The sequence below is a fragment of the Oreochromis niloticus genome, linkage group LG1 (genome assembly GCF_001858045.2).
Source record: "Oreochromis niloticus isolate F11D_XX linkage group LG1, O_niloticus_UMD_NMBU, whole genome shotgun sequence".
In the NCBI taxonomy this organism is placed as follows: domain Eukaryota; kingdom Metazoa; phylum Chordata; class Actinopteri; order Cichliformes; family Cichlidae; genus Oreochromis; species Oreochromis niloticus.
In genome coordinates, this window is record NC_031965.2 from 13,855,706 (window position 1) to 14,144,063 (window position 288,358).

General features: G+C 39.4%; 13 protein-coding genes and 2 long non-coding RNA genes across 43 annotated transcripts in view; 8 read left to right on the forward strand and 7 right to left on the reverse strand.

Moving 5' to 3' along the window:
• Nucleotides 1–1,034: 1,034 nt before the first annotated feature.
• On the forward strand, nucleotides 1,035–15,003 carry LOC102075753 (phosphorylase b kinase regulatory subunit alpha, liver isoform). The gene is given in 32 exon segments (XM_025908717.1): nucleotides 1,035–1,330; nucleotides 1,448–1,537; nucleotides 3,223–3,310; nucleotides 3,313–3,380; nucleotides 4,188–4,235; nucleotides 4,414–4,582; nucleotides 4,740–4,822; nucleotides 5,195–5,275; nucleotides 5,375–5,473; nucleotides 5,559–5,705; nucleotides 5,810–5,863; nucleotides 6,012–6,134; nucleotides 6,248–6,343; nucleotides 7,650–7,757; nucleotides 8,024–8,102; nucleotides 8,478–8,612; nucleotides 8,705–8,814; nucleotides 8,923–9,067; nucleotides 9,265–9,343; nucleotides 9,437–9,567; nucleotides 9,570–9,584; nucleotides 9,677–9,847; nucleotides 10,544–10,653; nucleotides 10,754–10,890; nucleotides 10,983–11,145; nucleotides 11,625–11,704; nucleotides 11,787–11,865; nucleotides 11,951–12,080; nucleotides 12,200–12,301; nucleotides 12,529–12,647; nucleotides 12,782–12,805; nucleotides 14,951–15,003. Coding segments are annotated over 31 exon segments (3,099 nt in total). The 5' UTR covers nucleotides 1,035–1,330; nucleotides 1,448–1,459; the 3' UTR covers nucleotides 14,999–15,003.
• A 19,521-nt stretch (nucleotides 15,004–34,524) lies between these two features.
• Nucleotides 34,525–34,843, reverse strand: LOC109201214 (uncharacterized). Its single transcript, XR_002061241.1, has 3 exons — nucleotides 34,797–34,843; nucleotides 34,661–34,687; nucleotides 34,525–34,552 (listed from the first exon to the last, which is right to left on the reverse strand). It is a non-coding gene; the product is annotated as an uncharacterized LOC109201214 (long non-coding RNA).
• A 28,449-nt stretch (nucleotides 34,844–63,292) lies between these two features.
• On the reverse strand, nucleotides 63,293–64,179 carry LOC109201247 (uncharacterized). Its single transcript, XM_025904866.1, has 2 exons — nucleotides 63,696–64,179; nucleotides 63,293–63,604 (listed from the first exon to the last, which is right to left on the reverse strand). Exons 1-2 carry the CDS (start codon nucleotides 64,149–64,151, stop codon nucleotides 63,455–63,457), a joined length of 606 nt encoding a protein of 201 aa, XP_025760651.1. The 5' UTR covers nucleotides 64,152–64,179; the 3' UTR covers nucleotides 63,293–63,454.
• A 3,539-nt stretch (nucleotides 64,180–67,718) lies between these two features.
• LOC100690562 (phosphorylase b kinase regulatory subunit alpha, liver isoform) lies at nucleotides 67,719–82,382 on the forward strand. 4 transcript variants are annotated; one of them, XM_019356820.2, is made up of 33 exons: nucleotides 67,719–68,014; nucleotides 68,135–68,224; nucleotides 69,912–70,070; nucleotides 70,878–70,925; nucleotides 71,104–71,272; nucleotides 71,430–71,512; nucleotides 71,895–71,975; nucleotides 72,075–72,173; nucleotides 72,259–72,405; nucleotides 72,510–72,563; nucleotides 72,712–72,834; nucleotides 72,948–73,043; nucleotides 74,350–74,457; nucleotides 74,724–74,802; nucleotides 75,179–75,313; nucleotides 75,406–75,515; nucleotides 75,624–75,768; nucleotides 75,966–76,044; nucleotides 76,136–76,287; nucleotides 76,380–76,550; nucleotides 77,251–77,360; nucleotides 77,461–77,597; nucleotides 77,690–77,852; nucleotides 78,332–78,411; nucleotides 78,494–78,572; nucleotides 78,658–78,787; nucleotides 78,907–79,008; nucleotides 79,234–79,352; nucleotides 79,495–79,518; nucleotides 79,940–79,993; nucleotides 80,798–81,031; nucleotides 81,108–81,308; nucleotides 81,389–82,382. In XM_019356820.2, exons 2-33 carry the CDS (start codon nucleotides 68,147–68,149, stop codon nucleotides 81,560–81,562), a joined length of 3,723 nt encoding a protein of 1,240 aa, XP_019212365.1. In that variant the 5' UTR covers nucleotides 67,719–68,014; nucleotides 68,135–68,146; the 3' UTR covers nucleotides 81,563–82,382. The 4 variants fall into 4 exon arrangements, with proteins under 4 accessions (XP_019212365.1, XP_019212374.1, XP_019212371.1 ...); XM_019356829.2 differs by lacking the exon at nucleotides 79,940–79,993; XM_019356826.2 differs by lacking the exon at nucleotides 79,495–79,518.
• A 6,012-nt stretch (nucleotides 82,383–88,394) lies between these two features.
• Nucleotides 88,395–101,732, reverse strand: ppef1 (protein phosphatase, EF-hand calcium binding domain 1). 10 transcript variants are annotated; one of them, XM_019356880.2, is made up of 19 exons: nucleotides 101,644–101,732; nucleotides 100,468–100,627; nucleotides 99,439–99,471; nucleotides 97,471–97,598; nucleotides 97,328–97,388; nucleotides 95,756–95,919; nucleotides 95,549–95,663; nucleotides 95,033–95,079; nucleotides 94,524–94,690; nucleotides 94,378–94,414; nucleotides 94,099–94,248; nucleotides 92,011–92,162; nucleotides 91,656–91,896; nucleotides 91,366–91,551; nucleotides 90,334–90,476; nucleotides 90,057–90,163; nucleotides 89,783–89,946; nucleotides 89,285–89,369; nucleotides 88,395–89,193 (listed from the first exon to the last, which is right to left on the reverse strand). In XM_019356880.2, the coding sequence occupies exons 2-19, from the start codon at nucleotides 100,520–100,522 to the stop codon at nucleotides 88,964–88,966; spliced, it is 2,265 nt and encodes a 754-aa protein (XP_019212425.1). In that variant the 5' UTR covers nucleotides 100,523–100,627; nucleotides 101,644–101,732; the 3' UTR covers nucleotides 88,395–88,963. The 10 variants fall into 10 exon arrangements, with proteins under 10 accessions (XP_019212425.1, XP_019212433.1, XP_019212424.1 ...); XM_019356888.2 differs by having other exon boundaries at nucleotides 100,468–100,575; nucleotides 101,644–101,698; XM_019356879.2 differs by lacking the exon at nucleotides 101,644–101,732 and adding an exon at nucleotides 100,887–101,041.
• On the forward strand, nucleotides 101,040–109,104 carry rs1a (retinoschisin 1a). The gene is made up of 7 exons (XM_003445809.4): nucleotides 101,040–101,144; nucleotides 103,600–103,706; nucleotides 103,927–103,952; nucleotides 104,156–104,276; nucleotides 106,332–106,473; nucleotides 107,010–107,205; nucleotides 107,968–109,104. The coding sequence occupies exons 2-7, from the start codon at nucleotides 103,652–103,654 to the stop codon at nucleotides 108,118–108,120; spliced, it is 693 nt and encodes a 230-aa protein (XP_003445857.1). The 5' UTR covers nucleotides 101,040–101,144; nucleotides 103,600–103,651; the 3' UTR covers nucleotides 108,121–109,104.
• Nucleotides 102,002–102,581, reverse strand: LOC106098268 (uncharacterized). Its single transcript, XR_001224434.3, has 2 exons — nucleotides 102,404–102,581; nucleotides 102,002–102,256 (listed from the first exon to the last, which is right to left on the reverse strand). It is a non-coding gene; the product is annotated as an uncharacterized LOC106098268 (long non-coding RNA).
• A 43-nt stretch (nucleotides 109,105–109,147) lies between the features above and the next one.
• Nucleotides 109,148–151,613, reverse strand: cdkl5 (cyclin dependent kinase like 5). Of its 5 annotated transcripts, none has more exons than XM_013271630.3 (21): nucleotides 151,232–151,613; nucleotides 147,903–148,270; nucleotides 144,246–144,280; nucleotides 132,405–132,450; nucleotides 132,190–132,326; nucleotides 131,683–131,803; nucleotides 131,302–131,361; nucleotides 130,317–130,407; nucleotides 127,822–127,924; nucleotides 125,518–125,604; nucleotides 124,990–125,070; nucleotides 124,677–124,852; nucleotides 121,453–122,300; nucleotides 120,919–121,259; nucleotides 119,465–119,566; nucleotides 119,030–119,135; nucleotides 118,677–118,812; nucleotides 116,763–116,868; nucleotides 116,197–116,358; nucleotides 114,477–114,728; nucleotides 109,148–113,059 (listed from the first exon to the last, which is right to left on the reverse strand). In XM_013271630.3, exons 2-21 carry the CDS (start codon nucleotides 147,937–147,939, stop codon nucleotides 112,649–112,651), a joined length of 3,438 nt encoding a protein of 1,145 aa, XP_013127084.1. In that variant the 5' UTR covers nucleotides 147,940–148,270; nucleotides 151,232–151,613; the 3' UTR covers nucleotides 109,148–112,648. The 5 variants fall into 5 exon arrangements, with proteins under 5 accessions (XP_013127084.1, XP_005466859.1, XP_013127083.1 ...); XM_005466802.4 differs by having other exon boundaries at nucleotides 116,236–116,358; nucleotides 151,052–151,613; XM_013271629.3 differs by having other exon boundaries at nucleotides 151,052–151,613.
• Nucleotides 151,614–153,832: 2,219 nt separating this feature from the next.
• On the forward strand, nucleotides 153,833–181,207 carry scml2 (Scm polycomb group protein like 2). 4 transcript variants are annotated; one of them, XM_003445807.5, is made up of 14 exons: nucleotides 153,833–153,949; nucleotides 157,555–157,628; nucleotides 157,889–157,957; nucleotides 158,379–158,449; nucleotides 160,363–160,597; nucleotides 161,143–161,231; nucleotides 161,491–161,734; nucleotides 174,791–175,098; nucleotides 175,360–175,492; nucleotides 176,855–177,061; nucleotides 177,812–177,985; nucleotides 178,255–178,470; nucleotides 178,740–178,894; nucleotides 179,179–181,207. In XM_003445807.5, the coding sequence occupies exons 2-14, from the start codon at nucleotides 157,607–157,609 to the stop codon at nucleotides 179,302–179,304; spliced, it is 2,049 nt and encodes a 682-aa protein (XP_003445855.1). In that variant the 5' UTR covers nucleotides 153,833–153,949; nucleotides 157,555–157,606; the 3' UTR covers nucleotides 179,305–181,207. The 4 variants fall into 4 exon arrangements, with proteins under 4 accessions (XP_003445855.1, XP_005466864.1, XP_005466863.1 ...); XM_005466807.4 differs by having other exon boundaries at nucleotides 178,743–178,894; XM_005466806.3 differs by having other exon boundaries at nucleotides 153,855–153,953.
• Nucleotides 181,208–182,698: 1,491 nt separating this feature from the next.
• LOC109201290 (uncharacterized) lies at nucleotides 182,699–184,691 on the forward strand. Of its 2 annotated transcripts, XM_019356915.2 has the most exons (3): nucleotides 182,699–183,162; nucleotides 183,293–183,575; nucleotides 183,662–184,691. In XM_019356915.2, exons 2-3 carry the CDS (start codon nucleotides 183,366–183,368, stop codon nucleotides 184,295–184,297), a joined length of 846 nt encoding a protein of 281 aa, XP_019212460.1. In that variant the 5' UTR covers nucleotides 182,699–183,162; nucleotides 183,293–183,365; the 3' UTR covers nucleotides 184,298–184,691. The 2 variants fall into 2 exon arrangements, with proteins under 2 accessions (XP_019212460.1, XP_019212459.1); XM_019356914.2 differs by having other exon boundaries at nucleotides 182,699–183,575.
• A 1,988-nt stretch (nucleotides 184,692–186,679) lies between these two features.
• Nucleotides 186,680–242,799, reverse strand: nhsb (Nance-Horan syndrome b (congenital cataracts and dental anomalies)). Of its 4 annotated transcripts, XM_025905210.1 has the most exons (14): nucleotides 242,189–242,799; nucleotides 201,540–201,692; nucleotides 201,317–201,453; nucleotides 199,934–199,981; nucleotides 199,659–199,703; nucleotides 199,495–199,536; nucleotides 199,089–199,151; nucleotides 196,707–196,899; nucleotides 195,456–195,587; nucleotides 194,951–195,103; nucleotides 193,019–194,668; nucleotides 191,480–192,925; nucleotides 191,144–191,285; nucleotides 186,680–190,990 (listed from the first exon to the last, which is right to left on the reverse strand). In XM_025905210.1, exons 1-14 carry the CDS (start codon nucleotides 242,466–242,468, stop codon nucleotides 190,357–190,359), a joined length of 5,118 nt encoding a protein of 1,705 aa, XP_025760995.1. In that variant the 5' UTR covers nucleotides 242,469–242,799; the 3' UTR covers nucleotides 186,680–190,356. The 4 variants fall into 4 exon arrangements, with proteins under 4 accessions (XP_025760995.1, XP_005466866.1, XP_025760987.1 ...); XM_005466809.4 differs by having other exon boundaries at nucleotides 191,144–191,267; nucleotides 191,480–194,668; XM_025905202.1 differs by having other exon boundaries at nucleotides 191,480–194,668.
• A 3,889-nt stretch (nucleotides 242,800–246,688) lies between these two features.
• On the forward strand, nucleotides 246,689–257,628 carry ace2 (angiotensin I converting enzyme 2). Of its 2 annotated transcripts, none has more exons than XM_005466811.4 (18): nucleotides 246,689–246,994; nucleotides 247,074–247,232; nucleotides 247,361–247,454; nucleotides 248,161–248,304; nucleotides 248,675–248,790; nucleotides 248,949–249,054; nucleotides 249,656–249,753; nucleotides 249,962–250,134; nucleotides 251,344–251,570; nucleotides 252,282–252,426; nucleotides 253,578–253,676; nucleotides 253,874–253,996; nucleotides 254,223–254,395; nucleotides 255,047–255,105; nucleotides 255,222–255,319; nucleotides 255,408–255,524; nucleotides 256,014–256,208; nucleotides 256,644–257,628. In XM_005466811.4, exons 1-18 carry the CDS (start codon nucleotides 246,806–246,808, stop codon nucleotides 256,735–256,737), a joined length of 2,409 nt encoding a protein of 802 aa, XP_005466868.1. In that variant the 5' UTR covers nucleotides 246,689–246,805; the 3' UTR covers nucleotides 256,738–257,628. The 2 variants fall into 2 exon arrangements, with proteins under 2 accessions (XP_005466868.1, XP_003445853.2); XM_003445805.5 differs by having other exon boundaries at nucleotides 246,690–246,994; nucleotides 254,223–254,452.
• il1fma (interleukin-1 family member A) lies at nucleotides 257,436–264,337 on the reverse strand. Its single transcript, XM_003445804.4, has 7 exons — nucleotides 264,212–264,337; nucleotides 263,963–264,081; nucleotides 262,744–262,840; nucleotides 262,323–262,665; nucleotides 261,727–261,852; nucleotides 261,426–261,565; nucleotides 257,436–258,990 (listed from the first exon to the last, which is right to left on the reverse strand). Exons 1-7 carry the CDS (start codon nucleotides 264,221–264,223, stop codon nucleotides 258,775–258,777), a joined length of 1,053 nt encoding a protein of 350 aa, XP_003445852.1. The 5' UTR covers nucleotides 264,224–264,337; the 3' UTR covers nucleotides 257,436–258,774.
• Nucleotides 264,338–267,822: 3,485 nt separating this feature from the next.
• Nucleotides 267,823–275,097, forward strand: zgc:113276 (uncharacterized). 2 transcript variants are annotated; one of them, XM_005466812.4, is made up of 11 exons: nucleotides 267,823–267,953; nucleotides 268,236–268,446; nucleotides 269,099–269,301; nucleotides 269,385–269,600; nucleotides 270,815–270,881; nucleotides 272,000–272,434; nucleotides 272,679–272,800; nucleotides 272,896–273,135; nucleotides 273,369–273,530; nucleotides 273,718–273,807; nucleotides 273,901–275,097. In XM_005466812.4, the coding sequence occupies exons 1-11, from the start codon at nucleotides 267,828–267,830 to the stop codon at nucleotides 274,069–274,071; spliced, it is 2,043 nt and encodes a 680-aa protein (XP_005466869.3). In that variant the 5' UTR covers nucleotides 267,823–267,827; the 3' UTR covers nucleotides 274,072–275,097. The 2 variants fall into 2 exon arrangements, with proteins under 2 accessions (XP_005466869.3, XP_005466870.3); XM_005466813.4 differs by lacking the exon at nucleotides 270,815–270,881 and having other exon boundaries at nucleotides 272,020–272,434.
• Nucleotides 275,098–286,053: 10,956 nt separating this feature from the next.
• pir (pirin) overlaps nucleotides 286,054–288,358 on the forward strand; it is a 13,305-nt gene continuing 11,000 nt past the window's right edge. Inside the window, exons 1-3 of one of the 4 annotated variants that reach the window (XM_003445737.5) lie at nucleotides 286,054–286,266; nucleotides 287,314–287,410; nucleotides 287,494–287,586. In XM_003445737.5, the coding sequence (XP_003445785.1) occupies nucleotides 286,145–286,266; nucleotides 287,314–287,410; nucleotides 287,494–287,586 (312 nt within the window). In that variant the 5' untranslated portion in view covers nucleotides 286,054–286,144. Of the gene's footprint in view, nucleotides 286,267–286,602; nucleotides 286,762–287,291; nucleotides 287,411–287,493; nucleotides 287,587–288,358 lie in introns of those variants that run through there. The other 3 variants (XM_005466815.4, XM_005466816.4, XM_025905237.1) reach the window with 3 other exon arrangements.

The following is a 288,358-nucleotide window of genomic DNA, read 5'->3' on the forward strand; positions in this document are numbered from 1 at the left end:
CATTACCGTAACTTTTGAATGATTTGCGCAACCTTAAAAATTCCAATGGCTCCTGAAAGCAGCGACGCTGTGCGCACCGTTGAAATTGTCATCATTACGGTAATCCAAATAAGGGTAGACAGGCTGTACCACTCCCGGCATACCACTAGAGAGAGCCAACACACCACAAATGAAGTCTGTTTATTTGGCGCCAAAAGATGAATTGGCCTAAATTTGTACTAAAATATTAATATTTAAAAAACTATAAAAGTCATAAACACCAAAAGTCACAACATAATAGTCCAGCTCCAGCCGCACAAAATGATCTAACATATGTAATCCTAATGTCAAAACTGTTTGGCAGAGGAGCGCGGGAAAATTTTCACTAAAATATTAATATTTAAAAAACTATAAAATTCATAAACACCAAAAGTCATAGCACACCATTCCAGATCCGGCCGCACAAAATGAGGTAACATATATGAAGCTTGTCTCAAAACTGCGGGGCGAGATTCGCTGCAAAATTTCAGGCGGAAACTGGAGAATAATAATAATAATAATAATAAATCCGACGAATAGTAATATGTGTGCCTCTTTCCATAGGCACACATAATAATAAATCCGAGGAATAGTAATATGTGTGCCTCTTGGCATAGGCACACATAATAATAATAATAAGAATAATAAATCCGAGGAATAGTAATATGTGTGCCTCTTGTCATAGGCACACATAATAAATCCGACGAATAGTAATATGTGTGCCTCTTGTCATAGGCACACATAATAAATCCGACGAATAGTAATATGTGTGCCTCTTGTCATAGGCACACATAATAAAGAGAAACAGGAACTCAATAGTGTGGATGCTTAATCAGCATCCACACAATAAATCTAATGTTTATGAAACAAGCCATATAAACTAGCAGGATACTCGGTCAGTTTTCCCCATTTCTAAATAAAGTGAATACGCTTAAGGCTTAAAGCCTTGGAGTAGAAGGAACGAAAGTGATCTGGCGCCCCCTGTCGGCGAGCAGGGAAACAACAAGAACACAATGTTTTTGTTTTTTTTACAGATTGGATGTACAGTCGCTCACAGACGTTTCTGCCCTCCGGCCTCTCTGTGTTTGTGAGACCTCACGTCCTGTCCTCTGCGAGCCCTGACTCGTCTTATTAGGCACTTTGACCGGGCCGTGTGGTCGTGTGTGCCTGAAAATTTATGCTGCTAGCTTAATGTTACATGTTGATACTGTCAAAAAACAGCTGGATGCTACCCGGCTAGCGAGCGCTAGCAGAGCAGCCTCTGCGGGGATCGAGTCGGCGAAACAGGACTGGGAGGATGGGTCGCTGCCTGGTAAGACAGCCTACCTAAGTTATTAAGCGAGAGCCGGTGGTGTTCGAAGCTTCGTTTACAAACAAGCAACCGAGTGTTAAGCGGTCGCTGAGACTTAAACTGTTGTTGTGTGTGCAGTGATCAGAGAGGATGAGGAGTCGCAGTAACTCAGGAGTGCGGCTGGACGGCTATGCCCGGCTGGTCCAGGAGACTATCCTTTGCCATCAGGTGAGTCCAGATATACACCAGAGACGAGGCAGCGCAGTAAAGCTGGAGCACTTCCGCAAAGGTGGATTTTCGTTTTTTGGCAGGAAAAGGGAGTGAGGGCCACTTTTTTCGCAATGTTATTGAGAAACGTTTGAATGAAGCAATAATTCAAGATCTAAATGTGGAAGCACTTATTTCAAAATGAAGTATGTTGCATACTGTGATTACAGTTATTGATGCGTCACTACCTGTGTACTAGTTTAGATGTTGCAGAATGTACGTGGTTGTATATGAAATACTTTCATACATTATTTTGGACACTATAGTCCATTTGAACGTTTAAGTCATGCAAACTTTAAACGAGACAACACCAGGACCCAGTGTTATGGATTTCAGTTATGCACATATCCTTGATTTCTCCTTCAGAAGCATGCTAGGTATGGACATGTTTTGTAGCCCATATAGGTTAGGGTTCAGCCAAAAGTGAGCTGCACAGAAATAAACAAAGTGTGGGCAAAGTTCAGGCACTAGAACAGGCTGAGGACTGGAAAGCTATGTACTGTTATCTACTGGCTCTTGAGCTCACATGAGGCACCATCAACAGCTGTCTATGCTAAACTGTGACCCAGAGAGTACTCAGCTGATAGGAAACGGCATCAGCTTTCCACGCATAGCATGTACTGACATGTCGGGGTATATGTTTCGTGAGAGAGGAGGGGTGACACAATGATGTCTCAGGCTCCTCCAAATATAAACTGCAACTGCTGTATTATTATTACTGGGCACACATTAACTTTTAGTAACTTTCAGTGAAAGGATTCTGATACTTTTTAACAATTTCAGTTTGAATTGTAACCAGCGGGACCATGCTTCCATTCATTTTCAGCTCTGCTCATAGGAGATCACAATAACACATATAAGAATAATAGCTATGATTCTGTGATAGGTGAAGAAGAATCACGCCTCGTTGGCTTAAAGTGTGTATTGGGTCCTGTCTGTGTGTTGTAGTCGTTGGTGGAGTGTTCAGCTGCTAGCTAAAAAGCTGCAGCTGTGTATCTGTCGTGGATCTTTCACACATGGATTATAGAAAAAAGCTCCTGCTCCTTCAAGCTTGACCGAAATTTGCACCAGCCCACATGGACAAATCAAATACTCTCTGGAGAAAAATGTTGTGGTCAGATGAGACAAAGATTGAGCTGTTTGGACACAATGGCAAAATGTATGTTTGGGAGAGTAAAGCTGAGGCTTTCAAACCTAAGAACACTTTACAAACTGTCAAGCGTGGTGGTAGCATCATGCTCTGTAGCTATAATGCTGCTTATGATACTGGTGCATTGCACAAAGTAGATGGAATAATGAAGGATGACTATCTTCAAAATTTTCAGCTTCACGTCAGATCAACAGCTAGAAAGTTGAAACTTGGACACTGTTGGGTTTTCCAAGAGGACAATGATCCCAAACACACCAGAATTGGTTTTGGAATGGAGCTTCTGTAATGGGCTTCCCAAAAAACCTGACCTCAGAAATGTTAAAGATTTGTGTTCGTGGTACAATCATTCAACTCTGAAAAAACCCCAACCTAAATCACAATTATGATCACATTCAGGCTCATGATGAGTGCAGGTAAACTATTGACCACAACTATATCCTTCATACCACCCCTGTCTTTACTATTGGTTAACATGTCACATGTGTCTTGGTTTCAGAACCCAGTGACAGGACTTCTTCCTGCCAGTGCGCAGAAGAAGGACGCCTGGGTGAGGGATAATGTCTACAGTGTCCTGGCGGTGTGGGGCTGGGTATGGCCTACCGGAAGAATGCAGACCGCGATGAAGACAAGGCCAAAGCTTACGAACTGGAGCAGGTGTGTTTGCAACATAAATAGAGTGAGTAAAAAAGGGGCCTGTGCATTCTTTCAGTTATGACGGGTTAAATATTTGAGGATAGCAAAACTTAGGAAAACCTTAATGAATGTGGGCTTTAGTTAAGCTAAAGTATCACATTAGCTCAACAGAAAATATTGTTTTACTCTTAAATAGCTTGAAAGGGAATATAAAAGAATCACATTTGTTTTGGTCAGCACTGCGATCGTAATGTTTTAGTAGGCTTTAGGAAAAAAGAGGATTAAAGAAAGAGGAAAGGATTATTTCACTCTGGCATAACATGCACTGAACATGCACAGGCTTTCACCCATACATACAAACCTACAGTGGATGTACTGAGTGCCATCAATCAACAAGTAGCACTCTGCCCCTAATTATAGAGTAAGGTGTTATAATATCTAACTTTAAAATCAGGCCAGCACTGATAAAAGCTCCTGATTGAGATTCACTAAAAGAATTGCTAAAAAATTATCTAATGTGTATGAAAAAACCCCCAATTCATAGTTCTGTTAGAAATTATTAAGTACATTTTTAGCTCTTGTAACTTTGAGTCATTGTTTAATAGTCCAAGCTGATAAATTTGCTAACCTGTTTGATAAAATACAGCATATTGCAAAAGTCTCGAGCCGCCCTGCACGAGTTCTTGTGGGAAATGTGAGAATAAATACATAGAGCCACAAGAGATTATTGTAGCTGTTTCCTTTCTAGCTTGCTAGAAATAGAAAGTAAATTGCATCACGGTGAGATTTTTGCCGTTTACTGATAGAGCTGTTTTTGTTTGCTGGCAGAGTGTCGTGAAACTGATGCAGGGGCTTCTGCAGTGCATGATGAGACAGGTAAGATATACCCTGGGTTTGAGTATTGGACTGCTGGGTAAACAAAACAAACAACTTGATGACGTCGCTTTGTACTGTGAAATTATTGACGTTGCTGATTAGCTTATGAGGAAACTCATTATAAACTTAGCTAAAGCTATAGACAAGAAACAATGAGTCTTTGGTCATGTGTCTCCAGGTGGCCAAGGTGGAGAAGTTCAAACACACCCAGAGTACAAAGGATTGCTTGCATGCCAAATATGATACTCCCACTTGTGCCACAGTGGTCAGGGATGATCAGTGGGGTCATCTCCAGGTGGACGCCACCTCGATTTACCTGCTGATGCTGGCACAGATGACAGCCTCAGGTACAATAGCGATGCAGACTGCTTTTTTTTAATGTATATATATAATTTTTGCCTTTTCTTTGCCTTGGTGTTGTAACATCATATTATTAAAGAATGAGTTTTCCTTTGTTAAAACAGCTACTGAACACTGAACATGAGTTGTTATCTCATCCCGCAGGTCTTCGTATCATTTCCAACCTGGACGAGGTAGCCTTCATCCAAAACTTGGTCTTCTACATAGAGGCTGCCTACAAAGTAGCGGTGGGTAATATTTTTAGAGGTCTTGTTTGGGTATGTGGTGTCTGGAGTGTGACATATGAGTAGTTAAATGAAAAGACACAGAATAAAAGCTGCTCCCAAAGTATGTGCATGTCGAGTCTTCTACTGTAACACGTCCAGATGTTTGGAAACACTTCTGGGTTTTGGACTGACTTCAGGGTAGTGTATCCACAGGTTTTTGAAACAATGAATGAAAGAAGAATTAGTAGTAAAAAGTCAGAGGTTTGTTTTTTTTGTTTCTGTTATCATAGTTGAATGATAAATCAGTGGAATAGGCTTTTCAGTGCCATGATGAGTTTCAGTCCTGGACAGTTGCCTAAAGAAATGAAGCCATGACCATTTTTACCACTGCAGGACTATGGAATGTGGGAACGAGGTGACAAGACTAACCATGGCATTCCTGAGCTCAATGCCAGCTCTGTAGGAATGGCTAAGGTACAAAGGCTACGTGTTATTTAATAATTATCAGCATTTATGATACACTGTACTGTCCATTCATGGATATAGGGATTAATCTGCGTATGCACGTTGCAGGCAGCGCTTGAGGCTATAGATGAGCTGGATCTGTTTGGTGCTCACGGAGGGCCGAAGTCAGTCATCCATGTGTTGCCTGATGAAGTCGAACACTGTCAGGTATCATTTTTAATTAGCCCTTAGCTATGGTAGCATCACCTCTGTTTGTCCTTCTTGTATTCAGCGTGCTGTTTTTCCCCTTCAGTCTATTCTGTGCTCCATGCTGCCAAGAGCTTCAACTTCAAAGGAAATAGATGCTGGTCTTCTGTCCATCACTTCTTTCCCTGCGTTTGCTGTGGAGGATGCTGACCTGGTGGCTGTGACGAAGTCAGAGATCATAAGCAAACTGCAGGTGAAGTCAAAGCATAAGCAAGCTGGACATTTCTGCCAAGGAAAAGTATGTAGTTTGGTATTTTGACCTGCGCTCTTTAAATTCTACTCTTTGCTTTATTTCAGGGTCGCTATGGCTGCTGTCGCTTTATCAGGGACGGATATCGTTGTCCCAAAGAGGTGATATATTCTAGTATTAAGGCTCATGGGACATGTAAATGCATTACAGCAGTGAACCCAGGGAGGAGGTGCTCTTTTTTAGTGAAGAGTATAGATTTTTATGTTTTTTGCAGGAAAGCTTATGTAAGCTCTTGATCTTTCTCGCTAGGATCCATCTCGGCTGCATTATGATCCTGCTGAGCTGAAGCTATTTGAAAATATCGAGTGTGAGTGGCCTGTGTTTTGGACTTACCTCATCCTGGATGGTATTTTTGCTGGTGATCAAGTTCAGGTAAAGCAACCAAATACACTGGTTCATATGCACTTTCTGCTGTACTCACACAATCATTGAGTCACTTTGGATATGGCTTTTTTAACAATAACAACAAATTTGCTTTTTCACAGGTGCAAGAGTACCGTGAAGCACTGGAGGGTGTTTTAATCAGAGGGAAGAATGGCATTAAGTTGGTGCCTGAACTTTATTCTGTTCCTCCTGACAAGGTATCCTAGACTCAGGAAAGCACAACATACAGTTAGTGCCATAAATTTGGACAGTGATGCATTTTTAAAAATAATTTTACCTCTGAACACCACCATAGTATGGGTTATATTTTAAAATGAATGTGGTTTTTAAGAGTATTAACGAAAATATTGCATTAGCTATGTAGGAATTACAGCCATTTGTAAACATAGTCCCACATTTTGACAGATATATGCACCCGTTCTCATAGTAAGGGCTACATTATTGTGGCATGGTCTGACTTAATCCACCTTTCATTGCTTTATGTTTTGTTCGACTTGTAATTTTTTCAAGTGGTCTTGAGCAGTAATTCTCTAAGCTTTCTGAAGATCTTTCGAAGTTTGTCTTTGGTCATTGGCGTCCTCTTTTTCACTCCAGTCCTCATACTTGACCATTTTCAGAGAAATGCTTTTCATGGTTTGTTGTTACTGACCTTTGAATCATTCTGGCATAAAACGGCAAATAACTCAAGGGATGAACCAGTGTTGTATCAACACATAACAGACAAAAGATAAATTATATCTTGAAGCATTTTGTTACTATCTGGGGAGGACAAAAGAAGCTTATTAGAAATGTGCAAACTCTTTTTTTGTCTACTACATTTCTTTGGCATATATTTCAGTTAAATCACTGCACCTATTTCCCATTTTCCTAGTGAAATATACGAACTGAGGGGGGACTCAAGATTGTGCTGTAAATTAGTCTAAAGAAACTTAATAGAAGATACGAAATTGAGTCTTTCATGAAGAATACTTTCAAAATGTCTGTTGTAATATGACACATATGACATAGGAGCAGCTTTTACATGTGCAATGCTATTGTAGTGTATTATTTTATGTTTTTTCAGTATCAAGTTTAACCATAATTAGTTGCAGTGTCTTCTAAAAATTAAAAGGTAAAAAAAACAGTTGTGTCAAAAAAATTAGTTTTATTTATTATTTTTTTATTTATATATTTACTATTTGTTTTATTCTTGTTTCACAAAATAGTTTGTAGAAGTCATTAAACTTTGTTTAACGACAAATTTTAAACAAGTGAAAAATTAATTAACCACAGCAATTAGCTAATTAGTGTACATTAGCATATTAGCATTTGCTAATTAGCTAATTGCTGTGGTTAATACTCTTTGCCCTGTTTTTGTCATCACTTATATTCTATAAAATTGTAGTTTTGTTCACCTAAGGGTTTTTTTTTGCTAATTTTACTCATACATTGTCAATCTGTTGTTCTGTTTACCTGGACTGTTTCAGTGTATATATCTGTTTATTAAGCTACCACCTCTTGCAGGTTGAGGAGGAGTATAGCAATCCTCACTCAGTAGACAGGGTAGCCATGGGCCAGCTGCCACACATGTGGGGACAGTCACTCTACATCTTGGGGTCCCTTGTGGCTGAGGTAGGTCCTGAGCTATACACCTTAAATGATAGCTAGCCACAAGGCAACTGTTTGTTATTACTGTGTTTATTGCAGATATTTAGATAATGTCACAAATTAGTAATGATGCTGTAGTTGTATTGTAAGTAATGATGATGAGAATACTTCTAGTAGATGTTACTAACAGAAATTCAATACATAAAACCCACCTTGCTTTTATTACTTATAAGCATTCAACGAATGTTATAAATCTTCTGCTTCGTCTTGCCTTTTCTTTTCGGATTAAGGGTTTTTTAGCACCAGGAGAGATAGATCCGCTCAACAGGAGATTCTCTACAAGCTTCAAACCAGATGTGGTGGTACAAGGTTGGTGATTAATTTGTAGGAAACAATTAATATGGGCTGAGAGTTAAAGTCAGATATTAACTAAACACTGCTTTGAAAATAGAGGGACTTTCAGCTTCAGTAACAAATGTCACATTTCTGAGATTAGTCATTTCTGATGTTCTGATGTCAGCATATTCTTTTGTACACACCAATGTCAACACCAATTCATACAAGCACCTTTTTATGCTTAAATGCTTTTTTATCTAACATTCACACTCCAGTAAAGACATCAGAGAGCAACTTGGGTTTAGTAACTTGCCCAAGGATATTTGGCATCCAGACTGGAGCAGCCAGGTATTGAACTACCAACCTTTTTAATATCTAAATTGCTTTTTATACATTTTCTTTTTCTAGTTTGTGTTCTAGCAGAGTCGGAGGAGATCCAGGAGTTGTTGAGAGATCTGGGGATCGAGGTACAGACAATGGCAGAAGTTCTGCCCATCAGGGTCATGCCAGCTCGCATCCTGAGCCATGTCTATGTTAGACTGGGTAAACAAGCACTCTTTTCCTTACAGTGTACAGCTGTGCATGTGAGTTCATATTAAAATAAATAAGAGTACCATCTGGTGTCTCTGCCACAGGGAACAGCAAGAAGCTGAATCTGAGTGGGCGGCCGTACAGACACATTGGTGTCCTGGGAACATCCAAATTCTACGAGATCCGAAATCGCTCTTACATATTCACCCCTCAGGTAAAACTAGGGCACGCTGTAACCTTGTTATGTTAACCACATTAACATTAATGATTGAACAATAAATATTTGAATTTCTTTATTTCTGCTTGGGCTCCCTTTGTTCAGTTTCTGGATCAGCACCATTTCTATCTGGCACTGGACAACCAGATGATTGTGGAGATGTTACGGACCGAGCTGGCCTATCTCTCTTGTTGCTGGAGGATGACAGGACGTCCGACGCTCACATTCCCAATCACCCGTAGCATGCTGGGTAATAACCAAATCATATCAGTCTGTAATTGTTCTACATAATATAATTAAGAATGTACTGTATTTTTTAGCTAATATAAAAAATAAACTTAGATGTTTAGACCGCATGTTCAAACAGGAGATGACACTGCTGAACACATGAACTGTGAGTAGCTCCTAATTTTTTACCTGATGAATGTCCATCTTTTTTCTGTCTAGATGAGGATGGAGAAACAATTGATTCATGTATCCTATCAACTCTAAGGAAACTGCAGGATGGCTATTTTGCTGGAGCGAGGTTTGTTTCCCTCTATAACTTAAAACAACAGATGATGTGAACTTTGTGATTAGAGAAAAGTTTGTGTCTGAGTACTTTGGCTGACCACTACAGGGTGCAGATGTCAGACGTCTCCAGTGTCCAGACCACTTCGTTTCACACTCGTCTCAGCTTCCTGGATGAAGAGAATGATGACATATTGCTTGAGGATGAAGGCGATGATGATGATGGATATGGAGAGGAGTATCCTGTGGTCCCTCGGGTAATTACTAATTGTCCAAGACTGTACAGCAGTTGAGTGGTACGATTACTTTGTCCTGTGTGTAAACATGGTTCAATTCTTTTTAACTCTAGAGGACTCAAAAGATGTATTTGACCAGTACCTCACCCAGCTCCTTCACAGCACCACCACCAAGTGCCATCTTCCTCCCATCCAGAGGGGGCAGCACCACGTCTTCAGTCCAGAACATACCACAAGAGACATCCTGTCTCTTATGGCGCAGGTCCAGGGCCTGAACGTTCCCAGTGAGTTTCTCAACAATTTAATGACCATGCTAGTTTTCATGCTAGTGCAGATATATTAACCATAATGTGTATTTAAAAGATGGATGTGGTCACCACGATGCCACCAACTGGTTTGTGAGGCCTTGTCTTGAGCATTTTGGTTGTTTTGTTTATCTGAGACAAGCACGGTGTCAGTGTGACTGAAAATGTTTGCTGAGGTCACACATTAAGCAAGGACGTAATTTTCTCGTGAACGTCATTACAATTAGTTCAATTGTGTTTCGCCCCCTGCTGGCCATTAGAGAGACAGCAGGTTTATGGCACTCAAGCACTGGCTTCACCCTCCTAGCACATCCATCTTTTATAAGGAGTCTGTAATGATATAATAAGATTGATGTTAGATTTTTTGACATCAAAGTGACAAAACTCACCAAATCTTGTCAAGACACTAAGCCGTTGTCAAGCCTGTCAAACCTGCAAAGGTCTGGTCTACCTCCTGAACCCAAGGACCGAGTCATCACAGTGCAAGCTGTTACTGCAGTAAAAACTGTGATTGAATGAATTTTCTAATAATAATCCAGTAATAATCAAAGATGTCCTCCCTGTTTAACAGCAAAGCAGAGACCTTAAAAGGCATTCTTTTGTAATAAGCTGCCAGTGTGTTAAAAAGCAGAGACTCTCTTTTTAATGCTCTGTTTTAATGAAACATATTTTCAGAGTCTTCCATGTATCTGCCTGTGACTCCGGTCAAGAGCAAACATCGCAAATCTCTCAACCTTCTTGATGTTCCTCATCCTCAGCACGGCCCACAGGCGAAACAGCACAAGGTAGACAGAGCATATCCTTCCACCAGCCAACTCATTTCTCTCATGACTTCAGTATTGCTGTGAGTACATTTGTCTAACCCTGGCACTTTTCCATTACTAGCCACACTCTGCTGCTGATCTTCACCTGCCTCGAGACTCTCAGGGCAACACAGACTTTGCAGCGTTGGTCAGGCAGCTAAAAGAATGCCCCACTCTTCAGGACCAGGCTGACATCCTCTACATTCTCTATGTGATGAAGTATGATCATCAAGACAAAAGTAGAGCAAACGTTTGATTAAAAAATGCTGCTTTTGTAATTGCCCATCCTGTGTTTTTGTTCTCTTGAGCAGAGGAGCTGATTGGCTGGTGGAGTTGTCAGGTCCTGGGCAGGGTGGGGTCAGCGTGCGATCACTGTTGGAGGAGCTGTACGTGGAAGCCGGAGCCTGCAAAGAGTGGGGGCTCATTAGGTACATCTCTGGAATACTGCGCAAGAGGGTGGAGGTCCTCGCTGAGGTCAGTGTCTTAGGAAAAAGGTGGCTTAGCACCTGGTTAGAGATTATTTTAAACGAAGTGTGTCAGCAACTTGCAGCAGAGATTATGTGCTTGACTTAAACACCACTAAGTAGTAAGACAGCACTACCACCAACAGCATGATGATGCCATTCCACATGTAGCCACAAATTGACCTTACAAACATGTACCATAAATCATGTATACTTATATATTCAGTCTTTAGCTGTGTCATTGGTATCTTCCATGTGGCTCAGTCACTGTGATCAGATATCTGGACTCTGTTCTGATCCAGTGTTGTTGAATCATTGCTGTCTCTTTGTTGACCTACCCTATTCCTCCTGCTACAAACAGCTTCAGTCACTCACTCATGCTGCAAGTAAGAATTAGGAAGTTCCTAATAGGTGTGTTTTGAACAGGATCAACAGTGTCCATGACCATTTATTAATAATTCATTCCACATGTATTTGTCTTTTCTGCAGGCCTGCACAGATCTGATTTCCCATCACAAGCAGCTGACTGTAGGTCTACCTCCTCAACCCAGGGAAAGAGTGATCACAGTGTAAGCCGTTATTGCAGTAAAACAGTGTGGCTGAAGAAATTTTCCAGTAATAATCCAAGGTCTCTATCCTGATTCTTTTCAGCCCTCTTCCTCCGGATGAGTTAAACAACCTCATCTACGAAGCCAGTGGTCAGGACATAAGTGTAGCAGTGCTCACTCAGGTAAGTCAGTCACTGTTTGGACTGTTTGATGACTTTTTCCACACGCTGATCTTACAGCTCTGAACTGTGTGTGTCTGTCGTGTAAGAAATTATGGTGTATCTAGCCATGTATGTGCGCTCCCAGCCCGCTCTGTTCGGGGACATGCTCAGACTCAGGATAGGACTGATCATGCAAGTGATGGCCACTGAGTTAGCTCGTAGCCTGCACTGTTCTGGTAGGAAAAAAACACCAAAACACAACGTACACATACACATGCACGCATAACTGAGTGGATGAGCAAAGGAATTAAGTCTGCAGAGTGTGCAATATGAAAGGCTTGCAACGTCTTTGTAGGGGAGGAGGCGTCAGAGAGTTTGATGAGCCTGAGTCCATTTGGCATGAAGAACCTACTGCATCACATCCTCAGTGGCAAAGAATTTGGGGTGGAGAGAAGCAGTGAGTTTTGTTGTTCCCTACGCATCCATCCCTTATCCCTCAGGAACAGCTGAACACCTTTTTAATAATCATGGACATATATTTTGTGGCTCTCACACAGAGTCTATATATTCTACACCAGATCATGAACCTTGTTACTTAAAATGATTAATCAGGAAAAAATGTATTTGACTTCCCCCTAAACAATCCAGAATCTTTGATCTGTGACTCTTGTTTCTTTTCATCAGTGCGCCCAATCCAGTCTACAGCCACTAGCCCTGCGATATCCATCCATGAACTAGGTCACACGGGAGCTACAAAGACTGAACGCACAGGAATACACAAGCTAAAGAGTGAGATAAAACAGGTGGGAAATAATAGGACATAGAATTTTAAGTATTGTAATTTAAGTATATATATATATCATCTGCTTCAAGTGCCTTTTTATCTATCGATCTATCGATCTATCGATCTATCTTTCCTGTTCTTCTCTTTTTGCAGCTGGATGACTCTCGCCCTACAAGTGTGGGTTGGCTTTAATAATATCTAGCATGTGACTTTTTCTGACCTTGGTCTAAATGACTAAATCAGTCTAAATCCATAGCTGGAGCGACTCTCATTCCATCCCATGACAGTAGGAGTAGGAAAGAAGACAGTAGGAAAGAAAAAAAAAACAGAGAAGAACCTGAAGTTTCTGTTGTGCTACATTAGACATATCGAAACTCACAATGGATGGAGGCTCACACAGAGACACACACTCAGTATAATACCTTGCTATCACAACAAGACAAGCGGCACAGCAAAACAGCGCCCGCTTAACACTAATACCACAAGACTTGCACATACCAGTTCTTTGTTTAATGGCATTACTTTAGCTTTTCCCTAAGTCTCATATGCATTTTCCCTTACTCCCAAATCCAAACCAAACATCCTGCCCCTCCCATCAATCCCCAAGTAAAGGCTCTTTTGCATTTCTCTTTGTCCTGCTTACACTTTGCAATTAAGCAAATGGGTCATTAGTTAAACGCCACGGGCAACAGGACACACGAGGAGTTAATCAGAGTGGATTGATGGACCACTTGCAAGGAGCACGGCGCACAGGCGCATGTATCTGCTCACAGAAGCACATGCCCGCTTTCACAAGCTATTGACATTTCTGAAGAGTTAGCCTCCAGTAAGAAGCGCATACATAAAATTACAGAAAATGGCAGCAGCTGATGAAAAGCGGCCTGATCATTGATTCGTGTTGTCAAACTGTGCTGAGTGGCAGTTTCTTCAAGAGGAAACGTTGGTTGAATCCTTGCCTCGGGCCATCAACATTCAGAGGGAGACAAGAGGATATTTTTCCAGCAAGTGATGGTGCGCGGCCCAATCACCGAGGTCGAAGACTGCTGACAAATCATTTTCATGAAGTATTTACAAATACAACTATTGATGGGCAAACCACATAGGATTTGCGGATGCTTGATTCGCACCGGGCCAATTGATACGATGAGTACGCGGCCCGTGTCCAGACAGGTGTGAGCTCAGTGTTAAGCGGTCACTTAAGCTTTGGAGACAGAGGCTGATTGTGAATGCAGACGTGTTTCTCAGCCCTTTTCTACTTTAAACGCTGGTTTCTCTGAAGGCATGCAGACCATCTCTTTTTATCTGTCTTTCTGTTTCTCTCCCCTTTGTCTTGCGCGTGCAATTGTGCTGTAGATGTGTGATGGGTGGCACTCTGGTAATAACATGCACAATTGGCGGGATTTTGTTTTTGGAATATGCAGTAAAGAAAAGAAGACCAAACTATCACCAGATCCCACACTGCATGGTGGAATTTTAAAGACCCATGATAAAGTTTATTCAACTGTAGCAGCTTCAAACTAATATACATGTATTTGGTAGTGTGGAAGCTGTTACAATGGTCTAGGAAAAACAGAAATTCCCATTTTTAGGGTGCAATAAGTAGAATCCCTTACACTAGGTAGGGTCACAGATGTTTTGCAGAAGCATGCACACATCCTAAGAAGAACTACTTTTTCTGTGAGTGACTTTTGTAAATTTGTGCAGCACATTCCCGTCAGAGCAGCAGATGTTTAAATCTTCCACCAGATAATGCTTCAGCCCGCACGAAGCTCTGCTGGAGGAGCTGCTTAGCATGTTAACTTTGCAACACAATACATATGCAGACATATCTGTAATAACATCAAAGCTGTTAATTCTTCAAATTCACTTGGTGGAAGAAGAGGAAGCTACTTTTGGCCGCTCCCTTGTTCACAGGAGGTCGCCGTTGCGAGCAGATCCGTATGTTTGACTTGGCAGAGTTTTTATGCCGGATACCCTTCCTGATGCATCCCCGAAGGGATTTGTGTCTCCTCCCAGGAATGAACTAGGGATCTTTTGCTTGTTAAGCGTACATGTAAATCCTGACACATTTTTAGTGTTTACAGAGTTGCAATCTTACTTAATTTTGCAGCTTTAAAAAGGTGGACCTGACTAATGTTTGGTATTAGAGCCTTTTAAATTTCTGCACACTGTCTTAATTTAAAAACAATTAGCAACCACAATGCATTAACACATATATCAAGAAATCAAAAAGCACAGCTTCTCCAGAATCTAATGAATGACAGAGATTCCCCTGATTTCTCAGATAGTGAATATAATGTTGGATTAATATTTCTCCACTAGATGGCAGGCTTGCGGTCCCTTCAGTCTTTCAACACTGAACCAGACTGAACAGGTAAAATGATAATTCAAAGTCAAAGCTTAAAAGACTGATGCAATCCATAGATCAGATGAGTTGTTTGTTCCTGGTGTAATACAGTCAGAAAATGTTGTGACATTACTTTCTTCCGTTGAGTCAGAGGGAAAGAAATGTTTCCCAGTCGCATGTGATCTCTCTTCCTTTGACCTTGCATGTCTGCCCTTTTGCTGCGAGCAGGAAAAAGAGAGCGACTAATGGCGAGCCAGCCGACATGTCGGACAGGAAGGACATGTCAGAGAAGTAACAATGCCACAGCATGGGATTTGTTTAGTCGGGCACACTCAGCACTATCTGATCTACCAGAGGGACAACAAGAGGAAGGAAAGCCTGACAATATCCTGCAGACTTTGAAGCAGTCAAAGCACTCAAAGGTATAAAACCACAAAATGTTGGTCAGCTCAGAAAAATGTTAGGCCTTCTCTCCTACTACAGATAATACATAAAAGACTTCTCCAGAAAAGCAGGTTGTTTGTATGAATTGTTAAAAGCTGGCAAAACCACAGAGAACTCAGACACCACAAAAGGGCCAAGGGCAAGACCAAAGAGAGCCAGTCAAGTTGTGCCCTCCTCAAAACAAATTGTGTAGACTGACCAGCATCAAAGTGCGCTTGAGGAACTAATAGACTGTTTGCTCCACCCACCAGTACTGGGATTCGTACACACAGATGCCTCACACAAGGGGTTAGGTGCCGTGTTGTACCAGAGACAAGATGGTAAGCTGCGAGTTATTGCTTATGGCTCCCGTACTCTAACAGCAGCTGAAAAAAACTACCACTTCCATGCAGGAAAACTAGAATTTTTAGCATTGAAGTGGGCTATCACTGACAAATTCAGAGACGATTTGTACTATGCCCCAACATTTACTGTCTATAGCGATAACAACCCGCTAACGTACATTTTGTCAACAGCCAAACTGAATGCCACCACATCAAGATGGGTCGCTGAGCTCGCTGATTTTCACTTCACCATTTAAAGGATTATTCTATTCTATTCTATCCTATTCTTTACTTCTGTGTGATACTGATTTTTTTTCCTTTCTTTTTCATGTTGGATCGTTTTGAATGAAGAAGAAAAATGGAAAGGTATTTTTATGAATTGTGTGCTCATTTATTCCTTCTGGATGTTCTTTGTATTAATAAAAAAGCATGTAGGATTTCATACATTTATAGAATTTCGACCAAAACAAAGTAAACTTGCTTCACATATTCTAGTTGGTTAGTCAGGCTGCAAGTACTTCTCAATTTTAGTAAGAATGATTGATTATCATTTTCTTTTCCCTCAGAAAACAAAACGGCGATAAAGGTAAGAAAAACTATTGCAAAAAACTTCTGCAGTGTCTTCTCAGTTCAGTTTCAGTTTTATTTGTCATATGCAAGTTAGCACAGGGTCAACATCGCAATGAAATGTGTTTGACGAGCAGCGGTCTCTCAGCAGCATGATACAGTAGGAAAAAAATATAATAAAATATAATATAATAAAATAAAATAAAAATAGAAAAATAGTAAAGAGCAAAATATTAGAGAGACATGGTAAAAGAGAAAAGATGACTAAATATATATGTATCTATAAATATAAATATATGTACACTAGTGATTAAATAAGAAAATCTTGAAAAGAAATATGACGGGAGGGCAGATGGGATATTGCACAGGAATGAGCAGCAGAAATTTACAGTATTGCACTTTTTAAATATAAACTACAATAACAATAAAGTGAAGTGACCAGTGCAGATTAATCAGAGTACTTGTGAAGCTGCAGGGTAGCTTCTGAGTCCTGTGTTGTGTGTGTTTAAGTGTTGTGGTTGAGGTGTCGTATGGCTTGGTGGTAAAAACTGTTTTTAAGTCTTGTAGTCCGAGCAGACAGACTCCTGTAACGTCTGCCAGATGGTAACAAGGAGAACAGCTGATGTGCTGGGTGGCTGTGGTCCTTGATGATGCTGTGTGCTTTACGGAGGCATCGCTGGTGATAAATGTTCTGAATGGCAGGAAGCCTCGTGCCAGTGATGTGCTCTGCTGCCTTCACCACCCTCTGTAGTGATTTACGGCTGCTGGCAGAGCAGCTTCTGTACCAAACTGTGATGCAGCTCGTCAGCAAGCTCTCAATTGCACACCTGTAGAAATTTGAGATGATGCTGGCGTTCATGCCAAACTTCCTCAGCCTCCTAGGAAGTAAAGCCGCTGGCGAGCTTTCCTGATAGCAGTGTCTGTGTGAAGGGTCCAGGAGAAGTCCTCAGTGATGTTGACTCCAAGGAACTTGAAGCTGCTGACCCTTTCGACCTTGACACCGTTGATGTGGATGGGCTGGTGTTCCCTGACTGGTCGTTTCCGGTAGTCCACTATCATTTCTCTAGTTTTGCTGATGTTGAGAGTCAGGTTATTTTCCAGGCACCACTCGTACAGTGCCACCACCTCCTCTCTATAGGCCGTCTCATCATTACCTGTGATGAGGCCTATGATGGTTGTGTCATCAGCAAACTTGATGATGATGTTGGACTCATGTTTAGCAACACAGTCGTGTGTGAACAGGGAATATAGGAGGGGGCTAAGCACACAACCCTGGGGCGTACCTGTGTTAAGGATGAGCGATGAGGAAGTGTGCTTACCAACTCTCACCACTTGGGGCCTGTTTGTGAGGAAGTTTAGAATCCATCTGCAGATCGGTGTTCCCAGCCCAAGGTCGACGAGCTTCGTGGCAAGTTTTGAGGGGATGATGGTGTTAAATGCCGAGCTGTAGTCGATGAAGAGCATTCTTGCATATGTATTCCCTTTCTCCAGGTGAGTGAGGGTGGTGTGTGTTGCCAGGGCGATGGCATCCTCTGTGGCTCTGTTTGTCCGATAGGCAAACTGAAGAGGGTCCAGTGTGTCAGGGAGGGAGGAGCAGATGTGACCTTTGACCAGCCGCTCCAGGCACTTCATGATGACGGATGTCAGTGCAACAGGACGGTAGTCATTCAGACAGGAGACCACTGATTTTTTGGGAACGGGAATGATGGTGGATGCTTTGAGGGACGTGGGGACCACTGACTGCCTCAGGGAGAGGTTGAAGATGTTGGTGAACACCTCTGCCAGCTCGTCTGCACACACTCTGAGTAGCCGGCCTGGGATGCCGTCCGGTCCTAGGGCTTTGTGAGGATTGACCTTTTTAAAGGTCCATCTCACAGCTTCTGTTTTCAGAGTTAAAGTTGCAGCCTCACTGTCCTCCTGAGGGTAGAGGATCTGCTCTCTGTTGTCTGCATCAAAACGAGCATAGAAGTTGTTAAGCTCGTCTGCGAGAGATGCAGTGGGCTGAACACTGACTGTGTTGACCTTCTTGTAGTCAGTGATGCAGCGCAGTCCATTCCACAGTCGCCTGGTGTCAAAGCTGTGGTAGCTGGACTCCATTTTGTCCCTGTAGTCCTTTCTGGCCTTTTTTATGGACTTTTTATGGACTTTTATGGACTCTCATCATCTGCTTTAAGGTTTATTGTTCTAAAAAATAAGTAATAATCTTTACTTTTGTGTTGACAAAGATAATTTTACTGTGTAAAATTAGTCAAATGAAGATTTTTTTAAGCTTTACTATAACTGAACTCGCATTTTAAAAAAAAACCTTTTTTGCTCTTTGGTCAAAGGCTCAGAAATGAGCTGCATGTTTCTGGGCCTTTAGCCATGAAACATGCAGCTTTGAATAATAATTTACACCTGAGTTGTCAATCCATTTGTATGAAAACATTTTTTCAAAGTGTTAGATTTCTTGATATAAAATTTCCATTTCCAATGCAGGAATAAAACATGTATTAACACAGACTTTGCTACTCTCTTCAAAGTTGCTAAGAATAAAAAGTCAATAATAAACCACAACACCAATATAAAGATTTAAACTTTAGATAATCTCTCATGTGAATTTTCATTTCAGAAAAAAGGCGAGCTCCTCCCCGGCTGACCAGGGTGGAGTATCGAGTGATGTAAGTTAAATGCAGACGATCAAAAATTAAAGTTCCGTCAGTCTGGAAAAATCACACCCATCAGATTCACATTGATGTGATAGTTACATGTTTGCTCACTGTTTTTTCTCATGTCTGCAGACACCAAAAATACCTCCACCTGTGGAGATTACAGCCACCGCCGGGCGAAGGTGACCGGCGGGGGATAAAGGCCCATGTCCGGGTATGTGTGGGATGAGAAAAGAAGTTATTACACCATCAGTTTCATTGTCCTGGGCAGCAATGTTTGTTGGAAGTACTTATGTGGGTTTTTTTTAATGTGTTTTTTTCAGGAGGCGCTCGCAAATGGGCGTGTCCCAGTAAGTATTTCTCCAGGGTTTTTTTTTCCAATTATAATATATATATATATATATATATATATATATATATAAACCTTCCATTTATTTCTTAATCTGCTGTTTTGTTTGTTTGTTTAGAGACCAACGTGGAGACCCCCACAGTCTAAGTACCTATGCAGTAGTAGCACCCAGATTTTCAGCATAATGGTATTTTGCATTGCATTGCTGTTTTGATGCAGTTTTCTGTCTTCATTTATGTTGGAAGTGATAAGTAGAGCCGTACGTTTTAATTTTTTTCAGAAATCTCTCAGTCAGACCGTGGTATATCATGTTTAGGTGGAAACTAGTGAGCTAACTTCACGAAGCTCTTGACTACTTAAGTATTCTTTTTAAGATTCAAGATTAAGAATCTTGAATCCTCACCCTTCTTGAGCTTCTCGAGTGATGTTGCGATCACTTGGTATACAGTGGCTTGCAAAAGTATTCGGCCCCCTTGAACTTTTCCACATTTTGTCACATTACAGCCACAAACATGAATCAATTTTATTGGAATTCCACGTGAAAGACCAATACAAAGTGGTGTAGACTTGAGAAGTGGAACGAAAATCATACATGATTCCAAACATTTTTTACAAATAAATAAAGTGGGGTGTGCGTAATTATTCAGCCCCTGAGTCAATACTTTGTAGAACTACCTGGTTTGCTGCAATTACAGCTGACAGTCTTTTAAGGTATGTCTCTACAAGCTTTGCACATCTACAGACTGAAATCCTTGCCCATTCTTCTTTGCAAAACAGCTCCAGCTGAGTCAGATTAGATGGACAGCGTTTGTGAACAGCAGTTTTCAGATGTTGCCACAGATTCTCGATTGGATTTAGATCTGGACTTTGACTGGGCCATTCTAACACATGGACATGTTTTGTTTTAAACCATTCCATTGTTGCCCTGGCTTTATGTTCAGGGTCGTTGTCCTGCTGGAAGGTGAACGTCCGCCCCAGTCTCAAGTCTTTTGCAGACCCCAAGAGGTTTTCTTCCAAGATTGCCCTGTATTTGGCTCCATCCATCTTCCCATCAACTCTGACCAGCTTCCCTGTCCCTGCTGAAGAGAAGCACCCCCAGAGCATGATGCTGCCACCACCATATTTGACAGTGGGGATGGTGTGTTCAGAGTGATGCGCAGTGTGGACAGATTCCCCCACCTTAGCTGTAGATCTTTGCAGCTTGTCCAGAGTCACCATGGGCCTCTTGGCTGCATTTCTGATCAGCGCTCTCCTTGTTCGGCCTGTGAGTTTAGGTGGACGGCCTTGTCTTGGTAGGTTTACAGTTGTGCCATACTCCTTCCATTTCTGAATGATGGCTTGAACAGTGCTCCGTGGGATGTTCAAGGCTTGGGAAATCTTTTTGTAGCCTAAGCCTGCTTTAAATTTCTCAATAACTTTATCCCTGACCTGTCTGGTGTGTTCTTTGGACTTCATGGTGTTGTTGCTCCCAATATTCTCTTAGACAGCCTCTGAGGCCGTCACAGAGCAGCTGTATTTGTACTGACATTAGATTACACACAGGTGCACTCTATTTAGTCATTAGCACTCATCAGGCAATGTCTATGGGCAACTGACTGCACTCAGACCAAAGGGGGCTGAATAATTATGCACACCCCACTTTATTTATTTGTAAAAAATGTTTGGAATCATGTATGATTTTTGTTCCACTTCTCACGTGTACACCACTTTGTATTGCTCTTTCACGTGGAATTCCAATAAAATTGATTCATGTTTGTGGCTGTAATGTGACAAAATGTGGAAAAGTTCAAGGGGGCCGAATACTTTTGCAAGCCACTGTAGCTATATCTGTCACTTCTTCCTCTACTTGTCCACCACTGCTATATATATGCCAGTTTTCTTAGCTGTGTCTTAGCTTAGTGATTATCAATTCAAGAAGACTCCTCAAGATTTGGTAGAACAGATTTAACAAGATTTGTCAAGTTGTGAAAGCGCTTGCTCATAGGGGGTCATCTAATTGTTGGAGCGTTTTCCGTTTTCTCTGTATTATTGTAGTCTTTAACTTACAGTTTAAAGCACCTTGAGGCAACTGTTGTTGTGATTTGGCGCAGTATAAATACAATTAAAGTTATTTGAACTTGCCTTACTCTCTGCAGGTGTTGATCAAAGGCTTATTTGACTACCAAAGGTTTTGCTTAATTGTCTTGCTAACAAACTGTATTTGTGCTCGTCTCCCTCAAAGATCGCCATCAGAATAAGGGGGTCCTCATGGATGGTGAGTGTAGTTGAACCAATAGAATGTTCTGCTTGATAATTATTGCTCTCTATTTCTTAACAGCCTTTCTTCAATTTTCATCCTCAGGTGCAGAAAATAAAAAAAAAAATCAATTACTACAGTTCTATGCTTTACTTAATAATTAATCGCCCATCCCATCACACTATGAATATTTACATGCAAAGCGTCCCTGGGAGCCATCCATATGCCAGAGGGAGGGAAGTCTGTGTGTTTATAGCATTAAACGCTCAAATATCGTCACAAACCCCATTTCGCCTCCAACCATGAAAAACACTCACTAAAGCATTGCAAGCATTTTATTTGGTGTTGCACAATGTAACCTATTCAAGTCCCATTTAGACGTGGAGAGTCAGACTACAGGTACTCTCTCTATGCTGAGCAGGAAAATGCAGGTGGATGCCCCACTGGTTGCTTGGATCACTGACTATTTAACAAGTCGACCACAGCATGTTCGGCTGAAGAGCTGCCGCTCGGATAACAGGGGCGCCGCAGGTGACTGTCCTATTACCCTTCCTCTTCACCCTCTACACATCTGACTTCAGGTACAAGTCTCAGTGATGTCATCTGCAGAAATTCTCTGATGACTCTGCCATTGTGGGCTGTATCAGGGATGGACAGGAGGAGTGCAGGAGTGTGGTGGACAGCTTTGTTGAGTGGTGTGAGTTAAACCATCTAGAGCTTAACATCACAAAGACAAAGGAACTGATCATGGACTTCAGGAAGCATGCTTCTCCTCCTACCCCTGTCACCATCAGAGGGGCTGATGTGGAGCTTTATTCAAGGTGGAGATGGTGAGGACAGGAACTAAGAAATAACTAAACTGGGAAAACCTAAATACATGAAATTAAAACCAAAACTCACAGAGTGACATGCAAAGGAACACAGGTAGGACCACAGCGGAGACTCTGGGAAGACATCACAGACAAATCAGCAACAGGCAGGAGAACACACAGGGCTTAAATACACACACAGGAGTAATCATGGGTTGGGAGACAGGAGGGAGAAGTCAGGGCCGACGAGACACAGACGTAAAGCTGAGAACACTCACATGAGACGGAGACCTTAAGAATAAAACAGGAAATACAACAGGTTTGCACAGACATGAACTTAACACAAGACATGGCGACAGGGAGGGAACATAAAGACGTGGGACCAGGGCAGGCACAGGGACACAGAACAAAAGGAGCTTGAAATACAAAACAGAAACAAAACCTGAGAACAAGAAATTCCCAACAAGAATGAACCTAAAACATAAGATAATAATCAAAACCTAAAAGTCCACCACTGGGTCCACAGACTCAGGACCACGACAACTGCTGTCTTCAAAAAAGGGCAGAGTTGGCTTTTCCTAATGAGGTGGCTCAGGTTCTTCAATGTTGGTAGGAAAATGCTGACCATGTTCTATCACGCTGTGGTTGAAAGCGTTCTTTGCAGCTGTGTGCTGGGGCAGTGGGGTGAAGACAGCTGATGCCAACAGGCTGAACAAGCTGATCTAAAAGGCTGGTTCTATCCTGGGTGTCAGACTGGAGAACCTGGAGGTGTCCGAGAGGAGAATGCTAAAGAAGCTTCTTTGTGTTATGGACAACCTCTGCCATCCCATGCATGCCTCCGTGATGGACCATCGGAGCACACGCAGCAAAAGACTAATCGCCCCGAAATGCAGAACTGACCGCCACAGGAAATCCTTCATGCCAGTGGCAATAAGACTGTACAACTCTTCCTCGCTCTGTAGGGGATTTTCCTGAGGATTACTACCAACGTTATTCTGTTCCCATTTAGACCGTGCAATATCACCCAACAGTATTTTATTGAATGTTTGTTTCATCTCCCCATCATATGCTGCTACTCTCTTTTATTTAGTTGCATAATACTATGTCACTTTTTAGACTCACCTGCACTGATAGTTAAGTTATTTTATTTTTCAGGATATAGTTACATTGTTACTTCGTTGGGGTTATTTGATATTATATTTTGTACTATCCTACTGCATATTACTGTATGCACTATTCCTATTGTATATAATATATATCTTATTCCTCTGTCTCTATTGCTGCATTGAGCATGTGTATGACAAAAGACTTTCCCTTGGGACCGAGTATAGGAAGAAGAAAATAAAGTTGATGTTATTGAAGTGTTGAATGTGCTGAATAATGAAATTAGTGTAAGCTGATGAGTTAGAAGTGGGTGCAGTGGGTGGTTATGAAGTGGAGGAGGAAGACAGGAAAACAGCAGAACGTTAACACGTTAATGCATCATCACGATTAATGCGAGTAAAATTTTACGCATTTATCCAGAACGCAGATTGGACAAACTTTGGACAAACTGCCCGAAATGTGTTGACAGAGACATTTCAGGGATTCTGAGTCACTTTGTGCTCCAGATGGGTTAATTGCGTTACAAATTTTAATCGCGTTAATCGTGATGATGGATTAATCTGTGCTAATGTTAACAGCCCTCTTTTTTGTGATCTAGATGTTGAGCTTATCTCACACAAAAATATCCCACAACATGCTGCAGAGGAAAAAGAGCACAGCTGTTTAAAACTCAAAGGGACCGATGTGACAGGTTCAGAGTGAGATGGTGGCATTATTTTAAGCATGAGAAGTAATTAGTTCAGAGACCTCAAAAAAGAGAGAAGCAATCTGAATAAATAGCACTTATTAAAGTTGGTCCTCTCAGTGATTGGGCTGTTATTAATAATTTTTTTCTAATAGTTAAAATTGTATTTGTAGAGAAAATCATTTAGCTATTACTACTCAGAGCTAAGGCCATACAAGGCTCAGGAGAGTGGTGACTCTCTGTAAGCCTGGCCACAGCGCTAGAAAGAAACCAGGGGTTGTTCCTGTTTAAAGAGGGCTGCTTTTAATAATGTAATGTAACATAAAAATATACTGTAAGTAATTTTTCCACAGGGCAGTCAAAGGTTTTGTAAATTGGTGGAATACTGTTTCATCTTCAGCTGAGGAACACTACAAGGAGCTGTCTTACTTAGTAATTACTTAGTGGCAGTATATGTACACCCTTCAAGTAAAAACTGTGTCACTTGTTATGGAAAGGTTTTATAACCTCCTACTTGTCAAAGTGATGAAACAAATACACATCTATGTGAAGGCAGGGTGGAGCATGTGGAAAATACTGTCAGGGGTGATTTGTGACAGAAGGAGAGCAGAAGGAAATAAAGGGAATATTTACGACATGGAACTGAGACCCAATATGATGTATGGTTTGGAGCCAGCAGCGTTGACAAAAAAAAAATTAAGATATTAAGATTTTCACTACAAGTGACCAGAATGGTTAAGATTAGAAATATGTGTGTGTGTGTGTATACATATATATTTCTAATCTCTCTCTCTCTCTCTGTCTCTCTCTCTCTCTCTCTCTATATATATATGTGTGTGTGTATATGTATATATATATATATATATATATACATATATGTATATATGTATATGTGTGTGTGTGTGTATATATGACAAAGGATGCTGAATAAGGAGCCGGAAAGGAGAAAGACCACAGAGGGAGGTTCATGGATGTGACAGAAGAGAATGTTAGTGATAGGGTGAAAGGGATGATCCGCTGTGGCTATTCATAAAGGGAGCATCCAAAATAAGAAGTATTCGCCTTAACAATAGATGACGGCGAAGCATTTAATCAATAACTACTGAAAACCAACGAAGAAGACGCAGGGGGAACGTGTCTGCGCGCGCAACCATTCCGTAATCTTGAGGTAAAATGGCGTCGAGTGCAAGAAGATGTCGGAATTAAGAGTTGTTGATCTTAAATCGGAGCTCAAGCGAAGAAGTTTGGACACCTTTGGTGTGAAGAGTGTTCTTGTCGCGCGACTTAGACAGGTCAGTCAGACGGAGCTGATGTGTGCAGAAACGATGACCGAGCCTGGCTGCGCCGTGCACAGATGCTAACGCTAATGCTAGCCCGTTTAGTCACAGATAGGGTTGCCAACTCCCTGAAAGATACATAAGGGACACCTCGTGGCCAGGGCCGGGCAACCCAGTTGTCTTCACCCTTCCCAATGTGGTGAATTTTGTAGCTCTTTTTTTAACCATTTTTAACCATTTGACTTGAATTTGATTTAACTAGATGTATATACGACTGCACGACCGCGGTCAAGTGAGCCGTCATTTGTGAGCCGCGGTCAAGCCAGCCGCTTCTTATCCGCCGCATAAATTTCCTTGCGATTTTACACCAGTCTTTACGGTAGCGCCTTTTCGCTTTATATCCCGATTGAAAGCCTAGAGCCGCGCGCACACAAATTGCAATGGAACAGACCAATACAACCAAAGTGACAGTCTGGTTGCATATTCAAAAATTCATTAAAAATCATCCTTAGTAGTTGATGTCCCACTTTCAACACATCCCTCCTCTGGGACACCTACTGTACCTCTGTGCCAACTTTCAGACAGATTTACTGTAGAATTCCTCAGATATTAAAGCAAACTCGTATTCAATTCAATACAGTCAATAAAATAGAATTATGTCATTTTCAAAAATTCATTAAAAATCATCCTTAGTAGTTGATGTCCAACTTTCAACACATCCCTCCTCTGGGACACCTACTGTACCTGTGTGCCAAGTTTCAGCCAGATTTACTGTAGAATTCCTCAGAAATTAAAGGAAACTTTTATTCAATGCAATACAGTCAATACAACAGAATTATGTCATTTTCAAAAATTCATTAAAAATCATCCTTAGTAGTTGATGTCCCACTTTCAACACATCCCTCCTCTGGGACACCTACTGTACCTCTGTGCCAAGTTTCAGCCAGATTTACTGTAGAATTCCTCAGATATTAAAGCAAACTTGTATTCAATGCAATACAGTTAATATACTACAATTATGTCATTTTCAAAAATTCATTAAAAATCGTCCTGAGTAGTTGATGTCCAACTTTCAACACATCCCTCCTCTGAGACACCTACTGTACCTGTGTGCCAACTTTCAGACAGATTTACTGTAGAATTCCTCAGATATTAAAGCAAACTCGTATTCAATTCAATACAGTCAATAAAATAGAATTATGTCATTTTCAAAAATTCATTAAAACTCATCCTTAGTAGTTGATGTCCAACTTTCAACACATCCCTCCTCTGGGACACCTACTGTACCTCTGTGCCAAGTTTCAGCCAGATTTACTGTAAAATTCCTCAGATATTAAAGGAAACTTGTATTCAATGCAATACAGTTAATATACTACAATTATGTCATTTTCAAAAATTCATTAAAATCGTCCTGAGTAGTTGATGTCCAACTTTCAACACATCCCTCCTCTGGGACACCTACTGTACCTGTGTGCCAAGTTTCAGACAGATTTACTGTAGAATTCCTCAGAAATACAAGGAAACTTTTATTCAATTCAATACAGTCAATACAACAGAATTATGTCATTTTCAAAAATTCATTAAAACTCATCCTCAATAGTTGATGTCCAACTTTCAACAGATTCTTACTCTGGGACACCTACTGTACCTCTGTGCCAAGTTCCATCCAGATTTACTGTAGAATTCCTCAGATATTAAAGCAAACTCGTATTCAATTCAATACAGTCAATAAAATAGAATTATGTCATTTTCAAAAATTCATTAAAACTCATCCTTAGTAGTTGATGTCCAACTTTCAACACATCCCTCCTCTGGGACACCTACTGTACCTGTGTGCCAAGTTTCAGACAGATTTACTGTAGAATTCCTCAGATATTAAAGCAAACTCGTATTCAATTCAATACAGTCAATAAAATAGAATTATGTCATTTTCAAAAATTCATTAAAAATCATCCTTAGTAGTTGATGTCCAACTTTCAACACATCCCTCCTCTGGGACACCTACTGTACCTCTGTGCCAAGTTTCAGACAGATTTACTGTAGAATTCCTCAGATATTAAAGCAAACTCGTATTCAATTCAATACAGTCAATATACTATAATTATGTCATTTTCAAAAATTCATTAAAAATCGTCCTGAGTAGTTGATGTCCAACTTTCAACACATCCCTCCTCTGGGACACCTACTGTACCTGTGTGCCAAGTTTCAGACAGATTTACTGTAGAATTCCTCAGATATTAAAGCAAACTCGTATTCAATTCAATACAGTCAATAAAATAGAATTATGTCATTTTCAAAAATTCATTAAAACTCATCCTTAGTAGTTGATGTCCAACTTTCAACACATCCCTCCTCTGGGACACCTACTGTACCTGTGTGCCAACTTTCAGACAGATTTACTGTAGAATTCCTCAGATATTAAAGCAAACTCGTATTCAATTCAATACAGTCAATAAAATAGAATTATGTCATTTTCAAAAATTCATTAAAAATCATCCTTAGTAGTTGATGTCCAACTTTCAACACATCCCTCCTCTGGGACACCTACTGTACCTCTGTGCCAAGTTTCAGACAGATTTACTGTAGAATTCCTCAGATATTAAAGCAAACTTGTATTCAATTCAATACAGTCAATATACTACAATTATGTCATTTTCAAAAATTCATTAAAAATCGTCCTGAGTAGTTGATGTCCAACTTTCAACACATCCCTCCTCTGGGACACTTACTGTACCTGTGTGCCAAGTTTCAGCCAGATTTACTGTAGAATTCCTCAGAAATTAAAGCAAACTCGTATTCAATTCAATACAGTCAATAAAATAGAATTATGTCATTTTCAAAAATTCATTAAAACTCATCCTTAGTAGTTGATGTCCAACTTTCAACACATCCCTCCTCTGGGACACCTACTGTACCTGTGTGCCAAGTTTCAGATAGATTTACTGTAGAATTCCTCAGATATTAAAGCAAACTCGTATTCAATTCAATACAGTCAATAAAATAGAATTATGTCATTTTCAAAAATTCATTAAAAATCATCCTTAGTAGTTGATGTCCAACTTTCAACACATCCCTCCTCTGGGACACCTACTGTACCTCTGTGCCAAGTTTCAGACAGATTTACTGTAGAATTCCTCAGATATTAAAGCAAACTCGTATTCAATTCAATATAGTCAATATACTACAATTATGTCATTTTCAAAAATTCATTAAAAATCGTCCTGAGTAGTTGATGTCCAACTTTCAACACATCCCTCCTCTGGGACACCTACTGTACCTCTGTGCCAAGTTTCAGACAGATTTACTGTAGAATTCCTCAGATATTAAAGCAAACTTGTATTCAATGCAATACAGTTAATATACTACAATTATGTCATTTTCAAAAATTCATTAAAAATCGTCCTGAGTAGTTGATGTCCAACTTTCAACACATCCCTCCTCTGAGACACCTACTGTACCTGTGTGCCAACTTTCAGACAGATTTACTGTAGAATTCCTCAGATATTAAAGCAAACTCGTATTCAATTCAATACAGTCAATAAAATAGAATTATGTCATTTTCAAAAATTCATTAAAACTCATCCTTAGTAGTTGATGTCCAACTTTCAACACATCCCTCCTCTGGGACACCTACTGTACCTCTGTGCCAAGTTTCAGCCAGATTTACTGTAAAATTCCTCAGATATTAAAGGAAACTTGTATTCAATGCAATACAGTTAATATACTACAATTATGTCATTTTCAAAAATTCATTAAAAATCGTCCTGAGTAGTTGATGTCCAACTTTCAACACATCCCTCCTCTGGGACACCTACTGTACCTGTGTGCCAAGTTTCAGACAGATTTACTGTAGAATTCCTCAGAAATACAAGGAAACTTTTATTCAATTCAATACAGTCAATACAACAGAATTATGTCATTTTCAAAAATTCATTAAAACTCATCCTCAATAGTTGATGTCCAACTTTCAACAGATTCTTACTCTGGGACACCTACTGTACCTCTGTGCCAAGTTCCATCCAGATTTACTGTAGAATTCCTCAGATATTAAAGCAAACTCGTATTCAATTCAATACAGTCAATAAAATAGAATTATGTCATTTTCAAAAATTCATTAAAACTCATCCTTAGTAGTTGATGTCCAACTTTCAACACATCCCTCCTCTGGGACACCTACTGTACCTGTGTGCCAAGTTTCAGACAGATTTACTGTAGAATTCCTCAGATATTAAAGCAAACTCGTATTCAATTCAATACAGTCAATAAAATAGAATTATGTCATTTTCAAAAATTCATTAAAAATCATCCTTAGTAGTTGATGTCCAACTTTCAACACATCCCTCCTCTGGGACACCTACTGTACCTCTGTGCCAAGTTTCAGACAGATTTACTGTAGAATTCCTCAGATATTAAAGCAAACTCGTATTCAATTCAATACAGTCAATATACTATAATTATGTCATTTTCAAAAATTCATTAAAAATCGTCCTGAGTAGTTGATGTCCAACTTTCAACACATCCCTCCTCTGGGACACCTACTGTACCTGTGTGCCAAGTTTCAGACAGATTTACTGTAGAATTCCTCAGATATTAAAGCAAACTCGTATTCAATTCAATACAGTCAATAAAATAGAATTATGTCATTTTCAAAAATTCATTAAAACTCATCCTTAGTAGTTGATGTCCAACTTTCAACACATCCCTCCTCTGGGACACCTACTGTACCTGTGTGCCAACTTTCAGACAGATTTACTGTAGAATTCCTCAGATATTAAAGCAAACTCGTATTCAATTCAATACAGTCAATAAAATAGAATTATGTCATTTTCAAAAATTCATTAAAAATCATCCTTAGTAGTTGATGTCCAACTTTCAACACATCCCTCCTCTGGGACACCTACTGTACCTCTGTGCCAAGTTTCAGACAGATTTACTGTAGAATTCCTCAGATATTAAAGCAAACTTGTATTCAATTCAATACAGTCAATATACTACAATTATGTCATTTTCAAAAATTCATTAAAAATCGTCCTGAGTAGTTGATGTCCAACTTTCAACACATCCCTCCTCTGGGACACTTACTGTACCTGTGTGCCAAGTTTCAGCCAGATTTACTGTAGAATTCCTCAGAAATTAAAGCAAACTCGTATTCAATTCAATACAGTCAATAAAATAGAATTATGTCATTTTCAAAAATTCATTAAAACTCATCCTTAGTAGTTGATGTCCAACTTTCAACACATCCCTCCTCTGGGACACCTACTGTACCTGTGTGCCAAGTTTCAGATAGATTTACTGTAGAATTCCTCAGATATTAAAGCAAACTCGTATTCAATTCAATACAGTCAATAAAATAGAATTATGTCATTTTCAAAAATTCATTAAAAATCATCCTTAGTAGTTGATGTCCAACTTTCAACACATCCCTCCTCTGGGACACCTACTGTACCTCTGTGCCAAGTTTCAGACAGATTTACTGTAGAATTCCTCAGATATTAAAGCAAACTCGTATTCAATTCAATATAGTCAATATACTACAATTATGTCATTTTCAAAAATTCATTAAAAATCGTCCTGAGTAGTTGATGTCCAACTTTCAACACATCCCTCCTCTGGGACACCTACTGTACCTCTGTGCCAAGTTTCAGACAGATTTACTGTAGAATTCCTCAGATATTAAAGCAAACTCGTATTCAATTCAATACAGTCAATAAAATAGAATTATGTCATTTTCAAAAATTCATTAAAACTCATCCTTAGTAGTTGATGTCCAACTTTCAACACATCCCTCCTCTGGGACACCTACTGTACCTGTGTGCCAAGTTTCAGACAGATTTACTGTAGAATTCCTCAGATATTAAAGCAAACTCGTATTCAATTCAATACAGTCAATAAATAGAATTATGTCATTTTCAAAAATTCATTAAAAATCATCCTTAGTAGTTGATGTCCAACTTTCAACACATCCCTCCTCTGGGACACCTACTGTACCTCTGTGCCAAGTTTCAGACAGATTTACTGTAGAATTCCTCAGATATTAAAGCAAACTTGTATTCAATTCAATACAGTCAATATACTACAATTATGTCATTTTCAAAAATTCATTAAAAATCGTCCTGAGTAGTTGATGTCCAACTTTCAACACATCCCTCCTCTGGGACACCTACTGTACCTGTGTGCCAACTTTCAGACAGATTTACTGTAGAATTCCTCAGATATTAAAGCAAACTCGTATTCAATTCAATACAGTCAATAAAATAGAATTATGTCATTTTCAAAAATTCATTAAAAATCATCCTTAGTAGTTGATGTCCAACTGTCAACACATCCCTCCTCTGGGACACCTACTGTACCTGTGTGCCAAGTTTCAGACAGATTTACTGTAGAATTCCTCAGATATTAAAGCAAACTCGTATTCAATTCAATACAGTCAATAAAATAGAATTATGTCATTTTCAAAAATTCATTAAAACTCATCCTTAGTAGTTGATGTCCAACTTTCAACACATCCCTCCTCTGGGACACCTACTGTACCTGTGTGCCAAGTTTCAGACAGATTTACTGTAGAATTCCTCCGATATTAAAGCAAACTCGTATTCAATTCAATACAGTCAATAAAATAGAATTATGTCATTTTCAAAAATTCATTAAAAATCATCCTTAGTAGTTGATGTCCAACTTTCAACACATCCCTCCTCTGGACACCTACTGTACCTCTGTGCCAAGTTTCAGACAGATTTACTGTAGAATTCCTCAGATATTAAAGCAAACTCGTATTCAATTCAATATAGTCAATATACTACAATTATGTCATTTTCAAAAATTCATTAAAAATCGTCCTGAGTAGTTGATGTCCAACTTTCAACACATCCCTCCTCTGGGACACCTACTGTACCTCTGTGCCAAGTTTCAGACAGATTTACTGTAGAATTCCTCAGATATTAAAGCAAACTCGTATTCAATTCAATACAGTCAATAAAATAGAATTATGTCATTTTCAAAATTCATTAAAACTCATCCTTAGTAGTTGATGTCCAACTTTCAACACATCCCTCCTCTGGGACACCTACTGTACCTGTGTGCCAAGTTTCAGACAGATTTACTGTAGAATTCCTCAGATATTAAAGCAAACTCGTATTCAATTCAATACAGTCAATAAAATAGAATTATGTCATTTTCAAAAATTCATTAAAAATCATCCTTAGTAGTTGATGTCCAACTTTCAACACATCCCTCCTCTGGGACACCTACTGTACCTCTGTGCCAAGTTTCAGACAGATTTACTGTAGAATTCCTCAGATATTAAAGCAAACTTGTATTCAATTCAATACAGTCAATATACTACAATTATGTCATTTTCAAAAATTCATTAAAAATCGTCCTGAGTAGTTGATGTCCAACTTTCAACACATCCCTCCTCTGGGACACCTACTGTACCTGTGTGCCAACTTTCAGACAGATTTACTGTAGAATTCCTCAGATATTAAAGCAAACTCGTATTCAATTCAATACAGTCAATAAAATAGAATTATGTCATTTTCAAAATTCATTAAAAATCATCCTTAGTAGTTGATGTCCAACTGTCAACACATCCCTCCTCTGGGACACCTACTGTACCTGTGTGCCAAGTTTCAGACAGATTTACTGTAGAATTCCTCAGATATTAAAGCAAACTCGTATTCAATTCAATACAGTCAATAAAATAGAATTATGTCATTTTCAAAAATTCATTAAAACTCATCCTTAGTAGTTGATGTCCAACTTTCAACACATCCCTCCTCTGGGACACCTACTGTACCTGTGTGCCAAGTTTCAGACAGATTTACTGTAGAATTCCTCCGATATTAAAGCAAACTCGTATTCAATTCAATACAGTCAATAAAATAGAATTATGTCATTTTCAAAAATTCATTAAAAATCATCCTTAGTAGTTGATGTCCAACTTTCAACACATCCCTCCTCTGGGACACCTACTGTACCTCTGTGCCAAGTTTCAGACAGATTTACTGTAGAATTCCTCAGATATTAAAGCAAACTCGTATTCAATTCAATATAGTCAATATACTACAATTATGTCATTTTCAAAAATTCATTAAAAATCGTCCTGAGTAGTTGATGTCCAACTTTCAACACATCCCTCCTCTGGGACACCTACTGTACCTCTGTGCCAAGTTTCAGACAGATTTACTGTAGAATTCCTCAGATATTAAAGCAAACTCGTATTCAATTCAATACAGTCAATAAAATAGAATTATGTCATTTTCAAAAATTCATTAAAACTCATCCTTAGTAGTTGATGTCCAACTTTCAACACATCCCTCCTCTGGGACACCTACTGTACCTGTGTGCCAAGTTTCAGACAGATTTACTGTAGAATTCCTCAGATATTAAAGCAAACTCGTATTCAATTCAATATCTGTGGCAACCTCTGAAAACTGCTGTTCACAAACGCTGTCCATCTAATCTGACTCAGCTGGAGCTGTTTTGCAAAGAAGAATGGGCAAGGATTTCAGTCTGTAGATGTGCAAAGCTTGTAGAGACATACCTTAAAAGACTGTCAGCTGTAATTGCAGCAAAAGGTAGTTCTACAAAGTATTGACTCAGGGGCTGAATAATTACGCACACCCCACTTTATTTATTTGTAAAAAATGTTTGGAATCATGTATGATTTTCGTTCCACTTCTCAAGTCTACACCACTTTGTATTGGTCTTTCACGTGGAATTCCAATAAAATTGATTCATGTTTGTGGCTGTAATGTGACAAAATGTGGAAAAGTTCAAGGGGGCCGAATACTTTTGCAAGCCACTGTATACCAAGTGATCGCAACATCACTCGAGAAGCTCAAGAAGGGTGAGGATTCAAGATTCTTAATCTTGAATCTTAAAAAGAATACTTAAGTAGTCAAGAGCTTCGTGAAGTTAGCTCACTAGTTTCCACCTAAACATGATATACCACGGTCTGAGAGATTTCTGAAAAAAATTAAAACGTACGGCTCTACTTATCACTTCCAACATAAATGAAGACAGAAAACTGCATCAAAACAGCAATGCAATGCAAAATACCATTATGCTGAAAATCTGGGTGCTACTACTGCATAGGTACTTACTTTGGCTGGGGGGGGTCCAGCTTGGTTTCTAAACAAACAAACAAAACAGCAGATTAAGAAATAAATGGAAGGTTTATATATATATATATATATATATATATATAATTGAAAAAAAAAACCCTGGAGAAATACTTACGGGCACGCGCCCATTTGCGAGCGCCTCCTGAAAAAAACACATTAAAAAAAACCCACATAAGTACTTCCAACAAACATTGCTGCCCAGGACAATGAAACTGATGGTGTAATAACTTCTTTTCTCATCCCACACATACCCGGACGTGGGCCTTAACCCCCCGCCGGTCACTTTCGCCCGACGGGGCTGTAGCGCCCAGAGGCGTCGGTACCTCTCGTGTCTGCAGACATGAGAAAAAACAGTGAGCAAACATGTAACTATCACATCAATGTGAATCTGATGGGTGTGATTTTTCCAGACTGACGGAACTGCAAACAGAATGTTACAGAACTGTTATACAGCATGAGGGTAATCAATTCAAATTACTGTCCTTTATTTGACATAATTACTGTCTAACTGACAGAAGTTACAGGAAGTACTGCAAGTTAAATTAAGCTGACAAAAACCTTTTAGTGCTGAATACATACAAGCTCCACATTCAAGAACAATCTGAGCACACTGTCATTAGTTATCATCAGTGGGTAACTCTAGTTATGTATGAAATAGAGCTGGGTCTCATCACTGATTCACTGAGGTCGGAGAGTGATGAAACCTATCAAGAGCCTCTAGAATCATATTTCCACATTATTTCCAGCGTGAGTCTCAAACAGAAGTTGTAGTCCTTTTAATTTTTGATCGTCTGCATTTAACTTACATGATTGGAAACTCCAGCCGGGTCAGCCGGGGAGGCGCTCGCGTTTTTTCTGAAATGAAAATTCACATGAGAGATTATCTAAAGTTTAAATCTTTATATTGGTGTTGTGGTTTATTATTGACTTTTTATTCTTAGCAACTTTGAAGAGAGTAGCAAAGTCTGTGTTAATACATGTTTTATTCCTGCATTGGAAATGGAAATTTTATATCAAGAAATCTAACACTTTGAAAAAATGTTTTCATACAAATGGATTGACAACTCAGGTGTAAATTATTATTCAAAGCTGCATGTTTCATGGCTAAAGGCCCAGAAACATGCAGCTCATTTCTGAGCCTTTGACCAAAGAGCAAAAAAGGTTTTTTTTTAAAATGCGAGTTCAGTTATAGTAAAGCTTAAAAAAATCTTCATTTGACTAATTTTACACAGTAAAATTATCTTTGTCAACACAAAAGTAAAGATTATTACTTATTTTTTAGAACAATAAACCTTAAAGCAGATGATGAGAGTCCATAAAAGTCCATAAAAAGTCCATAAAAAAGGCCAGAAAGGACTACAGGGACAAAATGGAGTCCAGCTACCACAGCTTTGACACCAGGCGACTGTGGAATGGACTGCGCTGCATCACTGACTACAAGAAGGTCAACACAGTCAGTGTTCAGCCCACTGCATCTCTCGCAGACGAGCTTAACAACTTCTATGCTCGTTTTGATGCAGACAACAGAGAGCAGTCAATAAAATAGAATTATGTCATTTTCAAAAATTCATTAAAAATCATCCTTAGTAGTTGATGTCCAACTTTCAACACATCCCTCCTCTGGGACACCTACTGTACCTGTGTGCCAACTTTCAGACAGATTTACTGTAGAATTCCTCAGATATTAAAGCAAACTCGTATTCAATTCAATACAGTCAATAAAATAGAATTATGTCATTTTCAAAAATTCATTAAAACTCATCCTTAGTAGTTGATGTCCAACTTTCAACACATCCCTCCTCTGGGACACCTACTGTACCTGTGTGCCAAGTTTCAGACAGATTTACTGTAGAATTCCTCAGATATTAAAGCAAACTCGTATTCAATTCAATATCTGTGGCAACATCTGAAAACTGCTGTTCACAAACGCTGTCCATCTAATCTGACTCAGCTGGAGCTGTTTTGCAAAGAAGAATGGGCAAGGATTTCAGTCTCTAGATGTGCAAAGCTTGTAGAGACATACCTTAAAAGACTGTCAGCTGTAATTGCAGCAAAAGGTAGTTCTACAAAGTATTGACTCAGGGGGCTGAATAATTACGCACACCCCACTTTATTTATTTGTAAAAAATGTTTGGAATCATGTATGATTTTCGTTCCACTTCTCAAGTCTACACCACTTTGTATTGGTCTTTCACGTGGAATTCCAATAAAATTGATTCATGTTTGTGGCTGTAATGTGACAAAATGTGGAAAAGTTCAAGGGGGCCGAATACTTTTGCAAGCCACTGTATACCAAGTGATCGCAACATCACTCGAGAAGCTCAAGAAGGGTGAGGATTCAAGATTCTTAATCTTGAATCTTAAAAAGAATACTTAAGTAGTCAAGAGCTTCGTGAAGTTAGCTCACTAGTTTCCACCTAAACATGATATACCACGGTCTGAGAGATTTCTGAAAAAAATTAAAACGTACGGCTCTACTTATCACTTCCAACATAAATGAAGACAGAAAACTGCATCAAAACAGCAATGCAATGCAAAATACCATTATGCTGAAAATCTGGGTGCTACTACTGCATAGGTACTTACTTTGGCTGGGGGGGTTCCAGCTTGGTTTCTAAACAAACAAACAAAACAGCAGATTAAGAAATAAATGGAAGGTTTATATATATATATATATATATATATATATAATTGAAAAAAAAAACCCTGGAGAAATACTTACGGGCACGCGCCCATTTGCGAGCGCCTCCTGAAAAAAACACATTAAAAAAAACCCACATAAGTACTTCCAACAAACATTGCTGCCCAGGACAATGAAACTGATGGTGTAATAACTTCTTTTCTCATCCCACACATACCCGGACGTGGGCCTTAACCCCCGCCGGTCACTTTCGCCCGACGGGGGCTGTAGCGCCCAGAGGCGTCGGTACCTCTCGTGTCTGCAGACATGAGAAAAAACAGTGAGCAAACATGTAACTATCACATCAATGTGAATCTGATGGGTGTGATTTTTCCAGACTGACGGAACTGCAAACAGAATGTTACAGAACTGTTATACAGCATGAGGGTAATCAATTCAAATTACTGTCCTTTATTTGACATAATTACTGTCTAACTGACAGAAGTTACAGGAAGTACTGCAAGTTAAATTAAGCTGACAAAAACCTTTTAGTGCTGAATACATACAAGCTCCACATTCAAGAACAATCTGAGCACACTGTCATTAGTTATCATCAGTGGGTAACTCTAGTTATGTATGAAATAGAGCTGGGTCTCATCACTGATTCACTGAGGTCGGAGAGTGATGAAACCTATCAAGAGCCTCTAGAATCATATTTCCACATTATTTCCAGCGTGAGTCTCAAACAGAAGTTGTAGTCCTTTTAATTTTTGATCGTCTGCATTTAACTTACATGACTCGAAAGTCCATTCTGGTCAGCCGGGGAGGAGCTCGCCTTTTTCTGAAATGAAAATTCACATGAGAGATTATCTAAAGTTTAAATCTTTATATTGGTGTTGTGGTTTATTATTGACTTTTTATTCTTAGCAACTTTGAAGAGAGTAGCAAAGTCTGTGTTAATACATGTTTTATTCCTGCATTGGAAATGGAAATTTTATATCAAGAAATCTAACACTTTGAAAAAATGTTTTCATACAAATGGATTGACAACTCAGGTGTAAATTATTATTCAAAGCTGCATGTTTCATGGCTAAAGGCCCAGAAACATGCAGCTCATTTCTGAGCCTTTGACCAAAGAGCAAAAAAGGTTTTTTTTTAAAATGCGAGTTCAGTTATAGTAAAGCTTAAAAAAATCTTCATTTGACTAATTTTACACAGTAAAATTATCTTTGTCAACACAAAAGTAAAGATTATTACTTATTTTTTAGAACAATAAACCTTAAAGCAGATGATGAGAGTCCATAAAAGTCCATAAAAAGTCCATAAAAAAGGCCAGAAAGGACTACAGGGACAAAATGGAGTCCAGCTACCACAGCTTTGACACCAGGCGACTGTGGAATGGACTGCGCTGCATCACTGACTACAAGAAGGTCAACACAGTCAGTGTTCAGCCCACTGCATCTCTCGCAGACGAGCTTAACAACTTCTATGCTCGTTTTGATGCAGACAACAGAGAGCGGTCAATAAAATAGAATTATGTCATTTTCAAAAATTCATTAAAAATCATCCTTAGTAGTTGATGTCCAACTTTCAACACATCCCTCCTCTGGGACACCTACTGTACCTGTGTGCCAAGTTTCAGACAGATTTACTGTAGAATTCCTCAGATATTAAAGCAAACTCGTATTCAATTCAATACAGTCAATATACTACAATTATGTCATTTTCAAAAATTCATTAAAAATCATCCTTAGTAGTTGATGTCCAACTTTCAACACATCCCTCCTCTGGGACACTTCCTGTACCTGTGTGCCAAGTTTCAGACAGATTTACTGTAGAATTCCTCAGATATTAAAGCAAACTCGTATTCAATTCAATACAGTCAATAAAATAGAATTATGTCATTTTCAAAAATTCATTAAAACTCATCCTTAGTAGTTGATGTCCAACTTTCAACACATCCCTCCTCTGGGACACCTACTGTACCTGTGTGCCAAGTTTCAGACAGATTTACTGTAGAATTCCTCAGATATTAAAGCAAACTCGTATTCAATTCAATATCTGTGGCAACATCTGAAAACTGCTGTTCACAAACGCTGTCCATCTAATCTGACTCAGCTGGAGCTGTTTTGCAAAGAAGAATGGGCAAGGATTTCAGTCTGTAGATGTGCAAAGCTTGTAGAGACATACCTTAAAAGACTGTCAGCTGTAATTGCAGCAAAAGGTAGTTCTACAAAGTATTGACTCAGGGGGCTGAATAATTACGCACACCCCACTTTATTTATTTGTAAAAAATGTTTGGAATCATGTATGATTTTCGTTCCACTTCTCAAGTCTACACCACTTTGTATTGGTCTTTCACGTGGAATTCCAATAAAATTGATTCATGTTTGTGGCTGTAATGTGACAAAATGTGGAAAAGTTCAAGGGGGCCGAATACTTTTGCAAGCCACTGTATACCAAGTGATCGCAACATCACTCGAGAAGCTCAAGAAGGGTGAGGATTCAAGATTCTTAATCTTGAATCTTAAAAAGAATACTTAAGTAGTCAAGAGCTTCGTGAAGTTAGCTCACTAGTTTCCACCTAAACATGATATACCACGGTCTGAGAGATTTCTGAAAAAAATTAAAACGTACGGCTCTACTTATCACTTCCAACATAAATGAAGACAGAAAACTGCATCAAAACAGCAATGCAATGCAAAATACCATTATGCTGAAAATCTGGGTGCTACTACTGCATAGGTACTTACTTTGGCTGGGGGGGGTTCCAGCTTGGTTTCTAAACAAACAAACAAAACAGCAGATTAAGAAATAAATGGAAGGTTTATATATATATATATATATATATATATATAATTGAAAAAAAAAACCCTGGAGAAATACTTACGGGCACGCGCCCATTTGCGAGCGCCTCCTGAAAAAAACACATTAAAAAAAACCCACATAAGTACTTCCAACAAACATTGCTGCCCAGGACAATGAAACTGATGGTGTAATAACTTCTTTTCTCATCCCACACATACCCGGACGTGGGCCTTAACCCCCCGCCGGTCACTTTCGCCCGACGGGGGCTGTAGCGCCCAGAGGCGTCGGTACCTCTCGTGTCTGCAGACATGAGAAAAAACAGTGAGCAAACATGTAACTATCACATCAATGTGAATCTGATGGGTGTGATTTTTCCAGACTGACGGAACTGCAAACAGAATGTTACAGAACTGTTATACAGCATGAGGGTAATCAATTCAAATTACTGTCCTTTATTTGACATAATTACTGTCTAACTGACAGAAGTTACAGGAAGTACTGCAAGTTAAATTAAGCTGACAAAAACCTTTTAGTGCTGAATACATACAAGCTCCACATTCAAGAACAATCTGAGCACACTGTCATTAGTTATCATCAGTGGGTAACTCTAGTTATGTATGAAATAGAGCTGGGTCTCATCACTGATTCACTGAGGTCGGAGAGTGATGAAACCTATCAAGAGCCTCTAGAATCATATTTCCACATTATTTCCAGCGTGAGTCTCAAACAGAAGTTGTAGTCCTTTTAATTTTTGATCGTCTGCATTTAACTTACATAATTGAAGCCTCCATCCGGGTCAGCCGGGGCGCAGCTCGCCTTTTTTCTGAAATGAAAATTCACATGAGAGATTATCTAAAGTTTAAATCTTTATATTGGTGTTGTGGTTTATTATTGACTTTTTATTCTTAGCAACTTTGAAGAGAGTAGCAAAGTCTGTGTTAATACATGTTTTATTCCTGCATTGGAAATGGAAATTTTATATCAAGAAATCTAACACTTTGAAAAAATGTTTTCATACAAATGGATTGACAACTCAGGTGTAAATTATTATTCAAAGCTGCATGTTTCATGGCTAAAGGCCCAGAAACATGCAGCTCATTTCTGAGCCTTTGACCAAAGAGCAAAAAAGGTTTTTTTTTAAAATGCGAGTTCAGTTATAGTAAAGCTTAAAAAAATCTTCATTTGACTAATTTTACACAGTAAAATTATCTTTGTCAACACAAAAGTAAAGATTATTACTTATTTTTTAGAACAATAAACCTTAAAGCAGATGATGAGAGTCCATAAAAGTCCATAAAAAGTCCATAAAAAAGGCCAGAAAGGACTACAGGGACAAAATGGAGTCCAGCTACCACAGCTTTGACACCAGGCGACTGTGGAATGGACTGCGCTGCATCACTGACTACAAGAAGGTCAACACAGTCAGTGTTCAGCCCACTGCATCTCTCGCAGACGAGCTTAACAACTTCTATGCTCGTTTTGATGCAGACAACAGAGAGCAGTCAATAAAATAGAATTATGTCATTTTCAAAAATTCATTAAAAATCATCCTTAGTAGTTGATGTCCAACTTTCAACACATCCCTCCTCTGGGACACCTACTGTACCTGTGTGCCAACTTTCAGACAGATTTACTGTAGAATTCCTCAGATATTAAAGCAAACTCGTATTCAATTCAATACAGTCAATAAAATAGAATTATGTCATTTTCAAAAATTCATTAAAACTCATCCTTAGTAGTTGATGTCCAACTTTCAACACATCCCTCCTCTGGGACACCTACTGTACCTGTGTGCCAAGTTTCAGACAGATTTACTGTAGAATTCCTCAGATATTAAAGCAAACTCGTATTCAATTCAATATCTGTGGCAACATCTGAAAACTGCTGTTCACAAACGCTGTCCATCTAATCTGACTCAGCTGGAGCTGTTTTGCAAAGAAGAATGGGCAAGGATTTCAGTCTCTAGATGTGCAAAGCTTGTAGAGACATACCTTAAAAGACTGTCAGCTGTAATTGCAGCAAAAGGTAGTTCTACAAAGTATTGACTCAGGGGGCTGAATAATTACGCACACCCCACTTTATTTATTTGTAAAAAATGTTTGGAATCATGTATGATTTTCGTTCCACTTCTCAAGTCTACACCACTTTGTATTGGTCTTTCACGTGGAATTCCAATAAAATTGATTCATGTTTGTGGCTTTAATGTGACAAAATGTGGAAAAGTTCAAGGGGGCCGAATACTTTTGCAAGCCACTGTATACCAAGTGATCGCAACATCACTCGAGAAGCTCAAGAAGGGTGAGGATTCAAGATTCTTAATCTTGAATCTTAAAAAGAATACTTAAGTAGTCAAGAGCTTCGTGAAGTTAGCTCACTAGTTTCCACCTAAACATGATATACCACGGTCTGAGAGATTTCTGAAAAAAATTAAAACGTACGGCTCTACTTATCACTTCCAACATAAATGAAGACAGAAAACTGCATCAAAACAGCAATGCAATGCAAAATACCATTATGCTGAAAATCTGGGTGCTACTACTGCATAGGTACTTACTTTGGCTGGGGGGGTTCCAGCTTGGTTTCTAAACAAACAAACAAAACAGCAGATTAAGAAATAAATGGAAGGTTTATATATATATATATATATATATATATATAATTGAAAAAAAAAAACCCTGGAGAAATACTTACGGGCACGCGCCCATTTGCGAGCGCCTCCTGAAAAAAACACATTAAAAAAAACCCACATAAGTACTTCCAACAAACATTGCTGCCCAGGACAATGAAACTGATGGTGTAATAACTTCTTTTCTCATCCCACACATACCCGGACGTGGGCCTTAACCCCCGCCGGTCACTTTCGCCCGACGGGGGCTGTAGCGCCCAGAGGCGTCGGTACCTCTCGTGTCTGCAGACATGAGAAAAAACAGTGAGCAAACATGTAACTATCACATCAATGTGAATCTGATGGGTGTGATTTTTCCAGACTGACGGAACTGCAAACAGAATGTTACAGAACTGTTATACAGCATGAGGGTAATCAATTCAAATTACTGTCCTTTATTTGACATAATTACTGTCTAACTGACAGAAGTTACAGGAAGTACTGCAAGTTAAATTAAGCTGACAAAAACCTTTTAGTGCTGAATACATACAAGCTCCACATTCAAGAACAATCTGAGCACACTGTCATTAGTTATCATCAGTGGGTAACTCTAGTTATGTATGAAATAGAGCTGGGTCTCATCACTGATTCACTGAGGTCGGAGAGTGATGAAACCTATCAAGAGCCTCTAGAATCATATTTCCACATTATTTCCAGCGTGAGTCTCAAACAGAAGTTGTAGTCCTTTTAATTTTTGATCGTCTGCATTTAACTTACATGACTCGAAAGTCCATTCTGGTCAGCCGGGGAGGAGCTCGCCTTTTTTCTGAAATGAAAATTCACATGAGAGATTATCTAAAGTTTAAATCTTTATATTGGTGTTGTGGTTTATTATTGACTTTTTATTCTTAGCAACTTTGAAGAGAGTAGCAAAGTCTGTGTTAATACATGTTTTATTCCTGCATTGGAAATGGAAATTTTATATCAAGAAATCTAACACTTTGAAAAAATGTTTTCATACAAATGGATTGACAACTCAGGTGTAAATTATTATTCAAAGCTGCATGTTTCATGGCTAAAGGCCCAGAAACATGCAGCTCATTTCTGAGCCTTTGACCAAAGAGCAAAAAAGGTTTTTTTTTAAAATGCGAGTTCAGTTATAGTAAAGCTTAAAAAAATCTTCATTTGACTAATTTTACACAGTAAAATTATCTTTGTCAACACAAAAGTAAAGATTATTACTTATTTTTTAGAACAATAAACCTTAAAGCAGATGATGAGAGTCCATAAAAGTCCATAAAAAGTCCATAAAAAAGGCCAGAAAGGACTACAGGGACAAAATGGAGTCCAGCTACCACAGCTTTGACACCAGGCGACTGTGGAATGGACTGCGCTGCATCACTGACTACAAGAAGGTCAACACAGTCAGTGTTCAGCCCACTGCATCTCTCGCAGACGAGCTTAACAACTTCTATGCTCGTTTTGATGCAGACAACAGAGAGCGGTCAATAAAATAGAATTATGTCATTTTCAAAAATTCATTAAAAATCATCCTTAGTAGTTGATGTCCAACTTTCAACACATCCCTCCTCTGGGACACCTACTGTACCTGTGTGCCAAGTTTCAGACAGATTTACTGTAGAATTCCTCAGATATTAAAGCAAACTCGTATTCAATTCAATACAGTCAATATACTACAATTATGTCATTTTCAAAAATTCATTAAAAATCATCCTTAGTAGTTGATGTCCAACTTTCAACACATCCCTCCTCTGGGACACTTCCTGTACCTGTGTGCCAAGTTTCAGACAGATTTACTGTAGAATTCCTCAGATATTAAAGCAAACTCGTATTCAATTCAATACAGTCAATAAAATAGAATTATGTCATTTTCAAAAATTCATTAAAACTCATCCTTAGTAGTTGATGTCCAACTTTCAACACATCCCTCCTCTGGGACACCTACTGTACCTGTGTGCCAAGTTTCAGACAGATTTACTGTAGAATTCCTCAGATATTAAAGCAAACTCGTATTCAATTCAATATCTGTGGCAACATCTGAAAACTGCTGTTCACAAACGCTGTCCATCTAATCTGACTCAGCTGGAGCTGTTTTGCAAAGAAGAATGGGCAAGGATTTCAGTCTGTAGATGTGCAAAGCTTGTAGAGACATACCTTAAAAGACTGTCAGCTGTAATTGCAGCAAAAGGTAGTTCTACAAAGTATTGACTCAGGGGGCTGAATAATTACGCACACCCCACTTTATTTATTTGTAAAAAATGTTTGGAATCATGTATGATTTTCGTTCCACTTCTCAAGTCTACACCACTTTGTATTGGTCTTTCACGTGGAATTCCAATAAAATTGATTCATGTTTGTGGCTGTAATGTGACAAAATGTGGAAAAGTTCAAGGGGGCCGAATACTTTTGCAAGCCACTGTATACCAAGTGATCGCAACATCACTCGAGAAGCTCAAGAAGGGTGAGGATTCAAGATTCTTAATCTTGAATCTTAAAAAGAATACTTAAGTAGTCAAGAGCTTCGTGAAGTTAGCTCACTAGTTTCCACCTAAACATGATATACCACGGTCTGAGAGATTTCTGAAAAAAATTAAAACGTACGGCTCTACTTATCACTTCCAACATAAATGAAGACAGAAAACTGCATCAAAACAGCAATGCAATGCAAAATACCATTATGCTGAAAATCTGGGTGCTACTACTGCATAGGTACTTACTTTGGCTGGGGGGGGGTCCAGCTTGGTTTCTAAACAAACAAACAAAACAGCAGATTAAGAAATAAATGGAAGGTTTATATATATATATATATATATATATATATAATTGAAAAAAAAAACCCTGGAGAAATACTTACGGGCACGCGCCCATTTGCGAGCGCCTCCTGAAAAAAACACATTAAAAAAAACCCACATAAGTACTTCCAACAAACATTGCTGCCCAGGACAATGAAACTGATGGTGTAATAACTTCTTTTCTCATCCCACACATACCCGGACGTGGGCCTTAACCCCCGCCGGTCACTTTCGCCCGACGGGGGCTGTAGCGCCCAGAGGCGTCGGTACCTCTCGTGTCTGCAGACATGAGAAAAAACAGTGAGCAAACATGTAACTATCACATCAATGTGAATCTGATGGGTGTGATTTTTCCAGACTGACGGAACTGCAAACAGAATGTTACAGAACTGTTATACAGCATGAGGGTAATCAATTCAAATTACTGTCCTTTATTTGACATAATTACTGTCTAACTGACAGAAGTTACAGGAAGTACTGCAAGTTAAATTAAGCTGACAAAAACCTTTTAGTGCTGAATACATACAAGCTCCACATTCAAGAACAATCTGAGCACACTGTCATTAGTTATCATCAGTGGGTAACTCTAGTTATGTATGAAATAGAGCTGGGTCTCATCACTGATTCACTGAGGTCGGAGAGTGATGAAACCTATCAAGAGCCTCTAGAATCATATTTCCACATTATTTCCAGCGTGAGTCTCAAACAGAAGTTGTAGTCCTTTTAATTTTTGATCGTCTGCATTTAACTTACATGATTGGAAACTCCAGCCGGGTCAGCCGGGGAGGCGCTCGCGTTTTTTCTGAAATGAAAATTCACATGAGAGATTATCTAAAGTTTAAATCTTTATATTGGTGTTGTGGTTTATTATTGACTTTTTATTCTTAGCAACTTTGAAGAGAGTAGCAAAGTCTGTGTTAATACATGTTTTATTCCTGCATTGGAAATGGAAATTTTATATCAAGAAATCTAACACTTTGAAAAAATGTTTTCATACAAATGGATTGACAACTCAGGTGTAAATTATTATTCAAAGCTGCATGTTTCATGGCTAAAGGCCCAGAAACATGCAGCTCATTTCTGAGCCTTTGACCAAAGAGCAAAAAAGGTTTTTTTTTAAAATGCGAGTTCAGTTATAGTAAAGCTTAAAAAAATCTTCATTTGACTAATTTTACACAGTAAAATTATCTTTGTCAACACAAAAGTAAAGATTATTACTTATTTTTTAGAACAATAAACCTTAAAGCAGATGATGAGAGTCCATAAAAGTCCATAAAAAGTCCATAAAAAAGGCCAGAAAGGACTACAGGGACAAAATGGAGTCCAGCTACCACAGCTTTGACACCAGGCGACTGTGGAATGGACTGCGCTGCATCACTGACTACAAGAAGGTCAACACAGTCAGTGTTCAGCCCACTGCATCTCTCGCAGACGAGCTTAACAACTTCTATGCTCGTTTTGATGCAGACAACAGAGAGCAGTCAATAAAATAGAATTATGTCATTTTCAAAAATTCATTAAAAATCATCCTTAGTAGTTGATGTCCAACTTTCAACACATCCCTCCTCTGGGACACCTACTGTACCTGTGTGCCAACTTTCAGACAGATTTACTGTAGAATTCCTCAGATATTAAAGCAAACTCGTATTCAATTCAATACAGTCAATAAAATAGAATTATGTCATTTTCAAAAATTCATTAAAACTCATCCTTAGTAGTTGATGTCCAACTTTCAACACATCCCTCCTCTGGGACACCTACTGTACCTGTGTGCCAAGTTTCAGACAGATTTACTGTAGAATTCCTCAGATATTAAAGCAAACTCGTATTCAATTCAATATCTGTGGCAACATCTGAAAACTGCTGTTCACAAACGCTGTCCATCTAATCTGACTCAGCTGGAGCTGTTTTGCAAAGAAGAATGGGCAAGGATTTCAGTCTCTAGATGTGCAAAGCTTGTAGAGACATACCTTAAAAGACTGTCAGCTGTAATTGCAGCAAAAGGTAGTTCTACAAAGTATTGACTCAGGGGGCTGAATAATTACGCACACCCCACTTTATTTATTTGTAAAAAATGTTTGGAATCATGTATGATTTTCGTTCCACTTCTCAAGTCTACACCACTTTGTATTGGTCTTTCACGTGGAATTCCAATAAAATTGATTCATGTTTGTGGCTTTAATGTGACAAAATGTGGAAAAGTTCAAGGGGGCCGAATACTTTTGCAAGCCACTGTATACCAAGTGATCGCAACATCACTCGAGAAGCTCAAGAAGGGTGAGGATTCAAGATTCTTAATCTTGAATCTTAAAAAGAATACTTAAGTAGTCAAGAGCTTCGTGAAGTTAGCTCACTAGTTTCCACCTAAACATGATATACCACGGTCTGACTGAGAGATTTCTGAAAAAAATTAAAACGTACGGCTCTACTTATCACTTCCAACATAAATGAAGACAGAAAACTGCATCAAAACAGCAATGCAATGCAAAATACCATTATGCTGAAAATCTGGGTGCTACTACTGCATAGGTACTTACTTTGGCTGGGGGGGTTCCAGCTTGGTTTCTAAACAAACAAACAAAACAGCAGATTAAGAAATAAATGGAAGGTTTATATATATATATATATATATATATATATATATATAATTGAAAAAAAAAACCCTGGAGAAATACTTACAGGTACCCGCCCATTTGCGAGCTCCTCCTGAAAAAAACACATTAAAAAAACCCCACATAAGTACTTCCAACAAACATTGCTGCCCAGGACAATGAAACTGATGGTGTAATAACTTCTTTTCTCATCCCACACATACCCGCACATGGGACTTTAGCGCCCAGAGCCTACGGTACCTCTCGTGTCTGCAGACATGAGAAAAAACAGTGAGCAAACATGTAACTATCACATCAATGTGAATCTGATGGGTGTGATTTTTCCAGACTGACGGAACTGCAAACAGAATGTTACAGAACTGTTATACAGCATGAGGGTAATCAATTCAAATTACTGTCCTTTATTTGACATAATTACTGTCTAACTGACAGAAGTTACAGGAAGTACTGCAAGTTAAATTAAGCTGACAAAAACCTTTTAGTGCTGAATACATACAAGCTCCACATTCAAGAACAATCTGAGCACACTGTCATTAGTTATCATCAGTGGGTAACTCTAGTTATGTATGAAATAGAGCTGGGTCTCATCACTGATTCACTGAGGTCGGAGAGTGATGAAACCTATCAAGAGCCTCTAGAATCATATTTCCACATTATTTCCAGCGTGAGTCTCAAACAGAAGTTGTAGTCCTTTTAATTTTTGATCGTCTGCATTTAACTTACATGACTCGAAAGTCCATTCTGGTCAGCCGGGGAGGAGCTCGCCTTTTTTCTGAAATGAAAATTCACATGAGAGATTATCTAAAGTTTAAATCTTTATATTGGTGTTGTGGTTTATTATTGACTTTTTATTCTTAGCAACTTTGAAGAGAGTAGCAAAGTCTGTGTTAATACATGTTTTATTCCTGCATTGGAAATGGAAATTTTATATCAAGAAATCTAACACTTTGAAAAATGTTTTCATACAAATGGATTGACAACTCAGGTGTAAATTATTATTCAAAGCTGCATGTTTCATGGCTAAAGGCCCAGAAACATGCAGCTCATTTCTGAGCCTTTGACCAAAGAGCAAAAAAGGTTTTTTTTTAAAATGCGAGTTCAGTTATAGTAAAGCTTAAAAAAATCTTCATTTGACTAATTTTACACAGTAAAATTATCTTTGTCAACACAAAAGTAAAGATTATTACTTATTTTTTAGAACAATAAACCTTAAAGCAGATGATGAGAGTCCATAAAAGTCCATAAAAAGTCCATAAAAAAGGCCAGAAAGGACTACAGGGACAAAATGGAGTCCAGCTACCACAGCTTTGACACCAGGCGACTGTGGAATGGACTGCGCTGCATCACTGACTACAAGAAGGTCAACACAGTCAGTGTTCAGCCCACTGCATCTCTCGCAGACGAGCTTAACAACTTCTATGCTCGTTTTGATGCAGACAACAGAGAGCGGTCAATAAAATAGAATTATGTCATTTTCAAAAATTCATTAAAAATCATCCTTAGTAGTTGATGTCCAACTTTCAACACATCCCTCCTCTGGGACACCTACTGTACCTGTGTGCCAAGTTTCAGACAGATTTACTGTAGAATTCCTCAGATATTAAAGCAAACTCGTATTCAATTCAATACAGTCAATATACTACAATTATGTCATTTTCAAAAATTCATTAAAAATCATCCTTAGTAGTTGATGTCCAACTTTCAACACATCCCTCCTCTGGGACACTTCCTGTACCTGTGTGCCAAGTTTCAGACAGATTTACTGTAGAATTCCTCAGATATTAAAGCAAACTCGTATTCAATTCAATACAGTCAATAAAATAGAATTATGTCATTTTCAAAAATTCATTAAAACTCATCCTTAGTAGTTGATGTCCAACTTTCAACACATCCCTCCTCTGGGACACCTACTGTACCTGTGTGCCAAGTTTCAGACAGATTTACTGTAGAATTCCTCAGATATTAAAGCAAACTCGTATTCAATTCAATATCTGTGGCAACATCTGAAAACTGCTGTTCACAAACGCTGTCCATCTAATCTGACTCAGCTGGAGCTGTTTTGCAAAGAAGAATGGGCAAGGATTTCAGTCTGTAGATGTGCAAAGCTTGTAGAGACATACCTTAAAAGACTGTCAGCTGTAATTGCAGCAAAAGGTAGTTCTACAAAGTATTGACTCAGGGGGCTGAATAATTACGCACACCCCACTTTATTTATTTGTAAAAAATGTTTGGAATCATGTATGATTTTCGTTCCACTTCTCAAGTCTACACCACTTTGTATTGGTCTTTCACGTGGAATTCCAATAAAATTGATTCATGTTTGTGGCTGTAATGTGACAAAATGTGGAAAAGTTCAAGGGGGCCGAATACTTTTGCAAGCCACTGTATACCAAGTGATCGCAACATCACTCGAGAAGCTCAAGAAGGGTGAGGATTCAAGATTCTTAATCTTGAATCTTAAAAAGAATACTTAAGTAGTCAAGAGCTTCGTGAAGTTAGCTCACTAGTTTCCACCTAAACATGATATACCACGGTCTGAGAGATTTCTGAAAAAATTAAAACGTACGGCTCTACTTATCACTTCCAACATAAATGAAGACAGAAAACTGCATCAAAACAGCAATGCAATGCAAAATACCATTATGCTGAAAATCTGGGTGCTACTACTGCATAGGTACTTAGACTGTGGGGGTCTGTGGGGGTCTCCACGTTGGTCTCTAAACAAACAAACAAAACAGCAGATTAAGAAATAAATGGAAGGTTTATATATATATATATATATTATAATTGGAAAAAAAAAACCCTGGAGAAATACTTATGGGACACGCCCATTTGCGAGCGCCTCCTGAAAAAAACACATTAAAAAAAACCCACATAAGTACTTCCAACAAACATTGCTGCCCAGGACAATGAAACTGATGGTGTAATAACTTCTTTTCTCATCCCACACATACCCGGACGTATTGCTTAATCCCCCGCCTATCAGCTTCCTCCGGCGGGGGCTGGAGACTCCAAAGATGGAGGTACTTTTGGTGTCTGCAGACATGAGAAAAAACAGTGAGCAAACATGTAACTATCACATCAATGTGAATCTGATGGGTGTGATTTTTCCAGACTGACGGAACTGCAAACAGAATGTTACAGAACTGTTATACAGCATGAGGGTAATCAATTCAAATTACTGTCCTTTATTTGGCATAATTACTGTCTAACTGACAGAAGTTACAGGAAGTACTGCAAGTTAAATTAAGCTGACAAAACCTTTTAGTGCTGAATAGATACAAGCTCCACATTCAAGAACAATCTGAGCACACTGTCATTAGTTATCATCAGTGGGTAACTCTAGTTATGTATGAAATAGAGCTGGGTCTCATCACTGATTCACTGAGGTCGGAGAGTGATGAAACCTATCAAGAGCCTCTAGAATCATATTTCCACATTATTTCCAGCGTGAGTCTCAAACAGAAGTTGTAGTCCTTTTAATTTTTGATCGTCTGCATTTAACTTACATAATTGAAGCCTCCATCCGGGTCAGCCGGGGCGCAGCTCGCCTTTTTTCTGAAATGAAAATTCACATGAGAGATTATCTAAAGTTTAAATCTTTATATTGGTGTTGTGGTTTATTATTGACTTTTTATTCTTAGCAACTTTGAAGAGAGTAGCAAAGTCTGTGTTAATACATGTTTTATTCCTGCATTGGAAATGGAAATTTTATATCAAGAAATCTAACACTTTGAAAAAATGTTTTCATACAAATGGATTGACAACTCAGGTGTAAATTATTATTCAAAGCTGCATGTTTCATGGCTAAAGGCCCAGAAACATGCAGCTCATTTCTGAGCCTTTGACCAAAGAGCAAAAAAGGTTTTTTTTTAAAATGCGAGTTCAGTTATAGTAAAGCTTAAAAAAATCTTCATTTGACTAATTTTACACAGTAAAATTATCTTTGTCAACACAAAAGTAAAGATTATTACTTATTTTTTAGAACAATAAACCTTAAAGCAGATGATGAGAGTCCATAAAAGTCCATAAAAAGTCCATAAAAAAGGCCAGAAAGGACTACAGGGACAAAATGGAGTCCAGCTACCACAGCTTTGACACCAGGCGACTGTGGAATGGACTGCGCTGCATCACTGACTACAAGAAGGTCAACACAGTCAGTGTTCAGCCCACTGCATCTCTCGCAGACGAGCTTAACAACTTCTATGCTCGTTTTGATGCAGACAACAGAGAGCAGTCAATAAAATAGAATTATGTCATTTTCAAAAATTCATTAAAAATCATCCTTAGTAGTTGATGTCCAACTTTCAACACATCCCTCCTCTGGGACACCTACTGTACCTGTGTGCCAACTTTCAGACAGATTTACTGTAGAATTCCTCAGATATTAAAGCAAACTCGTATTCAATTCAATACAGTCAATAAAATAGAATTATGTCATTTTCAAAAATTCATTAAAACTCATCCTTAGTAGTTGATGTCCAACTTTCAACACATCCCTCCTCTGGGACACCTACTGTACCTGTGTGCCAAGTTTCAGACAGATTTACTGTAGAATTCCTCAGATATTAAAGCAAACTCGTATTCAATTCAATATCTGTGGCAACATCTGAAAACTGCTGTTCACAAACGCTGTCCATCTAATCTGACTCAGCTGGAGCTGTTTTGCAAAGAAGAATGGGCAAGGATTTCAGTCTCTAGATGTGCAAAGCTTGTAGAGACATACCTTAAAAGACTGTCAGCTGTAATTGCAGCAAAAGGTAGTTCTACAAAGTATTGACTCAGGGGGCTGAATAATTACGCACACCCCACTTTATTTATTTGTAAAAAATGTTTGGAATCATGTATGATTTTCGTTCCACTTCTCAAGTCTACACCACTTTGTATTGGTCTTTCACGTGGAATTCCAATAAAATTGATTCATGTTTGTGGCTTTAATGTGACAAAATGTGGAAAAGTTCAAGGGGCCGAATACTTTTGCAAGCCACTGTATACCAAGTGATCGCAACATCACTCGAGAAGCTCAAGAAGGGTGAGGATTCAAGATTCTTAATCTTGAATCTTAAAAAGAATACTTAAGTAGTCAAGAGCTTCGTGAAGTTAGCTCACTAGTTTCCACCTAAACATGATATACCACGGTCTGACTGAGAGATTTCTGAAAAAAATTAAAACGTACGGCTCTACTTATCACTTCCAACATAAATGAAGACAGAAAACTGCATCAAAACAGCAATGCAATGCAAAATACCATTATGCTGAAAATCTGGGTGCTACTACTGCATAGGTACTTACTTTGGCTGGGGGGGGTTCCAGCTTGGTTTCTAAACAAACAAACAAAACAGCAGATTAAGAAATAAATGGAAGGTTTATATATATATATATATATATATATATATATATATATAATTGAAAAAAAAAAACCCTGGAGAAATACTTACAGGTACCCGCCCATTTGCGAGCTCCTCCTGAAAAAAACACATTAAAAAAACCCCACATAAGTACTTCCAACAAACATTGCTGCCCAGGACAATGAAACTGATGGTGTAATAACTTCTTTTCTCATCCCACACATACCCGCACATGGGACTTTAGCGCCCAGAGCCTACGGTACCTCTCGTGTCTGCAGACATGAGAAAAACAGTGAGCAAACATGTAACTATCACATCAATGTGAATCTGATGGGTGTGATTTTTCCAGACTGACGGAACTGCAAACAGAATGTTACAGAACTGTTATACAGCATGAGGGTAATCAATTCAAATTACTGTCCTTTATTTGACATAATTACTGTCTAACTGACAGAAGTTACAGGAAGTACTGCAAGTTAAATTAAGCTGACAAAAACCTTTTAGTGCTGAATACATACAAGCTCCACATTCAAGAACAATCTGAGCACACTGTCATTAGTTATCATCAGTGGGTAACTCTAGTTATGTATGAAATAGAGCTGGGTCTCATCACTGATTCACTGAGGTCGGAGAGTGATGAAACCTATCAAGAGCCTCTAGAATCATATTTCCACATTATTTCCAGCGTGAGTCTCAAACAGAAGTTGTAGTCCTTTTAATTTTTGATCGTCTGCATTTAACTTACATGACTCGAAAGTCCATTCTGGTCAGCCGGGGAGGAGCTCGCCTTTTTTCTGAAATGAAAATTCACATGAGAGATTATCTAAAGTTTAAATCTTTATATTGGTGTTGTGGTTTATTATTGACTTTTTATTCTTAGCAACTTTGAAGAGAGTAGCAAAGTCTGTGTTAATACATGTTTTATTCCTGCATTGGAAATGGAAATTTTATATCAAGAAATCTAACACTTTGAAAAAATGTTTTCATACAAATGGATTGACAACTCAGGTGTAAATTATTATTCAAAGCTGCATGTTTCATGGCTAAAGGCCCAGAAACATGCAGCTCATTTCTGAGCCTTTGACCAAAGAGCAAAAAAGGTTTTTTTTTAAAATGCGAGTTCAGTTATAGTAAAGCTTAAAAAATCTTCATTTGACTAATTTTACACAGTAAAATTATCTTTGTCAACACAAAAGTAAAGATTATTACTTATTTTTTAGAACAATAAACCTTAAAGCAGATGATGAGAGTCCATAAAAGTCCATAAAAAGTCCATAAAAAAGGCCAGAAAGGACTACAGGGACAAAATGGAGTCCAGCTACCACAGCTTTGACACCAGGCGACTGTGGAATGGACTGCGCTGCATCACTGACTACAAGAAGGTCAACACAGTCAGTGTTCAGCCCACTGCATCTCTCGCAGACGAGCTTAACAACTTCTATGCTCGTTTTGATGCAGACAACAGAGAGCGGTCAATAAAATAGAATTATGTCATTTTCAAAAATTCATTAAAAATCATCCTTAGTAGTTGATGTCCAACTTTCAACACATCCCTCCTCTGGGACACCTACTGTACCTGTGTGCCAAGTTTCAGACAGATTTACTGTAGAATTCCTCAGATATTAAAGCAAACTCGTATTCAATTCAATACAGTCAATAAAATAGAATTATGTCATTTTCAAAAATTCATTAAAACTCATCCTTAGTAGTTGATGTCCAACTTTCAACACATCCCTCCTCTGGGACACCTACTGTACCTGTGTGCCAAGTTTCAGACAGATTTACTGTAGAATTCCTCAGATATTAAAGCAAACTCGTATTCAATTCAATATCTGTGGCAACATCTGAAAACTGCTGTTCACAAACGCTGTCCATCTAATCTGACTCAGCTGGAGCTGTTTTGCAAAGAAGAATGGGCAAGGATTTCAGTCTGTAGATGTGCAAAGCTTGTAGAGACATACCTTAAAAGACTGTCAGCTGTAATTGCAGCAAAAGGTAGTTCTACAAAGTATTGACTCAGGGGGCTGAATAATTACGCACACCCCACTTTATTTATTTGTAAAAAATGTTTGGAATCATGTATGATTTTCGTTCCACTTCTCAAGTCTACACCACTTTGTATTGGTCTTTCACGTGGAATTCCAATAAAATTGATTCATGTTTGTGGCTGTAATGTGACAAAATGTGGAAAAGTTCAAGGGGGCCGAATACTTTTGCAAGCCACTGTATACCAAGTGATCGCAACATCACTCGAGAAGCTCAAGAAGGGTGAGGATTCAAGATTCTTAATCTTGAATCTTAAAAAGAATACTTAAGTAGTCAAGAGCTTCGTGAAGTTAGCTCACTAGTTTCCACCTAAACATGATATACCACGGTCTGACTGAGAGATTTCTGAAAAAAATTAAAACGTACGGCTCTACTTATCACTTCCAACATAAATGAAGACAGAAAACTGCATCAAAACAGCAATGCAATGCAAAATACCATTATGCTGAAAATCTGGGTGCTACTACTGCATAGGTACTTACTTTGGCTGGGGGGGGTTCCAGTTTTGTTTCTAAACAAACAAACAAAACAGCAGATTAAGAAATAAATAGAAGGTGTATATATATAATTGAAAAAAAAAAACCCCTGGAGAAATACTTACAGGTACCCGGCCATTTGCGAGCTCCTCCTGAAAAAAACACATTAAAAAAAACCCACATAAGTACTTCCAACAAACATTGCTGCCCAGGACAATGAAACTGATGGTGTAATAACTTCTTTTCTCATCCCACACATACCCGGACGTATTGCTTAATCCCCCGCCTATCAGCTTCCTCCGGCGGGGGCTGGAGACTCCAAAGATGGAGGTACTTTTGGTGTCTGCAGACATGAGAAAAAACAGTGAGCAAACATGTAACTATCACATCAATGTGAATCTGATGGGTGTGATTTTTCCAGACTGACGGAACTGCAAACAGAATGTTACAGAACTGTTATACAGCATGAGGGTAATCAATTCAAATTACTGTCCTTTATTTGGCATAATTACTGTCTAACTGACAGAAGTTACAGGAAGTACTGCAAGTTAAATTAAGCTGACAAAAACCTTTTAGTGCTGAATAGATACAAGCTCCACATTCAAGAACAATCTGAGCACACTGTCATTAGTTATCATCAGTGGGTAACTCTAGTTATGTATGAAATAGAGCTGGGTCTCATCACTGATTCACTGAGGTCGGAGAGTGATGAAACCTATCAAGAGCCTCTAGAATCATATTTCCACATTATTTCCAGCGTGAGTCTCAAACAGAAGTTGTAGTCCTTTTAATTTTTGATCGTCTGCATTTAACTTACATAATTGAAGCCTCCATCCGGGTCAGCCGGGGCGCAGCTCGCCTTTTTTCTGAAATGAAAATTCACATGAGAGATTATCTAAAGTTTAAATCTTTATATTGGTGTTGTGGTTTATTATTGACTTTTTATTCTTAGCAACTTTGAAGAGAGTAGCAAAGTCTGTGTTAATACATGTTTTATTCCTGCATTGGAAATGGAAATTTTATATCAAGAAATCTAACACTTTGAAAAAATGTTTTCATACAAATGGATTGACAACTCAGGTGTAAATTATTATTCAAAGCTGCATGTTTCATGGCTAAAGGCCCAGAAACATGCAGCTCATTTCTGAGCCTTTGACCAAAGAGCAAAAAAGGTTTTTTTTTAAAATGCGAGTTCAGTTATAGTAAAGCTTAAAAAAATCTTCATTTGACTAATTTTACACAGTAAAATTATCTTTGTCAACACAAAAGTAAAGATTATTACTTATTTTTTAGAACAATAAACCTTAAAGCAGATGATGAGAGTCCATAAAAGTCCATAAAAAGTCCATAAAAAAGGCCAGAAAGGACTACAGGGACAAAATGGAGTCCAGCTACCACAGCTTTGACACCAGGCGACTGTGGAATGGACTGCGCTGCATCACTGACTACAAGAAGGTCAACACAGTCAGTGTTCAGCCCACTGCATCTCTCGCAGACGAGCTTAACAACTTCTATGCTCGTTTTGATGCAGACAACAGAGAGCAGATCCTCTACCCTCAGGAGGACAGTGAGGCTGCAACTTTAACTCTGAAAACAGAAGCTGTGAGATGGACCTTTAAAAAGGTCAATCCTCACAAAGCCCTAGGACCGGACGGCATCCCAGGCCGGCTACTCAGAGTGTGTGCAGACGAGCTGGCAGAGGTGTTCACCAACATCTTCAACCTCTCCCTGAGGCAGTCAGTGGTCCCCACGTCCCTCAAAGCATCCACCATCATTCCCGTTCCCAAAAAATCAGTGGTCTCCTGTCTGAATGACTACCGTCCTGTTGCACTGACATCCGTCATCATGAAGTGCCTGGAGCGGCTGGTCAAAGGTCACATCTGCTCCTCCCTCCCTGACACACTGGACCCTCTTCAGTTTGCCTATCGGACAAACAGAGCCACAGAGGATGCCATCGCCCTGGCAACACACACCACCCTCACTCACCTGGAGAAAGGGAATACATATGCAAGAATGCTCTTCATCGACTACAGCTCGGCATTTAACACCATCATCCCCTCAAAACTTGCCACGAAGCTCGTCGACCTTGGGCTGGGAACACCGATCTGCAGATGGATTCTAAACTTCCTCACAAACAGGCCCCAAGTGGTGAGAGTTGGTAAGCACACTTCCTCATCGCTCATCCTTAACACAGGTACGCCCCAGGGTTGTGTGCTTAGCCCCCTCCTATATTCCCTGTTCACACACGACTGTGTTGCTAAACATGAGTCCAACATCATCATCAAGTTTGCTGATGACACAACCATCATAGGCCTCATCACAGGTAATGATGAGACGGCCTATAGAGAGGAGGTGGTGGCACTGTACGAGTGGTGCCTGGAAAATAACCTGACTCTCAACATCAGCAAAACTAGAGAAATGATAGTGGACTACCGGAAACGACCAGTCAGGGAACACCAGCCCATCCACATCAACGGTGTCAAGGTCGAAAGGGTCAGCAGCTTCAAGTTCCTTGGAGTCAACATCACTGAGGACTTCTCCTGGACCCTTCACACAGACACTGCTATCAGGAAAGCTCGCCAGCGGCTTTACTTCCTAGGAGGCTGAGGAAGTTTGGCATGAACGCCAGCATCATCTCAAATTTCTACAGGTGTGCAATTGAGAGCTTGCTGACGAGCTGCATCACAGTTTGGTACAGAAGCTGCTCTGCCAGCAGCCGTAAATCACTACAGAGGGTGGTGAAGGCAGCAGAGCACATCACTGGCACGAGGCTTCCTGCCATTCAGAACATTTATCACCAGCGATGCCTCCGTAAAGCACACAGCATCATCAAGGACCACAGCCACCCAGCACATCAGCTGTTCTCCTTGTTACCATCTGGCAGACGTTACAGGAGTCTGTCTGCTCGGACTACAAGACTTAAAAACAGTTTTTACCACCAAGCCATACGACACCTCAACCACAACACTTAAACACACACAACACAGGACTCAGAAGCTACCCTGCAGCTTCACAAGTACTCTGATTAATCTGCACTGGTCACTTCACTTTATTGTTATTGTAGTTTATATTTAAAAAGTGCAATACTGTAAATTTCTGCTGCTCATTCCTGTGCAATATCCCATCTGCCCTCCCGTCATATTTCTTTTCAAGATTTTCTTATTTAATCACTAGTGTACATATATTTATATTTATAGATACATATATATTTAGTCATCTTTTCTCTTTTACCATGTCTCTCTAATATTTTGCTCTTTACTATTTTTCTATTTTTATTTTATTTTATTATATTATATTTTATTATATTTTTTTCCTACTGTATCATGCTGCTGAGAGACCGCTGCTCGTCAAACACATTTCATTGCGATGTTGACCCTGTGCTAACTTGCATATGACAAATAAAACTGAAACTGAACTGAGAAGACACTGCAGAAGTTTTTTGCAATAGTTTTTCTTACCTTTATCACCGTTTTGTTTTCTGAGGGAAAAGAAAATGATAATCAATCATTCTTACTAAAATTGAGAAGTACTTGCAGCCTGACTAACCAACTAGAATATGTGAAGCAAGTTTACTTTGTTTTGGTCGAAATTCTATAAATGTATGAAATCCTACATGCTTTTTTATTAATACAAAGAACATCCAGAAGGAATAAATGAGCACACAATTCATAAAAATACCTTTCCATTTTTCTTCTTCATTCAAAACGATCCAACATGAAAAAGAAAGGAAAAAAAATCAGTATCACACAGAAGTAAAGAATAGGATAGAATAGAATAGAATAATCCTTTAATGTCTACAGTCTCAGATCAACACAGCGCTGCCCTCCAGCACTATCAGCAGCAGGAGCAGCAGCAACCCCTCAACAGCAACATTGTACCCATCAGGTAAAACATAGGCTACGTTTGCTTTGCCTCACAACAGTGATATAGTATGATGCGATTCCATATTAGATTCTTGATGAATGTGTGTTGTTGTTATTCAGCCTGGTTCAATGTGCCCCTTTTTAGCTTTGAGCACCCGCCCCTATAAACGTCTCTGCACGGCCCTGGTTGAGATGATGGATAGTTAACACAATTATTTACAGAGTTTGTCAAAAACTGTAGATTCATCAAACTTTAATAATTAGAAGGTCAGAGACGACTGCCCATAAAACAACAAATGTGACCTTGATAATGAGTTTATATTGTGAGAGCTCTCATTGTGTACAAGTTTGATTAAATAATGACCCACACTGTAGGAGGAGTAATGACTCATGTGAGCAGACAGATGGACGGTTCCCCGTGGCAGGAGCTCATCGGTCCTGCAGCCGGATGAGCTGAAATGTGACTTAATGCTTGAAGTGGGGACTCGTCTCTCTCTCTGATTCCACTCCTCGTGTCTTGTTACCGCTCACCAGAGATACAAGCAGAGGAGTAGGCAAGCAGAGACACAGGGAGGGAGACGTTGAGGCAGCAAACATTTAAGAAAATGTTTTCCTGATTTTTGAGCCTCATTTTGAAGTTGCATGAATAGTTTGTTATAGTCAAATTACAGCTCAGCTTGATACCAGTGTCAATTTATTTAATATATATATTTTCAATAAAATCCACATCACTCTCAAGATGTTATTGTCCTTTTAAATTCTCTTTTAAATCGTAAAGTGCAAAAACTCTGAACACCTTAAACAGCTGAAACAACTTATGAATATAAAAAGGACAAGTTGTTCCAAAAGTCCTCCTCCCTCTGTGGTTTGGTGTCTGATGACACTACATGCATGATACATGCTCAATATAAATCTTGCCACCGGTAAGGATCTCAGTCACAAAGAGAAATCCTCAACACATAATACTCACAATACATGAATCACACCTGTCATCATGTGCACCAAAAAGAGATCAATAGTGTGTTTCTCAGTTCTTGCAGCACTTCCTGTCACCTAAAGTCTGTTGACGTCTCCAGACCAGCCCTAAAGAAGTGCTCCCTGATCTTTGAAATTGAATACACTGAGAGTGTCTGAATAAATCAAATTACTGTCAAGCCCCCGAGATAAAATCATATATGCTCTCAGTTTGTAGTTTAATTAGAAATCAGAGCTAATATTCTACTGAAAGCTTAGGGGCAGCCATTGCACCCTCCCAAATAGTTAGTTATCTGTCGTTTGACAAAATCAAGCTTTTGTTAAGCCCCCTTTTGTTAAGCCCTCTTTTGTTAAGCCCCCTTTTGTTAAGCCCCCTTTTGTTAAGCCCTCTTTTGTTAAGCCCCCTTTTGTTAAGCCCCCTTTGTTTGGCAAACCTTTGAGGTTTGCCAAACAGAAACTTCTGTAATAAATGTTTCTAACAGTAAATATTTTTCAGACATTTTTTCCATCTGTCTATGTGTTGTCCCTTAATCTGAGCTGTAACCAAATGAAGCAGAGTGTAATTACTTCCTTCAAGCCATCCTGTCACAGTGAGTGTAATCTACAGTATAATATACTGGCTCTTTGTGATTTACAATGTGAGCTATTCATGGTGACCTGAAACAAGTGTGTGGTTGGCAGAGTTGGTTTATTGTGGTGCTTTTCAGTGTTTCGGCAGGGTCTTGCACATGAGCACAACATTTCACAAACAGAAAACAAAGACTGAGAAATTGCTTTTCAACTTTTTTGGACAGATTAAACATCTTAGGCTACAAATAGATTATCAGTGCGTGAACTCACAGTTGCCTCCAACACAAAATCCTCCATTTTCCTCCATTTGCCCTAAGCTAACAGCCTTTCCAACAACAACTACAACCTCGCTGCAGTCCAAGATGCATGTGAGGATGAAGATATAGAAGAGATGGAACGTCAACAAAATATGGCAAGACCCACGGGCGACCACACTCCGTTACCAAGTCCCAATCCCAAAAAACTGAAAAGCAAAACTACTGGGAAGCAGGTGGGCAATGAGAATATATATGAAGTCTTGCTAGCCTTCACAAAAAGATGTGAAGAAAGATTTGATTCACTTAACAAGACACTTTGAATGAAGCATCAAAGCAAACACAAAGGCAAACAAAGAAAACAAAGAGGAAATTGACAAGCTAAGGACAAAGATGGAGTCGCTGATGAAGGAAAACAAAGAGCTAAAGGAGAGCTGTCTGGAGAGCGCACGGTACCGCAGAAGATGGGACCTCAGGCCTGACAGAGAAAGAAAATGAGAATACATGTGAAACGGTGATAGGCATTCATAGACCTTGAAGGAATTAATATATTTGATACTGAACTAAAAAGACGTCAGTTCCCGGATGACACAGTAATGTTTTTGAAGGATTAATCAATGCTTGATAAAGCTTTGAATGGAATTTCAGTTTTTTCTAAAGCTTCAGACCTGAATCTAAAGAAATGTTCACTTTATGATTGTTGGAAAAAAGCATGAGGACGATTCCCGTGAAAAGTGACGTTAAATATTTAGGCGTTTATTTAAAAAAGATATCAAAAGTCAAAAAAGCTAAAAGATAAAACTGATGGTATGTCCAAAACACTAAATCATTGGCTAATGAGAGATATTACAATTTTTGGATGCAATCTATTATCAAAATCAGAGGGTGTCTCAAAGATGGTTTATCCAGCTTATTCATTATACATTACCCCGCAAAGTATTAAAAAGATGAACTCCAATCAATCACTTCACTCAATGGCTGGAGTATTTACAGTTTTTTCTGATTGCTTAAGCACATTTTTTGTAACTATTGGCTATTTTTGCAAAACTCTACACACAAATAAGAAAACCTGTCACCCAATTATCAAAACATTGTAGTTCTCTTGCAAAAGCGAACACAGCTAGATTAACCCTTCACACCTTCGTAAAAATGGTGTTTTCGTATCAAACAGTACACACAAGCCATCATCTACTAAGCACACAATGCACCAACTGCATACTGATGGTATGAATACAAAACACATCTGGCTTTTGCTTTCTCTGTGTACAGATGTCAATTTGAGGTCACACTTTTGTCATAGTGTCATGTAAACATACAAGGATCCAAACTTCAAGTATTGGTGTTTATTCACACTCATCAAAACCAAGACAAAGTCAGAACACAAAATAGGAATTTCACAAAAAAAGGAAAAAAAAGACAATCAGCCTACATCATGTCGTCTTTCTGGGTCCGGCCACAAAATTTCGTCCACATGGCATGCGATATCCTCCAGTCCAAGGCACCGGGGAAAATATCTCCTTGAATGCCGTATCCAGGCCTGACATGATGCCTGGTCAATATCTCCACATGCCTCCTCCATTGCCTGTAAAAGGGCTACCTGTTGATGAGGATGACGGTCGTACACTTTCCAGCGCCAGGCAGAGAAGAACTCCTCGATGGGATTTAAGAATGGAGAGTATGGAGGGAGGTTGAGTGCCATGAAGGATGGGTGGTCTGTAAACCAGTTGCGGACCAAAGCAGCCCTATGGAAACTAACATTGTCCCATATGATGACATATCGGGTCTGCTCTGGTCTCTGAACAGTGAGCATGTCATGCAAGGTGTCCAGGAATGCAATAATGTGTGCAGTGTTGTATGGGCCTATGGTTGCATGATGGTGAACAACACCATTTTGGCTTATAGCTGCACACATGGTTATGTTACCAACCACGTTGTCCTGGGACATTGATGATGGCACGGTGTCCAATAATGTTCCTGCCACGTCTCCTGGTTTTACTGAGGTTAAAACCGGCCTCATCCACAAAAAGTAGCTCATGTCCCATTGCATCTGCTTCTAGTTCCATCACTCTCTGGACAAGACAAAACAAATGCAACACATCAGGCCCATGCACAGCACTACAGTATGCACTTCCAAATTCAGAACCAATGACACTGGCTTACCTGCACATAGTCATATCGCAGTTGCTTTACACGTTCTGTGTTTCTCTCGAAAGGAACTCTGTAAATTTGCTTCATTCTTATTCTGTGGCGCGCAAGTACACGACTTAGTGCAGAAATGCTTGCACTGTGTACATTTTGAAAGATGGTGTCATTATCAACTGTGCGCTGCTGTATTTCACGCAGTCTTATTGCATTATTGGCAATCACCATGTTCACTATATGGGTCTCTTGCTCTGGAGTGAACATTCTGCCTCTGCCCCCAACAGCTGGACGTCTAGCAATTCTGTGAAGTAACAATTTCAGTATTTTTGCATGTATGGTAGTGTTGTGTTTCTCATTAGAGTATGGCAGTGCTACAAAGTACTTACCGATTCTCATTTGGAAATGTCCTAATGATGCCTGCTTGTAGCTGCTCAGTTTAGGCTGAACCCGTTGGCCAGCTTCCCTCAGGGTCATCCCATGGTTGATGACATGGTCCACTATTGTAGCTCTGATGTCATCAGTTATTCTGTTTCTTACTCTTCTTACCCTTCCTCTTTCCCCTCCTCGTCCTCTTCTTGCTCCTCCACGTCCTCTTCCTCCAACTTCTTCACCTCCACGTCCTCTCCCTCGGCCTCCTCTGATTCTCACTCTTGCTGCTCCTTCCATTGTACTCCACATAGACAGCTTACCTGTGGCCTGTTTATAGTGCTTAGGCTGATTGCAAAGTGGACTAATTATCTAAGACAGTTTTCACATGTGAAAGTGTGCCAGACAGTTGGCAAAATAGTGTTAATGATAGCCATACATGTGTATAATTTTGCTAGGAGTGTGTTGGGAATGTGGTAATTGAGTGTAAGCAGTGAGTTGTGTTTAAAGTTCTGCAAAAAGAGTGTTGTGCAGTGAATTGTGCCTACAGTTTTGCAAAGTGTGTGTTACAAAATGGCAAACTGAGTGCAAAGCAGTGTTTGTGCTTTTAGTTTTGCAAACTCAGCGAGTGGTTTTGTATTAATAGTTTTAGAAATTGTGCTATAAGAATCACAGTTAGGGTTTAAGCATTCAGAAAAAACTGTAAAATAAACTGGATAAAAGCCTTCCTCTCAAAACCTGACTCCATATCGTTCCATATCCCCAAAAATGTTTTCAAAAAGGTGGGAGGGTTGGATTTTCTCCTGAAATGTGATTTTGATATTTGGAAGTTGCCTGTCAAACTGTCAGAATATCATAAGCAAGTCTTATCTTATTGGAAGATGGTTTTTGCCCATGACCTCACGCCCCATGGCTCCACCTTGTGGAATAACAGGACCATTACAATTAATAGGAAGTCATCCCTCCATAAATCTCAGCGTACACACTTTCTGTCTGTCCTAGTCTTCCATCCACCAGCTGTTAGGGTTAAATACCTAACAGCTTTACTTTAATAAAGAGGCAGAGATTAAAAAAATAAACCCTTTAATAATAAAAATAAAATTTTGTTTTAAAGTCTATATCTTCAGGCAGCGGCTCTTGCATGGATCCTCCGTTGTATGTGTGCAACAGCAGCACTGAGCTCTCTCCGAGTGATGACTTTCAACCTGTTTGACTTGGACAGCCGAGAAGCCTCCGAGCCTACAAGCCTGAGCAGGACCAGTCTGGGGACACCATGCCTCCTGGTCAGAAACTCAGGACTTCTCAGTCCAACAGGACTAACCTGCAGAAGAACACCAAGAAAGAAGTGCATGTGAAACCAGTCCCTCATCACATAGGAACATGTACAGGCCAGATGGAGATGTAGTTTTAATGTTAAAGTCATTAAAGATTAAAGAGCACAAACAATTATAGTGTGCGTTCTAACCTCTTTATGAGCTCTGTAGATGAGAGTGGAGTAAGCATGAATCCTCTTTTTGGTGCGTGGAGGGATCCTACGCATTACATGAACAGTCGCCTTCATGTTTGCTGTGTCAAGTTCCTTGAAGGAAAAAAAAAAAGTCATGAAGAGAAATCACCCAGTGAGACTTGCAGAATCTCTTTTATAAGGCCACTGGTGATGAAAGCAAAAGGGCGCACAGGGAGTGAAACTCGTACTCTAATCAGCACAAATTGGAAACAGCTTAGCTTGATTAGGCTTAATTATTTTTACCCACCTGGCTTTAAAACCCTGAGTGGGAGGAGGGAGAAATGCCACGCTCAAACAAAACACCCCCACTAATATCTGGTTAACCATTTGCCAGTTGCAGCTTGACCAGATGCGTTTGGTTGCCATCAACAAGCTTCAACAATGCTGCATAATTTTGGCTCGATATTTGACCACTCTTCTCGGCTGAAATAGTGGAGTTAATTTAAATTGGTTGGTTTCCTGTCACGGATCCAGCTTTTAAGCATAGTCCACAAATTTTCAAAAGGATTGAAGGAAGACCGCTCTAGAAGCTTAATGTTAGCTTGCATTATTCATTTCAAAACCAGTTTTTATGTGTGTTTGGGTAATTGTCCTGTTGGAATACCCAGTTGTGTCTAGCTGTTGATTTCACTATCTGTGACCACATCCTCATTTTAGTTTTGACAGCATTTCTAATAGATAATGGAAGATGGCTTGAGCATGAATTGAGGCTGCAGTTTGGGGAACTGTTTTGCCTCAGAGGGAACTGGTGGTGGCTCCTGAGCCAGGCAGATCCCCATGTACTAATGACAAGTATATAAATTGAAAAAGGAAGGGAGGGTCAGGCACACAAAATGCAGCTTGTAGTGTCTGGGGGCCATATTTAGCAGAGAACCAGAAGGGAGGTGTATGGAGATGTGGTCCCAGTCCTGAAATTCAGATAAATTTATCTCTAATTGAGGTGAAGTTGACAAAGTTGGAAGTAGTCCTTCTTCTTCATTATTCCAAAATAGCTTCAGAGTATGATGCTACCACCACCATGCTTGACAGTTGGAGCAGTTTTCTGTAAAACATGTTCGAAAGGGGTTCAAATCCATCATCTGTCTCGGCCTTTCTATGTGGCGTTTGTATGTTGTCCTGGTGTTTGCGTGAGTTCTGAGTACTCTGGCTTGCAAATTAGTGGCTTAAGTTGATAGGTTAATCTAAATTGCCTACAGGTGTTATGTGTGTGTGTGAATGGTCTTCTGTCTCTGTGTATCAGATGGGTGAGCTGTCCAGGGTGTACCCCACCTTGCCTTGTGGCAGATGGGATAGACTCTAGCCCCCCAGAAAATCCAAAATAATTCTGAGCTTGTGCACCCAATTCCTGTTTTTTCTTTTTTTTTTTTAAAACAACCATTAGAGACATACGCTGAGCAATCATTCCTGGAAAAACAACTTTTTATGATTTGAAGAAATCATAAAAAGCCTCAAATTACCATGACATCTTTTGACCACATATTTTATGCATTTAACTATGTATATTTAAATTAAATGCTACTTTTAACTGTTCTTTACTTTCTCTGATTTTGAAATCAAGATATACTGGAGATACATTTACTTGAGTACTGGACTAAAATACTGAATCTGCACTACAGTACTGTAATATAGACCTGGTATACATAAATAATAAACAACAAGGGAAGTTTATGTCTATTTGTTTTTTTTTCTGCTGGTATATTTTTCTCAGATTATACGTAAAAAGTAGTCTAAATACTGTCAACATTTACACAATACACCAACTGTATATTCTTTACAGTGATGATGACTTTAATGGCAAAGAACAATGCATGAATTACATTTTAAGTAATGTGCAAAAGTACAGTTCTGTGGTACTCAACGAGTGTTTTCATTTAATGCTGCTTTAAAATCGAGGGAAATAAAGGGAAACTAGCTGAATGCATTTAATAGCTAGATACTTTAAACTATTTACTTTTTGTATATAAAATATAAACCCCCAAAAACCCAACAGTACATGTAATAAATCTAATGTTTATGAAACAAGCCATATAAACTAGCAGGATACTCGGTCAGTTTTCCCCATTTCTAAATAAAGTGAATACGCTTAAGGCTTAAAGCCTTGGAGTAGAAGGAACGAAAGTGATCTGGCGCCCCCTGTCGGCGAGCAGGGAAACAACAAGAACACAATGTTTTTGTTTTTTTTACAGATTGGATGTACAGTCGCTCACAGACGTTTCTGCCCTCCAGCCTCTCTGTGTTTGTGAGACCTCACGTCCTGTCCTCTGCGAGCCCTGACTCGTCTTATTAGGCACTTTGACCGGGCCGTGTGGTCGTGTGTGCCTGAAAATTTATGCTGCTAGCTTAATGTTACATGTTGATATTGTCAAAAAACAGCTGGATGCTACCCGGCTAGCGAGCGCTAGCAGAGCAGCCTCTGCGGGGATCGAGTCGGCGAAACAGGACTGGGAGGATGGGTCGCTGCCTGGTAAGACAGCCTACCTAAGTTATTAAGCGAGAGCCGGTGGTGTTCGAAGCTTCGTTTACAAACAAGCAAATACCGAGTTTTAAGCGGTCGCTGAGACTTAAACTGTTGTTGTGTGTGCAGTGATCAGAGAGGATGAGGAGTCGCAGTAACTCAGGAGTGCGGCTGGACGGCTATGCCCGGCTGGTCCAGGAGACTATCCTGTGCCATCAGGTGAGTCCAGACATACACCAGAGACGAGGCAGCGCAGTAAAGCTGGAGCACTTCCGCAAAGGTGGATTTTCGTTTTTAGGCAGGAAAAGGGAGTGAGGGCCACTTTTTTCGCAATGTTATTGAGAAACGTTTGAATGAAGCAATAACTCAAGATCTAAATGTGGAAGCACTTATTTCAAAATGAAGTATGTTGCATACTGTGATTACAGTTATTGATGCGTCACTACCTGTGTACTAGTTTAGATGTTGCAGAATGTACGTGGTTGTATATGAAATACTGTCATACATTATTTTGGACACTATAGTCCATTTGAACGTTTAAGTCATGCAAACTTCAAACGAGACAACACCAGGACCCAGTGTTATGGATTTCAGTTATGCACATATCCTTGATTTCTCCTTCAGAAGCATGCTAGGTATGGACATGTTTTGTAGCCCATATAGGTTAGGGTTCAGCCAAAAGTGAGCTGCACAGAAATAAACAAAGTGTGGGCAAAGTTCAGGCACTGGAACAGGCTGAGGACTGGAAAGCTATGTACTGTTATCTACTGGCTCTTGAGCTCACATGAGGCACCATCAACAGCTGTCTATGCTAAACTGTGACCCAGAGAGTACTCAGCTGATAGGAAATGGCATCAGCTTTCCACGCATAGCATGTACTGACATGTCGGGGTATATGTTTCGTGAGAGAGGAGGGGTGACACAATGATGTCTCAGGCTCCTCCAAATATAAACTGCAACTGCTGTATTATTATTACTGGGCACACATTAACTTTTAGTAACTTTCAGTGAAAGGATTCTGATACTTTTTAACAATTTCAGTTTGAATTGTAACCAGCGGGACCATGCTTCCATTCATTTTCAGCTCTGCTCATAGGAGATCACAATAACACATATAAGAATAATAGCTATGATTCTGTGATAGGTGAAGAAGAATCACGCCTCGTTGGCTTAAAGTGTGTATTGGGTCCTGTCTGTGTGTTGTAGTCGTTGGTGGAGTGTTCAGCTGCTAGCTAAAAAGCTGCAGCTGTGTATCTGTCGTGGATCTTTCACACATGGATTATAGAAAAAAGCTCCTGCTCCTTCAAGCTTGACCGAAATTTGCACCAGCCCACATGGACAAATCAAATACTCTCTGGAGAAAAATGTTGTGGTCAGATGAGACAAAGATTGAGCTGTTTGGACACAATGGCAAAATGTATGTTTGGGAGAGTAAAGCTGAGGCTTTCAAACCTAAGAACACTTTACAAACTGTCAAGCATGGTGGTGGTAGCATCATGCTCTGTAGCTATAATGCTGCTTATGATACTGGTGCGTTGCACAAAGTGGATGGAATAATGAAGGATGACTATCTTCAAAATTTTCAGCTTCACGTCAGATCAACAGCTAGAAAGTTGAAACTTGGACACTGTTGGGTTTTCCAAGAGGACAATGATCCCAAACACACCAGAATTGGTTTTGGAATGGAGCTTCTGTAATGGGCTTCCCAAAAAACCTGACCTCAGAAATGTTAAAGATTTGTGTTCGTGGTACAATCATTCAACTCTGAAAAAACCCAACCTAAATCACAATTATGATCACATTCAGGCTCATGATGAGTGCAGGTAAACTATTGACCACAACTGTATCCTTCATACCACCCCTGTCTTTACTATTGGTTAACATGTCACATGTGTCTTGGTTTCAGAACCCAGTGACAGGACTTCTTCCTGCCAGTGCGCAGAAGAAGGACGCCTGGGTGAGGGATAATGTCTACAGTGTCCTGGCGGTGTGGGGGCTGGGTATGGCCTACCGGAAGAATGCAGACCGCGATGAAGACAAGGCCAAAGCTTACGAACTGGAGCAGGTGTGTTTGCAACATAAATAGAGTGAGTAAAAAAGGGGCCTGTGCATTCTTTCAGTTATGACGGGTTAAATATTTGAGGATAGCAAAACTTAGGAAAACTTTAATGAATGTGGGCTTTAGTTAAGCTAAAGTATCACATTAGCTCAACAGAAAATATTGTTTTACTCTTAAATAGCTTGAAAGGGAATATAAAAGAATCACATTTGTTTTGGTCAGCACTGCGATCGTAATGTTTTAGTAGGCTTTAGGAAAAAAGAGGATTAAAGAAAGAGGAAAGGATTATTTCACTCTGGCATAACATGCACTGAACATGCACAGGCTTTCACCCATACATACAAACCTACAGTGGATGTACTGAGTGCCATCAATCAACAAGTACCACTTTGCCCCTAATTATAGAGTAAGGTGTTATAATATCTAACTTTAAAATCAGGCCAGCACTGATAAAAGCTCCTGATTGAGATTCACTAAAAGAATTGCTAAAAAATTATCTAATGTGTATGAAAAACCCCCCAATTCATAGTTCTGTTAGAAATTATTAAGTACATTTTTAGCTCTTGTAACTTTGAGTTATTGTTTAATAGTCCAAGCTGATAAATTTGCTAACCTGTTTGATAAAATACAGCATATTGCAAAAGTCTCGAGCCGCCCTGCACGAGTTCTTGTGGGAAATGTGAGAATAAATACATAGAGCCACAAGAGATTATTGTAGCTGTTTCCTTTCTAGCTTGCTAGAAATAGAAAATAAATTGCATCACGGTGAGATTTTTGCCGTTTACTGATAGAGCTGTTTTTGTTTGCTGGCAGAGTGTCGTGAAACTGATGCAGGGGCTTCTGCAGTGCATGATGAGACAGGTAAGATATACCCTGGGTTTGAGTATTGGACTGCTGGGTAAACAAAACAAACAACTTGATGACGTCGCTTTGTACTGTGAAATTATTGACGTTGCTGATTAGCTTATGAGGAAACTCATTATAAACTTAGCTAAAGCTATAGACAAGAAACAATGAGTCTTTGGTCATGTGTCTCCAGGTGGCCAAGGTGGAGAAGTTCAAACACACCCAGAGTACAAAGGATTGCTTGCATGCCAAATATGATACTCCCACTTGTGCCACAGTGGTCAGGGATGATCAGTGGGGTCATCTCCAGGTGGACGCCACCTCGATTTACCTGCTGATGCTGGCACAGATGACAGCCTCAGGTACAATAGTGATGCAGACTGCTTTTTTTTTATGTATATATATAATTTTTGCCTTTTCTTTGCCTTGGTGTTGTAACATCATATTATTAAAGAATGAGTTTTCCTTTGTTAAAACAGCTACTGAACACTGAACATGAGTTGTTATCTCATCCCGCAGGTCTTCGTATCATTTCCAACCTGGACGAGGTAGCCTTCATCCAAAACTTGGTCTTCTACATAGAGGCTGCCTACAAAGTAGCGGTGGGTAATATTTTTAGAGGTCTTGATTGGGTATGTGGTGTCTGGAGTGTGACATATGAGTAGTTAAATGAAAAGACACAGAATAAAAGCTGCTCCCAAAATATGTGCATGTCGAGTCTTCTACTGTAACACGTCCAGATGTTTGGAAACACTTCTGGGTTTTGGACTGACTTCAGGGTAGTGTATCCACAGGTTTTTGAAACAATGAATGAAAGAAGAATTAGTAGTAAAAAGTCAGAGGTTTGTTTGTTGTTGTTTTTTTTGTTTCTGTTATCATAGTTGAATGATAAATCAGTGGAATAGGCTTTTCAGTGCCATGATGAGTTTCAGTCCTGGACAGTTGCCTAAAGAAATGAAGCCATGACCATTTTTACCACTGCAGGACTATGGAATGTGGGAACGAGGTGACAAGACTAACCAGGGCATTCCTGAGCTCAATGCCAGCTCTGTAGGAATGGCTAAGGTACAAAGGCTACGTGTTATTTAATAATTATCAGCATTTATGATACACTGTACTGTCCATTCATGGATATAGGGATTAATCTGCGTATGCACGTTGCAGGCAGCGCTTGAGGCTATAGATGAGCTGGATCTGTTTGGTGCTCACGGAGGGCCGAAGTCAGTCATCCATGTGTTGCCTGATGAAGTCGAACACTGTCAGGTATCATTTTTAATTAGCCCTTAGCTATGGTAGCATCACCTCTGTTTGTCCTTCTTGTATTCAGCGTGCTGTTTTTCCCCTTCAGTCTATTCTGTGCTCCATGCTGCCAAGAGCTTCAACTTCAAAGGAAATAGATGCTGGTCTTCTGTCCATCACTTCTTTCCCTGCGTTTGCTGTGGAGGATGCTGACCTGGTGGCTGTGACGAAGTCAGAGATCATAAGCAAACTGCAGGTGAAGTCAAAGCATAAGCAAGCTGGACATTTCTGCCAAGGAAAAGTATGTAGTTTGGTATTTTGACCTGCGCTCTTTAAATTCTACTCTTTGCTTTATTTCAGGGTCGCTATGGCTGCTGTCGCTTTATCAGGGACGGATATCGTTGTCCCAAAGAGGTGATATATTCTAGTATTAAGGCTCATGGGACATGTAAATGCATTACAGCAGTGAACCCAGGGATGAGGTGCTCTTTTTTAGTGAAGAGTATAGATTTTTATGTTTTTTGCAGGAAAGCTTATGTAAGCTCTTGATCTTTCTCGCTAGGATCCATCTCGGCTGCATTATGATCCTGCTGAGCTGAAGCTATTTGAGAATATCGAGTGTGAGTGGCCTGTGTTTTGGACTTACCTCATCCTGGATGGTATTTTTGCTGGTGATCAAGTTCAGGTAAAGCAACCAAATACACTGGTTCATATGCACTTTCTGCTGTACTCACACAATCATTGAGTCACTTTGGATATGGCTTTTTTAACAATAACAACAAATTTGCTTTTTCACAGGTGCAAGAGTACCGTGAAGCACTGGAGGGTGTTTTAATCAGAGGGAAGAATGGCATTAAGTTGGTGCCTGAACTTTATTCTGTTCCTCCTGACAAGGTATCCTAGACTCAGGAAAGCACAACATATAGTTAGTGCCATAAATTTGGACAGTGATGCATTTTTAAAAATAATTTTACCTCTGAACACCACCATAGTATGGGTTATATTTTAAAATGAATGTGTTTTTTAAGAGTATTAACAAAAATATTGCATTAGCTATGTAGGAATTACAGCCATTTGTAAACATAGTCCCACATTTTGACAGATATATGCACCCGTTCTCATAGTAAGGGCTACATTATTGTGGCATGGTCTGACTTAATCCACCTTTCATTGCTTTATGTTTTGTTCGACTTGTAATTTTTTCAAGTGGTCTTGAGCAGTAATTCTCTAAGCTTTCTGAAGATCTTTCGAAGTTTGTCTTTGGTCATTGGCGTCCTCTTTTTCAGTCCAGTCCTCATACTTGACCATTTTCAGAGAAATGCTTTTCATGGTTTGTTGTTACTGACCTGTGAATCATTCTGGCATAAAACGGCAAATAACTCAAGGGATGAACCAGTGTTGTATCAACACATAACAGACAAAAGATAAATTATATCTTGAAGCATTTTGTTACTATCTGGGGAGGACAAAAGAAGCTTATTAGAAATGTGCAAACTCTTTTTTTGTCTACTACATTTCTTTGGCATATATTTCAGTTAAATCACTGCACCTATTTCCCATTTTCCTAGTGAAATATACGAACTGAGGGGGGACTCAAGATTGTGCTGTAAATTAGTCTAAAGAAACTTAATAGAAGATACGAAATTGAGTCTTTCATGAAGAATACTTTCAAAATGTCTGTTGTAATATGACACATATGACATAGGAGCAGCTTTTACATGTGCAATGCTATTGTAGTGTATTATTTTATGTTTTTTCAGTATCAAGTTTAACCATAATTAGTTGCAGTGTCTTCTAAAAATTAAAAGGTAAAAAAAACAGTTGTGTCAAAAAAATTAGTTTTATTTATTATTATTTTATTTATATATTTACTATTTGTTTTATTCTTGTTTCACAAAATAGTTTGTAGAAGTCATTAAACTTTGTTTAACGACAAATTTTAAACAAGTGAAAAATTAATTAACCACAGCAATTAGCTAATTAGTGAACATTAGCATATTAGCATTTGCTAATTAGCTAATTGCTGTGGTTAATACTCTTTGCCCTGTTTTTGTCATCACTTATATTCTATAAAATTGTAGTTTTGTTCACCTAAGGGTTTTTTTTTGCTAATTTTACTCATACATTGTCAATCTGTTGTTCTGTTTACCTGGACTGTTTCAGTGTATATATCTGTTTATTAAGCTACCACCTCTTGCAGGTTGAGGAGGAGTATAGCAATCCTCACTCAGTAGACAGGGTAGCCATGGGCCAGCTGCCACACATGTGGGGACAGTCACTCTACATCTTGGGGTCCCTTGTGGCTGAGGTAGGTCCTGAGCTATACACCTTAAATGATAGCTAGCCACAAGGCAACTGTTTGTTATTACTGTGTTTATTGCAGATATTTAGATAATGTCACAAATTAGTAATGATGCTGTAGTTGTATTGTAAGTAATGATGATGAGAATACTTCTAGTAGATGTTACTAACAGAAATTCAATACATAAAACCCACCTTGCTTTTATTACTTATAAGCATTCAACGACTGTTATAAATCTTCTGCTTCGTCTTGCCTTTTCTTTTCGGATTAAGGGTTTTTTAGCACCAGGAGAGATAGATCCGCTCAACAGGAGATTCTCTACAAGCTTCAAACCAGATGTGGTGGTACAAGGTTGGTGATTAATTTGTAGGAAACAATTAATATGGGCTGAGAGTTAAAGTCAGATATTAACTAAACACTGCTTTGAAAATAGAGGGACTTTCAGCTTCAGTACCAAATGTCACATTTCTGAGATTAGTCATTTCTGATGTTCTGATGTCAGCATATTCTTTTGTACACACCAATGTCAACACCAATTCATACAAGCACCTTTTTATGCTTAAATGCTTTTTTTATCTAACATTCACACTCCAGTAAAGACATCAGAGAGCAACTTGGGTTTAGTAACTTGCCCAAGGATATTTGGCATCCAGACTGGAGCAGCCAGGTATTGAACTACCAACCTTTTTAATATCTAAATTGCTTTTTATACATTTTCTTTTTCTAGTTTGTGTTCTAGCAGAGTCGGAGGAGATCCAGGAGTTGTTAAGAGATCTGGGGATTGAGGTACAGACGATGGCAGAAGTTCTGCCCATCAGGGTCATGCCAGCTCGCATCCTGAGCCATGTCTATGTTAGACTGGGTAAACAAGCACTCTTTTCCTTACAGTGTACAGCTGTGCATGTGAGTTCATATTAAAATAAATAAGAGTACCATCTGGTGTCTCTGCCACAGGGAACAGCAAGAAGCTGAATCTGAGTGGGCGGCCATACAGACACATTGGTGTCCTGGGAACATCCAAATTCTACGAGATCCGAAATCGCTCTTACATATTCACCCCTCAGGTAAAACTAGGGCACGCTGTAACCTTGTTATGTTAACCACATTAACATTAATGATTGAACAATAAATATTTGAATTTCTTTATTTCTGCTTGGGCTCCCTTTGTTCAGTTTCTGGATCAGCACCATTTCTATCTGGCTCTGGACAACCAGATGATTGTGGAGATGTTACGGACCGAGCTGGCCTATCTCTCTTGTTGCTGGAGGATGACAGGACGTCCCACGCTCACATTCCCAATCACCCGTAGCATGCTGGGTAATAACCAAATCATATCAGTCTGTAATTGTTCTACATAATACAATTAAGAATGTACTGTATTTTTTAGCTAATATAAAAAATAAACTTAGATGTTTAGACTGCATGTTCAAACAGGAGATGACACTGCTGAACACATGAACTGTGAGTAGCTCCTAATTTTTTACCTGATGAATGTCCATCTTTTTTCTGTCTAGATGAGGATGGAGAAACAATTGATTCATGTATCCTATCAACTCTAAGGAAACTGCAGGATGGCTATTTTGCTGGAGCGAGGTTTGTTTCCCTCTAACTTAAAACAACAGATGATGTGAACTTTGTGATTAGAGAAAAGTTTGTGTCTGAGTACTTTGGCTGACCACTACAGGGTGCAGATGTCAGACGTCTCCAGTGTCCAGACCACTTCGTTTCACACTCGTCTCAGCTTCCTGGATGAAGAGAATGATGACATATTACTTGAGGATGAAGGCGATGATGATGATGGATATGGAGAGGAGTATAATACCTGTGGTCCCTCGGGTAATTACTAATTGTCCAAGACTGTACAGCAGTTGAGTGGTACGATTATTTTGTCCTGTGTGTAAACATGGTTCAATTCTTTTTAACTCTAGAGGACTCAAAAGATGTATTTGACCAGTACCTCACCCAGCTCCTTCACAGCACCACTACCAAGTGCCATCTTCCTCCCATCCAGAGGGGGCAGCACCACGTCTTCAGTCCAGAACATACCACAAGAGACATCCTGTCTTTTATGGCGCAGGTCCAGGGCCTGAACGTTCCCAGTGAGTTTCTCAACAATGTAATGACCATGCTAGTTTTCATGCTAGTGCAGATATACTAACCATAATGTGTATTTAAAAGATGGATGTGGTCACCACGATGCCACCAATTGGTTTGTGAAGCCTTGTCTTGAGCATTTTGGTTGTTTTGTTTATCTGAGACAAGCACGGTGTCAGTGTGACTGAAAATGTTTACTGAGGTCACACATTAAGCAAGGACTTGGGTAATTTTCTCGTGAACGTCATTACAATTAGTTCAATTGTGTTTCGCCCCCTGCTGGCCATTAGAGAGACAGCAGGTTTATGGCACTCAAGCACTGGCTTCACCCTCCTAGCACATCCATCTTTTATAAGCAGTCTGTAATGATATAATAAGATTGATGTTAGATTTTTTGACATCAAAGTGACAAAACTCGCCAAATCTTGTCAAGACACTAAGCCGTTGTCAAGCCTGTCAAACCTGCAAAGGTCTGGTCTACCTCCTGAACTCAAGGACCGAGTCATCACAGTGCAAGCTGTTACTGCAGTAAAAACTGTGATTGAATGAATTTTCTAATAATAATCCAGTAATAATCAAAGATGTCCTCCCTGTTTAACAGCAAAGCAGAGACCTTAAAAGGCATTCTTTTGTAATAAGCTGCCAGTGTGTTAAAAAGCAGAGACTCTCTTTTTAATGCTCTGTTTTAATGAAACATATTCTCAGAGTCTTCCATGTATCTGCCTGTGACTCCGGTCAAGAGCAAACATCGCAAATCTCTCAACCTTCTTGATGTTCCTCATCCTCAGCACGGCCCACAGGCGAAACAGCACAAGGTAGACAGAGCATATCCTTCCACCAGCCAACTCATTTCTCTCATGACTTCAGTATTGCTGTGAGTACATTTGTCTAACCCTGGCACTTTTCCTTTACTAGCCACACTCTGCTGCTGATCTTCACCTGCCTCGAGACTCTCAGGGCAACACAGACTTTGCAGCGTTGGTCAGGCAGCTAAAAGAATGCCCCACTCTTCAGGACCAGGCTGACATCCTCTACATTCTCTATGTGATGAAGTATGATCATCAAGACAAAAGTAGAGCAAACGTTTGATTAAAAAATGCTGCTTTTGTAATTGCCCATCCTGTGTTTTTGTTCTCTTGAGCAGAGGAGCTGATTGGCTGGTGGAGTTGTCAGGTCCTGGGCAGGGTGGGGTCAGCGTGCGATCACTGTTGGAGGAGCTGTACGTAGAAGCCGGAGCCTGCAAAGAGTGGGCGCTCATTAGGTACATCTCTGGAATACTGCGCAAGAGGGTGGAGGTCCTCGCTGAGGTCAGTGTCTTAGGAAAAAGGTGGCTTAGCACCTGGTTAGAGATTATTTTAAACGAAGTGTGTCAGCAACTTGCAGCAGAGATTATGTGCTTGATTTAAACACCACTAAGTAGTAAGACAGCACTACCACCAACAGCATGATGATGCCATTCCACATGTAGCCACAAATTGACCTTACAAACATGTACCATAAATCATGTATACTTATATATTCAGTCTTTAGCTGTGTCATTGGTATCTTCCATGTGGCTCAGTCACTGTGATCAGATATCTGGACTCTGTTCTGATCCAGTGTTGTTGAATCATTGCTGTCTCTTTGTTGACCTACCCTATTCCTCCTGCTACAAACAGCTTCAGTCACTCACTCATGCTGCAAGTAAGAATTAGGAAGTTCCTAATAGGTGTGTTTTGAACAGGATCAACAGTGTCCATGACCATTTATTAATAATTCATTCCACATGTATTTGTCTTTTCTGCAGGCCTGCACAGATCTGATTTCCCATCACAAGCAGCTGACTGTAGGTCTACCTCCTCAACCCAGGGAAAGAGTGATCACAGTGTAAGCCGTTATTGCAGTAAAACAGTGTGGCTGAAGAAATTTTCCAGTAATAATCCAAGGTCTCTGTCCTGATTCTGTTCAGCCCTCTTCCTCCGGATGAGTTAAACAGCCTCATCTACGAAGCCAGTGGTCAGGACATAAGTGTAGCAGTGCTCACTCAGGTAAGTCAGTCACTGTTTGGACTGTTTGATGACTTTTTCCACACGCTGATCTTACAGCTCTGAACTGTGTGTGTCTGTCGTGTAGGAAATTATGGTGTATCTAGCCATGTATGTGCGCTCCCAGCCCGCTCTGTTCGGGGACATGCTCAGACTCAGGATAGGACTCATCATGCAAGTGATGGCCACTGAGTTAGCTCGTAGCCTGCACTGTTCTGGTAGGAAAAAAACACCAAAACACAACGTACACATACACATGCACGCATAACTGAGTGGATGAGCAAAGGAATTAAGTCTGCAGAGTGTGCAATATGAAAGGCTTGCAACGTCTTTGTAGGGGAGGAGGCGTCAGAGAGTTTGATGAGCCTGAGTCCATTTGGCATGAAGAACCTACTGCATCACATCCTCAGTGGCAAAGAATTTGGGGTGGAGAGAAGCAGTGAGTTTTGTTGTTCCCTACGCATCCATCCCTTATCCCTCAGGAACAGCTGAACACCTTTTTAATAATCATGGACATATATTTTGTGGCTCTCACACAGTCTATGTATTCTACACCAGATCATGAACCTTGTTACTTAAAATGATTAATCAGGAAAAAATGTATTTGACTTCCCCCTAAACAATCCAGAATCTTTGATCTGTGACTCTTGTTTCTTTTCATCAGTGCGCCCAATCCAGTCTACAGCCACTAGCCCTGCGATATCCATCCATGAACTAGGTCACACGGGAGCTACAAAGACTGAACGCACAGGAATACACAAGCTAAAGAGTGAGATAAAACAGGTGGGAAATAATAGGACATAGAATTTTAAGTATTGTAATTTAAGTATGTATATATATATATCATCTGCTTCAAGTGCCTTTCTATCTATCGATCTATCTATCTATCTATCTATATAATGACACTGTTCTTCTCTTTTTGCAGCTGGATGACTCTCGCCCTACAAGTGTGGGTTGGCTTTAATAATATCTAGCATGTGACTTTTTCTGACCTTGGTCTAAATGACTAAATCAGTCTAAATCCATAGCTGGAGCGACTCTCATCCCATCCCATGACAGTAGGAGAACAAGACTTCAGATAACTGATGAACCAGTCCAGAACCCCCCCCCCCCATAACCCATCTTGTTATAGCATTTGGTCATGGATTGGCATGGTTTGTTTGTTAAAGGATTTCTGTTGTGATCAGCCCTGTCCAGCTATCATTTTGCTTACAGCAGTCTTTCTCGTGTGCTGATTTTCGCAGCTCTGTTGTAATTTTTACCCATGCCCATGCTCTGTGTGGCTCCAGCGCCATCATATTTGCAGTGTGACAGCCGTGTGAACCATCTCAAACTCTTCTCTGTCATCTGTCATCCATATCCATGTGTAGATCTTCAGTGGCGGTTTTTCCTTGAGTAGCAATGTCACATCTCCTCGCTCTACGGTAAACCATTTCACCTCGCCTGCTTCATATCAGCTTATTTGTTTTAAGGTTGCAATAGGAAGTATGTGTAGACCAAGCAAAGTCCATTCAGATTTCATAGTTTATGTAGATATCTTACACTTTACTTGTGGCTTTACTTATTTAAGGATGAGGATGATGTTATTTTGTCATCTATTATTATTAACAACGGTTTTAATGAGAACACAATCGCTCACAAATGTACCCAACTAACAAGTATAGTGTGTTAGAGCTTGATTGATAACTTTCATCTATTTATAAATGATGAAACAGTACATATCAAGACAAGATTCCAATTCTTTGCATTATGTTCAGCTAAAACAACATTGTTGTTTCATCTCATATCAGCACGGGCTCTACTGTGGCCGAAGCCTGGGGTAGCTTGTGTTCATAAATCTCTGGGTCTGGGAGATGTCTGCATTTATAATAGCTTGACAAAAATAACCCTGGGTGTGTTTATCATAATGAAGCAATGTGGCAGCTGTTGCAACAGTATACAGTGTCCTTTCTGGTTGGAAGATAATTAGTGAAGGCACAAGCTATATCAGGCTGTTACTACAGCTACAACACTAGTTAGTAGGCTCTTAGGAGTATTTGTCAATAACAGAGTGATAGCAGCCTTGTCCTTCAGCATATATACTAAAGTGCTTTGTTGCCAAGTTTGATAGAGTGTCAGTATGCATGGATAACTGCATGAAAGGTGGAAAAGCTATCATTTTGTGGATTGGTGAGACAAAAAAATGCTCCAATATTTCAACCTTTTTTACATGTTTTGCCTCGCCACAGCGTTGCAGCAGCCCTTCCACTCCCAGTGGAATGCTGTCCCCGGTGAGCACTTGTCCAGGAGACGGTCAGCTGCACTGGGAGGAGAGGCAAGGTCAGTGGCTGAGGAGACGCAGGCTAGATGGTGCCATCAACAGAGTACCTATGGGTTTCTACCAAAAGGTGTGGAAGATCCTGCAGAAGTGCCACGGTCTGTCCATCGACGGATACGTGTTGCCCTCTTCTACCACAAGAGAGGTAGATACTCGCAGACCTGCTGCAGATTTGGACTTCCTGCATATGTGTGTGTTTAAATTCTGTGTTTTCTGTGTAGATGACAGCAGGAGAGATTAAGTTTGCAGTGCAGGTTGAATCTGTGCTGAACCACGTCCCACAGCCAGAGTACCGGCAGCTGCTAGTGGAGACTGTGATGGTTGTGGGCCTGATAGCGGACGTAGACGTGGACAACATCGGCGGCATCATCCACGTGGATCGCGTGTTGCATTTGGCCAATGACCTTTTCCTCAGTGACCAGGTACTAACAGAGAAAGGTTTTTGGTCTGTTGCAAGTATTTGTTCACTGGGCTTCACTCTGCGTTACCTCTTCATCTTTAGAAATCCCACGGCGCCAGTGAGTATTTCCTTGAGAAGGACCCAGCAACCGGAATCTGCAACTTTTTCTACGACAGCGCTCCTAGTGGTAGCTATGGCACCATGACCTATCTCTCCAAAGCGGCAGTCACTTACGTCCAGGACTTCCTGCCAAGTTCCAGCTGCCTGATGCAGTGAATAGGCAGACTGGTGTGTTTTACCAACAGACTCTATAAATACCCGAAGAGGCATGTTTCATAAAACTAACTTCCCGTTATCACCTCATACTGTTCATGCGGTGCTTGTAAGTATACTCTTTAATAAACTGTGTAGCACTCATATAACTGATCTAACATCATAGCCTTAGCTGCCAGTGCAGACCTCTGTATTTCAGTTTATTTAGTCTTTGTGAGTCTAGACTGTAAACCTATTTATTTTGTGAACGTGCTGCTCAGACGTATGTTTATGACACTTACAATCTTACTCTGTTGTCTGTCTTGTAATTTATCGTATGTTACAGTTGTATTCAGGCCCAGCATTTACCAGAGGAAAGATTTTGATCATATGTGCACACTTATTCCTCATAAATCAAATCCATTTCTGCTGTTATTATTTATTTTTTATTTAGTAACATTGTAATTCATTGTTCTGCTGTAATTAATGAGATAATTCCCCAGATATGTGGGAAAAAGGAGTAAAATTTACAACTTGTGCCCTCAGATTAGCTTTTCACTCACACATGACCACATTCATAACAACACATGTATTTATTTTTAAATGTGATAGTTTCCATGTTCTTTATTATTTTGTTTTCATGGCAGCCAATCATGTTTTAGTACTAACAATACTCTGTTTGGGAACAGTTTTTTTTTTTAATCTGTGTTGTGTGTATAAAGAGTAAAAATCTGTGTATTTCTGCAAATCTCCAGGGTTATGCTACTGATATGTCTGGTCAACTTTACCTCATCATATACTAAAGGTTTGTTCATTTAGCGTGAAATAAAGAAAGAAAAAAAGCTTTCATGTGTCTTTTTTAACATGCACATCCATTTTCCTGTTTCACAGAAAGGACTTCAATGTAGTAATTAATTTACAGCAAAAGTAAGTTAACGACTACCCAACAGGTAGAAGTTGGCCAGGTGTTTTCCTTGGCATAGACTAACAGCGGGGGTCTAGTCTGTTTTCCCAGCTGCTGAAATTATAGTAGGCCTCTTGTTGCTGACATTTTTATCTGCAATAGTAGCGCAGTAGAGTAACCACATGTGCATTTAATGATGTCTCTGTGTCACTATTTCTTTTCGAGATACAATTTAAAATCAGTTGTTTGCTAATTTCTCTGTTATGTGTACACACAACACCAGTTTGTCAATTCAGTTAGGTGCTTTTTTTATGCTTTAGTGATTCATAGATGAGTGTTAAATACCTTAAATTTAAAAAAGCATTCCTCTGAAAATGGTCAGGTTAAAAAAAAAAAGTTGCAAAAAAAAAATAAGTGAAAAAGCAGCTAATGTCCAAAGAAGAATGAAAAGAAAGCCTGGAGAACTATTTCTCAAGACCAGTTTAAAAATCACAAGACAGTGTGGCTCATTGGATGCAAAATAGCACTTCTGCACAGTGCTGTGACTTTATCAAGAAGTGAATTACAATCGCTTTGAACCAACTCACAGTTGTCTACAGTTTGAATTTTTGCATAACATGATCATGAAATAAGATGAAAAATACTTTATTTAGTCCACAGCTGTGCTCACCACAACAGCCCCCTTGGACTTGTACTCCTTCCCCACATCAACATCCTTTCCCAGGAACGGGTCGCACAGTTGTCCTCTGATCCGATTCACATTCAGAAACAGATGATTTTCCCAAGACAACACCACAAAATCATCCACTAGTGCTCTGTACTCCTCCTGCCCAACACTATTACATTCAACACTGCATAATCAGAGTATTTCTGCAGGTGGTATGACCCAGAGTTGTACTAAAAGTCTGAGATACAAGGTGAACAGGAATGGACACAGCACAGTCTGCAGCTCCTGAACTGCTGTCAAACTCCAGGCTTTAATGTGGGACTCTTATTTAAAGTCTGCGTGCATGAAGTCAGTACTAATGTCAGTGTTTTAAACAGGTAATTCTTTGGTGAAAAACAGCATTGAAGCAGTGCTCAGAGTAAAAGTAATATAGTCAATTCAGTACATTATATCGAGCAAATGTTCTGCAGCCTTGGCAGAGGCCATCTGCAATCTGAAGACTGTGGTGTGCAGGACGCAGGCAGTGGAAGCTCCCAGGAGTGTTAGCATATCCAAACAGTTCATTGACATAAATGATAGAAACAGTCACAAGTGCACAAACACACACAGCCACTCACACACCTGTACAGCAGGCCTGGTCATGAGTTAGCCTTCATTGCAGCCACACTTAAAAGAGCCAAAACATGTTGCAGCATCTCAGCTGACACCACTGCAGCCCCATCCACAAGCTACACTAAATCTACGTTTAGACAAAACTATTTAGACAATTTGAAGAGAATGCAAACAGAGATACATCCATAAACTACAGACACACACACTTGTGCATGGACAGTCTTAGAAAAAACAGCCTGCACTGAGATAAAAGAGAAGAGCAGAAGATAAAAGCTGATCATGTCCCTTGCTGCTCTGAATCAAACTGGAATCTGAAATCTCATTGATGTGTCTCCATGCTTGCCTGCTGTTGTCGTTTGTAACAAACACGCCATAGCAAAGATGTTTGCTCGCTTCCTCTTCAGTTTTCCCACACTAACAATTTTCTGCACATCTGCCCTTTCTTTGCATATGTTTATGTCCACTGGTAGCCTTCAAAGATTATGAGATATCAGGGAGCAGACATAAACACATAACACATGTTAAGAAGCTTCCCTGAGGTGCTGTAACATGCCTCAGTGCACACTGTTGTGTAATCAGAAAGAGCCCATCTAGAGAGGAAGAAAAACAACCCCTGTTCACTGGTCATCGAGCAGCAAAACTCCAGGTCAGCAGTGTCACTGAGTCCTGGTTTGGGCCTGGCCAGAACTTTATATTTAGTGGGAATAGGAACACATCTTGGAATAGCCTTCATTGTTTATGGTGTCAGTTCTGTATAACAGAAGAACTTATATAACTAAAAAAAAAAAAAAAACAACATGAAAGATAAAGGGAGAATTATTGTGCTAATTTCCAACTCTATAAAAATCCTCATGGACTACTAGATCATGATTACATGATTCATGTTTGACAGTAATTCTTTGTACTGAACTTTGGTTCAACCCGTGCACATTCACTCTCTATAACAAGCTTTTATATCACCCTCCAAGTCAACTTCCTTTTGAGCAACTGCTCTTAGCAAACAGAAGGTTTGAACAGCGCCTCGAGGCAACTGTTGTTGTGATTTGGCGTTATATAAATAAAATTGAATTGAACAGCAGGGGAGTGTAGCTGCTGATGCATTTTGGCATCATAAAGATCTAAGACTCAAAGTGTGCATGTCTAGAACCATATCCATTTTCCAAAACAGTCCCATCTTTTATTAGAGACTTACAAAATTGTCCTAGTCATATGCAGGCCTATCACTTAATGAGATCACATTCATTGTGCCGATTTGAATATAAGACATAAGTCAGACCATCTCAGACCTACTAAGACTGCTGTTTTGCGGCTTTTAACCTTTTATTGGGAACTTGAAATGCTTGCACATGGTAAATTTCACAACCCTAGAGAGTTACTGGAGGATATTACAAGACTGTTACCTTTTATCGTTCCTTAAAAAAGGTCATTGTTAAGATGCAAATCAAGTAACTATTTATGATTCCTTGCCAGATAAAGCGTTAATTGAAAATATAAATATTGTATTACAAATTGCTATATTCATATAGCTATTTTCTTAAAGTTGCAAAGTGCTTCATAACTGAAATTTTGTAAAACATTAAAAAAAACAAGAAAAAGTTAAAAACATTTGTAAAAATTTTAATTTTGATTCAAATAAAAATTAAAATAAACACTAAAAACGTTACCAGGACGTTGTTGTTAAGACATGGGGCTAAAATCCTGAGATGTGATAAAAAACAAACAAACACTGGGATTTGAATAACATTTGTGCAAAATGTTAACTCACTGCAGCTCGTGGACATTTCTGTTTGCAAAAACTCACGAGCAAAAAAAAAAAATCCACCTATACCCAAACTCATATCGGTGTAATGACATAATTTCCCCGAAAGATGGCAGCATAACAGTGCTACTGTGATGTAAAGGTTTTCAATTGTCGCTAACTGCTAGCAGAGATCCTCTGATAAGCACTGGTCTGATAATCACACTACAAATCCCATGTCACAGCTATCTGAAAAGATCTATGGCCGGTGTCCCTGTTCTTCTTCACCAACATTAGCTTTTTTGTGTGTTGTTTGCTTCTAAAATGCTGTTGAACGCTGCTGTGTCGACACAATTGTGCTGCTTTCAAATACTGTATGTAAAATCTGTCAAATTACCGTGGTGCGTTCAAGCGATCTCCTTTTATCATATAATTGCTTCAAATTTAAGCAAGTAATAATAATAATTATTTATTATAATTATAATTATAATTATAATGATGATGATAAAAATACACACTCCTTATTTTTTCTATAATTATAGTTGTTAGAATTGATATTTCTTATATTGTCATTTGTGCTAAAATATATAGATATATAATCATTGCCTTTATGTGTCCTCTAATGGCTATCATTATGAAGAAAATGCCAGACAGTCAGAGGATTTATTTTCAACCTTCTAAATTTTCCTTTATCTGTGTCTGTGCTGACAAAATGTGCTTTCTTTCTTTAGAGTGCAGCTTAGTGCAGAGACGAGCTATGTTATACATTTGGAAAGCACCATGTTCTGTTTCTTGAGGTGCAAGACTTCACACCTTTAAATGTTCATTTGAGATATGACATGCAAGTTCCTGTTTTATAGTTTAGCAAGACACTTACTTCTGCTTTTCTGCATACCTCATACACACAGTTTAAGTTCATTGAAAGGTCGTATGTCTATGTATGGTATGGCTGGAAACACACACACCTACATGCACCTACACACACAGAATACAGACACTGATGTTGTTCAGATATGACTGCTTAAGAATGTCACGTGTATTTGTAATTGCATATTCATGAATGATTGCTTGCTGACAATATAAAGGGCTGTAGCGAAGGAATCAGTTGAAGTTGGCTAAGGACAGGTGAAGGCCTGGGCTGACTTCCCTCGTGAGCCACAAAGACAAAAGAGCTCTGTCTTGCCTTGTTTTGTTGTGCAGTTATTGAGTGTCTCGTGTTCAAGCGGGGTTTGTGCCTAGATAAACCCAACAATAGTTATTTAGACCAACTAGTAAATGAAGAGAAAATGTGTGTTTACAAATGATGCCAAAGCAGTTTCTAGCCTACTCTCCATCTCTGACGGAGACAACAATACATTTAACTAAACATCTTATAGTTTTGGACAAATAATTTAGGGATCTCCTGCTGGATATTTATATTTTACAATTTAAGAAATAATCATAAAAAAATCATCAAATCATACTGATTACTTAAAAGCGCTCATATAACTTTTGCATAGTATTATAGTGTGCCAAGGTGACATTTAACAACATAACCATTAGAAAAAAAACACAACACTGAAACACAAATTGTTTTAAAATGTTCGTATCATAAATTTATAAGGTTGCTTTGGAGGAGCCCAGCCAAAAATAGTCTGTTAATCAAACAAATAAGGACATTGTAGCAAGTAAAACAACTGTTTTTTTCTTACTCTAACAATATTGACAAATATGAGTCTTGAAGGTGAACAATGAAACCTGCTAATTTATTACACGTGGACACTATTAAATCTGTCTTAATCTAAATTTGGGGTGTGGGACATTTGGTCCTTTGAACTCCAGTGAGGTGTGACATAGCCAGGAGCCAGTGTCATTCCAGTGAGCATGAGTGAATAATTTAAACATGTAGGCAGTAACAATGTTCCAATCCCTCATAGAGACACAAACTACTCGCCCATCAGAGCTTCATGTTTTGGGCCTTGTGCTCAGCAAAGTCCCAAATCTTTCCAGTGTACTCAACATGCTCTCTCTTCAGCTTTTTTGTTTTCTTGCTAAATATAATCTAAAGTGCTGCTGCGTTGGTTAACCTTAAGACACTCGCAGGAAAACATTTCAAAGGTGACGTCAACAAGTTCACATCCATTTTCTACAAGTGACAGGGAGCAAGGTCAGGAATTAGAAGTAATATAATTCTGTGCATGCCCATCCACAGCCAAAACCTTTCAGAAAAGGTGGTTATAATCCGTCCACTTTAATGCAGTAACATAAGTACCACAGTCAAGACATCTCGGTTCCTTTTATCACCTGGTCCCTGGGTATTATCAATCCAGTCAAATGTGTATTATTTAATACATCAGTGGAGATTTGAAATCTCTGAGGCCTGCTCTAGAGTGACCATCCAGACTTTCTAATTAGTGCTGTGTGTTACTGAAAAATGTAGTATTGATACCACACCACATAAAAACAGCCAATAATGCCAATAACAAGACCTTTAACTTATAACAGAACCTTGTGTGGGGGAAGAACAGTGTGTCATGATTTATGACATGAATGATCATCATCAATTTGCAAATTCTGAAAACATTTTAGTGGGTTTTACTTTCAACAATAATTATTTAATACAACAAAACACATCTTTCAGCTTCTTGTGTATTTTGTTTTTGTTCTTTGGAGACCTGGAATGTAAATGTGCCTCTCTCCAAAGCACTTTGGGTACTTTAGAAATATTTTAAATTGATGTGACAGTCAACACAAAAAGGTTCAGACATTTTTCCATAGTGCATTCAGTGGGCTTTTACTTTGAAAATCCCAGGGACTTCTTCCTCGCTCTCTAAATGTATTTATTGAGCACGCGGATTAAAGTTCAACAGCTGAACTTTCTACCAGCTTTGAGCCAAACAGAGTTGAACATTCAGTCTGTCTTAGACACTTGTCCACACTCACACACACACACAAATATTATTTTTATTTTATTAAGAAAAAAAAAGGAAGTCTTTTTTACACCAATACTTGTAAACCTACATTCAGTCAACTTTATTAGGCACAGCTGTACAAGCTTTTTCAATCGCACCATATTTTTCAGTTCAATTTCTGTGGAAGAAAATGAATAAAAGTAAATCAAACAGTGCCTGAAGTACACAACGCCTCGAGAGCTTCTTCTGATTTTGTAGCTGATTTTTTTAATCAGCTCACTGTAAAGGTTTTTCACTCTATTGTGCTGTTCTTTGAAATATTCATTTTACTAGAGCCAGCAGTTGTTAAGACGTTTTTTTTTCCACAGTCAGCCCCTCTAAAAAGCTGGTGGTGCAATAAAAGACATAATAAAATTTGAGATATATCACTTTATTTAAATCAGCCTTAGATATTGGCATTCCCGGAGCCATACCCCTCCTAACCTTAACCCACACACCACAATCGAGAAATCTGCCAATGAATCATGACCTAATCACTTCCAGTGGTATGGTCTTCAAGTATTCTTTGTTATATCCTACAGTATCCTACATCGGTACTTCCACAGTTTAGTATTCAGCCTGTCCTCTTCTCTCCATCCATCTTTTCATGCAGTTGCTGATCTTTGCTGTCCAGTTTGTGTACCACTCTAAATGCCTCTAGGAACTCAGTGAAGTCTATACTGCCATCCTTATTAAAGTCAATACTCCGGGCCAGGTCATCAATGGCACTGTCGTCGATGGCAACCCCCAAGTGAGCGCTAAAAAGACGCCAAGTTTGACGAAACTCCTCAATGGAAATTAGACCTACAGGTTAAAACAAACATCACTCACGTACAAGTCAGTTTTGGCTTATTTGAAACATTATCTCGAAAAATATTTTTGGCTTTTTATTTACCTGAATGATCTTTGTCTATGATGTTGAATATTATCTCAATGTCTGTCCTGTATCTGAACAGAGTTTCGGCCAAATTTGGAGTGACCTGAAAGAAAAAAAACAGGAGTGCTACCAGCTGTGTTTAACAGCAGCAGTGCAAGAACATGTACTGCGATGCTAGAAGTAACTGTACCACTAGGGGCAGAATCCCTCCTCGCAGATACAAGTTCAACATTGTAGACAAAAGAACAGGATCAGGAGTAAAATGGACTGTTTTAAAAGTGCAAATGAGAAAGAACTGCTATGTAAAAAAAATACTGTGAAGAGGTAATTAGCCTTTCAATAATCTGGATGTTTGTGACTGGAGTATTGTATAATAAGACAAAGGGATGTTTATATTAGGCGTATAACTTCAGATGAAAACAGTGAACTTTAACGGTTTTCCTTCATCTCTTTTTTCCTTTAAGCTCAGTACTCGAGCGAATGTACGCGTTTCCTTTCTACCCCTTCGTTTCTGACCTGCGGCAGGGGAATGCCTGGTCCCATATCCTCGAAGCAGGACTGATACTCCAGGCTGCCATCTGGTGCCAGACGGGCTAAGTGTGGACGAAGCGTCCTCCACGGCAGGTCCAGTCTCAGTACAGACTCCAGAACCAGAGCCCACTCGCAGACCGACACACGACCTGAAGCAAGGCGTGTGCAAATGTAGAAACTCTACATGTCAGCCTGGGAATCAAACCTGAACATTAAAACAACATGAAATTTATAAGAAAATGGAGTGAGAAGAGAGCACCTGTGTTATTCTGGTCGTACTGCTGGAAGCCGACCATCAGCTCGGAGCGGTGAGCGAACAGCTTCTCCTTTAAGGCTCTGAGAGCAGAGCCCTCAGCGGCTCGCACTCTGCAGACACAAACGAACCTTTCTTACACACAAACGAACCTTTCTTACACATTTAATAGAATTATAAAATTATGCAAATGATTTTGCCATGATTAGTTTCAGTGCTACTACCCTGAGCATTGCTTCATCGGCCCCACAGTTCACACAGACACACCAGACACCCGTGTTACCTCTGTGTCAGTGTAAGTTTGCGAGTGGTCCGGCTGACTTGGTACTGGTAGAAGCGAGGCACCAGCTCTCGCCCCAGTTTGACATAGGCTCCTCGGTTGCTTCCCTCCTCGTAATAATTGGACGCAGAGAAGATGGTGATCACCTATAATATGCAAATAGTCTCAACAAGGCAATGTACTTCATTTGAAATATATTTACCTTCAAATACTTAAAAGGTAAACACACTAGAATAAGAGGTAACAAGTCAAATAAATTTAAGTCCTGTGCAATTTCCTGGTAATTTATCTGAAAAACAAACAATATTACCTCATCTTACATCGTAAATATGCAGTATTTTCCATGGTGTGGGTGGTATTATGAAATTGATTAATCTCAGCTTTTTACAACATTACTTAATATTCATTATGTTGATGTTCATGATGAATGTTTTATTAATCAACTGTCCTTTTACTTTGCCAATATAAATGAAATGACTGTTCCGCCTTAACGACTTACAAGGAAAAGATAAATACCATCAAAATTCTCAGGCCTATGTGACCTTATGATGGAGCCAGTCCATAACACGGCTGGTTCCCCTAAATTCTACAATGTAAGATGGGAAAATATTGTTTGTTTTTCTGCAAAATTACAAAGAAATGATGCAGTACAAAATTACTTTAGAATTACTTAAAATGACTTAGGGTGTAATTTATATCTCCTTTCCTGTATTATATCTAGAATTTAGGCACAAAAAATCACTTATGCACTACTTAAATTTAATTACATACAAAATTTAAAGCTCGTCATGCGCTATTTAAAATTACTTACACATTACCTATAATTATTTACAGACTACTTATATTTGCTTAGATTATAATTATTTCTTTGTGTAAAAATATTACTTATTATCCTCTTATCCAAGGGCACCTACACTTAACTAACTATAATTACAGTGAAATTCCATTTAATTACAGGGATATTAAGCCCTTAGTCTTGGCTGTATTTTAAAGTGTTAGTGACACTTTTAAATGAAATGATTGCACCTTGTCTACCTTTCCATTGTGACAGAACTCGTATCCTTCTTGTTTGCACTCATGAGAGCGGATGAGCAGCTGGAGTCCGTGTTGGAGCAGTAGTCTCTGGGTGACGTCAGGGCCAAAGTAGCAGCCTCCACCTCTAAAGGTGTTGGGACTGCAGCCATCTTGGATTTTAGGGTCACTCCACAATATATCCACTATCTGCTCCAGAGTAAAGCAGATAAAAGTGTTGACCAAGACAAAGAAGGACCTCATCAAATGAGCCGATTATTAAACAATATTAATGTGTTCTCTGCTCCTCTCACCTGCTTCCATTCCTGCTCATGCTGCGAAGGTGACGGGAGGGGAATGGAGGACAGAGAGTCCAGGAAAGGCACTTGGAGGACGTTAACAGAGTAAGGCATGCAAGGAGAAGATGGAAAAGCATGCGGGGAGAGGCAGGATGGGGTTCGAGGAGAGCAGAGTGAAGAGGAAGACGAGGAAGACGAGGAGGAGGAAGAGGTGGAGGCGGCGCTGTCTTGTCGGCTGAGCCTGCATCGCTTCTTCCTAGAGAAAAAACAAACGGCGGTAGAAAAGAGGCCCTGTAGCTGTTAACAGGAGCTAACTGCACACTGACCTTACTACATAACACATGAGAGTGTCTGTGGGCTGCGGTCACACCTCGTGTTGGGTGTCCTTTGGTTCTTGTTTTGACTGCGACTGCTGCTGGGACGAGAGCTGTCTGTGGATCTCGTTCTTTTGGTCTGTCTGCAGGACTGACTGATGTCCAGGTGCTCCAAACTGCACCTGGGAAATCTCAGGGCAGATTTCACCTACAAGAGGAAGGAATGGGAGGTAGCAGTGAGGTGGAAACAACATGCTGACAAACAGCAAAACGTGAAGACATAAAAGGAACATAAAAAGAGGGTGGGAAAAAAGTATATACACATCTTTAGTGCAGTGCTTAGCAAGCAGTAAATGAGTATTTTAATGTAAAAAATAAACAAATTAATCTATAAAATCCACCTTAATGATAACTTTCACACATATTAAAGCAGTCTCTGAGATACCTGTGATGACCATTCATGCTCTGTGCTTTCTGCATTTTAAGAGAATAAATGCAATAATTTATTCAAATACAATTTTATTTTTGTGTCATTTTCTTTCAAAACCATCATTCAAAATAAAAATAATAATAGTAAAAAACAATAAAATAGCATAGGTACAGGACAGAGTGTTGAAAGTTGCCATATTAGAAGCATTTAAACATCTTTTTGCAATTGTCTGAGACACTCATGCCAGAAGAAAAGCTCTGTGAAACTGAAACTTAGTGAACGTCACCAGAGCACCAAACAGTGAAGCAAAGTCAAACTACTCTGTATGGGTCCTGCAAAATAAGGTGAACCCTCACAAACGGTTTCTCTTAATCCCTGTGCATGAGTCCCTGCTTTTTAACCCCTCTGCTGGAAACCTGGCCTCCGGTTTGCTGCTTCATTATTCAGCTAATCCTAGTGTGAAACACTGCAGTGTCGCAGAAACCTTCAAACTTTGTCAGGCTAAATATTTTTGTTTTTTATCAAGCAGGAGTCCATTAATTGGACTTGGAGTAGCAATCTTGAATGCAGATTGATACCATAATAAAAGCCCACAAACTGGGGTTGAAGTGGGCTGGAAATGTCTGGAAAGGCATTGCGGCACTTTAGATTAATGAGCAATTAAACATGTCTGCTTACACCATCAACACATCCCTTTTTACCTCTCATCTCTGTGATGTGTTCAAGGTGCAGATGTGAATAAAGTTTGTTCATGATGGCCTAATTCAGAATCTAATCAGCGCTATAGAGGATGAGTGAGCATAAACAGAGTAATCATGCAGGGAATTTCAAATGCAACTTTTCAAACAGTTTAACAAACACACAAACAGGTGAACTTTACAATGATGCTCTATGTTGGACTGCAAAGCACACTTTGCTTTTGTTTTCAGTGTTTGGTTACATCAAGGACACCAGATTTATGGTGTTGATTAGAATCACCCACCAATTTACTTTTTTTTTTACTTTTACTTTTTACCAGCTTTATGTTATCTAGGGGTTGGAAATCAGCCAACCAGCTCAAGAACATCTGCTTAGATCTTAATGAATTCAGCTGGCTAAATCCACAAGGAGCAGTGAATATTGGAGCAGCAGCAGAAGCCAGCTGATTATAGGCTGCATACAAATAAAATTTAACTAGAGCTTATGTGACTGATTTCTAACATACACATCGTACACAGAATCACACTACTCAGGGTTTAGCATCTTGCTTAAGGATGCTTCAGCACACAGACCGGAGGAGTCCGGGATCAATCCGCTACCTTTCCAGTGGGTAGAAATCCCATTTCACCGCCTGAGCCACAGCCACCCCTACTGAGAAGTAGGGAAAGTGATGCCTTTTCCCACACCGCACTCCGACACCCAACCTTAGGGTCTCCCCACCTGCCAAATCCCATTTTAACCCCTATTCAAACAGTAGCAGACCTAGAAAGAAGCTACTCTAATAACTTGTCAATAACTAAGCCTTGCAGTTGTTACTGAGAAGCTGCTGAACCAACTCTACAACATGTCTCGATATGCGTCTCAGGAATCTGCCTCCTGTTGCTGGATAAAACTACAAACCACTTTTTTCATGCTGCACACAGCTACATTGATATGTGGTGGGTATGAGTGTGTCCGCATGTAAAAAGTTGTTTTTTCTGACCCCTGGTGGCCACAGCTGATTGATTCCACTGACCTTGTGTCTCTCTATGGAGCTCAGGAAGTCCAGATCAGTCTGGTCTGAAATTCCTCCGTGAACGATCAGAATCTTTCCGTCTATAACTGTTGCGATGGGCAGGAGGCTGAAAACATCCTGAAACAGCTGAAGGATCTCACGGCCATGAGTCTGCAAACAGGCGAGAACAGTAATTTTAAAAAAATCAGCCGTGACAGTCACCAAGCTGCAAAGTGCTTACTGAGTTGTGGACATCAAAAAAAAAAAAAATCAGACTGACGGCATGTATTTGGACTTTACCTTGTACTTCTGCATGACTTCCTTTGTGAACCCGTATCTGAAAAAAGAAAACAACATACCTTTAAACCCTGATACTCTATTCTCCTCGTGTTCATGGTGAACCTAGACAGGTAAATATTTTTCACTTCACCCTTTTCCAAACTTGCCTGAGGTTCATTATGTGGTCTTCATGGTTTCCTCGGTTCAGGTGCATGTAGTCTGGGTAAAGCAAAAGGAAGGCAAACAGCAGGATAACCACTTCAACTGACTTTTTTCCACGGTCCACAAAGTCCCCATTAAACACGTACGGTGTCTCTGCAGAGGGAAGGCCATTCTGAGAAAAACAAAAACAGTCAGATCTTCAGCTTTTACTTATTTAACCATCTGAGGTTTGTCGTCATAGACAACCCCCCTGCAATGACCTACAGTCTAAAGAATGACTAATGGACATAAATATGTGAGTAGTTTCGTGACGCATGTCAGTTAGTTGTTCTTTGCTCTCTGATGGGCAGAAAAATTTATTAAAAAATAAAAATTACATATAGCGACTGCTTAGGATTTAACTGCAGAGGGTTCAGTCTTTTGTTTATAAAAAATCTACATGAAATCTGATATTGCTGTGAGGTAGATGATGCACGAATGATGCTTAAGAAAGCTGTTGTACGGGCAGCCTTACCTTATAAAATATAAGTAGTAAGTCATCGAGTCGCCCATGCAGATCACCTGTACAAAAAAAAAAAAGTCACTGCAATCAAGAAACTGAAGTCCTGTTGCTTTATGGGTTTACAGAAGTGGTCTAAAACTCCCTAATCATAAGGATTGCTCCACCTCAGCCTTATGAGTGTGTGTTTTTTCATTTTTGTTACTCAAGTATTCTTGAGTTTAATGACATGCAAAGGTAGGAGGAGGAAAGCTGTGCAAGAGGAGTCAAGTGGCTGATCAGTGTGCAAATAAGTAGGACTTACCTTTCTTGGGAAGCTGCCAGTAAGATACAATCAACTGTATTTAAACAACAACAAGGCATCATCTATCATTTAAAAACTATGGAGATCATTCATTTGGTCTGTGCTTCACTGCAGTGTAGCATAGGCTACAATGAGATTAAAATATATATATTTTTTAATTTTTTGTTTTGTGGTCCTGAAAACTTATAATTTTGAAGCTTAAATTAACAAGAGACACTGAGACCCACCACATATAGTGATCTCTTTGTAGTAGGATGTCGACAAGTGGACTATGTTTGGCATCTGTTTGAGGAGCTTTTTGGTCTCATACAGCAGCTGGAGAACATATCTGGCATGGAGAGTCTGTGTGGGAAAAAAAGCAGTGAGCACCCCAAATCTAAACCAGCAGACAATCAGATGTTTAAGAGACAAAGTGAAAGGCTCATATTTGGTACCTGCTGATCCTTAAAAGCACTCAGGAGTGCATTTGTATCAGCGACAGAGAGAGGAAACGACAGTCTAGGTCCGGTGTAGGACTCTGGAACATGGATCAAGTTGTAGCAGGTTTCTCTGTCTAACCATGGGTCGACCACTGGATCCAGCAGCTGGGAGATCAAGTCTGAAACGCAATTTACATATTATATAATTTATTTAAAATGAAAGCTAGATGTCCACAAACATGAAATCTTATCTTTGTCAAGAAAAAAAATTAGTAAATGGTATGTATCCTGTACCTTTTCCTCTATCCTCACCTTTACATCCTTTAAATCCAAAACAGGAATGTGCAATATTTGGTTATATGAAAAAAAAAAATAAACCCTTAAAAACCTCAGCTAGCAATCAATTATTAATGCCAGCTCACGTGAGATGATGGCTTAGCTGATGCCCTTTTAAGCATCCCAGTGCAAAATGTTTTCTAGGTGGCGCTTCTGAACATGCTTTAACATGACTATAGTTGCAGCACATCTGCAAGCTGCTTTGCAACCCACCCACCACACAGCTCTTCTTTTTCTGACTTAATCAATGATAAGCTTGTCACCAACAATTTCTATTTTGTCTGTAATGGGAGTGTATTGTTGCTTTTTTCTTCTCTCTCGTTGTCTTAAACTACACAAATCTCATATACAGGTGCTATACTATAATCTCATATATAGGTAATATAGAATATACTAAATATTCTTCTCATATTTGAGACCTCAATGATGTTTCAAATATAAGAACAAATCCTGACAGTCTCTAAATTATGCAAACAAACAGTGCTGGGACAGACGTCTACCCAGAGGCCCATTTCCCTCTCCCATTGTGTTATTTCCTCTATATTGTCTCTGACAAACAAATATAAAAACACAGATCCCGTACGTAGTAAACCGAGACAGCAGAGTCTGGCCTCTTTGCATCCCTTACGTAGACTTAATGTAAAACCCATGAAGAAGATGTTCAGGAGATGATGAGCAAAAAAGGGCTTCCCTGAGGATTAGCTTGTCAATGAAGCATTATGCTTTTGAGCTGGAAGAGCGGGTCAATACACACTTAAGCCACAGCTGTTTCAGCGCACCACACTGACACATTGGCCTCCACATTCACAGTAGTTGCTAAGCAACAGGGTATACGCAATGGGTTTCCTCGTCTAGATCAAAATATCTAAAGTACAGTGGCATAACAAACAAAATGGTGTTAATTTAAGCAATGGGGGTGTTGGAAAAGTTAAAAAGAACAATCATTAAACACCAACTGATAAGAAAACTAATGTTTCTTAAAATTAGGCACATTTATTTAGCTGCTACAGTGTGATATTTTACTCCAAAAGGAAGCAAACATTACTTCAGCAGTTCCAAATATTAAAGGCAAAAATCTAAGTTTTAGACATGCAAAATAATAATAATAATAATAATAACAACAATAACAATAACAATAACAATAATAATAATAATGATGATGATGATGATGATGATGATGATGATGATAGTGAAAGTAATAATAATAATACACTCTTTTACGCTGTAGATATTAGAATTTTCTCCCCTAACCTGGCCCATTCCCATTCAGCTGAGTGAAGTTGTCCAGCATGAAAGTGAAGAAACTAGAGAGCTGAAAAAACAAAAAGAAACACATGTTTAAGCTTTATGATACTTCTGAAATTTGCAAAATAGATGCCTGTAGTGAGAGACACCTGTAGCTGGTCTTGTTCCCCGGCGTATTCAATAGACTGAAAAATGTTCCAGGTGTACCTGCGTCTCATCTCAAGACGGGCCATGTAGCGCCGGTACCATCGCTGGATCAAAACAGCTGCCTTCATAGCTGCAACAAAATGTTGTATTTTTTAAATTTACAGGCTCAACATGTGAGAAAATACACTCACTAGGCACTCTTTTAGCTACACCTGTTCAACTGATCATCAACACAAATATCTAATTAGCCAATTAAATAGCAGCAACTCAGTTCATTTAGGTCAAGATGACCTGATGAAGTTCAAACTGAGCATCAGAATAGAGAAGAAAGGTGATGTAAGTAACATGGCATGGTTGTTAGTGACAAACTGCTGATCTCTGGGTGATGCCAGAGCTCAGAGGAGAATGGCCAGACTGCTTTGAGCTGATAGGATGGCAACAGTACCTCAAATAACCACTGGTTACAATCTCTGAAATAGACGGGCTACAGGTGGCATTCCTGTCAGTTAGGAACAGGAAACTGAGGCTACAATTCAAGGATCACAAAAATTGTATGATAGCAACATGCTTCATGCTGAAACATTCAGATTGTAGGGCTAAAATTTGTACCCTTGTGATGGCTTCTTCCAGGAAGACAACGCACCATGCCACAATGCTCAAATCACAGCTCCCACGGGATGTGGTGGAACAGAAAAGTCACATCATGGATGTGTAGCAGATGAATCTGCAGGTACTATGTGATGCTATCATCTCAGTATGGATCAAATCTCTGAGGAATGTTTCCAGCACCTTGTCAAATCTATGGCATGAAGAACTAAGACAGTTCTGAGGGCAAAAGGTGTACCTAATAAAGTGCCCAGTGAGTGTATGTAGTAGCAAACAAAGATGAAAACAGATGAAAATGTTTAAAACGTCTTTTTTCGGCCATCTCCATCTCACCCCATCCCTAGCATCGTCCTCTGTGACACCAACCCTCTGGATGTCCTCCTTCACTACATACATGACCCTTCTGTGGTCTTCCTCTTTCCTACTGCCTGGCAGCTCCATACTCAACTTTATCCAATACATCCACCATCCCTCCTATGAACATGTCTGAACTGTCTCATCCTCGCCTCTAACTTTGTCTCTACTCAACCTGAGCTGTCCCTCTGATGTACTCATTTCTAATCTTGTCCATTCTTGTCACTCGTATTAAAACTTTTAGCATCTTCAGCTTTGCCAACTCCAGTTCCACCTCCTGTCATTTTGTCAGCAGCACCGTCTCCAAACCATACATCATAGCAGGCCACAAATCACTCCTGACATTGTGCGCTGTCCATTGCTCTGCATGCATGGCTGAACCCAAATATTTAAACTCGTGCATCTTTACTACCTGTACTCTTTGCAGCTTCACTGTTACACCTTTCTTCCTCTCATTAACACACGTACTGTCTTGCTTCTACCGACTTCCCCTCCTCTTCTCTCCAGTGCATACCTCCATTGCTCCAGGCTCCACCTGTTCCCTCCTCTCATTACAGATCATAATGTCAGCGAACATCATAGTGCATGGAGACTCCTGCCTGACCTTCATCTCTCAAGCTGTCCATCACCACTTCGAACAAAAAGGGGCTCAGAGCTGACCGCTGATAAAATCCCAACCCTACCTTGAACCCTTGTGTCACTCCTACTCCACATCTCACCATCCTCATATGCTTCCTCCACCACCCTAACATACTTCTCTGCCACTCCTTATTTCCTCATACTCTCTAGATCCACAAAGACAAGTGAAGCTCCTTCTGACCTCCCCTATACATCTCCACCAGCACACTCAAAGCAAACATCCCATCTTTTAGTTCTGCAGAACTCCACAGGCCACAGGAACCCTCCGTTACTCTTGCAAAATGTAACATTGCAGACAGACAAGCACACAAACACAGATATACATGCCACATAAGTAAAAGCCTGACGGTTAAGGATGAGCGGGGTCTTACTCAGAGCCGGGCTGGGAGTCTTAACTGGTTCATCTGCATGAAGGGAAAACTACAATTCAGCGAGAAAACGTGAAACGCGTAATTGAATAAAACTGTGTGCAAATGAGCATATACAGACACACACACGGTATGAGAGATAACAAGACACAAGGGAGGTCGTGTGCAACAGTGGGATTGGGAAAACTAAGCAAATTAAACAAGCTTCTGGGAGCAGCAGCACTCATTAAAGAGAAGAAAAGACAGACTGCAAAGGAGGGAAAGCATCATCTGTCAAAATCAGAGGCACATTTACTGCAGCAAAAAAATAACTATCATCAACTCGCTGCAGCAGAACAGGTTAGTAACTTACTAAAGCATAGTAGTAGCAGTACTAGCATTACAAAATGCCTTTGCATAAACACAAGCATGCAGTAACACCTGGAGTACACCCTGCAATTTAGGTGAACTGACTGCAGTCATTTTTAATAAGGGGCAACTGTATGTGCCTGATGTGTAATCATTTATTAAACTATCTTGTACTCGAGTAACGGGAAATCAAAGTCTCTGTAAGGGCCCAGAAACAGTAGAGGTGGGTGGATCCATTAAAAAATATCGATATTATCACTGGTATCGGTATTGGTACAAGCGCGATGGGATCGATACTTTGCTTTCATCTTCTTTGTTCAGTATGTAGCTCACTGAATTATGTTAATCATTTGCTAAGTTGCCGCTTTTCCCTACATAAGCTGTCTTTATAATTTAAAAGTATCGGTATTGGTAACATTGGCAGTGCATTTACTTAGTATCGGATCTATACCAAAATTTCCAGTATTACACAGCACGAATACATATGCTGTTTTACATCACATGAGCTTTGCTTTCCAATTAGTGTTTAACACCTATGGGCTGTTTTGTGTGTGTGACGTCTTTGCATGTGGGTTTTTCCCCACCTTTCACAGGAGGAACAAATCTCTCTGGGGACAGGGGGGGGGGCAATAAAAATCCCAATATCCGGTGTACTCCAGCATTAAACCACCTACACATGCTTACCTTGCTCCAGCGTTTCCCCTTGCTTTTCTGTGGCGACAGAGGTGCCACATCCCATGATGGCTAACAGAGAGGGTCCAGGAGGGCTCACATTAGCCGCTTCTTCCACAGCTGTTTGGTGGCATTTGGTGACATGACACTGATTGATATGAGAAGGTGCTCCCTTTATAGAGACACATCGTTAAAGCAGTACTCGATTATCATGTTGCCTTCAATGTATTCACAGTGCAGGATTGGCTTCAACTTACAAAAATAAAATACAATACAAAAAAGCGACAGTAAGAATTATCCTGCTAGTTAATCGAGTCAAATCATACCAATATAAAACAAAAATGCTTCTCATTGTCTTACTGTGCGTTACCTTTTAGGACAGCATCGTGTTCCAACGAGGTGTTTGGCAAAAATCATCAGTTCAAACCTACCTGTAGCTCTTATCCGCGCGACAGGGTCATGCAGTTCATTCATACCAATAATAATAAAATACGGTTGCGCTCTATATTCCCTTAATAGCTTATGAAATCGATTTGAGGGTAAAAACAGGTCGATATGAGGACTCTGGTGCGCTTCCGGAGCAGCTCTACATGCAACAGGAGCTACTGGTGCAGGAGGAGAGCTCACAGAAGAGGCGGAGGCATCAGGTGGAGTGAAACCTCAACCCGGGAGGGGCCGGTGTTTCACGAGTGAGAAGTTGTTTTTCCTTTGACAGCGTTTTAAGTTTTCAGATGCAGTTTAATTAGCTTGTTATCCAAGTATGAGAAGAGATTTCGGCCTGAAAGCGGATGTGTGTATTTTAACTTCTTTGTCCTCCTGAGAAAACATACATTTACTCAAAATAGTCTGGTTTTCATCCTAGTTATGACAAGAGAGCGCCTTTATTTGGGGGCAGCCTGGAAAAATCCCCACCCAGCCACACTTGCACTTAAGCTCATGCCACAGCATTTCCCCAGGGTTAAGGTCGGGACTTCGCCTAAGTTTACTGATGTTTGAACCCTATTGTTGAATCATCCAGCCTCTCCTGAAACTTCAGATTGGACTGAGAAAGCACCTGTAAAAACCTACTTCAGTGTTTCTAAGCCGCTTTAGTGTGACGATTTTCATACAAAACAGTATCATTTTGTTTTTGTAGTCAGACAGCGATCCTGAAGCCCGTTAACGCTGGTAGTGTTATAGTGATCTCACCACATATCACAGGGTGGGCATCTCCAGGCCTCGAGGGCCGGTATCCTGCAGGTTTTAGAGCTCACCCTGGGTCAACACACCTGAATCAAATGATGAGTTCATTACCAGGCCTCTGGAGAACTTCTAGACATGTTGAGGAGGTCATTAAGCCATTTAAATCAGCTGTGTTGGATCAAGGACATCTAAAACCTGCAGGACACTGGCCCTCGAGGCCTGGAGTTGTCCACCCCTGACATGCCACATTTACAATTTCCCTCCATAAATCTGAGCGTACACACTTTCTGTCTGTCCTAGTCTTCCATCCACCAGCTGTTAGGGTTAAATACCTAACAGCTTTACTTTAATAAAGAGGCAGAGATTAAAAAAATAAACCCTTTAATAATAAAAATAAAATTTTGTTTTAAAGTCTATATCTTCAGGCAGCGGCTCTTGCATGAATCCTCCGTTGTACGTGTGCAACAGCAGCACTGAGCTCTCTCCGAGTGATGACTTTCAACCTGTTTGACTTGGACAGCCGAGAAGCCTCCGAGCCTACAAGCCTGAGCAGGACCAGTCTGGGGACACCATGCCTCCTGGTCAGAAACTCAGGACTTCTCAGTCCAACAGGACTAACCTGCAGAAGAAGAACACCGAGAAAGAAGTGCATGTGAAACCAGTCCCTCATCACATAGGAACATGTACAGGCCAGATGGAGATGTAGTTTTAATGTTAAAGTCATTAAAGATTAAAGAGCACAAACAATTATAGTGTGCGTTCTAACCTCTTTATGAGCTCTGTAGATGAGAGTGGAGTAAGCATGAATCCTCTTTTTGGTGCGTGGAGGGATCCTACGCGTTACATGAACAGTCGCCTTCATGTTTGCTGTGTCAAGTTCCTTGAAGGAAAAAAAAAGTCATGAAGAGAAATCACCCAGTGAAACTTGCAGAATCTCTTTTATAAGGCCACTGGTGATGAAAGCAAAAGGGCGCACAGGGAGTGAAACTCGTACTCTAATCAGCACAAATTGGAAACAGCTTAGCTTGATTAGGCTTAATTATTTTTACCCACCTGGCTTTAAAACCCTGAGTGGGAGGAGGGAGAAATGCCACGCTCAAACAAAAACAGGAGCAGGACACTCGCTTATTTTGTTTTTAAGAGTTGCTTCTCATGAAAATTACCCACGTGCTTGTCTCTAAATTGCTGTCACCTGCAGCATTTCAAATCCCCTCAAAAAACAAAATAACTAAATAACATGAACTAAAATAGATCTATAAGCAATATATACAATGCATGCATTCATTTTTAATAAAACAGAGTATGTTTATGAGAGACTTTTGCCAACAGAAAAATGGTTTATGATTGAACAATGATACATTGATACATTTGTGAAATACTAATTTCATCTATGTATTTAGTCTCTTAATTGAATTATTTTTTTTAAATTTCTTAATTTTAAAATTTTTTATTTTTTAAAACATTTTTTAAATAAAAATAAAATAAAACAATAAATACGATACAATTTTATGTCACTCTTGTTACGTCACAGCAAAGAACCAAGTATTAAAAACCAAGTTCCGTCATTCCTTCCTTCAAACCTAACATGATAGTATAGAAGAGAACTGCAAACATCTGAGGATGACATCCAACTGCAGGTCCTTCTGTCCAATCATATGGATCACTAGGCCCAGCATCAGCCACCACCGGCATCCATCTCTCTTGCTTTCACTCTTGTACACACACACACACCCACACACACATAACTCTAGTGTAGCAATTGGCTGCACTGGTGTCTTCTTTTTTTTAAATGCAGGATTTTTGACTTGACCTCTGTGACCACATGGAGATTTTCCAGCTATGATGGCATTAATGGTGATGGGTGAATAGCTGTAGGAGGGGCTTTGTTAGATAAGGATGGCATTAGATAAGGCCATTAGTGTCCCGTGGATTATTGTAATCCAGCCTTCCTATCACTACTAGCTTGAATGCTCAGTCTATGGTCAGTCTGGTCTGGTTTGGAGCGGGTTAGAAGATGGCTCTCATCATACAACATTTCCTGCTGGGCCTCCTTCTCCTGGGAACAAACGGTACAGTTTCACTCTTACACTTGCACTGATATTATATTTTATTACCAGTGTGTGTTATGTTTATTTACCTTTTCTTAATGTGGTTAAACTAACAGATTGATTGACAGATTTTAGTATCCAGGAAGGGTGACTATGGTGTCCTAACAGTCCTGTTTTTTTCTTCTTCTTCTGTGCCTCATCAACTGGCTTTCCCCCCCCTCCTGTCCATCTGGCTGAACAGTGTTCATCAGCATTTATGCTCAGGAGGTATGAAAAATCTCAGCAACCCAGCAATATGTCACAGATGATTTAACTGTCACAGTGTTAGGATTTGCTTGTAAAGAAAAAGAAAGAAAAACAACATCAACAGCAAAACACAGATAACAGCCACACCAGAGTTATTATCATTTGTAAATGAGCTCTATGTCAATTTTCAGCTAATAAACATTGTTTATGTGTGTCTGTATAAGAACCCCGGGGCGTGGACTAACAAGTCCTGCAAATGTGATTGTGATGGAGGCGAATCGCAGACGGAGGTTTATTCCATTGGGTCTGGCTCATCTTTGGTGCGAGGAGTGGACTGCATGCCGGGTGAGAGCCATTAAACATCACTCTGAGTGGACATGAATCATATAAGTAGCTTAAATCTCAATCACTACTTTATTAATTCATAACATCAATGTGTTTTAACCCCATGTGTCAAGACTTATTTACTAATGAGATTTATTACGTGACTTTTGCTGATCTACAATTGCACCACTAAAGTGATAATAGTTGAAAGGAGAAGGGAAGGGTGTGTTAGATAGACAAGAATTAACTGTTGTTTAACCTGCTCAAAACCGAAAGGTCTGTACTTAACAGTGATTTTTATTACTGATTAATCTGATGAACAATCAGAGAACTGAAGCCAATTCAGCTGAAGACAAAGTAAGACTGCAAATCTTCATATTTGAGGTGCTGAACGCTTTAATTTTCTGGGACTCTTGCTTGAAAATTGCTCAAACGATTATCACTGCTGATACAAGTAGAAGGAGAGTTTCAGTGTGTGTTCGTGTTCATGCAATGAGTGCATTAGGCTCCAGATTTGACGCCGCAGGGTGGATGGACATGCTTCACTGGACATCCTTGGAGAAAGGGAAGAAGAGGGGGGGCCATGTGAAGAAACAGAAGCTACCTGTGATAACACTGCACAGTCCTCCAGAATTCCCGTTTCAGTAACAGGAAATCTGCATTTGGATGTTTGTCAGAAACACTCAAAAATAATCTCACTGCAGCGCCCATTAATAGCTGATCTTGAGTTTTCAATCGTACCATATTCATCCTCAAACTGAACGCTCTCTCTCTGAAGCTCTCTCACTTTGCCGACTTAGGCTGGGATTTAGCTTTTAAACTAAATCCCAGTGAAATATGTAAACCTGTTTTGTTTTCCTATTTTTTTTGGACCTCCTACAAAGAAACTACAAAAAAGGTCTTCTGACAGCCTCACTTGAGCCTGAGAGCTAAAGATCAGATCTGAATCACGTCTGACTCGATGAGGAGAGGAGCTGACAAACGAGTGAATCAGTGTGTTTGAGCTGAGCCGCAAATCACATGGCAACCAGAAACAGATAGGAGGAAGAAGTTCTGCCGACTATCATTATATTAGAGCATGATTCGGAGATTACGGGGCTCATAATAGACCGTGCTGATCTCACAATTACAAAACCAGCAATTACCGCTACGTGGATGAGAACTGATGAGTGAGAAAGACTTTCCTGCCCGCTCTGCGTCAGGGTTCGCAGAGTTCCTCAATCCACGGAGTCTCACCTCGCAGTTTGCCTGTTGATTCAGCCATCTGAATATGTGTTGTTTTAGTCAGGAAACACATTAGGGAGGAATACAGAGGCATTTGCATTACTGTTATGTAAACACTTATCTCCTGACTCACACAGACGCTTCTGCCGGGTGTGTTGTAATACTGGGATTAGACAGGATGCAACCCTGTGCCAGATAGGCTTAAGCCAGTAGTAAACAAAAGAGCAGCAGGCTACTTCTACTACAGTTTCTGTTCCATGTGTCCACAGCTGATGTTTTTTCTCACTCATGTACCACTGTCCCTCGCTCTCTCACACATTTTAAGGATTTATTTACCAAGTAAAGGAGTGGCTCTCGTGTGATTTTAAAGGAAGCGAGGGAACAACACGGAGCCAAAGCCATGGAGAGCAGAACATGGCCATCTGTCCGTCTGCTGCCCTAATGGACATCACTGATCTCTCACCGCGGAGAATTAAACTGCAGGATTTTAGGATGGGATATGGGTCACACAGAGGCTCCTAACAGTGGGGGCCATGGAAGCGAGAGGGTGTGATTATGGGAATCTGCAGGGGTTAGGAGAGAGGAAAGGATGGTGAAATGGAGAATTAAGGACAGGCTTAGTGGTGATCGTTTGATGGTCTTTATATATATATATATATCTATATATATATATATATATATATATATATATATTTTTGTGATGTACTACTTGGCTTAAGATAGCCGTTTGTATTCTCTTCTCTCAGGGTGACGATATTAAAATCTCATGGCCACGAGAACTTTCAGTAAAAGAAGACATATTACCTGAAACTAAGAGCGCTCATATTAAGTTGTCTCCAATCTCCTTTGCAGAGTGTCCCTACCACAGACCTCTTGGCTTTGAGGCTGGATCAGTGAGTCAAGAGCAGATCACCTGCTCCAACCAGGACCAGTACACTGGCTGGTTCTCCTCATGGGTACCGAGTAAGGCGCGACTCAACAGCCAGGGCTTTGGGTAGGTATATATATATATAGGCCAGCACCACACAGCCAACTGTTGTGTCTCTTTAAAAAAAAAAGATCATGACTCTTACCATCTGTGAGGAAAAGTGTAGTAAACACACTCCTTATGTATATTTTGTGACTTAAACACACCAAAGTGCTCTCGCTTAAAAAACCATATAGATGAGACAAAATGGGAAAAAAAGATACTGTAAGAACCCATACAGAATCTAGTAGGACTTTTTAAAATACTCCATCCATCCATGGATGGATTTTTAAAATGCTAAATATTGTATTTTTTAAGCATTAAGTTGAATCCTTTCTTTCATTTTCTCTCTTTCAGAAAAGAAAACATCATATCGCATGTTAAAAACTGTCAGTTTCCTCAGAACACAAAACAACAGGATTTTATCTTTAGAGAAGATATTGTAAAAACAGCACAGGCACTGTAAATTTCTCTGTCCTGCGTTGTGCTAAACTGTCGTGACCAACTATGATATTTGTTGTAGAAATCAGTGCTGATATTAAATGTTTGTCTTTCTCCTCCAGCTGCGCCTGGCTGTCTAAGTTCCAGGACAGCAGTCAGTGGCTGCAGATTGACTTAAGGGAGGTGACGGTGGTGTCAGGGATTCTCACTCAGGGCCGCTGTGATGCCGATGAGTGGATTACCAAGTACAGTGTTCAGTACAGAACAGATGAGAAGCTCAACTGGATCTATTACAAAGACCAGACTGGAAACAACAGGGTCAGTTAAGTGCACTTTGCATACACTGTATAATGTGACGTTCAACACTTCAAGTATGGAGGCCTGAAAGTGCCTAAATTAATAAATAACATGTCATGAAATGTATGAAAATTTAATATAAAAAATAAGGAGTCTGTATTAATTGATCTACATTTCCTGTTATTTTTTCATCTTTTTTCTGTATTTATGCAGTATTTGACAGCTGCATATAAATAAAATACTAAGTAAAACGGAACACAAATAAACAGAGGAATCAATATAACAGTAACCTAATTTGTCAGCGAATTTAATTACTGCCACGATTTTTTAAATGTATTTTTTCTATGTATTTTTTCTATGTATTTTTTCTACGTATTCAATGGTTTTTAAATTTATTTTTTGAGCCATTTATCATTCTCTTTATTTAAAATTTTGTATGTAATGCCCTTCATACTCAGACACCAGAAGTTTCTTTTTGACTAGGCTAAGAATGAAGCTACATAATTCTTTGTCAATGCCTCTTTGCATTAAACATTAGGCATTTTAGATTTGCCTGATACTGATGTCATGCGAAGTCATATTTTAGAAGTGATTTAAACTGTTAATCAGTCATTGAAAACCAGCTGAATGATAACTGTTTGCAAGTCAGCTACCATGTACCTGTGGTTCTAGAAATAGTAGCTTTAATGCAAAACAACCCAACATATGGTCAGTTTTAGTCTTTGCAGATGTGCCGGTTTTAACTAATCTACACCTTCATCTTGCCTTTCTGTCTTTTTTCAGGTGTTTTATGGGAACTCTGACCGGTCCTCGTCTGTGCAGAACCTTCTGCGGCCGCCCATCGTTGCTCGCTACATTCGCATCCTCCCTCTGGGATGGCACACACGCATCGCTCTACGCCTGGAGCTCCTGCTCTGCATGAACAAATGCATGTAAACCCCCCACTTCCCCCACCCCCACCCCCTTTTAAAAATACAAACAAAACAGCCAAAACACACTTACATAAATGCATTAAACCAGGTTTGTTTGATATGTACAATGAGCTCTCATTCACTCCACTCTGCATTGTCTGTATTAAACCAGTCTCACTATGGGGACTTCAATTTGGGGAGTTCTCAATAGATTGCTCCATTTGCAATGAAAAGGCATAAACTGAAAGCAGTAATTAGGCGTGGAGAGGGAGAGGTAGCGTTGCTATGGCGGTTGAATCTGCGCTCATGTTAGAAATCCAAATCGTTCTGTGATAGGTCAATAAAATTCTGTCTGCTTCTGATAATCTGAGCGTAGCTGGGAATTTACACAATAAGTCTCCCCTCCTTATTTACCTTAATGAATCAGTGTAGTAGTAGTCTGCATTTTTCATATTTTCAGCAAATCCCATGAAAAGACCGAAAACAACAACAAGGTCTTCCTTAATCCAATTACTGTTTTCATTTCCAACATTTTTAAAAATTTATATTTTTTTATTTAATTTTGAATGTTTGTTTTGTTTTTTTACATTTCTAATTAATTATTTGTCCAAACATAATATATAGTAAACAGTCATATATACATCATTTATCATCTGGTGGGTCAAATTAGAACAAATGCATATTATTCTGCAGCTTAAACACCAGCTGTGCACAGCTGTTAGATAATCGGATAAGTGTAACAGACTGCTGTCTTTGGTCTTTTCAATGCATTTGTTAGTATGGATTTTTCTGGGGGTCTTATTGCCTCATTTGACGTACTGTTTTCTTGTTTGATTTTTTTTGTTGTTGTTTGGTGCTGTGGTTAAAAATTCCTGATTGCTTTCTTTAATATTATATTTGAATTTCCCATTACACTTAGGGAATACATTGCAGAGCTGAATTGCTCTGAAGATGTTCTCTTTATTGTGTTTTTAAACCATGTCCTTGAATAAACAAATATGTGTCTGTTTTTATGTTGCGTCTGTGCTCCAAAACAAACTCTGAGACATTCAAAAATGTACAGTTGGCATTTATTATGAGACCCTATCATTTTTAAAGTAGAACGGTCAGTATAGATACTCTGTTATTTTTTATTTACACCCTGTCAGAAGTGGGAAACAGCTTAATGACAAAAAAAGAGAATTGATGTTATAGGAAACACATTCATATTTTTGAACAAAAAGTCTTCTTCTCATCTCAGTTTTCAGCGTGTGCGACCTGCTGAGGGTTGAAGCCTTCATTTCCATCTGATGCGTTGAGTCGATAAACTAACGTAAGGCTTCGGGTCACTAGCAAGGCAAACTTCATCATCACTTTGTCCCATTAGTGATATAAACAAACCCATGTCAGCAGTCATTTACAATCATTAGCAATGAGGATTTTGTACACACGCGCACAACATGGGGCAGTTTTACCTTTTGTGGGATAAACTTAAGAAAAATGTAAAAAATGTATTGCAGAATGATGTGATGTCACATACCAACAGTTGCCAACAGTTGCTGTAATCACAGTTTCCTGCAGGAAATCCTTCTTTGTGCTATATTTGGCTCAAATCCATCTAGCTGCCGATTTGGCTAATACAATCTGCATCACTCCGAGTCTTTTTATGAGTGTTATTGCTTTCAGTCAACCATCAAGTTACTGTGATTGATTCTTAGTTTCACCAAATGAGGATCCGAACTTTTCATGGCCCATTCTTCTTTTCTTTGTTCCTTTTGTCTGTGATGGCATTTGGAATACAGTTTTTTTGCTTTACGCTTTCAAATTACAAAGGTATGAAAGGGAATTAAGGCCACTGAAGAAAAAAAATTGAGGTCATGACTTTTTTTTCCTTCAAAATCCTGAGGAAAAAAAAGGTCTAACTTTAAGCTAAGAATTTTCAGAATGAGAGAGATTTATTTGAGAGTTAATCACAATTTTGAGAAAAAATCAGTTTCGAAGAAAAGACAGACGTTTGAGAAAACTGAAGTCAGATTTTTGAGGAAAAGGTCAGAATTCTTAGATTAAAGCAAGACTTTTGAGAACAAGTCAGAAGTTTGAGAAAAATGTCTGGAAAAAAAGATCAGAATTTTCAGATTGAAGTCAGAATTTTGAGAAAAAGCCTGAATTGCTAAAATCAGAATTTTGAGAAAAACAAAAAAAGTCAGAAATTTGCAACTGAAATCAGATTTTTGAGGAAAAGGTCAGAGTTCTTAGATTACATTCAGAATTTAGATAAAAAACCTGAATTGCTAAAATCAGAATTTTGAGAAAAAGTCAGAATTTAGATAAAAAGCCTGAATTGCTAAAATCAGAATTTTGAGAAAAACAAAAAAGTCAGAATTTTGCAACTGAATTCAGATTTTTTAGGAGAATGTCAGAATTCTTAGATTAAAGCCAGACTTTTGAGAACAAGTCAAAAGTTTGAGAAAAATGTCTGGAAAAATGGTCAGAATTGTGCAACTGAAGTCAGATTTTTGAGGAAAAGGTCAGAATTCTGAGATAAAGCCTGAATTGCTAAAGTCAGACTTTTGAGAAAAAGAAATTTGGAAAAAAAAAGTCAGAATTTTGCAACTGGAGTCAGATTTTTGAGAAAAAGTCAGAATTCTCAAATTAAAATCAGAATTCTGAGAATAACGTAACGAGACTGTTCCCCCCCCCCAGTGGCCTTAATACTGTTCTATACTAAGGAGGACAGAATGAAGAATAATGGAAATACTGGGGAAAAACAATGCTGTATGCTTCCCCTAGGCCACAATATGTTTTTCATTCTACACACCTCAGCTTTACATTGCCCACAGATCAGAAGACAATTAGTAAATGCTTTAATGAACAATCAAGTTAAGTAAAATCATCCCTGATTATGACTGTTAATGTTAATAGTAATGCAAATTGGAAAATCAAATTCAGATTTACAAAAGGCTTTTACAAAAATCTTGATAACACAAGCTTTTAAAATGCACACAGGAAATGTAAACACATATTATAGGATAAGTCTGGTGTTATTTCATATAATTCATGACGTCAGCAAAGTCCTATGAAAAGCCCACACCCAGCCAGTGGGGGAATGTAAGTAACCACATTCACTCAAGTACTGTACTTACTATATTAAAATGAGCACACTCTCTACTTTAGTAAATAACAAATTTCCTAACATGAATTAAAATGAATCTAAAGATGTTTAGAGCACATACACCCCACTTTGGCTCCACAGACAATGCATTTGGAATTTCTGACAAAATAAATAAATAAATAAAGATAAAGTATTACCAGACTTATCCTTTAAGATCTTAAAGGTTGCAGGTGAGGTATGCCTTTTTGCAGAGAGCTTCCCTGCCGTCTCAAAACACTTTAAATTTTCAATGTCATGTTAGGTAAACCTCCCTCACTAGAGCTGCGTGGTGATGTGGGCGAAGATGCCCGTTGAATGGTTTTTAAGGCTGTGGACAAAACCAACATGGCAGCAACAAGATGCTGGAAAGCCGTTTGTCACTAAACGAACTGAGGAACTGAAAAATGGGCAAATTTGAAAACTGCGACAATGGGAATGTAAGATAAAATGACCTGACAATTACAATATGTGAAGCACAGAGCCTAACAGTCTCACTCTGGCTGTTCTGCTACCAAACCCTGCTAACAAATAGCCCAACTTTTCACAAAACGTCAAAACTGATGTCATGAGGGTGATGGGCAGATTTGCACTATTTGTAATATCAGATATTTTATATATTTGTCAGTATTTCTTTTTACATTTTGATGAAACAATCAGAAAAAAAGGGTAAAAACAACATAACATGATAATCTGCTAATAACATATCAAATCAAACAAACAAAAAAAAAGACATTCACTATTATTAAATATTCCTTGTGACATATTGTATTATCAACACATAAATATCTATGCATTTCTTTGTGTCGAAACTAAAGCTCTTGCAATTACACATTTAATTCTATATTACCTTATAATATTCCCATATAACCTACATACTGTGTCATTTATAGCTTATATCCTTGAATTTAAAACAAATAAATATTTCATAAATAATGTTAATATAAATCATTTTTTATGTTCTTATCAAATATCAGAGCTTGAAAAACATTTGAGTTTATTGGCCACTGCTATGACAGCGGCTGTCTAATGTGTTGCAGTAGCGTCCTGTGAGCAGAAGATGGCAGCAAAGAGGCCACATGGGCAGTGTCTCCTTGACAGGGATGATCAGCTTATTCTGATGTAACCTTGTAAGTAGAGACAGACAATAATGTAGAGCTGATACAGTACTGGCATCTCAAGAAAGGATGGGCCCTTCCCTATCTTCGCTTCCCTAAACCACACTGTCCCAGGTGTTTGGCCAGTCAACGTCTAGTCTTTTAGATTTCAGAGGCATGAGCATCGACAGATTACTACATTTCTGAATTAGGACTTGATCCAGTGAAATAGGCTCTTGTGTAGACCCTTACTGCAGTACCACGATGTCTGCATTCTGGCAGGTGCTTCCGGGATGGAGCTGCATCGGAGGTGGTGTGGTTGAGAGGTTTTAGAGGGCGGTCTCCTTCAGGTCGTTGAGGTTTGGCATCCTGGTGCGGGAGGCTCGGGTAAAAGTGGGTCCATTCTGACCCGGTTTGATGCCCAGCTGTTCGGGGGTGAACTGAGCGCCCTCTGCCCGCTGTAAAGCAGATACGTGCCAGCTGGACTCTATCTGTCCCGGCAGGGGGTAGCTGGCCTTGCGGCTCTTAGCCTGGGCGGAGCTGCTCACCCCAGTGTGCCCCCTGCTGTCGGCATGACCTCGACCCTCGGGGTAGCCTGCTTTGGAGGAGGGCTGAGGAGGGTTGGGCATGGGGGCTTGGAAGCGCAGGTCTTGAGGAGGAGGAGGAGGGGGAGCCTGTCCTTGATTTGAGGAAGAAGGGGAGAGGTGAAGGAGCCTACGTAGTGACTTGAGTGGTTGGCTCTGGCAGGGGGGGAAAGAGACACCACTGATGAATTATCTTAAAAAATAAGACTAGTTTTGTTATTGTTTACAAATCCCATGACCAAGCCCAACAGTGTGTCACATGTGCTGAGGACAAGTGACAGTAGTGCAGGTAACTGTCTTTTGAATTCACATTGGCTCAGGGATGCTATCCACAGGTAGCTGTCTTGCCTAAACTGTGCATTTCGAGTAGTGAGCATGGACCCGAGGAGGACTATCTCCTGCTGAGTGCCACATGAAAGAAAGGTCAACTTCAGACAATACCCTGACCTGATTCTCCTGACATTGTCTGGAGTTGATGGGTGAAAACGATGTTTTCTGTCTGTCGAGTACTAAAGCCAGTCTCACACACTGTTGGGAGAATCTAGGTCAGTCTCACATGCACCATACGGCAGGAGATAGTCTTTCCCAGCAACATTACCAGCTATATTCTGAAATTAAACAGTTGCTTTAATAGTAAATAGCTGGCAGGATAAAACTGATTTTAATACCAGACATTTGTGTTTTATTATATATCTTTGTTAGGTAGGGTGACCAGATCCCAAAAGCTAACTGTGGGTCAAACAGTATGTTTATGTGGGACAAGGGAGGATATGCTACTAATGTTTCGGTTACTTTGATTTTAATTAGTGGCTTGTGAAGAACAAATTGTAAACTGTAACATTTTAGGTCCTATTCTAAAGAAATGCAATAAAATAAGATTCAAGCTTAAGGTTTGATTTTGTTGAATAGTGTTCTTTCACTCATTTATTCCCTTTCTCTTCCAATAACATTTAAACCTTAATGGTTATTCCAGCTGCTGTTCTCCCTGCTAATCATTGTTGGGTTTGAGTAAACCACTTGCTTCTTTTGAGACTAATACGTGTTGACTCCACTAAATCAGAATGTGGGGCATTGTCTCACTATGTGGGTTGGGGGAACGGGGGATAAAACACTGTGCTGTCCTACATAAAGTGGGACACCTGGGCGCCCTACTGCTGGGTAATGTCTGGAAAAGTTCAGGTCTACACTGCATGTGTGGAAATAGCTTCCTCCTTTGTTCTCCTAAAAGCATGAAAGTAATTGTAGGAATAATGCGGGAATGGCATTAATACTAAATGTGCTTAATTCTTAAGGAGTTTTAATAAAAACCTTTGACCTTTTGTAGATTATACAGTTTTCCTTTCTCTGGGCCTTGAGTCTTGGGAGCTTTATTGTGACACTTTTTATGAGCACGGTGCTGTATATCCTAGTTTCGTGACTTCAATGATATAAATTTATAGGAAAACTTAAGTATGTATGACAAGATAAAGTATTGTTCTTTTTAAAAATCTAATTAAAAAAAATCTGATGAAAGACTCAAACTGGGTTGTGATCTGCAGATAAATCTAAACTGAAGATTAAAGTAGGCACATACCTGAGAGTGTGAGTCCACTTGTTTGTCCGGCCAGTCATTGACTCTCTCTCTCTCCCTCCCTCTCTCCCTCTCTCTCTCCCTTTCTCTCTCTCGTTCTCGCTCCCGTTCCCTCTCCCGGTCTCTGTCCCGGCTCTGTTCCCGGTCTCGATCTCTGTCTCGGGATCGCTCACGGTTTTTCCGCCGGCTGCTGTGGTGAGAGGACGACTTGGAGCTCCTCTGCAGGGACAAGTGATCCTGTCCATTCCCGGGAACCTGACGTTCCAGAAATAGAAATATGGAAGTGTTATTTTTAATCCAAAACAAATACATAAAAATGATGATCGCACATCTCACTAAAATCCCGGTGAGGACCTTCATGCACTGCTCTGGCAGAAACATACATAAGACAAGAAAGTGGCGATGATGATTGTCGATGAAAAAATGCTTCACTCTCTCTCCTCTGGTGTCTGAGTGTGTTTAGATAAGCTTTAATATACACTGGAGATGCAACTAATAATTAATTTCATCACTGGGTAGCTTGAAAGTTGGTCATTTGTTTGCTTAAAAGGTCAAAAAGAAAAATGATACAAACCAGTGACAAACAGTAAATTCTTACTGTTGTTAAAATAAATCTAGTAAATCTTTGGCCTTTTTTCTTTTCGCTTCATACACAATTATTCAGCTTCATGGCTACATAAGAACTACTTAAAGTGTACTTCTTTTTCTTATTCCACTTCTGTATTTTTTGGACTATATAAGGAGTAGTTTTGTACTGTTACTTCAAAATATTTTATTGTATATTGTATGTTGTATACTTGTGCAGCCCTTCTATTCATCCACTGTCTGAAACAATCTGTTTTAGCGCCTCCTTCTTTAACTCTGACTCAGTTTAATACAACTTTCATCTGATTGGTCGCCCTTTAGAAACAGAAAGTCTAAAAAAAAAAATATGGGTGGGGCTACTGTGCTTACTGCCAGATCTGTCTAGCTGAGTTGACCATGCTAAGAAGAACAGATCAAAGAATGAAAAAAAAACTGCCTATAAATATTTATATAGAGAAGTTTAGCCTACGTTTTTGCCTCATAGGGATTATTTGCACATAGTAGCGTCATTATCAGAAAATGTAACCAGGTGCACTACAAGTAAAGAAAAGGAAATAAGGAAAAGCATAACCAGCTCCCTTTAGGAAGTGCTAATAAGTTGAATTATCTGCCATTTTCCCTGTTTCCAGCCTTGCTAAGCTAGCTAGTTAGCCTAATCTAGCTCTCAGAAAGGAGCTAAATGAGCACATTTTATGAAATAACTATTCATGATTTCAGTATTATTACACAACATAGCAAAGAGACCAGTAATTTCTACAGCAGGAGTGTGTGTTCATGTGCTGAACATGTTCATGACCCTCTCATGATAAAATGATGCCTTACACTGGCCTGACAAACAGCACACTGCACGTTGAAATGTCTCACGATGCAATGTGAGTGCAACGTGACTGCATTTGACAAGCGTTATAGCAAGACAAAATGGATGTGAAAACAGCGTGCAGCATTAAATATATATATATATATATATGTATATATATATATATATATATATATTGTGTGTGTGTGTGTGTGTGTTTGAAATCCTTTCAGCAAAAAATATTCTTTAGCCAATCGATCAGTCTGAGAGGATTTCAAACTGGGTCATTCCAGTGAGTGCAAAATAAGTCAACATGCAGCCACAGCGTCGGGGTTAGATTACTGGTGAGGCAGGGTAGGGCGCGGCAGGCTGGTGTTGTACCATAGGCGAGGCGACTACAGGTAGGACTTTGACAGCTGAGTTGTGCTTTAAGCTATTCTTAGAGCTAAAGAGGGGGAAAAGGCTTTTCTTGATGCTGGGATTCCTCCCGTCCTCCATGTCGGTCTGTGGAGCAGAAGATGCACAGCCACAACTCTAAACACAAATCTCTGACATCCAAGAGAAGAACAACTGCAGAGGAGGAGGAATATGTGATAAACAGGAAGCAAAAAAGAGACGGTGGAACTTCAGAGCAACTTTTGCTTTAAGATGTACTCAATAATTTTAAGAGCTTTCTAATAAATTTGAATTTCCCTTTAATCTTACAAGATGTCAGTGTTAAGCTCATATGAAACATTTATGCAAGAAAATATGGACACTGCAGATTCTGCCTTACAATCAGTACGTGCTAAACTCAAAAGGTGCACAGCACATGAAACCAAAATACAAATATTTGATTTGAAAAACCAGGTGAAAAGAATAATCTTATTAATAAAAAGTTATTACTAATAAGTCATTAATAATCTTACTATTTGTGACTTCTTCTTTTTCTTTTTAATGGCTCTGAAGAAGCCTTGCTTTTCCTTCTCTTTGGCAGGCTCTGGAGGATTCATGACCATTGCTTCTGCAGTAGTCCTGCATGGCAAATGTGGAAACGTTTCATATAACTTGGATTATAACATGCCTGGGAGCAAACAAAATACATAATACAGTAATACATAGAAACCATACACTATGAAACAACACATGGAGCACAGTAAAGGAGTCTAACTTAATAATCCTCACGATTTTCAATTTCAAACCAGCTGCATGTAAACAAGGAAACACTTAATCAAATTATGCTTTGAAACAGAAAATCTAAAAAAAAAAACATGTTGTAGTAACGAATCTAAATAAAAAAGTCATTATGTAAAAAACAATATACTCTTTCTGAGGAACTCAGGCTTCTTCTGTAGCCACTGCCACCACAAACAGCCCACTTGAAGAATAAACAAAGCAAAACCCAGTTTTGTGATTTTGGTCCATGTTGACATGATAGCATCACAGGTTCATTGGTTGCACATCCATTATACATCCCAAACACGCTCTATTGGACTGAGATCTGGTCACTGTGGAGGCCATTTAAGTACAATGAACTCAGTCTCATATTCAAGAAACCAGTTTGTGATTTTTTGAGCTTTGTGACATGGCACATTACCCTGCTGGAAGTAGCCATCAGAAGATGAGTACACTGTGGTCATAAAGGGATGGAAATGGTCTGCTCAGATAGGCTGTGGCATTTGAACAATGCTTAGTTGAGGGTAATAAGGGTCCCAGAGGGTCCCAAGAAAATATCTCTATACCAATACACCAGTATGAGCAGCCATAACCATTGACAGGCAGGAAGGAGCCACGCTTTCATCTTTTTATGCCAAAGTTTGACCCTAAAATCCGAATGTTGCAGCAGAAACTAAGACTCATCAAACCAGGCAGTGTTTTCCACTTTTCAACTGTAAGGCTATGAAAACTGTAGCATCAGTTTCCTGTTCTTAGCTGGCAGGAGTGGCACTGCCTCTCCTGTGTGGTCTTCTGCTTCTGTAGTCCATCTGCTTCAACGTTCAGGTATGCTCTTCTGCATGCCATGGGTGTAATGCGTGTTTTTTTAATTTACTGTTGCTTTCCAATAAGCTTGAAGCTGTTTGACCTCTTACACGAATAAGGCTCTTTCACCCAGAGAACTGCTGCTCACTGGATATTTTCTCTTTTTTGGATCTATGTAAACCCTTAAGATGACTGTGTGGGAAAATCAGAGTAGATCAGCAGTTTCTGAAATGCTCAAAAAACAACCATACCACATTCAACGTTACTTAAATCATCTTTTTTCCTCACTTTGATGCTCAGTTTGAACTTAAGCAGATCATATCTACATGCCTAAATTCACTAAAGTGCTATGTGATTGGCTGATTTTATGTTTGTATTAATGAGCAGCTAAACAGAGTGACTGGTAAGTGTATATAGAACACCTGCAAGTGCAAATTTTAATAGTGAATTAGTTATCTTAAAAAAACAAATCAATAAATGTGACAATCTCATGGAATAACCCATCATATATATAAAGAGTTTATATGTATTCAGTGCAGCAGCACAGAGTCTGAACAATAGAAATTAACTGGTGTTAATGACACACTGTCACGTGACAGCCAGAAAAAAAAAGTCAGACACTTTAACAGCAGGGATGATGTTCAGATCGGGGAAGGAAACTATAAAGAAGAAAAAACCAAACCAAAACATCTTCATCCATAAATGTCCTGCACGTCTGACACACTGTGTGCTGGACGTGCACAATTCTAATAGCAGGCTTAACAATTTAAAAGTTGTTCATGTTTCTTTAATCCACTGTTGTTTCCACATTTACTGCACTGCTGCCTCAACATGCCACATAAAGACTACAAATGAACTCTCACCAGTCAAAAGCTGTCTGGCGTTTGGAGTGGTTGGCCATGGCAACAGGGTCTCCGGGTACAACGGGTACGACCGGCCCTCGACCCTGGCCGACGCCGTCGTGGAAAGAGGAGGAGTTATCTGGCCTGGGAGAAGGGACTGAGGAGAAACAACGAGAGGTGGAAATGACTGTTTTTGATCATTTAAATATGATGAATGTGTGATGTTTGGGGAATTACTGCCTGATAAAATCATGAATAGAAACATATGTGATAACTGTGACATGCCAAAGATTGCTCCAGCCCATGCCTCAAAGAAATAATAAACAAAAGAAAGAGGAACCTTACAGGTTTTACTGTTATTTCTTGCTCCTTACCTCGATAAAAGCTCCCTACTCTCCGAGGCATAGACTCAGTGAAGATCATCCGGTTCTCCTTGGAGGAAGCTCCGTCCTCAACATGAGGGTCGTGGTACATGCCAACCTAAAGAGCACACACATGAAGCAGACCCACGAACACACACAGGGAAACAGGAACACACAAATTTTTTTTCAGCATTTTTATCGTTTTTGAGCGATATTCCTGTTTAATCTCACTTCATCCCTTATTATTAGCTATCGCAGTCTTTTCTGGCTCACAACACAAACATTCAGGACATCTTAGCGCTTTTCAGTGAGGCTACATTTATACCAGCGACAACGTGCGGTGAAGCTGTTGGCTTAAGTAGGAACAAAACAAGAAAAGCAGTCAGAAGAGCTACTCTCTGTGTTTGCTGAACTGGCTGGAGACAGGGAGGAGTCGGGGGGTCGGACCTCGTTTTTAGAGCGCTGTGTAAGAAAAGCAGCAGTGTTGTCCCGCGTAGAGTCTTTGATGGGGGCACAAGGGTGGCTCATGTCTTTAGGGGACTGCTCACTCTGTTGAGAAGACGGACAGTTGCAGGTCAAAGCAGACTGGAGAAGCAGCATGAAGCAGTGGCAATGATAATGCGAGACTGTGACACTTCCTACACACACACGCACATCACATCATGAAACACCCATACTCGCAAACACACACACGCAGACAGACAGTCAGTGCACATAACAAAGGAACATTTCACCCTTTGTTCCGCTTCCATTGTTTAATATCTTCCGCGGATGAGCTTTCATACATTTCAGGAACTGTAATTTTGTCTCTGTGTGATTTTTCATCAACCTGCCTCATCCTCCATCATCTTTCTGTAACTTAGAACAATTCCAAGAAAACAGCCCCAGTTATTATTGCCTTCAGACAGGCTTTTAAACTGCAGACGCAGAGCTTTAGTGATCGTGTTTGGGAAACAGAAAAAGGTTTTCAAGCACTTACTGAAAAGTTAAAACATTGACGCTGCACCACCTCCCATTATCTCACGAGAAATTAAGTTAAAATGTCAAAGTCTTTTACGAATGAGCAACACCTCACCTGCCTTTTCTGCTGACCTTAGTGCTTTCCAATCATCGTCAACATCCCTTTAAAAAATTTTTTTGATGCATCATTTATGCATTATTGTACCACTATTGCTGTGGAGGTTGAAATTTTGTGTGTTTTGGGCAATTTTACTTGTGTTTATGACTTATTTCTACTGTGCATGAGTAAGCGGCAGCCTGTTAGGAAACACCAAAAAACAGTTCCTCGAATGGCCACTTGGATCGGACTCCAAAAGTGAGTCAACCCCCACAGAGGCTCCTATTAAATGCCCAGGTTTACAGCAGGAATAAGCATGTTGACAGTCTGACACAAAGCTCTTTTGAAATATACGTATGGCTTATTTACTGTCCCTTCTTGACAAACATATCGGGGTGAATAGTTCTTGCACTTTACCCATTTTAGTGTTATCAAAGCTTAGTGTCTGAAAGGTGCTTTCTGAACTAATTCATGTCATTGAAATGCACAATTTGACCTTGTTTGTGGTTTGCTGTTTAATTAATTGTACTAGCATTAGGACAAATGGGTTTAAAAGTGGGGCAAATAGCAATTTTATTTCTTTTTAATTTTGGAGGACTCTGGACTGGGTCGTTAAAATGTGGAGAGATCCTGGTCAGATGTTTTTGGCATAAAGAATATGTTTAGAAATCATTATGAGCGATGACTGGTGTTGGGTTTTCAGATTGGTGGGGAAGTGTGTGGGGAAGTACAAAAACTGCTGTCACCATTCAACATAATGCACCCTAATTTAAGCTTTTCATTGTGTGTCTGTTGCTATTTTAGACTCAATCCCGCCACGTTCGAGGCACTTTCTGCCACTAACCCTCGTCATGTCGTCCGTGCAGTCCTCCCTCGAAGAACTCACTGAGTGTCCAGTGAGGGTGGTCCTGTGCTGCAGCTGTGGGGAGAGGAGCTGCAGGCTACTGGCTCGCGTTGGTATCGCCTGCCCTGGGGGAGGCAAGCCGGCCATCGCCGTCTCCACTCCGTGTGGTCGGTGGCGTTCCCTTCTCACGTACATGGAGTGGCGCTGTGGCCGCTGCTGAGAGGAGAAAGGCGAGGTATAGCCGAGGCCGTAATGATAAGACTCGTGAGGGGAAGGCAGAGTGTGAGTGGAGGGCATCCCAGGTCCTCCTGGGTCCAAGAGCTCTGGAGCACCAGCGTCCTCTAGAGATGAGAAAAGAAGTCAAAGTTAGCAGAGCGATAAGAAGTGTTCTACTATTTAACTGTCCAAACTAATTTAAGTCATCAGGCTAATCTTTTTTAATTTCCTTGTTTGTTTGTTTTGATGATGTGTTTTGTTTTTGTTTTTTAATAAAGCTTTTAAAGTGTAAAATGAATTGACTCTAATCAAACCTACCTGGCACTAAAGATTTATGTCTGGATTTGTGCCTGGATGAAGAGTCCAGCGTGCTGCTCTCCATGCGGGCATTGCCGCTGCTACGAGAGGCGGGGCTGTGTCCAGATCGATCACTGTGTCGAGTAGAGGGGCTGCCAGGAGGCCCAGAAGGACCTGAAGGGGTGTTGAGGTCTAAACAGCTGGCAGGGAAGAAGCGGGCACTGGGTCCCACCCCAGCTGTTGTGTTAGAGTTTGGGTCATCCGGGTGGAGTCGACCGTCGCTGAGATTCCCCACAGATTTGGCATCGCTCAGCCCGCTGTGGCTCTTGGACAGACTGAGATAAGACGCTGAGCTCTTAGAGGATGAGGACATGGATCCGTGGGCAGAGTCGGCCATACTGTGGGCATGTCGGCTGTGTTGTTTTTCTGCCCCAGACTGTAGGGTGTTAGTTTTGTTTTCCAGGAAAGTGTGTCGACTGACCTGCTGCTGCTGCTGCTGCTGCTGCTGTTGCTGCTGAGAGCGAGAGGAGCTGGGTTTGCCGTGGCCATACTTTACCCCATGTCCCTGGTCTGGCAACTTCGGGGAGGGTCCCAAGTTGAAATCAAACTCTGTTTTGCTTTTGGGTTCTTTGGGGCTGAGCAGGTGTGGCAGGTTGTTGTTAACCAGATCTTTGCTGGAGGAGATAGAACGATTAAGAGTCTGGGACATGTACTGGCCCTTGGGGTGCAGAGTCGGACTTAAACTGGACGGTGCCGGTTTGTTGCCGTTGAGAAAACTCTCATTCCCGAGGTGATGGAGGTCTCCGTGGCGAGGCAGGCTTGAACATTCTTTGCTATTGGAACGACGGCTTGAACTCTTAGTGTGACTCCTGTAGGAGCAGAGGGAGGGCCGTTTAGCATGGTGTTCTAATATTTCCTGCTGAAAACCATTCACAAGAAATAATCTTTTAAAAAAACACCATCTGGATATGACAGTCTATGTTTGTAAATTGGAAATAATCTCTTATACAAATATTACAACCATTTATTAAAGTGCTTGTGGAAGCATTTCCTATATGACATTAAGATAAAATAGCTGGTATTTTATATTAAATATTAAAAATTTTTTAAACAAAAACCCCCCAAAACCCTGATCTGTCCGGTTTCTAAGACCTTGATTCGTGGCTTATTAGTTTGATGTAGTTTCACAAGCCTTGATGATCCATCATTGCGAGGTGTATCTTGGTCAGAGAACTAAAAGTGTAACTTTCAAGCACCAGAAAAAGCATTTTATTAAATCAATCTATATGATTTTCCTGTCAGCATGGTGTCGCAACCAAAGTAGTCTATGTAAAGTATAACTATTCTTGCAAACTCTGATTCTGTTTTTTATCCTTTCTTTCACATTAAAATGTTAGAGCTTATCAAGCCTTAGATGAGCATTTTAATCTAAAATATACAATTTGAGGCCAACAGTTTGTTTAATATTTTTCAGTTCCAGATGTACAAGTGAGTCAAAATAACGATAATAACTTATTTTTGATGTATCTTTTTGAGTCTCAAATTAAAAAAAGAAAAAAAAAGAAGCATAAGAGAACAACGAGGAAAGGATCACGTTGAAAGAAAATATTCTGTTATCTCACAAAAGCATTGTTTATATAGTTATAAAAATACAGTCATGTGAAAATGAAAGATAGTGACGTTTTATATATCAGGACAGGTTTATTTACTTATTTAATTTAACTTTTATGAACACAGGTTCAGACTCAATGTCTCATTTACGAGAGAGACGCGTTTCAGACAAACATATTAAAATGACAGCAAAAAATAGCTAAAATGAGATAAATACAACCCCAGATGAACTAGAACATGTGGCCTATGACACTGTGTCATTATCTGTTTAACAAAAACTAAATCAAAATGCAGATACAGTGTTTGAAAAGCCAAATACACTTGAACTGCTTCCATAGGAATTCGGAGGGTAAGTAGCAGCCAGGGTCTAATGAAATGCACTTGATTAACTGAACATCAGAAGGTGCGAGCATTTAAACGTGTGTGTTATTGTAGAGAAACAACTGTTTCTGGCCATCAGTATTAGAAGGTTTATAGGCCATTTCCAACCAAATTGAATTTCATCACTATACAGTGGGAAAGATTACTCTCAAGTGTAAAACATTTCAGATAGTTGCCAAGAGTGGACATCCCAGCAAATTCACTCTAAGGTCAGACTGTGCAGTTCTCAGAGAATTTCAAGAAAACCCAAGAGCTACATCTTAGACTCTACAGCCCTCTGTTAGCATGTTAAAGTTCACGACACTACAATTAGACAGACTGAATAGTTGACTGAACAGGAAATGGTGCCAGGATTGAGGTTCCTGTCTCGAAAAATAACACGGCAGCACAGCTTTGCTTTGAAAAGTTGCATCTGAACAAAGACCTCTGGAGCAATGTCCTTTGGACAGAGAAGAACAAAGTGGAGATGTTTAGTCGTTATGCACAACGCCGCATTTGACGAAAACCAAACGCACTTTATGCCAACTATCAAGCATGGTGGTGGAGTGGTGATGATTTGTGCTTGTTGAGCTTGTTTTACAGTCTTAACAACCATGAAATCCTCTGTATACTAAAATAATCAGGAGTCAAACCTGAGGTCTGATAGCTAAAGCCCGACATAAACCTGGTCAAACAACAGGACAACGACCACAAGCACAGCAGCAAAACTACAGCAGAATGGCTGAAAAGGGAATGCAGGAACTAAAGAGAGTTGTGCATAAATTACTACTGCAGCTGCTGTGAGTGGTTCTGATCAAATTCTTATTTTTGGTCTTTTTCAGCTTTATTGACAGATAGAGTGAAGAAATGACAGGAAAGCAGAGGGACAGAGAGGAGGAAAACATGCAGCAAAGTGCTGCAGGTCAGACTCGAACCCAGGCTGGGCACTCTCAGCCATATGGCATGTGGTTGCCTGCTCAAGTCACTGAGCTAAACTGGTTTTGCAGCTTTCAACTTGGGCTGGGATATCATTAAAATGAAAAACAAAACAAAACAAAACACTAAAACAGCATTGGTTTTAAAAAAACAAAGAAACACTAAATCTTGATGTAATCAGATACAAACAGTCTCTGACATTAGATGTGATGAAAAGTCTATCACTATGACACAGCATTGGTTCCAGTGTTAACACAGAGACATCCAAACTGGGCTTTGTAAGATGACCGCATGTAGACGCTCTGACAGAAGCCTGAAATAAAGGATTGCTTTCTAACCTTGTAGGAACTGTGTTTTCTCCATGATGGTGTGTTTTTCTCTTGGAGGAGCGTGGCGGGTTGGGAGATGCAGGCGGAGGCCTCTCTCTCTCTGCCTGCCTCAGAGGCTGGAAGGCTGGATGGTTCAAACTCTGCTCTGTTAGGTAACGCTCAGTAGGGTTTAGCAGCAACAGATTCTGATTGGAAAAAGACATGCACGTAGAGGGAATGATGCATTTTAGTGACCCCTGTCTCAGGTTTCATATATGATATAGCAGTAGAATCAATAATTATTATTCTTGTGTGAGAGCTGGAATGTTTCTTGGCATTTTACCTTCATCAAATCCAACATCAAACCACTCAAGATGCCTTGGTAACGTCTCTCTAAAGTCTGAGGATGAGTAACTGATGGAAACTGGCAGAAGCACAAAGACACAAACACTGGATCAAATTCATAACCAACGCAAACTTTCTGTGCATTAAAGACTACTATTACAATTTCCAACGCACAGTTTATGTAGCTGCCAGTAAAAAAAAAATAAAAGGAGCTCTCACTTCAAATCACACAGAAATCTATCAGCGGATCACGCTGAACAAACTACAAAGCGTGCGCATACACACAAGCACACACACAAGTCCTGATCGTCCCTCTGGGGCATTTTCTCTTGCTGCTAAACTGAACACCAACCACCTATCTCATGAGTCATAGCAATCCACTCAGTCATGGTGCTGGGAACACTGCCACAAAAGAGAGAGAGATAGGAGACAAAGCTGAGATAGAAGGAAAGGAGGTAAAAAAAACAGAGAAGAGGAGGGTGAGGAGAAAGGAGAGAAGAATTCAAGCACAGTTAGTGTTTTGTACCCTGATTCCATGAAATCGAGGGTTGTTGTAGAAGAGTTTCATCTGTTCTGCAGGAAGTGGCCCCAAAACCTTCTGAATGGTAAAAAGCTGGAGACAAAAAAAGAGAGAAATATCATTAAAAACACCCTGCCATAAATGATTAATTTTCTTTTAATATTTACGCAAGTCTGTAAACAATATATGCAGATCTCCAGCATCAAAGTTCATTCTTGACTTTGTAAACAGCAGTTAATCCCACTTCAAATAATCTCACTTCAAGATGTATTTGTGGACATGGAGTTTCCAAAGCTTCAAAAAAAAGTGTAGAGCATCTACAGCACATTTCTGTGACAGCTAGGCAAACTGATGAAGATGATGTAACACGATCAAAGGTGGCAGCACAACTAGGGAACAGACGATGAGCTCATTTTGTTCTCCATTATAGTTTTTTATTGTTACACGTTTCCAACAGTGATGTATTATTAGCTAACAAATCTGACGATGTGCACATTTTAGACAAGGAGGAACGTTTTCGTTCACTGGAGGGGTGAACGTCTGCTAAACCAATCACACCCCTCGTCAACCTGATTCAGCGCAATCTTCAGCAGCTGCTTTCTGCCGAGTAAAATAGTGTTCATGTGAGTGGTGAAAGCGAAACATTAAAGATGTGAATTGTAAAATCAAACAGGAAACACTCTGTAAAGCCATATATTATGGATTTATATTTTACAGTATCATCAATATAAACGACACACTGCTCAACCGCCATACAGCTGACAGGTGATTTGAATCATTTTGATCATCTTGATGCATGTGATGATCTGCTGGGACACTTTGGGCCCTGATTAAACTTTGGGCCCCTGGGCCCCGTGTTCCCAGACTATAATGGTGCTGCTGATTCTTCTTCCTGCCCCTTGCTCTCCTACCTGCCTATCTGCCATCATGTTGTGCATCTTATTAGTTTCTCTTCAGTCCTGCGTAAAAACTCAATTTAACAGCAATTTTTAAAAAAGCATGTTGACACCCCGATATAAAAAATGCTTTTGATCTCTACATATAGCTACCATTTCTTAAAAACTGTGTGTTGTAAATATTTAGTGGTATAATAATATACACATTTGTCTAATAAGCACATTTTCCCAGTTCAATCCTGGAAGGAGACAAATCCCTTTTTGGTTGTGTCAGGTTACGGTGAATAAAGGAGCTGCAGAAAACACCTTCTTCACTTTATAAATGATAGCTGTTTTGCTAACATAGGCAACAGCTGCAGCTGATAGCGTTCTGCTAAGCCTCACCTTTGGTAATTCAACTCACCGACTTGACCTGTGGGCTATGTTTGTGGTGTTGGTGCCCTTTGGAGCCACGAAACTATTGCACTTCATATATATATATATATATATATATATAAATATACATATATATATATATATATATATATATATATAATTCTTTCTGGGTTTTATTGCTTAAAAATATATTGTACAATTTATTTACATCTGATGATGCAGAGGTCATCAGAGGTTACAAAAACTCAAAACCTCAGGTATCATAAATGATACACCTGGTGTTAGATGGTTAAACACAGCATGCTGTCCAATCAAGGAAAGTGCTTTAAATGAGAGCACCAGCCCAGGTGCACTGACCTGAAAGTGATGCACATTGTTTCCATAAATTTCCTACTAAACTTGTTGGAACGGCAAATTGGACACATAATCCATAAAGTGTTTGAGGGCAGGCCTGAGACAGATTATTTATGTTAATACATTTTCTTTCTTCGATATATCGATTGGTTGTCTGCGAGCTAACAGAGAGACAGTTTCTTCTGTTCCACAGATCTAAAGCTCTGTTGGACAAACATGTGATTTTGGGGATGAATAAAATTTAATTTGACTTGCTATTAAATTTCCAAAATTAGCGCTCATCACCATCTCTGAGATCTCCACCCGCTCGCTCTGTTGTCTCCCAGATGCTTCATTTCCGACAACACAATTGAAATTTCTCTAGCCCAGGTGTGAAGTCCAAAAAAACCCCTGTAACTGTGATTTTTACACGAGGACTCTCAGTAATTCTTCTTTTGTTTTATTATATCAGAGAAGAAACCAAAGTGGGCGTTCTGTCAGGTACATAAGCGTCAAATATTATGAATGCCTGTTCCCTTTATAACAATCTGAAATAAATAAATAAAACCTGTCAGCCCACCTTAAACATCACACCGTAGGACTTTGAAATGTGAGGGTTTGATTTATTTACATCAAAAGCTATTTCTGTTTTTCAGTCAGCCTGTTTAATTAGCTACATGCTTCACCCTTGTTTCGGCTCACCAACCTGATCTATCTCGCTTTCCCCTGGAAACAAGGGCTGTCCATCACTCAGCTCCCCGAGGATACACCCCACCGACCACATGTCCACCGCCTTTCCATAAGGAGCCCTGAGACAGAGAAAAACAGACAAATATGTGATCATCAAAGACAGCAAAGAGACCTCGTTAATTAGACGGTAGGGTGATAATAATGAGAGAGGAAATGAAAATGGTGAGGAAAAAGGGTAAAAACCAAGTCCCCGAATGAAGAGGAGACGATTATGAGAGGGATGACAGCGAGGCGGGGGTGATAGAATTCACGGAGGTGGTGCAATTAAAATAAAACGATCGATGTTGAGAAGCTCATAAAGAAGATGGTCATTTCTGAGGGAACAGAGCTGAGAAGTCTGGTGAGAAATGGTGAGAGATCTGGCAGCAGAGAAGCAGAGGAGAGGTGGTGTTGGAGGGAGAGAGTATTTGAGTGGGCGGTATTCAAACGCTGTCTCAATAAATGTTCCAGGGCATTTACTAAATCAGGCTACAGAACCGAGGCTAGATGACGTTCAGCTGTCTCCAAGCTAGGATGGACATTAAATGCAGCAAAAGCACCAAAACAACATCGGCAAGAGAAGTCCACGAGGAAAGTGAAATTTGATCTCTGGGTATGGTGTGTACATGGTGGCTCATGTCATAATGCAGCAGATGAATCACTGACTGTTTTTCCAGCCATCCGAATTAAAGAAATGAAATGAAATGAACATTTTTATTTAAAAAATGGTTTGTTAGCTTAATTTCGTGCTCAAAAACACACAGAGATGCAGTTAGAGCTCGCTAAGTGGGTGACATTGATCATACAGGCAATAACCAGTCAACTTTTGTGTTTTGTCAACTTTTATTCAGCATACTGCAGTAATGTTTATTATATTTGCCCAGATGTAATAAAACCCAAATAAACACAATCCAATTAGACTTACTGGGGATTTGGGAGTGTTTGTGTCATGTAAAAGTCCAGATATAGAGCATGTCGAATCATATTTAACTAGCTTTTACAGCTGAGGTCTCTTAGACTGAACGGAATGAATACATCACTTTCAGTAGCGAACTAATTAAAAATGAAATCAGTTTATCAATTTTCATTAAATTATTAAAGAATGTAGGATGAATTAAAAAGATGAAATTGTGTTCAGTACAGTTTTTGAGCTGTTTGAGAGAGAGCCCGCTTTTTACAAGGAAACGAAAACAGCCTGTTTCCAGACAGTGAAAGCACAGACTTCATTTCTGAACATCCATTAATAGTTTTCTTTTAAGAGCAATTTTACAAGATTTTCATATTTATTGATTTGCCTGCTGCTTGGACAATTGATTCACTCTAAAAGGAAAAAAATCTATAGTTCCAGTGTCTTTTACACATACTCATCAGCCACTTTGTTAGGAAAAAAGTTATTCAACTGCTTGTTAATGTAAATATCTAATCAGCCAATCACATGGCAGCAACTCAATGCAATTAGGCACGTCGACATGGTCAAGGCGAGCTGCTGAATTTCAAAGTAAGCATCAGAATGAGGAAGAAAGGTTATTTCTTAATGTTTAAGGAACTGTTGATCTTCTGGGACTTTGCCACACGACCATCTCTAGGCTTTACAGAGTGGTCCAAAAAAGTTGAGCAGCAGCTCTCTGGCCAAAAATCCCTCGTTTATACCAGAGGAGAATGGCCAGGCTGCTTCAAGCTGATAGTAACTTAAATAACCACAAACAAGGTATGCAGAGGAACATCTCACAATATGCTGAATCTTGAAGCAGAAGACCACACTGGTTGTCATTCTTCTAAGAACAAGAAAATGAGGCTACAGTTCACATGAACTCACTAGAACAGAAGATTGATTTGCAACATTCAGATTGTAGGATTTTGGCATAAACATCATGAAAGCATGGATCCTTCCTACCTGTCAATGGTGTCGGGGATATTTTCTTGGTACATTTTATTCATACTGATGAATGCATGCTGGTACATATGCAATAAAATAAGTCTCATGATAGCCCAGACACTCTAAGTCTATTTTTACTGGGCTCCTGTTTAAACAGATTAAAATCATGTTCATTTCTTCTTCTTCTTCTTCTTCTTATTCCAGAAAATGCAGCTGGACATTTTTGGGATCTTTGGAAACTTTGGCCTCAGTTTATAATGAGAAGAGATCTCTATTTAAAGCTGCTTTGATATAATAAGATTTCTGCTATAACTTGCTTTCATTTACTCGTGTCAGGCTGTAGGTACGAGCTGATACATTAAACATATAATGCAAAAATGAATGAGTATCAGCTGAGAAAATGAGACCAGTACTGTGTTATTTTGTTTAAGGTATGGTGGTATCACATGCAAAAGCTTCTGATACCCTCTGTGGAAAAACACAGAAACATATCTTGTGCTCTGTGCTCTTTCCTTCGCTTCATGTTTCTCACTTCAACTCCTGCATACACATGTATGCACAGACATGCACACGCAGACGCACACACAGGAACTCACCCCAGCAGCAGCTCAGGTGAGCGGTACCACCTTGTGGCGACATACTCAGTGTAGTTGGCATCTGTTCCTTCAGACAGGTTACGAGCAAAACCTGAGCCAGAGTAACAGATATTCATTAAATCACCTACACCTGATTCTGTATGTTACACAGCCATCACATTGACGTGTGATATTATGCGATTTAGACTCTTTCAAAGATCAATTAAAAACAAAAAAAGGACTCTCAGTGTTCTAATAATTTGGACAGCTTAGTAACAACACGGTCTTCCCATGTGATCAAACTAATTAGTTATGTCACTGCAGGCGGTTGGAGACTGTGCTTTGGAAAAGTGTCGTACAGAGAGTCCATTTTAATCATAAAAAAGTCACAATAAACAGAACGCCAGCTCCAACAGTGAATAACAAACAAATCTCACCCCAGCTGACTAAATAGCATTGCATTAGCCAATTATGCAACGCTAACTAACCATGTGAGCCTGCTGATATTGACGCTAATGTAAAACACACACCTGGAAAACAGTAAAATGGCAAAGACGTGTCATATCAATGCACTTTATTAGTGTTTTACAGAGAAAATAGGTGCTTCACTAATTGGGCTTCTTTGGCGGATTAATTGTGTTAAAACCCAGCAGGCTGCATTTTATAATGCTGCTTGGCTGCTTCCCAAATGGCAGAATTGATCCTTTTGATATACAACTTACAAGGTGACAAATTAATGGTGGGATTTTTCACACTGAACTAAGCCCAAGAAACCAAACTGGGCACAATGCAATCACAGAGATAACTGCAAAAGCTCAAATAATCACAATCAATCGGCAGCTGAAAGCTGTTTTAAAGAGTTTGCCTGATTTTAAAAGCAGTTATCATCACTCGAGCAGTGAAATGTGCGTGGTCTGGGGGTTTTTACTGCCTTGCACACAGACTCTAAATCCTTACAGCACTGTGACACATGACTGGCTGCTGTAAAGAACCAAAGAAGACTCACCAAAGTCACAAAGTTTGAGAACATCCTCGGAGCTGATAAGGAGGTTCTCTGGTTTAATATCTGGAAGAAAAATGTAGAAAAATGAGGCATTAACAATATGCTTCAAATGCTGTCCTACTACATGAATACGTAACATGAACACAAGACAACAATATACATCTTTTGCAGAGAGTTGAAGGTCTACTTCAGCTTCAGTTTCCCTCCTATGACAGTACTTTTTCTTAGAAAACTATTCTTGATGTGTGGAAAGGCTCACACTCAACCAACATGCTCATGCACAACAGCATAATTTGAGCTGAATTTCTCCTTTTTTGAATCATTAGAATTATCACAAAAGTGCGATTTTCAGATGTGACATTAGACCAGGTGACAATTCCTCACCTCTGTGCACAATCTCATTCTTGTGACACCAGTTGATGGCTTTGATGAGCTGGTAAATATAGCTGCGGACTTTGTCAGGCGGAGCACCGTTGGGCATTTCCTCTAGTAGCTCCAGCATATTCTGCAAGGTGCAAGAAATTCCCTGTTAGAAAGTGTGCTCTAAAAATATAAATGGTGTTAACCTTTAATTTCTTTTTTGTTTCTTTTTTTTATTTTAGCCCTGACAGGGGGTGAGAGGGGACACCATGCTAAATGACTAGAGTACAGCATGAAAATAAAACCTGTCATAAAATAAACACTTGGCCGGGTACCCTGGCAACACAGTGGGGAATACCATTACTCACCAACAGCATAGTTCATATGTTGCCATGGCGACACTTTTTAATGCTTAAGTGAGCAGTCTCAACATCCTGAAACTTAGAAGTAGGCTAGGAATCTAGATACGGCAGAGTAGAGAGGAGGAACGTGTGCGAAGTCAAATGATAACGACGCAGTCGCTGAACTGACCCTCTCAACATATTCGAAGACGAGGTAGAGCTTCCCCCGCCTCCGAAAAGCCTCCTTCAGCTCGACGATGTTGTCCTGCTTCAGTGTCCGAAGCATCTTCAGCTCCCGAAGAGTGGTCTCCTTGACCTCCTCATTTTCTGTGCAGAAATTAAAGAAGCAGAAATTAGACAGCAGCTTCTCTCTCTTCTCCTAACTTCCTGGCTCACTCCACTCACCTTCACTGTCTTTGAACTTCTTAATCGCCACCAGCTCATTGGTTTCCTGTGAAGACATGAGGATAAATGTCAAATCAAACCACTTACCAGGCCAAAGACAAACACCTCAACAACCAGACCTATACAACACAAGACCATTAAGATCAAAGAATAAGTAAGAAATAGAAAGTATCTGCAGAACAACAACGACAAAAAAAGGTAAAAAGAAAGAGAGAGGACATTTAAATTCCACTCCTGCCCACTCCTAACATTAAGAAGGAAAAGTTGCCGTGGCAGTGCCAAAACAAGAGCGATGCTGGTGCTCTCATTTCATTTATTTTACTCAGGGCTATCTCTCTCTCACACACATGCACACAAGCGCGCACATACACATGGACATAAAAAAACAGCACTTCTTTGGCATAGCTAAAACGCTCTTAGGCCTCCTTCAGCTTCTTGCAGGTTGCTTGATTGACCTTGCTGAATTTTTACAACACAAGCGCAGAGATTTGTGCTGCTGCTAGACTGCCATGGCCCAGCAGCAGCACACTTTAAAAAGCCTCTTTAGCAACTACTGCAAAGGGATGGACCCTCAGTCTATACCATATGAACTCCTTTTTGTTTCACTCTGTACTGTATGGACTGGAACAGGCTATTGGACGGAAAATGCATGATTTTTCAGAGGTAAACGCAGTGATTTACATGTGTGCCAGCTTGTTTGATGCTAGGTGATTACATTTCCCCTACATACAATAATATTACAGTCATATAATGCAACAGCCTGACTTTTTTCACTGAAAATCAAATACCGGGCCTACTTTGCTGAAAGAAAGTAGCAATTTTAGGACTAAGTGGAATCTCCATGAAGGACACAGTCCTTCTCACTGCATGCATTAATTGTTTTATTTAGCGTCTGAGTTGAAGCTAAAGCTACTAGTGATACAGTGTCTCTCAACACGTGTTGCCGCATATAAAATGATACGAAGCAAATGTTGTGCATGTCACAACATAAAGCAAAAAGTCTTGTTGCAGTCAACATGACATTGTTTGTCTATTTGGTGTTGATGCTATACCCAGAGGCTCTACGAGAATTACAACATACTGGTCAGTGTCCTTGGCCGCTCTTGTGTTCCTCTATTGTCCTTTTGTTTTCTGTGGAATAGGCAACAGAATCGGCCTCAGTGTGGGGAAAAGCCAACGTCATTTGTAGTGCTTTTGCTCACACAAACAAATCGTTTGACTGCCTGTGCGTTTTTTCAGTACAAAGTTGTCTGTTTAGAGATTTTTACATGAGAGACAAATGAAATGAAACAACAAGGATTTACAGCTCTGACAGCACTTAATCCTCAGAGTAAAGTTAGAGATTTTAGCCAAGGGGGGAAAAAATCTGAAGAGCAAACTGGGAGCTTTACAGTGTTTACTAGACAGACAAAAACACACACACCAGCAGCTATGCACCATATGGGACATTTCAAGCTCTGTGGTAGCAATATCGAAAGCGCTGATGATACTTGTGCTCATGTGTGGGCTCTCTGACCTCCACTGATTTACCTTTGGAACCACAGATATGTCAGCACACTCCAAAATAGCCTCACCGTTGCTAATTTGCTGCTGCTGATTTAAACAAGTTACACAAAGTACATGAAAAAGCGAAGCTTAAATGCCCCCCTGACCCAAGAGGTACAACCTATGGATGAGCAGAAGGCCATGCTGACCAAGAAGCAGCTGATAGCTCAGTGCTTTAATGTCAAAAGAAGGAAGCAGTTAGTGAGCTGAAGATCCCGAGGAGACAACACAAAAGGAACAATACCGAGCAGTCAATAATGGTAGTTAAGACTAGCCAGACTCAAGACAGTTGTACAACATCTGGGGCTCATTAACAAAATCCTATCTGACGATGTTAACACCGCCATAGTTACCATCCCCACTGTCAGCAGCCCATGGATAAGTACAAAATTTCCATAACTGAGGATCTCAAAACTGCCAAACAGAGTCTCACACCTCTGGCTACTAGTCTGAAGAGATAAAGCAGAGAGGCAGAGTTCAAAAGAACAAACGGCCTGCTCTCCAAAGACCCTTTCACTGATAGAGTCAGAGACTCTAAGACCAGGCAGACCAACCTGAGCACCGCCTGGACTGACTACAAGAAAGCCTGCGCCTTACATGAACTACTGGAGTGTTTGGTGCTATAAAAGATTAATGGCGTACTAATAGCCTTCATCAGGTACTGAATGAATCTGTGGAAGACAACAACTCCATGCCAACTGCACAAGTCACCATCAAAGTTCAGATTATATCAAGGTGATACACTGTTCCCGCTGCTGTGCTGTATAGGCCTCAACACCCTCAGCCAGCTCATCACAGCAAGTGGTTATAGAAACACATTCAGGAGTTGAATGACCATCTGCCACCTCCTGTACATGGATGGCATCAAGCTGTATGCCAGGAGCAAGTGAGACATTGACTCACTGATATATCTCATCAGGATCTACAGCAAGGACATCAGGATGTCATTTGGACTGAATAAGTGTTGCTGTAAGGATGGCAAAGAGAGGGAAGGTGATCTAGACTGTCTAAATTTTGATTCACCCTTCAAAATCAGACTCTAAGCAAAGTGTGTTCTTCATAATAAAAGCTTGCAAACAACAAATATAGAAGCCAATTGCTGGGGCTCATAAATGATGCTGGCTCTTCTGTATATAATGAGCTATTCAATTCAATTCAGTTCAATTCAATTCATTTCCATTTTTTATATAGCACCAAATCACAGCAACAGTTGGCTCAAGGTACTTCATTTTGTGACGTAAACTCCCTACAATAATACATGAATATAATGGACTATTGTGTGGATGCCATAGTGGTTTAAGCAGGATATGTTTAAAAAATCTGGCCTTTCAAAATAACACCTACTCAATAACTAAATTCCATTTTAACACGCTTCTTTCCTGTCTCCTTCACACTTGGACATGGGGTGGCTGATGAACAATGTCTGCACTTTGTTTCTCATTTCGAAAAAGGCTAGCTAAATAGTACTGGACTGTCAGAATAAAAGCTTGCAAATAGTAAAGCTTCTTTTCAGGGCTGAAAAGGATAGTGGGTTTTATTCTTTGAATTATGACTACTACTGTGAAAACAGGATGCCTGCAAAAGCTTTAGACTTTCAGAATAAAATTCCTTTCATATTCTAATGACCATTCCACACTTGTTTCTTTATCCAGGGTTATTTATTCATTTATTTTAAAAAGTGAAATTAACACATCATGTTCTGATCACAAAGATTTTAAACGGAGAAATTCAAGTGAAACCCCGTGTGAGAATCTGTAACCAGTAAATGAATGGGACTGTAATGTGACAAACCACTTAAACAAATAATCAATTATCAAAGAGTCACTGATGAATTTTCTGCTGGTCGCCTACCAGTAATTAATTAACAAGTCCTCTCAGCCCTCCAGCACTGCACTGCGATACTGTATAGGCACCAGGAAACACTGGCTGTGTAGGTTGTGCTATTGTCACTCCAAAAACACAAATTCAAGATAACACAAGCTTCTATGCACACACCCACATACGCTAATAAAAACACTTGCATAAAGTGGCGGAACATTGCACAAACGCTGGCGCACGTTCACTAGACTAATTAAATGTTCCATCAAATGCATACCGTGAGGTGAAGCATATATAATTTACACATGAACATACATTTAAAATGCATTTAATTCCTTCCTTGTACAGTTACTGTGTCACCGGGTAAGGTTTTAGCCCAGCGCACACAGCCTGCAGCCATGATTCTCTTAACTACACGCAGGTCTGCTGTAGACTCCTAACAGGGTGACCCATTTACCATCAGCGTAGTCTCCCTATTCGATACATCCCTCTGCATCTCCTTCTCTCCATCGTGCACGCACACACATTCACACATTGCTTCTCTGTCTCTCTCCCTCAGCTACCCTTTTCTCTTTTGCCCTGCTTCCAGCTGAGAAAAGTAAAAATAACTGCTCTCTTGCAGCAAAGCTAAAAAGCTTTTATTGCAATGGTCTGAATCTTTGGCTCCAAGTGTGTGTGAAAATGAATCCCTACACTGTTATATAAGTGAGAAACATGTCACATGTCACTTCTTAGTAACCCAGAGGAAGGGAAGCAATACCCAGTTTAACATACCCACACTCTGACAGCTGGTATTTAATTTCTTATGAAATGGAGATTTGCTGAAAACAACAAATCTGTGGTCCAGAGAAATAAAAAAAAAGTCTGTGACAGAAAAATACTGAATTTTAAAGATATGCTATGTTATTAGCTGTTTTATTTGTGCTATGCAAGCATGGAAATATTAACTGTTCTTGTGCCAGAGTGGACTTTGTGAGGCACACACACACACACACACACACACACACACACACACACACACACAGAGTCAATTCATGGTATAGAGAAAGGTCATCTTTTAAAATCATGGCTATAATAAAGTAATGTAAAGACTGACCATTGTCATAGCCTATGTGGGCAGGCATACTGTGAGGTGAGCTCTGTTACTGAACAAGCCTGCCAATGAGACTCAACAGCAGAACCAATATGCTGATGGTATAACTAAAACAATAGCTAAGTTAGGTGGTATTTTCACCTCTGTGCATTAACTTGGGGTCACCTTTACTGTTAAGCTCATATCTTGTTTTCTACCACCAAAAAAATGCATTATAGAACGCTTGGAATTTAAAAGTCACTATTACCACTCACTAGTCCTTCAGATATTTTATGCACATCATATTTAATTAAAAGTTAATGACTCAGAATGTTTTATGCAATAATCAATATAGTACAATAAACCTTGGATAGTAATGGTTATGCTCTAGTGGTATTTTGCTCTCCTGCTCTGTCTCTCACTCTGTGTCTGAGTAAAGTGCATACAATAATACAAACAGTACCAATAACCAGGGGAAAGTAATTTACTGGTAAATGGTAAATGGACTGGTTCTTACTGTATGTAGTGCTTTTCTACTCTACTGAAGCACTCAAAGCACATTTATACAACTCGCCTCATTCACCCAACCACTTATTTCTATACGTAAGTGCTTTCTTTCTAACATTCACACTCTGATGGATGCATCAGAGCAACTTGGGGTTAGTATCTTGCCCAAAAATATTTGGCATGCGGACTGAGGCAGTCGCCTTCTGATTAGTAGATTACCTGCCACCTAAGTCAAATTTATTTTAATTTGACTGGGATTTACTATGCTTTGGCATTTCTCTGTGTCTCTTAGACATATTAGGATTCTGTGACTGTAGCCATAAAGGGTAGACAAACATTTCTCTCACAAATGCAGGGTTTATCTTTAGAGCACAAAGACAGTACAAAGAGCCAAAAAACTTAAGCCTTCCTCCACAACAGGCCAATATGTTTAAGAGATGAGGCGCTGTCCAAATTTACATTCAGCTGCATCCTGCATGTTAATACATCTGGTTCCCAGATTTTTCTTCCAGCTTCTCTTTTATCTGTCCCTCTTTGAATTTCAACTTCCTGCCTAACCACTGTGTTCTACTTATAGTGTCATTTTGTTCATGTTCTCAGAATGCAAGTATATGCATATTCAGAATGTCACTCAATGTGTATAATTTATGGCTTTTTTGAAAGTTTTATGAAGCACAGCAAAGAAGGGACGTCATAATGATAGGGCTTATATTGGCTGAAACATGCTCAGACTGTATGGTATGTAGGAAAATGGACTACAGGGAAAACACCAACCAATTCAGAGTACTCAATGCTAAGTCTGCCTTTAAACATTCAGTTATAAAAAAACATTCATTTATCTATCTATTAAGAACAACTGAAAAATTGAGGACGATTAAAAAACAAATATCACAAAATAGCCACAAAACTATTCTGTGCGCACTGACAATATCAAAAAAGTACAGATTATAGACACACAGAATCCAAACACATAAGGAGGTCAAGTAACTTTAAACTGTCACTAAACAGATGGCAATTTCAATGTTTCTGCACATCTAAGGGTAAAGTGTCTTTAAAAACAATGTGCAATTTAACTTCTTTAATCTTTAAATTTGCTTTGGTGTTTATATTAAAGAAAGCCCAGAAAATTTATTTCAACAGGCACAGCGTGGAGCAATCTGTTTCACATGTAAACCACATCAGTGCTTATCAAAAAGGGCCCCCTTTGTTGCTTTCAGTGTAATTAAACTCTCCGTTAATGTCTATTTATTAATGAATGTCTGAATACAGGTGCTCATAATATTTGCAGTAATCCGCCATTAACCCCATTCCTCTCTGACCAAGCCAGGATACCAGTGTGTGTGTGTGTGTTTGTGTTCATTTGTAACATGCTGATTCATCCACAGATGTTTTCATATTCCAAGATTGCTTCCAAGTTTATTGACTAATGTGCTTGAATAGCTGCATTATTTGTAGCTGACAGCATTATTCCTGCTTTCTAAAACATCAGTGCTCCACTCGGCATACCGGCAGTCAACTTGCCTAAGACTGATTCAAAAGCCTGGAAAAGCCCTAAATAAGCCTGATCAATGAACACATCAAATACAAAAAGTCTGAAAAGATGAATGGAAAGCACTTGACTATCAATCCAAACCACTGTGTCTGTATCGTACTTTCACATGGGCTGTCTGGTCATTGTACTGCACCATGTGAAAAGAGGTGAGACGTATTGGAGAAGACTATATAATTTGAATTTAAAGGTTTAATAAATAAAAACAGTAAATAAACAATCACTCTAACTAAAACTAATTAAAACCACTGATTGAAAATCATGTTTTCTGAACATCAAGCTCATCAGTCTTAGACAAATAAAAGACATTTCCTTGAAACCATTTGAGGGTTTTTGTTTCCACTTTCTCGACAAGCACTTTAGACATTAGTTGGGTTAGATGTCAGGTGCCGTTTTTATTAATGAATAACTAGCGGTTGTGAACGAAGTGCTATGTAACACAATTGTCATTCATAAGAAATTACCGTAATCATTTGAATTAACAGTAGCAAAATTTGTTTTATTTAAGAGGAAAATATTGCACTTTTTTCGTTAACTACAGCTGCAGTCATACATTCACAGTCACCACATTCACCAAAAAGGAAAAAAAAAAAGAAATTGAGTGCAGTTTGAATTTATTTTGCGTTTCCTCTAATCCACAAAGGGTTATAAGTATAAATACAGGCTCACATATATATGGATACACTCACATTAATGTTTGGTTAAATATCCTTTAGCAAGTTGTAAGTCAACCAGATGCTTTGGTAGCCATAAACAAGCTTCAATAATTCTGCATAACTTTGGCTGGATATTTGACCACTCTTCTAGGCACAGTTAGTTGGTTATATTCTAAAAATTCTCAGTAGAGCTGAGATCAGGGCTTTGGGAAAGTCATTCCAGAAACCTAATGTTAACGTGAATGATTTATTAATTCCAGAACCATTTTTGATGTGTTTGGGATCATTGTCCCATCTAGTTCTTGATTTGGGCTGAAGTTTAAAAATTTGGAGGTAGTCTGCCTTTATTATTCCATCCACTGTTCCCGCAAAGCATGATGCTACTACCACCATGCTTGATAGTTGCTACAGTCTTCTTAGGCCTGAGATACTCACCTTTACTCTTGTCATTGTGTCCAAAAATTTCAGTCTTTGTCTCGTGTGACCATAAAATTTTCTTCAGAAGGTATTTGGCGTATCCATTTGAACAGCTGTGAATTTCAGTCGAGTTTAAAGGTGTCAATTTTGGAGCAGGGGCTTCTTTCTTCGTTGGCTTTACGGTGGACAGCGAGACTGGTGTTTCAGCAGTTTCCAGTTCATAGCAGCCTTGAGACTCGATGATTCCTGGGTTGTTTTTGGACATCTGCACATTTCTTTTCATTGGAGGGTAAAAGTCTGGGTCCTCTTCCAGACCCTAGCGAAGTGTTGACACATCCAAATAACTTGTACTTATGTAAACTGTTTGAACTGAATTTCTTGGACTCTGTTGTTGTTTAGAAATGACTCAGAGACCTATAGTTCAGCCTGTATGTATACTTTTGTCCTTCAGCGCATTAGAGAAAGTCTAAATTGTTTTTTAAAGTCATTAAACATACAGCAACAACAATTATTCACCCTGGAAAAAAAACAATTTAAAGAAATCATCCAAATTTAAAAGTTACCATGACTTCTATGTCCATGTGTGTAAACTTCGGGCAGCAACTCTACGTTAATTTGAAAGCTATAGCTACATATTACTTTGCAAAACAGGACAGAATTTCATTAGAAGGGGTTAATGTACACAACTACCTTCTGTAAGTTTAAGCACATTTAGCTGCTAATTATGATCACGCAGCAAAAAGATTTGTTATTTCTGAAAGATGAAACAACAACCTGCTTCTTACTAACTGAATTAATAAGGCATTACATATGTCTTTGGTAAATTTGTTACATTTTTTTACCCTCAAAATTCACAGCATATAAGCAACATGCACAGCTAGCAGCGTGCAGTGCTGTCACTGTGACCTGCTCGCGCTTCTTGACCATTAAGCTATACTTGTTCTTGGTGCTAATAGAAAACAACAGAAACAATGCTGAATGGATATGCATGATGCCAAACCACAGAACTACGTGGGGGCCTTTCAGATTTGACAACATAAAAACTCTAATAAAGATAACTGACTGCACATGTTTAACATGACCAGTAGAGATAAGAGGTGCTAACTGAATGAATGTGTTAGCTTACTACTCTTTTTGCAGATAACTTTCAACAGCGTAGCAGCGATCATCATGCAAGTTTACCTAATGTTACATTGTGTAGGATGGGTCCAATAAAATCTATTAGATAATATCCTCCTGAGGCATGTCGTATATTCCAGTGAATTGTGGCATTAATTAAAAAATATACTGGTAACCACCAGTGCTACCCCCAAGCCTGCGAGCAGACACCTATATGGTATCACTTTCAAAATCCCATGTCGCCTCGTTCTCGAGTCATCGCATTCACAAACTTAGGTGTGTATGCCGCCCACCTGACATGGTGACAAAATACCCAGTCAGCCTTTAACAGATGAGGGTTAAAAGTCATATATGAGCTGGCATGCCCTCATATCCAACTGCACAACTCTTCTGTTTGGCCCACAAGCCCATGCAGAGAGTCTAAACACATGATGGCAGTAAGAGAAAAAGGAGAGTTTTGACCTGGTTGGGAAGGAAATGTTTTATTCCTAAAATTAATTCAAATATTACAAAACTGGCCCTTTGTATTTTGCCTCATTTCCTTTTGACTGGTTGGTATGCACATGCAAGCCTTATTAGAAGTCACACTGTGAAAATTTGTCCTTCGGCTGCAGGCGGTCTTTGCTTGCATGTGCACTAGTGTTTCCCAGAGCAGTTTTAATTGGAGTGGAGGGCCCACTCCTGAAGACCTTCTATGACTCTGTGGTGGCCTCAGCCATCTTTTATGGTGTGGTCTGCTGGGGGGGCAGCATCTCTGCTGGGGACAGGAAGAGACTGAACAGGCTGATCCGAAGGGCCAGCTCTGTTCTAGGATGCCCTCTGGACCCAGTGGAGGTGGTGAGTGACAGGAGAATGGTGGCTAAGCTGTCATCCCTGTTGGACAACATCTCCCACCCCATGCATGAGACTGTGACAGCACTGAGCAGCTCCTTCAGTGGGAGACTGCGGCACCCACGGTGTGGGACGGAGAGATTTCGCAGGTCTTTCCTCCCCACTGCTGTCAGACTCTACAATAAAGACTTTTGCAGCTGATCAAACACACAAACCCACACATGTGCAATAAGACTGCTATACGTGCAATTCTTCTTCTGACGAAGTTGTGTTTTTGTATTTTCCTACTCAGTTGTATATAGTATTTGTATTTCTATTTTATTCTATTGTATATATTATTCTATTCTATTTTATTCTATTGTATATAGTATTTTATTCTATTTTATTGTATTTTATTGCATTCCAGTATTTTCTAATTTCTGCTACATAACTTTGCACTTTTGCTGTAACAAAACAAATTTCCCACCTGTGGGACTAATAAAGGCCATCTTATCTTATCTTATCTTAATAAATTTGGACTGAAGTCCAAAATTTCAACAGTGTAAAAAAGGTCTTTGAGCTTTGTTTGAGAATTCCTAATCATTACAAGTCAAAAAGACTAACAATGTAATTTAATCATTTTGATTTGGAAAGTTCTCACATGTTGAGAACATTCATTTACTTTCTAAACAGACTGTACAGAAACAAGTAATAGGACCATATAACAGCTAAAGATAAGCTTGAAACCGCACAGTTATATTAAGTAAGACACAGCTGGATGAGTCACACCTTCAGCCCTTTCATTCATGCATACAAAGTACATTAATGGCTCACATTTAATAACTTTGTTTTAAGAGTCACCGCTAGAATCCAACGTGATCTAACAATGTCTGTCAGAGAACATTCAAATTCATGCTTACAGCGTGACACAGTGAGTAAGCACCAAGTAAGTGATTCATATGAGGGTGCACATGTGCAAGTGGTGACATTAAAGTTTCTAATCTACCTTTAAGGTGGTTGTAATCATTCTTTCACTCTGAAGGGATTCCCTGTCTATTCATCCATCCCATCATCCGATAAATAAACCACTTTCTCCACTATTTTTTAGGACATAAATGCAATACTAACGGTTCCATCTGCCTCAGCTTTACCTTGTGTTTTATAACAATTGGCAAATGATAATAACTTGCATGATAAACACTTGCTTGGCATTGCAAGTATAAGTACCCTAGCATAAATAGCCTCACAGCTTTGAGATGTGCTTTTGGTGAGGCTGCAAATGTTGGTGTGCATGAGGTAAATTTTGCCATCTGCCAATGAGCACAGTGGTCTGTAGCTCAAAATTTGTGACCACGCACATTGTCTGCAAAACAAATGGACCAACTGTGGGTGTGTTAGAAAAGAGAAATGAACTTTATTTCGTTTTGCATTATAATTGCTCGCTGGTCGATTTTGTGCAATAGCAGAATCTTCAAAACTAAGCCATCAATAAATGTTCTCTATGAAAACAGCAGATCTGTTCCTTATTAAATGAATTAGACCTGTAAGTCTAAGCTGCGCTTATACAGCTTGTCTCCCTACTGTAAGCTACAGAAATATGGTTGTTAAAATACAGACCAGACATACGCTATATATGGAAAAAAGTAGTGGGCCACACAGTCTTTTAATCTTTCAGCTGTTTTCGATCCCATTGTCACAGATGTATAAAATCCAGCACATAACCATGCAGTCTGGCTTTACAACCATTTGTGAAAGAATGATTCGTTCTACAGAGCTCACTGGTTGTAATTTCTTCCCTCCCTCAACTGTAAATGATAACATTGCAAAAGAGAAGTGTCTTAGAACCACTGCAGTGACAAAGGGTCAGACCACTGTGGAGTTACAGAGCGGGGTCACTGAATGCTGAGGTGCATAGTATGTAAAAGTTGCTAGTGCTCTGCAGACATCCAAACCTTCTCTGGCATTAACATCTGCACAAAACTGTGAGCCGGGAGCTTCACGGTATCTGTAACCATTACTGAGCAGCTAATGTGTAGGTGGCTCAGCACTTCTGTCTACATAGTATATCAACTTAGAGCCAAGCAAAGGATTTCCTCCATTACAGTATGCTTTTACAATGGGTTAAAACATGCTAGCTAACATTTCAAGGATGAAATAGGGATGAAATGGGAAATGTTGACATTGTAGTTTTCTGAGATATGCAGTATTTTAACCATCATACCAGTCACATTTGTTTCAATCTTCATCACCGTACGATTCTTCTCAGTGAAAGTTTGCCACCATCCAAACACTTTACATCACAATAAAACAAACCAGGCATACTGTAAGACTCAGAAATACTATCTTACCTTATGCCTGCACTTGAGCACCACTCCATATGCTCCTGGACAACAAGAAATAGAGAGAAAGATGCAAACGCTCAATAAAAAAGTGAGACTCAGATGTGGTGTTAAAGTTTTGACATCTTAATTATGCTTTGACCCCCAAACCTCAAACAAACAGGTTCATGAGAAAGAAGTACAGTAGGTGAGAACCACCAGAGAAACAGCAGTTAATAGGTGAGGCGGAGGCATGCATACTCGCTCTCCCACACACTCAACACACACTCACAGCTATACCTTTCACAAGTAATGCACACATACACCGTGTCCCTGTTCCTGTCTTTACTAAGACAGATGATTGTGTCAGTTTAACAAGACTCGGATGATGGCTGATATTTCAGAAGTCGAGTCTATGGCTCTGTCCTGCAAGGATGTCAGCTGGACTCGCATTTGCTAAAGTTAATTGTTTTCCACGTCTTTCCAAACTGCTCTTGTTGCCGTTCAGATCACATATGCAACGTAATGGGTTAGGTAATGCTGCTTGTCTTTCTGCCAGAATCGGTCTGTTTTTGTGGCAATGGCCTGATTTCTGTGCAGAGTTTTAGAGATTTTTATAGCTTCAGTCTTACGGAGAATGATGCCCTTTTCCCTTGACACCATCTGTCACTTAGCTTGCTTTCGGAGTTACTTTCAGTGTTTATTTTTTTTTTCTTGTTTTTCTTTTTTTTGTGAAACAAAATTAAAAACAACAACAATTAAAACCTATTTTTTTATAATGATATTTCTTACCATAAGATTTTTGATTCATTCAAATATATATTTATCTGTTTGCTATAGGGACAAGAAAGAGGTGCAGATATGAAGAGAAGCCTGTAGAAATATAGTTTGTCTTTACAGAAAAACTGTAAAAATGGTCTCTGTGGTAATATTTATGCAGTTCCAGAGTTTTACAAAGTTGATTTACTTACATGATAAAACAAACATTTTATCAATACACATAAATTGCTGGCAATAAATGGCACAGACCTCTCACAAGCGTGTGCATGAGTTACATGATTATGGAATTTAGAAGAGATGTGTTGCAAATTGTATTTTTTTTTTCAAAAACCCACTTAAGTTGTTTCATAATTCCTTTCTTACTTTTTTACTTTTTCCATGGACAAAGATAGGTGAGTGGTGCTAGTTAGAGCACTGAATGTCCCAGCAGTATTACGAGTACACGTACAAATGTGTTTCTTTGATAAATCACAGGAACATGAATGTGTAAATAAGCAGTAAGGAGAGGATGGTGACTCCTAAATAACATTCTTAAGAAAGATCCTTACTACATTCAAACTTGCTGTTTAGCTAACCGCATGCTAAAAGGAAACACTTAAAAAATATCAGAACCTAAAAATGCAGCAGTTGTTTAATCTGATCATTTTTTTTGATTCTCTGTAATGTTTGAAAAACATGTAGCAACTGTGAAGGAGATTTGTCTACAAAGAACAAAATGTTCTGAATTTGCTTTACCTCTGATTCGTGAGTATGACAAAAAATCTTCTTTATAGTTTTGCTGATTGAAGTTTACATACATTAGTATTAGGATGTATTTAGAGAAAAAAAAAGACACAATTTTACTGGAAGAAAAAGTTGAAACAATTTTTAGTGATAGCATACATTTAAAATACAGCAAACCCATTTGTGTCAATGTTGAAGAAAAATGGCAATACAATAAAAAAGCGAGTTCCCAGAGACAACAGTTAACTTTAATATATGCCACCAGGGTTACACTGTATATATAAAACATGCTCTGTGTAAAGTATGAAAAATGTGTACACACAGAGCTTTTAACATGAGAAAAAAAAAACAGAAAACTGTGTGAAAACTGTTATTGCGGTTCTTTGTGTACATAACTTTTTGATAGATGTAGTAACGAGTGCTGGTGTAGATCACAGTTTGCGAGAATTACCAACAGCAGAATAAACACTTGGCTACTCTGTCTTCTCACATTAGAGTAAAGCAGGAATACATGTCCGTCCAGCTCAGTCAAATCAGCTGCAAATCACGCTGCTGGCTACAAGAAACAGAAGCTACACGGACTGCTAATTAAAGGGCGTTTGTGTGGCTCACTTAAGAGTCACTCACAGCTAAAAGTGCAATTTTATTTATTTTATTTATATAAACCTTAAAGAAAAGTACGATTAGGAATAAAAATAGCTGAATCAAGGATTAGCTTTTCAGAAGAAACAAGACTAATTTATGCTGTTGAAAATTTCACAAAGTTGATTTGCAAGAATTACTTACATGCATATTCAACATTTCAGCAATACTCATATGGTGCTGAAAAATGTGTGATTTCTACGATTTCTTAATAAGGCATTTTACATCCTCCAAGCTAAACACTTCCAACCAAAACCATACGCAGTGCTTTGCTCTTCTATAAGCAGGATGAGGTCTTTGTCAGATAGGCACTGCTAATTTTATCATAAACAGTAAAACAAGTGATTATATTAAATCATCTCATACTAACCATGAACAAAGTAAGGCTAGAGTAACACTGAAAGTTAGAACTACCTGTACATGGAAAATTTAGCGTATTATAGATTAAAGCAATATCAGTTTCATCAGCACTACAAATCAGTTCCTGCTCTTGAGCTTGGAGTGTTTTTTAATTCAATAAGTAATTTTAATTTAAACTAGATTTTCTAAGCAGTGCTTATGAAACTCAGCACTTCTTTCTGGCCAGGAAGGGGCTGATCCTACCCTTTGAACTAAAGGCTCTAGGCAGGGGAACCCATTGGCTATCATCTGATAACATTTTGGGGCTTCCGGAGTAGCCAGACTTTCTATCCCACATGAAAGTTGTCGTTTAGCAATGCAGACAAATAAAAAAAAATTAAAAAAAAATCTAATTGAATAAAAATGTGCAATTCCTTGGACTGGCTGTTTACCTGTATGCAAACAACACCTTCTTAAACATGTTTGGTCTAAATAAAAATCTTGTCCCTGTGCCTGCAGATTCTGCATATTCATACTCATATTTCCGTCTGCTGCACCAAGACCAAGAAGGGTTGGACTGCACTGATGATGATGATAATCACACAGAATAGAAGCAACTGAAAGTGATTAAGGAATAAAAACAGAGACTGTTAGAGAAGATAAACCGAGCAGCAGAGGGGTGAGCATGCTTGACTGTTATCATACTGATTAAATTAGTGCTGTGGAAAGGATCCAAACACCAGGTATATGCAGGGGATGTTTTCAGTTTGCAAAACGGGAAAGAGCGAGGCTTCATACTAAAACCTTTAAACGTATTCTTATCAAACAGGCATACATGCAAACAAAAAACCCCAAAACAAAACAAAAAAACACCTGCCTATTTCACAATCCTGTTTCAAGATAAATATGGCGACCTAATGACCAAAGCTATTATTATAATGAATTAGACATTACTCCATGGGAGACTTCACCAAACTCTGAGGCTCACGCTCCCCTTTAAAATCTGCCTGTGCTCAAAAACGCTAAAGTAGGATATATACGCTCTGTCAACAGCTATGTGTGTAGGTTTCAGCTGTGCAGTGCAAGACACCTAAATCCCATTAAAATGTACACTGGTTATGACCCCAGTGTTACCAGCAACAGTACATAAAGTCTTCAAGTTTTAAAGCATGCAGTGAAATCTGCCGTGTAAAATCCACCCACCTTCGCCCACAATGCCAAGGACTTCAAACTTATTCATTACATCACCGAGAGTGAGGGCTCCTCCAGTGGGTGAAATGAGCTGCTCGGGTTTTTAGCGAGGAGACTCCTGCTTTGACCAGCCGGTGGAGTGAACTGTGGACTCCAGGAGGAACATTGCAAGCGTCTGACCACGGCCCATCTTCACTCCCTTTACACCATAGTGTCTCTCTTTCTCTCTCTCTGCCTCTTTTCTGGACTTTTTAAAAATATCTATTGTTATTGTAATTATTAGGTATCTGAGTCGAGTATTCAGATGTCCTTTGCGCTCCCTTTATTCCATGTCCTGATGTCCTTCTTCTACTTCCATCCAACACTGCATGCCGGCACACCTGGAAGACCAGAGACAAAAACAAAGATGCATTTAAATATGTTGTCAAAGGGTCCCTCTGAAGGTCCAAATATCCCATCATTCCTTGCACAGGGAGTTGCGTACTCTTAGTCTTCCTGACACAGACAGTGAATAAGTAGGACATGTAGATATACAAAAAGGCAACATTTCCTTGAGGACATGTTTAAATAATTCATGGCTTAAGCATGACTTCCACACAGACCCCATCTATTCTAATTAGCTATACATCAACACGGAGGATGCTGCAGGAAGCATGTCAACAACAACTGGAGACGGCCGTTAGATTTTGTATAGGTGCTCAGAAGATCCTCAGAGGAGGACTCCTCTGAGTGATCCCCTACCTTTTCCTCAACCGTCCCTACAAAAAAAAGGGATTTTTGCTATTTAATAAAGTTATTGACAGCCATTGGATGGAGTGCTTTAATATCCATGGTGCTAGGAGAATGAATCCTCTTTAATTTGCCTACAGCACTCGGCAACCATCAGCAGGTCAAAGTTTTCACTTATCCGATAAAACATCTCCGCACTTACTAAATGGGTTGGCACAAATTTGGTAACAAACAGTGATGCATCATATAGCCCACAGATTTCGGTCTGACTTTCCCTCTGGAGACACCAGCTGAGTGATGTTTGTGGTTTTCAGTGAAAGGTCTCTACTTGATTAACCATCACATTCTGTGTCGTCATTCGTGTTTCCTGTCATCGGCTCCCCCAAAATTTGTCAAGTACTTTATGTAATCCCAGAAAGCTGATTGTGTTCATCATTTTGGTGGGAGAAATGTTTCGTCACTCATCCAAGTGAGTGAGACTGAAGAAGTCACTTAGATGAGTGATTAAACGTTTCTCCCACTGAAAACACGACGTCCAGGTGAACACGATCAAGCTTTCTGGGATTTCCTTACGTGGATGATTGAGCATGCATCAAGATATTTTACATAACACCTAAATATTGCAAAACTATTCACAGCTTTTGTGTTTGGGCTAACAAGGAAGTGTTAACAAGGTAAACTGGATGTTGAACACAGTAAAAATGATACATTCTTGGTATTAGCAAGTTAACCCTCTGAGGTCTAAGTCATCACAACCCAAACAAGCAATAAGAATATGTAATTATGGTTTTTATTAAGTTGTTCTCCCAGTTTTAGCAATCACAGAACAAAGAAAATGATCATTCTAAATGACAAACATCAAAATCTACTCTCATTTTTTCCTCAAATAGGTCTGCTTTGTCTTTCTCCAAACTATAGCATTAGGGTAAGAGTTGGGTCATCATTACAACCTACAACTCAGCAATACCCTCTCAGGTGTGGTGTCAGACTTGAACTTAGCTCCGAGCACTCAATCACACAGCGTGACAACACCCAGATCATCTGAGGAATTATTGGGTGAAATTCAATCAAACGGGCTGCCTAGGAAAGCAGATGTATAAATTCACGTCTGTGTCGGGAGGATTTAGAACAATCCCGGTGACCTCTTGGGTTTTAAGCTAAAGGATCATTAGGTCAAAAACAGTTGTTTTACTTTCCAAAACCACTCTCACATCAGGAACAGTTACACTTTGTGAAGTGACTGCTGTCTCTGCAGATCTCTGAATCTGTCAAGCTGAGATGGTTGATGTGAAGATTTAACATTCTCCCTCTTTGCTTATATTTACCCCTCAATCTTTCTGTGAGGTTATTATACATCTATGTACAAGTAATATTGTTATTATTTTGTTTAAGCAAAGCAAAGAAAAAAAAAGCTCCAGAACAATTACATCTAAAGGCAGACTTTCTCTTGTCACACATCCAAAAACTGACCACGAATATTAAATGCCTCTTTTGTAATGTGAATGCTGTTGGACTGGAACCATCAAAGCTTCTCACAGTATCAGTCCAACTTCATTTGTATAACACTTGATTTATTCAGCAGTGCAAAAAAACACTTTAATGTTGACTTGGCTCATGTGCCTGTGTGGGCGTTTTCCTATGCAGTGTACGCTCCACACAGCTAAGTCTTTCCAGGGGAAGAGATAAGGTGGACGTTAAGGCCACCCATGGCTTGTCATTTAAGGACACTGGGTAGTGAATTAATTCGTAGTGCACATTTTAATAGATATACGCCAGCGACAAGAGTGACCTATGAGACATTAGAGCTCATACTTTAGGGAGGAAAATAAAATCTTAAAAATGGATACAGCATGCATTCGGTTTATTGATAAGCTGCTTCCTCTCCTTGCAAAACGAAATGGAAACAAGGTGAAAACATCACCGTGAAAGTCCAGAAAATACTGAATGAATATAGAATGGACGGCAGCACGACACTGCAACTGAGGCTCGCTGGAGTCTGCATGCAAAGAATACCTCGGCAATAAGTGAGTTTGGGAGTGTGAATTTAATAGGCAGGTGCGTGCGTCCGCGTGCACGAGACTATGTGTTTTTGCGTGAGGTGAGAGAGGGGGTTGGGGGGAGGATAGTAATGCTGCTCTCTCTGCACCGAAACTGCGTCTCTTTCGTCGCTGCGTTGCAGAGCGCACCACCATTCCATCGCTGTCCATTCTCTGTCGATTCTCAGCCTACACAGCAACCAGTGCATACATTATAACGGTCCACGTTCACGACAATGTTGCACAACAACATCCTCAATTTAAAAAAAAGCCTTCACTCATGAATCCGTGGTAAGACACCATTCCCAACACATACCAAAAATCAAATAAAATCCTAGGAGATAACGAGTAAAAACCTCGCAGCCCGTCCACCGTTTAAACCACGCGAAGGTTTACCTGCAGATGCGATGTGACGCCTGTACGAGGTGAGAAAGCTCAATCTGTGAAGCACGGAGCATCATGCCCATGAAAATGATGATGTGGGAAGACGAAGAAACATCATGTGGAGCGACAGGAGATGGAGGAGGGGGGGAACCCGGGCCTGTGCGTCGTGACACGATCAAATGTCCTACTCACTCAGTCTTTGGACGGACGGGAGACCGAATCCGCAGGCATAACGCCGATGACGGGGTGTCAATGTACCGTCAACAGTTCTTCAGAGGCTCCGCGTTCATAGCCTCAGCATCAGCTGGTTATAGCAGCAAAATCGTCATTCCTCTGAGCGGCGCTGCGCACAGCCAATAGAAACACGGACGTCTGCGCGTTCCAGCAGTGGTTTAAGATCCACAGCGAGCCGAGATAAAATAAAACTTTGGGATGGAAATGCAGTCCAGCGCACTGTTTGTTGAGCGTTTGATAAGCCCGGCGATCGTCTCCTTCCAGCAGCACGCAGATTTTTACACTGTTAATTACTGCTGCTGCCTCCCTCCCCTCCCCTTTGGTCAACCCATGTTGTGTCACTGATTAAAAATCTTCCTGCAGCTCCTCTCCACTCGCTCTCACCTACACCTCCCCTCCACCAATGCACTAATTGGCGAAATCGGTGTGAATCCACTGGACTCGCGGACACTGCATCGACCGGCTTCGTAATGAGAGCAGGTGTTAGAAAGATGGTGCACATTAAATGCTGCATTATTTTGTTTGTGTGTGACCCCCCCACCCCCTCCCCACACCTTCTGGTCTCGGTTTGACCTTCTCGAGTTCATTTTGGCAGGTGTGATTTATCTTTACTGAGATAATGTGTTTAACGTGTTCATAAGATAAATATTTTTTCAGTTTCTGTCCAGCAGCCATGAGGCGGAGAATAGTTTATGGACTAAGATAAATGCCATTAAGGCATGTCTTTATGTAAATACAAATATCAGCAAATATAGGCTAAATGTACTTTAAAAAAAAATACTTACCTTTTTTGTCTGAGCAACATTTGTTATACTAAAAGTTAATGACTTATAAACCCCAGTTGTCCTTCTTCAGACTGAGATCTCTACCTGTGTCTGTATTGGATCATTTTGTCTGCCAGTGCATCACAGCTTGTGAGGTGATTGTTTATTAAAATCTAAACCTATTAGAGTACTTCCCAATGCAACAAGATACCACAATAATTATAGCACAAGGCTTGAGATTATTTCTAATTTTATGTAAAAGATGATATTACAATAAACTATTAAACTAAAACTAACAAACAGGTTTCTCTGTACTGTTATGTCTAAACTAAATCTGAATACGTAATAGCATCCAGGTAAATGGCCAGCTCATTTCTTTTGGTACACAAAGAAGTAAGAGTGCAAACATGAAATCAGTTTAAAATGCCAGCCCTGCAGTTTGCTGCTGCAGCACTGTACATGTTGGTTTAACACATTAAATTGTTTTAGCACATTATGACTGGATGAGTAACCCCAGTCATTAACATGGGCTTCATTACTGTGGAGAAAGATGACATTTGAATTACTTTGTTGCTGACCAAGTGTGAGTTTCAAACAGCACAGTTTTATACATGTTTTAATGGACAGTAGCCAACTGACTATTAGGTTACGTGTTGTGTGGTGTCATTTGGTTGGTGAATGTGCATAACCATTTTACAAAGGAAAAAAAAAAACACTTTCCCACTTGGATTTCATGCCACAATTACTATGATAGAGAAAAGTAATTACTGTTCTGAGATTTGAAAGAGTTTGTTTTCTGCCACAGTGTCACAACTGGAGGGGATCTTAACCTATAACCACTGCCATGTGACAATATTTCTAGACTATTCTGTAGTTATCTTTTAAATGTGTCGTTGTGTTACATAACTAACGCATTTAACTGAAATACTGTACACAAAACACATTTCAGGAACCTTAGTTGAGTATTTCTTTTACTCTATACTACTTTGGATGTTTATTCCATTACATTTCAGGTGGAAACAGTTCATTCATTACTCCTATATAGTGTGGTGCTGTAATAGTCACTGATTAAATAAATGGAGAAAGAAAGAAAAAGGAAAATATACCAGAATTAACCCAAAAGACGTTTTTATACCCATGAAATTATAAAAAAAAACAACAAAAAAGTGACAAATGTTCAATTAGCATTATTACAAATACTTTTTACACAAAATAATACAACATGCAAAATGTTACCTAATTATATTGGTTACAATCAATTAAAATGCATTTTTATAAAACTGAACTGTTTGAAACTGATACATTGTTACAACTGAAGTGACAAAGCAAATAAAATGAACTCCTTCTCAACCAGCCATGATTATATCAGCTTTGATAATATACCACAAATCACATCATTGTCATTTGCTGATTTTACTATTTAAAATGCATGATTTTCGGGAAAGCGCATTTATAGTTTTACATGATGTAACTGCTCTGTTGTTACTGTAACACAGATTACGTGTCTGTTTTTTCAGTTAATTTAATTTATTGATAAAAACATTTTTTTTTCATTATTAACACAATTTACCTTACGCTACATTGCATGTCATCTCTATTCTCATCACCTCCTGCGTGATAATTAGCATGTCACAATAAAAAATACACATAAAGAAAGAGATTTTCGTTTCCACGTGACATGCTGTTTAATACAAATACCCAACAGGAATCAATACTTTCTTAATAAAAGGCCTAATTAATATTTCCCCTCCTCTAAGCCGGTTATTTTTTAACCCCCTGTGCAAGAAGAAAAAAAAAAGAAAAAAATGAATTACAGCACTGCGCGGTGGACATGCGCGAAGCTGCAGCGAATATGGCGGCTTGCATCTGATAGAAAGTGAGGAGTCTCGCATCAAAATACCCAGTTGACACGGTTGGTACGGCTCATCCCTCTTTATTAGTCTCGTGTGCTGTTTTGTTTTCCGTGCTGCGGTCAAAAGCGCTCAGCTTTCCTACTATTAGCGCACGCAGTGTCGGAGAGCGGAGCGTGTTTATACTGTAGTCTGTGCAGACGGGCTGCTCGGTGCTGCTTACAGTAGCTACATAGAACTCTGCAGCTTTCCCTTTGCTTTCTGTTTACTGGACTAATGCAGAGGATTGCTCTGCAACTGAGGAGGAAAAGAAAAACACCCGTTTAGCGCGATCCTGCAGCCTTGTAGTAACACCGCTGTGGATACAGTGTATCGTTAGCAGTGTTTAGCCCGTGTGAGGAGCACTGTCCCGCCCACTAAATGTGACCATAACCCAAATGAAAATGCGTCACAGACTTTTCTTCACATTTAAATTTCTACCTTCAGCTTGTTTAACTTCCTCCCTCCTCACAGGCTGCAAAATAAAAAAAAGAGCAATGCACGTTTTTTTTTTTTTATTTATTGTTTTCCCCCAAACCTGCATGCTGTTCTATTTCAAAGCTTTTATGCGACTCGTCTTTAATGCTGGTGTTGGAAAAGCAGTTTGGCGTGGAAAAAAGAAAGAAAGAAATATTTTGCTGTTAAAGTTATGGGGTCTGAAAGGATATCCCAAGTTATGATCGCGGAGGTGACGCCCTGCAGCGGCCAACACACCCCTCAGCCTCCCAGCAGCAGTAATGTGATCCCTTCACCGTCCGGTCTCCCAACTGTCCTGCCTCACAGAGGAAACACCAGGCCAGGCCGAGAGCGTGGTTTCAAACCCGGTTTTGGAAGCTCGTCTCACTCTTGTAACATTTTATTGAAGAAAAAAAAGCGAAGACAGTGATGTAGCGCAAATAAACATCCCTCATCATTTAAAAAAAGAAGTTATTATTCAACAGTTGAGTAAAGGTGTTATTATGTTATCTAATAATCAGCAAGTCACCTTCCCCCATTTGGTCGTTGAGAGTTGGTTGCGTGGAGCAACTGTCTTCATTCTTCATCAGATAAATAATTTCTCACTTTCTCTTTTCTGTTTGTCTCTGAAATGCTGTTAAAACTGAAATAATGAAAACCATTCAAAACTATTAGATGTTCAGTTTACAGTTAAGAATGTGCAGCGTTACTGTACTGCACTGTAGTCCATTATATTTTTACTCTCACGTTTATTTCTCTTCTTTATCTTTTGTGATGCTTTAAATTTTATTTAAAAAATACAAGTAAAATAATAATAAGAACCCAAACCTTTACACCACATTACTCTTTGGTTTTAAATTTTTTTAAGCATTTTTTTTCCACATTTTCACTCCCAAACTAAAAAGAACAACAAAAATATTAATAATAAAAAAAGAAGTTAGATTAATTATTAATAGAAATAAACAAGGTACCTTTGACTCTTAATTAAGAGTCAGAAAAAGCTTTTGGGGGAAGATGACTGATATTTGTTTTATTGGCCGCCTTTATCTTTGATCGAGAAACAAAACAAACTTTCTTTGTTCCTCTGTTATTGCTTTACTAGCTTTCTTCCACAACTCGAAATCCTAATAATTTAGGACCGGTTAACATAATACAGTCAAAAATCAGTTTGTAGTAGAAGAAAGAATTTTTTAATTTAAACATGTGTGCCTTATAAAAAAATAAAAAATAAAATCAGTGACAAACACTTTGACAGCTCGTCCTGTTGAGTGAGAGTTACGGCTTTTTCACGTCTTCTCACTGTTCCGTTTTGTGAACGTCGCACTAATCCCAGATCAGTGGCTGCATGAGTGGAAATGGAGATTGTAAAAATTAAGTGCTTCCTGGTCTGCGGGGCAGTTTTGTCTGACCCTCTTGAGCAAGGCGGACAAACCAATGCAAACACTGAACCGGTCTGGAGCTGGAATCCTTTTCATGTCTGCCAGCAGACGTCCCACGTCCACACGTCTTAATGGCTTTTTATGGCAGCTTGGAATCTTTATGGCTTCTTCTGACTCAGTGGGATTCATTGCACAGGGGGGTTAGAGAGAGGGGGGTTTCAGAGGGAGGGACGGCCACAATACATTGCAGATGCTAAAACTTTGAAGCACAAAGAAAGGAGACATTGTGAGGCTTCTGAAGACATCTTAACCTTTGAATTTGTGGATTTAATTTGTATTTTTGTCTCTTTTGTGTGCTGTGGATTATTTTTTTTTCTTTTCTTCAGTTTGAGCTGTAGCTATGTACAGAATTTGCGTGGAGTGTCACTGTGCTGACGTTTTTCTTAAAATTGATCCTCGGTTTTGGACCAGATTTGGAGCATAAGCAGTGTGGTAACAGTTTGATTTTCTTGAAAAAGGAGTAGTAAGCTGAAAAGCTGCTAGCAGATGAGTTCACATGGAATTGAACTAGTTAAAATGAGCGGTAGCATTGGACATGTTTTAGTTACCTCTTTGCCTCTGCTTGAAGTTCATTGTTTGTCTTGCACAATGAACAGCTCTTGCGCATCCTCTATGACCCCTGAAATTTAAATGTGGAAAGTTTAGGTAAATTATAGGTCACAATTAGAAAAATAACACAGAGGATTTTGAGAAATGACTGATTTTCATCCCATAAAATGACTAAAACATGTTAATCCAGCTCTATCAGTACTTCCCTAACTTGTCTGTATTGTGCCACAAGTGGCACTCAAACAAGTGTGGACGCTATGTTTGGTAGGTACTATTTTTAGCCATGTTTGGATTCAATTGGTTGTAGAAGCACTTGACTCAAAGTAATGGTTACGAATGGTCGCCTGGTGCAAAAGCATGGCTCACTATGCTTTTAGGTAATTCACAATAACAGGAGTAAGTTAGTAGGCTTTGGCTACACAGTTGGATAGAGTCATTTTTCATTTTTGGTCTTTTTCCCCGAGATTTGTTGAGAGTGAGCAAAATATCACAGCATTTTCGAAAAAGTTCAAGCAGGCTTATTTGCGAAGCAATTTTAAACAACGAGGTAAATGGGTGTACTTTACAGATGACAGAAAAGGCGAAAGACGACTTAAAAAGACATTTCAACAAGATTTAGATGAAACAGAGTGCAGGATAAAATAAAACAGACTAAACAGGAAATTACACATTAGAGTGGACTACTACATGGACAGAAATTTAATTTAATAAAAAAAGCTTTTTTTCCCCTCCAGTTTGTAATTCATAGAAACTGAATGTTGCCTTGCGGTGTATAGTTTTCATCTTGTGGACAGCAAGCAGACATGTTCCAGACAATCTGAGAGGTCTGGACATTTCATAATGTAGCAGCAGATCTGAAATGTAATTTAGCTCTAAACTATTTAGTGCTTTATAAAGCTGCAGTAGTATTCCAAAGTAAATTCTCCAACATGGATGCGTAAACATTCTGGAAACTAGAGGGACGTCAGCTTTCTAAGTGGACACATTTTTAGAATAAGTTTATAATTCGTTAATGTTGTTATGTGGGTTTAGTACAGAGTATTTTCCATTTAATTATCTGAAATAATTAAATTTCTAACGTTGTCATAAGTATAAGTTTATGTTACATGAAAAATCGCTTGTGCTATTAAGTGGTTGCATTTGATCTCTGCTGAGATGAACTCTTTTGACTGTGTTATTTCTAGCATCTGTTTGGGTAGCTGCCTGCCTGACTTGACCCCAAGAAGCACAGTCACCATGGGCCGAACGCCACACAGAGGTAAGCCTGCACAGTGCCAATTTGATCCAAAACGCCCCCCAAAAAACCCCAAACTAAAACGTACATCCCAAAACGATCAAAATTCTCGCTGATTTTCTTCTTTTTTTTTTAAACAAAGACACGATTGGAGTCTTTTATGTTTGGTATGTTTGAGGTAGTTTGAGAACTGTTACAATGCCTTCATTCTCACAGTAATTAAAGTCTGTATATCAGAAGCTCCATAATTCTGATGAGCCGTTCAATCACCGCTTTGATTTCAGATCAAAAGGAGGAGAAGAAGGAGAGACGGAGCAGCATCACAGCGGGCTCTGCTCTCGACAAGTCTAATGGTTAGCTGTGCAGATCTCTGCCTTGTCACTCCTCATTGTTAACCCTCTCATTATCAGTCTAATTTAAAACAATTTCTTTTATTAATCCAGCCACTGCAGTGTCACCACTTCCACAGTTAGTAACTCATTATGTCTTTTTTTAGTAAGTTTCCGGGGTAGGTTAACAAAAGCACCCCTGCTTTTCTAACAGTATTACTCACATTCTTTTGTGTATTTCCGACATCCTGCGCAGACTAAGCTTTACTTTGCTTTTAGAAATATAAAGTGGGGATTGCTTCTTTTACTTTCACTTAAATTAGCCTGAGTGTTATTACAAGGTTTTTTTTGTTGATTGGTTTTATTTTAACACATGATTTTTTACACTTTTTTGACCCGTTCTGTATCTGAGTGATCAGCGTTTTGTTTCTGTCCTCTGTGCTAGAACCGTTCAGCTGGGAGGAATATCTGAGAGAAACTTCCTCCACTGCAGCGTCGCCCTCTTGCTTCAAACAGGTACTTGATCATTAAGAAGCTTTTTTAAGATGCCATATCATTAATTTCCCTTTTCAGCATATTGCTTCTTTCCTGGCACTAAAACATTCTGCGATGATTTCAGACAAAAGAGGGACTTCCTGATTGGTTTATTAAAAAAAAACACACGGTTGTTGTGAGTGGAGTTTATTTCATATACAATGATCCACAGTGTTGTGAAGTAGGCATAGGCATTAATATGGAGTTGGTCCCTATTTGCAGAGTTTCCACTCTTCTGGCTTTCTGCAAGATTTTGGAGTGCTTTGTGGGAACTTTGTGCCATTCATCCAAAAGAGCGTTTTTGAGGTCAGACACTGATGTTTGGCAAAAGGGCCTGGCTGTTCTAGTTCATCCCAAAGTTGTTTGATGCGGTTAAGGTCAGGGTCATTCAAGTTCTTCCACACCAAACTTCAACCGATGCCTTTACAGGCCTTTCTTTGTGCAAATGGGGCTCAGTCATGCTGGAAAAGAAAAGGGCCTTCTCCAGACTGTTGCCACAAAGTTGAAAGTATAGAATTGTTCGAAATGTAATGTTAAGGTGTAGTACGCATGACAAGTGAATTGGTTTCCAGTAAAGAGCTGCATTTTGCACAGCTGCACTCCCATTTTTATGAGCTTTACCCCACTGGTTTAAGAATCTTTCAGCTTTATGTCATCAGTTTAAATTGTTAGAAAAATAAAAAGTTATCAAATCTAATAAGTAAAATTCTGAGAAAAATGAAAAACTAGTAAAGTATTACATCTTGAAAGTAACCTTCCAGACATAACTGTAAGAAAACCTTGACTGGCTCCCAAACATATGAGCACAATTTGTTATATGAACCGTAATAGTTACAATCTGGCTTTTTACCTTAAATATTTCCTCAGTTTGTAACATTTATTATCCTTTTTGAAAGTTTTCTGTGTGTTTTGTCTCAGCTGTCAGTAAATACATCCATAATTAAAAAGACATTGCAGTTACAAACATTACATGCATTAATATCAAAGAGTGCTGTGGCAGCAGCAGCAACGTCACTAAGAATCAAAACACCACAATCTACAAGCAACACACAATCCATATCACCTGGATTTGTTCCTGAGCCCCTTCCCCCTCATTTCTTTGTATTCTGGACTTTAGCCTGAGAGATGGACTTTAGACGATCCAATGGCTGTTAAGCCGTTCTTAATATAGGGAAACAGGGAGAAGGTATGCCAAACTACTCATGGAGTGGACTGAAAATCAGTGGCAAGAGGTCTCATGGACAGCATGTACAAAGGAGGTCAGCAGAGAGGTACAGCGATGAGTCTTTCAGTCATCAGTTATGGATTGCCTTCCCCAGAGAACAGAACAAAAGGCAGCCAACATCCAAGGAAGAGCTTTCAAGAAGCCCAAGAACTATTCCTGAAGACGACTTAAAGAAGTGACAAGCTGCCTGAGAGAGTTCAGGCTGTACTGAAGAATAAAGGTGGTCATACCAAATATTAATGTTCCAGCTTGGTAGAATTGGAAAAGCTCAGTTTTTGTCTTATATACTGTGTTTCCATTTGTGTGTGTGCACATGTTTCAAAAAATTGCACCTCTTTCCCGTTTTCCAGGAAAAATACAAGAAATGGAAGTCGCTCTAGACTTTTGCACAGTACTGTATACTGAACAACAAAATGATTCTCGGGCACCGTGTCAGATAGATCAGATGGGCTAAATACCACAGGCTGCCAAAGTCACAAAAAACTAAGACAATTACCAACAACTGTTTTTCTTGTAGATGTTATTGCCAGTACACATTTGGAACATTAGCAGACTCATCTTTCATGTTCTATATTTGAAGCTGAGTGTACACACTACTCTAACGTCTATCATTGTATCAGCCCCTCGAACATGGAGCGATGACTGAAGGTCTGTTGGTATCCCTCTGCAGTCCAGAGTCCCCCCCTCCAATGACTTCAAGGCAGGTATGAAACTTGAAGCACGGGACCCTCGCAACTCTAACTCGGTGTGCATCGCAACGGTGATGGGGATGATGGGCACTCGGCTACGCCTGCGTCTGGATGGTAGCGACAACACCAACGATTTCTGGCGGCTGGTCGACTCGTTGGACATCCAGCCAATAGGAACCTGTGAGAGGAACGGAGACATGCTGCAGCCGCCGCTCGGTGGGTGCCTTCCTGCTGTTACCGGGAACACTTTGATTATTGAGACTTCCATGTAACGTTCAGGGCATGTTTGTAAATTGAAATATCTGAATGATTACAGTCCCTAGAAACTAAAAACTTACTCAAATATATTTAACAAAATATGATAAGCATGTACATAATGCATTGAAAACATAACATTATGATCGGTATTATTTGGTTTTAGAGCATACACAAAATAATTTTGTACTTAATTTGCCTAATTGAACTCTCCCAGTGACTGTATGTTGCCAAAGGGTGTATGTTATGTTGTATGTGTATTTCGACTTGTAATAGTAGGAAAAGCACAAGTGTTCCTTGATAATGTTTTCGTCTCTAAGTGCAGTTTGGTGACATTGAGTCTTATTCTAAAATAAACAGAATAAAAATATCCTGCACTTAAAGGTACTTCATCATATTTGTGGAAGAACCATGTAGAAATCCAGTGTGAACATAAAGAAGTCCTGGTCAGTGATTTGCAGCATTAACAATCAGGTTAAACTGAATTGTTTTGGCCTTGTGTACAGGTTTCAGGATGAATGCATCCTCCTGGCCCATGTTCCTCTTACGGACGCTCAGCGGTGCAGAGATGGCCCCAGCTTCGGCTTTTAAGAAGGTAATGACAAAAATAATAGGGCAGCTATGTTTAGTGAAAATAATGTTTAAAAACTGGGTAGAAATTTTTAATAGTAAAGTCCAGAAAACAGCACGGCCACATTACTAAGTTAATTTTGTCCATTTTAATCACACAATGAAATCTTACTCTGTATGTGGGCTCCGTGCACATTCTGCACAGTTTATCTGCCATTAAAATAAAGCTCCATTAGATTTGCAGGATTCATTTTATTTGCAAGTATATTTACGTGTTTCGTTAGGAACCTGCCAGCCCTGCCAAAAACTACTTTCAGCCTGGTATGAAGCTGGAGGCTGTGGACAGGAAGAACCCTTACCTGATTTGTCCCGCCACGGTGGGTGAGGTCAGAGGTCAGGAGATTTTTGTCATGTTCGACGGCTGGCGAGGCGCCTTTGACTACTGGTGCCCCTTCGACTCCAGAGACATCTTCCCTGTCGGCTGGTGTGCCCTGACAAAACACAACCTGCAGCCACCCGGAAACTTCTGTGAGTGCTGCTTTGGTTCTTATGTTTTTTTCTCATGCATTTTTCAGGGCTTTTTAAAAAATCTGTTTATGTGAATAAACAGTTAAAATATATTATTCAAGAATGAGGTGACATGGGATTTTCAAATTGATACCATAAGTATATCTACTAAATCCTCTGATAAGTTTGAATGTCAGTGACCTCGACCTCATGGTCAGAGGTTGAGTTTCCTGAAAATCTTGTGTATGCGATAACTTTAGAACAAGGCTACGTAGGATTTTGAAATTGATATCATAGGTGTATCTACTAGGTGGCTGGGGGGTCACACTGACGGCTGCCTGTTTATTTTTAACATGGTATAATATCATGTGACTTACTGCCTTAACTCAGCTAATCTCAGGAGCTTAGGCAGAGGTGTGCCCGGTTTATACCTGGATGTAGGGGCAGTGTGATGGTGGAGATGCTAACAGTTCACAGCCAGAAGGTCCTGGTTTCAAAGCCACTGGATCGCTGAAGCTTTCAGTGTAGCGTTTGTATGTTCTCCTTTTGTCTCTGTGTCCTCTGGCTTCCTACCATAAATTGGCTCTCTGTGAATGGCCCTCAGTTTTTTTAACTGGTTAAGAAAATGAATAGATGAACAATTTCCAGATGTTTTGAACAGTCTCATCATTATAATTTCTACTTACAATATATATATTTTTTTTGTGAAATTAAAAAACAGAACAAAAACAAACTCAGGCAGAGGTTTGTTGTGCTCAGTAATGTTATCTTACCAATAGGATTCATGTTATCATGGAACAGAAGGTTCTTATGTGAGAAGTTTGGTTCAAATTTACAGAATTAATTAACAAGCCTTCTATTATTTATTACTGGTTGGTAATCTTGGTCAGATCTCGGGCACTACACGTTTTGGCCTCTAGAGAGCAGCAGAGCATAAATGCTGACATGCGTCAGAGCTGTGGCATTACATTGAGATCAGAGTGGCAGAGATACAGTAACTGTGTGCGTGAAACATGGTGTAAAAAGTATTGACCTAGTTGTTGTGTGCTTTCACTTCTCTTTAAATAGGCTTGGGGTTTTTACTTGGCTTAAACTGAGAGAAGAAGCGTGAGTCTCGCTCTCGCCATTTTAAAGGCAGACAGGCTTTGTCTTAAAATAGGAGTGCCTTATTTTTTCTTCAGAGCTCAAGTTTTTACTTTGCATCAGAAAACATTTGAAACTCTTTCAGTCAGATTACCGTCATATTCTCTTCATATTTCTGCTAACATTTTATTTATTTGTTAGTAAGAGATTCACTACAACACGAACTGTACCCTGCATTTACATAGACGTGCAGAGGGACGCAAACAGGATTATCTTGAATAAAAAATCATCTGTGTCAAACTGTGAGGGTGCTAAGTTTGCAAATGTAAAAGTGGAAGCATTTGCAACGAGTCATTTACTTGATTAAGTGAAATTAATTGTGTTTATTCAGTTACTCAATTTGTTGTGGTGTGAACGTTTGGAGTGAGCTGGTCCGTCAGCTTCAGCTGTGTGAGGAATAGATGCATTTTGTGTTGATTGTATTACAGCTAATATGCATTTCTGTGTGTGTGTGTCTTATTATTTATTCTCTCAAATGCTCAAATTTTGCAAACCATATAAAGGAATTGTGAATTATGGCCTATCATGGGCTAGCAACCTGTTCATGGCTCACAGTGGACGCTGCATTTTGTCCAGTGTCAGCATGGATAGACTGCACTCCTGCTCGGATAAGCAGGAAGAAAATAAATGGACCTGTGCTATGTAGGCTACGTAGGATTTGTAGCCACAAGTTTGTAGATGTTGCCCCCGGTTAGGCTTTTATGGTAAAACAGTGAGTCTAACAGTAAAATAAACACAGACAAATGAACCAACGCAAACAGTCTGAAACAGTGACTAAAACAGGACAGGATATGAGAAGCACAATGACTGAAAACAGAAGTTAAGAACAATACCAAAAAAAACTTCTCCCTTCAGTGGGTTGATTATTTACATTAAGGATGTTATAGTGTTTTATATAATGATAAGGATATTCAGATCCTTCGCAAAAACAAACAACAAAACCTCATTTAAAACAGTCTGATATTTATAATTCCTAATCTAGTAAATTTACATAAGCATTATGAGCAAAATGGTTCAAGTTAATTCATTATTAATCAGCTATTATTAGTTATAATGAGTCAGTTGAGGTGAAGCTTTAGCTGCATGTGGTTTGATTAAGCTGTAGTTAAAGTGTAATGAGATTATAAAAATAACAAAAATAAAATAAAATGTAAACACTCAGATAAAGTATCACTATCATTAAGATGTAATTACCAGTAAATGATGTCATAATCACTGCTCCCTTTTCCTAAGTGTTACTCATTTAGTTTTTATAACGGGTCAAATATTTCAAGATGGTTTCTTTGTCTGAAATCATATAAGAGGGCGCTTGCAGAGCCATTTCACAATAATTATTTTAGTCAGCTCCAAGCAGCAGAAGTTGGAAATAATGTATTAAACTGTAATAAATAAATATAAGAATGGAATCAATATAGTTTATGCAGCACCAGAAGCTTTTCAGACAATGGACTGTCTTGGTCCATAGTCAAGGTTGTTTAACCAAAGTACAAAAAATCTAAAAAGCTAACCAGTTTAGGAATGTCAAGGCTTCAGTTGGATTTGTTCTTTGTGTGTGTTGACTTGGCTCGGTTGGCGGGGTTATGACCCCCCGCTCTGACCTCCACACAGAGTCTACAAAGTTCCCTGAAGACTCAGCTTAAGCAGATTCCAGTTTCTGATCTTTTTATCATACATTAGCGCTGCTTTCCATAACTGCAGGCTGTTTTAATGTGCGGTAGCTCGGTCTACTCTCGCCTCCTTCTTGCCCTTTTGAAGACGTGACAAAGTTGCGTGGCAGCCAGAGCAAAACTGCAATCATTGATTTTTTCCACGGAGATACAGTTTTGGTCACGTACGCTCGGAAAGAACACATTTCAGTTTATAATCCTCTGAAACGTTTTGTATGTGGGGGAAATTATTTGTCCTGTTTTGCTGAATTAAGTATGTACAATGAGGCCGAATGCCTTAAACGTTAGTGCAGCGTATGTGGAGAAAATTGAGCTTATGTCTCTGGACACTGGAGAGGACAAATATCACAGGAGATGACAACATAAAGATCATTAATGTTTAAGATCTTTATCAAAACATAATTTTTTTTGAATAATATGTTTCTTTAATCGTCCACTTAAACTAAAGATCTATCTTGTGGATTTGTATTCTTATTAAAAAAATGCTTTTTCGTTTGCTGGGAGCTTTTTAGAAAGCTTGTTTGATTAAATCTGAAAACATTACTTATTACTATATATATTAAACGTATTTGTATTTAATCCGGTACTGTAAGTCCCTGTGACATTTTTGCAAAGTAGACATGTCCACGAGATAGAGAGAGGCACAGACCAAAGTTTCACACTGGCCTAATGACGTGGAAAGTTTGGCAAGAAATTCATCTGTTAGAATACTTTAAATATTTATAAATGCTTCGCCAACTATGTGAAGATTTGTCAAATGCGCGTGCTTGTGTGAAACAACTAAAGACAGAAAAACACTGTGCTGCTTCTTTAAGTACTGTGTCGTTTTTCTGTGGAGGCATGTGTGACAAAACAGTCCTAGTGTGAGTCTGTGGGAATTCGAGCTTCCGTTCCTATTATTAGTGTGAGGGCAGCACTGAGCTATTAACTATCAATCAGCGTGCATTATGTGCTAATTACACTCAGCAGTTACGTAGCATGTTTCCATGTGATTTTATCCAGTGCAAAATGCTCAGAGTTCAGCTGTTTAGTTTCTTTGGCTGCTATTTAGACACTTGCCATCCATCAAAATCACGTTGACGAATGGCTCTTGAGGTAGTCTGTTGACTCTGAAACTGGGGTTTCTAAACAAAGTTTAGCAGGTGTAATAAATATCAATCCTCCCCATGTTTGCTGTTAAGGTCATCAGCTCCCATCTAGCAGTTTCCTCCCCTTTAGCCAATTGTTGGTGTTCCCTGTTTGAAGAAGCTTGTGGTTCTGAATAAAGCAAGAATCTTGATTAATAGGGAGGTGTGTGCATGTGTGTGTCTTTTTCTTTTTTGTCTTTTTGTGGGTTCTCCACATAACTGATGGATGACAACAGTTATGTGCCATGTCAGAGCATGTTTGCAGTGCTGGGGTAGGGAAGGTTGCAGCTTGTTTGTGTTTCTGTCCACTAAAAAGATATTAAATCCCACTGTAGCTCTGTGAATTACACTCAGGCTGGCAAAATATTAATCACTAAAGGTGAGAAATGCCATCGTTACGTAACGTTCTCCATGTGAGTTTTCCACAGTCTTTATTTCTGGGGAAAGCCACCCCCTCATTTCTTCATAGTTTGCTACAAAAGTGTGAAATGGGCACAGCAATTTATTGAAATGTGTGTAAAAGTACAGAATATGAGGCAAAAACAGAGTCTGTATAATTCTATATCTGCTTGAAATTGAATTTTTGGTATGATCACCTTTATTGTCCAACTCTCTTAGGCAAGCTTGTCATTTCTTAAAGTAGTCTTCAGGAATAGTTCTCCAGGTTTCTTGAAGGAGATTTCCAGACCGTTGATGCTCTTGGATGTTAGCTGCTTTTGCCAATCAGATGCTTTCCAGATGGTATTGAGTGGTGGATCAGAATCTGATGGTCCTTGGCTGTGTGCGTAATTCTGTCAATTTTGTTAAGCTCTCCAACACCACAGGCTAAAATACAGAGCCAGACCATGGCAGAACCATGGAATTACCATCAAATTTCAGATCTGCTGCCGATGATTTTCAGTCCAGTTCTTGTGTAATTTGGCATACCTCTTTGTTTTCTCTCTGTTTCCTTTCTTTAATAACGGTTTCTTTGGCAGCCACTCTTGAGACCATTTCTGGATGGATCAACTGAAGAGCCAGAAATCTTTGCTGGACTGTTTCCTAGGTCTTAATGGCATGACTTTCAAATATTGTTTATCTGCTGTAGGTAGTTTTTAGGCCTACCACACCTTCTTTTGTCCTATAATTGAACAGTTTCCTCAATTTTTTTAAGGACACACTGCACACCATGCTGAGATATGCCAAGAGTTCAGTGAAAAGCTCTTCAGGAATCATCTAGATGGTCCAAAAATGCTATTTTATGCCCATCAAACTATGTTATCTTTGGCACTTTTCATAAATTCAACCAAAGAAATGGGGAAAAAAATTTTTTATAACAGGCTGCTAGTAACAAAGTACCTACAATGACCACAACACACCTGTCTTATGTCTACACATAACAGAAAACTTTTTAAATTAGATTAAGTTTTATGTTATGTGTAGAAAAACACATAACATAAACTGGTTCATCCCTTGAGTTAGGTGCTTGAATGATTCACTGGTTAGTATTAAGTGACTTAACAATGCCAAAAAAAACATAAATGTGAAAATGGTCAGATGGAAGATGAGTGAAAAAGCAGCCAATGTCCAAAGACTTCAAAAGACCTTCAGAAAACTGGAGAACTATAACGTGAACTCTTAGGTGTGATATTCACTGTTTTAACTGCGCCACGTGTGAATTCTTTATTCAGAATTGCTGCTGTAATTTATGAAGATGCTGCACTGTCTTGCCTTTCTTGTGGCATTGACAGTGATGCTAATCGAATTGAATTGAATTGAATTGAACTGAATTCAAACAGCCAGTGTGCAATCGTCTTGATTTATATGAACTCTGACAAGTTGCAGAAAGTGACAAAAAAGTGACAAAAAACCCCCCAAAACTGACAAAACCTGGCTTTTTATTATGTGGTTTAGTGTGTTTAAGCAAGTGAGTGAACATGCAGCAGTCCCCTTCAGTTTTAAAGCAATGAGGCCATTGTTAGTTATTTCATTTGGAAGCAATTTTGAGTGTGACAGACGGGTTAACAGAAGGACAGAGAAAGCCTCATCTGCAGACTTTGTGCATTCTTCCAGTGAAATGTCATTGTAACTCCTGAATTCTTCCAGATGACTTTTTCTTTTTTCCATCTGAAATGAATACAGCTGAGTGATTTAACAGTGCTGCTCCGCCAGCCATTGTTTAAGCTCCTGATTTACTCACGGTTTGTAGTGAATTAGTGCTGCTTTGTTTTTATGGTAAAACGCTGCTACGCAAACAGTGACACTAACAAGCCCACACAAACAATCTAAACCAGCGACTAAAATAGAACAGGATGTGATAGAAAAATGAATGAAAACAGAAGTTAAGAACAAAAACAACAAAAAAAAGGTATTTAGAGAGAAAACGTCTGCTTTGAACATCTGTTTTTAGTGTGATCAAAACCAGAGTCACAGCCTTTCTTTGTGAAACTATCTGCAAGTCTGTGTGTGCGTGAGGTTTTTTCCCTTTGTGTGCACTCTGAAGAGGGGGAGAAAAAGAATAATGTAAATCACTAGACAGCTACCATGTTTGGATGCGAATAAGTGAATAAGTAGGGCTTGGTTGAGGTGTTAATGAGCTGATAATTATCTGTGCATGTGCGAACAGGAGTGAGAGACTCTGTAATTACTACTACGTTTAAAAATTCTCATTAGCTTTCATCAAAATTCTCCTGTTGCGACCCTGCTACATACTTTTGAAAGAAGCTACAGAGGACGCCAAGATTGGGTGTAATTATTTTCCTCTTTGTACAGTAAGCATTTGTCATTATGCCTGTTTTTTTTTTTAACTTTTGGTGTGATGCGTCTTTGTGTTAGTTTATTTGTCTCGTCTCTCTGAATAATGCATGAAGGGTAGAGCTCGTCGCCGTGTTAGCACACGTTGACACACGGCAGTCATCTTTTGTTTGTTTTGAGGCAAATTAATACTTCTCGTCGTCTTAGATTCTTATGCACGGGATTTACACGTGTTTAATTATTTCTAAGTCTCACTTTTTACCCGCAGTATACTTAATGGGCACACAAGCAGGAAGATATTTGACTTAGACATTCAGTAGCAATCAGTGCAAAGGAAAGAAAGCATTCTTGCAAAAGCAGACATAAAAAAACAATGATGTTATCAAATGAACATATATCTATCAGTGCTTAGAGTTAAGAAAATATTTTTTCTTGAATCTGCAACATCAGCGCTCCTTTTTTTCCCTTTAGAAACAGATTAAGTTGTCTCTGAAGGGACTTTTCCCATACTGGCTTCCTCTGGCTGCTCTGTTCCGCATTGTTCCAGAGTGAGGGTGATATCCGACTATGCCACTGCTTCCTGATGCTGGACCTGGCCATCTTTCATCAGGGAATGTCTGAATAGGCTAGGGTTACACTGGTGGGGGGTGTGGGGGCTCCGTGGTTGCGACAGTGTGTGTGTGTGTGTTTCTATGTTTAGTGTGAGCTTGCTTGTGTGTGTGCCTACTCCAAGAGTTTGCCCCTTTTCACCCGTCTCAATCAGGACTCTTCTGATCCAGGTTAACCTCTCTCCCCCCCCTACAACCCCTACTTTCCCATCCCCCATCCACTCCTGCAGCCCCACCATTAACCCCTGTCCCCTCCCTCATCTTCCCCTCCCCGAGAGGCTTGCTTAGAAGCAGGTGACTGATGTAGACTGTCGATATAGCCTACAGATAACGCTAATAAAGGGCTCAACTCAGTTCCCTCCACACACCCACTCTTCCTTCCCTCCCTCCTTTTCTTTACTCCTCCCAAAACCCCTATGCAAATCTTACCACCCCTCCCTCACCCCTCACCCCGCCTGCTCATTCATTGGGAGGGAAGCTTTGCAGCGGCTTTGACCAATGGCAGAAGCAGGAGCAGCGTGGGCTTTGTTGTGGGCTTCTGCCGGGAGAAAGCTAGAGAGACGGAGAGGGGAAAGACGCACAGAGGCAAACTGAGAAAGCAGCTGATAGAGGCGCAAAAAATAGACAACAAAGTACAGATGAGGACAGGATATCAGAGAAAGTTATGAAGAGGAAATAACAAGCTGGGACAGAAATCAACAACGGGCTGAAAGAATAAAGAGTTGCTTCAAAGAGAGAACCAGGAAGCAACTGTTCTCACTCACTAGTATTGTTATACACACTACTGTTACTATCGGCTAGCGGCTGCCTTAACTTCCAGTATTACTAATAGTGCTACTACTACGAAAGCCACAACTGCAGAAGTGAAGCTCTTCGTTTCTCTGCCGAGGATTTCCTGGTGAGTCGTCTTTGTTTATCAAGTTAAGATTCTTTTTGCGCTTGTGCAAATGAAAGAAAAACTTCTTGTGAGGTTGATGTGAGCTGTGTTTTCACACACATAGTGATTTGCTGTCTGATTTTGGAACAGTAACATATTTCTGAGTGGGCTGTGCTTCACTGTGTTTCACAAGTCTGCTGTTTTCTAACTGAAACATGTCTGAAGATCTAACAAATTAACAATGCTGGACACAATCATGAATTTCCTCAAAACAGGAAGTAGCGGTAGTAGAAGAGCGTTAATATGATTTCTTGTTAATATAATTGAAATAATTGTGTAGTTTATTAGAAAACTCCCGATTTCCTTTATGGTGTTGCTGTATCGAAAGCTTAAAAAAAAGGAAGTGAAAAGTGATCCTACATTTCACAGAAAAGTTGTTTCACAAGTGCAGAGGACTTGTTTGGTGTGAGGGGTTCAAGCTGCTCTCTTTGTTTAGCTTGATGACTTTTTGAGTCTTTTTGCATTCATTCAGATTCATTGTTAGAGACCAATGACTACTGCCAGACAGACTGACTAAGAGTCTGAGGATTTAACAGTATTGTTGGCTGTAATTAAGTTTAGAGCTCCATGTGTTTTTCATCATGTCTTTCTGTGTGCGAGGCATCAGGATTTAGTTTGCAGAAGGCTCCGGGAACGATTAGTGCACATCAGATCTGCTATACGTGCACTTGTCTTTGACTTTTGTAATCATGCAGTCAGTTCAAGGAGTAATTTTATTGTTTTATATTGTGTGTTTTGAAGATGAAGACTTTGTGTGTGTGTGGACAAAGACTCTTGTACTATACACACACACACACTCACACACACACACACACACACACACAACCAACTTCCCCTTCTGCTTTCTACACACAGTATCACAGTTAAATCTGCATCCGATGAGTTTTACACTGCAATAAATTCACTCAAAGGAACAGCCTGTAAGTGTGTGTGTGTGAATGGACTGTTTGCTTTGAGGGTGCTCTACATGTAAGTGTGTGTGTGTGTGTCTGTGGTGTAATTAGATGAGAGGGAACTCTGTGGGGCCCCTTCCCCCACCCCCCAGACAGCAGACACACTTCTCGCTCCGTGATGCCGTTCTCATGCGTGCACAAACGCACACACGCACACACTCTTGCCAAACACACGCGTGTTTCCTCAGGCGGTTTCTTACACAGGTCAGTGGGTCGAGCTGGAATTATATAGTCATGATCAGTACCATATGGCTCTGTTTGGTTACACTGTATACATGCTAGTGTTGCTCAGACATATTAAAAAGAATTGTTGCTTTTTTTTGGAAAACTTGGGATTATTTATTTTTGCTTGTTGTTATTGTTTCTATTTGTTGAAATTGATGTTTTGCCTTTGTTTTTTAACCAAAATTATCATTGGTCTTCTTTTTAAATCCCTTTTAGCCATTGTGCAAGCCACGCTGCTTTTTTTGTCCCTGCCTTTTTATGTATTTATTATTTACTGATTTTCATATGGTACAGAAACAAAACAAAAAAACTAAAAACCCAAAGGTTTTTCCTTGTCTCGTTAAGATTTGTCACCTTAAAATGACCAGACTTTTACCAGTCCCAGTTTTTTTAATGTATTCATACACATTACTTATTAAAACAAATGAAAAAAGTGCTCTTTTACGTATTTAACCTGCGACACTACTTCTTGTATTATGCTTTGTGTTGCTTTGCATCACTGGCTAAGGTGTAAAACTCAATTAACAGTATAATTTTACCCTTGCACATGCCCACTATGAGACCACTAATTAGGGAACTATATTATGAAAATCTTCTTGTCTCTTTTTGGAACGAATTTGAGAAAACATACAAATCTACACATGTACAAAATGTACACAAACCCAGAAAAAGGCATTTCAATTGCACATGAAAAGGTACACTGATTTTTAAAAAAATTGCTATGCAGATATTTAAAGAGCTGGTGTAATGCAGGTGATGTGATTATGTGGGATTAGTGGCTGTAATGTGATTGCTGGTTCTAGGAACAGTGCTTTGTTACGGACACATCTGATAGATTGTTTATTTGTGATTCATTAACAGCACAGATTAGCCTCAAGATCACGTGCCTAATATTGTGTAGATCACCTAAAGAGCTCTGACCTCTGGTGGTGTCCTGTAATGTTTGTAGTTTGGCTCATTGAGTGTTGTGAGTTTTGTGGGTTGGGCTTTTTCTGACACATCGGATTGGGAGCTGGGAGATTTTGAGGCTAGGTGAATAACATGGGCTAATTATCATAGTCTGTTGACTCCTTCCTGATTTTACGTGAGTTGCTCGAGTCAAAGTTAAATAAGAATAAAGGCAGGGACCCACAGCTTCCCAGCTTCATATGTGGACATACAGCAGTTACTATTTAACCTTTTTTGCATGCAGCCTCCTAAATGTGAAGCAGTCATTAAGTCTGTGCAGTGAAACTTCAAATCCACAGGGTGTGAAATGACCTTCAGTGGGAGGGTATCGGGTTAGCTTTGCTCAGTGTAAACATCATATAGCTTCACCGTGGAGCTGGAACAGGCTGAGAGCCAATATGACTGCGATACTGCCACAGTGACAGCATTAAATGAAAGTACTTTATAAGCAGATTTTTTTTTTGTTGAAAAGCTCAATCATTATTTCAATGTGACAACAAAACCACTATGTGTTAGGATATGACATTAATCACTAGTGTGGAAATGTTACGTGTGGCGTCGGTAGCTGTCACATATGTGACCGGATTATGTTTTTTTGCAGCAGGGAAAGATCAGAGAAGAGCCCCAACCGAGATTCCCTACGGTGAATTAAACCCGCTGATACTGACTGGTACCCTGCAAACATATTTTGATCTGCCTTTGTAGGGTTTATACTCTGAGTTCAGTGTGAATGAGCGTACCGCTGTGTGTGCAGGTTGGTATCGCCGCCGGTCTCTGAGCACGCTTTGTGTGACCGCTCCTGGTGAGCAAGTGAGCCTTCGCCCCCTGAAATAAGACACTGCTCTCTTCTACGCCCACTTTCAGTCATTTCCCAATTAAGCAGCTTTCAGGGCGCCCAGACTGGCCCCTCAGAGAATACTGTAGACCTTCCATAGTCGCTCCATATTGCTTCAGTCAAGGGCTCTAATGAAAGCTTTTGCCCCTTGAGAGCTTTAACATGCACTCTCAGGCCCCTGCTCTCACTAAGCTATACATTTGTATTGAAATAGGAGATGTTCTTTCTTTCTTTTTCTGTTATCTGGCTACATTTCTTTCACACATTTTCTCTGATAATTATATGATTTTATCACAGAATGAATGAATGGAAAAGAGCTGCTGGTGCCACTGCATAGTCATATTTTTTTGTACCAGGGGCTGTTACCTTTCCTCTCACTTCCTTGTTACTTTATTACTATTTTAACACCTGCTGATTGGAATTTAAAGTACCTGTTATTTCTTTCAGATATATTCAAATAAAGCGTTTTAAGTTGGAAATTGTATGTGAGTTGTTAAGATTGTTTTTCAACATTTCTTTTTCATTTGTTTTGGGTTGGAGGAGGTGGAGTCTTTTATTTTGACATAAGGGATGAAGGACAGATCATGAGTCTCTGTTCTGGAGAAGCACGTATACGTGATCCCAGCTTATCCCACACTGCTGGATGTCGGCCTGTGTGCAGTACTAACATTTCACGATACTGATGTCAGTGACTAGTTTTTACAGTTTACACAACATCTGACAACATCCTTGAGTAATAAGAAATGCCATTGAAAACCTTAAACATTACAACTATATATTTATATTTGTCTTATTTTTATTAATATAGTATTCTTTGCTGATTATTTTTCCCCTAAGGTTACTATTTCAGATATAGGTTAGATGTGTCGTTGCTTTTGTTATTTTTGTTTTTTTCTTTTTTTGAGAAAGTAGCCAAAACATTGTGGTCCCAACTCGCAAAATAACAAAGAATCATACAATTCTCTGTTTGTTTGAAAAGTGAAACTGAAATGAAAATGGAAACTCAAAGCGGTTTTCTGAGGACTCGTGACTTTTGACTTTGATTTCAGAACGGGGAGGAGCCCAAGACAAAGGACCTGTCAATCCCAGGGGTCTCTGAAAAATCAAAACAAATCTCCTCTGCAGGGCTCAGTTATTCATTTCCCTCGGCTTTTGTGTTTCTTTTAACTTTTGCTTTCCACGCTTTGGCTCAACGACCTACAGCAAAGTGGATTCTCTGCACGTCTTAATTTAAAGCCTCTGTATGGGTGGAGAGTAAATATGATTAGGACACTGCTGTGTGTAAAGAACCGTCAGTTATTGAATAATTAGCTGGCCAGCTGAATAAAAGTCAATCTGCAAATATTTTGATAATTAAATAATCATTTTAATTAAGCAACAAACAAAAGCCGTAAATCTGATGGTTCCAGCTTCTTATTTGATGCTTTTCCTTTTTTTCATAAGTAATCTGAATAAAGATTACTTTGTTAACCTTGTAATCCCAAACGGAGCTCATCTGATAGGCTACATGTGTTTTTGACACCTCTACATCATCAGTGTGATTTTTTTCTTTCCCCTTGAAAAACCGGACACGTGCAATAAGACATAAACTACTGTAAGCAATAAATTGCACAAAAATGTACACAAAAAGTCACATATGCTGATTAATATTTCACTTCATTTTTTTTCAAAGGTCAGAAGGTTCAATTAACACAATTTTTAAAAAGTTAGAATATTCTAGTAATTGTTTCATGTTTCAGGCTTTACAGGGTTAAAAGTTAACTGAAAGAGATGCAGCTAATTGCGGCCCAATATTTTTTAGAATTTCATCTTTTTAGTAATGAGAAGTATCTTGATTTCTTATATCTCTCGGATCTTTTCCGTGTACTTATTCTGTTTCTCCATATCCTCTTTTATTCCAGTTACCCTCCCTGGTGCCCTGCTTGCCCCTGTTTCTTCCACCTCATCTACACGTCGCTCGTCTTTTAACTCCTCCTCCATGCAGACCTCGTACCGACTGCCCAACCCCTTGCCTCCCCTCCCTGTACGCAAGGGTGTCCGCGGTCGTCGTCCCAAATCCCAGACTATCGCTTTATTGAAAGCAGCGGCAGAAGCTGCAGCAGCAGCAGCAGCGGTAAATGGAGCGTCACAAAGCCCGGCCAGAACTAGCACTGAGACTCAACTGGCCCCCAGACCACACAAGAAGAGAGGACCTAAGCCTAAGAACAAGGTGAGATGTCACCAGAGCCGCAGTCTCTTGGCCAGTGACTCTGCCGTGTCAGAAATGGTTTAGAGAAAGAGAAAATACAGTCAAAAGTTGATTACTAAAAAAAAAATGTATAACTAAAAATGTCCTTACTTTGAAAGCCACTGTATGCAGTGCCATCCATGTGAAGAAGAGTTAAAAGAGACAGTTAATAAATGATTATCTAACAGCCTTTGTAGGTTACTGAGATTTACTGAGAAAGGCTTTGTTTGTTTTTTGGTTCAGAAGAAGCCTCGGGTGGTACAGTCCCTGGGGGCGTCATCAGTTACAGCTCCACCTCCAGAGACCAGATTGAGTATCAGCCACGTCTCAGCGGACAACAACAACCTTAACAACAGCACAAATGTAGTTTGCACAGGTAAAAAAAACAAAACAAACCAAAACAGATTTTAATGCCTCAATACTAAATATTTATAGGAAAATTGATCAAATGATTTTGTGTGCTTTATTTTTGTAGACGTTAACATGAATTAGATGAAATTGTGATTTTTTTTCTTTCCCTATCATACTTCTAACAGAAACCCGAAATTATGAAGTTAAAGCATGTTTCAGAAATGTTTACAAATGGTTAATTATCATTTAATCTTGTCTAAAAATGGATCGCCTATGACTAACTCAACTGTATGATCAGACATGTATTACATTTTTACAGAGCTTAGGTCACCACAGGTCACTCTGTGTATTGCTCTAGCCATTGAGTTTGGTTTGCGATAAAATTGGGATGAGGCATAGATCAGTGTTGGAGACATTAACCATGTCTGAAACTTTGGGTGTTTTTAGGAGGATAATGGTCTCTATTGCAAAATGGAAAAAGCTTGAAATGAGCAGAACTGATTACATTTACTCTGTTTACAGAGATTACAGTATGTCGGGGTTTTGATGGATTGTAGCATGAATTATCTATTCTCATGATTCTTTAAATTGGACCAAATGGCACTAAAAGGACATAACAAAGAAGAGGAAGATGTAAGTAAGAGGAAGAGTATTCTCTGATGAGCCACCAATGGAAAAACTATTTGGCCCTGATGAAAGTAGTCACATTGTTCTTTATACAACAGAACCACTTCAGACTTTACGCTCCTTTGCCATGCACCTTGAATATTATGAAGTTGTGCCAAAAACCTCTTCTCTGTTTCTACAAACCATAGCCATTACTCATCACCTGGTTAATCTGGTTAATCCCTTCAGAGGAAGCATGCTTCAGCATGCTAAGAAGGGTCATTCTTAGCAAACCAGTCAAGGGGACTATGGAACTAAGGGAAGGAAAATCCAACCAAATACAGAGAAATTCTTGGAAAAAACCTTAGAGTGAATCAGTGGTTCACTTTTCAGTATTACAATGCCCTTGAGTCTTCAACTAATGCAATGCTAAAGCAGCTTTGGGGCATGTCTGTCTGCACTTTGTAGGTGTAAAGCTTTAACCAAGAATACTCAAATGGGTTCCTACAAATGACTAAATCAAGGGTTGTGTACATGATAGACTGCAGATTGTCAAAACATGACAGTCACAATGTGCTACGGAGTGTAAACGAATGCATCTGTTTTAAATTAAAGTCTATATATAAATTGTCGATTTAAGTTTTAGTAACTCTAGTTTGATCCAACAGCCTCGATCAAACTCCAATTAAAATTTGTATTCTGCTATCTGTATTTTTTTTTTTTAAAAAGTCTAATTCTTTTGTGCTCTTTGCAAATGTTTCCTGTATTTGTGCCATCTCAGTGTGTGTCTATGTGAACAAGCACGGTGACTACGGCCCGCATCTTGATCGAAAACTGGTGCAGCAACTCCCAGACCACTTCGGTCCAGCTCCAGTCAACGCAGTGCTTCAGCAGGCTGTTCAGGCCTGCGTCGACTGCACATACCAGCCCTCTGTACTGCTGTCATTTCTGCAGAGCCAGTCCCATACAGGAGGAGAAGTCATTAGAGGTAAATCAGGAGAACACCATGGAATAATATGTGAACAATATAATATCTAATAATCTATATCAATGAAGGTTGATGACACATCTAACATGTATTTGAGTAAAATGCTTTGTCCTTTTTCTGTAATTGTTACAAAAAGTGACAAAAAAATATGGTTCGCATAAGTATTTTATTGTCAGGAGCATATTTCCACAATCATTATCACTTATTATAAAACAGTGCCTTTTAATTTCGATTTTCCAACACTGTGCGTCCTAGATGGGCAATCAGCCCAGGGAAATTGGTTTAAACACATGTGAATGTACTGTGTGTGTGTGTGTGTGTGTGTGTGTGTGTGTGTGTGAGAGAGAGAGAGAGAGAGAGACAGGAGAGAGGTGGAATAAAAGATGGTGCCTGTGGCAGCAGCTGATGTGAGCACTGTGTCTGTAATAAGAAGTGACATGTGTGTCTAACCTGGTTTGGGATTCTGGGATTGAGTCTCCCTCGGGGGGTCGGATCGGGAAGGCTATGGGAGAGGTTGGGTGGGGAGAGGGGTTTTAATTTGTGGATTTGTGCAGGCTTGGCTTGGATGGGAGGGTGTTGTGCCGTGTGGGATGGGGTGAAATATGCAGGTTTATAAATGGAGAGTGCTGCTAACCCAAAACCATCTGCTGTTTTCTTTAGCTGTGAATGCATATTGTGTGGTGTGTGTGCGTGTTTGTGTGTGCGCACACACTCAGATGCAAACTAATAGCTGCCATGTTTTGCCTCCAGTGCGGTCAGAGCATGGAATCCGCTATGTGAAGCTGCCCTCTGCCTCCAGTGCTTCTTCTGTGCTGCGGTTCCTGGAGAACATGTGCCAACATCTGGAGAGTGACAGTCTCTTCAGCTCGCAGCCTTTCAGCCCCTACAGCAACAACACTCGCTTCTACAATAGGGCCAAGTCAGGTGGGGGGAATGTGTGCATGTACTGACTGTAAAAGTGAAGAGCTTTAATTTTTTTTTTTAAAGAGCAAGATTAAAGGTTGTGAGCTTTTAAGCTTTCAAATTTATTACAAGCTTTGATGGAGTGTGGTGTATTGTAGTGTAAAGTTTTTGACACGCTGCTGTTTAATGAGTCTGTCAGCTTGTCACTGTGTACATCGTGCTTTTTTCCCCCCAGTTTTCTTCTTGGACTCATGAAGTCTTAATCTCCTCCTCTTTCTTTATTGAAACAGAACCGCTGTCTGTTGCTGAGAACGGCCTGCCTAACAACGATTCCTCTAAGGATCCCACTCCGAGCCCCCGCCCCCTTCACAACACGCCAGACTACAGAGCAGCCAAGAGGGAGCGTCCGTATTACCCTGGACACGCACAGACGCCGCCGCCTCTCCGACGAGTCAGCTCCAACCCCACTGAACCTGGCCCAGTGTGTGCACACAGACGAGTGGAGGGTAGGATTAATTACACACAGTCACAGACACACCAGGTTTTTCTTTAACCACTACACAGACAAATATCCCCCTTAGTTTATTATGGGGTTTGTTTCTCCTTTTACTTTTATTGTGACACAATTTATTTATTTTTTTTTTACAAATGGTGAGACAAATATCAAGGCCATGTTAACAGCTCACCCTAACATCAAACTATTGCAGGGATCATTTCTTTCCTTTCTCATAATTCTTAATTTGTTTTTCTTTCCTTTTGCCCTCATACCTCGCAGCAGCTAGCTCAACAACAGGTCCAGACCACATGAAACAGGACAAAGATGCTTCCGGAAACAGCGCTTCCTCCTGGTCGGTTGATGATGTCATACGGTTCGTCCAAGAAGCCGATCCCCACACTCTCGGGCCGCACGTGGAACTGTTCAGGAAACACGTGAGTATTTCATTTAACTTAACCTCACTCTTTTTATAAAAATTAGTTTTATTTTAATTCAACAAACAGCCATGCACTTAGATAACTGAAATGTTAAGTAACATACATTATGGACAAAGACGACCTCTAATCTTCCTCTTGTGGTCTACAGAAGTATACACAATATGTTACTTTGTTGTGCTAAAGGAAGTTGCCTGGTTAAAGTCATTAACATTTTTATTAGACTGTTTTAGAGAAATGAATGAAGCTTGTACCAAGCTGAAAACATCCTCTTGTTCCTACAGGAGATTGATGGGAAGGCACTGATGCTGCTGCGCAGTGACGTCATTATGAAGTACATGGGTCTGAAGCTGGGCCCTGCGCTGAAGCTCTGTCATCACATTGAGAAGCTGAAGCAGACCAAACAGTAGAGGATGAACGCCTGTTTGATCACTGTCAACCAAACACACACAAGCAAGCATTATTCTGCAGTGATAGGATGCAGTGGAGTCCACACGAGCCACGGTTGTAGCTACTAACGAGGACACTGAGGTCATGTTAGCCTTACGTTGTGTGAATTCTGAGGCATTTTTAGAAACCTGAAAAATGGAAGTGCTGAGGATTTCACCGTCATTCCTCAGAATTAGTGGAAGACACTTTGAAGCAGCATTCGAGCAGCTGTGAATTTGGGGGAAAGTTTTAGCAAAAGTCTAAACACATAAAGGAAAAATGATAAAAAATTAAGCAATTCTGAATTGTAGTAAAACTCCCCAGTGGACTGTTTTGACTTGAAATCGGTGTCTTCTTTAAATTCCAGACATCTGTTTAAAGTACATGAAGTTACTCTTAGTACATGAAGTCAGCATTTACATAGCTGTAATTAGTGTCAGATATCTGATCTTAGGTTATTGTGTTTATGTCCTTTTTGCCTTATTTTGAATAACTGGATGCCATAATTTGTCAGTCTTTATTAACTTACCTCTACAGATACACACGGATGTACACTATAGGTTTTGTTTGTATTTAATTTTTTTATTTACTGTCTGGCTTTTTTATTTTCTTTCCCTGGTCAGATTTTCAGGGTGGCTGCTCTGCACAAAAGACGTGGAAGGTTAGTTCAGGTACTGGCAGTGAACGTCTCGCTGCGTAATTTCTAACAAGGCAATAAAAGCTTCTGAATGACTGCATCTCTTACAGACTGTCGGGTTTAGTTTTATGCATGCCAGTAGTGAATGTATGAAGTCATGAGCATTATTGATGGGTACTGATCAACAGGGGCGCCCTAGTTAGTTTATGTAAATTAACGTGGAAATATTGGAGAAGCTCAGTTTTCTGAAGTCATTAAACACCTCATTTATAATCTTTTTAGGTAACTATCATTTTTGCAGAGCGGGTACACTTCCTATTTAAATGATGACTCTCATTTTTGCAGCGCAGGCTGTAGATGAAGACGAAACGGTTACCGAGGAGTTAGTTCTCTCTCATTTGTGTTTGTCAGTATGCGGCAGGACATTCAAGCTAGTTAGTCTCAGCTTGAACACTGATGTGTTTATATGATTGTATTATGCTTGGACAGTCAAACCCATTAAATACACACAAGACATACAATGACTGGAAGGCTGTAAGTGTTTTGGCATAGAAATGCAAGCAGGTCAAGCCTGAGCGCTGTACAGGAAGTCAAAAGTGCTCTTTCGTGGTGGAGCACAAGATGGAGAAACTGTTTTGTACAAAGTTGAGCTAAAAAGTTGATTTTTTAAATATGATTTTTGTACTGTAACAAAGTGTATCAAGCGTAAGTGTAATCATTTCTTTCTGCCTGACAGTTTTTGTTGTTGTTTTTTATTTTTTCCTGTGTGTGTGTGCACTGTCAAATAACTACGTACGGGAAGATATTGTGTCTGAGTAATTATTCACAAGTCTCAAAGTATTTATCTGTTACTGATGGCAGAAATCCTCATTTTCTGAACATTTCAGAACAATTTTCAAACCAAATCATGTCTTTTGTAGCTGCATTTCACACTGTTGCTCTCCTGTAGTGGTAACAAGTTGATACTTGAAACCGTTCTTGCTTTAATGTGAAACTCAGGTTTTTAGTAAGATTTGTTTCTTCTTAGATGTTTTACATCATTAGAATTTTGTGTTCATTGCTAAAGCATAGAGGGACTGCACAACAACCATGTATATTTTCTATGCCTTGTCATCTCGCTTTGCAGCATTTCATATGTATATATATATATATAGATATATACACGACTTTTTACTGTATGTTCAACAAAAGATGTTTGTTAAATATGTTTGATATGTATTCACACGATTAAACATTTGTTTACATCATCTTAGTGTTTGAGACCCGAGCACAAGGCCTGCAGGGCAGCTACGAGCACAGGTTTATTAAACCTTCTAGTTTGGTGGTTCCCGACCAGCAGTTCCAAGAGATCTTTAGTTTTGTTTTCTGAATCACTTTGCATAAAAGACTGTCAATAATTCATCAGGAAATAGCAACATTTTTTAATTGTTGTGTGGGATACCAGCATTTTCCTGCTCCCATCTTGTTAATCATCCTGCAGCCCTGCACTTTCCTCATGTGAAACTGCAGCGTGTTCCAGCCTCTTTATTTTAAACCAATGGCCAAGTAAGTTCAACTGCTATAAAAACGTTAAGTGGGAAGTAAAGAGACAAAAAAAAATAATCCATAACTGAAAAACACCAAACAACATGGAAACATTTTTAGATTTGGTTGGTTGTGTTTATGTGTCTATCGAGCAAGCAGTGGGATTTAAGGGTCAAATGGTCATGGATGTCTCATTTAGGCAAAGTGACAGTTCAATAGGAGTCATTGTTAAAAAGATCAAGAAATTCAAATAGCTCAACAGCAGTACTCTTTCTTTAGGAGTCGTGCTGCTTCCTGGTTGTGTGCTCAGAGTACAATGACCCCCTATTGGAGGCTACAGTCTCACATTCACAGTTATTTATGTGAGAAGCAATCTTAAAAAAACACAAACACACATCATATGCTTCTCATGACCATCTGGGGAAATCAGCCAATATATTTAATATGAAGTAACAACGGTTAAAAATTAGCGAAGGAGCTAAATTACTGCCCTCAGAGAGCACTTTGCTCCCTAAATTGAATCAAACAGATATTCAGGCTATTTGTGGAGCAGGGTTTAAAAAAATAAAACAAACAAACCCCCAAAACAAATGCCCTTGGGGCAAATAATTCACTGAAGATAAATGTAATGGGTTTTCTCATAATTACAGAGATCAGTGTGTACTCAGATAAATTTACTTCAAAATATTTAGTAACACTTCGATTTTTTCTTAATTAGTTTAAATTGAATTAGTCACATTCAATTCACATTGCTGCTGGAAACTGCAAACAAAAATACATTCATATGCTGAACATGGTCGCTAAAATGGGAACGCTTAAGTCCTGACGGCGTCGAGTGTTCCTACACTCAAATTGGACCCAAACAGCGCCCCTACAGGTGATGTGCCATATCTGTCTGTACAAGTGTCTGTTTTGCGTGTTAGTACAGTCTTTTTCTATTGGTTTGGCGCAGTTTTCACAAGCAATAGGTACATTTCCAAAACTCTTAGTACTTATATCACAACAGATCATCAAAAGTGCACCTTTTTCAAACATTTCAGCATATTTTCAATTGTGTTAGTACAATACACATAATGACAAAATATCCTTGACACTACACAAAATAAGTGTTTCATCTAAATAAATGTTTCGTTCACAGTTACTGCCTTTCATAATGTTATCACTATAAAATTTTGGATTTGTATCTCTTATTAGTCAGTTTAATACATTTGTCTGTCACTTCATTCAACTGATCTTAATGTTTAATCAATGAATCATTCATTATGTCCATGGATTTCCAACTTGACTGATTGTTGTCTGGTCATTTGTAAGTTACACATTGCTGCAAGAGCTTTCAATCTAGAAATACTAATTGCTAATTGTTTCCCCCTGATGATCACAATTAGTTACCATATAAGTAGAACTGTGTTTGAGACTTTGCACTGTTCAAATATGGAGCAGGATAGACTCGTAGGGAGAGGAAACCTTCATCGGAGAGTGCTCCTCGACAGAGAGGTGGTCTTCAGAGAAATGTAGGCAGAAGACAACGCACCATCATCTCTAATGAAGTCCGGGCCATCATTGTTGACCATGTGGTTAACAGAGGCTTTACCATGGCTGAGGCTGCCAGGTTGGTACAGCCTAATTTACAAAGGTCAACTGTCAGCTCTATCATCAGAACTTTTCGCCAAGAAAACTGGTATGTCTGCTATAGCAACTTCACTTCTAAAATATAGTACTCTATTGTATAGATGAACAACATGTAATTGTCAGTTTACAGTAATGTAATTTGTAATACTTCAATATTGACAGTATATGATTGTCCTCAGAATTAACAGGAGACAACCTGGTGGTGGTCGCCCACGTGTTTTGACTGACCAGCAGGAGTTGGCTGTGGTGGACATGGTCAGGGCAAGGAATGACATACGGCTGTCTGAAATCAAACAGGCTATTGAGAACAGCAATGACACCTTTGCCAATGTGCCATCAATTAGCCTTCCAACGATTGCCCGGCTTTTGAAGAAGCACCAAGTTTCCATGAAACAAATTTACTTGGTTCCTTTTGAGAGGAACAATGTCCGGGTGAAACAACTGCGTTCAGAATATATTCAGGTACAACACTAAACTGGCATGCAATTACTGTAACAGTACTGACAACTATTAGTTGTAAAAAAAAACTAACTAAATTATCATTTTAGAGGGTGATGGAGCTGGACGCTGCTGTGAATCATCACAAGTATATTTTCGTTGATGAGGCCGGTTTCAATCTGGCAAAAACTAGACGCAGAGGACGTAACCTTATTGGACAAAGGGCTACCATCCAAGTCCCTGGACAACGTGGGGGAAACATCTCAATGTGTGCAGCTATATCTGAAGATGGTGTGGTAGGCTGTAGACCAGTTCTAGGGTCATACAACACTGAACACCTGATAGTTTTTTTTTTAAATGAACTGGAGCAGGCCTGTCAGGGAGAAGACATCGTCTATGTTGTTGTGTGGGACAATGTCAGCTTCCACCATGCACAGCTGGTTCAGGAATGGTTTCAAACACATCCTCGCTTCATGACCCTCTATCTTCCACCATATTCCCCTTTCCTCAACCCAATTGAGGAATTCTTCTCTACATGGAGGTGGAAGGTGTATGATCGCCATCCCCATGAGCATGTCTCCCTTCTTCAAGCCATGTGTGAAGCTTGTGGTGATATAACTGCTGAGCAATGTCAAGCCTGGATTCGTCATGCCAGGAGATTCTTCCCACGGTGCCTGAACAACGAAGACATCCACTGTGATGTTGATGAAAATTTATGGCCCAATGTTAATGACCGGCTTGATTAATTGTGTAAAAGTGATGAGAATAAAATAAAATGAAAATATATTTTGCTTATGTAAATGACTTGTTTTTTTTCTCCCTTTTTCATGTGTGTGTGTCTGTGTGTATGTATATGTATAGTTATATAATTTTTTTTATGTCTGAACATAAGTGTAATATTTGCTGTGTACAGTTTTACAGTTCAGTTACACTCATTCATCACCAAGGACAATTTGAATCGCTTACCTTGTATTATTTTCTCCTGAATGAAATGATTGGTAAAAGTACTAAGTTGAAAAAAGAGCTTACTGTTTTGTTTGGGTGATTAAAGCAAATGTTCTCAAAATATATCACAGTGATCATGTGTTCTGATACAATGATTACGTGGAATGTAAATATGTGCAAATGCTATGAAATCATGACATCTGATTTGAAAGAATGACTAGTGGTGTTACAAATGTGATCAAATGTGAGTTTTGTACTGAGAGATTTGAAAATGCACACTTTAGTTATGAAAATAGTGCCAAACCAATTAAAAAAAACTGTATATATATGTGTGTATATATATATATATATAATAAAAAAATTTTTTTATGTCTGAACATAAGTGTAATATTTGCTGTGTAAGGTTTTACAGTTCAGTTACACTCATTCATCACCAAGGACAATTTGAAACGCTTACCTTGTATTATTTGCTCCTGAATGAAATGATTGGTAAAAGTACTACGTTGAGAAAAGATCTTACTGTTTTGTTTGGGTGATTAAAGCAAATGTTCTCAAAATATATCACAATGATCATGTGTTCTGAAACAATGATTAAGTGGAATGAAAATATGTGCAAATACAATGAAATCATGACATCAGATTTGGAAGAATGACTAGTGGTGTTACAAATCTGAGTTTTGTACGGAGAGATTTGAAAATGCACACTTTGGTTAGAAATAGTACCAGACCTATTAAAAAAAAAAACTGTATTCATGTAACATTCATAATTCAGAATGAGAACATTAATATATAGAGAGAGTGTTTTAATGTATGTATTTATTTTTTGTTATGTTACTGTCTAATTCAGTTGGGCTGAAGTAGTCAATGTCAGTGTATAGTTCTCGTCAATACTGGTAGTTTTTTTTAAAAGTTTGAAGTTATTCATTTATTTTTTTGTATAAAGGGAAAATTGTTAAGTAGACGTAACAGCGGATGTTGGTTAGGAAGGAGCACATGGATAGTTAACCATTAGCTAACTGCAGAGGCTAACAGCTAGCTTCAAGATATGTAAACAAAGAGCTGTTTGAGACTTCGGTCCCTAAGAGAAAGTTCAGTCACACTGCACTCACTGACAAAAATGTGCTGTCGTATGAGATTTAGAAGCAAATATAACTCGCTGTGAAAGTAAAACTATATTATTTAACTTTGAAACAGTAACTGTAAATATGTAATGGTGGTAATACCCCCTCCAAGGCCACAGTTTGTTTTTTCAAACTTTCTTTGTAGTTGTTGTAGTTGATAGCTAAGCTATCATAACCATAGCTGCATAAAGACATCACGATTAGTTATTAACAGCTTCATAAATGTGAAAGGAGGGCAGCAGCTGGAGGGACTGAAGAGGGTAATATATGGAGTCTGAGTGAGAGAGAGATAAGATATTAATTATTTATTCAATAATTAGCAGGCTATGGACCAGGGATAGAAGACAAACAAAAACCCTTGGAGGAAACAAAAGCTTTTTAAAACAGATAAATAAAATAACATAATGCATGTAATTCTTTATAACAAGAGACACTGTAAATATAGCCAGTAGGCTACCAGTTGTAGCTATAACTGGTAGAGTTTAGACGTGGCAATGTAGAATTATATAGCTACCCCGAAAAACAAACCAGCAAACAAACGAAAAATACAATAAATGTATTAAGTTACTCTTTCATAATCTTTTGAACAAGTGCAAGTTTTGATTAAATGATCTCAGCTTGTGCACATCACCTTTAGTCTAAGATTATTAGTAAAAATTAAATATTTTTCTTCATGGCTGTGTTAATAGTCATTTGCAGACTCGAGACTGAGACTGCCAGTTTATTACATAGGATTAGTAACTAAATATTCAAGATATGTTGTATGGAAAGTGTGGTCAGGTTTACTGGTCATAACAGATATGGCAATGTTTCCTTTCTTCTTCTTTTTTACTCCTTACATTTTAAAATGAAGACAGTCTATCAGTACCTAATTTAGTCTGACTGGATTTAAGCATGAGGTCCAACCATAGTGAAGGAAAGTTAGTTAATGCTGGGTCCTTCTCATGAAAAATGTGAATAGCAGCTAGGAGCCTGAACGTTAAAACACTACCATCTAGTGGGAAGAGTCTCTCAGTGCTTTTGGATCTGATGGGGATGAAATGAAGTGTCACACAATAGGCCTTTCATTTCATTGCAATCACATTTATTGGCTTTTTTTCTATGCACAGTTACTAAGCAGCCTGATGAGCTGTTAAAATGAATTAGATATAGAGTAATGGAATTTTCACAATGTTGTAACCACCTCCCGACCCCCAAGCCCCCCAAAATAAATACAAGACTGAAGGTGTTGCACAGCCCCATAATATACAAAGGCTTGGAAATAATCATGTAAACTTTGAAAAAAAAAAAACTTTCTTTGTTTTTAATTTTTTTATTTGTTTATTTTACAAAAGAAAGAATTTGCAACATTTTTTTTCTTTAAAAACGTATTTACATGTTTATACAAAAATACAAAAGTGATTCAAATCTGACAAGTCCTAGCTAGTTTTAAGCATGGAGCATCTTTTAAATAGTTACAGTTTGTTTTCAGTGTTTATTTTTTCTCCTCTATGTCACTTTTTTTTTAAAAGTCTGTTTAGTGTTATTCCATACTGTACACTTCTGAATAAAAATACCAAGTGGTTGTCATCAAACTTCCCCTTGCGTGCAGATATTGGAAACAGATTGAAAAAAAAAATCCATAAAAGTTACAGATTCTTGTTTTGTTGTATTCCCAAGCTGCTGAGGACTTAGGTTTTAGAGGGCGAAAAGAGTGTTAAACTAGAGTCTGCATGGCAACCTCAAGAGTTTCTCTTTCTTACAAAATGTGTCAACCCCTCTGTCCACTCCTTACAAATAAAAGAAACAGTCTTGGAATACCTTTAAGGCGTCAGTGCCAGGTACAGTACGGAAAAATCACAAACTAAACTAAAGGTCAAATACTTAACTGGTCAAATACTGAGTGTTTGGAGAATTTCACATGGCAATTCACAGTCACGTTGCATTTTTCATGTAATACTGTTACAGCCCTACAAATGATTTTATTTGAGTTATTCAGTAATAATATTAGTGGGAAACAAAATATTTAGCTATTAGTCAAAACTGGATGGTGACACTCTGATCACATCCAAACTAGTTTTTTGTATTTACGAATTCATGTTTTTCCTTGCTTACTCTTTATTTGTACATTGTATCGAAACTGGCGTGTACACATATGCACTTTAAACATAATCAGCAGTTTCTCCTGGAAAATATTTCTCTCACTTCCACAGCTCCACCAGGACTAGGACCCAGCACCGAAAGTGTTCAGATTTCTCCCTCCCAGCAGATTCTAGATCATTTTCTTTACAATCTCTTATAACCTATGATTGTCCAGTGAATAGATATACAGTACAAGATAAACCCCTGTTTGTGATCACGACTATACAGAACAGAATTAGCCAGACAGTTTGTACATCTATAGAACACACTATTGAACTTGACGTTTGAACAGAAAATACAAAAATCTCTTCTCATGGAGACATCCCTCAGATAAAAATAATGATTTGGCGGTGTCCTTTTCTTTTCTTCTCCCTCACTCATTCCCACCCCCTCCCCCCACTGTTGCTTATTGCATGCGACAGAAAACACAACAAATAAAACAGTGAACAGGAACAGGTGCGCTTCAGCAGTATGAGTATGATAAATGTCAAAGTAATCAGTTCACAGCTTTTTACTCTCTCCATCTTACACAGTGTCAGTTCTGCAATTGATATTCGCTGAGTATCAAACAGTTGTGGTTTGCTATCTATCTATCTATCTATCTATCTATCTATCTATCTATCTATCTATCTATCTATCTATCTATCATTTACAATAAAACAGTAATATGCTTGCTGAGGTATTCACAGAATACAGTGAGTGGTTTCAATTGAAGTACGGTCTCTGAATGTAAGACGTGTATGTGTTGCGTTTGCTGTGGTAGGCAGGTGAGAGTTCAAGCTTTCCACTGATGATAGTTTGCTTCTGTAAAACACTGTGTAATGTTTATTTGAAGGATGAGAGAGAGTTCACAGCACACTTGAAACCGGGTGTGGGAGAGAAAAGGCTGCAGCGAGGCAATCGGTACCCTGCTGACTGTTGAACACTGGATGTATGCAGTCCTTTCCTCCTCTTGCCTCCTCTCATTCAGATTTTGAGATATATGAGGTTTGGAGTGCAAGACAAAATGGTGTACACCTGACACTGGGTTGAGCTTTCACCTGTCTAATGCTACACTGGGTCAGTGCAAATGAAGGAGAGGCAACAAGGAGAGGAGAACAGTGTACATTGCTAAGATTTATGTGTTATGTTTTCAGTGAGACCTGTTCTTTGCTACACTCAGATTGATTCCTTATAAAATTTCTGTTTGTCATTTTATATAGATATGAGTTTTCTTTATATTCAGTACAAATATACATATGCATTTCACTATAAGATATATTTTCTTTTCAAGGAATATTCTTGAATAATCATGAAGTGCAAAAGCGAAGTTGATTCTTGGAAACCTTTCCAAATGAACCTCTAGTCAAACCGATTGAGAACCATCTAAAGCATTTTCACCATCTGCACTCAGTGGTGTATTTAAATCTGGTTGAAATGTACCTTTTTTTCACTTCAAGTCAGGACAGCAAGACTGGCCAGCAGCTGGAAAATCTTTAATTAGTCTAAGTATACTAGATTTCAAGGTTGGGTTCATGATTGACTTTTGGTGAAACATGGCACAGCTCCATGAATACATGCAGAGATTTACAAATTCCCTGCTTAAAACCACCTCTGGTAGAGAAAGGCCACTGTGCGATTGTCCAGAATTAGCATGTATCTTAGACAAATAGGCGCAAGCCCTTGCTCCTTCTTATTAAACACTCAAATCCAAGACGAATCAGTTTAGATCAATGTGGTACAAATGTCAACCAAATCTTTCTGCAGAGAAAGATTCATATAATACAAAAGAACCACAAAAATGTCGACAGAAACCAGGATCCAGGGGATGTTTCCATATAGGTTCATGCAACATGGTGAAACTTTATCATCATGTTCTGAGAAGCAATTTTACAAAAATACATGCATCATGTCATCTTTTTGGATATAATTTATGTGAAGAAATATATGATTGGCTCTGTGTGATATACTCTCTATGCCAGGTCTGCAGATGGAAATCCAGTCTAATAAGTCAATGCTGTTTTGAGAGATAACTTCCACAATGAGACAAACCTTGCTGGTTGGCAGGAATATTGAATATGGAGTCTAGGAAGTTGATGCTTTGGGCACCACAAGTTAAAAGAATATTAATTGTCATAAGAATTTTTAAATTGAATAAGAAAGCAGTTCCTCAATGACATACACACACCCACATCATTCACAACACAAGAAGTAGAAATATCAGTGGATGTTGCATGTGCTTGCTCATGCACACACAAACGCACCTTGTCTACACTCCACAAAATTTCTTTTTATAATTTTTTAAACATTTTGAACTCGTTATTTCTTATTTTTTTTTTAAAAAGATAGTTCAATCAAAATAAGTCTTGCATTTTTTTTCGATAAGGGAATTATTTATTTAATACACTATTTTTTCATAGTTTTTCATAACCTTTATGGTTCAAATTCTCACAACAGTTTGACACCTTTTTATAGAATAGTATATCCACAACCGGATTTATTTCTGCAACAGTCAGATTTTGTGTGTCATAAGAATTACACCATTGGCCTCGATGACACAGCCATCCAAGAAAAGTAGAAGGGGCCGTTTGAAATGCTGGGCACAGCTAAGAATAGAGGACATCACGCATCGGGTGGCTTTAGGATGATCTGTCATCATGGGGGCTCCCATCTGAGTTCTCGGTCTCCCCTTCAGAAATGGCTTGCATGGGGGCTGTGTAGAGGCGACTGCGTGTACTGTAGCGACTACTGTTGGCTACAGGGGGTATCCGAGAACGTCCTTGTCGAGATGCAGCCGACATAGGCAGGGTTTTCGATGCAAAACTCTCAGAGTTGGCTCTGGGAAAAAGACCTGGTATCTGGATTGGGTCGAGGCCAGAAATGGGGGTCTCCTGGAGCGTAGAGGGTGGCTCCTCTCCCTGTCTAATGGGCCCTTCCTGAACAGACTCCCCTGGTGTTTTAGGGGTAATAGGGCTTTTCAGAATCTCTGTAGCTGACATGCGATAGCTGGAATCAGTCCTGCTTCCTTTTTTTAGCAACAATAGTTTAAATTCCTCGTTCGACGTACTTGATTTCTTGGCGCTGCGATAGATTGGCACAGGGGCTCGTTGTGACCCAACAGCAGTGGCTAAGGTAACTGGAATGTTGAGAGGAGGTGCTGGAGGGATAATGACGGTGGACACGTTGCTGGGGGTGACTGGTACTGGAGGGCAGAGACGAGACTTAACATTTAAGTCGCCAGAATCTTTACGACCCAGGACCTTTCTCTTGGATCTAGATAAGGAAATCACAAGTCACGATTAAAATCCAGACATGGAATAAACAGAAAACATAAACATGTAGCAGAGTCATTACAAAAAATAATCTAGAAAATAGATATATTACAAACACTGCATAGACATTGTAATTAAATATATTGACCAGTACCTGTGTATCATGGCAAACAGGTCCTCAGTTGTTCGAGTCTTATTGGGTGACGTGATAATGATGTCATCATCCACTTTGGTGTCATCCGTCAGAGGGGAGAGCGAATTATCACTGGGTGTGGAATCTGTAGCACACAACATCCCTAAAACATGTCATCTGGCTGTCTGATCACTTAGTATACAGTCGATGAAATAGCCATCCCTTAAACTACCTTTTTTTAGAATTTAATGTTGTTTTGTGATAAAACAGCTTAATGGTATTTTGTGAGATTTTTTTTATTTTTTACAAAATACAACCTTAATACTTCTGGAAGTGGTATTTTGTTTAGAAACTTACCTTTACTGAAGTAATCCTCAGTGTCAGGAGTCGTGGAATCATCTTTGCTTTCCTGTGGCTGTTGTTGCTGGGCACTTCTGGTAGCACCTGATGTCACTTCCTCCTCTTCTTCCTGTTCTTCGTGTCCTCCTTTTCTTGGGTCACTGATTAGGTAAGAATGCGATGTCTCCATTGTGGTACCAGGCACTTTGATTGGACTAGCCCAGGGCCCTGAGTCTGAGTGGGATCCCCCAGCAAACTCATATGCTGGGGGTGGAGGATGATCTGATCGCATACCTCCTCTGGGACATACAGCTCTAGGGGGTTCTTTCATGTGCTCTTCCTCTTCCTCCTCTTCATCTTCATCATCATCATCATCCTGAGAGAAGGAGCGTTCTCCTAAAACCCTAAACTCAGGATGTGCACGAGATGAGTGGGTGAGCCCTCTGAACTCTCTATGAGAATGGATATGTGTGTGTAGATCCACAGGAGATGGATGGGGAGCACGTGGGACAGGTCGATGCACAGGTGAGCTGTCCTCAGAGAGGTCTGATGATGGGTCCATTCGGGTTCGGAAGGCAGTCATAGCCCAGAAAGTTCCAGGTCCATAGCGGTCCTGTCTAAGTAGCAGGCTTTCATAAGATGGAGGCCCATCAGGATGACGGCCAGGAGGAGTTGGTTGTGCATGCTCAGGGGAGGAGGTGTGCTCATGACCTGGTGGTCTAGGAGGAGGTCTGCGAGGAGGGAGAGGCCTAGTGTTAGGAGGTGGCGGAGCCAGAGTAGAAGCACTAGGAGGACATTTGGGTCTTGTAGCAATTTCTGTTACACTTGGTGTTTCCTGGTCTGTAGTGTAAGTAATTTGTTGATCTGCAGATTGGCTAACAGAATGAAGCTGCACTGATCGAAGAGCAGACGGTGTTATCGCTGACAGATTTGAACTAGGAATTGTTAATGTAGGGTTTGAACTTGGTGGTGGGTTGGTATTTGATGCTTCAGGAGCCAACAACTTTGTGCCACTGGCTAAAACATTTGCAGCTCTGTGTTTGCTATGGTGCAATGTGTGCATGTGGTAAGTCCGGTGGGATAACGTGTGTCTGACATAGCCACCATGAAGGACACTGAGATCCAGCTGAGAAGGTGGAGGTGGAAAGTCTGGGTCTCTCTTATAGCAAGAGGAAATGGAAGCTCCATCTCTGGGGAAATGCTGCAGGGAAGCGAGAGAAGACTTCCTCTCTGGCACTTTGGGCTTCCTCTTGCCAGTTGAAGGAGACAACGGTCCTGGGAAAAATGCTGCCGAAGATGTGGGCAAGGTTGATGTAGGTGTTTCTGATTGGCTGGAATAACCACTTGATGGTGAGGCCAGACCAGCCAGTTTCTCAGGAGACCCTAGTTTGAAGTCTTCAGGTGGGAGTGGTGAACTAGTTGCCACGGTGTCTGAAGCCTGGGTAGGAGCCTGGGTTTGGGTTTCTGTAGAAGAGGAAGAGCTGTCTGGTGACTTGATACACTCCATGACAGTAGTGCCTGTGGCGGTGCTTGAGTTGGACATGGATGTGTACTCACCATTGTTGGACTTCAGTTCACTGTTATGAAGCCAAAGGTCTGCATAGTCAGATTGCACAGCACCTTCATCTTTAAATGAGTGTGTATCTGCAGAGCTGAAAGACATGGGCTCTACTATGTCCACAGTTTCCCCAAGTCCCATTCCCCATGTTCCCAAAGGCTCTGCCACTAGACAGGATGTCTGTAATGGTTCTGGAGCAACTCCAAGCTCTAGGTCCAGTTCCAGCTTCATATCTGTGGAAGACACGGTAAGCTCCTGTTCAATAACCATCTTTGGTTGATCCTGATCTGCCTGTGTGTCCGTTCCGACATCAACACTACCACTGGGTTCCTTTAGCGAGGAGGTTCGTTTGGGTGGTGGAGGTTTGACTTTCGGTTTCCTCAATGAACGAGATGTCCTCCCCAGGGTTAGAGTGCCTGCTCTGAAGTCAGCTGAGGGCTCAGGGTAAACTCCATGTGATAGTGGTGCTGCCACAGTGTTGGACTGACCACAGTCAGGCCCTTGGTCTGCATAGTTATACATGTATCCTCTATAACTCTGATTACACTCTCTGATATGCACAGAAGAGGAATAGAAACCTTCTGTATCAGATGGGTAATGAGAGCCAGGCTCTGTTTCAGTGTTGCTTGTTTTGTCACTGAAGCCAGCTTGGTCTTCAAGGCTATGTTTAGAGCTGTACTCTTGGGTTACCCCATGGCTCTGGCTCAGGTTTTGGGTCTGGTCAGGGTCTTGATCTTGGTCAGTCTGATCTTGGTCTGGAGGGTATGTCCACTCTCCTTCACTGGCTGTACTGACACCTGCATCATCCAGCTGGTCTGTGGCTGAGGATGTGAATGAGCTTGATCTGTGACCCTGGCCTTGGGGTCTGAGGTCAGAGTGATATGAGGGATCGAGGGAGAATCCCTCATCAATAGCATTGGGCACGGTGTTGAGTGACAGCTCTGAATCACAGTGGGATGAGCCTGTCAGGGGTGGAGAAGAGGGTGGCGGGATGGTTTCAGATGTTTGTGAGGGGCAGGTAGAACTAGAACCACTCCAGTTCCCGCTCGATGACTGGTGGTCTTCTTTGTGATCCACATGGCTGCCTAAGACTCCTGTTGTAGACACTGAATGAATAGGGCTACTAAAAGTATCTGAGCTTGACGAGATCTCGCAGCTGCCCATGTCAGCCTTGCGTGGTAACCGTGAACGACCCCTCTCCATCCAGCTATGCTCTGGGCTTCCACCTCCTCCACCTCCTCTGTCTCTCTCCCCAGTTCGCTGCAGCCTTTTTAGGCTTCCAAGTTGTAGTGGCTCTGGAGCTGCTTGGTCATCTGTGCTCTCCTCTTCATCCTTCATCATCATCATCTTCATTCTTGGACTGGGGCCAGCTGGAATAAAGTCCTCTGCTTCGTAAGGTGACAATTCTTCATCTTCATCATCATCATCATAATTGTCATCGTCATCCTCATCACTATCCATCAGGCGTCCACCCTCTCGTGGAAGGCTACGGGAGCGCAATCGCCCACCATGGGATGTGGCTGTGGTGTATGTTGAGTCTGACTGGTCACCAAGAGAAGAAATATTTCCTGTTGAATGGGACAAAGAGGCAGGAATTCCCTGATGGCCTCGCTGAGCTCTAATACGCCTTCTGGAGGGAGCAGCTGTACCTGAAAATGAAAAAACAGAAAAGAGAGAGGGGAACAGATGGAGATATTTCTTAATGCATGTGGCCTGTGGATTGTAACTGCAAAAAAGAAATAATTTAAATTCCAGATCAATTAATCAAGTTTAGGGATGATGAAAGTATATAAGCAGCTTCGAGATAATTTTCATGCAATGGGATCTAGAGGGTCTTTGAAAACAGAGTAGATTAATCAAGGAAGAACCGTGCTGTAATGTGTGGTAAAAGTGCTCACCCTAAAGAACCTCCTCCAGTATCAGAAACTTACATGCTATAAGAAAATCATCTGTCTGGCAGCCAGAGTCACGAGTGTGATGGAGGCGACCACTGACTGAGAGTTCTTCCTGACAGAGCGAGAGTTGATGTGGATTGGCATGGATAATCACTGTGCGCTCTCTTGCCACGGGTGATTCATCGGAATCTGAAAGCAAAGAATCAAAGTGTCTTTACTTTCGGAAATATCCTGCGCTAACTTTTTCATCTGAGTTTTCTTCAGAACGTGATATCCACAAACAACCCCGCAGGAAGATGAACCCTTAAATAAACAACAACTTTGTTCTTTAATATCCTTTTGGCTCGCATCTTCAAACTTTACACATAATTGTGAAGTTTTTTAACTCATGATCAAAATAATTCACATTTAAGCCTCTTTAAAAATGGAGAACCAAATTAGCTGTTTGCAAAAAATTACAAGTCAACTTTTTTATTGCCAAAAGTACAAAAATACATAGTATAGTAAAATACTATGCGAGAAGGATTTTATTATAACATACCCATATCGTGCTGTACTCTTTTGGGTATTCCTGTTATGGTTTTCCTCCTCCTTAGCTTCCTTCTCCTCTGAAGAACTGACTGAGAATGGACTAGAGAGCATCGAGCACTTGCTTCCCTGTCAAACCCAACTCCTGTAATAACAACAATGTATATATAAAATGTTGTTTAATAATCTTTTTAAAGCAAACTATCTGGTATGATCCCAGGTTTGGGAATATCTAGATGAGAAAGTCTCTGTTTTGGTCCTGACAAAGGCCAGTAAAAGTCGTCATCATCATCGTACTATAATGATTTTAGCGTAGGCTGTATGTTTGTTTCTGAAGTCCTCCAAGATGACTGGTTCAATCTTGATTAAACTTACCCTATAAACTGCCTAGGGTACCAAGATTCACAACATCTATATGGCAATTGATTAGAATATTTACTTCAAATAAAATGTACTGCTTCTTTTTCTGTGTATGTGTATAAAGAAACTGCACAATCAAGGCCATTTACACCTTTTCTATGCATGTAAATAGAATCTAACATTTGCACGTTCATATGCTGCTTACACATGCGTTTTAATAGTCACCATAGGGCTTAAGCCATAAGAATTGGCAAGTTTTTATTTTCTATCTGGTACGATTCTACACCATTAACTATGGGTGAATGACAGTCACAACAGATTGCAGAGTAAGGGGAATCTTTCCAGACGTGTGCATGGTATGGCCAAAGATCCGTGATAGTTGTCAAAGGCCGCCAGTAATTGCTGCAAACGGCAGGTGTGGCTCTTCTTTCCTTTGAGGGAACATATTTCTTTGCCACTTCAGTCGCATCTTAATTTCTGTGTTTACAATTAAAAGTTCCTATTATTGCTATTAATGTGCGGTTTAAAGTGTTTGACCTATTGCAAATGGTAAAAGTAGTGCCTTTTCCTTTTTTAGTGACTGTGCAAACGTGTACTTGAAAACCGTGTTGAAAATCATATTTACTAGTAAATATGTAGTCTGTATGTAGTTCTTAAATAGAGTTTAAGCTATTAAAGCTTATGATTTCTAAGTATATCAACAATTACAAATAACAGAGCAGATATGTTTAACAGTAACAGCTCATGAATGAGCTGTAGCACATACCGAATAAGGCCTGTGCATTCCATCTTTTCTCACAAGTTACATGTTCCTATTGCATTTCTCTGTTTCAGATTATCAACTCATTTAAATGCTGTTTTTTTGTTTTTTTAAACTTTATTTACTCTTTCTTTTTTAACTTACCTGTGACATTGATCGGGATGATACAGGAAGAGATAGGATGAGAATCGCCAGATGACTTGTGATCTGATGGTGGGACGTTTTCCTTCGACCAGTTTGTCTGCTTATCCTGGGTTGAAGGGGCACTGGGGGCTGACGCTTGGGCTCTGTTGCTTCCCAAGACCTCACTGCCTTCACCTTCCCCTGTAGAGGTAGCCTGTAAGAAACAGGCAGAGATTGGCAGCATTAAATGTCTGTTAGGATTTAATTTAAGAAAGTTAAAGAATAACAGTAATTTCTTACATTGGTGAGGTGAATCATGACAGTTTTTTTTTTTTTTTTTTTTTACAATTTCTCTAACATTATCATATACACTTATGGACACTTCATTAGGTAAACTTACACTGTTCCAAAAAATAGTAATGTCAAAGTATCTTACTGTATATTTTACAGTTTTGTACTGTCTTTCTAGAATATCATTAAATTTACATAAGGAGACTGTGATTGTACATGTCAAAGGTAAAATAACATAACATCACTGTAAATATAGTAAAACACAATTTACTTGTTTTTTAAATATATTTTTTTGTACATATGCATATTTAGATAGAGGTAAAAAGTGAAAATATAATTAATAGGAATAAAAACTAAAAAAAACATATAAAACATTGCACGGCCACGCTGTGCTAATTATATATTTTAAAAAATAAATGTAGAGGTAGGAATTGCAATTAATATAAATCTCAAAGTATTCACAACATTCCTGAACAGAAATAGGCCTCTGCACCTGGGGTGAGGGTGTGGCCATGAAAACAATGTGACATGCCATTGGATGTTGGGACACATAATAACATGACGCTAAGCATCGGCCAATGAATGTGAACTAACAACCACAAGGTCGCGGGTATGGCTGCACTGTAGGAAAAAATCCTAATATAAAAGTATTTTACTGTGCATTTTACAGTTTTGTTCTGTTCTTCTAGAATATCATTAAAGTTACGTAAATAGACTTTGACTTCACATTTCAAATGTCAATTAACGTTAAATCACTGTAATGTAATAAAACATAATTTTCATGATTATTAAATGTATCTGTCTGTACATATGCATATTTAGATTGTTAATATACATTCACAAATGTATCATGATTTCACAAATATCTGTCTGTTATTTGAAAGACTGAACTGTTGAATTTAAATGTAATGCTATGGAAAAGTATATAACATGATTCCTATAAACTTGTGTTACATCACATAAGTATTAGTATCATTGCTAAGCGATTGTGGCTCAAGAGTTGGCAGTTCGCTTTGTGATCAGAAGGTTGCCGGTTCGAGCCCTGGCTCGGACACTCTTGGTCGTTGTGTCCGTGGTCAAGACTCTTCACCTACTGGTGATGGCCAGAGGGGCCGATGGTGCGATATGGCAGCCTTGCCTCTGTCAGTCTGTCCCAGGGCATGCAATCCATTATTATTTAAACCAACTGTTAACTGTATATTTCTGTACATTTAAGTATTATTATTCATATTGCCACATTCATTGACCTTGTTTATAGGTAATTTCATTGTTTGATCACGTTAAAATGTTCCTAATTTAATGTCCAAAAGCACTTGGAAAAGGCAGAATCCCATGTAAAATTAGCGCAACAAACTGTATTGTCATTACTGGAAATAACCATATTTTTATGAGAAAGTTATTTTCTGTGATTTTACGGTAGTATTTTGGTGCCCCAGCTGCCGGAATATTACCGTTTTTTTAAGATGTTTTTTTTAACAGTGTAGTTCAAATATTGAATGACAAAAACATCTAATCGGCCTATCACATGGCAGAAACTCCAGGTATTTAGGCATGTAGACATTGTCAAAATTACCCAACAGAGATGAAATTCAAGCATTAGAATGAGGAAGTGATTTTGAATGTGGTATGGTTGTTGGTGACAGAAGTGTACCCATCTTCTGATGGCTGCTTTGAGCATGATAACATATCATGTCACAAAGCTCCAATCATCTCAAACTGGCTTTTTGAACATGACAGTGAGTTCACTGTACTCAAATGACCTCCACAGTCATCAGATCTCATTCTAATAGATCACCTTTGGGATTTGGTGGCACAGGAGATTTACATCCTGGATATGTAGCTGACAAATCAGTGATTTTATCATGTTGGACCAAAAACTCTGAAGAATGTTTCCAGCACCTTGTTGAATCTATGCTATGAAGAACTGAGGCAAAAGGTGTCCAATCCAGTAATAGTAAGGTGTACCTAATGAAGTGTCCAATGAATCTATGCAATAGCTAAATTATTATCAAAGTACTCCACACTGAAAGCTGTAGCTGAATGACTCAAACTACTAAACAAGTAATATGATAGGAAGACAAAAAAAGAAATTAAAACAAAAAAGCTTGGTACCTTTCTATTCCATGGAATGAAGATGCAACTTTCAATAGGGTGAAGCGAGTAAAAGCACTCAAACTAAGAACACAAAATATAACAAAAAATAAATAAATTAAGTCGATGAAGTGACATGTGAAATCCAAAAGATTTAAAATAATTCCAAATAAAAAGATTAAAGGAAAATCAAAAGGTGACAACTGAACAAGGCAGTGCACTCTTTTCAACCTTTTCTCCCCAACAGATATTTAATCGATGCTGCTACATGTTCCTGTTCTTCAATGCATAACCCAGGAATTTTTTTAACATATGTTATATAGTAAGAATCCTGCATTTATCTCCTAACATAAAAACTGTAAAAACAAGAAAAAAAAGGTGTTCAAATATTTGACATCAGATGTCAGGTATGACACATCTTTCTTACCTTTCTTTGGATCGTCTGAACATCTGCTTCTCTTGGCCTCTCCTGTAGTAGAAAGAAACGCACACATAAAAGCAAGCATTTTTTCGCACACACAGGCAAATGTTGTAAAGTTTGTCAGGACTGAAAATGATCAATTTTTGACCAAATGTAAATATCTTTCTTACTTTTCTCTGTATGGTCTGGATTTCTGATTCTTTCACAGGCCTCTCCTTCAAAAGTTTTTGAAACAAGAAAGGGTAGAGCGAGTGCAATTAAAAACACACAACCTCTACACAAAAAAGTTCCAAAGCAATTAAAAAAATAGAAGTGGTATAAAAGATGTAGCATGATAACATATAGTTCCAGACACACAGGAGTAACTGTACACAAATGTGCATATAACATAAATTTCACATTAGCAGGTGTCAATAGAAAAGTGACATACAAATTTCTGTTTTACCTTCCTGGGTTGGTAGTCTAAGTCTCGCTCCCTTTCTGCTCTCTCTTGCTGCATGCAAAAGTTAGAATACGATATTTTATCATTTTATTGGAAGACATGAATTAAAGGTTCCACAAAAATGTGAATAAGAAAAAAAAACAAGAGGAAAGGAAGTTTTTGCACATCTACCTCAGACTTGGTGATTTTTTGATAATAGTGATTTAGATTTTAGTGGCCACCAAGTACAGATTTCATAAAAACCAACAAAAACAAAAAGCAAACAGCACCACAGGGCAGTTTGAAGCAGTTAAGCAAACACTTTAAGCTTATCTAAGCAACTTATTGTCACCTGTACACTGAATTCAAAGTAAGCAATTCAATCAATTTATTTATAAGCACATTTAAAAACAACACAGGTTGACCAAAGTGCTGTACATAGTAAAAAAGTGAAAAGTAGATCAAACACACACAAAGAACAAAACTCAGTCACAATTAAAAGCTAGAGAGTAATAATGTGTTTTTAAATGGGTTTTAAAAATGTCAAGTGTTGAAGAGATCCTAGTTTCAAGAGCCAGACTGTTCCAAAGTTTGGGCGCAGCAAACGCAAAGGCCCAATCTCCTCTGTTTTTTAGCCTGCTTCTAGGGACAACTAGACTTATCAGCTGACCTGAGAGTTCTATTAGGAGTATTTTTAGTTCCCATAAAAGCTATGTTTTCAAAATTGTTAAACTGTTACTGGTTTGACAAGTGGATCTGTTGCATCGGTGCTCCACACACAACATTCACAAATGCAAACATTATATTGGTTCAGATCATGGAGTAGTTTCTCCTACTTGGAGCCACACGGCAGAATTGTTTTAAGACGAGTTTATGTTGGAATTAGAGCTGTAATCTACACAACTATCATGGCCAAAATAACTCACAATGATAATTTTATCAGGCTATAAAAATATGTGATTGCAGCAAAAAATTATATCAATCAAATTAATCTCTAACTTTCTTTATTGTGTGTTTGATCTCTTGTGTTGCATAGGAATCACAATCAAAGTATGGGTGGAGGGAGGTGGAACTCTGACACCGTAAGTATATGAAAATATTATCTCCTTTTATTTTTTGTTTTATAGGAGTCAACAATAAGTATTAAGGTGCAATATCGAAATACATACATTTGACTGAAGAAAAATCTTGGAGATACTGACGCCAAATACCAAATTTCATCACACCTTTTACTACAGATATTACCTGACCACTGATAAGATGCACAGTCCTAAATGAGGATTTATGGAGCAAGGGAAGTCCCTGGTGTAGTTGCTGTCATTTACAGTGAACCACATCTTAACTCCACCCTGTTTGTTAAACGTAACATACTCTTAGTTCACGTTACTCTCAGTGAGTCATCCTTACCGCTCTTGCCAGGCGACTCCTCTGTTGCCGCCGGATGGTGTGGGGCGAAGGGAAGGTGGGCATGGGGGGCGCCACTGAGATAGAGATGGTCACCCTGTTTCTCTCCCGACTCGTGGACCGCTGCCGCTGTTGTTCGTCTGTGAAAACCGAACACACGAGTACAAATTTCCAATCCATACTTTGTACATAATGCAACTTTGGGGCCTGGTTTTGCCTCTCTCACCTCGGTGCAGAGCTCTGAGACTGAGCTGAGCATTTCTGTGCAGCTCCTCCAGACACGGCGGTCGGGTGCAAGGATGAAATACGTTGTGCTGCTGGTGCCATGGAGCCTGATAGTGAACCGACAGCTTGCTCTCTATGTCAAGGTTCGACACCGCTAAGATGAGAGGAGAGAGACGCAATTAATTCTCTTAAATAGAATCTTTGATATGACCATCCATGTTTAAGTTTTAACTTGGGACTCTCGAGTTTGCGTGTCCAGTCACAAACTAAAATATGGTTACTACATCATAAATAAACAGGACGCGTAGAAATCAAAATTGTCTCCAAAAAAATCTGAAGCAAAACAACAGTGCTATGAATTGATGATGAGGAGAAGAAGGAAAAGCAACCAACATCATCGAGGACCATGTGAAGAAACAGGAGATGCTCTAAATTCACAGAAAGACTATGACAAGCTCCCCAAGATGCTTGAATAACCTGCCCATCAAATACTTTAGCATATAATTAGGAAAGCTGCTGTTGTGCTGAAGGCCAGCACAATAAATGCAGATATAATGTAGTCTTCATTCATTTAATATGACATTAATTCATAAATAACTTCACTTTTGGAATCTTAAATAATTTTGAAGGCAATCTCCATTTACTTTTAGAACATAGGGCTTTTGCAGAGTGCTTTGCACACACACATACAAGTATATCCTTCGATCCATATTCTTAACCATTTGTCCAGTTCAGGGTCGCTTGGAGGCTCGAGCCTATTCCAGCCGTCACAGGACTAACACAGACAGAAAGACAAGCATTCACTCCCACCTTCACACCTTTGACCAATTTAAAATCACCAGTTAACCTAACAAGTATGTCTTTAGACATGCTTGTAGGGGGAAGCTGGCGTACCCGAAGAGAACCCACGCAGGCACAGGGAGAACATGCAGGCTCCACACTGAAAGACTTCAGCCAGTCACCTTTTTCAAATCTGTTTACAGACAGAATTTGCCAGTGTCTAGTCTGTATGTCTTTCTGGATGAAAACACAAGACAAAGCCCTGACACACCAGCAGGTGGCAGCTAAACCCACACCTGAAACTCTGAACATACCAACAGACCACTGTAAATTTCTCAGCCCTTCATGTTTTTATTGCAACAAAGATTTCCGCAAAGAAAAATTTCTCCCATCATAAATGAGATATAATATATATATATCTCATTTGTATATAATTCTCAAAGTTGATGTTCACACAAGGAGTGAAAGAATGACAGATATGTGCTGTTAAGCCCTTTAGCTTATGCAGTCAATTGTCTTATAACTCATAATTCAAAATGCACTTGTAGCCTTGGAAGCCACACTGTACGTCAGTAGCCACGCAACCTTCCTTATATGTGCCTGCATCCAATTATAATCAGACAGCATTTGGCTCATGTAAACTACAAGGTTCAAAAACACAGAGTCAGTTCAGTGACATCAAACAAACCATTACAAATTACAGTTACAGACAAAGTCACTTTTTTAGATTTCACATCTGTATAATTCAGAAAGATAATGTTTTTGAAGATATAACAAGACTTCACACAGCTGAAAAAAGAACTAGAACTTTTTAAGAGAAACTGAAATATATTTTAGTTTCATTACAAGTAGGACAGACAAGCAAAATATATTGACCAAAGCTGGAAGAAAAGCTTTTGTTGAGTGTCTGTACATTGCAAGTTTAAAGGTAGAAAAATGTCAGTTTGTTTCAACTGGACAATTAATGTGTGTTCAGATGTTACAAACTCCCAAAATTAGCAACCCAGTTGCAATGCTGTAACATTGCAATTAACCAAACAGCAAATTGAAGCACCTGTATGTCAAACAGCTGCTTTTATTACACTGACAGTGTTGGATGAACACAGTTTGGCCACATTTCCTTTCTCTCGCCATGTTGGGTATGCTGAATATCTGCAGGAGGACTGGTGTCACTTATTACAGCTCGAGAGCTTGGGCACACTCCAAAATAGTTTCTCTGTAAAAGGAAATTCATGGTTCTGTGAAAAATGATATAAAATATATATAGAAACTCTAAATATAAATAACCCTAGTAAATAAAAAAAGAAAATATGAATTGAATTCAAACGAAAATAGAACAAACAGAACTTATTAATCTAGAAATCATGAAACATGAAACTTAATGAAATACATGCTTTTAAATCTGATACTGGCAACATGTTTGATTCAAGTCATGTTTACCTCAGTGTTGCATCATTTTTTTAACAGCACTCTGTTTCAGAGCTGCTTTACAGTAGTTGAAAAAGCTCTTTTCTTTCTTCCCAGTTTTGCTTGATGTAAACTTAAGATGTTTAACTTTTCAGATTTGTTTTTTCTTTATCATAAATTAATCCCACTTCTGATTGATTCGATCAAAGACTTGGCAATAGTATTTGTAATCTGTGAAACAAAAGGGATGGAAAGAGGATGCCATGCCTATCTGGGATGCTCTTTTTAGACTCAGTCATGTTATTAATAGAGCTTTATTAATTAACTAGTTGTGAAATGTCTCACCAGGTGTTTTTTTAAGCACTGCAAAACTGTTTGTTGCCTTTATATCACTGTTTCATTTAAGATTTTGAGTTTTTAGCAGCAAATTCAATATATCTATCAAAAATAATCAACATTTTATAAGTTGTTTTTTGTGCTACTTTTGATTCAATATGTGCTAAATGATCTAAAAATGTATTTTTATTTCCATTTTACACAGTGTCACAACTATACTTTTATCAAGGTTGTATGAAGCAGGACTACAACCAGACATAATCATCTGTGACAACTACACATATCCCAGATTTAGCATTAACTTTTCTATTACTGGTCCAGCTATATTTATATATATTTATATATACAGATTTTGTATCTTTTTTTTTTTTTTTTTATCTCTTTCAATCTCTCTTGTCCAGATGTGAGTGAATGTAAGTCATTAGTAGAATGTATTAGGGTGTATCTGGGTCAGGCAGTATGCTCCCTAGGCAGTAGCTGCAGAATCTTGTCATAGTAGACAGCTGTTATATAAGAAACACAAGCCAGCCAGTTCTGCTGAGGAAAACTGCACTGTGAGCGTATGGCAACTCAAACGGTGCAACATCTCATATTTTCTGAGATTCTGGTTTTCTATCTCCTCCTGGTCCACTGGGGCCTTTTTCTTTGGAATTTGCATCGTCTCCTTGTGTCTCTGTGGGTAATTGGTGATTCTGAACCGGCTGAGAATGTGAGGTAGATAATATGTTCATGCATGGAATAGAGTACTGTATTAAAGTATTTTGAGTGGTCAGTGTAAGTACAAATGACTATAAAGATGTAAATGGTGTGAATCGTCAGACACCCCACGATATGATATTATCACAATACTTCACTCAGGATCTTTGCTGGGTGGAACACGTTACTGTGATTACATGGCATTTTTCAGTAACACGGTAATATAAAGCATTACTGTATTTACATTACAGTTACAATTACAAGCTACAATCAGCTGATTTTATTTCATGTGTGGAAAGAGAAAAATGGCAGAGTGGTACAGCAATAGAGCTTTTGAGGAGTGGAGATACGGAAATTACTTTAATTTTTATTGCACAAAAGGATGAGAGTGCAATGGTAAAGTTGAAGTGGCATCCAGCTACATTATGCTGCTCATACAACTTTGGCCCTTTGCAAGCAGCTGCACAGACAGCATGCTAACTCAAAGCTAGCAAAGAATCCACAGTGACTTTATTGCTGTGTTTGTTGTCTCCTGCCCAGCAGCCAGACCCTGATCTTCACCAGGTTGCAAAGGGAGTGATTTCTATTATTCTAGGCTCTCTGCCTTAGAGTATAAAGCGCCTTGAGTTGAACGTTGTTGTGATTTTGCGCTGTATGTAAATAAAATGGAATTGAATTGAATAAGAACTCAGACTTGTAGCCTCCGTTTCTACCTTTTCGTGTTTCTAAAGTAGAATCACTGTGGCGACTGCTTTAAAGTCTCTTTGGGCTGCCTTTCATCTTTGCTTTGTGTTGCCGGCTGTGTTTTCATGTGCAAATACTAAAAGAAAGATTCTTATGTGTGTCACCATTAGGGTAGGGATTTGTGTTGGTGTGTGGGACTGTAGCCTATAGGTTTATATTGTTAACTGGTAATTATGTAATAATTTCAGGTAATTTTATAGAGTAACGATAAAATAATAAGTAGTGTAACGAATCACTTTCTGCGGTGAGTAACTAAGTAACATACTGCTTAACTTGTAGTATTGTGTAATACATTATTTTTCTTGAGTCTTTACCCCAGCACTGCTCCCGATACAATATTATTGCAATTTTTAACATTTTGCGATATTCTATATGAGTATTGCATTAACATATATTGCAATTTATCAAACTTTTTTTTTAATCAAACTTTTTTTTTTGAAAATGATGTCCTTAAATTTAAACTTTCCATCTCTCTTTGTCACTAAAAGGTGCCGTAAAAGTTGTCATAAGACTGCCATCAGTCTGCGATTGAATGCGATCAAGTTTGCAGTTAAATTAAATCAGCAAATAACTGTGATTAATCGTCAGAAATCACATATCTGTTGCTGTCTACATAGACAAAAATTCACATTTAATTTTAACATTTACTCAAAGCAACCTCCCTGTTCCCTCAAGTTGCGCTCATTTTACAAATACTTATTCAACATGTTGGCAGTCTGTCTACATTTATAAATGAGGTACTAATTATTTGCCAACCTTTGCCAATCTCTCTGAGAGATTGGCAAGATGGGCCCTTTTGTTTGTAGTATTCCTGGAGTATTTTAATTTATTATAATAAAATATCAATATTTTGTGTGACTGTATCAATACAATATTGCCAGACAAAATATACTTTGCTGTATCAGTTTTTTTCCAACCCCTATAAAAATGGCAGTATAATCTTTTGCTGTATAAGGTTTAGTGATATAAAACTAAGAATTAATTTAATCAGTTAATCTTTAGGTTGATTTATTGATTAATGTCTATTATTCAGCCAGTCCCTTTGACTTCTATGCCAAAATGCTCAAATTCATGGCAGAAATAAACATGTTTATAGCCTGGCACAAAAAAATTGCATTTATCTCTTCCTGGTTCTCTAATCGCTAGTTTCCCTGATCTTGACAACTGAAAAGGACTTAATTCTTTTCTTTTCTAACCACATGCATAGATTTTCTTCCATTTATCCCACAAGGAGAACATGTGTAGAAAGTCCCCAGCCAGTTAATGGATTTGAATCCAGGGCCTTCTTGCTGTAAAACAACAGTACTACCACTGCATCACTATGTGACAAAATGCTTGGTAGACAATACAGGTTTATAAAATCAAGCATGCAGACCACTTCTACAAACATGAGTGAAAGAATGAATCACTTTCAGGAACTTAGTGAATTTCAGCGTAGTACCGTGATACAATGCCACCTGTGCAATAAGTCCAGCCGTGAAATTTCCTCACTTAAATATTCCACAGTTAGCTGTTAATGGTATATAACAAAGTGGAAGCGTTTGCGAGTGACAGCAAATGAGCCACAAAGTGGTTGGCCACGTAAAATCGCAGAGCATAGTCAGCAGATGCTGAGGTGCATAGCGCATCGAAATTGCCAACTTTCTGCAGAGTCAGTTGCTACAGACTTCCAAACCTCATGTGACCTTCATATTAGCTCAAGAACAGTGCATAAAGAGTTTCATGGAATGGGTTTCCATGTTCGAGCAGTTGCATCCAAGCCTTACATCACATTATATCAAAGTGCAATGGAAAGCGTTGGATGCAGTAGTGTAAAGCACGCCGCCACTGGACTTTAGAGCAGTGGAGTGTTCACTGGAGGGACAAATCACACTTCTCCATCTGGCAAGCCAATGGACGAGTCTCGGTTTGGCAGTTGCCAGGAGAACAGTACTTGTCTGAATGCATTGTGTCAAGTGTAAAGTTTGATGGAGGGGGAATTATGGTGTGGGTTTCTCTTTCAGGAGTTGGGGTGGGTCCTTTAGTTCCAGGAGAAAGGGAACTCTTAATGCTTCAGCATACCAAGACATGTTGGACAATTTCATGCTCCAAACTTTATGGGAACATTCTGGGGATGGCCCCTTCCTGTTCCAACATGACTGTGCAACATAGACTTTACACAAAGTAAAGTCCATAAAGACATGGATGAATAAGTTTGGTGTGGAAGAACTTGACTGGCCTGCACAGAGCCCTGATCTCAAACTGATAGAACACCTTTGGGATGAATTAGAGTGGAGGCTGCAAGCCAGGCCTTCTCATCTAACATCAGTGTCTGAAAGAATGGTCAAAAATTCCCTTAAGCTCACTTCTAAACCTTTTGAATTAACCTTTCCAGAAGAGTTGCAGCTGATATAGCCGCAAAGGTTGGGCCAACATCCTATTAAACCCTTTGGATTAAGAATGGGATGCCACTCAAATTTATATGAATGTAAGGGCAGATAAATTAATTTGGGTATACAGTATACAAAAAGGTTTAAAGTTATGCATTATTAACACTAAATGGATATCTGTGTTGAGCACTCTATATATACAGCCTAAACCACTCCCTCCCAAAAATATGGATACGGCAATATTCTACATTGATTCTACAAATGATATAAAATCAACACAGGAGAATGGTCCTGTCCTAATAAAAATCCAATGAACATTTTAGACAATCAAAATAAGGACTAAACAGGAAGAAAGAAGTTTAAGATACACTTGATGTTGGAGACAGTACCTCTGGATCGCACAGGGACGCACCCTAGACCAAGACAAGCCAAAGCCATAGTCAGCAGCTGTATAGTTCCTCTTTTTCTTTTCTCCCTCTGTGTCTTCGTCTGCTGGTCCTCCTTTCTCTTTTAGACTCCTTATCATCTGTTCCTCAGTAATAACACCTTATTTAAAGCTACAGTCCTTTCTAAACCATTCCTGTGCAAGCCCAACATCTAACAACAACTAACAACATCTGCATACACAGACCTCTCCCCCCTCCTCCTCCTCATCACCCACCCACCTGCTATCCCTGCTTTCTCCTCCCTTCAGCTGACCCAACATATCACTATAAAGGACTATTTCTTTCTTGTCCATAGAATATGTGGCTGTTCCAATTTGGCTTTGCTGGCAGCCTCATGACACTAACAAAGAGTGACAGGCCTACACTTCTGTATGCCATCCCTGTTGTCCCTGTGATTCACCCCCATGTGCCTGTATCAGATGGTAGATTCCTGCCTGGGCATGGCCTGTCCCTGACCATAATCTCTTTATTATGTGGTAATATGTGGAAGGAGGCTTCAGCGTCAACGTATTAATGTATTAATCCACCACATGCTGGGAATATGTATGACCGTGATCTAAAAGACATGCTGTGCGGTTATAACATCTCTCATTGATGCAGTCAAATATTTGAAGAACTTTGCAACACTGAAGAAGAGGGGAGAAAATTGAGTCTACTGTTTGAAAAAGCTGAGCTCAATGGTGCCTTTTCTTGCCTTTTTTTCAATAATTTAGTGTCCTCTTTAGGGAAACTTTGTCTTTGTCTGCACTGACTATCAGGGTCATCATCCCCATGTGGGTGTAAAATAAACAGCACGCACTCACAGAAAGAGAGAGTGTAAGCGCACCCCGCCTTGTAATCTGCTGTAATCTGGAGCTCTGACTTTGGAGAAGAGCTGGTGGAGCTGGCAGTCTGATCAAGGAGCTTTCAGCCTCCTGCCATGCCCGGGAGACACACCAGCAATATTTGAACACACATCTAAAGCCACCACGTGTCCCTGCACGCTTCCCCGCAGTGGTCAATATGCAGACAAAGAGAGCACATGGCTCCGAATATTAAATGTACAGAGATTGCTCGTGGGTTGCCTCAGTTATTTACAGCACATTTCCTAAACAGGACTGCTGGGAAGTCCTTAATAGCTTGGCGTCCCTGGGGTTGTTTGTCAGGGGCTGTGGTACTGAGTGATCTATGAAACATCAGTGCAAGATCAGAGACCTTTCAACCACATATTAACTGCTTCGTAACCTGAGCTTCTCAGATAGGACCCTAATGGGTTGCTCTGCCTGAGAAGCTTAACCAAATCACTTTTATCAGTCTCATCTTTTAAGTCACTTAAAACAAGCTTTTACAGACTTGTTTTAATGGAGGGATCATGCTCGGTATTTTTCTCTTGCATTTTCTTAGCTTGATGATTATGAATGTCACTCTGATACCATATAAATGACTACTTCTGTATATATTTTTGTCAAAAGATACACACTGTTTTTGAGACTGACTGGCTAATATAATGTATGATCAACACCAGTGACCTCATAATAGAACTTTAAAATAACACAGTAAGCACTACAGACCTTTCACTAATGTACTTGCTACCTTTAACCTCCTAAGACATGCATGCATTTTTAATTTCTCTTTGCTATTTGGGCTGATTGGGACCTGATGAATGTAAAAACAAAGAATTACCAGATTTTTTTTTTTAACCTGATTTTTGTTTCTGAGAAAAATTATATTCACACATGAGGACTTTCATTTTAAATTTCAATAGAAGTAAGTGGAAATCAGGCCCTTGTAGAGCAAAATTTTGTATTTTGGTCTAGACAACCCAAAATGTGATGTCCACATATGTGGACGCCAAGTCCTAGGAGGTTAAGAATAAACCACTTTGCAGTGACTTCATGTTGTATGTCATAATTCTTCCATGTCCAAAGTCATTTGCAAAGGCAAAAGTGTTGAACATTTATCTGTTTGAAGAACCATCTTGCTCAGTAGACTTTTAAGATCCTTTTACTGAATTTACAAAAAATATTAAAGGTTGCCAAGCTAGTTTAGAATTTATTGGACTTCACTTTTCAATTTCTATGCTTTGAAATTGAATTATTAGTCGCTGATAAGATTTCTAAAGCTAGATTTTTAAACATTTTTATGGAATTGTAGTGTAATTTATCTCAATGTGCTGGTATATAATGTGACTTGCTTCCAGTGTGTATCTTCTCAAATCATTACATTTACTGCTGTTCTCTGTTTCTGTTCCTATTTCGAAAGCTGCACACCTGCTCCATTGTTCAGTCTCCCTCCTCCTCAATCCCTCTGTTCTTTCCCTCCGGCCTGCACAACATTCATGTTATCATAGCTACATGCCCATTTCTATAAGGCTGCGGGACTTGGCCGTAATGGCAAACAGAGATGAGGCAGAGCATCTGTCAATACAGGCGTAGCCTTATTTATAGCACTCACTACGTCACAATGGGTCAGATGAGCCAGAGAAAATATCAACAATATAACAGCAGGTTAAATGTTCAAGGGATTATTTCCTGGCTCTGTACTTGCTGTTTGTTCAGTATTAACAGACACCAGTGGAAAGCTCCTGTGCTGCCCCTTAGTGGTACTGCATGAACACTACATAGAGTGAGAGCCAATGTTGTGTATTTGTAATTATGGTGAGTTTATTACTGGGGTGTGTTGTACAAACATTCACTTCATGTAGAATTGTTATAAAGGCATAAAAAAGCTATATGTCATCAAAGGATTTCTATACCAGACAGCAAGTACGCTTTGTTTCTTAATGTTGGCAATTATCACATGGCAGTCTACACGCTGCCTCAGTAAATATATAAGTAAATACATGTTTTGTATTTTTTCTACCAAACACCTGACATACTTCAAATGTTATCTGCATGTTTTTATGATGACCTTTATGAATAAAGATGGTCATTTTATAATATCACAAGTATTGGCTGAGTCCTTTGTGCAGACTGGAGATAGGTGAACCTGTGTAAGAGACAGCAACTAGGAAAGGAAAGTGGTCTTTTTAACTGATGTTAGTTATTTAGAATAATTTGTAGTCAGTGACTCTGTTTCTAGACTCTCTGAACTCCTCTTACAAATTGTGTCATCTGACTGCTCTGACTGTTTTTTTGTTGTTGTTTTTTTTACTGATGCTGTTTAGTATCCTAGTTTAATATTCCTGTCTTAATGCTGTCTGTTATTTCATCTTCCATCACTGTGTCTAGTGATCCATGATACCTTAATGCATCCCTAACCAGACTAGGGACAAAAACATTCGTTATAACTGCAAAATATTGTAAAGCTTCACTTACAGGTAGTTTTATCTTATGAGAAATTACCTGATGTGACATATATAGAGAATTATCAAGAGAAAATTTTACATAGATCATTTGTTGTTTTGGCAAAGCAACTGCTTAACTTGAGAAAAGTTCTTATAAATGTTTAATAAAGTACCTGCACATTACCAAGTGGGAGACACACACTGTTAGCAACGTGTGTCATCAGGTACAAAGTCACATTTCTCTAAAAAGTGATCAAATTCTGGAGATTCCTCAAGTAATAAGAAAATAATAAACACTTATGTTGGTGTATATCTGCTGGATGAGTAACAGGATGACTTTTCCCCAAAGAATTAAAGTTAACTGTTAATGTAAAGGTAGATTTATATACTATAATGGTGTACTCATACTATCTGCTTTATACAGTAACCATAGTTAAGTGTGTTTTTGTTTCTCTCCAAAAATACCAGAGATCACCTCTGTATAGGCCAGCGGCAGGAGGGTGGGAATAAATGCCACTATCATACTGTAAGAACTGTGACCGTATGTGTGTGTGATTTCATATTGTTCTCTGTGTGCTTGTCAGACACACTGCTGCCAACATTTCTGTGTGTGTGTGTGTGTGTGTGCGCGTGTGTGTGTGTGTGTGTGTGTGTTTGTGAGCGCTTCAGCCATGTTAGTGGAATGGCACAAGACAAGCCATCGCCCATGTTATTTTTAACTGTGTGTCTCCATGGAAACCGGCACATTTGCAAGGAGTGGGTGATCTCCTGCTGTGCACGTGCCGAGGAAGACTCCTACCCTGGTCACAGTGTGAATGGGCATGTGTCTGTGTGCATGCATGCGCAAGTGTGTGTGTCTGTCTGAGTCTGTTTTCAACTGGTCTTTATTCCAATCACACTAATGGGCTATGTTTGACTTTTTTTTCTTTTTAGTGTTCTGTCTGTCTGTAATTCTAATGACATGCCAAGTCTAAGAGTGTGACAGAAGAAGAGACCAAAGAGAGACAGGCAGATACTGAGGGGGAGAGGAGAGGGCTTCTGAGGTGACTGAAGAAACACCAACATGCTGTAGAAGATGACAGGTGGGATTCTGCTGCAGCTATGTTAACCTGAAATAACCAAATCTAAGGAAGTGGGTTCACCAGTTACAAAGGTATGGCAGTGGTCGTACTGGGAAATGTTGAAAAAAATCTCCCCAAAAGACACAAGAAAACAAAAACAAAAAAACCCCCTTAACAACTGGACTTCTTTTTGTCCTACACACCGTCATCAGCACTGACTCTCCATTCCTTATAATCAGTGAATAACAGTGACTAAGACATTCCTGTGCTATTGGGCTGTAGAGGAGCTTTATGTTAGATGAAGACATTCATTTATGGCTTTAGAAATGATCCAACAGTTATCAGCTGAGTGAATTTAGTTGTTTCTATGGAAACAACTTAAAGATTAAAGCTGCAAAGAGTGAGAGCTGTGCCAGAGTGATTCCCATAATGCCTTGTGCCTGGGGATCTCAAGGAAAGGAAAAGAGAAAGGGAAGGAAGAGAGTGACTCACTTTTAGAGCTAACGGTGCTGTAAGTGAAAGTACTATGTAAATATTACAAGTCCAACCTTGTAACCTCGTAACATCGCTCTTAGTCCAGTTTTATGGAAAAATGACAAGAGTTCCTATTTATACTAATTCATTGCTACCCAGTTAAACTGATAAGCTCTGAGATATTCCACCTGGAGTGCTATTAGAGATCACTTTTCCAGTGTTTTGTTATCGTTTTCCTAATGTTTTAAAATGTCTGTCAAACACAAAGAGACTTGTGTTTCATTGTACACTTTGTTACTGCTTATAGCCCCTTTAATCATACAAGATTTAAAAATTGTTGGTTTCAAGCTCTCATTATTCTGCCACTCTCCGATGTTGCCAGCAAATCTGGCAACATATAAAAGAATATGTGTGTCCATGGACCTTTTTTTTACCTGCACATAGAGTCTGAACATGAGGCATTTTATACATTTCAGCATCAACACTAACTGATAAAAAATCACAATGAAATACAAAATACAGCTTATTTAATTAACTTGTCAGAGTTGCAGTCTATAAAATAATATTAATACTTATAAGAACAGAGAAAACACTAACTTTTACTGAAGTGTAATTGTTGGTACTAGCTGTAAAAATCTTACTTCTGAGTTCATTAACTACCTCCAGCTTCACAGGGTTACCCAGCAGGCTTCAAGTCATGAAAGTAGACAAGGAAACAGACACCGACAAAGAACACAAACTTTAAATACAAAGGCAGTAATGAGGGAAAAGGAGACACCTGAAGTAGAGACATCACGGGTGCTACAGACAGTCGGACTCAATCAAGAGACAGAAAGTACAAAGTAGATACCAGACACTAGAGCCAGTGACTAACAAAGTAAAACGGGAAGCGACTGACAATCAAATCTGAAACACTGCAGACGGGTGAACTTAACAGCAGGAAAACAGGAGAAGAAAAAAGGAAGAATCCATTAAATTCAACAGAAAACTAAAGTAATTAACACTAATACCAGATAGGAACTAATGAACATACCGTTGAATACATGTGAAACCAAGAACCATAGGGATTTATTGAATAAACAGAAATCACACTTTAACTACTAAAAAACTAAAAAACCAAACATAAACAAGAATACTAACCTTAAACACAGAACCCCGAGATTCTTATAAAAACAAACACAAATCAAGAGATAGATGAACAAGGATACTAAAATCTAATATTCACGGAAACTGGAGCTTTAAAAGATATAAGATACAAAAAGGACATGCATGGAAACCAAATTCGAAATGATAAAAACATCATGCCTGGATTATGACGTCTTTCATGTTTAGTGTTATTCTAAAGTTTTAGGTACCCTTCACTTAACTGCTAGATGTCATTTTTTGTTCTGTGTCCTAATTGTTGAAATTGTAAAACTAAATTACCTTTTAAACTAACAGGGTAATCCATTATGTGTATATGTAAACGTACATTTTAAACAGTAACAATCAATAATAATCACAAATTTTTACAACATTTTTTATGGAGAGTTATGTGTCAACACTTAGATATATTATAATAGACTTAGCCATTCAGTCTTATAATGTTTGACTTTTTTATAGGTAGTATATCATTTTATAACTTTAAAAATCGATTAAAGTAAGATTTTTTGCTTAAAATTGGATCAAAATAATAATGCTTGAATCTTTCTTTAAATTTAAGCCTCTTATTTGTATTAAAGCAGTATTTGATCATATTGGTAGGTAATTTACTTTATTACTCTATTTTATTGCTGGAATATTTTTGCAGGAATTTTTGAAAACAATATAGTTACATAAATTGTCATTATATTGACAGAAATGTTAGTTACTCTGAAATTGAGAAACCCCCCCATACAATGATACATTTTTGTCAGCATCAAAGACCAAGGCCTCGAGGATAAGTAAATAAATGTTTTCAACAACCTAAAAAAAGAAGTCCAATTGCCTTTAGCTCGAGTGCTTAAGGCTACCATGACCGAATGAAAACCTACACAGATATATCAGTTTATGGCAGAAAATTATTAAAGTGTTATTGTGTTGCGGGATTTGGGGCTTCCCTCGGCTATTTAAAGGGCCACTACAACCAAATTACTAACCCAATTTATGGAGTTTTTCGGAAAATTATTATTATAGTGTGATGGTCTATGAAATAGACCATTACACTGTCTCTAACCATGTCAAATATACTCTTATATAAAAGAAGAACACACACACACACACACACACACACACACACACACACACACACACACACACACAAACTTTAATAATATCACTGTCTGTAATTAGAGTGTTTTCCTCACTCTCTGTCTCTTTCTATTACTACATCTATTTGATTCTTCTTTTGGATTTAATGTATGTGCCTCCTCCCCATGTCCTCCTCTCCCTCTCTTACCCTCTCTCTCCCTTCCCCCTCCCCCTGGGTGATGCCAGTGCTGTTGTCAGGCTGGAGCTAAAAGCAGCCAATCGTGTGGCTCTGCGTTGAGGAGCTCTGGGGTGATGTTAGGCAGTTTCATACGATGAGCTTTGCCAAATGTAGGTCATGCTTCTCTCTTTCTCTGTCTCTCTCTCTCCCTCTCTCTTACCTTTCCACGCACATAAACCTCTTCACCCCTTCACACATGAACACATACACGACGAACACATACACAGGAAATAGATAAATGTGTATTTTCATCCCATAAGTACACACGCACACAGCGCCAGCGACACACAAAGGTGTTCATACTCGTACATTCACTAATGCAAACATGCAGAATTCATCCCAACACTCGTGGGTTTTCACTGGAGGCAGGGTGACGCTGTGCTCGGTGGTAATGCTCTTGGTTGTCTGTTAACAACTGGTGGGTCTCTTCCCTACAGGATGAACACTTCATAAGATGCCGAGATCCATCTAAACCAAAATTTGTGCACTGATAATAAAAACCAAACGATTAAACTTACATTATCCTGAACTCTTGCTGAACTGCTTCTGTCTGTATAACACAAGCAGGATTTTAAAGTCAAGCAGTAGGAGTCAGCAGATTATACCAGGCACTAATCAGAGCCCTAAACTGAGCAGTCTGAATGGATTTAGGAAATAATGCAATAGCTGTGTGTCATATTAAAGAAATCAAATTGTTTAAATCCTGGAAGAGTGATGTGCATTGCTGTTGCATCTCCACAGTGCAACATCACCCACCTAAACAACAAAAAACAAAACCTTTTAAAAGAATGAATGTGTAATATAAAGTAGTCATGAATAGATCGACCAACTTGAAGTTGCATGCCTTGCATTGCCTGTCCAGACTCGTGTTTGTTGTTTAGACTAATAATAACATGGCCGCATCTCCCATTCGTTTCCTGAGTTAAGCTGCTGCAAAATGGCAAGAAATGTGTTTCTGCAGCACAATTTTATGTTCTTGACCTTTTGCACTAAAATCTCATCATTTATCATTGTCATTATTTCATCCAACTTAGCAAAAATGTGTGTGAATTCTTGCAATAACTGACACATGAATTTTTAGAGTGATGGCCAAAAGTTAATTTCGTGAGGTAATGGCGACCTTTGAACAACAGGTGTGCTTGAGATATGGCATTTACAAGCATGCACAGTGACCTTCATCACTGACCTTTGACTTTCAAGATCTGATTAGTCTATCGTTTCAACTGAAAGTCTGAGCTATATTTGAAAGAATTTCCCTCAAGAAATAGGTAGATGGACACAAATACGTACGGATGTGCATTAGTCATACAGATGGAGGGACATATAAGCCAAAAATGAATGAATACTGACATGTGCAAATCACATATCACATATCAATAGGTATTATTAAAATGTTTGTAGCATCTGCTAATGAATGAATAAGTTTATGCACAGACTGTCAGAGCAAGCGGTTCATGACCCTGGGATTGGATTTCTTTCAAGGTTCAGAAGATGAATCTGATGGACTGTGTAATGATTAAGAAGACGTTAAAGAAAAAAACATGAGGAAGAGAAGAAAAAAGCTGTGCTACAAAGAAGTGTATTCATATTTTTGACTTTTTTTTCACATCTCAGCAGAGAATTTGATTTACAAGTCGTCAGTTATTGAATGAAGAGATATGTCTAGAGGGGAAGTTACTCATCTGACATGAGACAAAGAGCCACAGCAAGACAGCGCTGCTGAATAAGGTAGCAAAGAGGTGGTGCTGGTGGTGGTAGGTGGAGGGAGCTGGTGAAATTTTAACAATCAGCCTCATTTACTTTGCTTTTAAAAATCTGAAACTAAATCATATGAGCCAGCTATAGAAATGTCCTGACTGCTTACTTTCCATCACAGACCCCCCCCCCCGAAAAGAAAAAAAAAAACTATATAATTCCATCCCACCTTGAATTATTTGTGTCAACTGATACTTCCCACTATTTTTTTCCAGACTATATTCACATGTGAATTGACATTTGGCTCCCTTTCATGGCTCAAGGGGTGAACCTTTTCTTTTAAGCTGCTTTGTTGTAGAATATGAATTAGCATTACACCACGAGCGGCTGACAAATATACAGCATCTCTGACACACACACACTTGCACACACACACACACACATACACACAAAGCTCCTCCTCAGAGAACGAATCATTTCTACTTCCCTGGGTTGCCACTGCTAGGTTGACCTATTTTTGTCCAGACCTCGCTCTCTTTCTCCCTTTCTCTCTCTCTCTCCTGTTCACTCACTCCAGCCCCATAATTCACCCTGCTTAATAATTCACTACAGCTTCATAAGCCTCTACTCAACTAAACAACAGACTCAGGAAAAAAAAAAAAGAAGCAGTTTTCACGGATGTGTTTTGGAAAGCCACATAAATAGAATAACGTGTGTAGTATAGGAACTATTGTATTAAAGGAAGTATAAATAGTTTGGAAAGGGATTGCAAAAGATGTAAGTAACTTGTCGCTGTGAGAAGGTAACTTGGCAGGTAATTTGCATTCATCACGTGACGTTCATCACTTTCTGCAGGGTAACAGAACGAGCCATGAATATTGGAAAACACAAAGATAATTGTGGTGCTTGTGGAGAGCTGTGTGTAAAATTGCAGATTATTTGCAAGTCTGTGCACAGAATCGCTCCGCCTGTTGCGATTGGATGACCGGATTGGGCAAGAACCAATAAGGGCACCGGGAGTAAGAGAGCAGGCACACAGAGAGTACTCTCGCTGATGCTGGGCACACCCTGTAGCCCTCTGTCTGTGTGTGTGTGTGTGTGCACGTCCCTGCCAGTGCCTATAAAATTAATGTGTATACAAAGTTTATGATTATTTATATATTTAGTGCACAAAGGAATGATTTTTTTTTTAAATTCTTGCCTCCATTATTTTACATCTACCCTGCCCCCTTTTTAAATCTGCTCCCGGGAGCCGATGGAGAACAAAGACAACAACAATAATACATTCCGCACCCATATTGTCATTGCATTATAAATAACTGCTGCACCTCTGCAGCTTTTCTATAAGCCTGTGTACCTGTGTGCATTTTTAAATTTGATGCACTTATTTCTTCAGTTAATTGCTCTAATTCTGTTGGCTTTAGCCTGCCAGATTATTTTGCCTTCCAGGGTCATTTTGTAAATGTACACTTATTTGTTACCTTGATGCGAGTTAGTTGAGAATAATGATAGCGCCAGGAGCCGCATAGCTCAACTTTTCTCTGTAAACAGTGGGAAACAAATAGCCTGGCTCTGTGCAAAAGTAACAAAATCTACTTGCCAGCACAATCTCACCAGCAAGCTGACTAATTAATAACCGGTTCGATCTGTACCAAATGAATTTGTGGTTTTAAATTTTTTCACACTGAGAGCATAAAAATAAAATCATATACCCACACATCATGGCAAAGGTGACATGAGGACGTTTTTTATGCTAATGTAATTTACTTGTGAAGGATTTTTGTTTGTACTATCCTTTCAGTGTCTGGTGTCTGTGACCAATATGTGTACTTTTTGTCAACAGGACCTAAATACATCGTGGAAATGCATCACTATGTACAGAACAATGCTTAAAATATTCATAAATGAATCAAAAATTAATATAAGTTGGCATAATTAAATTAAAGTTTTATGTGATTACAGCAGTTCGTTGAGGAGGCAGACTGCATTACATCTATGTAGATATATTTCCTAGAGCAACTGTTGTTGTACTGGATAAAAACTTTCCTCAGCTGATTACATCTCGGCAGCCACATGAAGTCCACCAGGCAGATATGTTAAAGATCCTGCTTCCTGCTGACACGAGGCTACCTGTTTTACCCTGCTTCAAACCAACTAGCTGCAAGGTTATAGTTTTGATGTTTAGTAAATAAAATCTGCAGCTTTTATACCTATCATTTATAGGTATATAAATGATTTATAGCTATTATTCACTAGACTGGTACATCTACATAAATAAGAAAATCCTCTCTTTACTTCCATGTCATATTTCCACCAATGAGAGTGCAAGAAGAGCAGGGTGTCGGCTGCATGAGTGTGTACGATGCCGTAGTCTGATCGATGTGACAGTGAGAGTGAGTCTCCTGGAAGAAGCTTGGCCTTATTGCTCTTCTCTTCCACGCTGTCCCTTCACACACATGACATACTCTCTCTTTCACTGTCACACACACACACACATATACAACATTGTACAATGATTACAGATTTCTTTCCTTCTCCCTCCATCTGTCGTCTTTTTTCCCCATTATTCCATCACAGTTGAATCTTGGAAGCTAGCTTTAGTCATCACAGGCTCACAGCTCTATGTTCTCCGCTGGCATACTGGTCACTATCAGCCATTCAGCATCTAAACTATCACAACTTTTACTTCAAATTCAAACAGGAGGAACACTCCATGTAGAAATGCAGAAGTTATTACAGTATTGATATTATAAGTCCAGTTTCTGAAGCTGTGAGCTGTCAGGGAATGGCACTAGCTCTGGTTTTATAAAAATATGTCATCATGTAATGACAGACATTGTTCTTCATCCACACATTGATCACTAAGCAAGCAAAAACAAAAATGATTAACAGATTAAGAAATCTCTATAGAAACCTTTTAATACATTTTTGTGCACTTCAGGGCTGATCCAGGGCTTACAGAGAACAACTAGCGTTCATGTTAAAAAACACAAAGCACCTGATGACCTCAAAATCGCAGATTAAATCACTGGTTACATGATTATTTGCACCGTAAGGATGTATTTATTGAATAAGCATTCACATGAAATTTGAGTTTGTCCACCTAATGAATGGAAATCAAATCATTCGGCAATCTTACAACTCTGCTTTAGTCTTTATTAACAGCTGAGTGAAATATCAGCCTCTTTATTTGTGGAAGGCCCGGCTCAGCCATATGCATTAGTGGAAGACTGTGTGTCTGATGTTTGCTGCTGTGCAGGTAGTGTCTTTTGGGGATTTTTCCTTTGAAAACAGCTGCTTGCAGCAGCCAAACAGACACTGATAGCTTAACAATCAGGTTAAATTCACAATACAGACGACCCGTGGTATTAGCTGGAATACCTGAGACCGCCTCTAAAAATGCTAAATACACCGAATATATCTCATACTATCATCCTAATGAAAATAATTAGCAAATATTTTAGATGGTCTATGAAAAAATCAGTGAATAAGCAAATTTTTCACGAATAGGGAAATCTGCGACTGTATAGCTCTGTAAAGCCATGAGAAGCTGAAGATTAAGGTGAAAATTATGTTGCCATTTGATTCATAATTATTATGAAAAAAATAAAAAATGGAAAATTTGATTGGAGCAATGTCTAGAATAAATGTCGGCCAGCACAAGTAAACTACAGAACAGTACCAGAAATAACAGGAGCTACTGTCTGGCTTTTGTTGTTCAGCACTTTGCTCTGCCTGGTGTGTTTTTAAAGTGCTATACAAATGAACGATGATGATGATGTTAACTCTGTGGATTTTTCAGCTGACTTCTTATGAGAGATCTGTCTTGGAGATTTCCTCTTTCATCTAGGTAAAGGTGAAATGCATCTGGTGATCTTGCAGGATTTTAAAATAATATGAAAATAATTAAATACGAAATCTCAAAAACAGTCATTTTGACTCTGTGACCACTGACCACAGTGACTGTTTCTTCCAGGTAAAGCGTTTCTGGAAGACCCAGAAAAAGATCAGCATAACTCCAAAACTAAAGTTTTCACAAGACCCTGCACAATCCTGTGAAAGACGAAGCAAACTGCCAGAATTAGAAAACAATGCTCACAGGAACTGAAAAAAATAAAATAAAATAAAATAAAAATACCAGCGTTACATGCCAGAGTCTACAGATCTCAGTTAGCTCAAATTCATGACAGTACAATAAGAAAACAACTGTACAACGCATGGCTTGTTTTGCAGACACAGGACTTGGGCACCATGTAGTCACTGATTCGCTCATGAACTCCCCTGTATACCAACATATTCTAGACTCAAGTGTGAAACCATCTGCTTATGTACAGAATTGCTGAAAAAGAAAGCAATTAAAATTTTGCAAAAACCAAGTCTAGACCTTATCCTGATTGAAATGCTGTGGACCTCAGGAGAGCTGTGCAGACAAACAGAAGCCCTCAGACCTCGATAAACTGAAGCAATGTTGCAAAGAAGAGTGGACCAATAATGCGAGAGACAGATAAAGCCATACAGAACATACAGTACAAGTTATTGCTGTTAAAAGGGGGTATTGAATCATGGCCTGTAGAGTTCTGTGAAAATTGTTTGCATGACTGTATTTTATTTCTTTCCTATGAATGAGATACTACTACAGTGAAGTCTTTGTAATTACATTTGAGCTTTCTTTCATCACTTGTTGTGACAGAGAATCATTGTTTGCAGTGGAGATCCTGGTGTTAGCAATGCAAACAACAATGGATGTCTCGTGGTGTCCATGCAGTATCTCTGCAGTTGCTCTAGGCCTGATGCTAATTTCTAGTCTTAAGGAGGTGTATGTGAAGTCAGAACACACATCACGACTGATGAAGTGATCACATACACAGTCATGTGTGCCTGTTAATAAAGATTAAGGTATACAGAAAGTTATTAGAAGCATAAGCTTAGCAGATGTGTTCTGCAAGTTACTGGACCAACAGGCTTTTTAGCAAATATATCTCTCTGGCTATTAAAAACAAGTGAAGCAGAAAAAAAGAGCAAGCGCAATAATATAATGACAAATTCAGTAAAAAGTACATAATCCCTAAAAAATATATAATAATTTTTTAGTAATAATTTCAATGTACTAAACATTAATACCTCATCTGTGCCAGATCTTACTTGGCAAGATTTCAAAAGGTTTTGCTGTTTTATGTGGAGAACACAACTTTTCTGAGCTAAAAAGAAAACAAATAAAGCAGTTTGAGCCTGGGAAGAGATGGCAGCGGATTGAGGAGATACTCACACAGATTTTAACCCCCCACTGGGGGATTTTGCTTGCATTTAATCCCCTCAGAGTTTAAGCAGACTGTGGTGGAGCTCTTATTTAAAATGCTAGTATGTTTTTTTAGTATGCTGTCACTAAATTTAAGATTTTCATTTTCTAATGAGTATGCTGGCTTTACCGAAAACTTCTGCCAATTTACGCTGTCTGCAGGTCCCAACTCTCAAAATAAACTGAATGTGTCTCTGTGGCTCTTACTGTTCGTGCTTGAAACAGCCCATCTCAGCCAAGGCTCACCAAAGCTCCTCACAGAATTCTCAAACTGTCGGGGTGTTACGATGAGGAAAAAGCAGCACATGCTTGACTCAGACATACACCACATAGACGAGCTCACAAAAACAAAACAGTTTCTTTCTGCTTAGGAACAATCCAAATTATCACCCAAATTTTTTGCCTTAACTTTTCAACTTAGTTTTCAGTTTACTCCAACAACTTTAAGGACTTCTGAGCAAAATCAGTCTGCTGAGGAACATACAACTAAAAGCTTTGCACAGCTACTAAACAGACCCAGTGGTGAAACTGCTTTATAAATAAGTATTTCCCAGGTTAGGTTTATATGTCAATATCCACGGTGATTCATATAAATAAAAAAGAAAGCACACGGGCATCACAGGGCAGGCATCTCTTATTTCATCAGTTAGTTTGTGCTGTGTATTTATAGTGAAATACCCTCTTTATCTGCTGTCTGCTTGAAATGTTTTGATAAAACAGTTGAGGCTATAAAGCTGCTTAAATGCGTAAATTTACAAATCAACAGATTCACAGTCTGAGATTTAGTTTGCCCAAACATTGGTCTGACACTGTATAAGGCTTTTATGCTGAAATTTGGATCAGTGGCATGTTAGGCGCCAGTCATGTAGGACTAGAGACCAGTCAGCGACCATCAAGAAACAACAGGTTGCTAGGGAAATCTTTGTATTCTGTAACTTTGTGTAAAAAGGTACATGGTGCGGTACTGCAAACCTTCTTGCGATTGCTTTGGTTAATAGTAAATTTCTACGGTTGCCAACAGTTTGAAAGGAAGATGTTGACTTGTCTGCAAACACTTCCAAATGACTTGGTTAGCTGTAGTGAAACAGTGAAAAGTGCTACAGAAATCACAAATGGAGACTGAGACCTTCAAAGCACACGGTGTGCCTTTTGAAATATGTTGGCTGCAGTGGAAAATAAGGCACAATCTTTATTTTGAAGGTGAGCGCTCTGTGTTTCCAGTTCAAGTTTCACTATCGCTTGGAGAGTAAATGGTGAGTTTTTGCAGAAAAGTCAGCAACTTTAATGCAAACTGATAAGAATGGAAACCAAGGCAAAGAAGGTCTGTGATTGATTTTACCTGGTGACGGCCAGCAAGCTGCTACAAGCAGCAAGTGAGAGATCATGTCAATGTTGGACTCAAGAGTGAGCATATTGGTGTGTAAACACAGACCTGTGAGAGAGAAACTCCTAAATAATTTTCTGTCCATAATCTGATGGAATACATCTATCAGCCCCATAAGACGGGCGAGGTTTCTAAAACAAACACAAATGACATCATTTAAAAAATCATTATTATAGAATGTTAGAATTATATATTAAATTAGGTACCATTTGTTGCACAGGAATTAAACATAGTGCTTAATGTGCTGACATGTATAAATTAGAATTTGTGTTCCTTTGTTCTAAGAGTTTAAATAAGAAAATATATGAAAAAAACCAATTTGACTGCTATTTCTCCAAATTAAAAATCTAGACTTCCCACAATAGACTTTCATGGAGCTTCATGCTTCTGCTACAGCAGGACAAGAGATAACAGTTTTAGTCGTATCCAATCTATCTCTTTACCATGGGGTTAAGAGAGGTATTTACTGTCTAAATCTGTTTAACGGCTTTGAAACTATAGCCTTGTTATACATTACTGCAGCTTTAAGAACCAGGACTTCACCGTGTCTTTATTTTTGCTTATACCCCAGAGTTTCTAAGTTGTAGGGTATATTTAGAGGGTAACTGATGGCATATACCTCTTGCATTTAGAGTCAACCTTTTGAATGTACGGTTGGGATGGATAGCAGGTATACAAAGGGCAGACAGGTTCACATATAAAGTCCCATCAAAGGTTATTTTTAAACAACAGAAGCTCCTTGGAGGAAAACATCACAATGCATTTGTTTGTGTTTAAGAACTGTGATTGCTGAAACCTAATCATAAAAAAATCTGATAATGGTGAAGTCACTGCACGTAGATATTGTAGTGCAAAACTGGATATTTTGTTAGGAAGAATACTCGGTCATATTTGGTAATAACCTGCTTCTGTGCACTTTAAATTAACAGCATTTCTTTATCAAATGGAAAATGACCACTAATCATGTGATGTTAACCACTCCTAGCTGCTCACCGTATACATATTTTTCCCCAGTAATCGGTGGTTGTGCCTCAGTCAATATGGCAAACAAATTTTGAGGAATCTAAATGCGATGAGGAACCTTAATATGACCTTTCGCGTGTTTTAAAAGAAGCTATGACCTATAATAGATCATCTTTGGCCCTTACAGCATGTAGTGTTGCACCATAACACATCACTTTCCTGTTTTGTGTGTGTGTGTGTATTAACCTAGCCACAACTATCCCTGAATCATTAACACACAGAGATTATCTATGTTCACTACGTAGAGGGATCAGTAAAACGCTAACTTTATGGTCGCATTAGCTGGCATATCTAATGCTAATAGAAAAATGTTTTTTTCACAAACACTAAGAAAATGTGAAAATATCAATTTTTTTTTTGTTTTACTTCCTTCCATAAAGCAACTCTTTTTTTGGGGAGGATGGTTGCCTTTCAATAACCGTCCATGTAATGTATCTCTGAAGCATAATCGTTAGCACTAGCTAGCTGCTAAGCACTTGTTTGTGCAGTTTCCTTTCCTTTTTGCTGTAAAGCAAATCTGATTTTGCGTGGGAAAATTGCAGCTTGGCGGCAGCAATTACAGAATAATTTACAGGCAACCACTTTAATTGGTGAAGGTGCTGTTTTTCCATGTTCATTAAAAAATACCCCTTTAACATATCCTGACCATGCTGCCAAGGAGATTTTGTTCAGACGTTCTTCACAGATGAATGAACTTGGAAAAAAAACAAAACATCTAGAATATTTTTAGTATTAAGCAAACCTCTAACAAATCTCTGTCATTTATCTATAGAACTACAACTTTGAACTCCAGGGTTTCAGATTAGCTGGATTTAGAGATATGAGACATTAAACAACTTTGAGAACTCAGTTCAGATTGCAGTTCTCTTATAAAAAATTCAAATTTAAAGCACAAGATTTTTACAAAAAATTAATCGTCTGTGCTTTTGCATAATCTGCATTACCATAATCTTAAAGCAAAGAAAAAAAAATCCATCCCTCATTCAGCGACTGCACTTTATCTACACATGATGTCTATGGATTTACTGTGAGTTATTAGCATTCACCTAGATTCACCTCACCAGTGGATTTCAAGGAACAAGAAGGAAGTCCACAGACTCAGCTGTAATGTGTTAACAAATAATGTGCTCACTGTTGTGAGTGGTTACAAATACGAATAATACAATAAACTATTTGGTCATTGCAGCCGAGCAGTAATTTGGGAAGAAAACAAGCACGACATTTGAATAAAAATGACGGGTTTACGTAGCAAACCTTGTCTCGTTAGGAACGGCCTGTTTTAGTCAAAGGCTCTAAATGAGTACCGTAATGAGCTGTTAAAAAGAGGAGAAAATGTATAATGCATTATCTCCCTTTTTATCCTGATGATGAGAGAAGGGACAGTTTCTGTGGGACATCCAAGTGTTGGTCATGGATTCCTGCACGTGTGCTTGTCTAATGTTTTATACAAGCATTTCTCCGTATGTGGATGTGTTAATTTAAAGTGTATTTGCATTTTAATGTTTTATCTGCATGCTTGTGACTGAGAAGAAAGCATCTGGCATTTTTTAAAGAGGAGAGTCTATGCAGCAGAAAGAAAAAGAGACTAACTCTAAAACTAGTAAACAAGGAAAAAGCCTAGACTAGTTTCATGTTTTCTTGCTGGTGAAATCTCTGACAGAGCCTCAGCTGCATGCATGACATGCTTCCTGCTTGTAGTAACAAGCAATGCGATTGTGTGACATCAGAGCTGTTCATCAGTGACCATGTGGCAATGATAAATACTGATTGTGTAAATGATCTCTACAAAGGTTCAGCTGGGTCAGTCTCATCCTCAGGATCACTGTAATTGTGATCCACTGCAAACCATATGGCTCTGTTTCACTTTAACACACATGGATTAAATGCAGAGGAGGCAAAAGTACAGACATTCTGTTCTTAAGTTCAAGTGCAGATATTATACAGATAAATACTCCAGTAAAAGTTAAAGTGCTGATTCAACTTCTTTACTCAAGTAAAAGTGAAAAAATACAGGCTCTGAAAGTACTCAAAGTAAGAAAGTAAAAGTAACTAAGAACATTTCTACCACCTATTTTTATGCAAAGCTAACTGAACCTTGTGCTTAATGTAATAATAAAATAATATTAGTAGATAGATATACAAGTTTATTTTAGTCTAAATTTTAATTCTGATAAAATTACTCAGCTTGAATCAGTTAAGTAGAACATAAGCAGAGAAAAAACAGCTCTTGTTTCTGTTGCCTACATTGTAGAGGGTGACTTTGTTTCTAAACAGGAAAATGAATGAATGGTTAAAGTGGGATTCAGCAGGTGGGGAACCCTAAAAATCAGCTGTAGTGGCTCAGTGTGGGGAAAAGAATCACAACTCACAATCATTTCTATCGAGAGCTCCGATTTCCTTAGTGTACAGGCTGTGATCAGCTGACCTGCTGCTCTTTGTGGATTTATACACCTGAATTTTCAGCAGATGTTTGTTGAGTTGTCCTGGCTGACTTCCATCCTCTACACTGACAGTACACTATTTATGCTGTCTCATTTGTTAGATGGTATAAAGATGGCATGAAGGTTGAATTCAGTGAATGAATCTCGGCATTATCAGTTTAAGTTCATATGAATCTCTGCTACACTTGATGTAACCTAACTCAGATCCATGAAACCACAGCCACAGTGCACCAGTCACACACGGTTCTTTGCTTTAAATCCATCACAGTGCAGCAAACTAACCTGTTTATCCTGCAGATTATTTTCATGCAGCTTCTAAATAACACTGTTAGTCTACCTCAGTTTGATTTGTAGCATGTTTTACAATATGAAAAAAAAACATAATGTCACATGTACAGACTCAATATGTGATTTGAAAACAAGAGGACTTACTCTGAGTGAAGTTAGCGCTTTCTTTTCTCTACTTGTGGAATACAGCAGCTGGACCTTTAGCTAGCAACACATTGTGCGACAAACTGCACACAAACAGTTTGTGTGTTTGTTGAGCTGGATTTGAAATTACCTGACACTTAAAAAATATTTCTCCCTTCACGCTTTATGGCTAGCTAGATGCTGAAGTATCGCCTCAAAGTCATCATAGTCGAAGACGGCGTCTGACTGCGAGTGGTGACAGGCCTGGTCCCCGTGCTCGAAGGAACCATTTCTAAGGCAACAACACACAAGTTCACTGGACCTTAATTGGTCAGAATAATTGTATTCATGCCAAAGTCTCCAACGTCTGTGTTCCATAGTGTTAGTGGAGCATAATTGATTAGGTGCTGACACAAAGGAAAATAATAAGAAATGTGGCTTTAACATGTTAACAGGCTATTAATCTGCTATCAGAATTCATCTGTAGGGACTTGGCCTCACTGGAGTAATCTGCTGGGTAAGGCTCAATCACTCTCTCTGCCTCTCTCTCTCTCTCACACACACACTAGTCGTGAGGAGTCCCCTGTAAGTCAAACAATTGGTTAATTGTAATTTCTTGCCACTGTAATTATTTGACTGTGTGGTGATAATTACTAGATCACACAAAGGGAACAGATTCTGTCAGCATACTGTAATTATTTTTCACATATTGTATCTGGAGTATTATTACTGAAAAAAAAGGATAAACAACATCAATTTTCCTTCCTATTGTATATTTCTCCCTGTCACAGTGCTTCTGTCTGATAGGTGGTCCAACACTCGGCCCAGACTGAAATAGCTCAACAACTGCCGGATCGATCGTTGTGAAATTTGGAACGGGCATTCATGATTCCCTAAAGATGGATCCCATTGGCTTTGGTGACTTAATGTCTCCTCTCAGGATATTAAAAAATGGATAATTGGGTGACATGTTTTGGATACACTACAACCGTTACTTCAAAGATTAGAGTTTCACTCAACTGTAAAATTTTGGTCATTGTTCAACTTTTTATGTAACCGCACCAAGTAAATAACCTGATTTGACATCTTTCCTTTAGCTGTACTTTTTGTTAAGTATGCTACAAAAGATGATAAAAGTAGAGTAGGACGTCACAGAGGAGGTATTGTGTGTGCAGCCTCTTTATCCTATTACATTACTCAATGCTCAGCAGCAATCCATCTTCCTTCTCCCGTATCTCCTCTACTCTCGTCTCCTCTCCTCTCCCTTGTAACAGCTGTGCTTGCCTGCAGCACTGAGCTAACGCATCTCTGGCCTGTCATCAAGAGGTACATTAGCACACTCATGGAACAAGCCACAGAACACACAACGTGCAAGCAAAACCTAAAAGAACTTCTTATGCTTATAGGGTGACTTTTTCTTTCAATCTTATGTGATACATCACAGACTCCTTAAAAAAATTAAAGAATACGAGAACTCTGTGAAGGAAGACAGTAGCACTTGTGAGGGAGTGCACGTTTTTGCATACAGATATGCATGTGTTTGCAAAACGGTAGGCTTTGGTATGCTCTCTGATACAATTGATAGTGACAGATATACTGCTAATTAGTGCAGCTATGGCTGGGCTGTCCTCACCTCTCACCAGCCCGCTGTGAAATTGGATTAATTTAACTTACCCTATTGCACCGTATTGGCTGCGGAATTTGACCAATAGCAAGTTTCTTTCACGGAGCACAGATTTCTTTCTAGAAGCGTTTTAAAATTTTCTCTGCAAATGCACAATTACATATTTCAGTGATGTTACCTGTCGTGCTAATGCTTGCTCCACATCACGCACACATAAACGAGCACGCACACAGGAAGCTGAGCATGTTGACTTCAAGGCAGGGGTTGCTTATAGTCCAATTAGGCTGGTTCGTCTTTACGGTGTGCTAAGGTTCTTACAGAGACAATCTGTTTCTAGGGAGCTCCTTAAGAGCTGATCAGTCCTTAAAACAAGCACCAGGCAACCTCTACTAAGCTTTTTCTGACTCCATCTGTTTCTATTTTTATGCTGATATTCAACCAAGTCTCTCCAGAAGTTTTTCCTTTGAAAATCATCTGCCATGCTTTGCCCCTAAATCCCAAGTTGATACTCATAATCTCTGTTGTCCATATTGTGAGCAAGAGTAAAGAACATGGTCACAACATTATTGATATAATTGGCTTCCCATCCTATTTTTGCCATCTGATAATACCAGACTGCAACAACTGACAGCTCTGATCACTGCAGCTGTATAGTAGTATTAACAGCCCCGCTGAGCCAAGGAAGGAATAATCAAGTCTCTTTTGGGGACTCTCCAAAACTTGTAGGTGAAAGTAGCAGTATACATGAAACAAGCTCAGTTTAACAATTCTCATCATAAGAGCATTCTGGATAATTGAACAACTCTCAACTCTGCTCATTCATTATTAACAGTTTTTCCCCACATAGTCTCATATCCCCCAATCTCTTCACCAGCTATCTTTTTATTTCTGTGTTGTAACATGGCAGCTCCTCCAGCAACACCCCAACCCAATACCACACCTGTTTGTAAGAGCCCCGGCATAGAAAAGCGTGGTGCAGACAACGAAAGAGTTTCAAAAGCTCTGCAATAACTGACTCTACCTCTAAAACACTAAAAAGATTTCCAAATTCAAACACCTTTACTGATGTTAATTGTGCAAATGATCTGCAACAGCACGTAGAGAAATCTTTAATGTAACAGTGACACCAGGGAAAATCATGTCATCATCTGAAACAGAAATTTCTTCACAAAAAGTGAAAAAGATGCTACATAACATCAAATGGCGAGCGTTCCAGCAACCTTTCTTTTAAATAGGAATAAAACCAGAATACAACCAGTTGGCATCCAGATGAGTCAAATGCTCTATTGCAGCGAGATATAATGCGGAGGAGTTTCACTCACTGGTGCAGACTCATTCAGATTGATTGCTACATTGACAGTCTGTCTGAATTTATAAATCAGATGGCGATCATTTGCAAACCTACACCAGAGAGTCAGTCAGGTAGTCAGTCAGTTTTCCTGTGGGCGATCGGGCCTGTTGCCTTGCAACTGAAAGTGGTTTCTTAGAGGTTAAAGGTACTGCATGCTTAACTTCTGGGTGACCACCTGGTTGCTTGTTAGTCGCAAGGAGGTTGCTGTCCTATTTTTCCTCTGTTGGAGCCTTTAAAATCAAACGATCACTGTTATTTTATTTTAAAAGGAGCTTAAATATTAAACATTATGTTGCTGATGTTATATCTCTGGAAATACTTTTCTCTTCCCACTGAATACTAATAAAACCAAAAACAGAATTTTCTGTGGTGTATAACAAAAAACGAGACCAAATTTGATACGAGAGACTTTTTCCTTTTCACAGTCTTGCTGATTAATTTGATCACAAATTATTTCAATACCATTTTACATATTACCATTATGATGGCTCATTGGTTGTTAAGATGTCAACAAGCACCTACTGAAATTTGTCAAGTGTCAAGAAATTCTGTTTGCAGTGGTATAAGAGCAAGGATGCCAGAAGATATTTAAATTCAGAAAAGAAACCCGCTGATTATCACAGGTCTATTGACAGTGTTTATAAGAAAATAATATATATTTCCTGTAAATTCTTCCTGCCTTCTGTAGCAAAAAAGTACTGAAATTGATAATTTAAGACTTTATAAATCTGATCGTTCTGAAAATTTCTCTGACTTCAGCTTTATACTCTTTGTTACACAAAAATAAAGGTTTGTCATTGGTAGATATGCCTGCTGACTTATTTTGGCTTTGCTGACAAATATGAGGATACCACTTCCTGTTTATCCATTGTGTTTCACCATTTTTTTTTTACTTATTAAATGTTCAAAGAGTGCAAGGTAAATAGTTTAAACACTTTACATCGTGCTTTAAATTAAGATTTTTCTTGGTTTTCTTTGTACAACACGAGAGTTTTTAAAATTTAGAAAAACAAAGAAAAGGCGTTTGCATTGATGCTGGTTATCAGCTGGAAGTGCTGGATTACAGAGATGTCCTCTCGGTGTGCTCACTCACTCTCTCTCTCCCTCTCCCTCTATCTCCCTCACACACACACACACACACACACACACACACACGCAGAGCAGAGAGTCATTGCTGACTATGTTGTTTTTTTGTTTGTTTTTTTGGTCCCCGGCCATCTTTCAAAGATTTTGGGTGAATGGTGATGATGATGGGGTCTCCAGACAGAGATGACAGCAGGTCAGGACAGTTCAGTTAAGCATGTCACAGGAGGCTAGCACACATACACACATCAGGGACACAGTTATGCATGGACAGAGCTACTGGATACACACAGGCACTCACATAGAATCAATTTTTCTTGACTGAGCTGCAATGACACGAGATTGCCACAATTGCTGTCTGTTACACACGGCTGTCTCTACGACAGCATTTGCCATCACTATACTTTATGACAAAATAATCATGCAAAGAGGTTCAGTTTAGCAGAATTCCTCGAAGGGGGCGTGAAGTGCTCTTAAATTTGCAACACCCATCCATGTGGAAATTTTACTTATTTGCAAAAGGCAATCACTGCCGTAGTGTTAGGGAGGTGCTGAAAGTTTGTTTTCTGAGCGCATTTTGCAACGTTGCACATCAGCTGTAATGCTCATCCATTAATGATGCTGTCATTACTACATTATTATACTAGTACTCAGTACTCGTGAGCACCGATCTTTAAAGTAATGCTTCATTTTCATATCAAACTACTGTAAAGTTTTGTGAATCCACCTTGCAGAGCATGACGCTGCCATACTGACCGCCTCTGTCGTGAATAGACTTTTAGATACAACACAATTAAAACAGCTGCCGTGGCAGCTTTTGCTATGGCAGGTCTCTGCTGGACAAATGTGGCTGCTGTCATAATGAACTCACACACATAATGCAAAGCAATGAAAACAATGGCAGGTATGCCAGCACGGTTAGAGCATAGTGCTAAAAGAATGAATGAGGATGCAGTTTTATTATTTAGGTAAAATGAATGCTTTAGCATTAAAAAAAAAAAGAAAACAGTCCTTTGAGGTTTCAGTTGTCATTTGTTGAAGGAAACTGGTTAAGCTGATGTGATTTAAATAATGCTGGGACATTATTAACATTTACTGTGACAGATACTTAATGGCATCAAGTTAGTATAGTGTCTGCTCACTTGGGGAAATAGTTCTCTTTTCTGCAAAAAATATTTTAGCTTGGGTCACATTTTTACTATCTACCCTACAGTCCAATCTCTCTGTGCAATATCTGTGAATAAGTCCATCCATCCATCCATCAATCCATCAATCCAACCCTAACCCATCCCAGTGAGAGGTGGGGTATATCCTAGACAGGTTGCCAGTCTGTTGCAGGGATAACACATGAAGACAAACAACCATTCATGTCCACATTCAGGCATAACCGCTCAGCTGTGACAACATGAATATGCCAGAGATCAGTGTGCACACTTGAAGAATCACCTTCATGAAGCCGGCATGCCAGGAATCCACTTGGCTGGCTCCTGGGTTGTATAGACCTAGAAGTCCTACATACATGTTTTATCACCGGCTGAAATGGCGACAGAGCCACAGGCACTTAAAGCAGAATTTTAAATGATAACATGAGGGGGGAAACGATGAGGCTTTCAGAGTTCAGCAGGTCGGTGTGTATGTTATGCCAGTGCGTGTGTGTGTGAGAGAGAGTGTGCATGTATTTTCATGTTTAATTGTGCTTATTTTTGTATGCAGCTGTATGTGCGTGTCTACCAGCCAGCATAGGAAGGCTGATCCAAAACTGTGACAGATGTCTGTGTGTGTTTGTGTGCTACTGTGCGCGAGGCAGCGGAATCACTCCAGCCAAAATTAGCATAGAGGTAATTGGGCCACGAGAACAGAAAATGTGCAGTGGTGATTTTACTCTCCATGACATAAGAGACTCTGAGGAGTTGAATAAAATACATTGTGTGTGTGTGTGTGTGTGTGTGTGTGTGTGTGGTGTGTGTGCGTGCATAAGTCGAGGACAGCCGGGCGCTCTGTTGTCTTGTGCAGATAGTAATAACAACACAGTATGGCGTCACATCCCTTTCTCGTGCTTTCCCCACATGTCGTGTCCACATGTTTCTGTGGCAACATAAGTGGACATATGCTGACCATATGCTTTGGTTTACTTGTTGTAGCTCGTGTGTATCTCTGACTCTCTTTCTTAGTTCTTTCTTACCTCACTCACCTTTTACTCTCATGCACTATGTGATTATACACTACTCTGTATTTAATCATTGGTTAATATTAATCCCTGGCTCTCTTCCACAGCGTGTGTGTATCCTGTCTTCCTCCCCTCAGTCCCAAGAGGTCGTGGCTGATGGCCAGCCAGACGTTTCTTCCTCTTAAAACTAATTTTTTCTTCCCCACTGAGGCCAAAGCACTTGCTCATAGGTCACATAACTGTCGGGGTTTTCTGTAAGGTCTTTATCTAACAGTATTAGTAATTTTATAAAGTCCACCCTCTCTGAAGCCTCTTTTTCACTTAAGATCTTTTATGTTTCTACCTGTCCTCACACCGATGATTGAAATGTCTATGAACGTGTCCATGTGTAAAAAAAATGAGCTTTCTGTAGGTTCTGTGTCATTAATTCACATTAAACGAGCTCAGTAATTCTCATCACTGTGCTCGTGGGGGGATGGACTATTTTCATATGCACACTCAAATGCAACTCTTAAACATTACAGAAGAAGGCCTGTTTGTTTCAGCTGGAGCTGCTTACCAAACGCACGCACAGATCATTGTCTTTCTGCTGCACTTATTGGATGCTTTCCCAGAATCATCTCTTTTGAATGCATATTGGCAATAATTGGTTTGAATGTGAAAACGACATTTTTTTTATGTGTACATGTCGCAATCTTAGTTTAAATAGTTAATGCTACACCACGCTTGCCCCATAAATAAACTCTGCTTCTAAGGACTTGAATTTTGTATGAATCTTTGTTAACCCTCTCAGGCTCAAATTAAGTTTTAGTTACAGGAAAAATCTGATATTTGGGGAAAATTATCAAAAAAAACCCAAACTCATAAAATATGTATGTGGGGTAATCAGGTTGTTAGTTTTTAACTGTTGCAAATCGGCACCGCCTGCCTAGAGAGGGTTAAAACATTAAAAAAAAAATTGCATTTCATCACAGAGTAAAATATTTGGACCCTAGCAGGACTGGTTGGGGTAGAAGGTCGACACACTAAAGCACATTTGTAGTGGATCTTGCAACATAGATGCAAACCAAGGATCAGGAAAAAAAGCAACTGGACAACATCTTCAGTATTCTCTTCTTACAATGTTCCAGCTTCCGACTGTAGTTTGTCTCTGACTTAACCACCAGATTTTGAATATGCTAAACATTACACTCGTAAACATGCCGGCATTGTCAGTACAAGCATACTTCCATAATAAAAGTGTGACTTTAATAGGTTTACACCATTCATGTCTCCCTTTTTTGTTGCCATCTTTATTGATACTATTGAGGATTTGTCATAATTTTCTTTGATTTCTCCTCATTTCTCCTTTTAACTATGAAACTCTCTCCTCTCCTCGCCTCTCCTCTCCTCTCCGGCTTGTAAGTGTCTGCGTGAAAATCAAAGTGCATTAAACATTAAATATGCTGTCAAGAGGCAGAAGACTCTCCATGCTGCCGATGATGGTGAAAGTAGGGCAGTGAGGAAAGAGGTATAGATGGAGAGGAGAAAGCAAAGGAGAAGAAGGGGGATGAGAATGGACACAGACAAGCAAAGATGGAGGACAGAAAAAAAAGGAATGAGAGAGGCAAGGAGACAGTCACTAAAAGCTTTGCACACAAATCATCACACATATTGAACTGGGAACATCTGAATCGATGCATCTGACTTGGGTTGTTTGTGGTAAGGTGTGAGGCAGACAAACGGTGCCATGCGTGTTTGAAACCAAATACCTGCACTGCTCCGAGAACCACACACTGAATGGATTAAGCCAGTAGCACCCTATGAAGTTGGTCAATATCTCTAACTAGGTGACTTTCCATTGTAGGAATTCAGGGCACAATAATCAGTTGATGTGGGATCCACCGGACTTGTGGGGTGACGATAGCTTTAGGAAAGCTTTCAACAATGATGCATCTCAAAACAGTGCATGATTGTAACCATAGATCTGTTAGACCACAACAACATCAACAAACAAGAGAATGGAGCCAAGTTTTCGGTCACTGATAGCAGTTTTTATCATCTAGCTTCTGATAGACTTCTTGTTTTCAAAAATGGCACTTTTTTCAAGTTGAACCAATCAATGTTGAGCCCTGCTGATAACTCCTCCAAGGGTTCTCAGAAGTACCTCTCCTAGAGTGGTTATGTTTTTCTCCATAGATAATAGTTCATTCTGCTAGTTTGTTTATGAGTTGGTTAATAATAAATACACATTCAGACCACTGAGAATTACTGTGTACTTTCAGGCTCTCAGTCTCTCTCTCTCTGTCAGTCGCTCTCCTCAATTTATCTCAAACAAAGCAACAATGCTGCTTCAGAAGCGATCCTAGTTTTAGTTTTTAGAACGACTAGCGACTTAAAATGTACGACACGCATTAGAGAGAAAGGGACTGACTCAGCTGAAAGGTTAAAGCAGGCCTCCCTCTCTGTCCTCTGTTACTATGCAGACTAGCGAGAGATAGAGCAGCCCGCTGCCACAGGCCATACGCTCTGAAATTCAAAGTCAAATTTGCTTTAATGGCATACCACGAAGAAACTAGTGTTGCCAGAGCAGTACAATATATTTGCCACAGTCCCCACAGTCCAATACGTTCACATTAAAATCCCTTCCACCTTGTGTGTCAGTGTGTGTGTGTTCAGTGGAGAGTGTATGCTGTAGATTACTACTTAACAAAGATCCTGAATCCAAACCAGTCAGGCTATGTGAGCCTTACAGAGCTGAACAGTACTTAACTGTAATTCTCACAGCATTATTTAATTAATGTCACATATAAGTCTGGTCTGCCAGCATTCACACATTATTCCATTATTTATCCCAAATGCTTGTACTTGTATCAAATATGTAAATATCACATTTGCAATTTGTTATTTTTTTAAAACAAATTTTGTTAAATAGTCCATAAACTGAAAATGCTGTATAGATGTTGTCTGAATGTTCTTAATATCACTTTTCGGACCAGTTATATGATTAGATCTTAATAACCGATTAAGTCTGATGTTATGTGGTGGGCAGGTGATTTACATTGACAGTATTAAAGAGTTTCAGTGCCTTTCCTTCTCCTGCTGTACTGTAAATGGGGCTAATTAGAGTAAGGCTGTTGTACCATACAGAATTATTTAACAACAATATCTGGAAAATTAGATACAAATTAGACAGATACAGACAGAGGTCAAGAAGCCACTCAGCTGGCTGGCTGTGGAAGCTGTGAGCGATTTCACACGGGCATTTGAGTTATTTTTTTTTAATGTGAAAAATTGATTGGTGAAGCTTTGATGAGTGATAAACAATATAGCTGAAGTACACTATCATTATGCTAGACAGATAAGACTGTCTTAGGGAGGATTCACACAAAAGCATTTTGAGCTTTGACTTTTTCGCTTCTCACTCACTTTGAAAGGGGGGATGTCTCGCAATGCTGAACTGAATTATGGATTCGTCACTTTGCTTGAATGTGTTGAAAACTGAGGGAAATTCAACTGTTGAAGCTCCACTGCAGGCATCAGCCAATCACATCTTGTTTATTGTGATATATATCCACAGAGAGCGTCATTGGTTGATAACGCATCAAATTGTAGGAGAAGTTGATCACTGAGGGAAATAATCAACCTGCTGTATATAGAGATGTCACCATAGCCAATGCTTACAGTACCGTTTAATAGAAAAATGCAACAGTAACTGTATTTTTTAATATCAGGGAGCATATGTATCAAGACAGCAGTTCTTCAAGTACTAAAAGAGTGTTCTGAAGAAGAAAAAGATTGAAGCCCACAAGTACCAAAGAAAGTAGAAGACAACTACTGCAGAAAGGCAGAGTTAGATATGGGATATGGAAGTGTGTTTTTCTTGGGGGGTAGGGGGTTACCAAGGAATGATAACTGATTTGTAAAAGGCAATATACAAACAATGTCTTAGTGTTTTTTGGACTAAGAGAGGTAAATACTTCTTTAGCTACTCGTAATGATCAGTATATTTTTGGTATTTCGATGACCCTAGTTGTATAATTACCATGCTAATGCTAACTGGTAATTAAAGGTAGTCTATATTCTGTCAACAGAATATAGTTGCTGAATGATCATGCCAGCAAAGACCCCCCCCCCAAAAAAAAAGGTGTATTAAAAAAACGTGTGACAAGTGTAAGATGTATAGGATAAAAATGTATAGGGCAGGTGACTTAATTTATATAGGCTTCTCACGTGACATCATGTGCACATTATTCAAAAGCTGTCTGGCATATTAGATCGGATACAACCACTGATCATGGGGGCAAAACAGGGTTCCTGGAGGCTGCTGGCTGTCACTAGGTGAAATCAATTGCAAAGAGGGTGCTGCACCATAAACTGCCTTGTCCTTTGTAGCAGATTGCTGTAGTCACCTGTAAATTCCTTTGGAAGACACCAACTTGTCTGCAAACACTTAGTAATTACCAGCCAAAGGTTATTAAAGCTTGAAAAAATGTGACACAACCCAGAAATAAGAGAATTCGCCTTCAAAGTAAAAGTTGTGCATTAGCGCTGCAACCAGTGCGTGCCATCTCTTGATTGTGTTGGAGTTTTCAGTTTCACTCAGACTTGGAGATTATCTGCCAAGTGATTACAATCAATCCACTACTGACCAAAGCAGTCACAAAGAGGTGTGTGTGTGTGTGTTTATTTGTTTGTATCTGAGTATCACTGAGTATCACTGAGCCTTGGGCTGCCAGTGAGATACTTAAATCTGGCACCCTGAGTCCCAGGAAACTACAGACAGCCATTACTCCAATCTGACATCCTGATGGCCAACAGTAAAAATATCCCTCAGCCTTAAGCCGTGTCCCCATATAAAGTGATATCCCTTTTGTTGCTGACATCTAGTTGCTACTGGATATTCAAGGCTTAGGTGCTTACGTAACCCTCTGGTATATTTCACAGCCTGTCGCATGTCAGTCAACAAAAGTCCTCACGCCTAGTTTTGCTCACCTCAAAGTTAAATAAGTGATAAGTGCCCATTTCCCATCACCAGCTATCGTTTGTCCTGTTATTCCTACAAGTCCTCAAATTTCACAACAATCTGTTATCTATAGTTGTCACATCTCCGCTGGTCTCCTCCTCTATGATATTCATACATTTGCCATGAGATTCCCCTGCACGATTGGCTTATCCCTCAGTCCATATGTACAGAGAAGGAGTAGCATGAGCGCATTATCAGAGCAGCGGGAGTTTCAGTCCTCAGTGCGCAAAACCAGCACTGAGCTGTAGGTCACCTGCTTTTCGTTACGCATTATCAAACAAAAGAAAGTTGTACAATTCCAAGTTAACACCACATGCTAGTGCTAACAGATGACAACAAGTACAGACTGTTTAATTATGTTTTGATCAATGTCTCACACAACACAGGTGGTCTGAACGCCATCTGAAGACTGCCCACTGCTATGTTCAGGATCAATCCAAGTTAGCACCATATTGACTCCCTGGAATCTTGATACACTCCACCATCAGGCGGGGAAACTGTTGTCAGTGACACTGAATCTCTGTCTGTGTTTAAACAGTGACTTTTACATCCTCGGGGTTATTGCTTCTGTTTATCAGCACACGGGAAGATAATAGCCCTTTTGATAGCTGAATAAAAATAGCAAAATTTTTGGTGTTTGTCCAATGAGCATTCTCCAAAGAGAAGTCAGACTCTCCCTGCAACCAATCTGAAGTCAAAGAGCATTTTGTCAGTTGTCTTCGAAATGCGCCACATTAACTCTATCGCCACCACTCACAGGATATTCCAGCACTAAGTGTTTTTGCATTATAAGACACTGTAAAAAGCAAAGTTCTGTTCTTTCGGTATGCATATTAGAAGGTGCTTTCAGCTGCTCCCTTATTTCCCAAGGGTTAACCACAGCAAATGAATCTGCATGTTTAATTTGGCGCATATTTTGCCCTTCCTGATCCAACCCTCCCATTTATCCAGGCTTGGGACCGGCACTAAGAGTAGCTTGCGACACCCAGAGGGTAGATTTGTGTCTCCTCCCAGTTCTGAACCAGGGGGATCTTTCAGACCATGGAGCCACTTCTTTGCATAATCTCTGCATAATAAGAATATGATCAAAAATGATGCCAGTGACTGGTAAGTTCAAAACAATACTCTTGTGGGAAATTAAATATCTAAGGATCAGAAAGGGGAAAATGTTTTACAGTGTATATAACTGGGCAAGATATCTTTAACATTTTAATTGTGGGATAGATTTGTAGGCATGTAACACTGTATGAGGGACAGTTAAAGAAAAAATAGAATAGGGCACGGTATCATTCACCTGTTTTGTCAAAGTTGGCCATATTGCACTGGAATTCTCAAACAACAACAGTTCAAATGGGGAAAAGGAGCTCAAGTTATATTTTTATTATAGTGTATGCACATATGAGCAGCAATTTTGTTTTTTTCTCTTGGACGCCTAAAATTACATCACGTAAAAAGTCGATGTTAACATCTCAGGTTGTCAGATTTAACGAACATTAAGGGGCCAGAAAGGGTAAAACAGCATTTCACAATAGAGAATTTCTAGTTGACAGCATGAGTGCAAAGACTTTTCAAAACTCTGACCGTGCTGCGTGTTTAAAAAACAACAACTTGTGCTTTATGTCTTGACTGGATAGTGGGATAAAAAAGCACAATCCACTAAACAAATCAGTGTTACAGGATCTGCTGCGCCCAACAAGTATGTGACAGGTTTCTGGGTTTAGTGCTGCTTGTGTCAGGTCTGAAGAGTTTCCATTATGGAGAGATGAGTTTACTGTTTACTGCTTGAAGAGAAATCCAAATGTCTCACACCTTTTAAGAGCCCATGTGGCACAACTGAACATATTTTCGGTCTTGCTGAATGTGAGACAACCAACCCTTATTAACAAAAGCAACACAGCAAAACTGTTTCCCATGTAATAAAGACATGGCCGCCGTACCACATGCTCAGAGATGTGTGTTGAGGGGGTTATATCTGAAGAGGGGTGCTTATGTTCCTACAATCAGACCCCCACCCACCCCCAAGAAGCTCTTATTGTCCCCACACTGTGATAACATGCAGCAGTGATGAGTCCCAGCGTACAGAACTGCCCTAAAATCTCTGAAACGAACCTCTAAAATCTCAAGATGTATACTGACGGCACTGCAGAGAACATAAATAATATGTAGCTGCTGCACAGAACGCTCTGTTACAGTCAATTGCAGGCTCTCTCATCGATGCCAATCAGGCGGGTTTTCTTTCTGTTTTCTGTTTTTTTTCCCCCTATGAGATCCGCGTAAGCTGGAAATGAATGCGACGCCTGAACATATAGGCGTGATCGCTCAACATTTACCCTGCAACATGGACATCTGGATTCATTACTGATGCTGTGTTGGTGCCGCTGCATGTGGAAAGGGTGGGTTTGGCGCACGGGGAGTCGTCTACGAAATCCCCATCTCTCTCTCTTTCTAACACACACACACACACACACACACACACACACACACACACAGATAGAAAAACACAGACGAACACACACGCACGTAACCCACCCCTTTTCTTGAAACAGATACTCGAACCTTAACTTCATGCAGACTGGCCTGTTCACACCCTCTCTGAGAGGAGGAGGCCTTGTTGGGGGACCGGGAAACACGGCCTGAACATGCTTCAGGTGTGCGCTACCCGCAGTAGAGAGACTGCGATGCTGAGCCAATGCAGCGGCAACACACGCCCCTCCGCTCCGCTTCTCGCTGCCTGTCAACACACACACACACACACACACACAGATTCCCCTCCAAGTCGAAGGACACACACACAGATACGCGCGCATCCGACTCTCCAACGCCACATAAATGTGCAGTCAACACATCTTGCGCTGTGAAACATGCATCTGGATGGGCAAATGTGCAAACGCACTCGTGTGACATTTCAATGAAGGTGGGGGTGCGAGCGCGGCCGTGTCTACGGCGGGCGCGCGTGCAGCTGTGTTAAAAAAAAAAAATATATATATATATATATATATATTTTTTGAGGAAGGGACACTAAGAAGCATTAGGGGACAAATGAGGGATGTTAATGTATGGAAACCAAAGCCAAAACGCTCAGGTGTAAATCATGGAGCGATTTCTCCCCCTAATATGGGGGTATGCACATGTGTTCGTCTACTTACGCACAGCCTCCTTTTTGGGGTCTAGGGCACTGGCAGTCTGCTGTATTTGGCCTATTTTATTCTGGAGGACCCAGACCCGTTGGTTGGTGCTGATGATGTCGTTTTCCAGCTCCTGAAATAAGGAGCAGGCGTGTCGGGCCAGGTCGGAGAGCTGTCGCAAGGTCCGGGAAAGAACCACATTACTGATGGCACACAGGTCCTCGAAAAGCAGACCATCATCATTGGGGATCGGGTGTCTGCACAGAAGCTGCGGCTCCACAATCCTTTTGGCGAATGGCATTTTGCACGCCAAAGATGATAAGGGTTGTAAGCCAAGCGTAAAATCCCGCTGCCTAGAAGTAAAAGGTAAAAGGGTAAAACGGACAACATCCAAATATATAAATCCACGAGAAGCCCGATGAGGTTCAGGCCGTCTGCGCGTTATCCCCGGGCGTCAATCCAAAGTTCCCAGATTCTCCTTGAGATCCTCCATCCTGCTGCTGGTTTCTGGGGATCACTCACACTCCCGCTCACACACGCACACACATGCACACACATGCAGGACACAGCTAAGCCCAGGTCAGTGGTGTGAGGATGCGTGTTGAGTCTGCGATCATGGGTTGCCTCCGTCCAGCGTCAAATCAGCCAGAGCGAAAAGGAAATGCCGCTGAAAGGTTTCAAAATAAGAATCTGGGTCAACGAAAATAATAAAAAATCACTGAAGAGGTTTCGGCAAAATTGATAGTAATTACACAGGATACAGAGGTGGATACGACAAAAAGTGAAAACATGTCTGGCAAAGCCCTGTTTTTAAATACACAAAGGTTACTTCATAATCGATCTCCGCGTTTGGAGCTTTTATTTTTAGGCCTTCCCTCGTTTTTCCGCCCTCATTGCGGTAATTCTTCTGGTATTTGATGCAACCTGGCTCCATGGCCTGAAGTATGTGCAGGCAGAGAAGATGAGGGAGAAGGCTGAGGTAAAACCCGGAGATGCAGATATGAGTAGATGGGGAATGGTCGTGACATTCGTACATGTCAGCAGACACTGAAAGATGATCATGCTGAAAAATATTAATGTCTTACTTGGCCTAAATGCAGGTGATCAGGTAAGTCTGGGGAAAACAGATCGTTTTCAGCATCCAACCTTTTACACGCAGACTTCTGGAAGGGCATGTTCGGAGCTGGGGACACGAGTTGATATAATTTCTAAACTCATCTTAATTAATAATACTGAAAAAAGTCCACGGGATCTAATTATTCATGAAAACAGCTTTTTCTAATTTTATGAGAATATCTTACAAACTTAAATAACTAATTAAGTATCTAAACTGTACTGAGCAAACGGTTTCATTTACATACGGTGTCATTAAACGGGCCAAAAGCATTTCAATAAGGAGAGATCACTTGGAAGAATTGAACACGATTTATTGAGATAGAGAAATTAATGTATTTGGCAATTAGACTCTGATGACCCATCATGGCAGAGAAGAATCTCAGTGGTGATATGATTTAGGATGTGACACTGGAGGTGGTGGTAAAATTGAAGCTTGGATGGAGCTCCTCTGACTGAGGTGTCTCTGAGGTGGAGATGGGGAGGAGGTGGGTTGCACCAATGAGAGTCTGAAAGGGAGAATGACAGAGAGCTCATATTTGAACATATTGAACTTGCGCATAAGCTTCATGTTTAAATACTGCAGAAAGTAACACTTTAGCTGTGTTTTGATTTTTAACACAATGTTTCTCACAACTCTCTAAACCCCAAATATAGCTGGAATATAATTGTCTCTTGGCGCCATTAGGTAGCGACCTCCAGCTCACACTGGGGCAGTTGGCAGCTGAGTGTGAAGCAGCTGGGAGGAGAATTAGCACCAGTTCTGAGGCCATGCCTCTGTCACGTTTGCCTGTGGCCACTGGTGTTAGATGTTGGCAGAAAGAATAAGATTGTGGATGAAAGCTGCTTCCTGTTTGTGAGGCGGCGCTAGAGCTGCTATTCCTACACATGGAAAGGAGCCAGCAGACGTGGTGCACGCACCTCTGAATTGAGGTGTTTTGGGATGTCCTATCACAAGAAGACCTCTGTGCAGAGGTTATACCTGTCAGCTAGTGTGGGACCAGCTACGTGTCCCCACAGAATAGCCAAAGGAGGTTGGTGCAGGTCTGGGTGTGTCTTTGTAGACTGCTAGCTTGTGTCTTAAATTGGTATCAAACTATATTTCCCATTGAACAAAGAACATGGTGTTTTGTTAGGTCAGTGTAATCTGGAGTTGTTGTTTAAACAAGTTGCAGTTTTGTTTTTCTGAACCCCCCCCCCCCAAAAAAAATGCATGCAAAGACTGAAAACCACAATTATAGATAATGTGGACATAGTAGCTAATGAATATAAACCACGAAACTAAAAAAATTAAGTGTGTTGCAATGCACACTTCACTGCTCAGTATCTTCTCATGATGCACTGAGGCTCCAAATTCATAAACTGTTAACCCTGACACCTCTCCAGAAAGTTTAACTACAGCAGATCCTGTGGGATAACTGAACCATATCCAGTCAACCTATTTTTTCTTTCTTTTTTCTTTTTTTGCTGAATTTCTGTTTCCAGGATGCTAAGCCTGCCCGTTGTCTGTTTCATTCACAGTGATTAGCCTATAGCCTCTAGGCTCAGTCTGTATATAGACGTGTGCAGTAAACTTGCTGTTGCAGCAAATTTGAGGCAGTGCAGATTAACAGGAACCTGTCACGGGCCTCTCTCCAAGCTGCCAAGAAGACAAGAATGCTACAATTGTTCCCTATACAGTTATGCATTATATCCTTTATTATTATTTATAATGAGACAGGATTTGTCATGGAGATCAATTCAATCAATTAGACATTTGAGAAGTTTTAAGACAGCGATATGTGTGAGATCTGCAGTCAGCTAGTTTATTATCTGAAGTCACTTAACTCTGTCATAAAATTGATAACCAGATCAGATGATATCTGGCCATAACAAGTCTTTCTTATGATTTGATTATCACCTGGAATGGTGTAGTTTTACTGTGTCCGGTTTATATAACATAAACCCCATGTACAGTCTGTGGTCTGAATGCTGAAATGCTTTCCTGGAGACATCTAAAATGTTGAGAACTAGCACAAAAAGCATGTTCAAGAACTTTGGCAGATTTGTCCACATGATGGTGTTGCAGCTACACGAGATACAGTTACAGAACTTTACAGGTTTCCACAAGTATTTTTCCCAGTCATTAAAAAAAAAAGTTCCTGGTTTCAAACATAAATTACGTTTTTTTTTCTTTGTGTGTGTGTGTGTGTGTGTGTGTGTGTGTGTGTGTGTGTGTGTGTGTGTGAAAAATCATATTTCTTAATTTCAGAATTTCATACACATTGTCAAAATGAATTGCAAAGTTCACATCGGTCCTGGCTGTACTTTTTACACGGAACAAAACATTTTTTATGTCTAAATTGTTGATAGAATAGATTCCCTCAGAGTGAAGACAGGAGGAAGTACCAATAAAGCCTCAGATTTTTAGGATTTATGAGGATCTAAATAGTGTTTAACCGTGAGACGGAAAGAACTTCCAAGTGCTGAAAGTACTGTAATGCCACTAGTTTCCATAGGAGGGCACTGTTGCACCAGTGTTTCAAATTACTGCCAAGGTAGAAACATATATTTGGAAACTGCCACTTTAAAAGCAGAAGTAAATAACAAAGCAACATTCAAAATCAAGCTTTCCTCAGAATACCCCAAGTCTCAACCCGAGATTGTCTTGGACCGAATTTAGATTGCTGCTGTCGATGCAGTAACAATTCAGACTGGCCTTTAACTTGTTATTTTACTGATATTTTAGTCAATTATTGATTGGTTTGTAGCAGAGAAAGCCAGAAAGTATTAAATAATCTTCGGTGTTAGTAATAAACATAAATATGGCATAAACTTTGTCCTTATGGCTGATTACTTATCAGTATTTAGGGCCTAACAGCGCATGACTTGCAATTTTATCTAGTGCTTGGAAATTCGTCACCAACTGATAAAGTGGTTTCAGGCTCATCTAAAGCTACTGTGTTCTGTTTTTCTGCTCAAATGGTCAGCTTTGCATGTAAAATTACCTCAGCAAATAATTGCATTTTGGGGTTCTGAGATTAAAAGAGCACATAAAGCAACAAAATAAGTAAAATAAACAACATGAACTTAATAAACTTATGAAAGACACAAGAAAAAAGCCAAAAAAGGAGAAGTAATAAAGTGAATTAATAATAAATAATGAAGTAAAACAAAATTAAGATAAGACTGATGTCTTGTTCATAACAACAACCTTTTCACTTCTATCAAAGTATATTGAGAAACCCTTTGAGGAAGTGGCCCTATCAAAACAGCACATTTTGTGCACATGTAACTTATTGTACAGCTTACAAAAGATCTTGATAATTATCAAAGCGAAACTAAGACTTCCCCTTTTTGTGAAGACGGCCCACTGATGTTTGCTGCTTCTCTGAAACATTGTATCTGTAAATGACAACTCAGATACACCCTCCGTTATGGCTCTACTGTCCAAAGGCCAAGGCAGCACAGAAGGTTAATGAAGTTGTATAAAAGAGTCCTTCCCTCTCAGTGAGAGCTTGTCTGTGTGGAGCTGAAGCAGCCAGCATGTCTCCGAGGATTCTTGTAACGCTTCTGGCTGTGTCCTGTGCTGTTTCTGCTCAGTCAGACGTGGAGAACCAGGCGAGGGAGTTCCTGGACAGGTTTGACAAGGAGGCGAGTGACCTTATGTACCAGTACTCGCTGGCATCATGGGCCTACAACACCGACATCACACAGGAGAACGCAGACAAAGAGGTCAGCACTTGGAAAACATTTACTTTAAAATGTGGTTATTTTGTTACCGAGTTACAAAACCTGAAGTCGTTCTCCACAGGCAGAACAGTTAGCGATCTGGGGCACGTTTTACAACAGGATGTCTGAAGAGTCCCAGAAATACCCCATCGACCAGATCAACGACCTGGAAATCAAATTACAGCTCATTTCCCTACAAGACAAAGGCTCTGGTGCTTTGTCTGCAGATAAAGCTGCACATGTAAGACTATTTAAATATTAAATTCAAGTTTGGCAAAATTTTCATTTGGACAAACTGCACAGATATAGTAGTCTTCCACATCAAGTTAAACATTTTATCCCTGTGTATTCTTCCATATCTTCCTGTAGCTGAATAAAGTCATGAGTGAGATGAGTACAATCTACAGCACAGCCAAAGTGTGTATGCTTGACGACCCGCTCAACTGTCTGACTTTGGAGCCAGGTAAGCTCTTCTAATAAGGACCTGTTGTAGTAAAGTGGCTGCCTGCTGCTGTCAAAGACAGGCAGAGCAGTTTATTATTATCACGCTCACTAAGAAGATGAAAATATGTCTGTTTGGGGCAAAAGTTTGTATTTGTTGGAGTAAAGCTACTTTTGTCGCAAGGGATTGCAGCAGCAGGGAACTCCACGTGTGTGATTAGTAAATGAAAAGTAGATACTAACGGTACCTGCAGCAGAATAAAAAGCACTATGTTTAGGTTAGAAATGTGATACTTTATCATAAAATAATAAAATAGCACTAATTCATCGCTCTCTCCTCACAGTCAGAAGGCTCTGGTTTTGAATGTTTTGGCCTGCTGAGGGCCTTTCCCTTTGCCCTGCACAGCTTTTATCCGGGTTCTTGACTTTCTTCCCGTAATCCAATAGAATTCCCTGTTAGATGCATTTGCAGATTTAAATTTGACGTAGGTGTAAATGTGAGTGTGGATGGTTTATCTGTCTTTTTTAAGCCTGTAATGGACTACCTACTTGCCCCAGGCGCACACCTGTTCTTGATCAGTGTCAGAATGGATACAGGAACAGCAAACCCAACTTTACTTTTGATTTTTTTTAGTTTAGTTTTTTTGGGGGGATATAGCCATTTTTCTGTTTTCTCACTTCAGTGTGAGTCTGCCGTGACACCGCCCTGTGTCTTTACTTGTTTACAGGACTGGATGAAATAATGGCCACTAGTCAAAACTACGACGAACGTCTCCATGTGTGGGAGGGCTGGAGGAAAGAAGTAGGAAAGAGGATGAGACCTCTCTACGAAGACTACGTGGATCTGAAGAATGAAGCTGCCAAGCTAAATGGTGAGGAACTAATATGAAAAAATAATGAATAACAGACAAGCTTCATTGCGGTGTGTCCTGATGCAGACTTTTACTTTATCAGCGACCTGTAGAGATATAAACTGATTCTCAGTGAAGGGTGAAGATAGTGAGACAAGAGCTGATAGTGAGACAAGAGCTGATAGTGCTCAGCGATCATGACCACTCCTCCACCACTGAGGTCTAATTTTGCTTTGGCAGTATCTCGCTCATGTAACACTAGTCGTGTCATATCTTACATTATGCTTATTGAGTGTGATTACCATCAATGCTAAAAACACCAAAAAATGTAAAAAAGCATTTAACTTTGTGTTTTTTCTTGATCTCTGACACAAACACTTATTGTGTGCAGGCTTTGAGGACTATGGCGCTTACTGGAGATACAACTATGAGACTCTTGAGGACGACGTCATGTACCATTACACAGGCAATGAGTTAATGGAAGATGTCCGTGTAATATACAAACAGGTACGTCCTTATCTGTGTGACGCATGCTTCACACTTCAGTGCCTCTGCGTTAAAGAGAGTGAGAATGTGCAGTTTGTTATTGACTGTGTGATGTAATTAACATAAATCATTTATAATAATTGTAACAAGAATAATACACTGTTTTTTTTTTTCCACAGATCCTGCCTTTATACAAGGAGCTGCATGCTTATGTGAGAGCCAAGCTTATGGAGGTCTATCCAGGGCATATTGATTCAGATGGATTTCTCCCAGCCCACTTGCTCGGTATGTTTCTGGTTTCAAAGCTAATAATGAAACCAAAGACATTGAATGCGAAATATCCACCTACTAATCTCATAATTACATTTTTTATATGCTTTAATTTGACAAAGTTAGTGTTTTTGGCATAGATTCAGCACAGTTGCGAAACAAATTTCGCAACTGTGCGACCCTAGGAGCTTTATTATCACGAAAGAGTCAAGATTTAAATCTGTTTCATCATATACAGAAAATTAAGATCTTCACTTCCTGTCCTCTATGATTATCAGGCTCCAAATAACTCTGTAATATTTTCTTATTTGATCCTTGGTTTAAGTGTAGGGCTTGTGGGATATAACTGTATCTACGTTTTGACAGAGCAGATAGTTCATGCAAGTCTCATAAGTTCAGAACTGAAAGTGTGTCTCCCTCTGTTGGTCATGTATTATCACTACCTCTCTGTGCTACAGAAAAATAATGCCAACAGACTTATTATATTGTACATGTGGCTTTTAGCTGGAAATAACTGATCCACCCCACATGCAGTGTGCACATATAAAAAGCTACAGTCTGCTGTAGAAGGAGAAACTTTATGAAAAAATAATTTTCTTATTTGTTGGTTGATCAGGTGACATGTGGGGAAGATTCTGGACCAACCTTTATTCTCTATCAGTGCCCTATCCTGACAAACCGGATATCGATGTCAGCCAGTCTATGGTGGACAAGGTATGGCAGAACTTTTTATTTGTATTAAAAAAAGAGAGCCCTGTGACGTGGGGTTATCTGTCCAGGGTGTACCCTGTGTCTTGTCCTATGGTAGATAGACCACCACCCCCTGCCGCAGCAAACCTTATAAGGATAAGTGGAAGAGAGTGGATGGGTGGAAAAAAATATGTACACTTAAAAATTCCCTACCTGTTATCTTAAATTTCAGGGTTGGACCAAGATTCAGCTTTTCCAAGAAGCTGAGAAGTTCTTCATGTCTGTGGGCCTCTACAAGATGTTTGACAACTTCTGGACTAACTCTATGTTTGAACACCCCGATGATGGACGCAGTGTGGTCTGTCACCCCACAGCCTGGGACATGGGAAACAGAAAGGACTTTAGGTAGAGTATATCCACACAGCTACACTACTGTGCAACAGTCTTAAGACACCTGTCATTTCTTTATGAGTTAACCAGTTTTGTATCTACAGACAACCGACAACTTAGCAAAGAACAAAACTTAAATTTCTTAAGGCACTTTGTAAAATTGAAATTAGCGTTAGCAGATCTTACGCAGTGATGAATCCAAATGTGAATTTTCTGGTTCAAATGCATGTCAAAATGTAAAGAGGAGCTCAGTGAGACTCTGAATTTGATCCACAATGGGATCTGGTAATTGTCTGGTTGGCAACAGTGCCATCTTTTAATGTGACAATGATCCCAAACACACTTCGGATAAAGTAAAAGCATACCTGGATGGAAAAGCACACAATGGCCTGGACCTTAACATTATTCAAGCAGTGTGAGATCACTTTAGAGAACAGAACAAAAGGGAGCCAACATCCAAACAAGAGCTTTGAATGTTCTTCAAGAAGCCTGGAGAACTATTTCTGAAGACTACGCAAAGAAATGACAAGAAAGCTTGTTAAGAGAGTTCAAGCTCTCCTAGGCAAGAGGAATAAAGGTGTATATACAAGATATCGACTTTCGAGCTCCTTAGAATTGTACAAACTCTGTCCTTGCCTTTTATACTGTATTTCCAAGCCTGCATACTTCAATAATTTGATGCTCTTGTTTCCCATTGTCTTAGCAAAACTTAGCAAGACATGAAGAACAAGAGGTTGCTCATAACATTTGCTTTATCTATCCATCTGTCTATCTATCTATCTAGGTTCGACTTTTGTTAAAGCAAGTTGGCAGCTGGGAATTATGATAGCCATAAAAATAAACCTATTGGAGCACTGATGTTGTGATGCTATTTAATCGCTGAATCATCCTTTTCTGCTGATAAAGATAACCAAAGTCTAGGTTGTAAAATATTAATATAGTTTCCCCAACCCTGCCTAGAACAACAAAGTTTCTCAAAATGCAAAATAAGCAAAATAATTTTATAGTTACTCGTGTGTCAGTTTGGTTTGAAATTACAGGAAAAGAATTTGCATGTAAAACTGAGGTCCTCTACCTGTATTTTTAATCAGTTATTCTCATTTTAGTGCTTGGAGGTCACTGAGCTCACTGTTGCTCCTTTACTGGTCACTGGTCACAGTATTATGAAGTGTCTAATGAAGTGTATAATTGCTGATATCAACATTTCTCCTGTGATATCTTCAGGATCAAGATGTGCACCCAGGTTAACATGGACAACTACCTCACAGCACACCATGAAATGGGACACAACCAGTACCAGATGGCTTACCGCAACCTGTCCTACCTTCTGAGGGACGGAGCCAATGAGGGTTTCCACGAGGCTGTTGGAGAAATCATGTCCCTCTCTGCTGCAACACCCAAACACCTACAGAGCCTGAATCTCCTGCCTGCTGACTTCATTTATGATCAAGGTACAGTCACTGTGGGCAGCACTGGTTCTCCAAAACATTAAAGCTGCTTTAATCAATAGAATCAATAGATTTATAATAACAAGAAACAGGTGAACGAGTAAGCTACAGAGAGCAATCACCTAACTCTGCAGTTTTTGTATGCAGCATTTTAACTTCTTTCAGCTCAGTGCTTTAGTTTTCTGTCCCCACATGAGCAAAAGCTAGGAGCCCTTTGGTACCAGGCAGCTGTAGAGCTTGAGCATTCAATATATACCCAACATTGGAACTCAGGTAGTCACAGTTGCTGGTGTCTCACTTCTATAGAAGACCTCAAATGACAACCTGAGGAACTGCCGTTTCTGGCTTGATTTTTCTGTCCTGATGCTTGCCCCATGTTGCATAATAAGCTGTTGGCCAGTAACCAAGTTGTCAACATGAACCAAGATATTATGAACACGTTGACCTTGTTTTTATTGCCTCTGCGTGGCAAAAAAAATATATATTTATTGCAGATTTAATTTTGTAATGTGTCTGGATTATTAAATGTAGAGTTAAGATAACTTAAGCACTACATGCGATATCAGGATAAGATGACCTGCAGCCTTATGCTAACTGGTCATTGATTTACAGTCGCTGATAAAGAGGCCATAAACATAAACATAAAGCATTTGTAAAATTTAATTACGCTCTCACTCTGAATCATAAACTGTCTTTGTGTTTAATGCTTTACAGACACAGAGATCAACTTTCTGCTGAAACAGGCACTCACTATTGTGGCCACCCTGCCTTTCACCTACATGCTGGAGGAATGGAGGTGGCAGGTGTTTGCAGGGAACATCACCAAGGATGAATGGATGCAACGCTGGTGGCAGATGAAGTAAGCAGAGTTATGCAATATTTAGTATAAAGTTTACTTCAATATCATCAGATTACAGTTAGGTTCATACTTTTTTTTAACTATTTTTTGCATCTGTACACCCCTATAGAGATTTTAAAATCAAACAAAATGCAAATGAGGTGCAGAATTTCTTGCACTTAAAGCAAACTGTCCATGCAAACTGCATGCAAACTTTACAGCCATTTTAAAAAAAATGAATTCAATTACATGAAAAATGAATCCAAAAATTTAGAGTTCATTTGAAGTGTTGCATTTAAATTTGAATCTCAATTTGAGGTTCAAAGAGTTAAAGTGAGTTAAAGTGAAGTAGGCCAAATTATGCTGAATAAACCAACATAAACCTGTAAAAAAATAGGAGTGACCAAATCAAAGTTATTAAAAAGAATTAATGCACAGGCCAGCTCAATAACACCAAAAGGCTCAAAAGAGCACAGAAGACAACTAAAGGAGATCATGGCAGAAATGTTTCCTCCACAACATCAAGCAAAGACCACAACACTCTCAAGAAGGTCATTGTACCATTATGGAAGTCTATAACACAGATGTGCCTTCTTGACTGGAAATGCAAAGAGTTTACAACAAGGTGCAAACCAGTTACCTAATCTCAACACAACAGAGCCTTTTTTCTAGTTATTAAATGCAATGCAGCAACTGAATGTTGATGCAATAAAGGCCTGTGACAACATTTTAAGTGAACACACATATGATTTATGATGTACATGGGTTATAGACTTCAAGCAGCCACCAAGAACAGTTTTTATCCAAGTATTAATAACAGTCCTTAAATTTAAAAGTTTGCCTCAACAAAAAAAATCAAAACAAAAAAAAATGTCTCTAACTCCTAAACTGTAAATGCAAAACCTAAGTTAATCTTTTGAATTAAAGTCAGCACTTCAACCACATCTTAATTGTTCAATTTAAAATCCATTGTGGATTGGTTCTGCTGGCAGCCATGTAAAATTACAACAAAAACACGACAGAAATGTTAGTCCAAAACTCAGCAGGCATAACTGTAGGGTAGTGACTTAAAAACTGGAGAAATAAAATAAGGTCATAATTTTGTGCAGTTCAGCAGCTGCTTCACTGCAGGCCTGTCAGCTTGTATTATTGATTCTGTGTTGTTTTAATAGGAGAGAGATGGTTGGGGTGATGGAGCCAGTGCCAAGAGATGAGACTTACTGTGACCCACCCGCTCTGTTCCATGTGTCTGGAGACTATTCATTCATCAGGTAACAATCCCAATGTAAAGCTGCATATTGTGTCAATAACAGCACAGATTGTGGATTGACTTAACTTTTAAATTAAAGCAGTTATGACCATTTGGTGCAGTTCTCAGTTCACTTTAAACTGAACCTGTGTGTCTCTCTGTGTGTGTGTGTGTGTGTGTGTGTGTGTGTGTGTCCATTTGTTACTGCTTTCGATCCAGATACTTCACACGAACCATTTACCAGTTTCAGTTCCAAAAAGCGCTCTGCGATGCGGCCGGTCACACAGGCGACTTGTCTGAATGTGACATCACTAATTCTATGGAAGCAGGAACCAAGCTAAGGTGCATACAACTTCCCTTTCTTCATTTTTAACCTTGCTTGCTTGATTTTCTTATCAAAGCAGTCTGTTTATGTTTTCTAGGAAGTCCAACTAGCTATTTGAAATTACAGCATAAATGGTGCAGGATTTCAATTTTGCTATAGCACATTGTATTACTTTTTTGTTCTTCACATCTAAAAGTGCTGGAATGATTTATCATCATCATCAAGCTCATTGTTTTCTCCTAGGAATATGTTAGAACTTGGAAGGTCTAAGTCTTGGACCAGGGCTTTGCAAGCAATATCTGGTGACACAAAGATGGATGCCCAACCTCTGCTGGACTATTTCCATAAACTTTATGAGTGGTTGCAGGCAGATAACAAGAAACACAACAGGGTGGTAGGCTGGAGTGAAGATCCATGGTTGCAGGCAGATAACAAGAAACACAACAGGGTGGTAGGCTGGAGAGAAGATCCATGTGAGTACAAAAGATGCCCACAATGAAAATTATTAGCACTAAAAACACCTATCTGGAGTTATAGTATTTAGAGTCTCTAGAGATTGATACCGCTCTTCCTGATGCCACTACTTGATAAAAGACTGAAAGTGGCAGGAAACAGCTTGTCTTGCTCTGTACTTTCACTTTTAAAGTTCATTGAATGATTTGTACACAAACTTTAGAACTGACAGTAATTTACTTGAATCTACTAACTTGAATCTATCATCCAGCATAATGCAGCTCTCAAAATGCGTTCTTTTTTTTTTTACATTTTGCTTTTTATACTCAAAGAAGACAACATTTTAATTAGTGTCACAGTCTTCTGTTCCCAAACATATGTCCTTGATTTATCACCTGACTTCTCATACTTTTCCTGTCCCGTTAGCCTTTAAGCTTTCATTGATTCTTAAAATCTTAAAATCAAAAGTCTGCTTTTTGGGTCCTCACCCCTACAGCTATCTGTTCTTCCTTATTTCTAGGCTTTATGCTAGTTAAAGTAATATGCTGGAGTACATTTATCATACAGGTATACATCTTTAAAAAGTCTTTAACTGATTGTTGTTCCCATTACAGATCCAGAATATTCAGTTAAAGTGAGACTAAGTTTAAATTCTGCAATGGGCGATGATGCTGTGAGTACTAAAAATCGTCATTGCACCAGAAATTTTGTAGGAATTCTGCATTTATGAAGTGAAATACTGTCTCTTTAACGTCATTCCCATTGTTTTTTATCTACTATGTGTTTCAGTACCCCTGGAATGCCAATGAGCTTTACCTGTTCCGGGCCAACATTGCTTATGCCTTGAGGCAGTACTACAGCCAGAAGAACAAGACTCTTCCTTTCACGTCAGTATGCGGTCGATATTTTGTGCTTTAAGCAAAACAAAAAAATTGTTAGCACATTGGTTTGAGTTTTCTCTGTTTGCACATGCAGAACAACTGATGTCATCACCTATATGGAGACTCCCAGAGTCTCCTTCTACGTTGTCGCCAAAAACCCAAATGCAACCACTGAATTCATCCCAAAGAATGAGCTGAAGGAAGCTATCAGGTGAGGATCAAGTGCATGAGTGGCTACATACAGAACATCCCAAAGCACTGAGCTCAGCATCCTAAGGTAGCTGCAGTAGCCAAGCTAATTCATTTATTTAAAATCTTTTCAGTTGCAGTTTGTAGCTGGATGGAAACGTTGAACTTCCATAACACGGCACAAATTGCTATCAAATTGCTGTTTTATTCACACATCCATGGTCTTTACAGGATTAGTCGCAGGTGTCTTTGGTGATCATCTGACTTTTCATCCATACTATGGCTCAAACCTTTTTCTCATGAAATGAATTGTAAACTTTTTACAATTATTTTTAAAATGTCTTGGTACAGCTATAACAACAGTATAAATTTATAACATATTATTTTTACAATATGAGTTGTAATTTAATTACCTCCTACTACACCTGAAATAACCAACCTGGCAGTAATGTCGCCTGTGGCTGTTTATGAGTTGTAAAACAATAGTAAAGTCATCTAAAATCCCTTCCAGGTTAGCTCGAGGCCGGATCAATGACGCCTTCAAGTTAGATGATAATACTCTGGAGTTTGCCGGTATCCTACCAACACTGGCCTCACCCACTGAGCAACCTGTGCAGGTGTGGCTGGTGGTATTTGGTGTGGTTATGGGCATTGTGGTGGTAGCTGGCGTCTACCTTGTCGTCTCCGGTGTCAAGGAGCGCAGGAAGTGAGTAGACCAAAATATACACTACCGGTTAAAAGTTTTCCAGTTATTTCCTGCAATTCAAGTCATTCAAGTCCAATGAATAGCTTGATAACTGAAAAATAATGTACATTTCAGAATTATACAAAAAAGCCTTTTTCAGGGAACATAAAATGGGTTAAAATTTAAAACTGTTCTGCAAGTCTCCGTTTCAACTGTGAAGAGAGGACTTCGAGCTGCAGGTTTAACAGGACGAGTTGTGTGTGTGTGTTTTAATTATATGTAGTGATTACAAGTCTGTCTATGCAGTTGTGTGTTTTTACCATCAGAGCTTTAGTCTTCCCCTTTTCACAAATGATATCTTGACCTCACACAGACTTGGGGAGTAAAATAAAAATATTCCAATTAAATTAATTATGTGCATAATGTTAAGGAATGTTTATTTTTCTGTGTTTGTAGGAAAAAGCCTGGTGTGGAGAACCCCTATGAGTCATCCACTGATGGACAAAGCAACAAAGCCTATGACAGTGACAATGAGCAAACTGGATTCTGAGTCTACCGCTGTTGTAGTAGAGCAGAGGGAAGATCAGTACCCGTGTCCAGTAATCTCATAGCCTTCTTAGAAATGGGAAAGTAAAGCTTTAAAAGTTCTCTTCTTCTTTCATCAGTCCTGCATGACCTCCAATCAACATTAACAGTGTTAAATGTGAACCATTATGCTGAAGGTTGTTAATTCGCAACAGTGAATAACCCTGTTAACGGACAGTATCCTTAATTTCCATTTACATAATATACTTCCACGTGAATGTCATTAAAGTCTGCTATCATGACGCACTATTATACAGTATTTTGTGATACAATAAGTAATAAGTTTAACACACTGCCTTACCTCGCTTTTTGAAACCCCTTTTTAAACCCTTTTTACTTACCTGTGCAATTATGTATATTTAACTGTAACTAATAATAATAATATTAATAATAATAACCAGTTTAAACTATCATTTTAAAAACAAAGTTCATAATTGAAAAAGTTAAGCAAATTCAAGTCACATTTATGATGATGCCACCTACGTGTCAAGATGCACACTTCAATCACAGCACGCATTTAGTTTTAGTCTAGTTTACTGTGTTTTCATATCAAACCTGAGAGATTTCCTAAAATATCAAATCTTGTCATTATACACCTAGATGCTAAAGAAAAATGATAAAATAAAAACATGAATGTTGCATTAAAAAAAGTCTGCTACACAGTTTACCAATGGAACTTTTTTTTACTTGTCAGCTGCGCATGTGTACAAAAAAGACATTTCTTTCGCAAGCAGTGAGTGACCAGTAAGCGAAAAGAAGAGTAGTACATTTGTATGAGTTGACATTATACGATCAAAGCCTAAAGGTGTGATTTCCAGGACGTCTGAGATGTGTTATTAAAATTAATTTCTAAATACGTGCACTTTAGTTTGGTTGTGTTAATGCATTGGGCCATTATCGTTCATGTAATGTGTAATTTTTCCTTACAGTGTCTTATAATATATTGGAAACAGTATTATTGTATCAAATATATAGATTATACAATATGAGTTCAAAAAAGAAAACAAACAAACAAAAAAAAATCAGCTTGAAAGACTTTAAACAACAACGGACCCCAGCTCTGTTTACATATCAGTACATGGTACACATCAGACATCCTAGATCGCAGGCCAATGATTGATTTTGGAATCGTATCATCGGATCTGCTGCCGTATGTTCCCGACACCAAGGAACAGCTGATCGCCACGTTCGCCTGGTGGTGAGCTGGATCAGGTGGTGGGAGAGGATGCTGGATGGGCGTGGCATATCTAAACACAGAGTGAGGGTGTGCTGGGAGTGGTAGAAGCTCTGGTTTGTGACATGTCAAATTCACACTTCCAGCAGAAATTTGACAACATTGTGAGGGAGATTGGGAAGAGTGAGTGCAACTGGGCCATGTTCCCAACCTCCATTGCTGAGGTTGCTGCACTGAGCTGCGGCTGCAAGGTGGGTGGTGCCCTTCCTGGTAGGCCCAGGTGGAGTGCGGCTCTGAAGCAAAAACTTGAATGTGTTTGGTGAGAGCATACATTAAGATTTCAGTCAGCCTCAAAGTGATTCTGGCAAACCTTCAGGCAACTCAGAAGCATGCGGTGTGTGGTGCAGGTGCTGGCGATTTCAACTGAGGATGTAAGTCGAATGGCGGAAGGAATACTTTGAGGATCTCCTCAATCCCACAGACATGCCTTCTGTAGAGGAAGCAGAGCCTGGGGACAAGAAGGATGACTCATCCATCACTTGGGGTGAGGTCACTGAGGCAGGTAAACAACTAAAGCGTAACGCTACAGTTGGTGTATCTGAGATAATTTTCCACGTCATCTCTCAGGTAGGGACATGTGGAATGACAGCTGTGTAGAGGCATAGCCTTAATGAGATGGAGAACTATGGATTTCTGCAGCAGCAGAATTTGAAACATGGATGTTGGTTTGTGTTGTTAAACCAGGTCACACGAAATATTTACAAGAAATTTTTAAAAATGTAACTGACTTTTCTGAGTCCTGAAAAGGCAGAAGAAAATGACCCTCCATCACTTTTGAATGATGAAGAGGAAGGACTGATCCACACGTCCATCCGGGGTTGCCACCCCCACTGTGTCTGTGTTGCAAACGTTGATGAACCAACCGCGATACAATGCTGACTCAAAACTCCGTCGTCTCGCTGAGTCACCCTTCATGTAAAACACAAAGGAGAGGGTACTCTCATCGCTCTTGGAGATCTGCTTCAGCCTCTGCTTCTCACATGTCTAAAGGGGTGACAGGGTGGATTAGTTCGCTTGAAAATGCCCATTTCCTTATAAACATCTTCAAGTCACAATGAAATGAAATACAACTGACCCCAAGTAAGTTTTAAACTTATACAGTTACACTGAATCTGCATTGCATTACTTTAACATTCACGAAACTGCAATAGGAGTGTTATGATGGTCATTCAAGATTATCCATGAGCCACGATTCAAAACCAATGTTTACTCACGAGCCACTTTATTACCTACACATGTTTAACGCAACTACCTAACCAGCCAATCAGATCGCAGCAGCTCAATCCATGGCATGTGTAATGTGGTCAAGATGACCAAACAATCTGAATGGGGTAGAAAGGTGATTTAAGGGACCTGAATATCGCATGGTTGTTTGATTATACAGAAAATGCTGATCTGCTGCAATTTGCCACACAAGGGTTTACAGAGAATGTTTTGAAAAAGAGAAAATATCAAGTAGGTACCGATGATTTGAGTGAAAATGGCTTGTTCATGTCAGCGGTCACAGAAGAATGGTCAACCTGTTTAAAGCTTAGGAAGGCAGCTGTAATTCAAATAAACCCACGTTACAACTAAGGAATGCAAGAGAGCATCTCTGAATTCACAAAATATTAAACCTTGAAGCAAGTGGGCTATGGCAGCAGAAGACAACACCAGGTTCCACTACTGTCAGCTAAGATCACGAAACTGAGGCTACAGTTCACACAGTACAACAGAAGATTGGAAAGCCATTGTTTGGTCCAATAAGGCTTGATTTCTGTTGCTACATTTGGAAGGAAGGATCAGAATTTGGCATAAGCATGAAAGGATGCATCCATCCTGCCTTATATCAACAGTTCAGCTTGGTGGTGTAATGGATATTTTTTTGAACACCCTTTAGGAGTACCAGCTGTGCATCATTTAAACACCACGGCCTACCCGAGTATTACTGCTGACCTTGTCAATTCATCAAGACTACAGTGTACTCTGATGTCTGCTTCCAATAGAATAATGTGCCAGCTCTCAAATCATCTCAAACTGGTTTGTTCAACACGACAGTGACTCAAACGACCTCCACAATCACCAGATCTTAATCCACTGCAGGACCTTTGAGATGTGGTGGAGCAGGGGAGTCTCATCATGGATGAGCAGCTGACAAATCTGCTGCATCTGTCTGAAGCTATCATGTCAATGATAGTATAATCTCTGAGGAATGTTTCCAGAGGGTTGTTGAAATTAAGGCAATTCTGAAAATAAAAGGGCTCTCTAAAGTAGCTCTCTAAGTCTCTAAAGTAGCCATTTTTGTACTGTTTTGGTTCTTGCAGGCATGTGGATTTTTTTCTCCTTCTCTCTCCTCTCTGTAACCCCTTTCTCTTTATTTCTCCCATTCTCATTAGGCCAGTATTTGGGTTGCATATGAATACAGAGAAATGCAATTTTCATGCCTCTAGCCCGTTCTGGGCTATATTCTCGAGAATGTGCAGGTGACCTGGAGAAAATTAGAGCAGTAACTGAGTGGCCAGTTCCTGCCACTAATTACACAGTCTCATTCTTCAGACACTCTTTTTAATGGCCAAAAATTAACAAAGATTTTAGAGAATATGCACTTATTTTCCTGCCCCATTTGCACTGCTTGTCTCTTGTTCCTGTCTCCTTTTGAAAAGTCTCTTGGTTACCAGCCTCCTTTGTTCACAGCTCAAGAAGGAGGGGGGACAGTTCCTTCTGTTCAGCACCATCTATGCCCCTGCCATCTGTGGAAACAGGCCAAACCTGCCCTCCTCGGAACTGCTGACCAGAATGGTTGATTGGAGGACCCCAGCTCCACAGTGCTCACCAGGCTCTCTTCCAAAGACATTCCTTTAAACTGACTTTGACTCCTTTAAGAAACCCTCACCCAGATTTACTGGACTCTTTGATGTTGTGAAAATAATCAATTTTCCTCAGATTAAGCCTGTCATTTTGTATTGACTTGGTCTCCAAATGGCCCCAGATCTAAATCCAATTGAGCATCTCTAGGATGTGCTGGACAAAAAGTCTGACCCATGAAGGTCTCACTTCATAACTAAAAGGATCTGTTGCTAACATCTTGGTGCCTGATACCACAGCAGAGTCCATGCCTCAGTGGGCAAGGTTTATTTTGGGACCAACACAATATTAGGCAGGTGGTCATAATGTTATGCCTAATCTGTGTATATTTAAACAATTTTGATACTAATACTAATTTGAGGTGCTAACCCTTCTGCCATTATATATTTTTTGCAACATAACTCTGTCTAAGCAAATCTTTAAAGTGAGAAGTGTATCTACATAGAACCAAGGACAGAAACTGCGATGCTTTCATCCCCTGAACAATGATGGCTGAGTCCAGAGAAACAAATGTTTATCAAGCCTTTTTTTTCACTGCCACAATTCAATCAAAATCAAGAGCATACACTTATTACCTCCACTTTTAGGAGCACTCTGTCCGCTTGCTTGCAGCACATGAGGAAGCAGTTGGAATCGGTGAGGTTTAGCACCACCGGCAACCCACTGGAACCCCTTATGAGACCGCTTGACTTGTAATAGTAGATAGTAATTCTCTCTGAGCACAAAAAGGCAACCAAAACAATGAGAGCAGTTTCTCTATCAGAACAGAGTATTTTCTTACTCTACCTAACACTGGAGTAAATGTGAATGATGACAGCTTTAGTAAAAACTCATCTGAAAACCACGAGTTGATGTGTCCTGCTCTGAAAGACAAACCTGGATTTGGAGAAGCATAGACGATCCTCTCAGAACAGATACCTCGGAGGTATTGGTGAGTGGCCAGATTTTCAATTAAAACATTCGACAACTTTTCCTGCCGGAAAGTGCCGCCTCCTCTCGGAACTGAAAGTAAGAATGGGAACAAGGTCGTGTTTATAAGTCATATCCCTTTTTAAAAACAAAGGTGACTGCACTGACCATTTTCAAACTGTGATTTTACGGTAGTGGTCTTGTCTTCTTCACATCGATCGTGACTTTCACAGGTTTCTTTTTTCCTTTTTGAGATTTAAAGTTGCCAGCTGAAGGCAGTTGTACAACACAAAAGTGGTCTATGGGGGTCTGCTGAAAAACTGCCTAGTCACGGTCATAACAGCTGGCAGGACACATTTTGGTTAACGGGTGTAAACACATGACCATTTATAGTAGCTTCCTCTTTAGATAACCACAAATATGCAGAAACAAAAGAAAGACCCAGTTGCCTCACAACATTCAAACACTTTTGCATTAAATACTGTAACTATTAGCAAAGTTAATTATGAGAAAAGAAGAAAATCTGGGAGAAAAGGCAGGAGAGTAAAACTGCTTTTACTCACCAAGCGTCACCGTGCTGGATTCTGCCACCATGATGATGTCATTAAGGGTACATCCTGTCGCATCACAGCCCCTGCCTCTCACCAGGGAGATGCTAGTTTTTGTCATCTCAACGACAAATATCTCATTCTCCTCAGTTTTCGCTTGGCAAAGATCCTCTTCAATATTCCCCGTTTCCTTTTCTTCTTCCTGCGGCTCCACTTCAATTCCCTCCGGGTCATCCTCCCTTGTCATCTCCCAGCTAAAGCTGAGGACTGTGGACTCTTTAGAGACAGGATGTAAAGTGTCTTCAGTCAGGGATGTCTCCTCAGTGTGATCCTCTTCGCTGGCTGGTTTGCACACTGTCTGAAGAGAATGAAAAGAAAGAGGATACTATAAAATGCTCTAAAATAAAATCTCTAAACTTTAAAATCCTCAACTCACCAGCATTGGACTCCCCTCAGCTATCACGTTTGCCAGCTCCTCAGGTGTAAGATCATTCAGGTCCATGCCATTTATCTGCAGAAGCTTGTCTCCTTTCCTGATAAAAACGAAACAGTAAATGAATAAAATAAATATACAATATGCTTTACTGAGCCCTTTGTGTTTGGCAGGTGTAATAAAAAGAGTTAGAGCATATTAATAAAAAACAATTTACTAGTTTTACTCTTTAAAGGGGTTATTTTTTCCACTATAGCAGGTCTCATGTGTACACTGAGCTAGAGTTGAACTAAAAAATATTATCTTCAGTTAAAAAAACAATCCAACCTAAAATTGGATTAAAATCACAAAATAAGGCAACAGAATTATATAATACATCTTAGTTCAATTGCTCAATTCACCTAATATTTCACAGTTTCAAACTTTTCTTGTGTCATGTTGAAATGATTAAGTAGTGCAATTTGAAAACAGAGAAAATAAGAGAAAAAACAGGATTACATAATTAGGTATGCAACAAACCAAGATACTCCAAACTGAACTCACGTTAAAAAAACAAAAACAAAAGAAAAATAAATTCTGCACAAATGCGGACTTTAAGTAATTTTATTACATTGCAATTTTATTACATGTAAATTTTGTAATTTTGTTACATTTTACAATGTAAAATGTTACATTTACATCTGGTTACATCTGGTCAAATGAAATGTACTTGACTGGTATATGTTCATTTTATACCAAGTTTATTTCAAATTATTCCTGAACAATTAATTATTTGAATAAATAAATATATATTTTATTACTGCTTCATGTTTAATGAGGATGAAAAATGTTTTTTTTTTTCAGTGTACATCAATAGAAGGCTCAATCCGTAAGCTGGAGAGAAAACCTCAATGTAAATATCAATAAAAACTAAGAGGGATACATGTCTTTACCAAAAACATTCTTTTTGGTCTTGGTAAAAAAAATAAAATAAAAAAAAAATAAAAAAAATACATATATATATATATATCTATATATATCTATATATCTATATATCTATCTATCTATATATATATCTATCTATATATATATACATATATATAACATGAAGTTGAATGTCCGTGTGAGGTTGTATGACTTTAACTTTTGAGGCTCTACAGTAAAACAGTGTTAACTTATTCCATGTTAGGGGCCAGAAAATAGTTGAAAAGAAAGAATCCGCTAAACAGAGAGCAAATTATACCTGACATAAAGTTTTCCTCCATTGTCATTTTTGTACTTCACCACGTTTTCCACTACATATTGATGCTTTCCCTCATTGATTTTGTGTGCAATCAGCACACCGCCCTTAACCAGAGACTCCTAAAATGTACAAAAAGAACACAAAGTTTAACTTTTCTCAACAAAGGCAATCATGTCAGGATTATGTTTTAAGTGTATATCACTACATGTAGTGCTCATTGTTAGGGGACAGTTAAGCGTCGTCACCTACCTTCGTGTCCATGGTGGCAGCAATGTCCGCTCTAGATAGCTTAATACCACTGACTGAAACAGACTCCGGTGAAAGTGGCAGTTTTTAAGTCTTCCAGTGTGTCTGTGCTTCAGCTTTTCATAGAACAAAAAGGGGAACTGTGAGTGAGAAAACACTGACACTGTCGTGGATGGGGAACTGCTGTCAAAAAAGGAAGTAAGAGAAGATTAGAACACTTTTAATGAAAATGCGGACACAGTGTATGGTTTTGTTTGAAAGCAGAACTTGTGAAGCGTGTGGAAGAAGAAGATTACGATTTAACTGTAAAATATCTTTTCAATAGCAACAAATACAGTGCTTTGATAAGCCACACACTTCCCTGTTCAAAACTGATAAAGACTAAAATATTATCACATAGTATTACTATATAATATTACTCATATAACATCCTTTTTTTCTTTCGCTGGGTTTGAACTTCCTTAAAAACACCATTAATAACAATAAAATAATTATCATGACAACCTGAAAAGCTTCAAATGGAAAACACAAAAGTCAGATTTACAGTATTTCACAGATCACATGTAAGCTGTTGGAAAAAAAAAATCTTCCCCTGTGACAGTTTATGATGGACGTATAATGTAATTAAATATCAGTTCATTTTTACCAGTGGTGGACAAAGTATTCCAAACAACAGTAGAAGATTGTGAAAGTCTAATGCAAGTAAAATTCCTCCATTCAGAACCATAAGTACAGTGTTCACTATTAATTGAAGCATCAAAAGTAAACAGATGCCGCTTCTTCATTAAAGTGATGGCTGGGACTTCCAGTCAGTCAGTCAATCAATTAAAACAGATTATCATAGATTTCAAAATCTTTTTTGATTTTCATATGAACATATTTTATGTCAGGAGTTTAACCAGGCATATAATTCCCAAAAGGTTGAGTCTGTTCATCTAGATGTAACATTTTCAGTGGGAGAAATATTGCATCACTCATCCAAGTGACTCCTTCAGTCTCATATAAGGCATGTAATTCTTTTATTTCGTTCTCTTTTTTGCCATGTTTTTCAAGTAACCTATATTTGACAGAAAATTCAGTTTTTGGTGTGCCCCCCCGTTATTTTTAGTGGGTCCCATACGGCCACCCCTATGAAAAAATTCTGGAGGCACCCCTGGCTGTATAGTACGTATTTCATATTCTTGCTCAAAAAGGTCAACCTACCATGAGTTCAGACAAACAATGGTTTTTAAGTCTGCTTTAAGATTTTTGTGATGCCTCCATGCTACCAGCAGTCATGGCTACCCAACTGAGAGAGATAGATTTAAAGGAGGGTTTGTCATTTTAATGCACATCTGATTACTATCTTATTATAAGAAAAGAAGTCAGCACAAATCTTTGAGCTTAAAATGTATATATAGATCTTTATATTATGACCTCCACACAGTGTCTTGCTTATCATTATTTGTATTGAAATACAGGGTTTTAGCCCACTTTAATGACATGAAACGTGATATAACGTCCTTACAATATGTGGTATTTAACATGTTCCAGCACCACCTAGGGGAGGACACCATGATTTATTAGTGAAGAGAAGAGAGGCTTTCTAGATATTTACTTTACAGGATTGAATGCTGAACTTTTACTTAATATAATGTTGTAATTTCCCACAAGGATCTTTGTTTTTGTGGATTATTGTTTGAGTTATTATTTGAATAAATTGTAATGCTGTTACATTCTTTTAATGCTGCACATCATCATCAAGTGGGTGAAAGAAAGTATTTAGAATTGAGATAAACTCATTTAAATTATGGTTTTAGAATATTTAATATATTTTTTTTATCCTTCTTTGGATCTTGATGTTGTTGATAAAGGGCAGTTTGCGTGTCTTTCCTTTTGCCTTCTAGAGACTCGATAACAAAACTAATGTTGTTTTTGGGTGTAATTATCCAAACGTTAGATCACACGTGTGATGTTTCTAATACCCACATAGCAAAACTGGTATGGCCCGGATCTGGCCCACACAATGTGCTTAGACATGGCCCACATACCTTTGGTGGCCCACACATGGGCCAGCACCAAACACAGTGGTGGTCCCATGGTGGCCCAGAACAGTTTCAGCTCTGGCCCCAGATGTCAGCCTAATGTGTACCTTAATAAAGCCATGTAATAACAACATGTACCGGAACATAATAGTGCAAAAGTAACATGACGAAACTCTGTTCGGACAGTGAATGGACTGATTCTTACATAGCACTTTACTACTCTCCCAGAGTACTCAACACAACATGCCACATTCACTTTCTCTAAACTGAGTGCTTCCTAACTACATTCATACACACATGCAGATTAGAGGAGGGATCGAACCACTAACCTTCCGATAAGTAGGTGACCTGCTCTTCCTCCTGAGCTACAGCCACCTGGTAGTACACATGAGTAAACCCTCACTAGGTTTTGGATAAAGTGTACACTCACAAACCTGACAAACCCGCATTTGAAACGTTGGTTACCATAGCAGTATAGTATTGCAACATGGCTTTTGGGTCTTCTAACTAAAATAGGAAAATAGGAACAGAAATAGCGCCATCATTGCCAGACCTGGCCCACATCTGGTTGACATACACCCTGCCATGACACCAGTCAGTCAGAAGTGCCAGCTTGATGCCATATCTGTGCCAGACCTGTTTTCTATGAGCCTGGGCCACAGAAACCAAACCACAATCGAGCCAGATGTGGCATGCCATCACATAAACACTGCCATCTACACCAGGCCTAGCCCATATCTGGATGACATACCATTTATCATGCCAGAAGTCAGCCAGCAGTGCCGGCTTGACACCAGATCCGGGCCAGACCTGCATGCTATGTGGGTAGTTAGTATTTTCTAATTGGTTGATCTGGACGTGCTTTGGTGGATGGGAGTGAATATATATTACTGTGTGTAAGCGATTGTGTGAACATTGCTTCATTGTAAAGATAACGGTCACCCAGACCCAAACCTAGTACTTCAATAAAAATGTGGTCAGTGAGAGTGTGTGGCAAGAAAGTTCTGGTGACTCATTGTGCAGACTGTCCTAATTATTTTTGTTAATTCACAGAAAATGTCCGTCTTTTTGTTTTCATTTATTGTTTTTCTCTAAACAAAAAAAAAACTAAACAAATTTCTATAGGCAGCGAAAAAAGGAACTTTTCTGTCATTTAATTATTTATCTGTTACTTAATTACTTTGGTGCACTATAAATAGCATTGGGGGAGGTCTTCACCAATAAGAAAGTCTGTAAAAGTCATGAAAATCTTCTCCTTCACTTATTATTAGTCTTTGCTGGGACAATTCTGGTCCCCGGACTTTGTGTTTGATACGCCTGTTTTAAAGCCTCCAGAGAATATCAGTGCTGTCTTCAGGGCTGCATAGAAGCCTGTGAAAACTTTTTCACATGACTGTATGACTGCAAACATATCAGCTATGCAGTGACTTTGATGTTTTGCTGCGGGATGAGTTGTTACTAAATTTATACAAGCACACACACACACACACACACACACAAACGAGCCTGCACACATTCTGCAGTTATTTCCAGCGTGCCCTGTGGAGCCACTGACATCCAGCTAAATCCGTAGATGTTCAGGTGGATTGAATTACATGAGAAGCCCACTCCACTGTGGCAACATTGGTAACAGTGGCACACGGTGGACCCTCAATCCAGTGTTCTGGAGAGATTTTCACCATCTCAGAAGCCAAAATAAGCTGATGAATAAATCCAACCAGGTACTGTAACACACTAAACATACAATGAGACAATGTGCATGAAAGTGTGTGTCATACTCCTGAGAAAGTATGTAGCATTTTATCTGCTTAAATCCTGGCAAGAAGACAAGACAGCATAAGTCTCTATTTGCTTTTTCAGGTGAACTTTGGTCAAATTGTGTTGTTTGAAGTTTCATAAATGGCTTTTCAGAAACTCATTTTTACCTTCTCATGGTTGTCTTTCATAAAATGAGTAATATAAGCCTTGTACTGTTTGACATCATTACTGTATGTGTGTTTCAGATGGTGATACATGATGTGTTAATAATAGGAAGTGGGCCTCATGCCCTAACCCTGGCTAGCTTGCTATCTAGCAATGACTGGGACCCAAACTCAGACCTTAGACATGACTCGCTGCTCTCCACCTCCACCACCAAGTCTCAGCCAAGCACAGAAACATCCAGCAACAAGCCCAATACTAGCAAGATGAAGAGGAAGAAGAGGGTAACAGATGGTATAGTGTGCTTAGCTTTACTTTCTCAAAACTGGGAAGATGTTATAATCGTTGCTGAGGATCTCAGTGTTCACAGGAAAAACGTTTTCTGGCAGTTAACTAAGCTGTCCAGGCAAAATGAACTGAAAGCGGATTGTTTGAGTCATTGCTATGCAGAAATGCCGGACGTACCGTAGATCTCTTTATAAAGCGTGAGGGCATACACCTTATTTTAGCAAGCTCAGCATATTGTTTAGGCTGTTGGTCAAACAAAACAAGCAGACTGAAGAATATGAGTACTGAGAAACTGGGAGTTTTTCATAGTTTTGTACTATTTTGCCATCTAAACTACAAATTATAAAACTCTAAATTACCTTATTATGAATGAATAAAATCCAAGTATCCACATAAACTGAACCGAATCATGATTTTGTCTCACTAAGCAAAGAAATAATTTAGATTTTTTTTCTAATCATTTAGACTTTTTCTGGATAGTTTTTGAATGCACTGTTTAAAAAAAAGCCAGCTTTTGTAATTTCACCAATTTTTCAAACAGAACTGAGTTTCATATAAACACGATGATGAGACATATTTTTATATCCACTCATTCTATTTAAATAAGAATGAACAAATCTCTCTGTTCTCTTTGTTGACAAATGAAAATGCTCTGCAGGCCAGGCGATGGCGCTGCAACAAGCAATAACTTTGCAGCAAGCAAAGTCGGCCGCATCGGAGAGGACAGTTTATGCCCCGCTCAGTCTCAGAGTGGTGGACACCTATGGAGAGTGGACTGCTCTGTGGGAGAGCCAGTTCACAGCTCTGAACATCGCTCATCTGCGCTCACACTCGCTGGTGCACACAGACCCTCTCAATAAGGTATAAACACAATCGACTTCCCCTACTGTGGAAATGAGGTACGAATAAGAACGGTGTTAACATGTGAATATTTTTCCTGACAGAAAGCGCTGCAGGAATTTGCTTTAAGGTGCGAGCGCTCGGCAGAGCTTCATAGCCTCCCAGAGCAGGTTTATATTCTGGATGAAAATGCGTTCTTTAACGACATGAGGCTCGGCAAGAAAGAGAGGAAACGTCTAAACATCAACTCTGCGCTAAAAAAGAGTTTGTCCTTCAGTCTGCCAGGAGCCAAACTAAGTGTGGATTTCTTCAAGGAGCAGGTGAGAGCAGCTGTGCGTGTAAATAGCACGTGTGCTTGTCTTGTTTGAAGGTGCACTGCATTGATTGGTACACTTACTAAGCTTTTATTGTTGCTCTTTTAGCACCACACTTGTGTTACTGAATAGGAGAAGTTTGCCAAAGCAAGCAAAACAGAATATAAACTTTGAAACTTTAAATCCTAAAACGAGAAACTTCTTTTAGACAATGTGATTTCTTCTTTAACTGTTGCTGTTGGGGGGACATCAAAGTTTGGAACAGAGCTGTGGTTTAGGATTTTGTTTTTAGATTCAGATAGTTTAAAGGGTGGGATTTCTTGTCAGCTTCTTGACAGCTTTTATTTTTTGAAGATGTCTAGTTTTAGTTTAGCTTTTATTAGCTTCACAGTTAGTCTTTTTCATTTTTAATGTATGGAGGACATATGCCAGAGGCAAGATTTAAGAATGTAAGAAAACCAGCAAGCCAATACAATAGGAACATCAATATTTGAAAACAATTGACTCGTGGTCTTCCAGACATCCATCAAAGACTCATCAAACCAGGGGCGTTTTTTGGGGGTGCTATAAATCAAAGCACCCCCAGATTTTGACAATATTTGCTGTTTGTGTGACACACTACAAAAATATCAAAACCATACAGTACTTGGTTGAGACGTAATATTTTAACAACAAAAGTATAGATACCTGCCTCCCCCTCCCTCCCAAAATGGTTTGTTCCAGCTCGCCTCTTTCTGCCAGAGCGAGACGCAGCGGTGCGGAGGTCCTGGCGTAAAACAGGACATGTTAGCTTTATTTAACCTTCAGTTACTCTTCATATAGTTAGGTGGGAATCAGACCATGTTTCTTTTTAGCTGAAAAACATTACACCCAGGTAACCTGCAGTGTTGAAAACGTGTTTTCCGACGGTGTTTGCTACCCTACAATCCGTCCTGCTCTGTAGTAAAATCAGCGATATTTGACCGTCCTGTTGCTCCCATTGACATTTATACAGCCTATTTAAAATCCTAAACATAAAGTTGTCCATAGCCTACTGTTGTTATTACTGTTCTGTTTGAAATGTAATGAGAGAAGCTGCTTATTTTGTCATATGTGCATGTGCCGATATTAAACCCAAGGTACTAACTAGCTAACTGAGTGGATGTCCATTAACCTTATAACTCCTGTTGTGTGTGTGTCTGTGTGTGTGTGTGTGTGTGTGTGTGTGTGTGTGTGTACAGAGAGACAGCCAGGTTCATAATGGATATAAGGACGTTTTTTTCAACAAAAAAAAGGAGCCACATTCAGGTAAAAGTGTAAGATCAAATGATCCGTCAATCAAGAATAATGTTGGATCAGTGTTTCAATTTTTTGCGTTCTCCCTATATAAAAGCTGCTATACAGAATCTGCAAAACAAACTGGGTTGAAACATTTTTGACCCTCTTTAACAACAATTCAACATAACATTATCATTGATTGGGGAGATTAAAATTAATGATATATTTTTTATGTGGTTCAGCCACAACTCTACTAAAACCTCAGCCAATAATAGGTAGGTATATGTATTTTTTTTATTCCAATCCCTTCTTCTTTTGCAGCATTTAAATAACCTTTATCAGATTTGATGGTTTTGTTACAGACTTTTCAAAAAAGTTTTTTGCTTTTCTTTCACAAATGTGGGGATTAAATTGTGTTAAAATGTACAAAACAGTGATGTCATGTTTTGTGACGAGGTCCCAGGCACAGAGAGACTTGATGAATTTAAGAATCTTATGATTTAATAAAGAAATTTGCAGACTTGCACAGAGAAGGGAAACATTTTGATGACTGATAACGGAGATGAAGAACAGATGACGAGGACAGGGAGGAACAGGGGGAGGAACAGGGGTTTAAATGCACCAAGGAGACAGTCAGAGAGAACTCGGGACAAGTGGAGACATTTAAGGATGCAGGGACTGACAGAGACAGGGAAGAAGTCTCATTGTGACGTGTAAAGTTTATCTTGCCTGGCCGGGCAGCTCTCTGAGTGCTCAGCTCTGATCCTAGAATCACCCCTGCATCAAACCTTATTCTTATAATTTAAGAAATAATCGAACTAATTTTATTTCCTCCATATTTTATTTCAGTTGGTTTTACAACTTCACAAAATTATTTTAGTTAGTTTCAATGTTTGAATTGTTTTTAACAGTTGTAGTTTTTATTTTTTATTTTAGTCAACTAAAATGGGGTTTTTTTCACACCTAGTTTTAGGTTTGAGTTTAGTTTTCACTATTAAAAAAAACTTTGCAACAATGTAACTAATGTTGCATGTTTCGACAAACTCACCAAAACACCAACGCCAACACTAAATTGCTAACTGCTACCACTTATCCTGCCAAATTTAAGCAGCATGAGCACCAAACTTTGAGAATTGCTGCTTCCTCAGCTATTTCAGTTAAAACACAGGTGGAGAGATACAAGTTGGACAAAGTGCTGCTGAAGGGAACAGTGGAGCACATCACCCCTGTGAAGGAAGACGAGACAGAGATGAAGGACGAGAACATGAAAGAGGAGGAGGAAAATCAGAGCGACGTCCTTAAAGTGTCCGATGCAAAGAGAAATGGGGCGGGGAAGAGAGCTAAATATTTTCAAGTCCAACTTGAAGATGGCACCATCCTAAGAGCCTACCAGGTCGTCATGGCAACAGGTCCGACCCGTGCCCAGATGGCGAACATCCCATCGTGGGTGAAAAGCATTGGTGAAAGCTACCCAGAGGAGCGTTTACTGCATACAGTTCATCTCATGCATCATCTGCCGAATTCCAAGCAAAAACCTCGAGAAACAAATTGTGTGAGAGACAAAGATACTTTCGCTCCTCAAGGTATGTGAGATTTCTTCTAGACATTATTTGATTACATAAACATTAAAGCTTCAGTGGCCCAGCACCTTAAAGTAAAAATCCGCTTTGTGAGTTGTTTTGCATATTTCCCAGAATATTATAAGCTTTGCTTTCTGATAAATGTCTTTGCTTCTGCAGACTTCATTAGCCATTTGGCACCTATCCTCACACTTGCTCCTCCCTGTGCAAATACTGTGTGCTTGTGTGTTTCTGTCATTGTATGTAGTCTGTGAGGCCGGCCAGAGAGTAATGGTCATTGGTGGAGGTCTGACCAGCGCTCACGTCATCTCAATTGCACTGCAGCAAGGTGCCAGCCATGTGACATGGGTTATGAGAAAACACCTCCAGGTTTAGAGACTGTGAAACAGCACGTGAACCAAAAATTAATAATAATTCTGTCCAACTCGAGTACACATTTTAGCTCGTGTTGTTTTCTTCCACAGCTGAAACAGTTTGACGTGGGTGACGTTGAGAGTTTGGTGGGTCGTTACTCTCACGTGGAGCACGGCATCAAGATGGATGGCCAAGCCTACCTACGGCAGTTCTACAATGAGAGGAGTCTCCACAAACGCCTGGCAATGATTCATCAGGCAAGGAAGGGAGGGGCCGTCACCCCGGAGGCCTACATCCAACTGCAGCCTTTCATAGTGAACGGACAGGTGGATGTGAAGACGTACTGTCAGGTTTGTATTCAGTGTAGAAGGTCCCAAGAGTAAAATGAGATATGACCCACCAGGTAATGACAAACTCCTGAGTTGTACTACCTTTCCAGCATCCTAATGTGGACATGTCACCCATGTTTCAGTTGCACAATGCAATTACCTCACTGGCTTGACAATGTGTGCATTGTATGTCAAATAAGGCCTATAATGAACAGGGAGATGAAGAATCCGAACCTGAATCTCACACCGTCTAGGTGAGTGAAGCCAGCTGGTGCTACAGAAACCAGGTCTGGAGCCTTTCCCTCAGCACCGGGGAGCACTGGACTGGAGATAAGATTTGGATTGCCACCGGCTGCAAACTTGATGTGAAACAGGACCCATTACTTTCTGAAGTGATGAAGGAATTCCCAATTCAGGTGTGTTATGTAGAGAAATGTGTAGTGTTTGTGCATGTACAACACAGAAGTGTATTGTACATGCACAAAAATTTTGGAAATTATTTGGATGATGAGGAATTGTTTTATGTTTTCATGTAGTTTTTTCTGCAATCAGTCTCAGGATATAAAAATAGATTAATGATGACATGTGTTTTGTGTTCTTTAGGTGATAGACGGATGGCCGTGCATAATGGAAAGCTTACAGTGGACAGAAGAATGCCCGCTCTACCTGATGGGGCAGTACGCAGCTCTTCAGGTAAGTTTTACAAATTGTAGTTGAAGTGATTTTTTTTTTTTTGTAGTTATATTAAAGGCTGTCCGTGCCTTTTCCCCCCAATTTCTCACATAGGTTGGACCTCATGCAGTAAACCTCGCTGGAGGGCAGGCTGCCAGCATGAGGATTGCCAAGGACATTATAGGCCGTCATCAGCAGAAGGGTGGGCAGGCTCTTGAACTAAGTGGACACAAACCAAAAACTGAAGAATACATTCAACAGATGCGAGGTCTGTTGTGGCTGTAAAATGACCATTTAGCCTAAAAAAGTCAAAAATAGCTGTCAGTCATCTCTTCCTGGTTATCCTGGTCAAAGTGTACTTAGAGAATAATCAATGTGGACGACTGAATATATGATCAAGTGACTATTTGGGAACTTCAACAAATGTTGTTTTAATAAAACTTTAATTTTTATGGGTCAAACAGTATTTTATTTATGGGCCGTCAGACATACAGTCCCAATCAAAAGTTTAAGCCCACTAGAAAAATGGCAAAAAATCCAATTTTGCATGGTTGGACCTTAACAAGGTTCCAAGCAGAGCTTCAACATGCAACAAGAAGAAATGGGAGTTAGACAAAACATTTTTTGAGCATGCACTTTATTGAAAACAACAAACAGGCTGTTTTACAGCTGATCAAGAGTTTAGGACCACATGCCTTTAAAAAGCCAAATCTGTGCAAAAATGTAGATTTATTGTCATTTTCTGTCAGGTAGTCACACTGTGATGACGTTCTGATGGCAAAGGCAAAAACACGTTTCCTTTTTGAACGTCGTGGGGTTGTTGAACTGCATAAACGGGGTCTCTCGCAGCACGCCATCACTACTGAGATGGGACGCAGTAAGATAGTCATTTGGAATTTCTTAAATGATCCTGAGGATCATGGAACAAAATGTCAAGTGGAAGACCTAAAAAATTTCACCAGCACTGAGTGAAAAAATTGTTGTTTGTTTAATAAATAATTTTGATCAACAAACTTTCTATGTTTAAAGATGCCCCATGGCGTGGTCTTTCTTTACTTGTGACTTCTTGATGTTGGTAAATACAATAAGTGAAAAATATATAATATACTTAATAATGTACAACACATTATGCTTCTGCTCTGAGGTCCTGCCTCCATGTACTTATGCAATTAATCACAGGACAGCTGGACAGGTGTGTTTATAAATAATATTAAATTAGGCCAATTTTCTTATCCATATTTTTGACCTGAGGGTAGAATTGATTGTGAACCGGAAAAGGAAAATGCTTATGAACTTTCAAATTAAAAACGTGATGCATTTAAGGTCATCCTGTTTGGTTTTTAATATAAGAAGAGAATTTGTTTCACTGTGTGATGGCAGAGTTTCTTTTCTTGGAGATAATTTCTCCTGCCTCAGAGAAAATCCTCTCACATGGAACAGGATGCTGGAGTGCAGAAACTGTAGACATGCAGGTGTACGGTCTTCCTGGGTCCCACAGACTATCAGCTAAAAAGAATAAACAAATTAAATTGCTGCACATTTTGTAGAATAACATTTTAAAAATACATATTTTTTATTATATTAAATTTAAGTCAAATGGAAGTGTTTCTTAAGTTATATAATGATATTTATTGTCATGGTGGGCTGTGTGGCAGGCAGGCAGGCAGGAAAAAGGACCCAAAATGCAGGACTCTCAAAACGGGACTGGAACTCAAAATCGCAGCTTTATTGCTGGCAAAACTTTCTCATAAAATGAAACTCACAAAAGCAAAACAAGATTCAGAACAGAGGTGCTGGAAGACCAAACATAAACATACAGCATATAGAGGGTACGACACAGAGTACAGGAAAACACGGGAGTAATCAGGGAATGGGCAACAGGAGGGAGACACAGCTGGGAGAAATTAGACTAACGAGGCAGGGGAGAAGTAAAACTGAACACACAGACATCAGACTTGGACTATCAAAATAAAACAGGAAACACGAAACAAATCACCAAGACGCAGACTTGTCACTGAGAGGCAGACAGAAAAAATATAACACATGGAACTCAAACTACACTAAACATGAGACACAACCGAAGAACTAATCCCTCACCAAGAATAACAGAAATATAGATTTATAATAATAATCAAAGCACAAGAGAAAAAGAAAATAATCCATAATGCAAAAATAAACCAAAACATAAGAAACTCAAAATGCTGGGTCGAAACGACCGTCATGAACCTCCGGATCTCAGGTCAGCCTTTCCACGCCGCTCAGCTCACTCTGGATTCACATCACCCTTCTCTCATCACTCCCTTCCTCCTCCTGCAAGTAAGAATAGTTATATAATATACTCACCAACTTCAGAGCTCCTCTCCACTACCTCCCTAACTCCTCAGTGTGACTGCTTAACTGCCCTGTTCCAGTCTGCATCTCTGGCCCAATTCCCCCTTTCTATATCCACGCCCGCCTTGCCACGTCAAGCTCTGTGTTTTTGCCTTTTGTTCTTGTCACGTGTTTAACTAATTAACTTTGTATAACAACCTGTCTCTGCTCTGGGTTCCTGCACCCGAGTCCAGTTTTAGTACCGACCTTTCAGTCTTGTGACACTGATGGAGAGTGTGTGTCTGTTCTCTGGATCAATGTGAGTAAGAGAGGAGCTGCTTTCAAGTTTACCATTACAGAAAAAAATCTTTTTCATGATATTCAGACTCACTGAGATCATCTCGTGTATGTGAGCTCTATTTATACTCTTTGCATGATAACCGTGAGGTGTTTGTGCCGCAGACTGGACCTGGACCAGGAGACTAAGAATCAGGCCAACAGCTTCTCAGCTGAAGGAAGCAGAGAGGACACTTTCCATCAGGACAAACCAGGATCAGAGAACCCGTGACTCCCATCTCTCTTTGAAACTACAATCCCTCAGCTGACTCTGAACTCGGAGATTTACGCTTAGCTCATCTGAACATACGCAGTCTGAGAAATAAGCTTCTTGACGTTGAGAAACTATTAACAGATTATAAAATCCATGTGCTGGCCCTGACTGACACTCATTTGGACAACAGTCCTCAGATATCTACAGAGAATTTCAGATGTTACAAGAAGGGTCCAGACAGGCATGGAGGTGGTGTCGGTTTCTATGTTGACAGTCACATGACAGTTATTCAGCGCTCTGACTTAGATCACAAAGATCTCCAGATGATCTGGGGTGAGATTTACCTGCCACATAGCAGACCAGAGTTACTGGGATGTTGTTACAGAGAATATGACTGCAAAAATAAGATGATTATTTAACACCTCGTATGTGATGGGAAGGACTCGAAATTTGATGCTGGACCCACAAATTATAAAAGGGCCACACAAACTGTCACACACCAGAAAGTGCCATGAATTCTAATCATATGTACAGTGGGACTGCTCCTTCTAATTTAGTTTAGCCTTCTTTATGCTTTCCTCAATACAAAGAAGAGCCTTCATCAGGGCAGCTGAGCCTTGTAGAAATAACAAATATTGAACAAACCTCATGCCTGTTGCTGACAAAATGCACTGAATGTGTACTTCTGTCTTATTTAGGTCATTTTTGTAGTCAGAGAAAATCATTTGAGTTCATTTTTTCCTTAAATTATTTGAACCGTCTTGGCATTGAAATTGGTTTGGTGCCTCAGTGCCACAATGAGCAATAAGGTTACCACAGTGTCACAGTTTTCTGTATATAGTCGTTTAGTAAATGCATGAGAAAACAACTAATTGATTCCAAATTTTTATTTGAAGCGTTTAATGGAACAAATAAATAAATGGTAAACTGACTGCTTTTTATATGGTGCTTTTGTATTCAACTCAACACTCCAAGCGCTTTATACAACATGCCTCATTCACCTATTCACCCAAACATCCATACAAGCACCTTTTCTACAGCTAAGCGCTTTCTGATTCACACACACATTCGCACTGATGAACACCACATGAGCAACTTGGGGTCAGTATCTTGCCCAAGGATTCTTTGTGATACAGACTAGAGCAGGCAGGGACATCCCATCACTCATTGCTGTGATCCCAATCCCTGCTCCAACACATTCAATTCAAATAATGCAAATGACCAGCTGGGTATTATGTGCTGCACCTGCCTAATAACAGACTGATCATTTGAATCAGGTGTTTTGGAGTGGGGAAACACCTAAAAACCTAAAACAAGCAGTCCCAAGGACCAGCATTAGAAAAACTGCTTTTCCATTATTGCCCAAAGAAAAGTGGCCAAACTGCATAATATTGCACTAAGGCAAAGAAAAAGACCAAAACATGTTGCTTTGGTAAGTAAATTAAACCAGAACCTGTCTAGAAACAACTAAAAATACTTCTTCAGATATTATTGTACCTGAACCGATTTTATTTTTTTAAACAGCTTATTTCAATTTAAATATGCATAAAATGTGACAGCTGGGATAGGCTCCAGCGCCCCCCGCGACCCTGGAAAGGATAAGCGGAAGCGAATGGATGGATGGATGGATGGATGGATAGCTAGCATGGAGATGTGGCACCTGAAAGGACCCCCGGTCAAATCCTCTGCTGCTCATAATTTTACTCAACACTGAGGTGTTTTGTGTCACAAAATAAGTACACAAATGGAAAATACATTTAAGGGACAGTGTAATCACCCAGAATTAGGGTTAATTAATGCCACTTTTGTTCCACTCCTCGTCTGAGTCTAGTTACATTTAAATACTGATACTTCAATTTTGCCTGGTTTGAGCTCCATAAAGCAGGCAAACCAGAATTAATCACAGAAGGTGAAAAAACTGCACAGCAGTGTTGCCAACTCCTCAGTAAGGAAAATCGCTATTGGTTGTCCTAAAAGTCGCTATAAGTCGCTAAATGACGTCATCGCCTAATTTGCATAATTGTTCATGCTAATGTCATTGTAACCTACTTTGTTGGAAAGAGAAATAACATCGTGGAAGAGACAAAGTGAGTGAAAAACGTCCTATATGCATTTAGAATTTATTTAGAATTACAAATTAAATTTCAATTAATTTTTTTTAAATTATTGTTTTTTAATGTCACAATTCCAACCCTGCTTCTTTATCCGGGCTTGGACCGGCAAAAGTGACCCGAAGTTGGCACTCTGGTGGAGTTACTTAGCTTCACTGCAGAGCTGCTTTTAGGTTTTGTACAGGACACATTGGAGCTTTGTGAAGTGTCAGGAGTACCCCTCAGGTCTTCCCAGAATTCCCCCGTGCATGAAGTCTCGTCTGTCCACACCACCACTAGCAAAACTGTGATAAATCATGAAATAGCTCTGAGCAATCCAGCTAATTCCACAGTACAGGCTCTGATGTCCCTCTTGAATAACTTGTTCAATAAAATTACATCAGAGCAGTGGGACGAGCTTTCATTAGGTTTTCCAGATAGCTTCACTGCAGAGCTGCTTTTGGGTTTTGTAAAGGACACATCGCAGCTGTGTGATCAGTCACTAGGAGTACCACTCAGGTCTTCCCAGAATTCCCCCGTGCATGAAGACTCGTCTGTCCACACCACCACTAGGAAAACTGAATTTTTTCCTGACAATTCTGCTGAGCAGGAGTTTACCAGAGCACAGAATATAGATGATAAAACCCAAGAAACAGCTAACACAGAAGAAAGCTGTCAAAATGCTGACCAACACAGTGCTGCAAAAGCAGGAATCAATCCAACCCCAGATCCCCAGCAACACAAATCTTGTGTTGAACATAAAGCCAGCATCCCATTGTTAACAGACACAATTCAACCGGTGTCGTGTGAAAAGACAGAGAAACACAGATCTTCTGTAGCCTGTGAGCCACCCAAAAACAACCCAGACTTTGAAACATGGCTGAGCACACTAATTCAGGCTGTGCTTTCAAAGCTTAGTAAACTTTCAGAGTTCCCACCTTCTCATTCTCTCCAGAAACATTTGTTGGCTCGAATCTTGACTGAAATCCAGGACATGCATTTGCATTTAGGCCCAGAAGTGCAAAAATATTTTGACAGCATCGCCAACGCCATTTTCACTGATATTTCAGAGAAATTAATTGTCACTGGGGATGAGTATTTAATGGATTTACTTGATTTAGAAGACCTAATACTTAATAGTGTAACTACTTCAGTATTCCAAGAACACCTGTTGGCAATAACAGATATCGATAGTCTGGAATTATATCAAAAGAAAGAAACACACAGATGTTCAGTGGAAAACTGCGTGGAAGAACTGCTTTTGCAGGTTGTAAAACACTCAGGCATAGTCATCAGTACGAAAAGTTCTGAAGCCATCTCCAACCGGCTTACTGTGAAAGTCTGGGCTGAACTCCTTGAATTTAAACCACCCAAAACATGATAAAGATATCGTTGAAACTTTCAAAAGGAAGCTATCCAAGGAGCCAAGTCGCATATCTCGGTTTTTCTCATCTGTGCGTGCATTTTTTGGGAGGTTTAAGGGAAGAAACAAAGTTTCCCCCGTGTAGTGACATCGTGATATCAACTGCAAAATATTTGAGAAAACTCACTGGACACTTTAAATTAGCTAGTTTTACATTTACATCAGGTAAAGTCATTTCTGAAATTCCCAGGACTGGTCGCCACCCCGCCCTGAGCCTGGTTCTGCCAGAGGTCTCTTCCTGTTAAAAGGGAGTTTTTCCTCCCCACTGTCGCCAAGTGTTTGCTCAGAGGGGTTTGTCTGTTGGGATTTCTTTCTAATAAAGTTGTTACCTTACAATGTGAAGCGCCTTGAAAACACCATTGTTTGGTGCTATACACATTGAAGTGACTTGAACTGAGAACATATCTAATCTGGAAATTCAATTTAACATCAATAAAAATCTAAAAATATTACATATTGACTTCTGCTTGTTTTTATCGTCTGTGACTTGAATGAATACAAATCTGTAATTTAACAGATTTGTTTCATAAAAATTTGAATGTGTGAAATTACAACCAATAAGGTTGACCGATTTTCTTGAACTATTTTCCAAAATGTTTGACCACATCCCAAACACCATCCCACACAACACTAGTGCTGAGGTCCAAAATAGCTGTTTGCCATAATGAATCCACTGACTATGGAAAGTATGTTCCTTTTAAACTCCAGTGAGAGTTGCAGGCCACCACTTGATGGCTTATCCAAGCCTTATAGGACCCCTCTTCACCCTCATAGTAATTACCATTACGACAGGCACCAACCATCTTGCAGTCGCAGCTCCTTACATGTTGGCCCCTCTCACGGGGGGGCTATACCTTCTCCCTCATAGAGAGAATTATGACCTTGTTTTCTGCTTAGCCGTCACCTAAGGATTTACATCCCTGACAAGGAGAATGAGTCCCACTATCTGTTTAGTGTCTCCCATTACATTGACCTCACTGTGTTAACATTCCACATGCATGCAAACTGGTGACAGGAGTGTTTTACTATAGTAAAGTGAGAAAGTGATATCAGAATCAGAATCAGAAGACTTATCTTTATTTTTCCCCGAGGGGCAATTAACAAACAACCGAGCAGCATACGTTGAAGATAAGGACAATAAGAACAGGCAATAGGAGTGAAATAATAAATACACAGAATATACAGTATATACAGTTTTAAAATTACACCAGTCTGAAGGTGAATAAATAACTGCAAGTGACTAAAATGAATAAAGTGTCAGTAGTGTAAGAAGAGTGTAGTGTATGTTTATGGGTGTGGGAAATGTTCTTATCGGCTGGAGTTAACAAGCAGAGTGGCTTTGGGGACAAAGGTGGCTCTCCTCCTCTCAGTCCTGCATGAAATGCAGCGGAGGCGTTGCCCAGAGGGGAGCCATTGAAATGCGGGGTGAAGAATGTGAGAGGGGTCATTGATGATTTTAGCTGCCTGTCTAAGGGCCTGTTGGCTGAAAACCTGTGCCAGAGTTCTGACAGGCAGTCCAATGATTTTAGAGCACACTGATGCAGTGTGCTGCAGTCTGTTCCTGTTCTGAAGGCTGAGGGAGTGGAACCAGCAGGTGATGGAGAAGGTCATGATGCTTTCCAGGAAGGCATAGTAGAAAGTCATCATGATGGGTGTGCTGACTCCAAAGGAGTTGAGTTTCCTAAGGAGGTATAGCCGTTGGTGACACCTCCTGAGAATCTCCTCTGTGTTGGCAGAGAATTTCAGGAGGTTGTCAAAGATGGTTCCCAGGTATTTGTATTCCTCAACTACCTCCACTGGCTTCCCGTGGATGGTGGTGGCGACTGAAGCAGCCAGATCCATCTGCCTACTGGAGAAGGTCACCACCATCTCTTTGGTTTTGCTCACATTCAATTCAAGTTTGGAGCTGTCACACCACTCTACAAACTCCTGAAGAGTGGGCCCGTGGTGTTGTGAGGGGCCTGACAGCAGTGACAGGAGAACTGTGTCGTCAGCATATTTCACCAGGTGACAGTTGGGCTGTGTGGATCTGCAGTCATCGGTATAGAGGATGAAGAGCAGGGGGGAGAGCACACAGCCCTGGGGGGAGCCAGTGGAGGTGGAATGGAGGGAAGAAAGAGAGTTGTTCACCCGAACTTTCTGAGTCCTGTTGGTCAAATATTACTATATTATTACATATTATATTATATATAATTATATATAATATTACATATTACTATAACTAATGTGGTATGATTAAGTATGTGATTAATACATGAGAAAAGAGATTCCAACCTTTGGGATGATTTCTTCCAGCAATACTCTGGCTACTGCACCTGTATCTCCTTACTACAATGAAAAACCTCTAACCATTTGTAAAACATATCAACCAACATCAATCCACATTTTCCTTTCAGTTCAGTGAAGTTTACTTATAGGTCATCAAAACCATAACCGCTCTGTAAGCAGGTTCACTTATTCAACCTGAACTAAACTAAGAGTAAATTTTGGCTTTTAGGGAGAGGTGAAAGAGCCCACTGTAAAATAAAGGGGAGTGGTTGATTCACAGCAGAAAAATAAGAACAAATGAGATCTTCAAAGTTAAAGGAATGCAAGCTGATAAATGATTCGACCCTGTGGCCTGAGACACTGATCAGTAAAACTGTGGGCCAGTAAGGAGGGTCAGATGTTTCTGAAGGTGGGTGTGATGTTCAAAAGGAACTGTATCCTTCTCTCCGATGTCTATTTTAAAACTTTTAAATATATCTACATCACTTCTAGTAGCACAACAATAAACTGTGGGGGGAAATCTGTAGTCTCAAAGAATCACCTGTTAGCACTTTAAACATTGTTGAGCTGGATGTTCATGTTGTTTGTGTTGAGCTTATTCCTTGGTCATTTGGTGATGACAGGATAAAGAGTCAGAGGGCTCTGTGTGAACCTGTGATGGCACAAGTGCTGAAATTGTACGTTTTTATTTTACTGTATAGGAGAAACAGGAAGTTGGTACATGCAAGAATGAAATGTCCCCAGTAACTAGAATAGAATAGCTCTTTAGTCACTGTACTGGGTGTGATGACCTTGTGTGCGTGTCTTTGGTTTATTCACGGTTTTTATTTCTTAAGCTCTTATTGATCATAGTTCTCGCTCCCTCAGGAAACACAGACAGACTACACACAGGCTAAGATAAAACACTGTGTCGTTCCTGTCTGTCTCGCGCTAGCAGCGCCTGTCCATCTTAAATTCATCATCATATTCTGTGTTATAATTTACTTTTTTGTGTTTGAAAAGTTTTGTGTTCTTGCCGCATATGTCGCAGACTGCATCTTGGCTGTTTACACGGCTCCACTTACGAATAACTAAATGAGCGAACACGCGTGAGCCGTGATCCATTTACACAGCCGTATTTTGCATATCATGACGACAGGGGGAAGAAGAAGTAGTTCCTACCAATTCTAATTACTTTCCATTTTGTTCCTGTTACTGATAAAATCCAAATTTGCCCAAATTACTAAAATATTGATATGTTAATATGAAAATCGATTCTTGAACATAAATATCTGCTATGGGAGGAGCAGTGGCGTGTCTAGAAAATTTTTGTTGGGGGGGCCAGGTAGGGGCACAGATTTGGAGAAGGGTGGCAGATGTAATTGGCAGATAATGTTAAAAAAAATTCTACCAACAGTTAACCATCATTCAATAACCCTGTAAACCTAATAACTGAATTTGCTTTTGACTCTTATTAGAATGAGGTTTTAACCACTACGGTGCAAAGTTTTTAGATACTGCGTTGATGAAGTACAAGAGATACAATCAGTGCTTTGTCAGTGTTTACTCAGCATTCAAGGACAGCAATATTTGCATAGTATTTTTACTGACATATAGTGCACATATGTTTTGGGCAAAAACATTTTTGAATATTAAAATACAAACATTTTTAACATACAATTGCCAAATTAGCCAATGCAAAACTTTATCTGCCAATTAAAAAAAGAAGATAATCTTCTTACAAACTGGTGTTTGATTTTGAAATAGGAAAAAAGTGGGGAAACAAATGAAAAGACTAACATTTGAATGAAACCTGAAAGCAAGTAAATACTTTCTATGCTGCCTTATGGTAAACTTTGGTAATATTGATGTATAAAGAACAACACTGGCTGATGATGAAATACAGTCAGCTGGCATGGTGACACTGCCAGTATTAACCTGCAGGGCTGGACTGGGACAAAAAATTGGGCATTTTGACCAGAGACCGGCCCACCAGGTATTAAAGCCATAAAGCCTTTGAATGAAAACAAACGCTGTTGTGACAGTGATGTACACTGTCTTGTTGGTATATGTATGATTTCTATCAATTTTACGTCAGATAAAAACTTTGTTCGCAAGATTCAGATAATTATTTAATAAAAACTAGATATTTTAAATGAGAATAAGTAAGAAAAGTATTTCTTTGTGCCCCCCTTTCCTTGTTAATGCCCTACCTGGCCCCCTGGCATAACTTTGCTAGATCCGCCCCTGCACAGTTACCAGCTGTCAGCTACATAGAAAAGGATCCTGGTGTTATTTGTCTCTCAGAAACAGTTCATACCTTCCCTTCAACTCATCCATGTCACCTAAAAGGTAAACCTGTTTCTCCATCACCTGTTCAGCTCTGATGATTCAGTAAGGACATCTCCTGGTTTCATCTTCATGTTTCCCTCTCACCACATTTCCAAACTGATATCATGACCAGCAGCTTTTACAGCTGTGTCTCCAGCAAACATCAGCTGATACTAGAAATTAATATTAAATAAATTCTAACAACAGCTGATCAAGCTTAAACGTGCTGCTGCTGTTTAGCGCGACATCTGCTGGTTTCCTCTTTCTGGTGCAAAGTGGGCGATAAATAAACAAGAGAGAAAAGCCGATCAGCTGATCATTGATCAGTTTCATGATTGAAGTAGCAACAGGAGGGGGAGGGGAGAGAATGAGAGAAGAAGAGACAGCTGTGCAGGGTAAAGACACAGAATAACTCCAGCTTTGTGTCTTTTTCATTCTAGCTTAAGTTCGGGACAAACTGCGTCTCTTCTCAGCTCAATACGAAACGCGTAATATTGTCTCTGAATGAGGGACCATTCCATTTTTTAAGGAGCCGTTGGCAACTCTACAAACTAACCTTATGAATAAAATAAAGTTCACCATCAGTAACATCACAGCACCCACCCAGCTGTATATAAATTCCGTCATGCTAGCTAGTACGCAGTACGAGTTATTGTAACTGACTGTAAAAAGTCAGCACAACGAAAATAAACTCCACCTAAACTTGGTTTATATCTGACCCAGATAGACTGCAGGTCATAACTTCTTACCTGAAGTTCAGTTCACCTGACGCTCGGACCGGCAGCCGCCTCGGGTCTCTCCTCCTCCTGCCTACCCTTCCCTCATCCACCTGCTAGCCGCCGTGGAAGCTCCGCCATGCTCGATGGCCAGTCCAGCTATGTTAAACTGTTAATCTTTCGCCAAAAACCTGTTTTCTGTGATGCTGTCTTTCATGCTTGGCTCTCCTACCTTTGCTAACATGATGCTCATAGCGCAGAAGCCGATGCTGCATTCACTTACACTCAGATATCTGAGCTTCACTGTGAAAACATAATCGTACATTTGATATTTCATTGGATTTTATTGTTTTGGCTTCGGGGTGGCACCTGGGGTGGCCAGTCTGGTTGGGGGGGTGGCCTGTGCCCCCCAGGCCACCCCGCTGGACACGCCACAGGGGAGGAGTCGATACTTCAGTGTATTTCACGAAACTGGTCAAGCACCTGCTGTTGGGATTCTGGAGGACTGCAGGAGAGCAGGTTTGAAGCAATGACTGTGGCTTTAAAGTTTATGACCTATACTGCAACCAGATAGCAGGGGGCGGTAGAAACGGTTTGAAGAGGTTCAAAACCGCGCCCCGTGTGCCCGCACTGGGCAAATACCTGGGCCTAGGGACACAACCGTTGCGGCATTTAATCATAAGGCTGAAAAATGATTAGTCATCCCTCCGCCCCAAACACAAACATACACACGCTTCCGCCCCTGGCTTGTTATAGTAGGCTACAATCTGAGCAGGTGAAGTTCCAGAAAAAAAACTCGCTCCTGTCCGGCAGGTGAGTGTAACTACAAGCTAACAAGCTTGTATGAGCTGGATACAACCTCTAAAAAGCCGAGGAATAGACGGCTAGTGTTTCTACACAGAGTGAGAACGGGCTTTTTCTTTACCGTGGTATGCTTTTTTTCTGTAAACGTCATTCTCGAGTCGCATTTAAACATTACCGAAAGGGCTTTTCATGGCAGGTAATGCAGTGCGGTGCGCCTTTATTTCCTAGAATATGACGCACTATGTGTGGTTAAAGTTGTTCACTAAATAGAAAAGAAGGGACTGTTGGTCACGTGATCACCAGACCAGACTGCAAATCGGCTTCAATGAACGGACATCGTTTCAGGAAGTGATCACACAACAGAGCCGGGAGCGAAGAGAGACGGTGTAGGCCTAACAAGGTCTGAAGAAGTATCAGCGAAATACAGCGAAAGTTACGGGACCGAGCCGACAGCAGGAACTGATGATCAGCTGACCGATCAGCTGATCACTGCCGTCAGACTCTGTGAGCTTTTCGCAGTGGCGCCAGATAAGCTGAGATCCTCCAGTTCGCCCAATCTAGTGTTTAGAAATCGGGGAATGAAATAGGGGCTATTTTGTCATATCTTGGTATTTTACAGTATTTTATTTCAGAATAGTCGCCTACAGTAGAGTTGCGGTTTTGTCTTCAGGATGAAATAATTAATAATCTATTAAAAACATTTATTTACTTTGAGACTTCTAAGTCATTTGAGACACGACAGTCTATAAATACAGATTTTTTTTAGAAAGGAGAGGTGAACTGAAACTTTCAAGAGTAAGGAAGTGCTTTAATAGATAAAGATGGAGAGTTAAAATCTGAGTAATAGATATAAAATGAAAATTATTCACAAAAGTTATCACAAGTAGTGAACCAACAAATAAAAAAGGCATGCCACGGGAAAAATAAAGATTTTCTTATTATTATTATCCTCTTTTTAGTGAATGCTGAGGTATGTTATGTATTGTTTTGTATCATTGTTTTGTATGTTTATGTATATGTTATATACGTTGTAGTGACTACTGAAATCTTCCCCAGAACGATGAATGTGAGGAGAGTGCAAAAGACAGTTCTGAGTGTGGAACAGGAAGAGGGGCTCGGCGCTCGGGTCCGCAGGAGCATTGGGAGAAAGGAGGTATGTTCTTCAGCTGTCATGCTGCTTGCTGAAAATGCACTCAACAGCACTCCTCAAACATATGCTGCATATTTTATTTCCAGCTGAGGAACCTGGATCCTTTTTTGATGCTGGATGAGTTTAGAGTGAGCAAGCCAGCGGGATTTCCAGACCATCCTCACAGAGGATTTGAGACGGTGAGGCTGTGACCAAAGATTTACAAGTTCCAGATTCTCAAGTTTGGGAATTTGCTGCTCTTCCTTCCTGCTTTTGGTCTTTCTGTTGGGGGTAAAAAAGCAATCAGTTTTTCTATTTTTCCTTTTCTTCTTTAGAAAATTATGAGAATTCTTTCAGTGTTTTACAACACTTAATAGACAAAAAAAAGAAAAGATTTCAAATTTACATTTTTAAAATCAAAATCTGCAACACTGCAACAGGTTGCAAAGCAGCGTATGAAAGTACGACGTGAAAGTACTGCAGTTGTGAGCCTTTCAACAAAACGTGGTCACACTAGTACATCACCAGCAGGTGAAATTCCTCCTTTCGTCACTAGATGGTGACATCAGGACAAGGCCCAGGAGATAAATGTACCACATTCATTTATACAAACGTTATTTCAGGTTGATTGACCTTTTTAAAACATAGATGAAGTCCAAAGTAGAAGAAACACTAATATTTCATGCCACTGACTGTAAACGTTGCATAAACTCACCTTTTACCCAGAATGCTTTGCAAGGAAACGTGCAAAGAATCAAATGAAAAAAAAAACATCCCCTATTTTGAAATGAACAAATGCCCCAGCTATTAGTGGAGCAGCTTTACTTTTGTGGGAGAGGTTATTTTATACATATTATGAGCACTTTAAAATAATGCCAAATATCTGTGCATATTTTTTTTATTGAATTTTTGATCCAATTAAAGCAAATTATTTTTAAAACGGTGATGTTGTCTTCAACTTTTACATTTTAC

Excerpts from the sequence above, each read along its gene's own strand:
- LOC109201247 (XM_025904866.1), bottom strand. The coding sequence starts at position 64,151 with ATGACCCTGAGGGAAGCTGGCCAACGGGTTCAGCCTAAACTGAGCAGC. Across the intron at positions 63,605-63,695 it reads TGCGATATGACTATGTGCAG|AGAGTGATGGAACTAGAAGC; the intron begins GTAAGCCAGTGT and ends TGTCTTGTCCAG.
- LOC100690562 (XM_019356820.2), top strand. The coding sequence starts at position 68,147 with ATGAGGAGTCGCAGTAACTCAGGAGTGCGGCTGGACGGCTATGCCCGG. Across the intron at positions 73,044-74,349 it reads ATTCTGTTCCTCCTGACAAG|GTTGAGGAGGAGTATAGCAA; the intron begins GTATCCTAGACT and ends CACCTCTTGCAG. Across the intron at positions 81,309-81,388 it reads ACCTTTTCCTCAGTGACCAG|AAATCCCACGGCGCCAGTGA; the intron begins GTACTAACAGAG and ends CTTCATCTTTAG.
- ppef1 (XM_019356877.2), bottom strand. The coding sequence starts at position 100,929 with ATGAATGAACTGCATGACCCTGTCGCGCGGATAAGAGCTACAG. Across the intron at positions 95,664-95,755 it reads GTGCTTTTAAGGATCAGCAG|ACTCTCCATGCCAGATATGT; the intron begins GTACCAAATATG and ends TTTCCCACACAG. Across the intron at positions 94,691-95,032 it reads TACTACTTATATTTTATAAG|AATGGCCTTCCCTCTGCAGA; the intron begins GTAAGGCTGCCC and ends TGTTTTTCTCAG.
- rs1a (XM_003445809.4), top strand. The coding sequence starts at position 103,652 with ATGGCTCTCATCATACAACATTTCCTGCTGGGCCTCCTTCTCCTGGGA. Across the intron at positions 103,707-103,926 it reads CCTTCTCCTGGGAACAAACG|TGTTCATCAGCATTTATGCT; the intron begins GTACAGTTTCAC and ends CTGGCTGAACAG. Across the intron at positions 106,474-107,009 it reads CTCAACAGCCAGGGCTTTGG|CTGCGCCTGGCTGTCTAAGT; the intron begins GTAGGTATATAT and ends TTTCTCCTCCAG.
- cdkl5 (XM_013271630.3), bottom strand. The coding sequence starts at position 147,939 with ATGAATAAGTTTGAAGTCCTTGGCATTGTGGGCGAAG. Across the intron at positions 132,327-132,404 it reads GAAGTTCAAAGACAGTGAAG|AAAATGAGGAGGTCAAGGAG; the intron begins GTGAGTGGAGTG and ends ATTTCTGCACAG. Across the intron at positions 119,567-120,918 it reads GCACGGACGACATGACGAGG|AGTGAGCAGTCCCCTAAAGA; the intron begins GTTAGTGGCAGA and ends TCTTCTCAACAG.
- scml2 (XM_003445807.5), top strand. The coding sequence starts at position 157,607 with ATGGGCCGAACGCCACACAGAG. Across the intron at positions 158,450-160,362 it reads CGCCCTCTTGCTTCAAACAG|TCCAGAGTCCCCCCCTCCAA; the intron begins GTACTTGATCAT and ends ATCCCTCTGCAG. Across the intron at positions 175,493-176,854 it reads CACAAATGTAGTTTGCACAG|TGTGTGTCTATGTGAACAAG; the intron begins GTAAAAAAAACA and ends GTGCCATCTCAG.
- LOC109201290 (XM_019356914.2), top strand. The coding sequence starts at position 183,279 with ATGATTGTCCTCAGAATTAACAGGAGACAACCTGGTGGTGGTCGCCCA. Across the intron at positions 183,576-183,661 it reads TGCGTTCAGAATATATTCAG|AGGGTGATGGAGCTGGACGC; the intron begins GTACAACACTAA and ends TTATCATTTTAG.
- nhsb (XM_025905202.1), bottom strand. The coding sequence starts at position 242,468 with ATGCCATTCGCCAAAAGGATTGTGGAGCCGCAGCTTCTGTGCAGACAC. Across the intron at positions 201,454-201,539 it reads TCTCAGAGCTCTGCACCGAG|ACGAACAACAGCGGCAGCGG; the intron begins GTGAGAGAGGCA and ends CGGTTTTCACAG. Across the intron at positions 199,982-201,316 it reads GGAGTCGCCTGGCAAGAGCG|CAAGAGAGAGCAGAAAGGGA; the intron begins GTAAGGATGACT and ends TTTTGCATGCAG.
- ace2 (XM_003445805.5), top strand. The coding sequence starts at position 246,806 with ATGTCTCCGAGGATTCTTGTAACGCTTCTGGCTGTGTCCTGTGCTGTT. Across the intron at positions 249,754-249,961 it reads GCCAGTCTATGGTGGACAAG|GGTTGGACCAAGATTCAGCT; the intron begins GTATGGCAGAAC and ends CTTAAATTTCAG. Across the intron at positions 250,135-251,343 it reads GGAAACAGAAAGGACTTTAG|GATCAAGATGTGCACCCAGG; the intron begins GTAGAGTATATC and ends TGATATCTTCAG.
- il1fma (XM_003445804.4), bottom strand. Across the intron at positions 261,853-262,322 it reads ATCCAGCACGGTGACGCTTG|TTCCGAGAGGAGGCGGCACT; the intron begins GTGAGTAAAAGC and ends TCTTACTTTCAG. Across the intron at positions 261,566-261,726 it reads CTATGCTTCTCCAAATCCAG|AGAGAATTACTATCTACTAT; the intron begins GTTTGTCTTTCA and ends TTTTGTGCTCAG.
- zgc:113276 (XM_005466812.4), top strand. The coding sequence starts at position 267,828 with ATGAGAAGCCCACTCCACTGTGGCAACATTGGTAACAGTGGCACACGG. Across the intron at positions 270,882-271,999 it reads AAAAAAGGAGCCACATTCAG|CTATTTCAGTTAAAACACAG; the intron begins GTAAAAGTGTAA and ends CTGCTTCCTCAG. Across the intron at positions 272,801-272,895 it reads TTATGAGAAAACACCTCCAG|CTGAAACAGTTTGACGTGGG; the intron begins GTTTAGAGACTG and ends TTTCTTCCACAG.